At 40.8% G+C, this 263569-nt stretch overlaps 10 protein-coding genes and 1 long non-coding RNA gene across 23 annotated transcripts in view; 2 read left to right on the top strand and 9 right to left on the bottom strand.

Annotated features, from left to right (window-relative positions):
- Positions 1-20014: 20014 nt before the first annotated feature.
- LOC147060902 (uncharacterized) lies at positions 20015-23368 on the top strand. The gene is made up of 2 exons (XM_085938674.1): positions 20015-20784; positions 22265-23368. Exons 1-2 carry the CDS (start codon positions 20030-20032, stop codon positions 22500-22502), a joined length of 993 nt encoding a protein of 330 aa, XP_085794800.1. The 5' UTR covers positions 20015-20029; the 3' UTR covers positions 22503-23368.
- A 477-nt stretch (positions 23369-23845) lies between these two features.
- mapk9 (mitogen-activated protein kinase 9) lies at positions 23846-32404 on the bottom strand. 2 transcript variants are annotated; one of them, XM_085938650.1, is made up of 12 exons: positions 32229-32404; positions 29281-29427; positions 28358-28487; positions 28204-28262; positions 27886-28024; positions 27469-27634; positions 26139-26210; positions 25075-25257; positions 24749-24873; positions 24597-24660; positions 24382-24453; positions 23846-24306 (listed from the first exon to the last, which is right to left on the bottom strand). In XM_085938650.1, the coding sequence occupies exons 2-12, from the start codon at positions 29394-29396 to the stop codon at positions 24170-24172; spliced, it is 1263 nt and encodes a 420-aa protein (XP_085794776.1). In that variant the 5' UTR covers positions 29397-29427; positions 32229-32404; the 3' UTR covers positions 23846-24169. The 2 variants fall into 2 exon arrangements, with proteins under 2 accessions (XP_085794776.1, XP_085794786.1); XM_085938660.1 differs by having other exon boundaries at positions 32091-32233.
- Positions 32405-32679: 275 nt separating this feature from the next.
- On the bottom strand, positions 32680-47603 carry gfpt2 (glutamine-fructose-6-phosphate transaminase 2). Its single transcript, XM_085906638.1, is given in 20 exon segments — positions 32680-33780; positions 34045-34206; positions 34990-35157; positions 35284-35411; positions 35820-35934; positions 36032-36189; positions 36278-36398; positions 36477-36574; positions 36653-36748; positions 37227-37390; positions 37543-37654; positions 38535-38614; positions 41044-41105; positions 41836-41970; positions 42206-42264; positions 42581-42706; positions 42821-42928; positions 44604-44754; positions 46438-46489; positions 46491-47603. Coding segments are annotated over 20 exon segments (2184 nt in total). The 5' UTR covers positions 46535-47603; the 3' UTR covers positions 32680-33735.
- Positions 47604-55173: 7570 nt separating this feature from the next.
- Positions 55174-63247, bottom strand: LOC147060899 (putative monooxygenase p33MONOX). Of its 3 annotated transcripts, XM_085906202.1 has the most exons (10): positions 63015-63247; positions 62475-62512; positions 61840-61890; positions 61617-61750; positions 60954-61141; positions 60173-60281; positions 59219-59346; positions 57196-57359; positions 56890-57062; positions 55174-56147 (listed from the first exon to the last, which is right to left on the bottom strand). In XM_085906202.1, the coding sequence occupies exons 4-10, from the start codon at positions 61642-61644 to the stop codon at positions 55942-55944; spliced, it is 996 nt and encodes a 331-aa protein (XP_085762328.1). In that variant the 5' UTR covers positions 61645-61750; positions 61840-61890; positions 62475-62512; positions 63015-63247; the 3' UTR covers positions 55174-55941. The 3 variants fall into 3 exon arrangements, with proteins under 3 accessions (XP_085762328.1, XP_085762326.1, XP_085762325.1); XM_085906200.1 differs by lacking the exon at positions 62475-62512 and having other exon boundaries at positions 61831-61890; XM_085906199.1 differs by lacking the exon at positions 62475-62512.
- A 568-nt stretch (positions 63248-63815) lies between these two features.
- On the bottom strand, positions 63816-64857 carry LOC147060898 (uncharacterized). Of its 2 annotated transcripts, none has more exons than XR_015065524.1 (4): positions 64660-64857; positions 64414-64531; positions 64158-64233; positions 63816-64065 (listed from the first exon to the last, which is right to left on the bottom strand). It is a non-coding gene; the product is annotated as an uncharacterized LOC147060898 (long non-coding RNA). The 2 variants fall into 2 exon arrangements; XR_015065523.1 differs by having other exon boundaries at positions 63816-64068; positions 64660-64849.
- Positions 64858-67053: 2196 nt separating this feature from the next.
- Positions 67054-69781, bottom strand: LOC147060897 (uncharacterized). Its single transcript, XM_085905509.1, has 2 exons — positions 69644-69781; positions 67054-68632 (listed from the first exon to the last, which is right to left on the bottom strand). The coding sequence occupies exon 2, from the start codon at positions 68628-68630 to the stop codon at positions 67890-67892; it is 741 nt and encodes a 246-aa protein (XP_085761635.1). The 5' UTR covers positions 68631-68632; positions 69644-69781; the 3' UTR covers positions 67054-67889.
- Positions 69782-71605: 1824 nt separating this feature from the next.
- On the bottom strand, positions 71606-155392 carry LOC147060896 (A disintegrin and metalloproteinase with thrombospondin motifs 2-like). Of its 4 annotated transcripts, XM_085905895.1 has the most exons (23): positions 155294-155371; positions 155166-155206; positions 152602-153026; positions 118960-119131; positions 96328-96533; positions 90477-90560; positions 88612-88768; positions 87817-87922; positions 87568-87711; positions 86587-86719; positions 84543-84656; positions 84297-84442; positions 83929-84101; positions 82483-82616; positions 82283-82406; positions 81456-81536; positions 81207-81370; positions 80969-81125; positions 80743-80875; positions 79344-79551; positions 79043-79172; positions 78701-78781; positions 71606-75438 (listed from the first exon to the last, which is right to left on the bottom strand). In XM_085905895.1, the coding sequence occupies exons 2-23, from the start codon at positions 155197-155199 to the stop codon at positions 73226-73228; spliced, it is 5319 nt and encodes a 1772-aa protein (XP_085762021.1). In that variant the 5' UTR covers positions 155200-155206; positions 155294-155371; the 3' UTR covers positions 71606-73225. The 4 variants fall into 4 exon arrangements, with proteins under 4 accessions (XP_085762021.1, XP_085762022.1, XP_085762023.1 ...); XM_085905896.1 differs by lacking the exon at positions 155166-155206 and having other exon boundaries at positions 155294-155392; XM_085905897.1 differs by lacking the exons at positions 155166-155206; positions 155294-155371 and adding an exon at positions 154393-154513.
- A 43928-nt stretch (positions 155393-199320) lies between these two features.
- On the bottom strand, positions 199321-212784 carry LOC147060895 (CCR4-NOT transcription complex subunit 6). Of its 2 annotated transcripts, none has more exons than XM_085901045.1 (12): positions 212606-212784; positions 211465-211586; positions 208865-209051; positions 208554-208639; positions 208367-208471; positions 208163-208231; positions 207093-207250; positions 206839-206993; positions 205898-206052; positions 205582-205815; positions 205146-205348; positions 199321-203232 (listed from the first exon to the last, which is right to left on the bottom strand). In XM_085901045.1, exons 2-12 carry the CDS (start codon positions 211574-211576, stop codon positions 203017-203019), a joined length of 1680 nt encoding a protein of 559 aa, XP_085757171.1. In that variant the 5' UTR covers positions 211577-211586; positions 212606-212784; the 3' UTR covers positions 199321-203016. The 2 variants fall into 2 exon arrangements, with proteins under 2 accessions (XP_085757171.1, XP_085757179.1); XM_085901053.1 differs by lacking the exon at positions 212606-212784 and adding an exon at positions 211710-212278.
- Positions 212785-213249: 465 nt separating this feature from the next.
- On the bottom strand, positions 213250-218957 carry simc1 (SUMO interacting motifs containing 1). Of its 3 annotated transcripts, XM_085901033.1 has the most exons (11): positions 218595-218957; positions 217412-218058; positions 216973-217327; positions 216635-216885; positions 216459-216528; positions 215819-215979; positions 215080-215172; positions 214819-214950; positions 214561-214717; positions 214067-214229; positions 213250-213833 (listed from the first exon to the last, which is right to left on the bottom strand). In XM_085901033.1, exons 1-11 carry the CDS (start codon positions 218739-218741, stop codon positions 213622-213624), a joined length of 2388 nt encoding a protein of 795 aa, XP_085757159.1. In that variant the 5' UTR covers positions 218742-218957; the 3' UTR covers positions 213250-213621. The 3 variants fall into 3 exon arrangements, with proteins under 3 accessions (XP_085757159.1, XP_085757142.1, XP_085757151.1); XM_085901016.1 differs by having other exon boundaries at positions 216973-218058; positions 218595-218956; XM_085901025.1 differs by having other exon boundaries at positions 214145-214229; positions 216973-218058; positions 218595-218954.
- Positions 218958-226844: 7887 nt separating this feature from the next.
- adra2db (adrenergic, alpha-2D-, receptor b) lies at positions 226845-228829 on the top strand. Its single transcript, XM_085905460.1, has one exon. It carries the CDS (start codon positions 226845-226847, stop codon positions 228114-228116), a length of 1272 nt encoding a protein of 423 aa, XP_085761586.1. The 3' UTR covers positions 228117-228829.
- A 31725-nt stretch (positions 228830-260554) lies between these two features.
- The window catches only part of rgs14b (regulator of G protein signaling 14b), a 12418-nt gene continuing 9403 nt past the window's right edge, over positions 260555-263569 (bottom strand). For all 3 annotated transcript variants that reach the window (XM_085906114.1, XM_085906113.1, XM_085906115.1), the window contains exons 16-19: positions 261849-261908; positions 261678-261755; positions 261554-261607; positions 260555-261465 (exon numbers count right to left, since the gene is read on the bottom strand). The gene's annotated coding sequence lies outside the window, so the exon portion shown is untranslated. The remainder of the gene's footprint in view (positions 261466-261553; positions 261608-261677; positions 261756-261848; positions 261909-263569) is intronic.

Genomic DNA, 263569 nt, shown 5'->3' with positions numbered 1-263569 from the left:
GCAAAGCAGGACAGACTGACGTATTGGGTGGGAGCAAGGAGAGCAATGAAAATAGCAATCATAAAAAGCTCGTGGGCCTTAAAGAGAAAATTAAGTCAAAAATGTTTTTTACCATAATGTGCTCTCAATGTGTCTAAGCATGGTATTCTGATCTGTACTGCATTTGTGGCTATGAATTAAACAGTAGACAGTGATTGCATTCGCCAATGTCACATGACCAACCGCAGAAGACAAGCTTTACAAGCATTACCTGAGACCTTTGGCACTGTGATGTCATTTTTAGTCTACAGCAAGTGGGACAAGGCAAAGTGCCTGCCCCCCGTGAGATGGATAAAATTGTGTTCCTGCTTAATTCCTAATCCACAAATGCAGTATTAATAAAAATACAACAACAACAAAAAGCCAAGGTTAATGGGGGAATATGGAGCATATGAATGTAAAGAACATTTTTGACTTGACTTCTTCCCCTTTAAAGCACTTCTGGATGAGAGTGGAAGGACCTTTGCAATCCACTGAGTACTGCCACTTGCTTAGTGTAAATGATAGCAAAAGAATTACATATGCCATGTGGCTCAGTCTAGGCTACCACCCTGGGTCATTCACTTCTCGTTTCCCCAGGCGCCTCTGTGTCGCCGAATGTCTTGGCCCGCCGTCCTCCCTTTCAAAAGACGGAGGGATAAACAGCTAATGTGACAAAAAGAGCAGTCTTTTGTGGGGGAAGAGGAGGAAAGGGCAGGTTGGTTGACTCTGCCAGCCTGGCCTGCCCCCTCGGCCAAGCACTTAGGAGCGGCCAGACACAACAGAAAGCACAACAGAATGGTCCATGCTAAGTCATAAAGGGTTATGAAAGCATGGGTATGGAGTGACTGACTGGTACATTAAAAGAAAAAAAACCCATCACTTTGACGTATCAATTATAGAACCCATTGATAGTGTACAAAATTGCAATAACAGAACCTGTGCCAAAAAAAGTGGCAGAAATTGTCGTAGTTGACATGACAAAAATAATTGAAATGAAACATCATACCCACCGGAGACGCTGAGTATTTATTGTATTAACATGTGCTGATTGCCATAGACGTGTTTTCCAAGTCGAACTAGGCTTTCTCTGACCAACCAATGACAGGGCAGAAAAACCTGATATTAGTTAAAGAAACGGTGTCAATAAAATAAAGGAAGAGAATGAATGAAAATAAAATCTAACATACGATAACATGTATAGTAAAAGCAGTGCAGCCATGAGACATGCAATGAAATGAAGCAAACAATAAATTATGGAACAAAGTCATGCATCTTAATCAATTAATCAATCAGTAGCAGGAATTCCCCGTAAAATATGTTCATGATACTTTGACCGATTCCCTCCCTCCAATATTGTGGCAACATTTTGCGGAATGTCTACACATAGCAAAATTCATAAATAAGCACTCGGTAGTGTTTGATATGACAGGACTTGAAACCCCTGACTTCAAGCACTTTAAACTCCTTTATGATGAACTACGACAGAGGCGATGAACCGGTTCGTCCCCCATTCATCCAGCTGCTAGAGTTCATCAAAGCCGCTCTCTCCAGTGATAATGAATGGACTGAAACTGGACTACAATACTGGCCTTCATAAATTCCTTCAGTTCAGGAACAAAAATGGGAAGTCTCGTAACATGATGCACGTGCTGCACTATTCAAAAAGGAAAGAAAAGAAGCAACATTTGTCTTCATTTAAGGGTCAGTGTATTTTCAACACAATTATGACTCCAAAATGAAGCTATTTCAAGAAACTGCCATGAGTCGTCTTTGAGCTTTCTCACAAACAACCGGAGGGAAAGGGTATGTCTATTCAGGGACTCCCTCGTAGCACTCACTCTTGCTTGCTTCACATTATTGTCTCAAATATGCCTCCAAGCAGAGGTCCCCCTAATTCTCATTTGCCACAGAGTCCCCGGGGTGAACGGGTCTGTTAGGTACTTCATGGGCCCACAGCAGAACTCGTTCAATTTGCTGGAGTCCACTCACTCTCTTTGTGGTTCACGGATCAGCAGGATGCGGGAGATTACACAACCACATGGAGAAAAATATCCTCCAAAAGACACTAGACTTAGAAGCTATGCTTATTCTGAAGTTAAGTTCTATAAATATACACACTGTATAAAGAAAAAGTTATTTAATTTTGAGGAAAAGGACCAAGAAGGTCCACTTCTTGCGCTGAAAAAATGCACATCCTTTTTCATAACGGTAATCATCATGCATTTTATTTCAAGCACCTCTCAGGGAAATCAATGACACAGAACAGTAATAGAAATCTGAGTGTTTCATGTCTGTTTGACACCAAGCTGGATAGGAAGGCTAACTAGTTCGAAAAGCGGAATTCTCATGTAAATATTTAGGCAACTTATTGGACAATACAGCTTCTAACAGAACATACAGATATGCAACGATGCACAAGATTCACTCAAGGTAATTCAACTCTATGCAATTAAGAGAGTCTTCCGTTTTGAACCTGACTGAAGTAACGTATCATTCTTGGCCAGTAAACACACAATCCTTGCACTCAACTTTTTTCTCATAATTGTATTGGTAATGAATAGGGCCGGTTATCAAAAATCCCCTTTTCTCTTTGAACACTTGGTCCCAGGTAGGAATTTGGTTCCAAGGAATCAGTTGTTTGCTTTCCTGACAATTCAGTTCAAAACTTTTCCAACAGAAGCACTATAAAATCTGGCCATATTTCGCGCAAAAATATTATACCGGGGCCATTTGCAAAGTTTTAATTTTGTCAAATAGGGCAAATACAGACAGACATTTTTTTTCAATATAGATGTATCTATTAACAATAATAAAATATTTTTCATCATACATCATCCGCACTATTTTATTCCATCACCTAATAAGAAGCGGTATGAGACTCAATAATGGATAATAGTCGTATCTGCTTAATCATTTCCCTGGAATAAATTAACAATTATTATTAAAATCTATATAAATATTATGACACTGAATAAAACATCATCGCCATCACACCAGTATAGGGGGATGACATAATAGTAATCTAATTGGACGCTTCGATCTAGCACATGACGTCTTATCCAAAATATTGGCTCTGTTCACATTTATCAATAATATACGTAAGAGTCTGTCCCGGGGTTGCTATGACAATGACGGAGGCACTATTCTGCTGACAATAAACACAGTAATCAAATGTTTTATGGGTCATTCCTTAAGTGATTGTAAAAGAAAAGTGGGGTGACTGATCCTTCAATACTTTCTTGACACGACATCTCTGAATATGATGCTTTTTCATCAACCATTCAGGCTCCTGCAGGCAGCATGACTGACAACAGGCCTCTACTGGATCATGTCCCTCCCTTCATTCCCCGTTGCCACGGTGATAGATGGGTTTCCTTTGCCCAAAGACTCTGTCTCCATCCTTATAGCGATGATTGAGCGCGAGAGAGTGAGAGAAAGGTAGCAAGGTGGTATTTGCGATGACAAATGACAGAAGTGCCATGGAAACAGTGCACACCGAATGTGTTCGTTTATGTTTCTCAGTGTGACAGCCGCTCACCCAATCGGCTCAACACTACTTATTCGCTGCCTGAAGGCTGCAGAGGAATTTAAGAGAATGCTGGTGCCTTTGCAGCATGACTGACTCACTTCTGACAGAACATTTGAGCACCTATGTCTTGATACGAGATATTCACATGCTTGTTTGGCCACTGACTTCCCAGACCACGCGCAGATAAAATCCAACTCCTACGCAATGTTGCCGTCGTCGCCATTAGTATATGAGCATCCCACTTTTCTCAACTGATTTGAATAAACCAACAGTCATAAGATTCCAAATATTTTCCATATTTAATATTTACCATTCGAAACGTGTCCTGTTTTTTTTTTTTGAAACAGAATTTCACATCTGTCACTTAAAAGAACTCCATTCTTTCTTAATGAAATGTTCAACAAAGAAGTTCCCTATGATTACCTTTCCAAATTCTCCAACTTATTCAAATTGCCCTGGGACATGTATTTAACAATATTGCAATCCCCTAAATTCTACATTTTTCACAATAACAATTCCAAATTTGTCACACTGAAATTATTCCTATTGTCAACATTTTTCCAAAACTAAAATCCCCATATTAATAGATTTTATTTGTCATATTTAATACATGCATACTTCTAGTCATTCTTGTTCAAACCCCACAGACAGAATGTTAGGCTGCTTCGGGACATCTACAGCACTACGTACTCTCAAAATTCTCAAAAATAAAAAATGTTTTCTAAGTAATGTAGGGATATCACTTTAATTGAGAGATGCAACGATAAATTGACAACAAATCAATCATCAAGTTAATTTAAAATTCCACAACATTTTACTTTAGCTTCATATTTTCAGAATTTGCATACAAATTTACAGACTAAATCATGATTATAAATATATTCATGGTGAAATGGTAAATGGACTCTGAGAAGATGTATTTCACACAGAACAATTATTAGTGACAAGTATTAGTTATCTAACAGGTGAAATACATTTTTGGAGTCGAGAACAATGTTTCAATGAATTCCCCATGTGAAGCATTGAGGACGAAATCTGCTTTGTTTGATTCTGAATTGCATTTGGTCTTTTCTCTTGTCACTAAGCATCAGCACAGTGACTTACAGTTCATTGTTAACACTGACAGTGCCCTCTCAGCCCAACTAGGCCAGCGGCAAGCGAGGCAGATGACATCATCCATTGTGCATTTCCGCCAATCCAGTCAAGCTACCGTGCGCTAATGAAGAGCACCGGACATGATTAGCCGGAGCCCATGACATCATGATTCAGCCAGTCTCGCTACAGAAGCACTGACATCATCCTGGCTGAGTCACTTATTAAAATCGCTAATGTCTAATAATTTGTCTGCTCTTGGTTTATAATGACTGTGAGTGCAAGCGTGCTCCCAAAAGAGCGATCATCTATCACTCAGGAACAAATGTCACGTGTGATGAATCATAGCTGCAGCGGCAATAGGTTTGCTCCCGAGGAGCACATGTGCACACCTGGATTTCCCCCCCGGCTTTTTTTTTTTTTTAAACAGCTGATAAAGTCCAAAGCCTCAAAATAGAAGTACTCTGATTCTGTTCTGGCAGCTTGTATCAAATGGAGCTGGCTGCTTTTACTATGTCTTCTACATCATCACTTGGAGCTGCATTTGCATTGTTGTTGTCATCACTCATATTCATGATACCACTTGAGGTCTGACGTCATGTCTCACTTGAATGACTCACAAAATTGCTCATTTGTGTGAATGTGAATAGTTATTTGTTCATATGTGTTGCAAATGGCTGGCGACCGCCTTTACAGAAATTCCGACAAGGCAGATTCCGATGAACTTGTTACAATTCACTTCACAATTCACACTGATGGTTGCAATATTGCAGACAGCTTCAGTACGTGACTTAGTGTTGCCATGGTAATGGTAAAATGGTAAATGGACTACACTTATATAGAGCTTTATCTACCCAAATTTTTCATTCACCCATTGACACACACACATTCATACACCAATGGGAGGCTGCTGCCCGGTCCGTTGGGAGCAGGGTTCGGTGTCACACTTTGGCAAGGTCACCAAAATTAAGGGTTGAACCCATAACCTTCAAGGTGGGAGGCAACCACTCTAACATGCAGGACCATTATACGTGCGGATTAAATTCAGACTGTGATCAAAGCAGAAATTTCTCACTGTGTCCAACAAGATTGTGGCATAACAATGGGGGGGGGGGGCAGACAGTGGAGTCCCTTTAACGTGACAGGGATCTTTGAGGGAAATTTGCACTCTAAACTTTCTTCCTGCCCCCTTTTCCTTAATTTAACAAGAGGCGACTCTGCTCCTGTTCACACCGGCACTTCGCTTGCCCTTCTTGACAGTCTCTCAGTGGATACACTCACACCCGCACGCATACGAGCATGCATACACACACTCACACGAGGCAATCCGAGAATAATGGAGTGTGACATCACCTCATCGGACATAAGCCACAAAGTGCACACAGAATGTAATCAGAGGCAGCGGAGCCTATCGACTTCCTGGGGTTACCTCACTCTGTGGACTCCTTACACAAGGCCACCAACTCAGTAACCCCAGAGGGTAACCTGGCCAAGCGTGAAGCTGATGTTTAAAGCGATATTGAAAATAGGTCTTCCTCTTTGTTAAATTAGTTCTCATGTCGTACCTTGTTTCCTTCCACACTTCCTTCCTGTGTGCACCAGCAAGTGCATCCAGGTTGGTGATGGTCATAATGAAGCAAGAATTAGAGGGATTAATATTTTGGTCACTTTTAGTCATATTGGACAGAACACAGCAGTAGCACACACTGAACCCCAAAAAAATCTTGACCCTGAAGGAGAGGTAGGTCTCCATGATGGATAGATTATTGATAGATGGATGGGTGGATAAGTTATTGATACTGATGGATAGTAGGGGTTGAACGATTGAAGTTTTTTTTGTCGTCAGATTTCTGCAGCAATGGACATCTGCATGGACATTGAGTGGGTGCGTGATTCTTGAAGGACCATATATTATGCAACGAGAGTTACTGTGAGAATGCTGATACTGTATGACAAACAGACAGTGAGGGTTACTTTGCGTGTGTACGTACATGTTAACTGGGCCGACGCACCGAATGTTTACTTTTTAATAAGGCGACATGACAAAAGTCAACCTTAGGTTGCAATGTAACTTAAGCCTGAAGAGTCACATTACCTGCAATAGGCTGGGGAACAGCTCAGGGCATACCTCACTTCTCACCCAAAGTCAGCTGGGATAAGCTTTCAGGGTTAGGGTTACTGGTTAAGCGTTATAGTAGGGCTTAAAACTAAAGTCATCTTTTCAAACTAGGGTTAGGGTTTTTAAGTGTGGTTTTAAACTAAGGTTTGGGTTTAGTAGTATGGTTCAAAACTAGGGTTAAGGTTTTGATAGGACTGGGAGTTTTTTTTTAATTTATAGTCCTTTGACCACCCTACGGTGCCATTGGAGCTAGAGGAAGTCTCTAAGCGTAATTGTGAATAAATAAAACTCAACTCGTTTTATATGTACCTATGGCTAGATAGCAAAGCGTGGAGTATCTTTTGCTGAAATGGGCAGTTAGTGAAAGGGGCTAAAGATCATTGCCATCAGCCTATCAAAATATCCTCCTTGTCCTTTATTGTCTGTTTTGTGTCTTAAGGGCAATCCACTTCTTTTTGACAATCGCACCATGTTTTTGTGCTTCTAAAAAAAAGTTATAGAGTAAAGTTGACTGTATGTGGAGCCTCTTATTCTGATACAGGGTTCTCAGTTTGCTCCATTGCAAAATCTAATACGCAGATGTGTGGTGAAGTCGCCATCTGTTAACATTTTGCGACGGTCTAATTCAGTGGCTTGGTGTGCGGCGGCGGCGGGCCTTACAGCTGCTCCATCACATTGACTTCATTTAGTTGCTACTTGCCCCCCATGATACAGCAAATGTATTTTCAGGCACCAGCATCAAGGTGGCCTGTTGTTTGATAGCGTCTCCACAGCTCTTATGAAGGGTTTCCTAGCAACAGGGTTGTGTGAGAGCCTGTATGATGGGGGAGTTTTGATGGAAGGAAAGGTCTTACCTGGTTAATCGTTGGGAGATTGCCAGCTAGCATGGAGCCAAATATTAGCCTCCTTTAAAGCTACAGATCATCTAAGACTACTACTCCTGTGCATGTCTCTTTCATTTTACCGACTATATCTATCCATCTATGTGCCTATTTATTTCTGTAATGGATAGTGTAAGTTTCAAGCATACGGGAGAGGTGAAACTGTCTTTAAATAGGGTTTCTTTTAATTGTTGAATGACGCAGTGGGCAAGATAAGGTGCCAAATAGTGGATGAGTCAGATCTTGTAGGCCCAGCGTAGGAGGAACGGGGAAGATGTATATACAGAATTCCTTTGTAAGACAGCTAAAGGCTTGAATAGATGCAAAAGCCAGTTGATTACATAACAGCATAGATTTCCGAACCGTGTAGAAAACATACAAGTATGTAGATGACGCACATCGCCAGGATTTATTTTTCTTTGAAGATTCCGGCCCCACCATTAAAGCCGCACACCGATCGGTCAAAACGGCTTATCCAAAATACTACAGCAACCCACTCGTGCTGGCATGTCTTCGTTACAGGCGATCTGCAACACATTAGCTAGAGCACATTTGGAAAACTTCTTGAAGGCCACTATGCCCCTGCTAATGATTTAGTTCAGTTCAAAGAACTTTCGATTGGTTGACTTAAAACACAGTGAAAACAAACCGGGTCGTTACTAAACGGAATCTCAATCTGACTCAAAAGGAAGGTTTCACACAAGGCACCATCGAAACTAGGCCCGCCACTGCTGTAAAATGTTTGCTTGTTTGCATCTGTCATTCCCAGTCTCTTCCTCACTTTGTCTTTGGTGCATGACGATTGTGCCACAGGGAGAATGTATAGAGGCGAGGTGTCAGACTGCCTACAAATCGTGATTGTTCTTCACATCCACAGCCAACTCGGAGCCAAAGTGAGATACGCACAGTGATGGAGGCGGCTGCTCAAGTGCTCTGCTCTCTAAGGGGCTGGGATAAAACACACCCAGGGGATTATGAGAAGTGCGTGCTCTAAAATTGGCTCCCAAAGCAGCTAGCATTCTTTTGGTTGTCATGATGAGCCAGCAATTTTTAGGTCTTCTCACTTTTGGAGTGGGTATCCCTTTTGTTGCGTAATAATACAATGTCGCCATTGTGATCCATTTCTATTTTTCTGCGAGGGATTAAACCTAATGAAGGGAGGCTTTTAGTATTGCTAAAACACAAGCAAACAGATAGAGACCGACACAATAGCAGAAAATGAAAGCTATGTTTTATATAATTGTTGAGATATCACATTTTATTCTCCATTCCCATTTTGAATTGAATACACTGAATCAACCAAATCATTAGGTGCACTAATGAGCTCGAATAAAGGTAATACTGGAGATGTACCTAAGGATATATACGATCAGAGTGCTTACTTGAATTTAATAGATTGGCCCTAATTTAATCTAGTCACTACATGTTACTTTAATGAGTGGGAGCTCAGTCCCATTGCATCCGCCACGCATCGCACACAGCCAGATGGCTGCAATTTCTATGCCAACACTTTGAGCTGCATTTATACATAATAGCTTAGAGCAATGATGCACCAGCCTCATTTAAATGCTTTTGAATACATTCCGTACGTTAGATGCGCAAATAAGGCACATGATAGTGTAGCTATGTTTACTCTGTCATTTCATGGAAAAAAAAAGAAAGAACATGAGGAAACATTTGTTTTTAAACAGTCATATAGGCAACTTAAGCTGGTAGATGCTGTCATTGGCCTAAGGATGATTTCATTATTACCCCTCCTGCAGTTTTACTCAATTTCCAAGGTAACTACAAATTCCATGTGATTGTCCCAGCTTGTTTGTTAGAGTTTATTGCCTCACACTGTCACTTCTTTCTAGAATGTTTACAGCTTATGTCAATAATGTGGTCAGGTATACATACAAATGGTCTTCTCTGTAGTTCTGGCTGTGCAAATACAATGCCTCAGGGAAATAGCCTGTGAAAACAGCATGGATCACTCTTCTTCACAGCTCTTCAGCTGCAGCAAGTGTTTGCTTTTTTCTAATCTCTCCATTACTCTTGCTCTCTTAATTGCAGTTCTCGTTGATTATGGATCGTTCGATTTCTTATGTCTTCATTACAGATGCTTGGGAGGCAGCAGGTTGCACTGTGTCATGGGGAAATATTCATCTCCAGCATGTTCTGCTCTCTCCCCATGTGGTTCCGCATCAATGAGTTGCTAACTGGCCCCCGTAGCCTTGTTCTCCCGCTCACTCATCCAAAGCGTGTAATCTTTCTCGTTAACAAGCTTCTTGGATAGGTGTGATTTTTTCCTAGCCAAAGCTGTGAGAGAAATATGAGGACAGCAAACGTTTTTCCATCATATTTTCTATTTTTGGGACAATCAAACGAGTTAACGAGAAGAATGTGTATGAAATGCGGCTACGCAATCCTATTGTGCTGAAGTTTACGTCTTCCGAGCGAAATCAATATCTTTTTTGCCAGTGTCAATCAAAACGGAGCAATATTAGAATGCAGAATTTAGGATGCAGTTCATGCACTTGATAATGTACATGCACATATTAATGCTGCGTTTCCAGCACGTTGTTGACCATTTTGACAAGCCATTGGCATCAGACATTAATTGTTGCTGCTATTGATGCTCCGTTTTAAATGATATTAAATGTGTGACTCTTTATTGAGCATTTTGCTGCGTCATTGTACCACATGTGAAGCAAATCGTGAACTAAAAACAAACGCACGTAACAAACTGTGATTTCTGGGGTCCAGTTACACCCTTAGACAAAATTAATTTACTGCATGAGGTTTCGCTGGCTGCCTGAGGGCAAAGCAAACAACATGGCCTGCAATAAAAACAACTTGGACAGCGCTGTGTTAGTCGCACTAAAAATTGCAAATTACCGTAAATTATGGGAATGTGTGTAATGTGCCTGTTACTCATGAGTATTTTGCATCAAATGACTTGCACAGCCCATCTTTAGTTACTTTAGTTTAGCTTCTTGCACAGAGACAGGTGCACACTGCCCTATAGGGGAAAGTCTTCTGATTGTTAGCATATCAATGAGACATGGCTCGGCACAAACTCATTTGTCCACCATCGACGGCTTTCAAACTCAAGCTTGAATATCACTACATCTGACATTTTTATAGTCCTTGAATCACAGTCTAGCAACATTAGCATTATAATCGCTCAATGCACAGGAGGCTGCTCTTATCTGGAAACCTGTGTGATGGCTGATGGATTAGCCGACATGCCAAAACTGACGCGCGTGCGTAAACAGCATCTTTTTATCAAGCATGCCGTCACATGGCCTTTCACAAACATCCTAAATGTATATAAGTAAATGAATGGCTGCTGAGAAAAAATGGCCCTTGAAGAAATGGAAGCTATGACAAAAGTAGGTCTTAGTATAGTTCACACACTATCTTGTACTATTTCTTCTATCTGTAATACTAGCGTTTTTTTCTTTTTGTTTATCCTATGACCCATTTATTGTTACATCCCTTAATGTCTTTCCATCTATGTGAAAATCCTTTTAAGAGAGCAACAACCTTTTTCTCTCATCCTCCAGGCCTCGTGCTGGTGCAGTTAATGGATAGTTGAGAAATGACTCACAGCAATGTATGGATAAAGGAAGGAGGAAAAGGGGCCTGCGTGGGCTTCCCTTTAGTGTGTTAAAAAAAAAAAAAAAGTGGATGGCAGCAAAATCATAATAAAGCCCTCTAGAAAAGCTCTGGGCACGTTTTCATCTTCCTCACTTTGGGAAAAGCTCTTTTGAAATGGCTTTTTGGACACGAAAGCTACGGACGGTTGTTCAATAGAATGTTGAGCTGTTAGAAATGAAAGGTTTACTTTCAAGCCAAGTAAATGTGGACGGTGGAGACTTTTACAATGGTACGTGCAGTCAAAGCTTTTCTATAGCCATTCTTTCCCAATGGGAGCTTCTACCATCTCTCTCTCTCTTTCTTCCTATGCCCATCCTTTGTCCGCTCCTCTCCATGGCCACCTTGGAGCTGGCTTCTTGCCTCCATCCCTGTCTGGAGTTTGATTTAATGGTGAAACATTGACTACGCAGCTCATCTTTAACTGCTGTCTGAGGAGGGCTGGAAGTCTCTGTAATCTTTCTAATTGATTTCTCCAGCCGGAATAAGATCCGAGGGAATTGTATGGGTGTGCGAGACAGGGTGTTGCCTTTCGGTAATGAGGCTTCTTATAATACAGGGAAAGCAATTAAGAGGATTCCTTTCGCGAATGTGATGAAGTATCAGGCAGCTTTGAATAAGACGTGTGGAGAATGAATATTACATGCTCAGCTCCTGAAACATTCCATATCATATGCCTATGCATATACAGCATATTCTTAACTATTAGTTTACATCAGACCATCTACGATGGATTTTACAAAGATCCGATTGGCCGGATTGGATCGGCAGATATTCAGCATTTCATGCAAAATCAATGATTGCTCGTAATGTCATAATTTGCCTCTATGGATGTTCTGTGCTGCCATGGTTATTCGTCCAAGGTTTCTCAAACAGTCCCATCACTACGTGTATCAAATATTTATCAGCGTTTTAAGGAGATTTTTTTTAAAGGTGCAATTGTTATTATTTTCCCCAATTCATTTCAATGGGCTATACAAACTCTGACAATGTTCAGAGTCAGAACATGCACAGGAGGCTGCTGGCAAGTGGTCGGGGCTGGTCTGAATTGAAAAAATTAAACAGCTTGTGAATGATGTTTAATAAATTGTATCTTTACAGTGCCTTTAAATATGAAACAAGGATGTGATACAGAGTTTTCCCAAATAAAGGGTCCAGAAACATTGACCATATCATTACAGTTAGTGTATTTAGAATACTTATTTTTAAACAATTCAATTTTAAAATAAAAATCAAATAAGTGGTTTTAAAAAGCATTTGATTGCTAGGGGGGAAAATATGAACTGTGATGCGATAATGAAAAAATTAAATGTGTATGTGCTGCCTACATTAATTAGAATGAAACAGAACTGCAATTTCTGAATCCCATTTGTGAAATAGAGTGGTGACACAGTATATGAGGAAAGACTGTAAAAATGTGAGCACCCTCAAGCTATAGTTCCATTTTTACCGAGCCGTGTTATCCCGTTCTTCTGTCATTTCTTCTAATTTCCACGCTCATAGTGCAAATGGAAAGATTCTTAAACGATCCTTCTTTGTACGGAGAAGCAAATGCCTTTCATCTTGGATGGAAATAGAAAAAGATAAGTTCATTTGTTCTGCCTGACAAGTTTGCCTGATCAGAAGCAAATCTAGGTGTGGAAGACGGAGAAGCGAGGAGGTGGAGACGAGGCAGACAGTGACAAGTCGTGTGCGAGGGCGGAAGATAAAGACGCAGAGGGAAGACATGGAAAACATTATGTTCAATCATTTGATGGTACAGTATGTGGCTCTCCTGAAAGCTTGAATGAGCCCGTTTGCCGTCACTGGGAGGGAGAAGGATATTTAAAGATGAATGTGGGCTTCGGCGGCGACAAAGCGCACGCTCGCTGCCAATTACAGCTCCACTTGACGCTCTGCTTTTTCATTAACGCTGGATATTTCCCCGCAGAAGGGTTAATATTGCTAGGGGGAATACATGACAGGTGGTGTTTTTATGATATATAGATTTATGGGGAACCACAAAACACTCCTTATTGAGTTGACAGAGAGGGATGCAGAAAATTGCACTGTGAATCTTTTGATATTGTCATTTGTAGCGCAGGTTTCCGTAGTTCAAATCAAGACGATTTTGATGAAAAGCAAGAGTGTGTGTGTGTGTGTGTGTGTGTGTGTACCTGGAGGCGCGGAGGTGTGCAGTAGAAGAAGAAGGCAGGTGTGTTTGTGATCATCAGCTGTCCCACTGAGAGATATGCCGGTGTGAAATAGAGGCACAATATGCCTGCAGCTTTTCTTAGAATTACCTTCACCCAGCTTCATCTCTGCTTTCCAGGCTCTCTTTTGTAACAACAGCAACGTTGAAGCTGGAATGAGAAAACATCAGATTTCAATGCGCGTTCATCGAAGGCACGTTAAACAGCAACAGCGTATAAGACATTCGGGGAAAAGGATAAACAAATGTGCCTTTGTTACCATTAATTTCATTTAACCTTTAAAAGCTTTTCCAAACAAAATTGTGAAACACACTGAAGACAGAGTGAAGTGTCACTCCTGGAATTGTGTCAGCATTTTGATGACCATTTTCTCAGACGCAAGTAAACACATAAAGCTTCTGTTTAGTTTCATCGATAAAATGAACCTGTTTAGCCTGGGTCATTAATGGAAGTTATGGAGTGTCTTTATCACATTTTGCTCAGTGGAGTGGCTATTAGAAATCTAACAAACGACAAAGTTCACTTGCTATTTTTATGGGCTATAAAGGCAATCAATATACACTCGCACTTCCACTTACTGCTATAGTGTTTTTTTTTTTCTGTCTTTCATCTCTCCGAATGGCAAGGGTTTGACCAAGCACCCTGCCCAATCATTGCAGCATGAACTTAATCCTGTAGGATCTCCCTCTGCAATCTCTGCCACAATCCAATAAAAGGGACACTAACACGTTTCCCCGCCAAGGTGATTGCCATCTACCACTTGCTTGGATAAAGGTGCTGATTTTTTTTTTCATTCATTCTTTATTTACAATGTGTTTCTCTTCAAATGTCGGTCTACCGATATTGTGACTCTTGATGATTAATCCCATTCAGCATTTGCTGACAGACTTCAAATCCTATCAAATCTCCTCAGTGAATCATTGTCTTGTAGATAGGCATGTGGTGTTTGTCTGTGCCTAACGTTGCACTTCTGCTCTAAGGATGACTGGTTTTCACATTTCATACTCCAAGTGAAGTCAGACTGGATCATATTAGATACATAATCTTATCTATTCAAGACAGGACCAAACATTTGTGCAATTTTGCAGACAAATACAAGGACTTGTGACCTACATTGTTCTGCTTGCATACGTGCTGCCGGAGATTTGGAGCTTTGTGAAAATCTCACTTTGAGCCTCTCCAGTTTAATGTAAATGTTTTCACTTTTCACTCTTTTTTTCTTAATGAGCAGCAGACAAGTATGAAAGCTTGTGGCTATTTCTTTCTCCCGTTGAACACACCCAAGAGAGTGACGCTTTTCGGACCCACTACCGATAGCACGATGGTTGGATGCAGATACAGACTGCTATGATTTCGAGATCTTTGTACTCAATGATGATTTGCTTGCTTTGTGACCTTAAAAAAAATTAGAACAAAAAACACATTTTCTTCCTATTCTGCATATCTGAAAATTGTATGATTGGATCAATCGATATAATTTACAGCATATATTTGTATGAAAATCAGTTGGATGTCATAAAAAAAAAAAACTGTCAAATAACAAACTTAAGTACGTCAGTAATTGAACACCCCTTTTTTTTCCATGTAACACCACATTCACATGAAGCTGAGAAAAATAACACTTTGTTTGCACATGTATTTCCAGCAGAGATTCATCAGTGAAAGAGATACAAAACCACAACATCACATGACAAACACACGTAAACAAACATACAACATTGAACTAAAACACAACCGCTAAAAATGGGTTTGCTTTGAGGATGGTGAAACAATGCTGGTGTTTTTGAGGGCCAGCAATTTTGCCATGTGAGGACAAATCTGGACCCGGCACGCTTTAGCATTTCAGTCAACTCGAGTAAATCTGAAGGCCATCGACAGCTTACATTGACAGACAAGAATTCAGTATTCTGCCCGTTTACTGCGTAAGCAGTCCAAATAGTCTGTTCTCAAAGGAGAATAGGAGCTTGGCAGTACCAACACTTCTACTTCACACGTACGCACACACCATAATTTTCTCTCCATTTTCTGTTAAACTCCTGTCTATAAAAACTGAGCACCTATTTCATTGATGTGCTCCTTTATTTTAATAATCCACAGTTACCATGAGCTCATAAATACACACACCTCTATTCTGCAGGCTTATATAAATAAATATGAGCTACGGCTTTCCCGGTCTTATAAATAGAAAGCGACCAGAGGTAAAAAAGTCTTCTGTGCTGCATCGGGTCTTTGCCAACCTGCCACATTATACTGCGTGCGCTCAAGTGTCGTAACCTCTGCCTGCAAACACAAGCCAGGAATAATTTGCAACGCTCATTTCCATGAAGGAATGTTAAGGCCAAAACGGCTGACAGGTGATGTATTCGATCCAGTCGGCTGACCTTACGACCCCTGCGTGAGCTGTTCTCATCATGCGATTGTTTACTCTCCCAGACTCGCTCAGCCATCCCAGGACGGTCTCCTACGGCGACCCGGAGATGGCCAATGAGCCGAGTGTTCTGTGCAAACTGGACCTAGTTCAAATTTGTGCCCATCACACACGCGCATATACACACAAACACGCACACGTTCTGCAAGCCAGCACTGTGTCCAGATTGTCCTGGGTGAAAGGTTACATTGTTTTTGACAAAGGCCCCAGAAATACTTAATGGTCACAAACCCATCTTTGCTACAATCCATTATTTGATTTTTCTCACAATTTTTCTTTGTGATCTCTGCAGCCATGTTATTTTAGAGCTTTTCTCTGTATACTTTTTGCCTTATGTGGGCTCTTCTATGTGGGGGAGGCATCCTTACCTCCTACATTTCCTTTTATTTGCAGCCAGCCTTTTTCTGTGTTCACCCTCGCTATCACGACAAGATTCCAACAACCCTCAGCTGCACATCCTTCTTCCAAACAAACACAAATGCAAAGCAACATCAAATGCTCATCTTTTCAAAGAAACCCTTGGAGGAGGACTCCAAAGAAAGCCTGAATAAGTCATCAAATCAGAATTTCCTCCCAGTCTTTCAGAGTGCAATGTTTGTTTTCCTTAACCCTCTTCTTTCCTTTTTGGTACTTCTTAAGCAGAACCATTTTGAAACAACGTCCTTTCCTCTCTGGCAATTCAAATAATAATTATGGGGAAATATCATAACAACTTTTAGATTTGTATTGCACTGAATGTAATGTCAATGTCAACATTCAATTCAATTTGCTGCAAAGAAATATTAACCTTCTTCCCAAATTCGGCAATATCAAACAAAGATAACCCAAGTCATCATAAAACGCAGTTATTAAATGGTGATTTTGACATACACACTTTTAATATACAAAGCTTCCCGGCCTTGTGGGAAAAAGTACCCCTGCGTTAAATAATCAATTACCTGCAGCTAATGACATTTTTTGGAAAGCTGAGTTTATTTTCACAGATCACACACAAGCCTGATTGACTCCAGACTTGTTCAACAGAGACATCATTTCAATAGAACCAATAGAACCTGTCTGACAAAATGAAGTTGACCCAAAAAAATCTCAATAATCAGCAACAAAATGTCACATGCCCCACAAGAATTCCTGAAGAGGTGACAAAGAAAGTCTTTGACATCCATCAGTCTGCAAAGGGTTCCAAAGACATTCCTAAAGCTTTCAGTCTTCAGTGAACCACGGAGCGTGATATCATTGATGGAGCCATGAATGCTACTCTTTACCGGTATATCCTAAAAAAGAATGTCAAGCCTTCAGTTGGTGCCTTCGATCTGAAGCGCACTTGGTGTCTGCATAAGGACAAAAATACACGGGCACGTCAACTTCTGAATGCAATAAATGAAGTCTTTGCAGTGGCCTCGTCAGAGTCCGGATTTGAAGCTGACTGCAATGCAGCAGCGTGACCTAAAAAAGGCCCTTCATGGTGAAAAAAAACCTGCTGGGGTTGCCGAATCCAAGCAAAGGAAGAGTTGGCCAAAATGTTGCCACAGAGACGTGAACAACACACAGCCACTTATGATGCTAGATTTCAAATGTTGCTATTGAGGCACCCAGGTTTTTTTTTTTTTTTGGCCGCTAATTCTTTCCTTCCAAAAATTAGAGTACTTGCCAAACATCTCATTTCAAAGGGAAACTCAGAACAGAACATCTGGTGCTCTAGAGCGGCGGCTGGGTGCTACAAAATGGCGGTTACGTGCGTCCCTCATGCCTTACAGAGAAGCAGGTTGGTTGCAAGGGTTTTGCTTCATAGTGCTCCCACTCAAAGAAATTGTTCCCATGGTAACTTTGCCTGGTGATATAATAACTACCAAGAATTGTGAGGCTCTGATGTGTGGGTAAACACACACAACTAGTAATGTAAAAATGTATGTAAAAATAATCAGTTGCCTCTGGTGATAAGAAAATGATGTGAGCATGAATCCATGACAAAAGAAAGATGTGTCGGAAGTAAGCTTTTGAATGACGGAAACCTGATCTGATTTAGCCTGGCAGAACCATGTCCTACCCACACATGGATGGATCCCAGTGGTCTCCAGAGAGCGCTGCACCTCCTCCTGTGGTTGTGAGCATCTGTTGCCAGAAGACATCTTGTTCATGTTCTCCAATCATTCACGCTGACGTTGAAAATGGAATAAGACAGCCATAAATAGACGCTCGCTGTTGCAAATGGTGCACGGAAATGTACGGCAGATGCCATAACGGGTAAAGAAAAAAAAAATTCTTTCTTTGGCGTGATGAATCAATAAAAGTGAATTTTTATGACCAACAGCAAATTATATATTTATAAAATGGACCGTATTAAATGTTGTGCATATGCGTACCTATGCAATTGGATTGTAAATACATTATCGTCTATAGAGGATCAAGTGCTTTGAGAACTGCCGGCCAACATTACCAGTGGAGTGTGTGTCATAAAAGGCCTTTTTGGACGGCCATGGGGGTCTTGTTGCCATGGGGCCTGTCGTCACAGCTACTAACAATTAGGCAGGCATTCCGTAAGGTTAGAGGAGCTCGAGTGATGAGAGCTCTCTGAGATAACATCACCTCTGTATCATTGGAGCACCTGAGTGACCAGGTCAAAGGTGAGGAGAAATAAAGGCCGCGAGGCTGTTTGCCATTTTGGGGGGAGGCATGACATATTGGAAGAACAGTTAAATTAAATGCCATGTTGTTTTTGTTCTGTTGCACTTTGTATCTTCTATGAACAGCCCAGTACGATGTTGATGAGGGCGTGGACTTCTAAATGTCATTCGGTGACTCTTTGCTTTATATGGAAGTGTCACAGGTATGATTGGTTAGGGTTCAGGCTGCTCACAGTAGGGTATTTAGACTATCGTCATCCTCATTTTTTTTGAAAACGCACGGTGAATGTGCAGTTTCGACCCCATTCGGTGTACCATGCAAATTGAGCATCATTAAACAGGTGGGATCTGTACATAAATGGTCATTCCCTTTGGCACTTTTACGGGCTTAGTGTGAGGCTCCAAAACAGATAATAAATTGTATGTGTACTAAAACGTCAAACGATAAAAAATACATCAATCTATCCTTTATCTAAATCAAGGATAAATCTCATTTCCGATTTTCAAAGCATTTTGTTTTGAAGAGGGAACAGGTGCTCATTTTGAGGCTACGAAAGTCAGCAGTGCCACCGTGTGGATGGAGCACAGACTCAATGACGAATGATTGTCGTTTTATAATTACAGAGGCTCCTCGACCATCCACAGACATAGGATACCACATAACATGTATAAAACCTTCTCCTGCACTGCATCGTAGGAAGGCAGGCGCAGTTTCCGTGGCAATGCGTTCATTTGATTCATGATGAAAGATTCATTTGCAGTATTTGTTGCTTTTTTATTTCTTTAAATTTGGCAGGGTTCTTAGCAACACTCTTCTCTGTGATAACAAATTTATGGAGACATTTATTTTCACTTTAAAGAGAATAGAAATAAATATCAAATAAAGAAGGAGCAACACAAAAACACTTTGAACTGCACTGCAAATTAAATCTACAAGAACTGCACATTCTTAAAAGTCTCGGGCAAAACTGAGCATTTCTGCGTAACTATAAAACTCTTAGTGGATTGTGCAAGCATAACCAAGAATATGGGGTACATATTACAGCTTCACATACAGTGGCCACCACCGCTGTCTATTTCTGGGGTCCCAGTTGTGTCTTCAAGCACGGCTCTTCATTCCCTCAAAAGTAGCACTTGGGTAACAGCTGATGTCAGTCCCACTTCAAGACATGCCAAGGCACACTCGGACGTACGGTGCACCATTACACCCCTACACCAGTGCAACCTGCTGTCACTAAAGAGAACGAGGACTCTCACACCCTCGCCTCCTTTTTCTCAGCAAAATCAGATCGAAGGTTCTGGACCAGAACCCTTAATATAAGGCCCAAATCTCACTTAACAGCAGACAGAGGAAGGGAAAGGCTTTTTCTGTTTTTAGGAAGGGATCATGGAATTGCACTGTCGTCTTGTGGAGACCCCTACCACAGCCAGTTCCTGTTCCACGGACCTTCTGTACGACGACTGCCCACCTTTGACCTGGCGAGGGTGGGACGGGGGAAGAGAAATGGAAAATAGAGTTGCGTACCCTGCTGAAACCAGACCCCCTGGCCTCTGCAGCCCTCAGACTGTTCTGGCCCCTGTTGCGTCTGAGTTTCCCACATGGGTCAGTGAGGGAAGAGTGTCTGGCGATGGGCCAGAACACTCCTACTGCGGTCGCAGAGGAGCTTTGGGAGTACTGGAGCATGATCCGGGAATAAACTCAGCGAGAAAGACGGGGGACGAGCAGGCGGGACACTGGCGAGGCAAATTTCGACTCCACTACGACCCCAGCCCAACGCCAAGCGCAGCCCATCGGAGCGCTCTCTCGTTTTATGATAACGTTCCTGGTCCGGAAACCGTTGACCGCATTCGAGAGGTTTTGGAGATGGAATCAAGCTTCCAGGAGCACTTCCAGGAACAAGCATGGGCTCCTGAGATAAGAGAGGCCGAGGAGAACGATCCTTGGTCAGAAAGTGGTTCAGAGACCAAGAACCAAAAAATTGGGCATCAGCAGGAACCTGAGCGGGACTCTGTATCCTGTGGATTTGTACAAGGGGACCAGATGCTGCAGCTCCAACAGTCAGATTCACCTCAGCCACACCACCAGGCATCTTGGCTCCAAAGCGAGGTGCAACCGCAGGAGAAGACTGACTGGGCTCGCAAGGTGCCCCCTCCTCTACCACTCGCCGACCCCTCTGCCAGCGCTCTTCGCAGCCTCCTCACCAATATCCAGCATCACCTCATTAGACAACACGAAGTTTATGAGGCCCGCATTCTCAGGTACTTTTTAAATCATCTTATCATCAATCTAATTAATCCATAAAGGAGTACGTGTAAATAGTTTGTCTGGATCCAGCCAGCTGTGCTTTACAGGTCACACATATCACCCCACATCCTGTTTATTTCAAAACTCTTCTGTGAGTCAACCATTTCTCTTACAAACACTGGGAAAGAATTACATGACAACAGTAGCAGCCCACTGAACATATACAGTCAGTAATACTAACCTCAATTCCAATTCAGTTTGGATGCATGTAAAAGTAAAAAAAACCAGAATGGCCTATAAAGATTTGCAATTGCTTTTCAACCTACATTTAACGGAATACTTGCTAAAGACAATGATAAAGTCATGAACACCAGCTTTTTTGCAAATATTCTCATTTTCAACTTGATGCCTGTAACACGTTCCAAAATAATCTGTGGCGGGTGCAATAGAAGACTGGGAAAGAACTGGGTTCGGTATCTTGCTCAAGGACAGTTCAACACAGTCTCAATAGATCACCAAATTCATTTTGGTGAGGCAACAAAGCCATACTGAAGTAATGATGCTAATATTATTTTGAGCAAAAAAATAAATAAATTGCTGACCTCCGCATTAGACCGACTCATGTGGGTTGAGTGACGATTTAAGATCTTAAATCTGTCAATGCCCGTAGACCACTTCTGTACTTTTCAAATGATTTGCTAGGTTTATAGCCTGTGGTGGTTGATCTATGGAAAAAACACATGGCACAATCAGGGTGCAACGTTCTAAATTAAGAGGCCATGCTGCTGATCTCGTCCCAACACATACCTTTTGACTAATATAGATGGAGCAAGGTTCGCTCAAAGGTCAGGCAACGACAAGGGCTGAAAACAAAAACAAGCAGCGATGAGCGGACCCATACGTTAAATGGTTGACACTGTTCAATGACATGCATGACCGTTACAGGGTTTTGCAAGTTGTTGCCTCATTAATATGCATATCAATGAGGCAATGCTTACAACATTATTATGATCCATAATATTATCAGTTTTATTTTCAAATAGATTTTGTGTACGCATAACTATGTGGACATAAATTTTGATGACAATCCGATCTGGTTTTCCAACGTAGTGTTTTGCAGGGGAAGTTTGCATACCAGCTGGAAATGACTTTTTTTTTTTTTTCCCGTACCAGTGTGTTGCTTTATCCTTTTAAAAAACCAATTATGAAGGGCCTGTCTCAGCCAAAAATGCCAGAGCTAATTTTTTGTGCTAGTTCAGCCCAGGGTTTCTAGGATTTAAAAAAAAAAAGTTATAGGACTCCTGTGATTTCAATGTATTGATAATAATCACACTTTTTTTTGACAGAATATTTTTTAAGAAAATGTTAATGACCTCCACATTGCTTGACTTTATCAATTTCACTCAATGGAAATGAAGAAACCTTCACCACTGACCTGAGCATTTTCCTATTTTTGATGTCTTACCCAATTCCAATGCATATCTTCACTTTCAGCCTAGAGGAGAGAAACAAGGAGCTACAGGCGGAGGTGGTTCTGTTGAAAACCAACCTGTCACGGCAACGTCACTGGTACCAGGCTGTGCAAGAAAAAATCACACAATCGGAAAGAGAGCGGGCCGCCGCAGAGCTACGCAACTCAGCACTGCAGAAAGACATGGAGCAGTTCTTCGACACCTTTGGCGATCTTAACAACGAGGCGAAGAAGGCAGAAAACATCATCAGAAGCTTTTGAGAAAGTAAATGCTGGACTATGCAAGTTCACAGAGAAGACAATAAGATGTGGTATAATAGTTTATGTATCCCTAGACAGAACATTCCCTTTCCTCTTTTGGGAAAGGTTTCCATGACGTACAATGAGTTCTTCATGAATCATGAAAGAGGAATTTGAAAACACAGAAATGAAACCTAATCGCGTTTGTCAACAGCATGAGCTACATTAGCCGAATAAGTCACGTTCTCATGAGAATTTAGTCGAAAATCATAAGTGATGATGACACACCCTGCCGAAGCAGATATTTTCAGTGGTAACTTGGATTCGGGAGCAGCATTTTTTTTTTTTTTTTTTTAAACATTCATGAAAAAAATGTAACTTTTCAAAACCCCATAACAATCCCCCCTCAGTACTTCAAGTTAGTGTGAAATCCTACTAGATTCTCCTGAGAACGGGCTCCTGAATGAAGTGATTGCACAGAACAAGCAACTAAAACAATGTGCGCAGGTGTTTAGAATCCAACAACACATGACAAATACAAAACATTGTGGAAAACGTGAGCTGGCCGGTTCTCAGTTCAAACAAATGGATGGTTGCATTTTGAAACAGAAGAATATTGTACAGCATCACCTGTTCATCCTCAAGTGAGTCCATTTCTGAATAAAGCTTCAAAGTCCATATCCAAAGTTTGCCTCTTTGCGGTGTGCCAAGCTGTAGGATTGACTCCGTATTTCTTTCAAAACGATAATGTTATGTCACGGAATGGAAAGGAGTCGCGTGTGCGCTGGTTCATGACAATAAAATGTTTACAGATAAATGATCACATGGCCCTCAACAAGTGCAAGATTTTGCAAGAACACAAAAACAAACAAACAAACAAACAAACACGCATCTCTTCCCGAGTTTGCAGGATATAATGTCGCTGTTTGTACACACTGATCTTCTCAAGAAGAGTAGTAACGTCTTATGGTAAGTGAGTGTGATAATGTACATCTCCACAGGCACAAAGAGTTTCTGAAGAAAACACACCATTTGCAATGAATCCCGTCTACAACCACAACGTGTGCACGCACCTTTACATACAGTATATTACATGACGGAATAAAAAGAATGCAATGCCAGCTTTGCCATGCTGTCAAGGGTAAATAGTCAATACACAACTCCGGTCAAATGCATTTTGCGGTGTGTGCCCAAAGAAGATCGCGAGCCGGCTAAAGAATCGAGGGATCAACCTCTGGCTGAGTTGATCACCAACGTCTTAACATCAACTTGAAGCTTTTGTTATTTTCGACATGCACGACAACAGTTGTGGTCTACATTCGGTGCACTTGCACTGCATAGTGCAAGTTGATGACCTCTTTTAGTTTAGTTTTTTTTTTTCCCAACATAATATCTGCTACAAAAATAAAACTATGAAAATACAACTATATTGAACAAACCACAACGCGGGCCTCCGCACCACATGTGCTCCTGGTAAATCAATGCATGCAATCATCCACCAAGGTAGAAAGGTAACGAGTCGCATAGCACAACATTTTGATCTCGAAGCAGCAGCCGAAAACAGGTTTCGGAAATTAGGAGGATAAATAAGAGCAACAATTTGAAATGACAAAATAAATGTCAATTTGATGTGAACGAATCCTAAGATTGTGAGGACGGCGGGGTAAAGGGAGGAAGACCGATTGCATTCACTGACTCTCATCCAGTGGCCCGGTGAGCGTGTCGATGCTGCTACTGTCTGTGTCCGAGGCCACCGTGTGCTCCGTGGACATAGATGAGATGTCATTGGCCGAAGACGACTGCGAGGCCGAACTGGACACCACATCTGAGGAGTGACAGATTGACCGAATGACTCTTGTTTCGGCTCAACTTGAAACGAATAGTTCGCACGTGAATTTACCTGAGCAATCCTCTTTCATAACACCATTCTTGTTCCGTTCCTCCCAGTCTATCACTTCTTCGTAAATAAGCTCTGAAGGGGGGAAAGAAAACATTTGTCCACATCATTTAAAAATATGTCCATTGATTTGATTCCAATCACAATATCTGAGATTCCCCCGTTTGTACGTTTTGCATCAATTTCGAACGGGTCCACTAGAGAGCAGTGCATCCTACCTTTCCACTGCTCAATGCTGTGCTCTCTCTCTTCGAGCTGCTTGTCAGAAATTTGGGGAGGAGGCTAAAGAGACAAGGAGGCATGCACAAATCACAGAAAGGACACATGTAGTGAGGAAGAGGCCAAAAATGAAGAGGGATGCGGGACTCACCGCGTCGGCCTCAGCGGGGTCGTACCACATGTGAATGTAGGGATGATTGAGGGCTTCCTCCACGGAGATACGGCACTCGGGGTCGATGACCAGCATTTTGGACAGCAAGTCTCGAGCTTGACCCGCTGTCACGGCAACGGAAAAATACAATAGTTACTATGGAAAACATGACACCGAGCAAGCATGCCAATTAAGCCTGTTATTTTGTTGGTGAATACCAAATTGAATCAATATAGGAAAGATAACACAAAAAAGTTTCACTATCAATGAAAGCTTCCTAAAATGAAGTTAAAAGTTCCATTTTCTCTTGTGAGACTGTGCCTTACTCTTGAGTTTATCATGTTCTGAGTCCGAGGGAAAGGCCCAGTCGGGGAACAGCTCTGCAAAGCTGACACCTGGATACTGTGGCTTGTTTATCACGTAGTTTCTGACAGTCTCCATCAGACGGTTCATAAACTCCAGACTCGGTGTGCCCAGAACCTCAATTACTTTGTTCCACTGGTCGATGTCTGGCCAAAATGCTCATTAAGGAAAATGGGAAGGTACATACACCAAACAGCCAAGATAATGATGACCAATACCAGCTACTTTTTTTTCAAGATAACACTGACACTGTCAGAGAGGGACTTAATTCACAAAATGTGAACAACCGTGGTCCTAATAGTACTGCATCGTAATAAAACGTGTCTCGAATATTTTGGGAGCCTCAATTATTTAGGAGAAAGTAGTAGATATAAGGAACAACTCTCAGTGAGATGCGGGATAGTTACACGTTTTTAATTACAAAAACAAAATAATAAACATTAAGTTAATAATACCTCTCCTACAGTGTCAATTCAACCATTATTAGTTTATTAAAGGCAGCATAATTGATATGATTATATTGAGCAAGTCATAATTCTGTGTCTGGTTGGTGTCAACTGAATTTCACCCGGAGAGTCCAGAGGTGCTTGTCTGATGTGGAACCGTGTGCAATCGAATCACTGGTCGTCTTCAAAGAAAGTACCGCAACGAGATGACCATCGAGCATGCATCTTTTTCCAGTAACACGGTTCACCAGGAAATCTGGAACTCGGTATATTGGAAGGGAGAGCCAAATTGCCAGATCACAATTGCGATCGCTACCATGCTATCGTGAACATTTCAAGAAATCAAGTATTTACTGTCTTGATGAGCTCCGTGCAACTATTCCCGCCCATATACGGGTGTAGTAAATTATTTAGGTATGCATTCGTCATTTTGTAACAATTTCCATATATTTGTCTAGTCACTTGTGATTTTTTTTAAAATGTAAATATTCTTTATGGACAACTTGTATGTACAAATGACACAGCAATTTCTCCATAATGAAAGAAAAATAACCACACATTGACAATATTGTAGAGGATACGGTCAGTGCCTTGGAAGATGACGCTGCCTTTAACCATCTCCCCCATGATGCACCCCACAGACCAGATGTCCACTGTAAAGAAAGCTGATATGAATAACTATTCACATTTAACATGAAGCACATAAAGGATTCCCACTCTACATGCAGCGAGAGGGAAGAATTGGTTCTTGTTTAAAAGTTAACACGCTGACATGGAAGTGTTGCGTGTTTTTGTCTGCAAACATCGTCTGTTGCATACATCATCATGCTCATCCTCAGGCTGGATTGGGTTTGTCTTTCTGCCCTGTTCAACTACACACAGACAGGCTCCTCTGCTTATCACCTTCCACAGCTGCTGCCAGAGTGTGCCTCGCAGGGAAGAAAGTCGACCTTCCCAATTTTTTCCGTGTGATGACTTTTTGCTTGATGTGCGCCAAATAGCCGCCAACTCATTTCTGTCATGCTCCAACTAAAAGTCGCCATATCAGACCTCTACTTTCAATTTGGGTTTCATGTTGCCTGCATGATAATGGAATAGAGCTTCGTCATAGTGGTTCAAATAGTGTAGCACTGAAATACGGAATGAAGCGCAATCCCAAAACGTCTTTAACGTCTGTCTAATTAGGAAATCGGTCAAGATGGGTCAATGCATTTGCTACGGTTTGTCTCAAGACACCCTTGAGGAATACAGATTACACAGCATAATATAATAGTTTTATCAAAGCCAACTGCCATGTTGTGGTTCACTTTTTGAATAGTACATATTGCAGAGTTGTCACTACGTCACGGGATTTTGTAGTGATGTTTTTTCAACATGTAATGTTACCGCAGACTCACATGCCAATAAGTGCTAGCCAAGAGGACAGACAGAGAGCTTTAAAGACAAAGAATGTTCAAAGTTTGGAATCATTTCACACTTGCCATGTGTCTATTGAAGCTGCTCATGAAACCACACATGTTCACGTGGACATCGTTAGCTACGTTTATAAAGCCTACCACCGTTAGTAATAACAAATTGTAATCACGAAGACAGCTAGTACTAAAGTGGACGAAACAGCAAAAAAAAAAAAAAAAAAAATGTTGCTAACTCAAAATGCAGGCCGGCTAACATTTATCCACCAAATAGTAAGCGCTATCCTAGGCCAACACACTCATCCACTGGCTCAAATGTCACTTAACAGGTCAGGCCCCGTCATTAACAGTGAGACAAATTTAAAGTCCCAGATACTACAGTGTAGAACATGAGGATGACCAACCCAAGTGGACCAAAATATTACCTGCACCTCACATGTATATATTGTATTGCATTGCCCCCCCACCCCCTTTAAGAGCAACGGGATGTCCGACCTACCATTCTCCTTATATTTCATGCCCAGAATGACCTCCGGTGCCCTGTAGTATCTGGTCACCACATATGGGGTCATCATGAAGTTGGTGCACGCCGTCCGAGCCAGGCCAAAGTCCAAGATCTTCAGTGTGCAATCTGACTTCACCACAATGTTACTAGGCTTCAAGTCCTGGCAGCACATAAAGGGGCAACGCTTACATCTTACACGTAGATAAACACAGTAACCCATGACGATTATTTCCCTCATCATTCATGTCACAGTCACACACATTTTTCAAAATGACACCCTTAAACCAATGGAATTAAATTCATTCTTATGCCACTAAAACATGTAATTTATCATATATAAAACTCAAAATTTTGTAGATTATGCTGGAAATCTATACAAAACATCTGGAAGGACAATTCCACCAAACGTACCCTGTGAATGATACCAGCAGAGTGCAGATGTCTGATGCCACAGAGAATTTGATAAAGCAGGTAAGACATTCTCTCATGGTCCAGGTCCATGTGGATCACCTGGCACAGGCTGGCATCCATCAGCTCCATCACCAAATATCTATAATAAAAAAAAAAGTCATGAACATGGGATGCCCAATGTTCTACAAAAATGCAGAATTTGGGAATACGCTAAACTTCACACCGGTGATTCCTATCCACCCATAAAGTTTTCACTTAATATTTTTTTTTGGGGGGGGGCGGGGGAATCAAGAAAGGTTGGAAATGACTGCAACTCACAGATCTTGGAATTCCTCTAGGGACTTCTGAGGTGTGAACACATTGATCAAGCGGATAATCTAGAAAAAAATAGACACAAGTGACAATAGTGACAATAGTTTTCCAAGAGTTACAATTCCCAAAGGAGCAATGGATGATGTGGGGAAAGACTTACATTTTTGTGGTTGACACATTTTAGCAACACCAGCTCCCTGTATGCACGTTTGGCATGCGTCTGGTTCTGGAAGGGCCGACACAGCTTTTTCACCGCCACAGAGATGCCCAAGACTGTATCTAGGGCAGAGCTGCTTATAAACAAGACAGAAATTGTGTCACAGCCAACAAAGTTGTTTTGGGAATTGCAGCCAAGGTCTGCAACACTTTTATTGTCATCAAGCTTTGAAAATGACGACTATGTGCGACTACAATCATGAAATGTTGAAGTAGATAGTTGTTTTTTGGCAAAGCACAAAACAAGAAGATTACGAAGAATGCGAAGGGGGAGGGGGCGGGGGTAAACCAACTAGAGTGAGTACAACACAACGGTGACAGCCCATTGGCCACGCTAACGTGCACACTTGATTACACAATGACAATTATTCTCCTTCATGGTGCTTGCCACAGTTTTGCACGTTAAAAGAGCATCCCAATCTGATCGTTAGAATTACTGGCCTTCCGTTTTTTTTAGAAAAAGCAATACAAACTCTGACAGAAGTATACAAATGATATAATTATATAGACCTTCAATACATTAATCTGAAGATGTTTTGAGCACTCAATGATGATTACTAACGTTTACTAAAAATATAATCAATAACTGAGGCAGATTAAATTATTCCCATGATTAGATGAGCAGCAGTTTTTTGATTTTGCGTACTGACTGCAGAAATAATTCTAAATTAGCTTATAAATGTTCCAAAATAAACTCTCATTAAAGTGTTCAGCAAGCTGTGAAAATAAAGCAAAAAACTAAAGTCTGAATTAGCCACGCACTGTTAGAAGGTTTAATCACCTCATTTCACGGCTTCCTTTTACTACCTACCGGTGATGCACAGCGTCCGATTGCAAAGGCTTTCCTAGAAACTCAAAGCCACTCACCAAACGATGCCCTGGGCCCCGGAACCGATGGCTCGGAGCTGCTGGTAGCGATTGAGCACGGTAAAGGTGGAGTCTCCCACCTGAACGCTGTAGAACTGACTTTCGGCCTCACTCATCCTGAGGGACAGTCAAGGGAACCAGTAATGTCTGTGGAGAAACGACACATCCAGTAACGTCACGTAAATGAGGCAACGTATTGCTTGATATGAAGAGTTTGAATTTATAGGAAGAGAATTGTGATTAGGACCATTCGTGGGACTCTGGACTTGTAGAAAGTCTTTCCAGCAGTGTGGAAGAGACCAAATGATAACAATTACTTTATTTTGGCAAAGGTGACACCAGGCTGTAGATAACAGGGAGAAGTTCTTTGAGTGGAGAACAGAGGCATCTGACAGCTTGGGAGTCCCAAAGAATCCCAGACGAGCATCTCTACAGCCCGCTCTAACATATTAATGCTAAGTAAACAAACACATGTATGAGTGTGGGAAAGTGGTATGGATACAAACACTGAGCATTCTTTCATTTAACACTTAAACATTTCATATTATTCCAGTGTTCTCTGCTTTTCAGCCTCTCTTCACATTATTTTCCCCTTTGATTGTTGTTTTAAAAACGCATGCATTTGTTATTGCATGCATGCAAAAACAAAATGCCATCAGCTGTTGGAGGTTTAGTGCTGCTCTCCTTTGACACTATTACTCGGGGAAAGGGGAGAAAAATATCCTCATCTGTTTACTTCCTCTCCTGCCTCTGTGGATTTTTCTTGGCCAGCTGGCTCTCTTAACTAAACACGAGATGAGAGCTGCTGTTGGGCTTTTTCCAACATTTGGTGGTCCTAACTTTCATCGGTCCTCATTATTCCCAGAATTTGACTAGATTCAATGAAAAACTATATCCACTTAGAAAGAAAAAGAAAACACTTTTGTGGCTATGGGGTTCTTCCTCATTCAACGCAACAAAATAGCAGAACCACAATCAAATGATCGTTTCTTCCAAATGCTCAGACAACAATGTCACACAAGGATTGCTGTAAATTATCTGACAACATATAGTGAATTTAAGAACACACAAATAAAACAACTGTTGTTTTACATTGCTACTCGTAAAGTCCTTCCAGAATTATATTTTTCAATTTTTTTTTTTTACACTTTTTGGGTGGGGATTTTTTATTTACCGTTTATCAGCACAAAGTGGGTAATTTCTACAGTTTGTTATTAATATTTTCCCCAATGATTTTTCAATGATCCACAAAATTTGGTTATTCATGGACCAAGCTGGTCCCAATCTCCTGCAAACAGTGCAAGTCAACTGTATAGTAAATAAACAATTTGTTTAAATATACTAGATATATCAATCAGTCTTCTGATGATTTTTTTTTAAACTCGCTGATTTAGTGAAGCCTTTAGAAAATGCCTGGTGAATAGGTAAAGACGCATTGAGCAAAAACACCACAGTGATGAAGCAAACAATACCCCAAAGGCCTTTCTGCTGCAGTAGGACGTGTACAATCCTCCATCTGCTGTCACAATACAGATTTATTAATTTTTATTATCATAATCCAAATAACTGCTATTATCAAACAGGTTATGGTGTACTATCATGAAACAACCCACAAAAATGTCCAATAAATAATGAAATAAATAAACCGACGGAGGAATAAATAAATAAATAAATATATGGTAACATCGACAATCCTGTAACATAAAAACCCTGCATCAGAGGTTGTGCCTTTGCAGATATAATAACATCCACCTTAAGTTTCATTAATCATGGCATGCTATCATCATCAGTCGGATGAACGTTTGAGCTTGAACCCCTTGAACTCCTATCGAAGCTCCTCACACAGCACATTTTTGTTCATACCGTGAGTCACAAATGGCCATTATCCACAAAGCATAGTTTGTGTCTCAATTAGTGTCAATGGCATCTCTTTTTTTTTTTATCCTCTTTTGTTTCTACATTCAACATCAAGTAGGTGAAATGTGGACCAACAATATGAAGAAAAACAATACACAGTGACTGACCTTTTATATGCAAACAGTGAACACAATTTTTACTTATTTGCCTTTCAAAAAAACAACATCTAAAATAGATTGTACTGAAAATTCAGTGTTACATAAGCATATGATTTGGTTATGAGGGCAATGATATGATGCATAGTGACCTTCACAGCACCACGCTCAACTCTTCATGACTGCTGTCCACTCCCGAGTCCAAGCCTTGGGGGTCTAACAAGACCACAGGTCAAATTTGGGAGCGAAATGGGAGTCAGTGAGCTGAGTGGGTGATCGGATTAGCGTAGCCTGAAGACTCAACATCACACACTCATGCGAGGGGAAGACTGATGATGCTGCACCAGGGATGCTCTTTCAAATGATGCTTAGTGAAGATGACTTAACACAATGTTTGTATGTTTGTGCGTGTGTTACTGCTAATGTATAAATGCACCCAACATTCAGATGGGATGACAGGTTCAAACTTGCCTCCAAATTAATGTGGAAATGATCCACATCATTAGTTGACTACTGTTGTAAATCCAAGAGGGTGGGAGGAGAGTGTGGAAGGAGAGGGGGGGCTTTTTGGACTCTCATGTGACATGACTCGGTGTATATACCTGTCTGGTTATAATTCCTAAACGCCGCATGTCTGCTCCAAAATACACACACAGGCAGGCATACGCGGACTGTGAAGTCACGCGTGGATGACACACCGCCGCAGCACAGCTGGCCTTGAGGGTGGCTTAGCACGGCTGTAAATCGCCCCCCCTCCCAAAAAAGCGAGAAATGCCACACGCTCTGTGCAATAAGCACCTTTATCTGTGGAAATCAATGTTGCTGTCTGTCAGGCGTTGGGGAGCAATGCGGTAGTCGTGGACCGTGGAGCAGAAGCGAAAGCCGGCGGGTTCACTGCGCTTCACTGAGGGGGCGGAAGCGCCGGCGAACGCTTACCTTCTTCTCCCTCCCAGGACACTCCCGGGCATGGACAAAACAGCAAAAGCGCCCTCTCGATCCTTCCGACACGTCCAAGAGTCGAAGAAAAAGTTTGTGCGAAAAGACACTTAGGACTGTCACAATGGGGAGCTTGCAGGAGCTCCGAGCCGGATCCCAGTGGCGGCTCCGAGTGCGGAGGCGACGACGTCACAGCAGGCGGGTGAGAGCTGCGTATGACGGCATCACGCACGATGGCGTCATCTCCAAGGAACTTGATTGGTTGAAAGACTTTTGGATTTGATTACCTTCGATATAAATGCTATCAATCTCACTGGCCCCAATGTATTGTTTAGACTGCATACGGTCGAAGTACCGCACTGTAACAAAACTGAGCAGACAGACAATGGAAGGGTGAAAGGAGAGGAGCGAGATGGATACCTGGCTATACAACTTTAAATTTGAAGAATATTTATTTTGAGAAAATGAAGTGCACATTTTTTTGCAGAATACTTTATCCAGGTACTGATTGATAGAACACAATAAAAAAAATCTGTGACAAGTACAAATCAAACGTTTTTACATTTATAAAATATAAATCAGATAAATATAGAATATCTTAATTTGTTATGAACCCATTCAAACAGATCAATGGTTGAAAAATAAACACTTTGATAAAACTAATGGCATATTGATCCGTTTTTCTACTGGACAACATTCTACAATGATAATGATGCATTTAGTGGAATGAACTGAGTGTGTTGCAATTACAATTCAAACATGCTCCAATCATAACATATCATAAAAAAAAATCATTAAAAAATCATTTTCTGTTAAACACAAGCGACAAAATATTTCAAAACAAAAAACAAAACATGAAGCAGAATACGACACAAAAGTCAGATCAACTCAGAATGTGAAAAGATACTTTCCTTTTAGGTAGTCCCTGCAAAAAAAAAATAAACAGAAGGTACACTAACAACATTCATGTACAGTACAACACAGAAGATATGAATCAGACTTCCATACTTCTGGAGCTCTTTGGAATTAAGTTCTGTAACTATTCAATTTCATTGGATGTAGGCTAAGCAAGCAATGTTAAAAAAAAATCTAAGTCACAACTGCGTACATTCATAATGCACATTTAGTCCCCCATATTGCACTGCTGTAATTTCTTCTATAAGGCATTTAATGTCATTTTAAGCCTCTTGAAAGTGATCTTGGCTCATCTAGTGATAAGAAAAAGGCACAGTAGGTTGCGATCCAGGCAAAACCTTAACAGCACAGGACTGGTGCCCCCTCATCAGTGTATTGCTCAAACTTCACATTTGTTTGAATTAATAAAAATATTAAAGAAGGAAAATGTTCCTTGTCCTTTTCATTTGTCTCGTTCACTCTTCTCCCTCGCACGCACACTTTACATGCAGAAACACAAGACGCACAAAGCTTTCAAAACATTCAGAAATTTCAATTGCACATTTGCGCTATGAACGTCCTTTCTGCTCTCCTGGGCTTTTGTGACGTGAATTCATTCCACTGTCACAGACTTGGCTAGGTTTCTGGGGCAGTCAACCTGCAGACAAAAATAATCTTCGATCATTTAACATCCAGTTTGTCAACATGGAAACATTTTAGGAAATCAGTCAATATTGCAATTTCTCAAGCATAAATATAATCATCCTTTCACCCGATTCATTGTAGTTCAGCTTTGTCATGATATGTTGGATTTCAGCTATCTATTATGAGCATTTATCAGTATCCTCTTAAATCAAAATAACAAAATTCACTTATTAACTTTGTGGTTGCTTCGTATATGTTGGCCGCACGATTTACTTACATCGTATCCTCGCAGAACTGCCAGGTGGAAGGACAATAACTGCAGGGGGATGACACTGAGGATGCCCTGCAAACAGTCGACAGTACGCGGCAACTCGATGGTTCGATAAGCATTCGAAGTCACCTCTGTGTCGTCCTGGCTACACAGGATGATGGGCCTGCCCTGAATGCGGGGTAAGGAGAGCCACAGACATTATTAATGGCAGTACCTGCTGATTGTAGGAATTGGTGTCCCTCATGCAGTTTAATACTTTCACATGATCTGCCTTTTTTTTGTTCTTCTAAGATGAGATAATTGGCTTCACTTAAATCATTGCTGGTCCTACAAAATTCCACTCTGATTGATAGTGAGTGAATTTCCCACTCAAAAAGATTCATAATACAGTACGATGTTGTAAGCTACGGCACGGTTTGTAATTTACAAATCGCCTATCCGTAGTGCTACAAGATAGCCATAAGATGGCGCCAAACCCTGTTTAATTAGGAATTCATTTAAAATGTTACTTTGACTTGTTTTGTTTGAACCTCCCTTTAAAAAAAATATAAACCCAAAAATTACAGTTTTTTTCCCCCAGTGTGATGACATATCTTAATGAAGTTCCTCCTCTCATTTTAACATAGTTGCTTTGCACCTAGATGCCACAAGATGGCGCCAAAGTAATACTTTTGTGTTAAGGTTATTGATCACAGCACAAAATCTGTGAATTATGAGTGTTAAGCACTTTTTGCAGAGGAAGCAGCGTCTCTTCTTACCGCCACAGAGTACATTATTCATACCATTAATTAATGTTTCAAAGTATTATTATTAGCTGTGGTATAGAATTAACATAATTAAAGCATCGGTGGCAGTTTTGCACAGTTTGAGTCTAGCAGGGAATTATTTCCCATCCCGAACAGACAACAATACTGGATTGTGGCGAGTCCATTGATTGTTTCCGTGACCTACCGATCTGGCAGTGACTTGTTGGAGGGCGTTTTGACATTTGGTATAGCAGGCATCCTTCATGATGATCATGATGACTGGCATATGTTTGTCAATGAGAGCCAGAGGTCCGTGCTTCAACTCGCCGGCCATGATGCCCTCTGAGTGCATGTAGGTGATTTCTTTGATTTTCTGTAGCGTTCAGAATATTGCAAAATCAATAGTTTGTCAAGAATAAAGAAAGAGAGGGAAAACACAAGACACATTACAGTACACCAGGTACCATATTTCAAGCGATACTGGGTATAACCAACGTACCAGTGCCCCCTCCAAACACGTGGCATAATTAAAACCACGGCCCATGACAAGAAGAGACCTCTGCTGGTACAGCTCTTCGGCAATGATCTTTATTTTCTCATCCAGAGACAAGACCTTTTTTATGAAATCTAGAACACAAAAAATATAAATCTCATGATGACATTAATAAGTCTTTGACCACTATAGACATCAAATGCAATGAATGAGTTAAGTACTGTTCCTGTTTTTTGTTGATAAAAAAAATCAAGGCTTACACAGGAGGTGCGTTTTGACAGTAGTACAATCCTAAAGTGATCTGGGTAAAAAAAACAAAAAAACGTCCTATCGCTGAAATTGACTCATCCTGTTTTATCAACAATAGCTCGATACAAGGCTCCCGTTGTCTCTGGCAACATAGTGTAAACATAGCTGGGGTTTTTTTTTTGGTCCAATTCAACAACAAACAATGGCATCACCTCATATCATTAACAATTTAACCTCAGTAGATGTCTGCATTCTAATGACAAGTACTCCATCGTTGGATGTTGTGTTGTTACCAGGGAGCTGTCGGAGGCTGTTGATGATCTCCAGTCTTCTCTTCTGTAGGGAGAGCCTGTCCTCACTCATCATTAGGCCAAACATGGTGAGCGCCACAAATTGACTGGTGTACGCCTGAATCACACACAAAGGGTAGTTTTTTTTCTTATTTGTTTTTACCACAGCCGCAGTTTGATCTTAGAACGTTTGGTCAATGCTGTTGGAGTTGTACCTTGGTGCTAGCGACTCCAATCTCAGGCCCAGCATTAATGTGAACTCCACAGTCTGTTTCTCTGCAAATGGAGCTTCCCACGGTGTTAGTTATGCCCACTGTTAAGGCACCTCTCTCCTTACAGTAACGCAAAGCCATTAAGGTGTCTGCTGTCTCTCCTGATGGTTAGTGCAAAGAGTTAGGAGTCTTAAATTTGTCTTTAGGGACAACCAGTATGAAGGTTTGCATGATTGGTGGTGTTGTTACCTGACTGGCTCATGAAGAAGCTGACGTCGTCCCTGAAAACAGGTGTATTGCGATCAAGGAAGTCACTCGCCAGCTCCACCATAACAGGCAGCTCTGTTAGTTCCTCCAGGATTTGTCTGGTCTGTAAAAGTTTGAGGGGAAGGCAGATGAGCACCACTTTGACTTTCTCAAAAGTGTCGGACAATCAATCTAAACTTACGGCGACCGCAGCATGGAAACTAGTGCCACAGCCAATCATGATTAGCCGTCTGCAGCGTTTGATTTCTTTTATGTGGTCCTTCAATCCGCCGAGAATTACTAAGAAATAGTTAAGAGACAGTTGCATAATACACCTCACATATTATGGGTCCAATAAACAAGTGGCATTATGATTACCAGTGTTGGAGTCAAAACAAATGCGACCTCTCATTGTGTTGACCACTGACTCTGGCTGCTCGAAGATCTCTTTCTGCATGAAAGAATCAAAATTTCCTGCAACGGGAAGACCATTACATTAGCGTGTGTACATCATTTGTATATTTGCAAGTACTGTAAATGTGGCCATCGTAAATATACTGTAGGTGTATTTCTTGATGCTTGTTTTATTGTTGTGGGATACTGCGATTCAGTAGTTTTTTTTGTGGTTATGCAATCAATACAAATAATCAAATTTGATGTACCTAAATAGTCCTTTTAGGGAAATGAAGTAAATTTGTTATAGTTTACAGTTATAGTCTATTGCACGGGTAGGCAACTCCGGTCCTCGAGGGCCGGTGTCCTGCATGTTTTCTTTGTCTCCCTGTTGCAACACACATTCTATTCTATTCGCCAGAAAATATGTACAACTTGCATTGATGTCTTTAGTCAGCAGAGGGAGTGCAAGTATAGCAGAATTTTTGGGGGTTTTTTTTGGAGCGGGTTGGTATAATTTTGAATCTGTCCCTTTTTTTTTGCTTTCAAATCTTCTGACCTTTCATTATCTGTTGGAGCTCCATTTGTAGGGTTTGGATGGCGCGTACAGGATCTTCACCGGCCAGCCGGTTCATCCTGTGGATGGAAAGTTTCCCTCCTCTCACCACAGCAATGTCATCATCCTCCAGGTACAACACCTTGTTGGTGTGTTCAATAATGGCACTGGGAATCAAAAGGAAAATAATGGTGGTTAACAAAGAAAAATGGTAAGAAACAAAAGAGGTGATTGCATTTAGATTCCATTTTTACTGTGCATTTTATAAATATGGAGGTAAGACAAAAAGTGACATTGCCACACCTAGTGGACTTCTCACCTTGCGTCAGAAGCAAAGTAATACTCCACAGCCCTGCCATCCCCGACGGAGTTAATAGTGCCACCAGTGCGGTTATGGTTGTTCTTTTCCAGGACGTCTTCCTTTAGGAGAGCTGTGGGGTCAGAAACAGATGCCAAGGGATCACCTCGATGTCTTTAGTGGACATGACAAATTCTTCCTCTGAACTTTCTGCTGAAAATGCATTACGTTCCCGTTCATTTGATCAATCAAAATGACATAATCAATATTAATTCAGTCATTGGATTTGTCTGGAGGGGATCATTCACACACAAAAGATTTAGGTGTGTGACAATTCTGAGTACTGTCGTGTAGTTTGTCATCATAGCACAAACATTTTAAATAGAGGACAAGAGGCAATAAAAGTCATTCTTTATAACCATTAAATTGACACACCCAGGTTTGTTTTGTCCTCACCCACGACAACAACAGTAACTCATTGCACTTTGGACTGGTGTCACTCTTTCCTATGAAGAACCATAAATCGTTCACAGAGACAGTTTTGTCTGTGTTACACAAAGTGCGCAGATCCAATAGGCAATAGGGAAACATTTTGTTTACATGTGTTGTTAATCTATCAGACACCATTTCCAGCTAATCTATCAGACACCATTTCCAGCTCGTCTTTTGCTTGATGCATTTACTTTGCAGGAAGCTTCTGAAGAGTTTTCCCAGAGACGCTTCACTGGAATACTTGGCAGCTCACAAATGCTCAGAACAAAGGCTTTTCTAAAAAGGCTTTGCAATGCATTATTGTATGATAGCGCCCCAAATCTATTCCAATATGTGTACCAAAATGATGCTGATTATTGTGGGTTTTGTTTGCAGAAGAGTATCAGTAATAATAAGAAGTTAGTTTTTCACCTCTTAGCATTTATTTTTAAATAAGTGCAGGCGTCCTTGAGAAAAGCGTGGGCAACAGTGCGTCAGATTGTAACTGTGATGAGGCAGCCAAAGTGAGAAAGAGTACTTACCACCCTTGTACTGGACAGGAATATGTTCGGTTGACAGCTCGTGTTCACTTCGTACGCCAATGAGCAAGGGACTTCCTCTCCTGATCGGGAAATGGGAGAAATGATAAGTTCAAGTTTGATAAATTAACAACAATTTAAGATGATGCACAGAACACGCATGTTTTGGTTAGGGATGCTGATGATGATGCATTCTCGCATCCCCGTTCAATTTTCATTCGTCTTCTCAAGAAAGCTTACATAAAAGTCTCATGTTTTGATCACACCTCCTCTCTTTACTCCCCCAAATATTTCAAACATTCTTAAACACTATCACACTGATTTTATTGCCTTATACTTCTGTCGGGCCTCTGATTGGTTGTGGAGTTAACAAAGGTAGAGCAACATTTGCCAGGTTTGACTGACTTGACAGCAAACAAAAATTTCAAAACAAACCTCTTCATGCCAAGTCGGTTATTAAGACAAATATTTAAGGCCTCTTCTTAGCACGTACACTATTTGTATGACTGGATCTATCTTTGCTCTCCAGTTATGATTTCTCTGGGGCTCGGCTCCAATGACGCAAGGCCGCCGGTTGTTATACGGGGCGTGGGGCTTGAAGTGAAGCTTGCAAACAGAAACATGTGGTCGCTATCCAGTACAATATTTACCCTGAGGGAGGGAAAGACAGGGAAAAAGAGGGGAAGCAAATGGACGAGAGAAAAATAAAATGTGTTAGTCCAAAGAGAGACAGCGGAGAAACAATAGAGTAAGATAAAAGTCGAAACAAGAACAGCTGTCATGGAAGCTGAATTTTTTTTGATTGATAACAACAACTGCCCAGTACCAGGATCCAAACATTCTTTCTTCCTGCTAAATACTATATTTACGTAAACTAAGCTCTCTTTTTAGCAAAATACCGCTGAGCATTTGGAATTGGAATTTTCCTTATACGTGAAAAGTGAGAAATGCCAAATGAAGAAAGTAACTGGGGAATAAACGTCATAGCAATCCTTGGACGGCATACAAGCATAGGGATGACATGACATCATTGCTGCCTTGCTGAGACACACAACTGTTGTGTTTGGGATGTGAAAAGTAAAGGCGTACACTGCTCAAATTGGCTCAACATTTTAACCGCATTGAGAAAACGTGTTGCTGTTAAAACGGGGGAGGAGTAGTATTCACAGTAAAAACTACAAAGGGTGGTTTCGTCACAACTTGTGTGGATAATAATAATATTAATAATTTGGACTTAGATAATACCAAGGGATCCAATGATGCATGAATGCTGCTTCTTAGCCACAATGCTGGGGGAGAAGAAAAAAAAAAAAACCACTAAAAAATGAACGAGTTTGTAATTAAAAAAAAAATCATAATTGTTCTGTCATGAAAAAGAAATGTTGCACCTCCTTGTTATAAAAAAGAAACATCTGACAAGGAAAAACAACCAATTGTAGGCAGAAGGCGTTACTTGTGAGTTGTCAATCTTTTGTCGTACATGTATGTACACAGTCATTGTGGGCACAGCCCCGTGGCCTCACCAGAAATATAAGTTCAACCCAGTAACATTAGTGTTATAGTAACAAGCCATTATGGATGAGGCGCTCACTACCAAACGGCGCGAGCGGGATTGGCATTTGTTCACGAGACAAAATAATCAAGTTTTCTTTTTTTATTCAAAAGTTCCTCTTTAAATTTGGAAATGATGACTCTGTTGCAGCACAGCATATAAATAGTTAAATATGTGTAGATATTCTCCCTCAAGGCATAGCTGGCAGCATAAGAACGACATCAGAGCGATGTGGTTGGGTTAGTTACACAACTGCAGAAGAACAATCAATGAATTAGATTATAAGAAACTTTGTTGCAGACTCAGAGCCATATCAATGGTGGCTCGTGCTCATATAGTCATTTTTACGTGCCTTTGCGTCCTCTCTTTAAAGATTCCCCTTTGGTCATGCAGTCATTTGCCTCTCCCTTCTTAGGAAAAATATATAAAGTCATATAAAACTTAGGGAGTGATAAACCAGGAGTCATGCTGGCAACGTCTGAAACAGGAAACTGTCCGATAATGAGTCACAGAGACGCAGGCAGATGGCCAGCTACGTAGAAAGGAGCTCAGGCCTAGATGAGAGAAGAAGACTAAAGGAGAGAGTAAAGGAGGACTGTGTGAAGCTCAGGAAAAATGAAGAGGTTAAAGGCTCACATGAAATAGGTCAGGCCCATCAAAATTGTCTGTTACGTAGTCTTAAAGCAAATAACATGACACAAGAAGTCGGATGTGACTTTCCAAACTTTGACGCAATTAGAAACTGTACCCGAAATATACATTGCACAAAAAGCACCCATCTCTCATGATAGCCACAACAAAGCCCACAGAGTGCATCCAAAGGCAACGATGAATCATATCGACGATTGCTTCACAGCGATGGCTCATCTCAAACATGCGCATCCCGTGGACCCCATGCGGATGACCACACAGTCAAATGTCAGAGTGTGCCTTTGTGTGTGTGTTAGTGTGAAAACTAACCTGGCAACCACGGCCTCTCCAGAGAAATGGCGACTTTTAAAAACCAGAGCAAAGGCCCCTTCCTGAGACAAAAGAGGAGAAAAGCCAAGATTCAACATGGTCATCCATAATCAAGATGGACGTGTTTGGGCGGTGAGATCCAAAACTTTTCCCCCAAAAGTGTTGTGGTGAAAGGAGTGGGGTCTTCGTTGGAGGTAAAAGAGAACTGGGACTTCTATTGTGTAACATCTGCTGTCTTTCGAAAGACCTGAAGTTTGCGTGTATGTGTGGTTTTGACAGTGAGGGGCGGGTACGGTATGTTTTGTCTTGGTCATACGGCGGTCTGCGGATCTAACTGTCTGCTTCCCATTACTCCAACAAACACATTTGCGTAGAAGACAGACAACCCGCTAACACCCAAATTTCACACAGTGGAAAATTGATCTATCAAATCATCGAAAGCAAAAGATGACGTTAGCTGTGACGCTTTCAGTGTGGTTGCCACAGAAACCATTTTGTGATGGTCCACTGGGTTTTTTAAAACAGGCGGGATGGTGAAATGTATGGTAGGATGACTAACGTGTTGGACCAAACAAAAACACACTTCATGAAACCTAGCGACACTGTGACGTCACTTATAAGGGCCCCATTCAGGATTAGCTCTCATACACACTACTGAAACGCTTTCACTCATTTTTTTTTTTTCCACTCAAGTGAAACACTCCACACAAACTACTACCAGATAAGATGTTTACAAATATCCTCTCTGCCTTTGATGAGTGAGTGGACAGCAGTGAGGTAAATGCCACTCACCAGCTGGTGAATGACCCTCTCCACCAGTGTGGAGAAGCTGATGGTGTCATACTCCCGGTTGTCGTAGACGTATTTGATTAACTTTGGGATCACCTCCGTGTCTGTCTCAGACTCAAACGTATATCCCTTGGTGATCTGAGGGTGATAAGAGGCATGAGATACATTTTTGGTTGGTTGGTCATTTTAAATGATTCAGAGTTGTTGATGCTTGCTGTTCACATATTTTGAAGCTCACATATACACTGGCCGGTTTTTGCGAAACCTTTTTCCGCCAAATTGTCAAAAATCTTACTGAGTGGTGCTTCTGATCATAATGGACCATTGCGGAGACTCTACATCTTAAATATGCCACCATCCAATATTTACTTACCAGATAGGCCTTCAGCTCCTTGTAGTTGGTGATAATGCCATTGTGGATGACGACAAACTCTAAGAGGCGAGATTCAGATTTAAGATAGAGCATAGTGTCAATCCGACATATTTTAGCCTGAAATGCCATACATATTTTTACGACCAAACTACATAAATGCTTATGTAGGAGCATTTGGAAATGAATGCACAATTGGCCCAATTATTGACATCCAGTAATCTATGATTACTCCGGATGGATGAATGATTGCCAGTCTTTCAATACAAACACAGTGCACAATCTACTGAGATCTAAGTTAAGAGATACATGAAAAATGTTGTATTTGCAGACACCGCAGTGCTCAGGAAAGACGTTTTTTTTTTTTCAAGAACTTACCATTATCGTTGTCAGAGCGATGAGGGTGGCTGTTGAGCGCGCTCGGTTCTCCATGTGTGGCCCAGCGAGTGTGAGCGAGACCAAAGTGCGTACACAGTTCCTCTTCCAGGTCCAGGGAGTCCTTCTCTAGAGAACCCAATGGATAGTACAGTCTTTTTACTGACTTGGACACAACAACAAATCTTGACCCCAATAAACAACCGGAGGCATGATGCCTGGGGATTATTGACTTGAACTCACTGTGAAGCTCCTCCTCCAACGCCTTGACCTTGCCTCTCTTTTTGATCAAACAGATGCCTTTGCCATTTATGTCAGAGCTTTCCTTGGTTTTGCCATCCACAGCAATGCCTGTGAACAAACAGTAGACAACATTCATTTTTAATAGGCCGTACAGCCAACAAACACCCTGATTCAACTTTAATGATAGTAAGAGAGTAAACTTATCACATCTCCAGCAAAGTAAAATATGAGAGCAATTAAAAGGCCTGGTCTGCGATTGTACAAAGTTCATTATTTTATAATACATAAAATATATCATGGAAACTGACTGGTAGGCTGAGAAAAAAAAATCCATCAAGGAGTGTGTGGATGCTTGCTAAACAGCTGTAAGGCAACCATGGCTCCATCCTGCTCAAATAGGATGAGCAAACACAAAGCAGGTATTTGCAGTGGCGCGTAGTTCTCTTGTATTTGTGTACATTCATAAAGTATTGGTGGAAATCATTGACCAGATGACAAAAGGTTGGTGCTTTTAAATTCAAAATGTCAAGGTCATCATACGACAGGGTTTGTTCATGCTTACTAGCTGCGGGGCAAGAGTCAAGTGGAAATGGTCACTGAATATTTGTGGATAAGCGTAATTGAAAGACAGCAGCACTCCCAGGCCGAATAACCTTGATTATGAAGACCAGCCTTTGAAGATTAAAAGTAGTATCAACAAAAAATTCCATTTTAAAATTTTTCAAGTGCATGAGAAAGCGTGAAGAAACGAAGCGCGTTTGCGCAACATCAAGGAGACCATGTAATCGCCACAGAAAAATCCCAAATTATAACTTGGAAAAAATTCTGATACACGCTAAGCACTGTTCCACAGTGTGTCTGTCTCGTGAACCAGCATTTTCTGATGGCGGGACAGCCATGCTTCCAAAGTCCAGTTACAGTGGTGCTTTGAAACTCACAACACTCGTATCTCACATATGTGAGATATATGTCTTTTCCACTGAAATGAATGGGAAAAGTATTCATCTGTTTCAGCGTCTTCTGAACATACAAATTAAAAATAAAAATTTTCTAATCATAAAAATCACATTACAATATTCTTTATTACAGAAAAAAACACATTGGCAAATAAATGAAATGGAAATTAAAACAGTTTTTGTCAATTTCCTCCTATTCAATGGACATTGTGCTACTCCTTGTGTGTGGCCACCTGGGGGAAGTGTAAGACATAGACCCCTGTGAACAGACCCATAAGCTGCAATTGCATTAAGTCATTTTAAGTATTCCAATTTATTATCAGTCTACATGTGTTGCTCCACTGTTTGTGTTCAAATATGCAACACAGATCCTATTAGTCATCTAAAGAAATGCTACGTGGTTGTTTTACATACACTGCATAACCTGTATTTCTCTTTGTTTTGTTCCATTTGACAGCAAACATCAACTGGGAGTGGCAATGGCATTGCAATCTCCGTACAATAGCTTGTCATTGCGTTGCTACCCAAAGTATCTTTATGTACCCAACCCTTGACTTTTACAGCTTGGCAACATAACCAGCGCCTTTTTTGACTTTGGAAAATGGGTTACTTTAAAATGTAACAAAAAAGCCTTAGATATTGATTCAACGTTGAGTTTGACTGCTAGTTTATGTCTATTTCAGATGAAATGTTTATCCTCTGTGGTCTGACTCTGCCACATGATTTACTTCTAGTCCTGATGTACTCTTATAATTATCACTGAATACTAGAAAATATGTGCTCACAGCATGTATAGCGTTTGTGTGTGCGTGCGGCAGCCGTCTTACCTGCTGAATCGTAGCCTCTGTACTCAAGTCTCTGCAATCCCTTCACGAGTGTCTCAAATATCTCCTTCCTGGTGCGAGGCACTTGATGGTTCAGGTAAGCAAAAATACCTTTAGGGCAGAGAGAGAATAAACATTCAAAAGAACTGCTAAACTATTTTAGAGCAATACTGTATGTCAATAATCCCATTTCAAGATGGCATTTCTGAGGCTACGATAATTTCAGGGCACCCAAACGTGTCTGAAATTCTTATCTATAACTGGTTGGATACTTCCACCATCCCTTTCAAAAAACTGACCACTTCATATGTTTCATCACATAGATTTGAGTATTTAAGCAGTCCAAAAGGAAAACTTAATAAACTGTTGATAAGCGCTGTGATGATTCACTTGTTAGATAACCCCTAGAAGGACTTTTGGAAAACTTCATAAACTGTTAATAAGCGCTGTGATGATTCACTTGTTAGATGACGCCTCGAATGACTTGAGGGCAATTTTCTTAAATTTGTATTTACTTAGACAATAATACTTTGGTGATAAATATTATTTGACGTACAAGAGGGAGAACCAATTGAAATGGTTATTTAGCTAGTAAAATAAGCTTTAGAAAATAAATGTAGATTTCAAAAGACCTTTTTTTTTTTGGTCAATGCAGTATACAAATCCAGAGGGCCGTATGAATAGGTAAGCTTTGAGCAACCAAATGACTACGGCGTCAGCTACAATGCTCGCGCTTGCATCTGAATATGATTCACTTGTTTGGTGAATATCAACAGTCACCTTTCACATCTTATGAGATGAAATCAAAAGCTCAAACCAGCCCATTCCTGTGGTACCAAGATTTAGTGGATTCTTATGGTCAGTTTTGATCAACACCATCACATCAAAGCAGTTAATTATCTACGTCAGGTCATGTCTTTGAATGGTAGCAGGATTAAAACAATTTCCCATTTTTGCCATTCATGACATTTGTATAGAGACTGCATAAGTGGTCTTTTTTTCCCACATCTCATTATTTCTCTGTACAATAAAATTCCAGGTGTTCACAAGAAGAGGTGCCTACCAGTAAAGCCTACTGTTGCGGTATGGTGGAGGGACTGCACTACATTTTAATATTTAAAATTGGCTATGCTTTTCATAACAGGGGCTTGTTTGTGTATGTGCGTGCGTCCTGCGGGAATGTTACCTTTACGCCCATACCCGCGCGCGTGCGCGCGCAGACACATAGCTGCCTATATGGAAGGTGGACATAGCAAGCAGTGTTTCAGCAAGTCACCTCAACTTGTGCGGAAGACGCATGGGAAATAGTTGATTAACGATTGACTTTAAGTTGTTAAAGTCGTGCTCCACTTAAGATTGGCAATGCATAACGCTGCCTCGCTTTGCAAAATATTCCCAAATGACAGCTCATCTGCTGCGAGGCTGTCATGACTGAAGTAAGAAGCTCGGTGGTGGGTTGGGGGCGGGATACAAGACACGTAGCAGCTGAGCGGAGTCACAAAGCTAGTAGGGAAAAAAAATAAAAAATAAAACCGTCTCAACTTTAGCAGCACTTCTCCGATCTGAACGTCTTGAAGAGAAAGACGGGAATTACCTACACATAATAATAAATCAAGCCCGTGAAGTAAGCGATAGCTGCGCACGTCAACTTTTAAAAACTCCATGAACAAGTATAGAATGAAATTCAGTCAAAGAGGGTGGAAAAATGTAATACTCACCACACATGGCTGGAGTTTTAAAAGTTCGGCTTGCAAGTATAAAAATAATAATGGAGCGTTATTCTCAGTGGGAGTGAGGATGATGATGATGATGATGCTTCTCTCGGTTGAGTGTGCACGGAACGCTGGCAGTGAGCATTTAAACGGTGTTTCCTGGAGAAGCAGGGAACTGTTCCCACCCCCGTTGACGCCTCCCATGTCCTCTCGAATCCACATATGTCACATCACGGGACACACAGGCCTACTTGTATAGACAGACAGTACAGATATCAATTGGAACTATTGAACTCATCTCACTGCAACTACTACGTTCCATTCAATTGTATTAATTTATTCACGATTCCTTTTTGTTTTTGTAATATGGTGAAACGCTTTTCAAAAATTGAATGCACAGGATGAAACGATTGTCTACGTCGTGATCGGGATCAAAATACTTTTTGTTTGTCTCATTTATTATTTGATGCACAATCGTTTGTTTTTTTAGAAAACCAGCAGAAGGAAGGAACATTATTCTGAACATGGCTTTTGCCTACTTCTTGCTACTAGAGATCTGGCAGTGTTTCCTCTTAGAAAGCTGAGCCACATTTGGCATGAAGCAGTTGTGACCCTCAGTCGGGTTTGAAAATGCTCATCGATAAGTCTGGGCCTGTACTTGGACTTATTAAAGATTAAGGTAGAGAAGAACTTTTCACACAAGTACGTATGTGCTCCCAAAAAGACACATTCCAATTGTCACCGCATACAACCATATCAAAAATCGTGGGCCACACTAACAGTCACATGACAGCGAGGGCCACAAACGATCGTCCGGCAGGCCACAATTGGCCCATGGTCTGCGAGTTTGAGACCACTGAATTAGATAGACCTTCAAAATAGCTTCTAAATAGTCCTTGAGTGGTGTAATAGATGCATTTTCTTTGGGATATGCAGTTTTGTTGGGCCACACACGTTCACCAGAAACCTGTCAAACTATACAAGTGATACATGCTGAACCAGCAAGAACACAGCACTCACCATACATCACATCGGGTTCGGACTGGCGCCTCCAAAAACTCACTGGAATGAGTTAGTGCAAGTCTCTGTGTGATGTTTTAAATCCTTGATTTAGTGTTTTTAAAACGCTAACGTAAACTGTATGCCACGATTGTTTTGGATTTATTTTTTCTTAAATGAATTTGCAAACGTGAGAGTTGTTCAACATACTTCCCCAGCAAGGAGTCGCTCTGCTCTGATGAAGAATAAAATAACAAATATGTCAGCACTTTTGTTTTTTTAAGGTGCTTGCACCCAGTGGGAGTTAACAATCTTCCATCAACGTGACAGGAGATTTAATAAGTGGAACGAAAGTACTTCCTACATTTTTACACGATTCAAACCAAACAAAACAGATGAATTAAGAATGACTGAAAATAATTTGTTTAAGCAAGCTACTGAATTTTAACAAGAAATTTGATGTTTGTTTTCTTATCTGAAAGAGTCCATTTTGCCTCTCCTGTTTTATCGAGATTGCTGCCTTATCATCCCTGACTATTAACTGGACTCTGTTCCCATAGTTCATGTCTTATTGAATAATGATTTATAAGTCCAACATGTTAACAGTCGCACCGAAATGGGTCCAGAGATGAAACCGCATTATTAGGGCTTAACCAATTTGATAAGAGCAAGTCAACATCACTTTCGAATTAACAAACCACTGTGCAGACATAATGCTTGAATATGTTCCTTAACCACATTAAAAAAAAAAAAGCAGTTCCAGTAAAATACAAGATGGAGTTACGTTTGTGTGCCTTATCACACTGATAACTGCTACTCCTTCTGGATTTTCCCATTTTAATGGCTAACTGAGGGATCATTAACTATGGCAACATTTGTCACTGTAGCTGAATGATAGAATCGGAGTGACGTCTACATACTTGGATTTATGGTGCCAATACATTTCTCCATTTACAATTCCACTGCTGGTCTTCATATGAAAATTTGGAGGTTTGCGTGAGTGAGATCCGGGAAAGACGAGGCAGCCACTGCATTCCTCTGCAGGCTTAAAGGCTTAAAGACAGCACAGTATGATGGTGTTTGCAATGTGACTTTGTTATCCACTAAGAGCCTTTGTAAATGACAGGTACTCTCAGATAATCATCTCTGTATCACAAAGCTTTATTCGAAGAGGTGTCACATACAACTGGGGCTGTGTAATATTAAGCAGAACCGGCGAGCCCCCCCTCTACAATTGAGGAGCGTTCAAGTGCAAGTCCGGAATCAGAAAGACAATATCCTTGACAGATCAAAAGCCACAGAAAGAAGAAACAAAGCTGAAGTGCTGTGCATAAAATCAAACTTGCAACATTTTGTAGATAACATAAAGTTCCCTTCACAATGGAATTTAATCCCTCCTGTAGGTGCGTTTAAATGGACACATTTGGATTAAATGCCTTGTTGGAATAAAAATCATTCATGCACACACCCCATTGGGAATATTTTGACCCGATCAAGCCCAATCCCATCAAGAGTTTATCCTGAACGAGAGGTGAGGTTTATGTCCATTGATAATCCGATCGGCACGCGTGAATCGGGCAGCATTGACCTCAGATGAGGTAAAAGGTCATTGCAGGCAAAAACAAGAAATACATTCAAATTCTGATTCTATGGTTATCACATCAGTTTATAACACAGTGGAAAGGAGCTGGAATCTTACAGTGCTGCTCAAGAAGACGTGTGTAAGCCCAGCGACGAGAAAACCCGTCATCGAAAGTAATGACGTAATATCCCGTCGACGAATATTGTTGTCAACTTCTTTTTATTTTATGAATGGGTGGATGAGAGCCCATAGAGCATTGTAGTGGTTAACTGTGACTACTGGATAGCAGATTTGCTCTTGCTGGCTCATAAAGAGGTGATGTAAGCCCAGTCCAAACGGAAGAACGATGGAGAGAGATCTTAAATTTTAGATCACCAAAATTGATTCCCGAGCGCGGCGCCGCTGCTGCTCACTGCTCCCCTCTCCCCCAGGGGATGGATCAAAATCACATGGGGATGGGTTAAATGCAGAGGACAGAGCCCTTTGAGACTGCTTGTGATTTAGGGCTATATAAAAACTTGACTTGACTTGACTTGACTTGAGAGTATTTGTGGAGTTTTGATGGCAGAAGTCCGAGAGTGAGAGAACATGGCGAAACGGAAGCGATCGGCTTTCGAGCAACTTAGAATCGAGCAAACTATTACCCGTCGTAAGCAAAGTGCGGAAGAGCAAGATGATGGTGCGAATTTAGAGGAGGTTTGTGAGTATGCGACAAACACGAAAATCCACTTCAAAAGGCTCCGCCGGCTCGGGCATACACATTGCCAGTGGCAATTGTTTGTGTCACAGTTTGGATGAATTGACGTCATTTCTGACTCACAAATACATACCTTGTAAATAGCAAAACATCCATCCATCTTCTTCTGCTTATCCGGGGTCAGGTCACGGGGGCAGCAGCTTTAAGAGGGACTTCCAGACTTCCCTCTCCCCAGCCACTTCGTCCGCGGGGTCTCCTGCCGGTGGGACATGATTGGAACACCTCCCCAGGGAGGCGTCCAGGAGGCATCCTGGTGAGATGCCCGAGCCACCTCATCTGGCTCCTCTCAACGTGGAGGAGCAGCGGCTCTACTCCGAGTCTCTCACCCTATCTCTAAGGGAGAGCCCGGACATCCTACGCTTGGCATTAAAAGAGTTATGTCCCAGAAAGGCTTGGAAGAAAGGTGAAAACTTTGTGGGGACTCCAACAACGCAACACACTGTGCACTGTGTGAGTTTTGGGGAATGATTGTAGCATCTTGAAACACACACAAAAGCTTTCTGTGTATTTCCTGTCACATATTGGCAGCGCACTTAGAGGCATCAGCAGGATTTGGCTCCACTGAGTTGAACACATCCAGCTTCAGTGGCCAGATCTTGTAGGGGGATCTCCTCACTGTCCACATCTGTTTCATGTTAGGCACCAGGGGCCTGCACAGGAGGGCCTAAACACACGTCTTCACTTCCCTACAAGTAAGGAAGAACAAGGCCGGGCCACAGAGAGAGATATCATCCATGCCAGCCAAAAAAAGTAGATGTACAAAAAAACTTTGAAAAAACGACACAAGACGGAAATTCATTTGGGATGGCTGCCACAGATTGTGTGGTGCTCACGTGTCAAACCGCTTTTCAAAATGAAGTAATTTCTCTGTATATCAACTCACCATGTTTTTTTCGTACTTCTGTTCGAGGAGTCACTTTGAACCAACTGCTATGGTACCAAAATGACCAGTACGTGCCCTTAATTGGCTTGGAACTGGAATCGTGTAGTACTTCACGTTACAGTTTTTGTGATGTTATCCTGGGTTCCTTTGTGAGCTCCTGGATGAGTCATCACTGTGCTCTTGGGGTAATTGTGTGGTGGGCCACTCCTAGGAAGGCTCATTTATGTGCTTTCTCAATTTCTGAAGAATGGCTCTCACTAGTTTTAGCAATGACAAAGTTCACTACTTTGTTTCGCATCTGTTCTTGAATTCCTTTGGCTTGAGACATTTTGTTGCTTTTTGAAAAATACTGGCTGGTTTCATTTTGTCAGCTTCTAACACGATTTTTTGATTGAACGGGTCTGGACGTAATTAGGCTGGGTATGGTCAGTGAAAATGAACCATAAGAAAATAAATAAGCCATAGAACCTTAATAATTTCACAAGAGGCATAAATACTGTTTCACTGAGGGTCAGGTGGCTTTCAATTAAAAAAAATAAATAAATACTATTTTGAAACCTGCATTTTATGTTTACTTACTTCAGATTGATTCTATTTATGTTTAATCTGTGTCTGACCTGTACATTTGTTTGATGATCCTCAAGTGGGAAACTATAAAAAAAAATATTAATAAGATAAAATAAAGCATTCATTGTGATGACATAAACACGTTACAATTAACGTTGTTATTATTATTACGTTATTAACAATTATTAATCTGTGAGGAATCTGCAGTAGACTATTGACAACACCAACACTAAAACCCCATGAAGCAAGCAGGCAGGCATGAGTGAGTGGATGTTTAGTTTTAAAAGCTAGGGTTGTGCAGGGATGAGTTAAAGTCGCAAACATGCAAGGCAACACACATCTACCCTCCCAAAAAAAGAAACCACGAGTCAGTATGGCGAGTTCACCTCCGGGCCAGCTCACAATGAATCAGGCCCAGATGTGAATCTGTGGTCCGGAATGGTGCGGTACGCACGTCGAAACACAACCCAGTTGCAGACGTCAGAGGGGACCACCTCAAATTCCCTAAAGTTATGTCACTTTGTGTGAAAGTCTGGCGAGCGTGGAAATGTGTTATTGTTGTGCTTGGAGATTTACTTCCGATGTATGTCTATGAAAACAATTACTTTTCTAAGCAATTTACAGTAGAATACATACATTGGTGATGTCAGTATATGATCCTATATGCTCCTTACCTCTAAACATGTAAAAAAAAAAATACATTATGTGGACATCTATGAAAGAAACAAAAGATATGCCTTCAGAAATGTTTCACTCAGAGGATTTTCTGTGCAAAGAGCTTCTACCACTCCTATAAGCTTTGGATGAAAGTTCACTCATTCGTCTGACCTTTACACACATCAACTTCTTTTGGGCAAACCCTAGTGATACCGAGATAGCTACAGTTTTTATTGCCTGGATTAGTTTGTTTCCGCGTAATGTCTTCATAGTGGAACTGTATCATTTGGGTGTGAGAAATGAAAACTATTAGAACACTGTTTTATGATTGTGAAGGGAAGAACCACGCAATGAATTTGATTGTCGCTGACAGACGAAGGTCACCACGCTAGGGTGGTGGCTTGCCGTCACACATCTGTGAGTGAGCAGAGGGCGTTCCGAGATGACGTCATGTCGGGTCTGCAGAAAAAAACAAAAACATCTGTATTATGTCACGACTGCCAGCACACCCCACCCTCTGCTTTATTACCCTTTTTTTTTCCCTTCCAGGCTCCCCCACACCAACTCATCCTTCACTGTTAATGTGTTTGTATTGCTCTTAGCTTTTAGCTTTAACTTTTACACCAAATTACAAACCGCTTCCTGCAATCAAATCTTACCTGTGTCCTCATGTTCCCAAATATTGCTTTATCTGCAACTAATGACTTCCCTTCCTCCAGCATCTAATGGACAGGCTACCTTGTCTGCACTTGCCGGTCTCATTTGATGTTCTCCTTCACTCATGGAACACCAGCTGAAAACCAGACGTAGACATGTAGCCTGTAATTTAGTAAAGCTTGGCTGAATAAGGGAAAGTCAACGTTCAAAAGCTGCGCAGCATAGCTCGGATGCGAAACTGACTCAGTTGGCAGTAGTAGGTAGGGAAATACAGCGGAACCCTGGAAGTCAACCGTCTCAGAACTCAACATATTTGGTTTTCAACACAAAATGTCAGGAAATCTTTGTCCTGGTTCTCGGCCAAAGCTCGGGAAACTGACACGACTCATGCGGCTGTTGTAAACCAAATAGAGTTTGTTCCACCTACTGCTAGTCAGCGTTGGGCGACGTTGTTGTTTGGTGGGTTGTAGACCACTGGACTGGACTAGAGAAAAAACATGGGTCCCAAGAAAGACGCAGGAGGAAAGCAGAAGAGTAACAACGGTAGAGCTGAACAAGTAGGAAAGAGGCGTTGGTGTGATTGACTTGGTAAGATTGACCATATATTCATTTTTGAGGAATAGAGAGAGGATAAAAACTGCTAGTGTTGCTAAGGGGGTTATGAGACAGACAGGTCCCAGTGAAAAAAACAAAGAAAGGAAAACACTGACAAAAATACAGCCACCGGATCTTTCTTATGGAAGAGGATTCCCCTTCCAAATAATTACCCCACCCTCCACGTTTATAGAGTCAACGCCTCATCAGTGTCAAGGTACTTCGTAGGTCTAAATGGACTGTTTTAATAATGTCTTTCTATTCATATTGTATATTCGACTCTGCATTTTCACGCCGCAATTGTGGTATAAAAATAGGCAAACATTAGGGTAAAAACTTGCTGACTGAAAACGGATGATTGCGTTGATTTTAGTTATTTCTAATGGGAAAAATGTCTTCGGAATTCAACGACTTTTTCTGAACAGTTGTACTCTTTGGCATTTACCTGCAGCAAAAAAGGTAGCGACTCTCTGTTTTTGGGGAAGACAAAATGTTTCCACATCACACATGCATCCATATAAAGTCTGCTTTGGAAATACATTGTTATTCCCTAATATCCAACCGCTTGATTACCTTTTAAATCATTTTAGAGATTTTGTTCGGATCAATGTAGTTGGTTTATAGGAATATAAAATCGATGCATCCAGTAGGTAGACAGGCAGGCAGATAGGTATAAAATAGAGAAGGTATAAAAGACAAGGAACATATAAAAGAGAAAAAGGAAGGTATAAAAGAGAGAAGGGAAAATGGAAGTAAATGCCGAAGGGTGGTGGGGGCGATAGGTCGGTAGCAGGTCAGTGGGTGTGGGGGATTGGACACAACAGCAAAGGTACCATCATAAAAGTATCGCATCAGTCTCACTCATTCGCTATTCCTTACATGAGCACATGCACGCACACACAAAACGGCTGAAAGCTTTAACAAGGCTGTAAAGCCCTTCAGCTCATGGCTGATGCTTCGGGAAAGAACCGGACTATTGCTCCTTGCTGGTTCGCCTTTTCATGGCCTGGGAGGTGTTTACGTTCATGTGGCAAGACAATGGTGCATTTACTCCAAATATTATGGGGTGATGTGATACAAATCTAAAAGTGGTTTTAAATGAGGCTGTAGTATTAAAACATAACCCGATGGACTTTTGACCCTGCTGATGCTTCCTTGTTGAAATCTCAGCAACCACTGTTCTGTTTTGTCGAAGTAATTTCCGTTCTGCCGAGTCACACAGTTTTATTCTATTTACATTTTTGATACATAGGGCGGGCAACACATCTGCATCAAGTCCTGTGTAGATTTTCCGTGTTCTTCCTGGTTTTCTACCACATTCCAAAAAGTTAATGGCGTGTAAATTTCTCATACCTGTTGGATAGTTGTCTATAATGACCATGCAATGAACTTCTCCCTCCACCTCTCGCCAAACTCACCTGGAATAGAACAAGGGCTAGATAGAAAAGAATGGATAGATGGTTATGGAGCATTTCAATCTGTGGGGTCAAAGCCTCCAAAAACTTCAAATCTGTTTTCTGTTTCATACTGCTGAATTAGTTGCATTCATTTTGCAGCTTTTGCACAATTAGTTAATCCCCCAAATAATCTTTGTATTCATTGAATTTGTAAATTGCATTGTTCTTTGCTCCCTGTGCTGTTTTCTAGGCCCTTCTGATAGTGTATATGACGGATTGACAGAAATTAACTCACAGATCTATACTACCATGAAAAGCATTTTTTTTTTTGTATCACTACTAAATAAGACAAAAACAGTTTGCAATTTCTAGTTTGCTTTTCTTTAAAACGTAGAAATCTCAATGTAGAGTCCATTACTCTAAATTTTGAAACAAGAATATAAAATTTGAAAATAGAATATTTTAAAACATCCAGAAACCTTTAAATAAAACAAGCATATCTTGTCACAATGTATGAATAATTATATATTTTTTTCTTACTCAAAATGAATGTTGTTTTGTCTTGAATATTGCCTCCCGGATGATTTATGCTGTGTGAAACACAAAAATGTGAGCCCATGCTGCTATCTTCTGGCCACAGAGTGTAGTTAAACTGCGACAGCCTGACCAAATAGATATTTAACGGCTCTCTCAACCCTGTTTATCTTCTATTACTTGCGTTTAGTTTGAGAACAAGTTGACTTGAAGTACTTTTGTAGACCCACATCTTGTTTCAAATGAAGAGCACAAAAAAAATGCCCAGAATCTTTTTATTTACACGTGCAAGTGGGAGGTACGATCTTCCTTGTGCAATTACCTCATCACCAAATTCAAATTTAACTTTAGGAACCAGTATTTTTTTGACAAAAAAAATAAACAATTTAATGTAAAACAACCACTGCAATGCTTTGTATCCTAACATGAGTTATACGGTGAGCCAATACAAAAAAATCCACACACAACATATTTAGAATATGAACTATGGGAATAGTGTTAACATGAAAAATTGTAATCTTAATTATAAACGCTTGTTTAGCTCACCAGTTACACTTGAGACATCACAAAGCCAAATATTTAGAAGAAAAAAAAAATCACTGCTGCAGGCTTGGGCACAAAATATCAAAATAGAACAAAACTGAATTTAGTATGAAGCTGCACCATGGAAACAAGAACAGCTTGACAATTTCAATCCCATGTCAAGGCTGACAATGGAACCTAGATGATATTTTGATGCATGCCAATGCTACTAAAATAATTCATTGTACAGTAATTTATGGCTTGTGAGGGATATTGAACATTTTCCTCATGTATTTGATCCTAATGGAAGAAATGGACTAGAGTGCAAGGCTGCAGTCCACTGGAAGTAGTAACAGTTCAGTCATATCTAATACTATCAACTGATACTACATTGGGGGGGGGGGGGGGGGGGGGTCTGCCGAGGGTTGAAGGAAGGCAGGGAAGCACATGTCTGACAGATGTTAATTGTTGTGCGTCTGGTCAGAAGCTTGATGGTGTTAAGACATTCATGTCCCGGGGTTTGAGTTTGTGTGGCCGTGGGGGTGGCTGCTTGGGGTCCACGCCAGCAATTTCAATTTTGGGGGGCATGAAGCTGGTAGTATCCCCCACAGTGAGGCTGTCTTGGCCACCGGTGCCTGCTATGGTGGAGGACTTCTGCAGGCCAAAGTAGGACTGAAGTGAAAAGCCTGGAAGGAAGGCAAAGACCTGAGCCTCGATGCCACCAAGGTATATCCAGTTCCTTTAAAACTGTCATTCACATTTTTTTTTTTATCCCTAGTACCACACAAGAAAAAAAACTTGCTCTGTATTTATAGTATCAGCAATGTTACTCGGGTTTGTTTGCACTAATCTGCAGCATAGAATGTTGAGGATGGATGAAAACTGATTTCATTACATAAAAGCAAATGTACATGAAAATGAAAAAATGAAAAGTTTGTTTGCCGACCGCAAGCCTTCTATTTTATCCAGACAACGCCTGCGTATTTCCATGAAGCTGAAGAAACTACACGGCTCAGACATGAAATCGGTCGTCGGCGTACGAGGTGGATCCTGTATATTTAAAAAATAAAGCAGTTCTGCAATTTTTTTTTTTTTTTTTTAATTCATGAAAACATCACATATCTACAACCTACAGACCTTCTGTTGCAGCTAACTGCATAGGGTGGCATGAATTGGACATTTAAAAATCCAAAAACAAGCTTGAAATAAAAAAAACACGATATAAACACAAAACGTACTTACCCGTGATAGAAGAGCTAACGTCCCGGAAATAATGTGCCAAAAGCGTATCCATGTGAACGAAAAGTTGGCTATTGTTTACACGTTTGTTACCGCGTGAACTCAACTCTTCAGCGTGGAAATACCTGGTGCACGGTTTCTTCAATGTTAACAGTATTTGTATTGTGCACCCGTCCAAAAGTGCCTCACCTGTGTTGGGTTCGGAGCCTGGGTGAGTGGGGGACTTCTGTACCACTGAGCGAGTTCCAAAGAAGCTCCACGTGTCCTCTCCTCCTTGGTTTCCTCCCATGTCGGCTGTATGGTTAGGATTGTTGGAATCTAATGGTGAGAGAAAGGGTGCAGGGCTCCGCTGGAACCAGCTCCTACAATCCCGCCAAGACAACAGTGTGAGTTGGGAACACATGGTTGTGGCAAATCATTGAAGCAGGGTGCCAATTTTAGACACAAACAACGTGGTCCATTAACGGAACACAATGTGAAGCACGTGCAGCCTACCTGCGAGTGACAGCCGGTGATGCAAGGGGGCTGACGCACGGGGTGACCGAGGGAGTGACCGAGGGGGTGACGCAGGGGGTGACGCAGGGGGTCCCACTTGGAGTGGATTGTGCTGATGTTGTAAGCCTGTCGTCCTTCAAGTCCCCGATTGACATTCTCAGCTTCTGCAAGACAGAAAAAGCAACGAGAAAGCAAAAGCACTTAATGTGAAGACAATGTAAGCTTTAGTAAGCTAAGATTTTTGTTTTTTGGGTCGCAACATTGAATGAACATGTGACAAGCATCTACTACTACCACCGATATTTGCGACAGATTTGTCAGTAACACAAACCATTGAGCCCAACACAAAAAACGAATGAATACAAAAACAAAGGGCCCTCGAGTTTCCTTAAAGCTTTTGAAAAGTTGCTAACAACCAAAGGGCGCTAAAGGTCATTAGGACTAATCATGTGTTCTGTGGCCAAGGCAAAATGTTGACGAGCATGTAGGATGAAAATGAGCAGACATCACATTGGACCTGCCAACTAGGTTAATTCTAACTGGTTAATTTAGCATGGTGGGTAATAATTGTATACCACTATTTCTCCATTAAATTCAGGCACTTTATCACTGAAGTTGGTGGAGCTCATCGCTCACATTTCACATTCTTAACATTTAAGAGACGATGGGTTGGGAAGTGAGGTTTTGGTAGACTGGCGTTGTGAACCGGTTGGCACCAGTTAGACAACACAATATGCATATTTTTCACGACAACTGCACACGCTGTTTAACGAAAGTGAGAGTGTTTTCATTTTACCATAACAACAAAACTTTATTCGACATAAAATCTGCAAACGGGTGAACACAAAACGAGATCAATACTTAGGTTAGCCGCATTTATCGCATAGCAACATGCTATTGGTACACAGCAAGCTAGCTAATCGTGCTACATACATATAGAGTGAATATAGCAAAATTATCAAAACTGCCTGACTTACTTTACAACAACATATCTCAGATAGACTTGTGAATTGCCACAAAATTGACAAATTCGGACAAAAATGTGATTTAGACGCTGTGTAGTCTCCATGCTAACGTTAGTTAGCTCCGAAGACTACGGTGCGTGGGGCTTCCTTGCTGCGTCCGAAAAAAACCTCTCCTTGCTTGATTTAAAAACGCAGCCTGGCCTACCTTATTATAATGATGTTTCTTTGGCGTTCCCTGACGTTCGCCGTCTTTCTTTCGTCCATGATTCAAAGGAGGAACGATACAAACGTATGCAATAGGCCCTTAGTTGTTGCTGTTGACGTGAGCTCGTAAAGGGATCGTACCACTCATATCAGAGGTTGCTTAGCAACCATACGTTTGCATAATGTGTTTACCAGGACGCTTCGACCTGTTTTTCTTTTCTTTTTTTTAGTTTGTGGTAACTCCACCCTTCACAGTAAAAGACTCTGCACCTATATTCTCATTGTTGATTGATTGATTGATTGATTGATTGGTTGATTGATTGATTGATTGATTGATTGACAGAACTTTATTCATTATCATTGTTATAATTATTATCATGAAGATCATCATCATCATTATTGCCTCTAATAAGGTTAAATTAATTTTAACCTGTTGGGTTGTTGTCAGATGTTTTCCAAATGGTCTTTCATTGATAAGTAATATAATATGAAAGCCCCAATTCTAAAACGATTGTTGTCTGTTGTCTAGATGCCTATTATAAAACCTATTTGTGTCAAAATTGGTATCGTCAAATCTCTATATATATATATACATCTAGAGAGAGGAGAGATTGTATATAAAGACAGACAGGTAGATTGATACATAGAGTGGATAAAAAGATTAGATCGATATTTCCCCTTAAAAAGAAAACTTTTCAACTGCAGACTGTGTGGAATTTTGCTCTTAATGTACCTTAATAACTTCTAGAAACACAGTCTGCTACAGTGAATTCCTAACCCTATATCTGTTGGTGTGATTGTTGTCATTTTTTTACTTGTATAGTTCATCAGACTTAACAGCTGATCATACTCACGGGTTGTGTGCCGTCAGCCAGGCGGCGAAAGCAAGTCTCCTCAGCAGACAGGCCCTTGTGGGGGGTATAGCCAGTGTCAGTCAGTCCTGCCTGGTGCTCAAAACTTTGGAGGTTCTCTTGGGTCTGCTCTGTGAGAAGGGAAGCATAATGACAGCTTGCTGAACTGGCAGCATGTGCTCATTCATAAACTATTTGACAAGCAGGGGGCAAGTGCACTGACGTTGGCCGCGTTACGGCACATACTGTACATACTACACAACAATAATAGCATTGAGCAGAAGAACTTTTCAGTTCTGTGTTTACAAAAAATCACAAAGCTTATGTTGGGTCGAAAACTTCAGAGACATCTCATTTTTAACAACTGTTTTAGTTTGTGGCGATATAGAAGTGAACTGTATGTGCTGTATGTCAAGCTGCATGTTAAGATTTCATCTCAGTTGATGAACACCTTCATATGTGGGATTTAAAAAAAACTCAACACCATTAAAAATTATATTTACAGGCGGTCCTTGGTTTATGATGCATTTACATTCTTATGGTACCTTTATAACCCAAGTTCGTACTTAAATAGGAACACGCAGCAGTCTCGCTGATCTATGCTAATACAATAGTAGTTCCATAAAACAAACCCTAACCCTTCCAGTCCATAAATGTAAAACAATTAAAGATTTATCACCTTGAAATGTAATAATTATATGGAATATGTGTATGAAATGCACATCCAGGCCATAAATATAAAGTGATCAAATTGAAAAACAATAACCAGTAACTGAGTATGCATACAGCATTGTGCCACATGACAACGAATTTTCCACGTCGGAAACTGCTTGGAACCTCAAAATGTCAACTATGTAAATTGAGGACGCCCCCTGTACACACTTTTGACAAAATGGACTATGAATCAAAAAAACAATCGCAAGTTGAAGAGTAAGAAAAGAGCTGTCCGTCACTTACTTATGGTGAGAGAGCTCATGAAAGAGCTGGCTTTGGCTTTCACAACACGGAGTGGGACCTTGGCTGGCTCCAATCTCGCAGTTATCATCTTTCCACTCTTCTCACTTTCCTAAATGCGGTTACATAAGCAAATCAAATGTGCACCAGCATACACAAAACCTGTGAGTGAAGCTCACAGTGATTCCAAAGTACAGTGGTGCCTTGAGATACGAGCTGACTTTGTTCTGAGACCATGCCCGTTTCCTGAAATTCTTTCCATGGGAAATGAATACAAATGCCAAAAATCCAATGAAAAAAATTAAGAATGTTAGCAATGTGTTTTTGATAAGGTACTCTATATTATACTTTGTAAACAAATGAAAGAACTTAATAATGAAACAGTTTGGATTACAATTAATTCCTTGCAGTGTCTTTAGGTTTGCGTGACTTGGCCACAACGGCAGTATAGAATAGTCATAGAGACAAATGAAGAAGCGTTTCACAACTTCTATAAGTGTAAGAGTCTTTTTTTTTTTTAAATACATGACTGTGAGCATTATTATATTCTTTGTGTGTTGGTGCACTGTTTGAGTTCAAATATCAGTTGCTTAAAGAGTTATAACAATATTTGTTATTCTGCCACGCTTAAAAGCATGGAATAGTCCCTTTGCCCACGCACAAGTCAAGAGTGCATCCCAACAAAAGTCATTGATGACCCCTGGGTGGGCAGAGCCCGTGAAGTCGGGTCACTCGTATCTCAAGGCATTGCTGTAGTTACATTTATAGAAGAATTGTGAAGGACCTCTGCAGTCTTCCTAAACTTGTGGTTTGGAACGACGGGGTCTGTCCATAAGCTGTTGACAGCAAAGTCCGCAGGTGGGGAATGCATCGGGATATCCATTTGGTCGTCGTAGCACATATTGTGCCGGGTCAGTCCAATGGGATACGACAGCGCACCCAAGACGCCGGACGACGATCCAGATTCTAGAGCTGATGCACGGATGGAGTGAGTAAAATATTGCAATTTAATTTGTGCCAATATATCTAAACCTGCTCAACGAGGTCAAAAGCAACAAAGTTTCTAGTAATTCGTATCAGTCATGATCAACTTTATATGGAGATATGTACTCAATGCCTTAATTTGTTTCTAATTGTCCTTATTAGGGTCAAGTGTGAGGGCAACACCCTGGACTGTTTACGTCCAATCGCAGGGCACATATAGACAAACAACCATTGATAAATAATCACATTCACGTCTTATATTAAACTATCATAAATGTTTTTAGAATGTGGTAGCACTCAAAGAAAAGCCACACAAATACAGGGATAACATGCAAATGCCATACAGGAAGGCCGTAACCAAGATTCGAACCCTGAACCTGAAAACTGTGAGACATATTTGCTAATCACTAGCCTGCTACTCATTTCAGTAGATACAAATTGTCATGAATTTTCACACATATACCTGGCATGTCTCCCTGTCTTGACGCCATTCAGCCACCCGGTCAGGAGGGTTCACCGCCGATCTCTCTGCTAGGTACACTTTTCTTCAAGTCCAGATGTGTATCCACTCGTATAAAGTTTGTCTAGATTCCAATTCTGCCCAAGGACACAAATGTAAGTTCAGGTGAATACAAAAACAGCTTTCACTGGCTTTATAGGTCATTGAAGAAACACACCATACAGACCTTGCTTGTCTGACTGCAGACTGCATATAGTGTCCGGTTTCTGACCAGCCTCTAAATAGAGCAAGAGAGAAGAGAGGGGAGGTGGGGGGATGGGAGAGAGAGAGAGAGAGAATTTATGTCATGCTCATCGTTGATATTCTAGAGTCTAGTTCATGCTTAAGTCTGATACCAGATATGGCTCAAAAGGCAAGTCCTAACTCAAAACCGACTCACAGGGGAATTTTCTATACCTCTTGTCCCCACGGGGGTCGCAGGCGAGCTGGAGGTTATCCCAGCAGTCATTGGACAGTAGGTGGGGACACCCTGAACCAGTTGCCAGCCAATTGCAGGGCACACAGAGACGACACACTCACACTCACACCTCGGGGCAATTTGGGCTCAATCACCCTACCGCAGATTTTTGGGATGTGGGAGGAAACCGGAGTGCCCCATGAAAACCCACGCAGGCACGGGAAGAACACAGGGAGGGCCAGAGGTGGAATCGAACCCGCACCCTCCTAACTGTGAGGCGGACCATGCTAACCAGTGCGTGCTGCCCTAGAGCAAATTCACATTTTATTTGTGTGAACATTTTGTCATTTCAACATATTCAATCTACCATGTTCTCAATCGCTAAATAAGTAAGAAATACTTACATGTCGATGTAATAGTATTTCCAACAAATCAGTTTTTCCTACATAATAACAAATCAAAATTTACAAGACTATTATCAAGGGTTTCTGAAAGATATCCATACATAACAAAAATGTCAGAAAATATTTATTTATTTAAAGAAATTGTAACAAATACCGTAAATAATGCAACATTTCACCCCGATATACGATACTATGCAATACAGAAAATAGTTTTAATAATGTGTTATTTTCTGATCATGAGCGGACATAAAATAAGACATTTATTAATTGAGCTGAGGCATGTCATGTCGATGTCTACCCTAGTTAGAAAAGACCTGTGACGTTGTCAGCTGACAGATTGAGCAGGAAAACAAACCTTAATATTAAATGTGATATATTTAGCGCTAGAATTAAACAAAATTGATTCGGAATATTTTCTGTGAGCCTCGTCATTGCTGGACCGCTCGGCTTCGTTGTCTGCGTGCATGCAAAAACGTCCATGACTAATTTCCTTTCAACAGCGTATCGTGCACACTATAATGCAATTATGCAATCACTCACCCCAACCAGCCAGTAGTCCCTCACCGCTTGAAATATTATCTGGCTACCTTTATGTCACAACAGAATCAACAAAACTGCAGTATGTTTGCTCGTCCATGACTTTTGGACATGCCTCCAAATGTCCCTCTCCATGCCCGAGGTCACAGCGTTCACGGTGACGCAGGATCTCCGAGCGCAACACTCGGAAATGACAGTGGCAAAACTTTAGCCTAGCCTAGCTTTCCGCTCGCCAATAGATGAGCTGTCAGCTGTCAATTGGAAACAAACTGCTAAATTATACAATGCCAATCAAACATCGAATTGACAGGTTTTTAAGTAAAGAGTGCAGATAGTAACGTTTTGTTATTTTAAAGATGAACCTTCGGACCGAATTTTCATTTTTGTTCTGTTGCTACAATTTGACAAATGAAATAAACCCTACAATAGTAATGAAATATTCCAGAAATTCATATGACGTCATAACTTTTACTTTTTTTCGTACCAACCACCAGGTGGAACTGTTGCACGACGCAAGCGTTCTCTCAAAAGTTTAATTTTATAATTTTCATCCATCCATCCATCCATCCATCCATCCATCCATCCATCCATCCATCCATCCATCCATCCATCCATCCATCCATACATACATACATACATACATACATACATACATACATACATACATACATACATACATACATACATACATACATACTAAACAGACGTTTAGTATGTATGTATGTATGTATATGTACTATACTGTATAGTAGTTAAGTAAGATGGAATGAGTGAATAAATATGAATAGAGCTGAAATCTTTTTCTTTTTTATTAAAAAAAAAGTAATTACTTGTGCAAAAACATTCATCATTGTATCATAATATATACATACATACATAAGTATTATGTTTCTTTAAGTATGCATCATGAACGTGAAAAAATAGCATTGAAGCAAGTCAAAGTTTTGCCACTTTTGTTCCAGGTACGTAAGTGGTTATCTTCATTGACGCTTTTAAGACCTTGGTATGCTGCTGCTTGGGGTGGAACTGACCTCAGTTGCTCCTGACTTTACTTCTTCTAAACATGAAATACAAGTGACACATTTCAACAAATTGAATTTTGGTGAACCTTTGATGTTTGCTGAGATGATTCCCAGAGGTACTCACAGAGGTCAGGTTTGCAAGGATGCGGGTCACTGCTTTACTCTTCAAGCAGAAAGATGAGCCATTTCGTGTGCTGACACTATGAAAGTATACAGTACAGGTGAGAAACCAATATTTGAAGTCATGCACACTTAAATTTTACATGAGTTTGTATTACTATATGGCTGCACTCCATCTGGGATTATTTTCTCATTACTTTGAAATATTTTATACATAAAACAAAGTCCTTAAAAGATTCTAAACTTTGATAACATCTTACACTATCTCCACTTTGTTGCAGAAGGCGGATGCTGGGTGAATTGTGATGTCTTTTATTTCATTCTTTTGGACAGACAACTTCATGTTATCTCGACACAGACAACTCTGTGATTTAGTGACTAGAGGGATGACAAGAAAAAAAAACATTTTAGCCATTCATTCTAGTTACCTAAACACAACTTGACAAGACTTCTGATGCATTCTGCTTTCTGAATTATTAACAAGGAAAATAAGCATTGGAACTTACGTTGAGCTGCACACACGTAGATGGCGATAGCCAGGAGAAAAAGAACTTTGATAGTGCGGCACATGGCTGGTCCTCTGTTGGGTCAAGGATATGCTAGCTAGAGATGAGGAGGATCAAACACTGTCTGATTGGAAGTGCCACCGTGCACCTCCTTTTAAACTTACCCACATCCCTCAGACTTCCTGTAGACAATGGGGGGTGGCAGGGATGGGGGACTCGAATGGAAAGCAAAAGTTCCAAATCACAAGGGGAAAACCCCCTCAAATTCCACCCACATCTTTGTATGTGTGGGTGGGTGGGTGGGTGGGTGGATGGATGGATGCATCCTTCTATCGATCGATCGATCGATCGATCGATCTATCTATCTATCTATCTATCTGTCTGTCTGTCTGTCTGTCTGTCTGTCTGTCTGTCTGTCTGTCTGTCTGTCTGTCTGTCTGTCTGTCTGTCTGTCTGTCTGTCTGTCTGTCTGTCTGTCTGTCTGTCTGTCTATCTATCTATCTATCTATCTATCTATCTATCTATCTATCTATCTATCTATCTATCTATCTATCTATCTATCACCCACACAATTTGATGCATATCTCGTGGAATGATTCAGTTCATTTTGATGCATTTGCATCTTTTAAATGAAACAGTGCTTAACAGTATAATTAAATTTCTTACTTTGTGCAGATTGCTACGGAAATATATTGCTTGTCAAAGTGAGCTGTAAAACATTTTGCTCTGACCAACTAAGGACTAGGGCAGGAAAATGCTGATTCCATTGAGTTGCAGCACAGACATGAGGAGAACTACCTTATTTCAAATAAAACAATGGCTTGACATCGACAGTTTGACTTTCAGTTCCTTTCCCCCATTGGCTCTTCTGGAGAAAGGGGAAACTCCATTCAGGACTTCTTTAGTTTAGTGTCCCACTAAATCTCATTCACTTTCGTTGTCTACTCAGAGGATGAAAAAGTGTAATACCCTGATGTATGAAGAGGTATAGTACATTAAATATCGGTGATGTAAATTTTCTGAGTTATAGTCCATTTATGGGCCAATATTTGATTGTAACAGAATATAATCAGCAAACGAGCAAAATTGCTGTATAAAAATCTCAGCGGAAAAATGTTTCCTTTTTTTGATATATTTGGGAAAATATTTTTTTTTTCATTTAACGGAATCTAGTAAAAATAGTAAGAGGTACCTAGTAGATTGAGAAACAGCCTAAATGTTATCTTGCCTCACTTGTTTCTCATAAGGCCCTCAAACAAGAAATCATCAGCAACATTAAAGCAATTTGTGATATATATTTTTTTTCAAGGTTCAAGCTATTTAACAATGATTCATTATTAAGCCTACCGATGCACTTATGTCTTTTAAATCAAAACCAAATTTTCTGGCTAATTATTTCATGTACTATATAAATATGGCTTGTTACTCTGCTATCAGTTTTGCAACAAGGCCCTTTGTGGTTCTCACATACATGCAATCATGATGTCTGGAAAATGTTTTGCATCATTAAGTGAGGGAAAATGCGAAGAATAGCCTTGATATTTCCTCTTTCACACATGGTGGGGGTGTATAGGAAGAAAAGCACATGAACTAATAGCTTCCTTCTAACCTTGTGTGGTTGCACTTCCTATTTGACTTGAGAAGTGAGTTGCTAATTCACAGAAATGTTATGACTTTGGTATACATTGAAGATCCACTGTGACCTCTCATTATTCAACTAACAAAATAATCGGAATAACAAACAAAAAAAAGAAATACCATGCTTTGCTTTATACTATTTTTGTGTAAACTTCACATATTCTCGTTCCAGAAGTCATGCAAGCCATTACATTCATTTTGTTTCACAGATGAGCTTGTATGTTTTGACTGATTAGTAATTTCTTTGTCCCAATCAGTCAGTATTTTTTCTTCTCCCAGAGCGTTTGAGGCTCTTCTCTTGTCTTTTTCATAAAGGCTTTCATGTTGCTCATGGAAGCACGGGCCCCTAAGAGCTCAGTGTCGTAGTGAGATCAAAACGGAGAGAAATTTACACGCAGCATTAATACTGTTCAACTATGCTGTACTAGTTCAACTATGAACCACACTGAGGCGGAAGTCAACCAACAAACCAAATAATGAAAAAAAAACAGGTGGAAGAAGCATGACAAATTCTGCTGTCCAACTTTCGGATGTGCCGCTCTCTTTATTGCTGCACATTTGCATCTGTCAAACCCCAACACTTGCGGTAGGAAGACAATACAAATAGAATAAAAATTGTCCTTGAACATGGTTTGTCAAAAAGAAAAAAAATCAAGTCAGCTTGCCCAAGGCTCTTGGCCTTCAATATTTTAGTGAGAGCCCGACCCCTGGTGTCCAATAGAAATATAACACCGCAGAAAGCATTTGCGGTTGAAATATTTCCGTTTTAGCCCTCTCGGATAAAAACAACTCTTGTTGAGAAGTTTGCGGATCATTTTTAGATTGACTCTGCAATTTAAGCCCTAAAATCAAACATTTTCTTTTGTGCACATATTGCATGCTTGTCGGCTCAGTGTTGACAGTCTGTCGCTACCCCTCCACTGCGTCTGTTTCTTCACACGTGTTTACCAGTGCCGGAGACCACACGAGTTGCCATAGAAACGCCAGCTCTTGGCACTGACAAAGCCTGTCACTAGAGTTCATTTTTTCCCAAGGTTTACAAATGCATGAAAACAAAAAAATCGAAAACCAAAACACACTTCACTGAGAGTATATTTAAAACAATCTTTTATTATGAATGATCACGTCACAAGACAGTGCAAAGTATAAAAGGATTTTGCAGATTTTTTGCTCCCCCCGTGATCACCTGGACAACAGTTGTCTATTCAAAGACGAATAAACATGACAAAGTCATTTCAACACATAGATATGTACATTAAACACGTGTACATACGTATCTCCACGATCACATCCTGTTTCTACCAAGTCGCAGAGTTCTGTAGATTTTTTTCTGTCCATTTCCTTATCCTGACTTTTCAGCGAGTCAGGGTACACCCTGGACTGGTTGCCAGCCAATCACGGGGTACATATTTAGAGTCTTTAATTAACCCAGCCGCATGTTGTTGGAATGTCAAAGGTCGGTGCAGTGCTCAGAGACAACCCACGCAAGCTCGGCAATTTGTTGATTCAAATCTTCACAAATGTTTTGTGTAGCTTCTGCATTCTGGAAACTCAACGTAAAAGTCTCGACCGAATGCTTTTGACTGAAGCTACTATATCTCAGTGATGGCGGGCAGCATGCAGGCTCTTATTCGTCCCTCGTTCCAAGCTGACCTGCAGTCAGAGATCCACTGTGAGACCATCGAGTGCCTTTTGTTTGGGGTCACGCCCTCCCCGTCTGCTTTGCTGTCTGACACGATTCCCTCCTCGGCAATCGAGGCGGCTCGGTTGCGTTCGGTAAATACGCTCGGAACGGTGGTGGCGGTGTTGGCGTGTATCTCAGGGCAGCTGCTCTTGCATTGCCGTGGGAGACCAGAACTTGCGGCGTGAGTGATGCTGTGAGCTCGTGAGCGTGCTTGCTTCTCCCACTCACTCTCGCATGGCCTTCCATCCGGTGGGTATGCCCGGGATCTCGAGCGACAGGTCGAAAGCTTGCTGTGATGCCCGTAAAGATACTCGAGCGGGTCCGAGCTGCTTGATACTTCATCACGCTCGACCTGCTGCACACTTTTTTGTCTGTGGTTGAATGTCAAGGACTTAGTCTCGCTGAGGCGCGACGCCCGCATCTTCTGATGCTCTCCGTCCAAATGGCGAGCACTGGGTGGAGCACCTCCGGTGGGGAATGTGGGGTGCGCCAGGTGGCAGATGGAGAGGAGATAGTCGTCAGAAGAGACGTGTTCTGCGCCTCGCTGCGCGTTGGCCTCGTTCAAATCTCTCAGTGTCTCCTCGGTGCCCTCGCTGATCGTGGGCAGTTGCAATCCTCCTTTGGAGAGCAGTTTGGAACGCGGCCGCATAGCTGAGGGAGAGTGTCGGGAGGGGAAGGTGCAATGTTTATTGCCAAAACCAACACAGCGGTGCCAGGGCACAGAACATAAACATCAGCTGGGATCTGTTTGTTGTGAATTCACATGAGGTCTGACCTTTGGACCTTGCCCCTTCTGTATGCTGTGGTAACACAAATATTACAAATGTTTTTCTGTGTGATGCAGGGCTGTTTACAACCACAAAACTAGACATATAGTGTTGCTAAATTCATAATTCTCTAATGGGGATGATGTGATTTGTGATGCCACGAGGGAAATTGTACAATTTCACACAATTTAATAACTGCAAATAAAGTTTCTCTGTTCAACTAGTCAATGTTCTTCCAGTGGTATAATAAGCTTTGTTTTCAACCAACACAGATTTCCCACTGAGTAAATTGAGATCAGATGATCATTATTTTGGATTTCATTATTATTTGATTGTGGGCTGTGAGATTTTTCTATCCTAAATGATGTTCCTTGGCTCAATCAAGGTTGGAAAGCACTGATCTGTGTACACAGACTTTTTAAATTAGAACTTGTCTTCAATCTCAGCTAACATTGCTGAGTGGCGTAACTTAACGTAATACTTAATAGGCTGACGTGTTCTAAATCACAAACATCTATTTCATTTCAGTCAGATAAACAATTTCCCATGTCATATCAAATGTCTTGTAACCAAATAAAAATATGCCATATAATGGCCAAGAAGCGTAAATACAGGATATCGAGAATGTTTTGAGTCTATTTATTCACATCGAAACCCAACGTAACCCACATTATATTTTAGTCCCCACCTCTATCCCCAAAATAGAGCAAGCCAAACCAAGATGCCAGCCTCTTCCAGTTTCCTCCAAGGTGTAGCACAGTGCTAAATTTAGAACACACCTACAGTTAAACATAACCAAAAGTGCAGCTCTCTTTCCAAGCATACACTGTGCACCCAATTTATTTTCTCTTCATGCATTATGTAAGTAAATCCTTGCAGTTGTTATTGCACTCACCTGCTTGAAGGCGCTCTTGGCCGATCTTTCTTTTCCTACAGCGTCAAGCTCAAATGTCGGCACGGTGCCTTCTCTCTGCAGCCGAGTGTTTGTTTACCAGGTGAGATGCTTGGCTGATGGCGCTCCTCCTTGAGTGCTGCTGCTGCTGCTGCTGCTGCTGCTGTCTCTGACCAGTGGCAGAGGCAGAATGCAGATTTATCTTCAACACGCCCCCTCCCCCCGTTTTCCCCTCCCCAGACACGCTCTCCCTCTCCTCTCCCTTGCTTACTTTTGGTTTGCCCTCCTCCCCTGCCTCTAAAAATAGACCCTCCATTCATTTCCTCACCCCATCACTGGGTGACTGTCTTGATGGAAGGAGAAAAACACAAGGCAGACAAAGCCATCAATAAGAAATGTTGAAATTGAGTATGAGCATATGTAATATTTCAAATGAAAAGGTTATACTCCATTGTGTCATTAAATCTATGCATATCCATTTTTTATTTAAGGAGATGTGTTCTGCAGATAAGGTATATTTGTGTATTTTGTATTGTGTGCATTGATCATAGTGGCGATGTATCCAACTAATTGACCCTTAGAAATACTAGTTTTAATTAGAATTTTCATAAATTAAAAAAAAAAAATTTTAATCAAAAATTTGTTCAACTCCCATCAAAAATTAGTTCTACTAAAATAGTCACAATAGTCTGCTGTTGTCTTTTGCTTTGTCTTCATGTGGTCTCGTGACTGATTATTCAAAGTGTTTGTGCATCTCTCCAGGACACGGATGACCTCTGATGAGTCAGACAGTCAGGCACGTTTGTGACTATTTATGGTTTTCTGTGGACCAGTCGCTGCAAACTGGATTTTCCTTGAGACATTTGAGCGCACAAAGACAACACATGCATTCAGACATGACTTGCGGCAGGCACGAGGCCTTGCAGCCAGAATTGATTTGGAATATTTCTTTTTTAAATTAAGGAAAACAACATGTATTTGTGACAAGAAAGCCACAGATAGAAAAACGTCTTAACAAAACCTTTTTCACATTTTGAGCAACATTTAAGTGACATACAAATGTAAAAATATAAAGAAATGATGTATTCGCCCTTTAACGCGTGGCGGACACAATGTGACTATGCGAAAGGTGTACTAACGTATTAGTGACTCTTTTCACGTTAACAGTGAACACTCGTGAAATCAGAGACTAGTAAGAACTGTTACATTTTTTAAAAAGATGAATAGTAATAACAATTGCTCAAAACATCAATATTTTTTTAAAGTGGAGACAATTTGCAATTTTAGTATTGACAAACAATTTGTCTTTGCGGGCCAATTGTAATTACACTGCGGGCCACATTTGGCCCGCAAACCAGAGTGTGATACCCCTGACCTAACCAAAGAAAGACTTTGTTGTGGGAAAAAGCAGCCAAGACATTTGTATAGCCCATGGAAATGTCTGGGTCAGTTTACAGACAAGCCACGCTCTAATCCTAGGAATCCTATTCTTATATGACTTCAATGAAAGACTTAATAAGCGCAACAATATTCAGCTAGTTTCTGTTATTTATGTAGTCACCCAAAAGTTAGGGGTCGGCTCCAGTCCACCTGTGACCCCAGTCAGGATAAGCAGTACATACATGGATGGATGGATGAAAACGTAAATACATTGTATTAGGAGCGTGGCCCAATTTACTGGTGCTAATCAAATGATCAAACTGGAATAAGTAAAGTGATATCTTATATAAGTAAGGCCGTTACAATTAGGACGGATGTTCCATACTTTCCATAGTTCCAAATATGTTCCATATTTTGACCGCCCGAGTGACATAATTGACATCTGCTTGCAACATTTTTAGTGGCGGAAACAATCAAGAATGAAGAGACAGTTCCTACAGTGGCAAGGATTACTCAACACGGATGCATTGCAAAATACCACAGGCACTTAAACCTTTAATAAATATTAGACATTAAGTTCTTTTTGATATGTACAGATATTGTACAGAAAATTCTGCCGATGCTTCCAGTTAGACATATATGAAATTCTAAGAAGCCCTCAAAGCTTCTATGTAGACAAAGCTGACAAATAGCTGTTTAAAAATGAAAATGTTATATTATCTCTATTTTTCTGTACATCAATTAATGAATCAGAAACAACACTTTTAGCACCACTGACCACAATATATAACTGATGGACCAAAATGTAAATAATACAAATGTAAAAAAGCAACAAAAAAAAACAAAAAAAAAACATGCCACAATCTAATTTGACTCCTTATGACTGAAGGGGGGACATGTTTAATACTTGTACACAAATAATAGTCTCACTCATCAAGGGTCAAGTTCATTAACCAATGGCTGACGTCCTATTTCTCAAAATGTGTCCTAAGCAAGTTGTTCTGCACTAATTTACATCGCCACCCTCACATCAAGTTCCCCCACTCGCGTTCCAGAGCCACTTTCAAGTTAATTTCAGGGCCAACGGATAAGCAGAGTTGCAGTATTTGCCCAGATTAGCACAAGCTAATGATGTTGCCAGAATTAGCATCAGATGAATGGCACATACTTGTAAGCCTTTGGATTTGGCAACGTCATATGCCACGCTATTAAACTAATTGACAAGTAATTTGGCTTTTTGCCAGCTAGCCAAATTGCACTCATATGGGGTATGGTTAAAATGAGCCAGCACTGACTTTTGCAGGAGAGCTGCATTCTTGTTCTTTTTGGGAGGTAGTGATTCTCTCTTATGCAAATGAACTGTTGCTCACAAGAAAAATCTTTTACGGTGTTTTCCATACCATGCCCTCTTGAACCTTATTTTCAGCAATAGCTTCATCATACGTAAGTAGGAAAGCACCATGTGTCATACCAGTTGTTCTTAACTTCCTGTGAGATGAGAAACCTCTGTATATTCAACTGTGGAAAAGGAAACATGAACCCAGGTAGTTTTAAAATGACTGAACTGAAACGCGAGCTTATGTTTGAGCAGCATTTTCAAATTACCTCTATGTACACGCTACTCATAAAAACGTAGGGCAGCTATTTGATTTCCTGGTGCATTTTTGGGACGAATTAATTTGGATTAATTATACTGATTGTAGTTGATTAAACGGTCTACATGGACATGTGTATTCAAAAGTTTAGAGAAGGCCTAATTAAGTATATATTCATCCTGAGAATATCCCGTACCTTTTGTAGTCCTGTATATACATATACAGTCGTTTCAATGTAGTTGTACATGTTCTGAGAGTAGACACACACACAGTAGCTATTATTCGTCGCACTAGTATGATCAAATATACTGATTTGAATTCCAGGTGGAGGCTGATTGCCAGTATCAATAGTACCAATCGTTCTCATCAAAATATTGAACATGATTGTGGATGATACGGAGGCGTAAGAAGTAAGCTTTTATAAAGTGCTAGTTAAAATAGATGTGTATTCTGCTACAGTTTATATTTATTTCCAAAAAAACTGTTTGTCGATTGGCAATAGTCCTGTCTCAATTGCGATTGGACAGTTGGTGGTTTGAAGCCCAGATAAAGGCTCTCACGGCTGCTCAGTCTGTCAAGATGTTCGTCTCTATAAGAGAACTGACATGTTCTATCGCTCTGCACGGCCTCTCTTCTTCCTGAGGAGAAGGTTTCGCTTCTCTTCCAGAAGCTCCTGAATGCGTTTGTTTCTGGTCTTTTCCCGGAAGCTGAACTGACGCTTTGGGATCAGGTTGTTCTGAGAGATGTCGTTGTCCGCACCGCGATCATTGTATGTGACCTCGACAGAGTTGTTCTCGTGGTTCTCTTTCTGGCCTAGACGGGGCGGGAAAGTCGTGCTGGAAAGGGAGGTGGTGGGGTCTGGTGTTGCCGTGGCGGCAGGGGAATTCACAGGGATGTACTCGGAAAGATCCACCCTCGGCGAGGAAGCCGGTTGGCTCGCATCCTCTCTGTCGATGGTTGGTGTCATCACAGTCAAGCTGTCATCTAGCACCGTGGTGTCACCGTAAGGCAGCGTGACGACGTCAGCGCTCAGAACGACTCCGCCTCTGGCAATGACATCGCCGCTGCTGCTTATTGTGACATCTGTGTACGGCACGTTAACACTTGGTATCGTGACGTCTTCAAAGTTGCTTTGAGTTGTAGATTCCGAGTTGTCCTTTGGCAACAGCAGAACTTTATCTGTTGTTGATGTTGTGTTTTCTCTGATAGACGTAATGTGGACTCCTGCGTCAGGTTGAGGCAGGCTTGCCACTCTACTGTAGGTGCTCGTGGTAGAGACAAAAGAAACATTCTCTCTTGTTGACCCCTGGCTTATGAGTGGAGTGACCCATGTTGTGGGATATGAAGCTGTTGTTGCAGCTATTGTTGGCACAGTGATGTTTTGGTTAACTGTCTTCTTTTTCTGGATAGTTATTGTTTTGGTTTGATTTACAGATTTCAAATCAGAATGAGAAGAGTTTTGGGGGGTAATTATCTTATTTTTGGGATTCCACTTGTTTTTTTGCACCAAAGGTTTCTTAATTGGTTGAGACTTGTTTAGGGTTGTCTTTACACTCTTTTTGGGTGGGGTGTGAGCTGGCATTGTCTTTTGCGGTGTTGTGATAGCTGGTTTAATCATTTTGAGGGTTGAGTTTGTAGGTATTATCTTCTGGGGAGTCGTTTTGGCAGTGATTGTCTTTTTGGGAGTCGCTTTGGCTGCGGTAGTCTCTTTCGGGGTCTTTTTGTTAGTTGTTTTGATTGGTGTAGTCTTTTTGGCAGTTGTTTTGATTGCAGTTGTCTTTTTGGCAGGTGTCTTGACTGGCGTAGCCTTTTGGGGAGTTGTCTTGGCAGTGGTGGTCTTTTTGGACACCGGCTTGATTGGTTTTGTCTTTTTGGGAGTTGTTTTGATTGGTGTGGTCTTTTTGGCGGCTGGTTTAGCCTTTTGGGGAGTTGTCTTGGCAGTGGTAGTTTTTTGGGAAATTGGCTTGACTGGTGTGGTCTTTATGTGAGTTGTGTTTCCTGGGGCAGTTGTGTTGACAGTGGTTGCATTTGTTGGAGCAATGTCATCTTGTTTTTGGGGGGGTTTTGGAATATTTTTCGCTTTAGTGCTTATCTTTGCTTTAGGCTTAACCTTTGGTGTAGCTATCTTTTTGGCAATATTCTTTTCTGCAGTCTTCTTTTTTGGTAAATTCACTTTGGGGGCTTTTTTCTTTGGCCCCGGGTCTTTTTTAAACTTGGATACCAGTGGTCGTTTTGTACTGTCTGTTGCTCGATGGGTAGGTGGAATTGATTTTGTGGGTGAGTTTGTGGCAGTTATAAGACTTGGATTATTTGTAGTGCTCTGAGGGTTTGGAACTAGGCTCTTGTCTATTACTAAGGAAGGCTCAGGAAGGGGTTCCATCGTAGGTTCAGGAAAGTCTGTAACAACTGAAGTGGTTGCCTCAGATAAATGCAGAGGGACTACGGGAGTTGTGGAAGCTGCTTTCGGGTTGGTGGTGATCAGTTCTGTTGTACCAAGTGAGCTCAAGGTGGAATAATGGACCGGAGTCATGACTGTGGGAGGATGAGTCATGCTCCAGGAGTTGGTGGTGGGTTCTGGAGTGACAGTGACTTCAGTGGAGTGGGTGGTGGAGGTGAACAAAGACGTGAGGCTAGTGGGTGGATGAGCCGTGACGGGGGATTGGGTGGAGGTGATGGGGGTTAATGTGGAGTTAGTTTCGGACTCTGTGATTGTAATATTGCTGCACGTCTTGCAGCATAGGCGCTGAAAGTCTGGTAGAGTGCAGTGGCGGTTCAACGCCTTCAAACGGCAAAACACAGAGCGGTCTCCATAACAACGGCGACCTGTGAAAGGGAAAAAAAAAAAGTATATTTGATTGCTGCAAGTGTACAGTTTGCACCTACTGTATTATGGAATATCAAAGAAAGTTACGTTAAGCATTTAACGGCAAATGCGTTTTTGAGTGGGGTTCCACTCTGTGCAAAGAACTGGTGTCAAGCCGGGGCAGTAGCAGAGGATGGAGGGAGTAAGAAGAGCAATACCCAGAAAGGAAGAACACTGATTAGGTTAGTCCACAGAAATTGAAATGGAAAAGTCGCCAGTCTTGAGGTTTCAATATAAACCACTGACTACCTATCTGTTTGTTAGCCTCGAAAATATCTGATGCCTAATTTGGAACACTTAAAAAAAGCTTCCTCGTCTCTGCTCCGCTTTTTAACTTCTGTATTCCATGCCAGTAAAAATGTGAATACGCTATATTTTGTAGCTATGCGGCTGTTTGATATGTCCATATCAACATTCATGATGAGAGGTAGGGGACACTTTTTAAAACATTTTTATTGATACAACTTTGCTGTTTGAGAATGACAGGAACTTAAAAAAATGAGATGTACGCCCCCTTGCTCAATATATAGATATAATATTTTCTTAAGAAAAATAATTCAACTGTATCGAAAGTTACAAGTTCACAGTCACTTTGGTAAAACACTTCAATACTTGGAAATCAACCAATCTGGTTATTGACCGAGGGAAAAAAAAAAAGGTTGTACATAAATTAGATTTGCTGTCAAAACAAAATTTGTGATTTCCATGATGATGATGTAAAAACTGGAATGGCACGTTACGTGTCATATGAAACATTTACAAAACATTAATACAATTTCCCTGATAAATCAAAGTGCATATAGACGCAGTGCACATAGTCCATCTGAATGTTTCTTCAACGTTAACCAAACGTTAGCCAGCCCCACGCAACAGGCCAGTGATGCCACAAAACAGTTACCCATATTATAGAATATTATAGAAGATAACAGTCATGAACATTATTAAATACAGTCAACACCAATGTTATATACAGTATCGCACTGCTAGATCTGGCTTGGTCTCTTATAGTCCAACTCCAGGAGAAGGAAACCTTGGATAGCTGGCTACATAGTCACAACAGAAATATGTGATCACAATACAATGAAGTGTAAAGTCTGAAGTGTTTTGTGTCTTTAGTTTTCTTTTTTCTTTTTCTTCAAAGTGTAGTATATGTGTCAATACCCTAGGCCCTGTGTAAACCCTTCCCTGTAGTCAGAAAATGGGTCCAACATCTCCTTGGTGGGTTTGACGGTTGGCGGATGTGAGTTTAAGTTGGTTTGAAGCTGCCTCTATTCCAAGTGAAACTTTGAATGAGTAAAGCCATCCCTTTCACAGATAAATGCCATTACATTCAATCCAAGATAAGGCATTGTTCACGTGGTTAGTGTTCGTCCCAAAACCAAAAAAAAAAAAAAATGATACCACCGGATACTTGTAAAATCAAAGTTTATGAGGTATTTCTGTAGCTGATTGAAGTGTGGCGAAGCACAAATGCACTCACACGCACCCCCACGCTCAGACTCACTTTGCTCGTGAGTATTACTCGATATCTCCTCCTTTAATTGAGCAGACTTGCGAAAGAAACATGCTCCCTTTCACACACACAAGCACGCACACACACGCACACACACACATGCACACGCACACACACACACACACACACACACACACACACACACACACACACACACACACACACGCACACACACACACACACACACACACACACGCTTGACACAAAACAAGCAAAGGATGAAAATGTGGATGACAAAAAGTGAGTGGAGCCTTAAAGCAATCAAGTGAGCTGAAAATAAACTCTTGATTATGAGAGAAATGGAGAGGCAACTAACTGACCAAGTCCTGCATAATATAGGTCTTCCCCCCCCCCCCTCCCCAAACACCTTACTTTTATTAAAGATTCTTCTGTATTCATGTCAAATGAATCATAAGAATTGAAACAAAAATACACGTAACAGTCGGGATCTGAGCGATTAATAGCAGTCCAAAGGTTTGAGGCAAATAAGCTACAGCTTATTCATGGTAAAACATTATTCATATTATTGTTATTCATAGAGATTTAGATTAATAGGTATATATATTTATGTGACTACAAATATATTAATATACGTATTTGTTTAAAGTCTGCAAGCACAAATAAGCTGCATTTATTGAACTTTAGTATAACAGTCAGAGAGGATGGCTGATGAGGTGAAATGGGAAGCAACCACAAGTGGTAAGACTACCCTGTTTTGTTGTTGTTTGTTTTAATCAGACTTTGCTTTAAGGCTATTCATCTCACAGTTCCCTATCGCCCATATCGATACGTTGTCACTTCCTCTCCTTGTGCAGAGTTCCTGTTAATCTGACAATGGAACGTGGAATGAGACGCCATTCTCATCCCCAAATGGAACCAGGATGTGAGGTGAGCACTTTAGCAAAGATGTCCTCATTGTGACAAGATCACATTAACGATAAAGCTTTCATATATATATATATATATATATATATATATATATATATATATATATATATATATATATATATATATATATATATATATATATATATATATATATGAAATTATATATTTTTTCTTTTAAAAAAAGTTTTTTTTCCTATAGATATTTATATACCTTTTCTGTTTATGTTCACATCTGTTTGTTCTCACAATGACAGTGCGCCGCCATAAGAAGAAACAAGCACAACTGTAACCCCGTGGCGGTAACCCATGACAACACGCATATAGCTCGCGCAAAACATGGTTGCCAAATGCAGGTGGAGGCACCTGCACGCTCTCTTTGACACTCTTGGGAGGTGCCCAGAAAAAAGCTGGTCGCTTTGCCACATGGACCTCCCTCTCATATACATATGTATTTTTTTGTGATCTTTTGAGTTTTCAACTGGCCAGCGGTTACAACAACGATGCTCCACATAGCAAGAGAGACAGAGCAAGAGAGAACCAGCTTGCACACACAGGAGCCAGTCAGGGCCGTCTCAGACACGTTGAGAGAGAGGAAGAGAGACAACACCGGCCCCCTCTCCCCCAAAAAGAGAAGCAAAAGCTTTGCCGCTCGCTCTTGGATGCGGGCACAGGACGTAGGGGAGGGGCGCCTCAGGGGGCCAGCTGGGGGCGGCTCTGCTGAGACAGGAGGACAGAGATGGGTAGAGCCCAGCGGAAAACAGACATGCAGCTGCGGCTGCCGCCGTGGAGGCCTGGCTGGGAACTATAGAGGGAGGTTTTACGTGAGGAGCTCTTGTGGTTGTTGGGGCGGGACAGCCACTGGATCAGGATGTTGCCGTTCTTGTTGAGGTCTGATGAGCCCTCTGCGGTAGAAAGGGGAAGTTGGTGTCAAGGAAGGAAGAAATGGTGTCAGGTTTAGCAACCAAATTCAATTGAAAAAAAAATAGACATGGAGGAAGTTCAGACATTTTGGGAATAGCTCATTCACATCTCAGATAGAATGCTCTACACTTGGCCTGATAGCCGAGGCTGACGGATAGTCAGTCTGTTGTTGGCCGATAAAAATAAAGCATGCGGATTTCTCAAATGTTATCCAAGGGATGAAGCTTTTTCTTGCTACTCACTAGGACATGGATCCATGCGACACATTCTGAGGGTGTCGGGCTTACTGTCCAGACACAAGCCAATGGTGTTGTCCCTGGTGTCGCACACGGCCTGCCTCTGCTGATTCCCGTTGCCGCAGGTCACTGAGCACTGCAGGCACAAATAGACAACATCTATGAGCAAGATACTGAACCCCCATTTGCTTCTGACGCTGCATCGTGAGTCGCTGAGTGAGGAGACAATGTTAAAGCGCTACACAAATAAATGCTAATTTACCATTTGAACAGAATGACTCCAATCCTTAACATTTGCGTTCAGTACCTGAGACCATGGTCCGACTCTCCACTGAGTTGGGCAGGCGTGTCGGTTGCAAGACCTACGGGTCTCTGGACGGTCATCGTTGCAATATTTATTATGGATAGATCTGGTGGTGTTGTCCTCTGACGGTTGGACGCAGCTGACCAAGCGGACTTGCATCCCGGTCTTGCCACACGGCTTGCTGCAGTTCTGCCATTCCCCTGCCACCCAACTGAGAAAAGAAGCACGGGTTTGAAAGTCATTCAAATTGAAAATAATTGACCTAAACCACAAAGAAAAAAAGCAACCAAATGTAGAACATTATCATTTAAGAATGTCTGTAATACTGCTGCGGAAGAGGTTTTCTCAATTGTTGCTGCCTTCCCCGAACGTGCTTTAAACTGTATAATGACCGCCAGCTGGAGTTTACCGTAAAACTAAACACGCAACACATAGAATGCCACACATCGTATATTTAAGTATAAGACAAGCATCACTAGTGCTAATGATAAAGTCCACGTAAAATCCTACTGACATGCGGAGTCCCCAGACTTGTAAAAAGAAAAACTGAAAAAGAAAATAGGAAAAAAAGAAACATTATTATAATAATAAAAGGGAATTGTGAATTCGCGATTAGAATGTGTGCAAAATTGCCCTGCAGCAAAAGTGATTGTAGCACAATGAGAATGCATGCGGCTTGAATTTCACAATGAGATTTACAAGGTTAAGTATGACTTGGCAAAAAGAATCGAAAGTTTGAGAACTAAGTGTTCAACATGCAGGGAGGAAAGGGCCTGAGGTGAGAGGGCCCGAGGCAAGATGTTAATTTTGCAGTTGAGTTTTGGACGTTGAATAAATACTAAATTTTGAAATCAACAAACAATTGATTTTTATGAACTGTGATTTATAACACAAACAATGATTGTTATTTTTTTCACTCTAATACAAAAACGGATTGAAATACTTCCTGTTGTCAACCTTCTTTTGAATATACATGGCATCCTTACATGCATCTTTTGAATGGCAAACAAAGCAGTGTGCCACTGACTAGTGGCAGATAGTGAAATTGCACCCAAAATAAACAACGCGGAACAAATTAGTTTTAACTGTACTGAATATGAAATCCGCTTTAATCCTGCATTTTACGCTTTTGGCACAAAAAAAAGTATGCTGTGAGACGATACGTTGGTTAGTTTGGGGAAAACACATTTTTTTAAAATGTAAACAATTTAAACTGTACAACCCGCTGCATCGCTGCAATATTCTATTTTTCTTGAAAAAGAATATTTGCTGTACAACTATTCATTTGCACAGTTATGCATTATTGCATAGCACTGAATAAAGTATAGTGCAAATAATATTATGCCGGTATGCTGTGGTAAAGTTATGTGTAGTACATGACTGAGTAAAGTGGTACGCATACATTGGTGGAGGGCAGGGCTTCTGGTTGCAGTCTTGAGTGTCACGAGGTTTCATATTGGACCTGTTACAGAAGCTCTTGTGGACCATCTTACTGTCCACTTTCCTTCGACAGCCGTATCGCAGGTATCGTTTCCCTACACATGAAAAAAAACACGGTGAGCTTGAATACACTTGTGCATGTGGGGAAGGAGCGGTACTGTGCAGGTAAGAGAATTTTGCCTGTGTACCTCCACCGCATGGCTTGGAGCAGTTGGACCACCTCTTTGGGGCCCATTCATAGGCGCTGTCCTCCACCAGAATGTTGTTTTGAATGGAAAAATCACTGTCCATGTTCATCAAATACTTATAGGAAAAATTCACATCCTCATCACCGTGTGTTTTCACCTAGAGAGACAAAGATTTTTATTTTGACATTTAAGCATACGCCCCCCCCCCCCGCCCCACTGCTCAGTTGTTCGTACATACCAAGATCAGAATTCCATGTCTGAGGGGGCCTGTTGTCTGAAGTGTCTCCTTGTCTTTGTCGTTTTCATATTCCCACTCTATCCCCTTTTCAATGACAGATTTTGATTGAGGGTATTCATTTTCCCCATTTATAAAAAACAGTCCTGAAGCCACATTTTTCACAGCTGGCAAAAGAAAAAAAAGAAAAGGAGAGCAATTATACTTGTGAACATTGAAATGTATACTTGCACAAAAGGATCTCGTCAATACCAAAAGTGTGCAAGGTAGATTTCAGCTCTTGTATCAGCAAGTGTCGCGCCCCTCTCGGAATTTCAAGAACTTTGAGGAAACCTGAAATGATTTAGAGGCAGTTGATGACCACAATAAATGACATCATTCAGTCTCATTTGAAAAAAAAAAAAGACTGATATGATAAAGAAAAGTGAGACATTTCAATGGAAACGATTGCAGAAGAGGAGGTTTGCAGAAGGACGGAAAATATCCAGTAGTATATTTCCTGACACTTTTGGATAAATTGTCATTGGAATTTAAGCTGGGAAAAATTTGTAATACTCAAAATCAGGAGATTTTCACGGGAATTAACAAGGACTGATGATTTGATAGAGATGTCTCATAATAAATCATTAAAATAAACATTTGGTTTAGTCACATGCCGACATCCATGCAAATAAGTTCTCTTCTTACATTTCCTTCATTGCTCCATTTTTTTTAGAACACTTTACTCGAGCAGACGGCTCTCAACTTGAAAAATAAGTTAGGATTGTACTACACTTGCATTTGCTTTCATCACAACTCTGCTCAAGTGTATTCTCCTGACTGAGTTTAAGTTTCTAATTAAAAATGAACCTTTTATTTCTTTTTTCCATTTTAAAATTGGAACATTCCCAGAATTATGCGACTCCACAGAGAAGTCAACTGATAAAGCTCAAAACGTCTCTCCGACATCAGTGTCAGGGTCTCTATTAGTCCTCTAGAGGGAAACCTTTAGCTTAATATGAGTCCAGAGGAATGAGTCCAAAACATGTTTGAGTGAGACAGTTGCCCTGATGGCACTCGACCTGGCTCTGAGCCTCTACCTTGCTTCTTGACGGTGCGGGTGATTGTCTCCTTGAAGGTTTTGCACCTGGAGTTATCCCCGCCACAAACACCACACTTGTCATCCCTCTTGGAGGAGCCCACCACACCATCGCAGCCCACTTTCTGCTCAGGAGAACACCCATTAGATGAGCACAAGTTTAACATGAGCCGATGACATCTTTCTCCTAATATCACTAACCTCACACTCTCCATCCACACACACGCTGTGCGGGTCCTTGTATGAGCAACGCGTGCCGTCCTGGACTATACGCTGCATGAAGACCACATCCCCCGTTTCCTTGGACTGACAGTGCAGGTGGCAACGCTTGTTTGCTGTGGAAGGAAATATGCAAAAGGCATTCACTTAACAAGCAAATGAAATGAGCTTTATACGAGCCGGCGTTGTTACGTTTCATTGATGTCTGTGTGTGACTCATACTATACATCACTACCTCCGAGGAAAAACCTGGCAGTTCATCTTGTAAGGATTAGTATTCCTTCAATGTGTTTAATGCACATAATGGACGGACCTTTGGTGGTGTCAGAATTGAGTCATACCGTGCGACAAAGCACTCACGAAATAAAATACACCTGAAATTGTTTTTAAACATTAGTATCAACACTGCAAGCCGGATAAGCTTCTGAAAAAAATGCTCGTGTCAGTAGCTTTGCAGTGAGAAAGAATGTTTCTGACAAGTTTGACCGGGATGCAGGTATAAGTCATATAGGGGCCTTGGGTTCTCATCTTGCAATGATGGCAATGTAAGCCAAATATGAATGTCAAGAGCTGAACAATAAACAAAATGCGTCTTCCTTCATTATTTTGCAATTGCATTTTAAAATGCGATTCATTCTTTAAGGTCCTCTTACTGTGTATTTCTTTTTTTTTTTTTTAACAAACACGAGCAAAATCAAATCTGTATTGCATTAAAAAATATCAGATTTAATCAATGTTTCTGTCTTATAGATTACACTAAAATAAAGGCCAACAAACCATGAATACATTTTACATTGTATTGTTAAACAGTTTGGCTACCAGTTTTTTACAGTAAGTCATAAATAAGATTACAACAAGAAAGCAAACAAATGTGTACCTTTACCACTTCAACCTTTCATGTTTCAGTGAGCAAAAAAAGAATCGTGATTTGATATAGTGACAGCTCAGCAGCTCTTTGGGTGGATGCCAATAATAAGACCTGTAAGTAGGACCATGACTCCTCCTTTTGAACACCTTGAAAATAATTCCTTTTTTTTTTGCCATGCACGTATGTGAGAGTCTTGGTGAAATTGTGTTGTGTCCCTCAGCAGCAAGTGATAGTAGCGACATGGAAGCAGAAACAGGTGCAGGAGGAAGGGGTTGACCAAGGTCGAATGACATCAGGGAATGTGGTGGAGAGAGGGATCTGTTTTGAAAGAGCTTTCCAAAGACGCAGCGTGTTTTTATAGGAGGGTGTAGTCATACCTCAGAGCTTTACTCAATCATGGCCAGATGTGGATGACCATATCGGAACATAACATTTATATAACCATCTAACCACCACATTGAAAATTATGTGTTAAGTCCTCTTTTTTTGGATTTTGTTTGACAGTGCATCATTACTTGCCCACATGACTTCATCTGAGGGATGTGTGTTAGAATATTCACCATCTGGGTGTTCATAGGGGAGCCACTGCTGGTTGCTGGGTTGTTCCAAATGAGGGTCCCAAGCATGACATTGTTCCTCTCGCGTGTCACTGTAGATGTTCTCACACTCGTTGGTGTTGCACATCTGGAACTGGTATTCCGCCCCGATGCAGCCGAGGCCTCCGTTGGCTGGTCTGGTAGAAGATCACATGAAGAATGTTTTGAGTCACCGATCGGAGCTTCCATTGATTGCTGACCAAAGCTATTCCTCTGCACCTCTTCTCAGAAGGCGCTGTGGGCAGCTTTATACGTACAACAAGATATTCTCATCTTCATTTATGATGCCTAGAAAGGGAACATGGGTGTTATCAAAAGATTTAGCGCCATACCTTGGATTGTCGCAGACGCGTGTGCGAAACTGAACTCCGCCACCACATGTGTGAGAGCATTGTCCAAATTCACTCCAGGAACCCCAGTTCCCATCTTGCTTGATGATGTCCGGTGTCAACCAGACGCAGTGACCTTTAAAGCAATGCTGCAGGACCACAAATGCACTCAGACATGATTTTTCTTCATCCGAACACACGGAATGGGGTAGCAGGTTGACGGCAAATATGATTTCCAAAATGTTTTACCTTCCCATTTCCACACGTCGTGCCATCGATGGGCGGTCCTTTCTTGGTCTTGCAGAAGAAAGGATTTTCCGGGTGGCTGCACCAGAGCTGCTTGCATGGGTCGAAGGTGCGATACTGCAGAGGACAAAGAGATACTTCTATTTCCAATTGAATTGCTACATTTTGCGCTGACTAATTAGGCTGGCAACTGGAATGAGGCTGAACACGTAATATTCCATAATAAAAAGAGAAACGTGAAGAATAATCACCAACACCACCACGACAACGACGGTAACCCTGCACTGTCACTGCACTCCACTGAGAAACATACAGCCAATCATGCAAACTAAGCCAAATGATGCAGGAGAGACGGGACTCTCTGAATGAAACAGCCTGTGGTTCAAATCACAATGGAGGTCAGAGGGCAAAAGATTCAAGAGCCCCAAAAAGATGACGTCTCGGTGGCCTCGGAAACCAAGACCAGCCACTAAATTCTCCTCGCAGTCTGATCCAAACCAATAAGACAGACACCACAGATGTGTCTCCAGACCAGTGTCTGAGGGGCCATGCCCTCCTACCTCCTCTCCAGTAATGACAATACTCACCATGACCCAGTGGAACCCGCAGGTCAGAGGGTGAGTCACAGTTAATGGCTAGACAGGTAATCATCAGTGACGTCAGGCTGGAGGATCCTAAAAGCTGAAGTGAAACATGGAAAAACTGCCTCTGTTCTGGCTCAGTCCTCTTCCCATTTAATGGGAAAGTCATCTTTCAGACCTTTTCCACTCCTTTATAGAGTGCGCCAGTCGAAGGAGGTTCTTCCCGCTTGTACTGTGATGGATTCAAGTATTTGTTTTTTTTCTCATTGTTGTGCGGTTCACTTTATAAAGCTTCAAAAATGCAGGGTTTGTAGTTTTTGACAGGCGTTTTAGAATCCTGCAGGCCGAAGTCCCCCAAAAATGACAATGGGTGGAACAGAGACAAGGTACAATTGCAACAACGTAAAAGAACGGAGCAACATTGAAACAAAATAATTCAGAAGACATAGAAAATGAAATAAATAAAAACACAAAGAGCCAAATGTCCTCAGGAGGCTGGGATTACCTTACCTGCGTTCCTGAAAGGCCTGCCTTTTGTAGCTGAAGGGAATGGGTTTGACAAGAGAATAGAGGGGGTAATCTAGCAAAGTGTGCAAAAGCTCCTGAACAAACCCTTTGTCAATCAAGCAAGCGTCCCAGAAGAGCGAGCGGCGTGATGCTTGCAGGAGTCTGAAGCTCTTTTATCATGTTGGATTTATAACCAAAAAAAAGACTTTGAAATGGCTTCATGTAAAACCACTGTGCTAGAGAACTAAATATGTATTGGAATATGAATTACAGATTATAATTGGGATTTACAAAAGAAAAGAGAGGTTGGGAAGAGCTGTCAAAACCGATTTACCTGCTTTTAAGCAAGATATCAATCCCACCAGTGGCCGGGAGAGGAAAAAAGAGGACATCAGAAAAATGTGAATAAGTGTGTATCGCATATGCGCCCCTCCTTCCATGTCTATGTACAGTGAACCCCCGTTTATCACGGAAGAAACGTTCCAGACCCCTCCGTACTAGGTTAAAATCCGTCCGAGATATAAAGAGACTTACTTTTAAAACATCTACTTTTTAAAATAAATAACCTTAATAAAACATACCTTTTAAAACCTTGTAAACATTTTTGAACACACACAAAAAAAAAACATTGCATGCAAAAATACAGTATGCATTGTGTCTGGCGCCTTTAAGAGGTGTAGCTGGATGGGGTGCCATGTGATGTAAGTGAGTCTGAATGTAACCTTCTGCGTGTGAGCTGTGGTCAACAGCAGTGACGTTACTGTGTTGTATTGTTTTCATGCTACTGAAAAAGCACACCAACTTTGAATCGCAATATATCGGAGGAACACTGTACATGAGTAGTATCTACACTTAAAACTGCTCTCATAAAAGGAACATTGCAAACTGACAAACTGTTAAGTGTTCAGAAGCGTCTCGAGCCATGCTAGTTGACATAAGGGGGGGGTTGGGTCTCTTACCGCAGTACACATGGTGTAGCCCACACCAAAGTCAAACCGGCACTGTTCATTCATGGAGTAGTGTAAACCAGGAAGCTGCGGCAGTGATGGCCAGTTGTGGTCAAAGGGGTCGTCCCGGAGACAGTCATAAGAACTGGGAATGACAATCAGATGACGGATGAAAGTTTGGCCTGCAGCTGACTTTGAGTAAAAGCTTGTCTGTATGCTGGAATGCTAGGCGGTCAAACCACGAGGCTGCCGTGCGGTTCCATTTATAAGATATAAAAACATTATGTAAGTTCCTCTAAATTGAAACAAAATACTAAATTTGTCACATCACAAAAAAGTGTTGTTAAATCAAAATAAAATGAGGCTTGGAAAATCAAGTCATTTGAATGTTGCGGGTGTGTCCACTGAATGACGGAAAGAAAGCACCGCTCCACCGTGCGTCACACCACGCCCTGGAAAAATGGGAGCTACTTTGTCTCGTCTCTTTCATATATCTATGTCTTTGAGCCACAAAAATACATATCCGCTTAAAGCCGGATGACTATGGGTCATCCTGGGGCTTTCCACGCCGTGACAACGGCGCTCTCTAAATCATGAGTGCAAAGCTCCAGTCCAAATGCTGGCTGCCAGATTTGGAATTCCCAAAATTTTTTCCCCACCTTCTCCCAATTCTGTCTTTTGCATGCACTCACTGCCAACAACGAGGCGCTCTTAAGTGGCTACGCCAGCAGACTATCTAGCTAGCATGTTGCCACTGCACTTGTTAATCACTGAGGTGAATGAAGGCACCAAAGTTTTGAATTATAGTGGGGAAAGGAGAGACTCGTGCCACTAGGCACAGATTTAGCCACGTTTTGAAATAATCATGCAGCGCAAGTACTTATTCATCTATCTCAGTCTTTCCAGCAAATTACTTAAAACATGTAGAACACATTCAGAGCTAAACACACAATACAGATTTTCGTTTAGTCAAGTCTTGTGTGTAAGTCTCACTGGAGGTAGCGTCCCAGTTCTTGCATGCTACACCTGGACCACTGAAAACGGTGGAAGGCAGCTTGAACCAGTGGGGCCATGATGCTCCCCATGTGCACCTCATCTCCACAGCGGTTCCCTTGTCCATCATGCTCCATGCCCAGCCTGCGGCAAAACAGCAGAGTTGGGAGGCGAGAATAAGGTTGGATGAGAAATATGAGTGAGAAGACCAAGCATGTATAAAGCATAATATTATGACAAGGTACTCACACATGTCCGGTCTCATGCGCTACCACAAAGGCAGAAGAGAAACCATCCTCGTGGTTCAAAGTGCAGCTTCTTACTGGGTGGCACATGCCAGTCACTGGGGCATAACCTACAGCAGACGAACCCAAGTGAAACACTAAACCTTGGATCAAAAATTGCTTTGAACTACGCTGCACGGTTGGAGATGTCTCGATTTTTACGTGATGCTTACAATTGTCGTGTGGAACTGCAATACATCGTACTAAATGTTTTGTTGTTGTCCCACACAATTAGGTTGTTGGTCAGTGTATGGTATCCTTATAGAGCCATTCATTATTAGAATCATATTCTTGATTCTTTCAAATGATTCATATAATAAGGGTGACTGATTTTATTTGCAGATTTGTTGTGTGAGTTCTGAGAACAAAAATGCTGAGACAGTACGGTATGTTGCACATGACGTAACCTGTGTGATTATATGTTTAAAGCTAACCCCTGAAGAATCTCTCGCAATTTGCATCTTCACGTGTGTCCTTTGCTCCATTTAATTGTGGAGCTGTTTCTGTCCGTGCTCTACGTATTGATTTTGTGCTGCAGAAGGCTGAGCCCAAGGGCAGCCCAAGGGCTTCTGTGCCTTTAGATGCCTCTCCCTTGGGCCTTCCTGTTAGCTTGCACTCTGATGCACGCAAAACCACCGACCGCCAAACCCACAGTGCACTATGCCGCGTGAGGCAGCGGGAGGAAGAGGTCGGGATACTCTCTCTGGTTTGGATGTGTATTATGTTCATCAGATGACTCCTATGTGTCTTTGGTCATTACCCTGCATGCCCGTGGGGCCGAATTCCTGCCGTGTGAGGAAGATAGCGTGGTCGTGATACTGAGCATCCAAAGTGTCCTGTTTCTGCTGATCATAGGCCCAACGACACACGTTCTCCAGACTCTGGGAAGGGTTCCCCAGCTTGATTAGAGTAATGGACTGCAAGGAGACAGAAATAGAACGCAGATATAGAGACAGAAAATTGAATTCACACAAAAAAAAAAAGGCTACAGCTGACCCTGTAGGGGGCAGTGTCACTGTATTGCATTTATGATTATGGCATGTGCAAATTTCTCAGGTGACCCACAGTGCTAGAAAGTGGTTAGAACATCCAAGCATCACACAATCCAGATGACTTTGAAAATAAATAGGAATTGGAATGACAGAATAAATAAAGTGCATTTCTGACGGACATAAAGTTTAAATTTTATCAAATACATTCATTGTAAAAAAAGAAAGATGTTATTATGATTAAGTGTTCGATATTTATATGGATAGGGATCACACACCATCTGATGTTGATCCGCTACACTACGATGATGTGACAGTAATGATGTAATTAAGTGGATTAGTGTTAGTGTTTGAAACCTATTTTTCATTTGACTGACGAAAGAATATAGCCCACAATATAAAATTCCCGAGATGGTGATTAGTAAGTAATCCTGTGACACTCATGCTTGAGGGAATTTTTTTTTTTCTTCTTTTAACTTTCAAGATTTAATAGCATTCTGGGAGCATATTGCGCTTGTGTGAGGGTGTGTCCGCGTTCAGGGTCACACAGCCAATCTGCAGGCTGTCTGGGTGCAGCTCGGTTGCCACGGTAATTGGGGATGATGGACAGCCGGCGCTTTGGCTAAAGCTGCAATAGGGGATGATGGATGGAGGCGTGTGTGTGTGTGTGTCTGCGTCGCAGGACTCCAGTGGCACTGGCCACAAGGAGGTGGGAGAGCAAAAGATAAGGATACAGAGGGATAAGTATGTCACAGAGCAGCAATCCCAGCATTACAACGGGTGTTATCATCCTGTGGGGTAATCCACTTCTAGATTAGCACTCCTACATTATTCCCACTTCTTTGTTCCTCTGCTCTACAACTGCAGGCTGATAGAATTACTGGCAGATAGAAAAAGGACACTAGCCCTCTCTGTCCCATCTCGATGTTTGTGAATGAGAGATTCTCATCATTGATTGTTTATCTTTGCCTGGACTTCCCATGATTCTGTGCTGCAGTCTACTGGGAGGAAGGCTGATTGCATAACGGCCGGAGTTTCTGTGTGCTTTGGTGCTGAACTGTGAAGGCGTGCGACTTGAAAACACTCCCCCGAGATGCCCCATGCTTTTAGTTCGTCTTTTGCTCAGTCCACTGGAATAACAGGCTTCGGGGCAACGTTGCGTGTGTCTGTGTGCTTGCAAATGTGTTTGAAAGAATTGGCTGTGCTTACTATAGATATTCAAAGTGACCGTAGCAATATTCTTGGATCAAGCCGAGTCCATTTTTTTTTTTTTTTTTCTAAAGAAAGAGCCGCATTGTTTCCAGGAACCACGGAATTTGCCTTGTGCATTACCGGGGTTCTCAAAATTTGTGGGACCAGGGACACATTTACATGGGAGGCTTTTTTTTTTTTTTTTTTTTAAGGGACCCCTTATATATTCCTGAAGAGCAGAATCATTTCTTCACTACTTTCTGTATTACAATAAAGGAGAATTGTGGAGAGTAATTATGGGAGTCAATCCTGCTGAACACTGCAGGAACAATTAGTCCCCATTTGTATGCCCTTGCAAATTATCTTGCCGACTCCCAAGTTACGGCTCGCATAACCCTGGGGGCCCCAAGATCGCAGTTTGAGAAACACCTGTCTCAGGTCTTACCTTTGCATGGCCCAACATGATAATCCGCACCAGTACCACATTGATTTTTGCTCCCAGAGATTGGTCGTGGTAGATCTCATTCACCTGAGGACACACACAGGAAGGCAATAGTCCATTGAAAAATAAAAACATCCAAATGTAAAACAAATTACTTCACGATCATACGTCAAAAATTAAGTCCTCTCTCCAAATTGGTGTTTGATACGATGAAAATAATTCAATGCAAAACTCTATCCAGCCATCCAATCCACCCAATTCACCCAATCCACCCAATCCACCCAATCCCTCCCTCCCTCCCTCCCTCCCTCCCTCCCTCCCTCCCTCCCTCCCTCCCTCCCTCCCTCCCTCCCTCCCTCCCTCCCTCCCTCCATCCATCCAATCCATCCACCCGTCATCGCTCTATATACAGTATATACAATTAAAACCAAGAATTATCCCTATTCAATATTCAGCAGAGAAAGCTGGTTCTTTAATAGATGCACAGCTGATTCAGTTATAATGTGACATCATCAACATCCCATTTTCTTAACTTTTCACTTTTTATGCACCAGTGTCATTTAAATCACATGAATGGAACAAGAAGCAGTTAAAGAAAGACAGAAGACAACGCATACACAGGGCAGATTGGTGTGGGAGTTAAGGCCGGCTGGTCTTAGTGGCTGTGTGTGGTGCCTAATGAGGCAAAAGGATGTAAAAACAGACAGCCATAATGAGACTGCTGATGGACAACACACACACACGCACGCACACACACATGCACGCACACATGCACGCACGCACACTCAAGCTTGCATGCACACATACACACACAGAGGTAAAGGGAGAGGAACAATAATCAGTGGCACCAAGCATGGGAAGGCTAAGAGAAAGAATTGAGGAATGCTATGAATAAAGCCCCCATCAAGGGGGGGGGGGGTCACAGTGGTGAAACTGAGAGCAGAGAATTTTTTTAAAACGAAAGAGAAAACGATGCATTCTCAGAGAATAATGCTAATAGAGCATTTGCATAGATGAGTGAAAAGATTTCACGTAACTCGATGCTGGTGTGTGTGTGCGCTAAATAATCGGAAAAAAATCCAAAAGATGCAAACTGTTGGATGTGATTTACTGCTTGCATAAGCCTGGCTCCATTGTCAGTTTGAACGCACGTTAAAGCTTTTCTTGTCTGCAGTAATGTGCATATGGTAAATAATAAATATTTTGAATTCAAACTATACATAGACTTCTACACCAGCATCACACATTGAGAATCCCTAAAATAACACGAGCGGTTTTCGTGGAAACACCACTTTCCATGTGGAAGTGTATGTTTACCCAAGTGGAACCAAAATAAATGCAGACTGTAATTAGCCTACTAGACAAAATGGGTCTTTTTGACCCCTAACTGTCTGTAGGACAGATCAGCACAAATGTGTACATAAAATAACACTCAACAATTCAAAGGGTGGATACAAAAATAACAATACATATTAAAAGTAATATGTAATTTATATTAAAAGTAAAGCACAGTGCTCCTATAAATTGGAGCTTGATCAATGCCTCCCTGTCTAGTACCAACACAACTGGACATTTGAATTAGGTTTAGAAAATCATGGTTGTTCAAAAAAAAACACGCCAATGCAACTAAGTGATAAAAAGGTATTCGTCAAATTAAAAGTAGATACTAACTGGAAGGTGCTTAGGTGGTATAAAGAAGAACTGCGATGTTGCTACTTTTAATTTGCATTTAATTAGCTGCTGGCACTTCACACTTGCAGTAAGTAGTAGCTCACGCCCACATTTGGTCATTATACAGTGATTAAAAAAAAAGCAGGTGATATGTCTTGGCCTCGATGGAGACAAATACAGGCATTAAAGGAATACAAGCTTAAAATAAGTCTGTGCAACATATCTTTCTGAAGTAGCCAAATGAGAAGATGCAAAACGTAATCACTTGCAGTTTTTCAGTTGGAAACGGAATTTTCCCACAATGTCTTCAGCGGAGGAGTACACACAGAGCAAATTAGGGTGAAAGAGTCAAAAAAACTTTAGGTCGCTTCCTAATTGTCCATGGAGCGACAAAACAACATTTGCTGTTGTTAGCTTTGGCTATTTTTTGGAGCATGTCACTTAATCATAGTTTTTACAAACATCGAGATAAAATGACAGCTACAAACAATTCAGATGTGTTTTGAAGGATTTTGGTCATATGATTCCGCATTGGCTAAATGATGAACATTTGTTGCAGCAAAAACATGCACTAAAAACATCTCATCTGACACAGAAGTGAGTCATCACAAAAATTGTCATGAGCACTGTGTCATTTAGAAAGCAGCTTTGCACACATCGTCTTTTTCGGGGACACACTTGGGAAGACTTAAAACAGTGAGAATTGGAATAGCCTGTCTGTCACAAATATCTGTGACACTTGCAGTTGACGAGCAGACTATTATTACCTGTCCTACAGTACTTTCAATTCCTTTGCCCGGATCCTCTTACCGCTTGAAAATCTGAATGTTCACGCCTTTTGTGGCTTGTTCAACACACAAGCACGACAAATCCCAATGAGGCATCTGTTCGCTAAAGGTGCTTCCTGTATTGTGGAAGCATAAATGTCAACTTAATGTACAGAAATTTGCATAAGGTAAGAATTTTCCTTACACACACAGACACACACCCTTATTATCACTGACTATTCATATCCAAGGATAGTGTGATTAACACTTTGTCGCACTTCTCGAAAGGTCTCCTGTTAATGGACACTCACGAGACAGATGCAGCACCAATGGCTATTGAATCCATCACCTTGATGGTCATCTCCAGACCTTAGCTTGGCATTGGACTCGTTTTAATTTTCTCCAGATTGATTTACACATGCACAATAAAGGTGAAGAACTGGGTTTTTTTTTTCTATTCCATTCCATTCGGGTTATATATAATCACTTCCTCAATCAGTTAACAATTATCACCCTCTGCACCTTAATCTTCACACCAATGATATTCCACTAGAGTGATATGTATGTGATTTCATATAAAATGGTTACTGAGCCCCTAAAGTATCACTTATTTGAAGGTTTTGTAAAAAACAAACAAAAAATAAAAAATAAAGGATCGCAATATTGCCCATTTGAGTGGCACCACAATTCCACTTCAGTTGCGAATTTTATTTAGTTAGTGAAGTTTATAAAGTCAGCCGTAGGTTTCAAATGACCTCCCTCTATCATATTTCAAACAAAACAATTTGTGTTGTGCAGTGTGATTGGTTGTTGAAATAATCAGTGTGGAATTCTGACATGTATACATTTCGGCCAGAATGGGGCCACTACTGATAAGATACAAAATTAAATTAAATACTGTGAGCAGTCTGTTAAGAGCCGGGACACAAACCCACTTTATGTAATGTTTGGGTGATCCAAGCTTCGCCATGCTCACGCTGATGAAAACCTAAAGGCTTTACTGTTTAAGATCATCCCACTTGTCTCCCACCAGAATATAAACACAAACAGCTCCCTGAAGGAGTAGCTTATTGTAGGACCGTAGTAAACTTTGCTGTTATGATTGATCAAGTACGGTGGCTGGTGGATCTCTTCATCATAAGGCTCCTTCATGCACAAGTTAAATTGAGTTGGGTGAGTCAAACTTTGCCGTCTTGCTTCAGTCAAATCCAATGCCATGGGTTAAAATCTAGCATTGAATGGAAAAAAAAGTGGCAACTTTCAGCTGAGTAGGTAATCATGGCCATGAATGACAAAATCACACTTTTACAGCTATGTATCATTACTTCTACAGAATGGCGTATAAAGAAAAGAGGTAAACACAAGGCAAAGGAGTGGGAAGTAGAATTAGCAGTGCTCACATTTAACACACACACACACACACACACACACACACACACACACACACACACACACACACACACACACACACAGGCTGAACTGCAGTTGAACTTCTGAAATAGAATTCCGATTTTAGGATTCAGACGTCTGTGGGTGGGTCCTTTGATGTCCTGCAACACAGCAGTACGCCGAGTCCACCTCCGCACCCACACCCCTAACGCACAAACACACATGCTTGAACACTATTTGATCAAGTAGTTGCTCTTGACCTTTGTCAAATATCAGAGCAGCACATAATGTGCAGTGGTATCTTGATTTACGAATTGAATTTGTGCTGTGATTGTGCTCATAACTCAATTCAGAAGAAATGTGATTTAATGTTAAAAAGCATAATGTTGAAATCATGTTTTGCTAGTAACTTCACTCATTAAGTTGCTGCATACATTCATGTCCAAAATTTAAAGCTTAATTTATCAGGTCATAATTTTTGGTATTTGTATTTGTTTTTGTAAAGTTAAAAAAAAAACACACACATTTCCAAGTATTGCAAAACATGTTGCCTGTAATTTATCTTTGTCGTAAGCATGACGTGAAAAAAAAAAAAAGCTTACAGTATGTCATCATTACTAAAAGTGAAGACAATTTGTAATTTTGGTACTTCTTGGCAAGAAACTAGAAGCACATGATTTGTGTTAGTGGGCCATACACAATGATGTGGTGGGCCACGTATGGCCCCTGGGCCATGAGTTTGCAACATATAGTTTCGTTTCAGTAATTAACATCCAATTAAAAACCTCCTGGAAACTCTAGGTACAGTAAGTGCGTTTGAGATGTTAAACACAGCCCTAATTGGCCTCCTAAAAATTACACACCAACAAAATGGAAAGCCAAACAAAATTAGGGAAGCTTAATTAGCCACAGCAAATAAAATATTTGCTCCAACGATAACTTTACTTGCTGATGCAAGTCTGGAAGGAATGAAGAGGGAGGTGGAAGAGGGAGAAAAGACACACCCATTCTAAAGAAAGCAAAGCAAACTTTGAGGAGATGCGTTATAAAGACGCCACGTGTGGGAGTGTTACTTTTCTTTGTGTTTATCGCGCTGTCACTCATTTATTCCGGATGCGCTATATAAAACACTCTGTTTGCCTCGCCACCTCCCCCACCATGCAGACGTGGTGGGGGGGCTGCGTATTCCCCTCTCTTCCTCGATTGTCTCACACACCACTAACAGTGGAGGACAGAGAAGAGCGACTCGTCTTCTTCCTCAGCGCCGAGCCGAGACAAAGAACGAACGCGTGGCGGAGTTTGCACCTGTTTAGGAGTCGGAGATTGGCTTCTTGCACAGCACGCTGTCGTCCTGCAAGCCACAGCCCAACAGGAATGTGCACACTCACATACATACACAATTTTTGCCCCACAGATTTCATTTGCAAAGCTTAAAGTCTGCGGCGGGTTCAGGCTGACGCACACAAACATACACACACACATCTACACAGAGGGAAGAAATGACATGACGACAGAGAGGGGTGACAGGCCACAAAGCTTGATGAAATGTTGTCTCGCCCCTTCAGAGCACAGGGCTCACCTAGCTTTCCACACACACGCACACACACACACACACACACACACACACACACACACACACACACACACACACACACACACACACACACACACACACACACACATGCACGCGCATGCACACACACACAAATGAAATTTCATATTCAGATGGAGAAGAAAGGATTACCCGTGGCTGATTGCTAGATGAGAACATGTGGGATGGGAATTGAATCCTCATTCAGTCGTTGTCTGTATGCGTACGCGTGCGAGTGTGCGTGTGCGTTTGTCTGAGTGCGCGTGCTACCAACGTTCTTCGACCTTCCTGTGACTTCCTGTTCAACTTAAATAGAACACTTTTTCATTCATTGAGGAGATGGAAGAGAAGCAATGTCACCTTCAACAAATTAGGCACCCAGGATAGGATAAGTTCTTCTGGAGAGCTATCCAAAAATTGCGTAAGCAGCACTTACTATGTTCATGAGTGTCAGAAGATACTTTTGGACATGCTCCTTTCCGTGAAACTGGACCACAGAGTCATCAACGCCGAGCAGAACCTCGATGTTGTAGGCCCGGTCCATGCTCTGCCTGCGAGCGCGTCGTGCTCGGGTGTTGTTGATGCTTTGTTCCACGCCTCGATATAGAGACTCCAAATCCATTAGACCACCAAGATCGGAACCTGGAAACATGGGCAAAAGCTGGCATGAAATAACATACATACGTAAGAAGGGTTAAAAAACAAAAAAAGGCACCACTTGATGGGTTCATTGAAAATGAGAAAAAGATGGTTTTAGAACTGTTTGGCAGAAGCTCAGTTTTGATGCTGTTTAGTTGGGAAAGTTGAAAACAACTGGAGGAAATATAGAGCTGAGTGTCATCTGTGCAACATTGAAACCAGAAAACAAATTGGATTTGAATTTGATGATCAAGAGAAAGGAGCTGAGACAAGAGCCTTGAGGAACATTGGTTTTGTTTGGGGAATGCTGGGATCTTAAATCTTTGAGTTGTATAAAGTCAGACCTTTTTAGAGCAATATTAATTGAAACGGGAAAATCGGTGGCTGAAAAAGCAATGGAGGAAAATCTGCCCGAGACGATGGAATGGGAGAAAAATATACTGAAATTTAACGTTTGAATGTGACCGGTTTGTTCTGAACATCCTCATCCAAGCTATAGTTCTGGAAAAAATGGAGACCACTCAATTGACTCATATGATCATTCTATTCCAGTGTCTCTTTAATTCCAAAATAACCACACCTATTTCTGCTTAAAAGTTGCTGATGAGGTGAACACCTGAACCCAAACTTACTGAAGAAGAAAAATATTTAAAAAAAATGGGGAAACCTCTAACATGAAAGAATTTTGATGCCGCCGTGTAAATAATGATCATATTAATTGTAATGTTTTTTTCTGTAATTTTTTTCTGTTGCATGTGTGTTGTGTTTTCCCGTTTTCTCAAACAGCAGTTGGCGTCATTGAAGTGGCGGCAAGGTGCTAGAGATCTGCTCCTAATCAACCAAATATTTCCACTCCTGTCTGTAAAAATGCAGCAGATGGTCCTTGCTAAACACATGGATGGGTGACAGTTTGCTCACACAGGGCTGCCCGACCTGCACTTTTCTTGCCTTGCTACAAACTGCAAAACATGTTAACTTGTGTTAAGAGCTAAGTCTACAGAGGCACTGAACAGTAGTTGACCCTCACAACTAGACTATTTTCACATTTAGGACAACTCAAGCACAGTGATTTCAAGTATCTTATTCAGTCCTTTTTTTTAAACATCATACAGTACTGTGCAATAAAAGGAGAGGAGATAAATGGTGCTGTCTCTTGAAGCAAGGCCTGCTTTCACTCTCAAGCTGCTCTCCCTCTACAGCCTTTCATAAACGGAAGCCATGGATGGACAATCCCAGTGGTCTTAAAATCTCTGGTCTGCACAAAAAAAATAAATGACTGTGACCCACAGTGGAGGAAGACAAACACATGAAATCATTCTGGCAACAGGATTTCTATTTTGGTCATGAATTTATTTACTATTTGCAGAATCATATTTATGTGGAATTTGTGGAGTTGTTTGTTAGAGTGGTGTCATCAGAGGAGCTCTGGAATCTGCACTGTTTTGACATATCCAGTTAAGAGTGGTGAAGAAAAAGTGAGACCTGCCATCTTGTCTCCCAATCAGCAAGGGGCACGGCACTTTCCTATCTTTCTCTTATGCAACGTATCCAAGGCAACGGAGCTCATGAGGAAAACAACAACTGTGTGGCTAATATTGGCTCCTGAGTCGTAAGCAGATTGAATCTGGAAGTCTGAATATGATCCCATGTCTGCCTACACCCCAGTGAGTGACAGAAAACCCACACAGAAAGTACGAAAGACGGCGGGCGGGGGACGAAAAGACACAATTACACAAAGTAGCTGCCTTTAACGAGCTCTGTGTCAAAACTGCACCCACGACTTTTAAAAGGCAAATCTGGATATTTTTACCTTTTTACTTATGTAACGCAGAGACGACCGGGGGACGGGGGTTGCTTTCTCGCTTGCGTTAGTGTGCCTTTGCAAAACGGCATCGTCTGTGGATTAAACAATGCTGGGAGGTTGCGTAACTCACGACAACAGCTGCATGTTTAGTGAAGGGAAAAAGAGTGGCAGCTACATAGGGCAATGCGAGAGACCAAGCCGAGGGTTCCGCTTGTTCAAGGTTAAAAGGTGTTGTCCCGCTGCCAGACTAATGATTTAAACATTTCCATGCCAGCACACTCCCTTGTCCTTGCTTGGACTCTGTAAGCACACTCACTGTAGCTGTCAAAGAGCATGTTTTGCCCGGAAAATGAGGAGGAATAGGCTACATGAGAGATGGATGGAGGCAAAGAGAGAAGCAAGAGGCAAGAGCTTTGATGTGATGGATGAGAGCGAGCGATGAGAACAGACCACGAGGACCTTGGGTGCTTGTGAGGTTCGCTTGAAGCGCCTGGAGTGATGCGGGGTATCGCTCACTTGTAGAACACCTACTATCTGTCTGCTTGACTGAAGACGAGGCATCAGGGTGTGCTGCTGAGTATATCGCAGCGATATCACATTCGTATCAGATTTGAACCAACCCCGTTTCCACCTGGGAGTACCGCGCCGTTCGGCACAGTAAGACATTTCTATTGTCAAAACTTGTAAAGGTTATCTACATAATTCACAGCACTTTTTGAGTCCGAACTGTCAGGACGCCAACAAAGCTGTCTTCTTTGTGGAACATAGTAAGGGTTTGTCAATGGTTAATATAATCCATCTGATATCCATTATCTGTACCGCTTGTCCCCACGGGGGTCGCCTGGAGCCTATCCCAGCAGTCATCGTAGTAGTAGGCGGGGGACACCCTGAACCGGTTGCCAGCCGAACAACCATTCGCTCTCGCAGCTAGGGACAATTTGGAGATCTCAATCGGCCTACTAAGCATGTTTTTGGGATGTGGGAGGACACTGGAGTGCCGGGAGAAAACCCACACGGGCCCGGGGAGAACATGCAAACTCCACACAGGGAGGGCCGGAGGTGGAATCGAATCCGCACCCACCTAACTGAGAGGCGAGCAGCCTGTGCTTAATATAATATAATATAATATAATATAATATAATATAATATATATGATATATGATATATGACATATGATATATGATATATGATATATGATATGATATAATATAATATAATATATAATATAATATAATATAATATAATATAATATAATATAATATAATATAATATAATATAATATAGGGTGGCTCGATGGAGCAGTGGTTAGCACGCCTGACTCACAGTTAGGAGGGTGCGAGTTTGCATGTTCTCCCTGTGTCCGCGTGGGTTTTCCCTAGGTGTGAGTGCGGGTGCGGATGGTTGTTTGTCTCTGTGTGCCCTGCGATTGGCTGACAAACTGACTTTTAATGAAGAGTTTATACTCTTTTGGGCTACACGCACTCTCTGTACCATTTATGTCAGTTGCTCATTAAACCATGTAGGCTTACCAAATTTAATGTTTGAGCGCTATTTATTTGGTGTTTGTCACTGTGCTGACATTATTTTATAAGAGATTTTTTTGGGGTGTGACACAGACGCAGACACGCTGTCAGACAGCTCAGTTTCACTGTGGATGAGACCAGTTAAACTTCATATCAACTTGGCTTTACGGTCTTATTGCCTTAAGGCTCCTCGCTTTTCATCCAAGCAGGTTGAGGAAGGAGGGCTTGCCTTTAATCTTTCATATGGCTTCTCAAGATGGCGATGATTGTGTTTTACACAATGTTTCGATGGGATTTTCCTGTTTGCTGTAATTAATCAAGCGAAAAAACGCTCGAGACGCATCCATGCTTATTTTGTAATCTGTGATGGAATTCTCTTACTTACCTGGTGACTTAGCCACAGATGCGTGAACTCAACTTAGATTTGTAAGCTCTCATTATTTTAAGGAACGGCTCAGCAGGACACAGAGGCGGTGGTTTTTCGATAAAACACCCCCTCTCTCCCACCCGGCCGCCCTCCCTGTGCGCTTGCATTGGGCAGACAGTTACGTAAGATGAAGGCGCCAAAGGTTACCTCATCTACCAAACAGACAGAAAATCCTCACAGACAAACCAAGCGGCAGCGAGGATAGGTGGCCCCCTCACCCGCTGATTATGATGGCTGCTTCTCTCGATATTAAAAACACTCTTCTGCTCCCCTTCAGAGAGGACGGATAGGCAGATATAATTCATCATCTTAAATACCAGCGATCTTAGGGCATTAGAATCAACAAATACCTCATGAGCATGATTAAATTTAGAATTGGAGATAAACAGTCCTAAACTTGAAGTGGTTATTAATAAATGGGCAGAGTTCACTGTTTGATGTATGAATAATTATCACGGTCTTCTGGGAGCTGTTTAAATAAAACTGCTGAATGTTAACCAAAATGATAAACAGTGGGATGATGGGGGAGGTAGAGTTATCATTGTGTACCTAATCGTCAGTCTGGAAATGACCAAAAATGAAGATGAAGAAAGATCTATTTGAGGTCTTATTGTAGTCCATGCAAAGCTATTACATAAAGTGTATTTTTGGAAAGACATTTTTCTAAATTGTCTTCATACATTTTATACTCTCAATTAAGAAAGAAAATGAATGTGGAGGTCCTTCACTGCAGTGTTGAAAGGGGAGTCCTACGGTTTTGTTAAAGCCCCGATTATAAAATGACAGATGTGGCCTTGTAACATACAGCTGGATGTCTGATGTTTGTAAGAACCCAATTCGCATCGAAAGAATGCAACATGTTATCACGGACGGGGCCAAATACAAACAGGAGATGTTGTATACGTATCTATGGTCTGAAAAATTGGCTCCCAAAAAGAAGCCTGCGAGCTCACCCATCCAGCATTTACCGCAACCGTTATTCATCACTATTTTGCAACACTAACGTGTGCATTAAATCTAGGGTCAGGGTTTCAAACTAGGGTTAGGGTTTCAAACTCGGGTTTCAAACAAGGGTTTCAAACTAGGGTAAGGGTTTCAAACTCGGTTTAGGGTTTCAAACTAGGGTTTCAAACTAGGGTAAGGGTTTCAAACGAGGTTTAGGGTTTCAAACTAGGGTTTCAAACTAGGGTAAGGGTTTCAAACTAGGGTTAGGGTTTGAAACTGGGGTTAGAATTTCAAACTAGGGTTTCAAACTAGAGGTAGGGATTTAAACTAGGGTTAGGGTTTCAAACTAGGGTTTCAAACTAGGGTAAGGGTTTCAAACTAGGTTTAGGGTTTCAAACTAGGGTTTCAAACTAGGGTAAGGGTTTCAAACTAGGGTTAGGGTTTGAAACTGGGGTTAGAATTTCAAACTAGGGTTTCAAACTAGAGTTAGGGTTTTAAACTAGGGTTAGGGTTTCAAACTAGGGTTAGGGTTTCAAAGTAGGGTTTCAAACTAGGGTTAGGGTTTCAAACTAGGATTTCAAACTAGGGTTAGGGTTTAACTGACCCAGATTGTTCCGTTGGCCACGATGCAATGTGAGATTCTACAAAGGGAATTTGGCACAAAATGGAAACCCAAAACAATTGCGTCATTAGAACAAAAAGGCAGCAATGCGCCTGCTCAAAACATTTTCAAAAAAATGAATATCTGACTCTTTAAAACCTTTTGAGCAATGTACGATGTAGATGTCTTCTCGAATTACTATTTTGGGCAATTTTTAATTATTTTCCAGGAAATACGTACCCTCATTCCTTGTCAGCCTCCGCTGAGTGCTGTACTGAGTACTCACAAATAGTTCACTTTTTTCAAAGTTTCACTCATTAAATCTTCTGAGGAATGAGCGCAAACCTTTAACACCGGCATGACTTCCCAAAAGAGCCAGCCACAGGTGGACCACTTAAAAGTCCCTACAGGTGGACACCATCTGTTTGTAAGAGCGCACACACAGCAGGTCACCCACAGACAGCCTACATAAACACCAATGACCAAAAAATTTAGTGAGCACTTTCTATGCACTTTCTTCCACTTTGTTCATTTTGTTAGAATTCATTCCTACTTTTACTTCATTAAACTGCCTACTTTTTAGGGGAAATCTATCTAGAAAGGTGTTTTGGATGGCGCAGTAGCAGATAGGAACCCCACAATAAGATTTATCACTAAATAGCCCCCCATGTAGTCTATGATAAATGCATACACTGTGCCGACCCTGCAACCCAAAGAGGGCAGTAAATAAACAGCCACATTTCAAACAACGAATGTTCGGTTAAAGCGCCAGACATTCGGCCATTAGAATAAAAGTAAAAATATGTGCTTCTTCCCAGCACAAAATATGAGCGCAGACACACAGATGGAGCTCTCTTCACTCGCACGGTGCTCTGAGCCAGAAGAGAGAGAATTAATAAGGCACCACAGTGTATCAGTGTTACTAAATTGGCAGAGTTTCACAACAAAGTCTCTCAGAGCAGTTATCAATTAGAAACAATTAAAAAAGCCATTCATCATTCTTTCAAAAGCAGCAGCACGGGGAGGCTGATACAACATCATCAAAAACAATCACAGCTCCTTGCGCTCATTAACAGTGGCGTTGGTGTGTCCACGAGGAGATCACACCTCTACCTGACAGAATCCCTGCAGGGATATGACGGTTCTGGGAGGAAGGCCGGACAAGAAGAGTTTGAAGGACAGTCTGTGAAGAAACTTGGAGACATTGCGTACAAACAAGCCCTTCCTTGAGCTCTTGGCAAGTGCCTGTGTGGCATGTGTCTGCTGCAATATGAAGCCATGTGCTGCTCTATCTGTGCGCTCTGTTTATTGACACACAATTTATTCTGTCCCAAAAAGTCCCGGTGGATGCTTCGTTGGTAACCACGGGTCCTTACCAAATGTACTTAAATGCTATTTTTTTGTCTGTATAATGTTCCAGCAACACCAGGTAGTGAAACCTCTGTCACAACTCCAAGAGTATTTATAGGTTGTCAAATGCTTGCCAAAGCAACAGGTGGCACTGCAACCACTATATGGAAGGCCAGGTTAGCCAAACAGAAGACATTTATGAACAAGAGATATTTAGTTTTGAGCAATTAGAGGGACAGTTATGCAAAAAATGTGCAACTCATCCCTACTCAGTCCCTCACCTTAAATGCGCATCAACGGATACAGCTTCATCCATGCAAGTGTAACCGAAGAGGGAGGATGGGGGAGATATCAGCATGTCTTCACCCCCCCCCCCCCCCCCTCCATCTCCCTCTCCTAATGAAGCTCCAAGGTAATCAAATCACGGTCCACACAGACAGATGGCAAACAAGGGACACTGCGGGGCTTTCTGGGTGGATCGCCCACCACCCACTATTTTGAAATGCAAACAAAAATCTCCATCGCATTGCGTCCAAAAACACTTAACTAATCCCTAATGAATACATTATAGGGAAGCACAACGGTCGGTCGAGGTGTTGTACATGTAATAATAAAAAAAAGCCACCACCCCTCCACACACAGACTTTGTAGGGCTATTTTTAAAACAAGAAACCTCCCATCACTGACCTTATACAGAGAAAAAAAAACATTAAGGCTATTCCCACTTGTAGGAAGCAATAATCCACAAATTGCATTCACCATTAAGTAACCTACAAGGATTGTTGGCAGCTTTACAGATGACCACGTCCACAGGGCAAAATAGGCTGCTCCGTGTCCTCCAGGGAGATTTAATAAAGAGAGGTTATTAGAAAAGAATATTTTCCATGCTCTCCAAATCAAGGGGTTGGCCTCGCTCAGCGGAGCAATAATACCCACTAATCCATGAGGATGGGGATGGCAGAAGAAGAAAGGCAATTCAGTAGAATTCAGTTTTATCTATTTTGGTCCAATTCACAACAGGAGTCATGGCAGAAAGGAGGGAAAAAGTCTAGGCCAAGCATATTGGCCTTGGGGGGTATGTACATACAAGTGTAAATGATCAGAATGCTATCATCAGAAAATGACCTGCCAGGCAGTGGTCATGTCTCAGGGTTAGCATGCAAAAACATCCAAAACAACGATTTTGTGAGATGGGACTTACTGTTGCGGGAAGTGAACGTTTTTTTTAAGGCAATACCTCTTTTTCTGATCTGGACAACAAGGAAGTGGTCCAGTTCCAGGATAATGCGCAGCCATTGCTGTGAAGTTATTTATGTCCAACCATAGCAATTGATAAAAAGATACAAATGTGCTGCATTTTACATCCCAGAATACCATACACATGCACTAACCGACTATTATTCATAAGTGGTTTGGGAAAATAAACGGTCAAAGCCCTTATCATCTTGAAATGTGGGTGAAGTACTATTGTTGAATGAAGAGCGGCGTGAGACGGGGAGAGGGCAATTATGTAATACTATTATTAAAGTACTATTATAATACAAGTACTCTCAATCATACTACTACGAATAATAATTAGGGATGTCCGATACCACTTTGTTTTCAGACTGATATTGGTATTAACCCATTCCATCACTACTACTACTACTACAACAACAACAACTACAACTACCTCTACTACTACTACTACTACTACTAATAATAATGTGTACACATGTGTGTATATGGATATGTTTGACTACACTTTATACACACATCTGCTCTGCTTCATATATGTAGGTTCTAAATAGATGATAGTCAAGAAGCACATGATAGGAGGTTTTGCATCTCTTGATTTGAAAATACTAATAAGTCTCCTTTTCTGTCTGCCTATTGTAATGGACAAAGTCTCACTACAATGGGGGAAGAAATGGCATTATGGCTCCTGTCCCTATTTGGTATGCAGGCACACATACCAAAACACGCACGCACGTGCACACAGTCTGTCAGTGGCCTCAGTGACACTACTTAAATATTGATGACCTGATTCCCTCTCATTAATAATAGCTGCAGCACTGATGACTCTGTGAATACCGCTCTGTGACAATACAGTATGTATGTGCACGTATGTATGTGTGTCTACACATATGGAAGAGTGCTTGCTCACAATGTGTGGGCCAAGTATTTGCTTAGTCTGTCTGTCATTTGTGCATTACGCAGCAAAATCACTCCAAGAGGATTACTGACATTGCCTTATGGTGGTAAATCAAATCGGGTAAACTGTGACAATGTTCAAGGTTATTATATTATGATAAAACAATTGTCAGCGTGTACGACTGCCAGCATTTTAATGTGCAAGGGAGCAAAGTGGACGGGAATCGTAGGCGTGTGGATAATGCGAGTAGACACGCGTATATGGAAACAAACGATGGAAACGGTCTCGCCGGTGGAAACAGCAGCACTGTCAGGTGCCAGCTCAGTTAAGCCATACGTGAAGTGTAAGAGACAAAGCAGGCTTAAACGAGGTTAGTACTGGACAACACACACACTCGTTGTAAGGCCGGCAGTAAACAAGAGGAGACATTAGTGTCTTGTTATAATGGAGAACATGACATCTGCTAAGAATAGGAACAGCGAGCCAGGAAAGGGGAGAGACGAGGAGGTTGCAGTCGCAAAGGGAAGTGATGCGTTAGCTGTGTGTCCTGTGATGAGTCAGCAAATTACAAACACAAAGCCAGAAGATTTTCCCAAATTCTATGTTACTTAACCGAATGAGAACATATCTGCACATCTTGGAACCGGTACAGTACAGCACAAGTAGGCATGAGCCGGTTATTGGTTTAAAAGTATACTGGAATTTTATAAAGTCAATTTCGAAAGTTAAAAAAGAAAATCAGGAGTTTCTCGGAGAAAAGCAGAGAAGTAGCTACTCATTTGCTGAAGAACAAGTACTTTTACTGTTGTAGAACTTTTGGATTTTATTTAGAAAAACATGATTGAATGATTTCTTTTTGCTGACTTCCAATGGAGTAAAGCATCTTTTATTCACCCAAACATTTCTTAAAAATAATCTTAAAAACTTTAGTGCAGTAATTGCAATATCGTGCTACTGAAAAATGTTTACGCACGGATATCACACTATCAGCATGTGATAGCAGCCTTGTTGGAAGGCACGCACTGACATGAAGAGAGCGTGAGAGTGAAAGCTCGTCTTAACCATGGAGAAACCCTGAGCAGTTGGGGGAGTTTCAATGTCCCGATCTAGGGCTTCTTGGGAGCATTCAGGCAACAAACTCCAATTCCATTTTCCATTTTGGTCATAAATCATGCATCCGTTTGTCAAGCCTCCTATACATATGATTCCTACAAACTCACTTTGCTACGATGGCTACCGAGGACATGGAGTCACGTCAAGTTGTCTCATGCTACATAAAGTGGCAACTGAAACTGGATAATAAAATGTTGAAAAAGTCACAGTGCAAAAAAAACAAAAATACCAGGTGAAATTACAATTATCAGTCTAATCTGATAAATGAACATGTAGATATGTTTTTTTTCAGTTTATCAGTTGCTAATTTGGCATGTTTTGTTATTTCACAATAGCGTGTTGTAGAAATTGCTTTATAAGCGTAAAAACGAGTTGAAAACGCCTCACATTAAGACTCTGTGAACTATATATATATATAAACAGCAAAGTACGTAATGCAGTCTCATGCTGAGTCAAAGACAAGAAATATGTTTTAAGACAAATTTCAAAGCTAGACAGGTCTTGCGTAAAGTTTACCAGGAGGTATAAGAAAACAATCATGCATGTTCGCATCATTAAAGACTAATTGCCCCTTAGCTGTCAACGTGAATGATTGTCTCCGTGTGCCTTGTGACTGACTGGCCACAAATGGAAATTGTATTCTGTTTTTGCGTTATCTCAGCTGACATTAGCGATGATAAGCAGTGTAAAAATGGATGGTTGTCTTCAACAATCATCACGCAAGCAGATATCACAAAGCTTCCCTTACGAGTGATACTTTTAGTTTTACTGTACAGTGTTAAACTTTGATCACCACAATTTTTATTCCATTTTCATTACATTCTAGAGAAATAACCGTAAAATGCTGATAAAATGAAGACCAATATACAGCGCATAGGAAAGAGAATACTTTCCCCCACTCCACGGCCACCACTTACACATTTGTGGTCACTGTCGCCGTGGTGACTGTTCGCCTGACTACAGGTGATGGAAAATCACCTTATTATGCTGTGCTAATGTCTGCTTTGAATGTATGGGGAAACTCCAACCGCCAAGGTTTTAATTGGATTCTACTATAAATATTTCATTCTCTATGTACCTTTCCCTCCACTGACTGCGACCTATTTGTCTGGTCTTCTACACTGTGCGACTGGGAATGTAAACGGACCAAATTAATTTGACGTATTTTTGTAACGTGCATGCACTGTGGTCTATTGTTGCTGTTAGTCAGCATGTACAGTGAGCTCCCGCTGTATCAAGGTTCATCTTTCTCACGCTCCAATAATATCGTACATTTTTAAGCATGGGTTTGTTTTTAATTTGTTGTTACAGTATGTACTGTACTGACAAATCAAAATTCAGACTTGAGTAGAGTGCCACGTTGTGTTGCGTGTGTGTGACTGTGATGTACTAGAAGAGACATGATGTATTTGTAAAAGAAGAGACACAAAAGGTGCCCAACTGCACTTCAGTAATAATAAGAGAAGAGCAGGGAGAAGAAGATGCCCAGGGATAATGTGTTGCTCCTTTGTGTGTGTTAAAGTTCAAGTTTGAAGGTTCATGATAACTGTAACGTCAATGCTAATTTCTGTTAACCCATCTGAGGGATTTTGTTTTCTACTGTCGGACTTTGATCTTTATGGTTTGGTTTTAAACATTTTAGTGTTTAAAACATACAATACTATGATTGTTTTGTATTATTTAGTCAGTTTTACAATGAACTTCAATTGTGAGTGTCAAATAGTCTTTGAAGCAAGCATACATTGCCTCTCATCTCTTTGTTTCCTATGATACAATACCCATTTTTAACAGCACAAAAGTGAGAAAATGCACTATGGTCATTTAAAAAGTGTGTTTTAATCATTTCCAATGTGCTTAAAGCAAGTGGGCTGATGTTTCTTTTTCCGATGCTATCTCTATATCGTGTATTTTCACCTATCACAGTTGAGTCTGGACCGTATCGCCGTGATAAATGAGCCGAGGCAAATGAGCCCGCTAATAGATACACGTAAACCTGATCAGTACTTGCAAGCCACCATCATGATGCAAACAGACAGCAGAATTTTGACATTTTGTCTTGACAACGATATGTCAGCCGAATTCCTCTGTGTATACTTTTTAGGCTGACTAATGAATCCGTTCAGAGGCTTGTGTTTAGAAAGTGCGCCTGTTTGCAAATAACCAGGAAAAAAAAATGTGTTTAGAGTGTGAGGGAGTTATATAACAGCAGTGGAGACAATTTAGATGTCAAATCAAAAGTTTAAACTTTGTGGACAGAAAAGGAAAGTATTCGAAGTAGGATGTGGATAAAGCAATAACAACTGAATTAAAAGAAGGGATGTGGAATCATTACACAAGAGTCGCGCAATTGTCACTCAGGAATGCCTTTGCACAAACACACAGATGCACACCTGTCAGCCCCGAGGCTAGCTCCAGGACAGAACAGGTGATGGCAAGTAAAAGGAGGAAGAAGTGGGAGGATTTCAAGCGACATCCTGCTGTACCGCCACTAAGAAGACCTCATTAAGTGAACCACAGAAAGCATCACGGTGCCACGCTGTGTGATTCACACAATAAGAGACATGATGGCTGGCGCAAAGGCTTCTCACATCTAAATCAACTCTTCCAGAAACTTAAGTTTCTACCCTCGCATTTGAATATTGCTCGAAAACATGTGAACCTTTAACAGTGTCACTTCATAGGTATGGATGGTGACAAATGGGCCATTGCACCAAATCTGTGCCATTTGCTTCTTAAAATTCTCTCAAAATAAAATTAAATGGCTGGCAAAGTCTGATATTACACAGATTGAACTATTCAAAATGTGTATGGGTCCATCTGAAGCAATTCAAATTTTTGACGCCAATTTTTTATTGTATTGAAAGTCGTCCTGTGAGTATTATTATATAGTATATTTTTACATAGAATTATAAATGACATTAAATATAACCCTGTGGTATTATCTATCTTAATATTATATTGACAAACACAATGGTCCTATACAAAAATATAGTATATGTATTTTTTAAAATAAATAACAAGCCTATTCAAAAATTAGGCGACAAAATTCGAGAGATTTTGTGACTTGGATAACACTCAAAATATGTTCGGACAACTGCTACGATTAGAAGGCTGAGTAAAGAACAAAAACCTGGATCATGGCTAAAGTGTGACTTTTTCAAGACGGTTGGCATAAGGAGTAACACTAATAAATGATTATATTTCAGTGAGGATAAGGAATGGCAATTAAATTCATCTGTCAAAATAAGATCACTGTTAAAAAACTGTGAGTCATGTGATTGTTGTGTTGTGATGAAAAACTAAGATGATGTAAAAATAACATGACAAGGTTTGAGGTGACTACCCTTGATACTCTCATGGGCTGACTTGTCATTTCTCATCTTTCAAATGTGATCTTAGCTTTCCCTTGATTCAAATGAAGTCATGTCCTGGTGCTTTGAATTCTTATTAGTTGTCTCACCAATTTCAAACCTTCTGCCACGCATAAACTAAATTATAGAAACTTATTTTGTCTGACTGACGCACACAGAAATAAAGGCCATTCTTGACACGTGCACACACACATACAATGTGTCCCCGCAGTGTATCGTGATTAACAAGATGGTTCATCCGCGTCCTCAGGTGTGGGCCAATCAGACACGAGGACACAAATCTCTCCCCGCTGGTGATGCTGAAGGCCACCGGCCACTATTTATTGGCAATTTCAGCACTAACTACCCAGACAGCGAGGGAAACACGCTTGGCAAAGGCGAACACCAACATCGTGTCCACCTCTGTGTGTGACATTCTCATCAGCTACATATCTCTTTTTATGCTCCCTTTAACAAGAAATAAATACGAGCACGATGAAATCAGAAAATGCATTGGGACAAACTGTATCGTACTGATTGAAATTGTGTTCTTGTGTGTTAATATGGCAAAGTAAAGGAATGAAAGCCACAAAGTTGCTTGCAACCTTGCAAATGTCACACTAAATCCGATCTGAACAAATTAGTTTTTATTAAGTCTGAAATGATTATTAGATGCTACGGCACAAGAACAGCTGCCAGCGTGTCAACCAATGGGCTATAATTGGTAAAACGTAGCTGGAGTCATCATCATATAACAATATGAAATATTAGGTTGCCTTGACCTAGCAACAGTTTAATTTTCATTTCATTTCTCATTTTTGCAAATACCCGCCACAATCTTGGTGCAACCTTTGGGAGCTTTTAAATAGTTTGGCACAGGGCAAGGAATTGAGCGTAACGAGGGCGTCTGGGGGTGATTGTGTGAACTCAAGAGACGCTAACACGATAACACGAAGCCAGAACTTTGTCAGCTGGATTTTTTCTGACTTCTGAGGGAAGACAGGAAAACAGAAAGAAAGAGTTGAATCATAGAGGTAGCATATTATCCCAAGGAAGTGAACTTACTTTTGTACGGCATCAGCAAAATTTTGAACTTTCACTGTGCAGAGGCAATGTATCGCCCTGCCATCACTGCAGGGGTGGCACTTATGTTGGCAAAGGTGTTTTTTCACATCCTGCTGTTGTGTCAAAGTGCCATACAAACAAGGTGACGCGATAGTGACCTCAGCTGCAGAAAACTCTTTTTGGCATAAGAACAAAATGTTTTCGCTGCAAATAAGTAAATATTTCACAATTATTTAAAGTGTTCATGAGCTGTACAAAGTCACTTCTCGACTTCTCCCAGCAGAGAAATGAAAGTAAAACTTTTTTGATTATTTTGCTTTTGATGTGGCTATTAGAAGATTTTAGCATTGCTCTCACGTGAAAATATTTTTACACAAACTTGCATCATTTATGCGGAACGTAATTTACGATTTTTTTACACAAATGAATGCTCATATTTTTTAATCCAATACACTAATTTGATTTTACTTTGACAGAAACTCCAATGTGTAATTGCAATTAACTTTTTTTTTCTCTTTTACAAAGCCTGTGGGAAAAATATACTATTGGCTCAAGTAAACTGCCTGCCAGCAATACAATGTTACTGCATTTGCTGCGTACAACCACATACCCCAGTTAAAGGTCAGAATGGATGGTAAAGCATGACCCCCTAGCAGCTTTGACAGTCTGATAAACATCATGACAAGTGTAGTTGGGCTTCCTATTTCCTCCCAAACTCGCCATCCTCTTATCTGCTTTTTCCAAGCAAACAGATAACGCTTGCAAAAACCTCTTTTGAAAAATATCCTTACAATAACATCACAAAAAGTAAACACTGAAAGTAACACTTGATACTGTGTATGAACTGGTATTTTCCAATATTACTGACAAATCCACATTGATACATTACAACCAAAAGGCCACCAATTACATTGAATTTCTGGGGATGGAAATACTCTTTTCTGAAAAAGAAGCACCCGCAAACATGTACACAGAACCACTGCACTGCAGGCGGCTGGCTATAATGGCAATTAATGTACTGGGGCCTCTCGAGCAATGAAAGCCTCGTTCACATGAGTGGCTCCATTAACCTGTGAATCATCCGCATCTCAAATGCATGTAAACATTACAAGCTACACGATGCTTCAGCAAGTGCACCGCCATGTTACTCACACAGGTAATTTCTGTTAAGGCTTAATTTCACATATCGCTGTTTGGGTTATACAAGGAGTAAGAAAAAGATGGCCAAATATAAACAGAGAGTGGCTCCATAATTCAAAATTTCCTTTGAAATAGCATGGAGAAAGACACATCCTCGATTACTCCCACACTTCTCTGAGGAGTGCCACATTTAACAGTGTGCATGTGTGTGTGTCAGTGACAGTGGTGGGAGGAAGGAAGTCACGCGCCATCTCGACATCCATCCTGTCCCCTGGGTTGCCCGTTACATAACAGACGCTAACACAGAACACTGACCACCCTCGGGGAGGACCGCTGTACGTAACTGTCGTCACTTAGCACTACCTGCTGCTTCCCGCTAAACCTGCATACAGTACTTTGAAAAGCATTATGGCGTCTTGACATCATTACCGGCTTAAAAACCTTATCTAATCCTATCACTCAAGCGGGCAAACGAGCGATACGAATGTGACAGCGAATCGAAAAAAAAAAAAATCAAAAATAAAAGACGCCGATGAAAGAAAGGTCCCGTTTTTGCCTTTAATTACTCATGGATGTCCACTGAACACAGCCTTAAAAATGCTGGGTCAAAAACAACCCAATTTGGGTTAAAAAATGGACCATAAATCGGAGCCCACTCCCAGGGTGGTTTTCCCTAAAACAACACTTTTTTTTTTCCATCCATCCATCCATCCATCCATCCATCCATCCATCCATCCATCCATCCATCCATCCATCCATCCATCCATCTTCTGTACCGCTTTGTATTCAAAGGCTGTAGAAGTGTGAAAGTCCCACTCTTGTAAATATTTATGCATTGTGTCTGTATTTCCAATGTAAATTAAAAAAAAAAGTGTGTGCTACTTTCTTTGGTCTTTCAATCCAGACCATAAATAGACCGTGCTGCACTTAGTAGCATAACTTCTGCAACAGGCAGTGGATTTCTGAGAAGCACATGAGAGGCAGAAAGGTGCTAATCTTGTCAAAACACTATGATCGCTATGATTATAGAGGCACTCTCTCCATCACAGCTGTGATAATACGATACCCTTTTATCCCTTCAAGGGTTCCCGACTTATCGCCCACCCCCTCGTTGACAGACGCAAAGCCGCACAATAACAATCCGTGCACGGGGGTCGCGCAGTGAAACGCAGGACCGTTCCTTCCACCCTACTATTACGGCGCAACCAAGCTCAGTGTAAAGATGGCAACAATAGTTGTAGTACGTTGAATGGAAGGCCTGCTGGGGAGCCTCCTAGCAGGTGAGCAGCCAGAAGGGAACACACACGGGCAAATCCGCGCTGCTGGACGCAGGAGTGCCATCATTCAGTTGTTAAACAGGCGAGAAACAAAAAGCGCGCGTTCACACATACAAACAAGAGACAAACACATATTGCTATGTGTGATAATAAGCCAGTCGTGCACTCCGGGGATCACGCCGGCGGCCACAAAGAGGGAAGGAGGGAGGGAGGCAGGAGGAAGGGAGGACGCAGCTGGCAGCAGAAAATACTTCCCCTAACCATGTAGTAATTTCTTGTCGAGGGTACAAAGTATACCATGTGATTGTGCCCAAGGAGGAGGAGATGATTTTAGCACCTGAGCATGTAGATTTGGATGATTAATGGATTTATAGTCATTGATTATGCCCTCTCTCCCACACAAAAAAAACCCATACATATATCCCCAAGGTACAAATTAAAATTCATGGTAAGAGTGGTCATTCTGTTTTGGGAAACTATATCAAACTCGGGAAAATCGGCTCTTACGATTATTGTTATTGGATATTCTTCTGTTATTATGTTTTGCTGATAGCAAACACCCAAAACCATAAGCTCTGTTGAAATGATTTGCACTTACTATAATCAATGAAACATCTTAGTAGTCTGAGTAGTGCATTTCATTTTATGTACTTATCTCACACAGTGGCCCGTGTTGCAATATTTGCAACGATGAACATTATGTTGTGAAAAAAAAATTGGCTTTTCACAGATAAAAAAAAAAAAAAACGCACGAAAAGGACATAGAGCATTCAAAACAGCAGGCTAACAATCTACAGGAGAGACAGCTCCTGATTTCGATCACACATCTTCAATGGCCAACTAGCTTTGGGCCAAAGAGGAAGATCGGAAAAGACAGAATTTTTTCATTTTTTTTTTTTTTTCCAGACAAGCAGTATCACAACCAAACATGCAGACTAAAATAATCTTTTCATCTTAACTCTTTGCTCCTATTTGGACAATGTGGGGACATACTTCTTGCTCAATCAATCTCTCGATTCGTAGTTGGACAAAGCTTGTCAGTGCTTCCTGAATTCCTAATACGTACTTCCAACACTCATTGATCATTTCTATATGTGCCACTTTGTAGGAACATTTTTTGAAAGGCCCTTTTTGGCTTTGCTACAGTGCCCAAAATAATTTAGAGCCTTGACCTCAACCTCAACACATTTGGAAACAAATGCTCTGACTTTGTGTGAGTAGAAACAATGCCCATGGGCACATTTCAATTATATTCTTGAAGGGTTGAGTACAATTAGTCTTAGTTGCTTTTTCTTATACGGCAACTTAAATTAGTATGTCTTGAAGTAGACAAATTATGCATTTTCCATCATTTAAAACACTCCCCGGATGTCTTAATGACGTCTGTGACCAATGGTGAGCTCCGCTTGGTTAGACTGACAACAGTGGCTGGATCTTGCAAACTGCGTTTGGTTGGCTCCTCTTCTGGCAGCCACCTGTTTGCTTCTACTAACAAAAGCAGAGCCCAGAATGTGGAAAAACAAGTGCACACACATTTTTGTGGTTCATGGACTCGCAGGCAAAAACAAAAACCACTAGCTGTCCCGCCAAAAACCTTAGTGTGCCACCAGGTATGTACTGTTGATCTAAAGCTCATCTGTGAAGCCCAGAAAATGCAAAAAAACTCCCCCCCCCCCCCCCCTTAAAAACTAGACTGGACTTTATACTAACATTAGCATCAGAAGCTCAAAATGGCTGTTTAATTTTACACTTGATGTGTTGGCATCCACCCCAGACACACAGCTATTTGTAATACAAACATTAAAAAATACAAAGTAAATATAGTCCAAAAGTCTTAATCCACTTTGAAGTCCCTTAAAAAACAGGCACGTCCAATTCCACACCTTGAGGGCCAGTATCCTGCTTTTTTTTTTTTAGATATTTCCCTTCATTATTAAGATCTTCAGAAGCCTGACAATGAGCCTGAGTATTTGAATCAGGTGTGTTGGAGGTATAAAATATTTAAAAATCTTTCAAAAGTGCCATGCACTTATTTAAAAGCACCTTATCTATCCATCGTCTAAGAACCCCACAAAGAAACAGCAAAAAAAATGATGCTAGGCACAGGAGGTAGAATGCTATTAGGTAAAAAAAAAAAAGGTCAAGGTTGGATTCCCTGTGTCAAAATGACCTTGACCAAGAAGCTATACTGTTAATTGCTCCTGAACAAACGTGTGAGGCTGCTTTCATCATCCATCTGGTAATGTGTGTGTATGTGTGTGTGTGTGTGTGTGTGTGTGTGTGTGTGTGTGTGTGTGTGTGTGTGTGTGTGTGTGTGTTGCAAAGCGCTGTGTCATGCCTCTCAAATCATACAACCAAGCCTATCGAGAACCTGACACGGGGAGAGGAGATAGAAAGAGAATTTGCTTTTTCGAGGGGGCACCCATCATCTTCTGTGGAAGTCAGACACTTGACCTCACCGCCAACATCCTCTCAGCAGCATGTCAAGGCTGTACTACGTCACACAAGTACAGGCTGATACCGCGTGGTACATTCAGCCTGCAAATATCACACAAGTCAGGAGAAAACGAACACTAGGAGGGCACACCAGGCAGCAAAACTGTCAATGAAATCAAGAGCATTGATAATTATTATTAATATTGCGTGTGTTTTTCACTCATTTAAAAAAAAAAAAACTGAAGCCTCTCGTGAAGGTTCTAAGGTTCAGGTGAAGCATAGCATCAGAAGTGGCACCAGATGCGTCGTCACTTAATTTACCAAAACTAATATAGAGTCCTTAGAGTGATATTATTAACTGCAGTTATCTTACCCTTTTATTTGAGTCATGATTAATAAATCAAAAGTATTCATATGGAAAATAACTCATCTTAAAATCTTTTTTTTTCTCCATCTAGAACTATATTACTCCACTCTACGTCACAACATAATCTGATCTAATCTTAAAATCAAAAATCTTTTTTTTTCTCCAGCTTGAACTATACCACTCCACTCTACGTCACAACATAATTTGATGAAATTTGATAGAAACATTACAGTCAATTAGACGCATATTTTTAGATAGTCATTTAGTGTGACCAAACAGGAACATATTTAGATAAGGGGGGGGGGGGGGCATCGACATGGTGACCCAAGGCCAGCCTCCAAGGACCACATGACAAGCCTGTGGACCTATTCTAAGTATAGCTCACCAATAATTATTTGCTTCCTTGCAGAAGTGATCAAAAAAGTTGGTGACCCCCATTTAAGTGCAAAGAATCATAGGACGATGTACAAAAGCCACGTTGATAAAAGCCTGGCTGGCGGCAATTCTCATATTTTTTGGTGATTGTGATACATCATGGGGATTAAAAGAAAAGCTCTGGATGACCCCGACTAGAATTCAGCTACGGAATGCTTACAAATGCGTGTTGAAACCTGGCTGCAGTAGCAACAGACATACATATGCTAGAGTACAGGAAACAATCAGAGTGACGCATGATAGGTTTTGTCTGGGGCCACATTTGGGAAGTCGGGTTGTGCCCTGTGGACAAAATGAGAGCTCAAAAGAAAGTCAAACAAATTGAAGAATGGTGCAAAGCTTGCCTGGCCAAATATGGCAAAGCTTCATTTTTATTCTTTTTTTTCGCAGTGCAGCAATTAATTGACAAATGCCAACTGAATGATAACGCCTGCTCCTTCCTCCTAGGGACATTGATTCACACCTCCTCAGTTCATGGTGCAAGGAACTGATCAATCTCGTTTCCCTCTTCATCTCGCCTTGCTAAATATAACCCCCTTCTCTTTTATCTTTAGCCAGGAAATGAGTCTGGCATTCAATAACAGGCTGTGAATTAAACAGACTTTGGTGAAGGACATCTCCAGAAATGATTGATTGATTATTAATTCATTTGCTAACAACCCTGATTGATCCACTGGGAGGAATGAAAGACAATACGGGCGAATAAAAGCAGAGAGGCTTGACTTTTAAGATGAAGTGAGAAGATGAATGTAAATGGCCTGAGTAGCTAAAATGATTTCTATGTGAGCGGATGGAACCGTTAAACTTGCAACCGAGAAAAGACAAACGAGAGAGAGTCAAATGCCCGCTTGTCTGCAACATTTCAAGCCAGACATCTGCAGAACTCTTGCCCCACCACACCACACACACACACACACACACACACACACACACACACACACACACACACACACCCACGAACACGCAAGGGTCTGCTTTATCCCACACTATCGATCCACACCCCACCCTTCATGGATGCAAAGGCAACAGAAACAGTGGGATGTTGCGCACAAGTCGCAAGTGTGTGCATGCATGATCAAAGAAGATGTGTGTGTGTGTGGTTACACCCTCGCTGTGTGAGCATTCTGCATCTTCGTGTCGCCGTGCAAGGTGTGTTCAGGTGTCAGCAGCATCTGGGAGCAGATCAGTGTTACTCCACTGCAGTGTGTCCTCGCTGGGTGTTCCTATGGAAACTCTCTTCTTCTTCTGTGTATTATTAGACATTGGAGTGTCATATGCTCCGAGTAGGAAGAAGACACAGCCTTGGCAAAATCCTCATTAGAAATCTCATCTCGACTCCAGCACACACAGGGTGAGAGTTCTGATTGTTAGAGAGTAGTCTCAATGTTGCCCATTGTCGTTGGTATTCCTATTTTTATTATTTGCTTGAAGTGGTGTTTTCCTGGCAAAAGGTGTTTCTGAAATCATGAACAATTAAGACCTGACTGACATTTAAAAAAATATATCCATTTTAAATATATTCTTATATTCTTGCGACCGGAGAGCAAAAATGCGCCTCCCCTACACAATTAGGTACTTGCCATGTTCTGAATTTTTATTTTTTTTATTTTAATACTTGGTAAAGTTGTAAATTTTAGATTAAACTGGAAGTTTTGACATCTTGGGTTGACTTCCGCTTTAAGGTCGGGGTCATTTTATAATTGTGTCATATTTGGGTTTGTTCCAGGGAAACACAATTTGAAGGAAATATTGTACCCTATGTCTGAATAAAGTGATTCTAACCAATATTTATCATATCTCTTCACGCTTCATTATTTTTCTCTTTTGCCCGTTTAATGAAACTGCCCTGTTGTTTCGACTCATATAAAACTAAATACAGCAGCAGGTTAATTGTTGAGGAAGCCAAAGCAGTAAAATATAGAAAATAGAACCACGGAAGTTGTTAAAACTTGAGGAATAAGACGGTGCTAACATCTCCATGTCACACCTTTATCTCTGGATAATTTGTGTCGGAACAGCTGGATGCGTTTGTGCAGTGCATGTGAGATTTTTTTTTTCTATTCCTTCTGCAACTTGTTGGCTTTGTGCATAAGAATGCTTTGGTAATTTTGTCATGGTGCTAAAAGGGCTGTCATTTCTTATGCATAGTTTGAGGTAGGGGCGCAGGTGGTGATTAGAATCCTATTCTCACAACAAAACACTATGCATTTCAGGTTTGTGAGCAAGACTTAGAATCAGATCTGTTAAAAACAAGCCCATGGAAAAAGAGGAAAGGTTGTAACAAAATGAGATTTGAATCGGAAGATGAGTTTGGCTTTAAAAGATGAGTGCATCAAATCGAATCGTTTGATCTTAAAGTGTGCCATCTTGAAATTGTATTAGACCTCATTCATGTATGATTTTATCGCAGAGATTCACACGCCCAGTATACAGTACACGCACAGTGTGAGTGACAGACTGACCTCTGGAGGGAGAGTCTCCAACTGAGCTGTCGATGGGTGCCTTCTTTACGGCTGAAGAGCGATAGACGATGTGCGTTCTTCCTCCTCCTGACTCCTCCTCCTCAATCACTCCATCGCCCCTTTCCGCAGGCTCGATGAAGTACTCGTCTTGCTCCGTCTTGATCATACCAGCCTAAAAAAAAAAACAGATAAGATAGATTGATACATGATACCAGCATACAGAGCATAACTTTAAACGTATGGATACAAATAATGTAAATGTGACTTGAATTTTCCCCATTAAAATGCAAATACAGCTAATTCCCGATTTGACGCAGACTTTGGGGTCCAAAATTTGGGAATCCCGTTAACTCCAAAAGCACGTTGTATAGAAGGTCTAGGTTTTTTTTAGAAAGTGATGTTTTTAGGCAGCCGAATGGGTCCCTTGTTACATTAATTTAGGTCCGGCATGTTAGAAGTGACGTCATTTACTACCAGGTTAGGGTTAGTTTGGTGTTACCATCCCCTTCAAACTGCTTGTTGTGAGTTTTTTAATTTTATATTCGTGACTTTGACCGTTTCCAGCATCTTTCATTGAAGCAGTGGCACATCTGAACCGGGCTAATTTTTCTGCTATGTTGAAATGCCGAATCCAACGCAAAAGATGGACATTCACGCAGTGCATGTTTCTCCTTATGTGGATGCTGTATGATCAGGACTGCAATATCTTGTGTTGTGTAGCAGCTGCTTTTGGTGTCAGTGTGACCGACGCGACAAAAAGGTGAAATTAAGGCCTGTTGCAACACTGATTTGCTACACGGACACACAATGGGCTGTCTGGATTACTATTATGGAGCTTAGATAAGATCATTTTCAAATGACAGTGCTGCCTTCAGATACGAGTTTCATCCGTTTGCAAAACAGGTTAGTAGTGAAATCAATGGACATATTGTTAAGCCGTTCTACTAAAAGGCTAAGCCACTTACTGTAAATGGTTGTTTTAAATATACAAGATAATTATTGTTTTAATTACTGGAAAGTAAAGGTGATTCTTTTTTTTGAAGAATTGTTAAGTATGCTTAAGTGCTGCTTACTGTGAAGTGAGTTGAGTTGAGTTTACTGCCACCGTATAGCACTCAAAATCTTTAATTCAAAGGAAAATGAAGTCCAAAATATTAACAAGACCAGAGCTTGGACAAAAACCTGACATTCTCCCTGACCTCTCTGGCTGTGCATTTTTTTTTAAATTCATTATTTGTCTGTTTTCTTTGGCTCATATTCCCGATGATAAACAAATCAAACGATAAACCAGGTAGAAAATGGATCTAATGACCATGAAAACCAATTATTGTTTGTCAGCTTTACTACAGTGCTGAAAACATTTACTATACAGTAACTGAACTTATATGACAATTAACTGTGCGAAGAATTCTGCCTGCACAATTCTTTATTTCGTTAATAAATGGTTCACCACCTCATTTAAAAAGCTGACCATGCCTGCTGTTGTGAAGACCACAAAGAATATAATCGTCCCCAGTGACCGTTTCAATCATTGACACGTTTAAGACAGAAATAGTCTTTTACTTTGAGGAGGAAGCAGCAGCGCTGATCCCGAGTGGGACCCAGCAGAGGCCAGAGTGACACCTGATGTGTGAAATGGCCATATCAGGAGATGAGACTGTCTCTCTCCTATCCTGGACCAACACTTCCTGTCTTGTAATTCTGCACATCTGTCTTACCAACACACACACGCACATGCACACACACTGACTGGCTGATAGTTACAGGGAGACTGAGGGAGGATAAATACAATTTAAGAATCACAGTAGCAGAATGCTGAAAATTTGTTGGAGAATACACACTGTGAAATTGTACACGTAGTCTTAATGCGTATGCCTGGCTAAGACAATTGGTAATCACCAAGGCAACGTATTGCGAGAGATGAGAGTCATGAGGGAAAAGGTACAATGACAACGCTTTGGAGTGGAAATTTGTTAAGAAAGAGCCACAAATAAACAGAATGTACTGGATGTAGTCACGCCCCAAAAACATTTCAGTTGAACAATATTTACAATTTATAACTCCCTGTGTGAAATCCCACTAAATTCTTGCAAAGCCTCACTTATTTTCCAGTTTTTTTTCCCCCATTCTGTCTTTCTCTTTATAAGCCCGAGGCTCTGGTGGCAAAACCACATCAACTAGCCATTGACCTGTCATCTCACTTGCTCTCTTCCTTGCTCTCGTTTCATCCCCGCATCTCCCCAAAGCCGTGGTGCGGCATTCCGATCGGAGCTGACGGATCTTAGATGGTGCATGCGTTGCCACTCCAGAATACCAAGCAGCGCAGAGAGAAGCGCTGTGTCAAAGAAAAAAGATGACATGTGGGACAGAGACGTCGTTGGATCGATCTGAACCGGCACAGTGGTGCGTGGGTGTATGTGTGTGTGTGTGTGTGTGTGTGTGTGTGTGTGTGTGTGTGTGGGAGGGGGGGGGGGGGGGGGGGGTCACAGGGAGGGGATCATGTGAGTGGACATGTCCTTTGAAAAGCTGAAGTCAACACAGCTTCAAAGCGTGGGCACTCAAATCCACAATGAACATCTTCTCCTGGTGCTACTCCAGGGGATTACACGGCAGCTTGTCCGAATGTTATATCCAGGAGAGCTCAGCATGTACTGTATGTACCAACACCAGCTGGTTTCTAGAAAGAGCCACTTGAGTGTTGTGGCAACAAAATGCTGGAACATTAAGTAGAAGTGGATGTCAGAAGGTAGCTCAATAATACCTCAATTGTTAAACGAGCACATTATTTATGAGTGCGACTGCGAAGCTGCACCTTATAAAAGACTAATACTAAATCTGCATTATTGTTTCAATAATCGCAAAAGCTTAGTCAGAATTGTACCTTTGTGAGATTTGCATTTTATTTCTTCTGCCTTTAGAGGACTTTAATACCAGAAGAATTGCTCATTTGCTTTAGTGAGAAAGAAATCTTCAGTCTGTACGTAGTTGCGTTATCTTGAAGTGACTCACCTATGACGAGATATAGTTCAACGTTTTTTTTCAGTATGGCTAAAACAGTAGAGGTAGTCAGCCTTCCACAATAAATAAACACTTGAATGCCTTCGTCTGATTAGTTCATTTAACTTGCTCGCTTTGCCTATATCTTGAAAACGCATCTTCCCTTCAGAGAGAAAAGAAACGAGACTGGGCGTAACATGAATAGAAAATAATAAGGCTCCATTTTGGATGGGGACACTTAAATTGTTTTTTTTAATGCCATCAATACAATAAACTCAAAATCAGCTCCATTGTTTTTATTTTAACTGATGAGGGGTTGCTTGAATAACTTTCATTTTAAATGAATGATTTACCATGGTATTCAATGAACTTGATAAGACCTAACAACTTTGAAATTATGGGCATGATTTGTGGTTGAATTCTAGCAGTATTACTGCTGCATGTGGGATACAATCGGAAACAGAAATGAAACTTCTAAGTTCTTTTAGAACAGAAGACATTGCAGATGGTAAATATAGTCAAGAACCACAAATATAGTAGAAAATCCGCTTCACAAAAAAGAACCAGCAAGCCAAAGTGAAGGAAATCTGTGCCAAAGCCATTATTATGGTAACTTATCTTTTGAAGACCGACACACTGTTAATAAATTGCAGGAATTAGCGTCAATATCGCCCACATCAAGTCATACTGGAAGGTTGTGAAATCTATCCCAGTTCACAGTTCAATCACTTTATAAATACACAGAACAAGCTACATTATTATCTTTAGGATTAAAGGGGGGAAACCGTTTCTTGAAAGTGTAACCTGCGCCACATGCACACATCTGGCTCACAACTAATCAAAACAGACCCTCAAAGCTCACAACTCAAAATGTGTAGATTGTTGTGATAATTACCCTCATGGCCAATGAGATGGTGACATAAACCACAAACCTTTGCTTGGAGACCTGCTGTCTCCATGTCTGGACTCTACTTTAGCGAGCATCCAGCAACCAGGGGCGGAACCCGCATTCTTAATATGCTGTACAGTACGGTGACTTGAAATTATGAAAGAAGCAACATAAGCCATGTGGAAGTTGCCCGCGGGTTGCACAGTAAGCGGATGTTGTGGCGGTGATAAAAATTACACCCTGTTGAGGTCCTTCAGTCAGCCCAGTGTGGGTGTGTGTCTCCTACATGCGGTAGTTCTTCGTTTCATTCAGCCTTTCAGTCAAAGAAGAATCAATCCCTTATAGAAATAAGGCTGCTATGAAAATTTAGTGGCAATTCAATGAGGCGGCTTAAGGATAGACGTCACTAAAAATATCAGCTTGTTTCACACAATAACCTTTACATGGTGGATAGAATGGTAAAAGATGGTGCGTGAGTGTGTATTGGATTTGGCCCAGACGAATTGGTTAAGATGAAATTCCAAATTTCAAGGCTTGACATGGAAGACCTGAAGAAGGGGGCCTGAGTAGGGGCTACTTAAGTTAGTTCTTCAAAATTAACTATTGTTAAATTGGTAAAGGGGAATTTCTTGGTGGGCGGCTCGGTGGGGCACTGGGTAGCACGTCTGCTTCACAGTTAGGGGGGGTGTGGGTTCGATTCCACCTCCGGCCCTTTTAGCCATTTTTAGGGCGTCGTCGTCTCCATTCTTTAGGCCAGCAAGTTCTTTTGAACAGAATTCGGATTTTGGAACAAGGATAACTGATCACTCGACATTTCCACCAAACAGCATTTTAAACCTCTAGCCTCTTCCCCTTTTATACTATATTTTTGAGTTTTCAATCGACAGAACTTCAAGACTGAATAATTTTTGCTCTATTGAATGGTGAGTGGAAATTATTGTTAGTTGCTCGAACAATTGAAACTTGTAATTCTCTTTCTTGCTTATTCATTAAATTTCTACTTTAGAATAATTTAATTTCAATTAATAATTATTTTGATCTTTTATGCTTTACATCTCTTTTGTTTCTCTATCATAGTCATGCTTTAAAGCGTTCAGTTCTTTTTTAAATGAAGACAGTTTTAATCCTCGACACCAGGGAGTGTCAGAATCTGGTTCGAAACCGTTAACTTGAGCTCAGCTAGTGTGGGTGCACGCTAGTGAAAATAAACGAGTTCCTGCCATCTTAACAAAGACAGCTAAACTATTCCGAGTGGATAAAGCAACAATCTTAATAGGAAAGGAGAGCCGCTGAAACGGCCGCAATCGAGGAGATCCTGGGTCAAGAAAAAGTAGTTACTCAACCCTCGGGTTTCTTTGATTTCAGTGGAACTGGCGTCCGGAAATGACGGAATTAATCTAACAATAGTTACCTGAACAGCGGTTAGAGCGAAACGAATCCTCTTTCCGTACCGGCTTAAATCAATTCTCATCTCCCCTACATACTGCCGAGGGGCTAAAGTACAGAATTGTACCCTTTAAACAGAGAGCCGGTCACTTACATCAGATAAGTGCACGATTGACAACACTTTGTGTTGACGTAAAACAGAGATCTTTTGAAAAGGTGTCAATTGAGCCAGTCTATCTCAAATAGCGGGGCGGGCCCCTTCCGGGTATAGTATAAAAGTATATTAAAATGTACAAAGAGAGCCTTTTTTCACAATTTTTTTACTCACAGTCCGCCACACATACTGAAGCTCGCTGATAATGTAAGGTTATGTATGTCTGTGTGAATATGGGCTGGGGGTTGAAGCCAGATGCCGCTATGATTTAAGCCATAGAGGACTTAGTGGCACAACCCTGTCATCTTGCTCCACTCATTACATAGAGTGGTCGCCAAAATGCTCACACACAGAGTCAGGGAACGCTCACACGCTCACATGCAACCCATTCCCACTCACTCCTCCGTCTCCACTACCTCATTTGCAAATTGTTCATCTAATGACCTAAATTTTTGATCACAGTATGAGAGTGGAATATAGAGATAGAGAGGTAGCCGGAGGGAGGGTCATTTAAGGTCTGGACAGCATGGTCCCTCGGCCATTCACACTAACTATATGTGAAGCCCGAGAAGAGAGATAACGTGTCAATGATCGGAGGTAAGTGAGACTTGTGGTGAACACGGGGCAAGCGATTCACTTGAAGGCCTTGCTTATCTTCTAGAACATCTTGAATAGCCTTCCTCTGTTTGAAGAGCCCCCCACTTCAACATATGAAGGGTATTCTTCTAAATGTTGCATAGAGTTATATAAAGTCCGAGAAATAGCAGTCATAAGCCAGACCTGTTGAGCCCAAACCACACGATCTGTGGAAATTTTGGTTCAGGGAGCTTGTGTGTTGACACAGGCGGCTAACAACTGACAGCCTGGCAAATCAAGCGGTATAGTGGTTGACACACAAAACACACACACGCTCACACTTTCTGGCTTCCTTTCCAAGCCTCATTGTCACTCATCAGGACAGATGCTTTCGCCCTGTTTCTGTCTGAGCCACTTTGATTTCAGTAGTCAGCAGGGAAGCTTGAAAGAAAGCCGTGTGAATACGAGCACCGAGCGAAGGAAGTGGTTGCTTTGAAAGGGATCGATAAGCATCATCGCCTCTCAATCAGAGGAAAGAATAGAGGATGCCCGCGAGGCAGAACCCACTCATTTCAACCGATTGAGAGCTAAAGTAAAGTAGCAAATAAAGATAATTTACTCCGTCGTCAGATCCCTGTCAGCACTGATAAATCCTCTTCCATTGTAATTGCTCTTATCGCCTCACCCTCTCATGTATTCTCTCGGAACCATACAGGAAGGAGTGACAAGCAAGTAAAATGGTACAAGCAGTTAAGCGTAGTGCGTACATAACATTTGCACAAGTCACTGCACTGAAAATTTGGGCGCAAACATTTTTTGTTTTCTTTGCATTGTAGCGTCTCAGTTATGGTTGTTCCCAATAGCTCAATTGAAGCAGCTTGGCTTGTTGAAGACGTTTCACCTAACAGTTCTGAAGTGATCAAAACGTTTAGAATCAATGTTTGTGGTTTCTTAAAAAAAAACATCAACTTTGTGTAGCCTTAACTTTGGCAGTACTGTAGTTCTCGAAACCCAAAAACATAATCCTATGAGTGCTCAATTCCGTTGGGAACCAGTTAGGACAGATTTGAAAAATGAACACTATCCTGTTCCTGCACATGTATCCACCTTGTTTCTTGCGGGTTTGTACTCGGTGCAGGTGGAATTATAAGAAAAGGTCTGTACCTTGTGTAGAAGCTGGCAAGTTGTGAGGTGATAAATCATAAAGCTGATATACGCTTGCTTGATTGGAATTCACTCAGGCACCGAGGCAAACGGCATTCCAGTCAGGCACTGGCTTGTGGTTGCTTGATCATATTGGGTTAACTCTCGACAACAACAACAAAAACTCCAAACGGGACCTGGGACGGGACGGATGCATATGGTGCGCTTTAAGGACAGATGGACGGACAAATAAATGGATAGGTGGTTGGTTGGATGGATGGACAGATAGATACAAAGATAGATGCATGTAGTACCAGCCAAATATCTATGATGGGTGCACGCCCCACTCAGACATTGATTTGTGCGCGTACGTGTGGACATTATTTTATTGGGTGCACATTTGCTACGTGCGGTCTTAGGGCTTGATAAATGACCCTGATTAGTGGCGGCTGACCGCTCCATGATTGCAGCGGAACAGCTGCTCTGTGAGCAGTGTTGTCTAAAGCAGTCCGTGATTAATACAACAGCACACTAAATGAATTACAAAGCCGCCGCAGGCCTGAGATCTGCCACCATTGAACAATCACAAAACTGCAGCTGTATCTCCAAGATGTGAACACATTTTTGTTTGCCCTTCACTTCTTTGTCATTTCATCCACTTTCCTCCATTTTTTTTTTGAGTTTTGAAAGAGAAAAGTATGAACTAACATTTATGTGACCCGACACTAATTGGGTTGGAATGTACATAAAAGGTTAGTGTAGGATATCAAGTCACAGACACGATTTTATGACTCAACTCTAAAATATTACTGTATGCTTCGCACCTTGCATCCCCCATACGAGTCCCCGCCCTGATACTGTCACAATCACATGAAGACACACACGAGCGCAGACACCCAACCTCATCTCCATCAACAGTGTCTCTCAATATCGCCCCATCTATTATACCTGTAGCCTAGCAACAGAGCGGCGAGAAGACCCTCCCCTACCTGCTCACTATCCTGATATCTGGGTGGGAGAGCTAATGCTTTGTCTAAGGGCAGGAACAGGAACCAACTGAGAGTTGCCCCATGCTCGCCACTCTTTTGACCCAAAGGAATCGTTGCACATTAATCTAATGGGACCACGGCGAGAGCTCATACAACTTGTCTTTTGCAGAACCAGAGTGAGGGAAGCTACCTATGGAAACACCTCATTCAGACACAGGTGCATCTCACTGAATTAGAATGCTGTGGAAAACACAATTTATTTCATTAGTTCATTTCAAAAAGTCAAAGTCATTATAATGGATCATTACACACACAGAGTGCATTATTTGGAAATTGCATTTCTTATCATGTTGATCATCTATGATCCTGCTGAAATATTAGAAATCTTGGGTTGATTTTAGAGAAGCATTATCTGCATTATTGGGAATGTCCCTTAGCTTCTTCTGACAATTCTAATTGGGATTCAGTTCTGGTGAGCTTGCTGGCCAATCAAGCACAGTGATATCATGGGAATTCAATCAGAGTTGAGTAGTTTGCCACTCTTTCTCTAAGATATGTATCATTGATTCTCAAATATGGTACAGTAGTTACTTTCATCTTAAAATAGAACATTAGACATATTTTTGTCGTACATCTGTTTAGGAAGTGTGTTGTCATATGCCCCTCCCCTGTAGCGCTGACAAAAATGATTCATTATTTAGGTCACTCATCCCTGATTTAGAATCATCAATTAACCTAACCTGCATGGCTTTGCAATGTGAGAGGAAGCCGCAGTAGCTGGAGAAGTCCAGGAACAACAAGAAAACCTCAGAACTCGGAGTTGCATGCGCTAACTGCCCTGTGCTGCCCTGCATTTCATCATCCCACATTTTATTGATATATAAATGCAAACAAATTTGACTCAACCTTTTCACCTGGGTACTATAACTAATCAAAGGAACATTTTGGGCATTGGAGTCTTTTGCAATTGCAATTTGAGGGGAGCCACTGGGGGGCGACACTAAGACATTTTCAGGTCTGTAGGAAGTCACTGGGCAGCAAGGTCTGCCAGGTCTGTCTGGTGGGAAGAAGAGAAAGAGGAAGACGAGAGACGGGGGAAGAGGCAGAATGTGTGTGGGAGAGAAAAACACTAAACAGAAGGTGAGGCGAGACAAGTGAGTGGGGGGCCATGAGACTGAGATGTACTCGCAAGTATTATTTGTGTGTGTGTGTGTGTGTGTGTCTGTGCGTGTGCGTGTGTGTGTGTGTGTGTGTGTGTGTGTGTGTGTGTGTGTGTGTGTGTGTGTGTGTGTGTGTGTGTGTGTGTGTGTGTGCGTGCGTCCGTGGCTTCTTGCATAAGTGCAGGTGTCAGCAGGTGCATGGAAGAACTAACACGAAGTGCTGCATTTATACCTGCGTGTGTGTGTGTGTGTGTGTGTGTGTGTGTGTGTGTGTGTGTTTTGTGCCTTGGGACAATGCTGCTCCCTCATTACTCAACTGTTTCCTCCAGTCCAGCACTAATGAGGAGCCTCACCGTCACCGTGGTAATCAAGGTCAAGCCTAGGCCAAAATACACAAAATCTGGCCATCACTCTGACACACAACTTTCCACACGTTGCTGAACTACAGTGTGAAACTTCAAATCAATAATTGCATTGGGAACCAGAGAGGGCGACAGGGATGAGTGACAACGGGCAGGATTCCGCAAGATGTGGGTGTGCCGTGGTCACCTCCTCTCCCCACCTCGGGGAATCAGCATGCAGGTAGAGATGAGCAGGAGACAAAGGAGCATAAAGATGGGCGGATTACAAAGGAGGGAGTGTGTGATATACCGGCTGGGAGGAGGGAGCCAAAGAGAAGGGGAAGTAATTAAATTAAAAGAGCACAAGACTTAGCTCTTTAGTCTCATCCCTCGAGACAAGCCTGACACTGCTACAGCTAGCTAATGTCATAGCAACGGGGGGAAGGAAAGTCCAGTGGGTGCAGCACATAGAAGGTTTAGGCGCTGCGGTGATGGAGGAAGATGGAGGGTATCGGGGAAGTATAGGAATGAAACAGTGAGATCAACGCGGTGGAGTCAAGGACAGAAACGTCACGCTACGAGCAATAGGAACATAACCACGGTGGACAAAAGGAAGTGGAGGAAGAGGTCTGGAAAAAAATCCAGAGGACTAAAGGCCAGACCATTCTTTTTTGGGGTTTAACGTCTCTGGCCCTTTATGCTCTTCTTGTTTACTATTGTCTCAGTGGCTAATTACCCTCTTTGAATAATTCATAAGTGTATCAATAACTCAAATTTAATTAGTTCAGACACATCAGATGAGCTTGGACCTCACTTTGAAATAGACAAATCAATTGTTAAAACTAAGCCAAACATGCAACACGGGAAAAATCTCTGCAAATCTAATTTAACGAGGAGAGAGTTCTCAACATTACGAGCACCGTGTTAGCTAATAATTTCTGCAAAACTATAAAAGGAATAATATTTGAAGCACTGAGAAACAACATCAGCCCTGTCACAGCTGACTTTGGATGAAAGGCTGAAGGACACCCTGGAGTGGTTGGTTGATTGGTTGGTTCCAATTCCTATCGCTGTAATGGTTCTCAAACCTTTGTTTATATAATGTGTAGGCCCATTGAGTGCAGTGTAGTACATTAACATAAACGTCACTCTTCAAAGAATGTGCATCACACCTAGACTCCAGAAGCGTTCTCATCTCAAACATGAATATGTTGCGTGTCTTAGCAGAAGAAAAGGCCCGGACGTGAGCAAATCATTTCAAACTTCAATGGGCTTCTTCCATGTGAAAACATTAAAGGCCATGGTCCGTTAAAAGAAACGAGATCCATTGTGATCATTTCCAAGCAGGCTTGTGTATTCTTGTGTATGTTCTCAGGGTGTTGTCATTTCACCATGACTCACCATCGGGTTAAATGGACAACTGGGACTCGTGAATGGTTCAATCCTCTCACACACGCAGTGAACGACTCAAAGAAAATGCCACCTACCAAAGTTTGTGTAGGATCACTACTCTTGGTCTTATGGTACATTTCTTTACAAGTCTGTGTGTTAGCCCAAATGGAGCACAGGTCGATAAGATATGCCTCTGGATCGATTGGGCTCAGACTGCGCTTCAGGTGACGGCTCGGACCTCGCCGTTCTTCTGATTGATCCAATTTCAGTGCTACGTGTGTGTTGAAAGGGCAAGAACAAAACTATTGTTACAAGATATTTCAATTTGGGACTATTTAAATTCGCCTCAGATACATGGATTCTTTGTACCTTGATATATATATATGAATGTACTTTGAAATGTTTACTGTAAGGTCAAGGGACATGCCAATTTTCGTTCCTAATTTGATAAGTTTGAATTACATGACTTGCTTACCTTTTTTACTTGTGTTAATAGATACACAAAGGACAAAAGTGACAGCAACTTGAGTGCATAAAAATGTGACATGTATGGCGTCACGCAGTGAATACACAATACGTACACTTCATTCAACGAGTTCTCCTGCACTTACTTTCTAATATAGTACATCCATGACCTAGATCTTGCTCAGTTTTGATACTTTCAAATGTAAATTTAAGTTGCATCACTACATTAATGCATCCGAAACATTGTAAAAGAGACATAAGGCAAATACCAAGCCGTGTATTGTTATCATATAGTAAACAAACAAAATGAGTATTTGAAGGGGAGGGGAATCGTTTATTTACTGTAATTTATGCAAACTAATATGGGGACTAAAGTTATTTGGGTGAAGTGAAAGAAGGATAAGAGGAGAGAAGCAGAAGAAGCAGGTTAGCACTAATGGTCAATGACATGTTAGCACTGTGGCTAGGCTTAACGCGGGCGCCTAAACTGCTGAAATATTTACGCGGCGCGCAGAATGAGAGATTCATTCACTTCAAATAAGCTGGAAGAGAGGCTGCTGTTCCACTTTCCTACCTCTTCACTGCACTGAGGTACTGCACATGCAGTTCAAATGGACGGGGCCACATGAATTATGTGCACGTGCGACTTTTTGCTTTTACTTATTCATTTTGGGCCCAACGTGTCGGACTTTTGCGTCTGTTTATACACAAAGGATTGAAAGTGAGGAATGTACACAGATACATGTTTTTTGTTGTTGTTTAATCTAACCACCTTTTAAAAAAAAGTTTTAAAAACATTCTAGTTCCGTCCAGTGAAAACGTACAGAATGGCCACTTCACTGCAATATTGGCTTTTGTTCCTCCCTTAGTATCATACAACCGGCTCGGAGGACCTAAAGAGCGAACGAAAACATGTTTATTCTGTCATGCTTTTAACGTTACTCCCCGATGAGGAGAGCTGGGGAAAAGAGTGTTTTAATACGTTTGAATAAAATAAAAACATGTGGGCGGGGTATCTATTTTAAATAACAAGGGTTTTATTTTGCCTTTCTATATTGCGTTTTCCCTGTAATGAAAACATAAACGGGGTTCATTGTAGTGTTAACGTGCTATCTATTGTTACAAGCTTATGAAAATATTCACAGCTTGTAACTTCATTAGAAACCCTTAAAAAATAATAATTATGTATGTAGTCTCCCACGAAAATGATGTCCGTTTAACACATTAAACAATACACTGGGAGAGTGTGAAAGGATATATTTACATTTCTGGTCCTAAATCTGTCTTAATGGTTGTGTTATCCAGCAGGTGAACCCTAGTTTTTCTTGTTCCAAAGAACGATTGTTTATGGACCAGCAACCATAAAACATTTTTAGTGGTTTAATGTGTTTGTGGTGCAATCAGCTTGCATTTCCTCGGCAAGCCTGTTAAATTCCGAAGAAGATTGAAACCATTTTATTGTCAAATGCACACACCAGGTTGCATAAAAGTTGCATTTTCGATTTTAACCCATGACATTGATCATTGCTTTTCCTTCGTTCTAGAATTGTTGCTACAGTTGTTACTTTCATGTGATTAGGTCATTCGCATTTTTGTTGTTTGGGTTCCAATTGGTCTGTCAACGTATTTTGTGAACACATGCTTTTAAAGGTGATTTAAAAATAACAACATTTATTATTATGATTACTAACGCTACGTGCAGATAAATGAGGAGAGTGATCAATTATGTGTTATGTGTCTCGTTGAAGGATGTCCTCACACAGGCTCCATTCTTAAGCACTGGTCCAAGGCTGTCCCTTCATGCCCAAGATGTGCCTCCCATGTGCGTATACATGTCGGCGCCTGTGTGGGTTTGCCTGCATGAACCGCCGTCTCTCAAGCACTTGTCATCTTAAAAAGACGAGGGTCAAACAAACACACACCTGACCCGGGAAGGCTAACTTCACTTTCTGCTACCATGACAACTGAAAACAAACAGAAATGAAAACATGCTGTATTTTTCATAATGGCAGCTGAGTGTGTCTCTCGCTCTCTCCTTCTCTCAGACTTGGACAGATGACTCGAGCAAAAAGATGTGGGAGGAAGAACAGAATCTTTCACTTGTGTTCTTCTTTCCCTGTGAAATGTTCACTCTCTCTGCATCTCTAGAGACGGAGCGATTTGGTTTTTCCCCTCAGACCGTGAATGTTTGAACTTCTTCACCTCACCCGAGGAGCTTGAGATGGACGTGCCTGGAAGCAAAGTCCCTCCCAAGTGAGTCTGACAGTTCCAAATGAATATTTAACCAATGGACATGCGCTTACCTTGGCATGTCAACGATGCAACACGGCATTTCGCCAACAGTAAGTGACACAAGAGGAGCACAATCCACCAACTTTTCCAAGGACAGTGCATATACTTCTGACTATTTAGCAAAAGGTCATCCGTTGTTCTCCAATTGTCTTTCTTCACTCACTCCCTTCCAACTTCAACCCTCTTCTTCTCTTTTTAAATCACTTGATGTCTTTACCCATCCACTAATAGAGATGCGTAGCGTCTGCATACAGCCTGATCTCAAATCTTCCCTCTGCCTCACTGGGCGGATGCACTCTGTGTTCTCATGCAACTGCAATCTGACATAACCCTCAGAGACCTCAGTCACGTTACAATTTTGAACAACAAATGCTTGGTGGCTTGAATATGATTTCCAACTCATCTAAGATATATTGTATTATCAATTGTTTCATTCTGTGACAGACTCTTATGTATATATGTACATATGTATATATATAAAAACGGGTACAAAAATAAGTTGCGTCAAACAATGCAATTCTGTTCCTAAATTGTTAACAGAATTTTTGTTAAAATCCGCTTTACATTTGAAGGCAAATCTTAAAGTGCTACAATAATAATGTAAATATTGTACAGGGAAATGCTTGAAACAAAAAATGTCAACTTATCTTAAACTTAGCTTATTTGCGCATGGGATACTGTTAATTGCTTGCATGTGATCGCATTCATGAGCTACGATTTGAGCGCTGCCTTCATTCACCTCCGTTAAGATTAGATGCCGTAAATAAGGGCGTTACAAAAACAAGTGTGTTCTTTAGCAAATATAGCATTGCGGAGAGACGAGCTCCAGTTAAAAACAACAGCCCGAGATCTAGTAAATACTTCCATAGATGCGTCTCTACGACGGATGCTAAGTTAACGTGAATGCTTCATTCCAATTGAAGGGTTTCTCTACCACACCTGCCAATATGGCTGCCACTTTGATTTGCCTTTTCGCCTGCTCTAGTCTACTATGTATATGTTTAGCAATAACAAGAGAGAAGTGTAAAACGGAAATATGTGACCGTAAATTGCAGATAATTCTGGAACTAGCAGAGTTTGACAAGTAGTGCACAAAGTGACATTTTGAATGAACTGGGGTCGGTGGTTGCAGCTGTGTTAAATTGGGGTTCCACTGTATTTCGTACATAAACAGTCAATTTGTATAGTATATTTCACTCTAAAACGAGTCTATTTGGCGCCACTCTGAACACTGAGCAAAAAATCAAGACTTTGAAATGTAAAATATTCAGAGTAGATTTTACACTGAAACAATTTTGAAATGATATTTACATAAAAAACAACAACTTTTTTTCACTCTGAAAGTTTCACTTCCATAGTATTATTTTAAACCCCATCAGAAATCTTTGTCGCCCTACTTAAGCTCCTCCAACATTTTATTTGATATTCTAAAATATAAACAATGTTTGTTTGTTTGTTTGTTTGTTTGTTTGTTTTCTCATGTCATCCCTTAGTTAAAATCAGGTTTTTTTTTTTGTCTCTATTTGTTTGGATCCCACATCATGTGTGCCACATGTTCTGCCTTTGCTCTCTTTATCGTCCAACATTTTCATACCCTCCTGTTTCTGTTCACTGATTACTGTGGGATGCTTCTCCTGTGTCCTCATGCCAAGTTTGGGTTCTCCATCTGGGACTTGACTGAGAACAGAAATGACTTGTTGTACTTCAAATACAACTGAGAGGGGTCTGACCTGATTGGCAAAACAGTAGTGAGCGGTGGCTATTGAAACAGGAAAGTCAAGTATGTGTGTGTTTGGCGCAACTTGACAGCTCTCATTAGCCTGACAATACAAACGAGACACGGTTTGCACTTTTCACCCAATATGAAATTCTACAATCGTTGTAAAACATTTTGTCAACAACGACCCAAGTAACTGTTTCGGAAATGAGTCAAATTTGGCAAAGGTCAATTTTATTTGGAAAATTATTAGAAACGCCGCTCAGTAGACATTCTTATCCAGCTCATGTTTGAAATCTTATTTGATAGGGTAGAAAAGGAAGAGGGGGGAAAAATCCTTTAAAGCAATTAAAAATAATAATTTAAAAAAAGGCTTTGGATACTTTTAATAGTCATCACTGTTTACGTCATGACAACTTTGAAAATGCTTTAAAAATGTTTGATTGGAGGAGTGAGCTGCAAACAGCATGACAGCTGTCCTAGTCATACCTATGATGATCAAAATGGAATGCTGGATCATCTACCATGAAAAGAAAACAAGAGAATAAAGAGTTGAGAGAGATGCAAAGCTCAAATGTTCTCTTACAGTCAGCAGATTTCAGATTTTTGATGAAAAGAAGGAAAATGTTTGTGAAATACATTTCAGGAATGCTTTACAACGCTGATAGCATGTACCACCAGCCTGATTTATTTCCGACTGCTGCAGTTCATGTTCTTTACGTGATGTGTTCCGCATTTTTGTACCGCCTCTGTAGCAGACAAGGACATTCAGGTGGTCATTCTGTTTTTCAAGGTTACCATCAAACAACAACTAGTATGCTCTCAGCTGTGCCAGATTATTCTTGCACTCATGCAAGGGGAGGATAGCAAACAAACGAAACACCTGAACCAAACTTTTTTTTTTTTTTCTGGTGAGGACTGCAATGTAAAACACACACAATAGACGTCAACACGGAAGCTGATGCCTTCTATATGGCCAACTTGGCTTGGTTTTTATGGTTTCTTCAATCTTTGTCTAAATCAGTTTTTGTTGAAAATATATAGTATATAATAAACATTTTTCTGGAAAATCTTAAACTAGGACAAATTACCTGACTGCGCCAATCAAATGGCCTTAATATATATAAACCCTACTACATATCACAGAAATGAATTTGTTAGATAATAAAGTGTCTGTTCAGACTCAATGTAGTTGGGCGATGCCAACTATTTACTTACTTTACTTTAAGACATATACTGTACATGCACACACTGGCTACATCGATTGAACTACCACCATGATCTCTCTCATTAATGGGAATGATCAGAATCATTCCTGGAAATAACCGGGGAATGTGATGGAATCTACGTATTCTCACATTGCCTTACATTTATTTAATCCTTACCAGGCCAGGAGACACAAATGAGACAATGTGAGCCCCCTGGGGGTGATTCATGAGGATGCAGAAAGCAAAATTGGAAGAAGGATGGACATTGTGTGTTTCTGCTTGTAACTTATTTACTTCTCACAAAAACTTGCACTGCTTCTCATTTTCATGCCAATTTCAATTGCAAGCTATTCGTCCCTTGAGACCGAACACAGTCTTTTTGTGGTAACACAAACATAAAGTACAATTATGCATGTACCAAAACAGACAAAAACTCAAAAATAAAAATTGTGTGAACAGAAACAATTGGTAGGATGGATACAAGGAGCATGCAGATGGAATTTGGATTTTCCAAAACGTCAAATAACTAATGGGACTTTGCAGTGTTAGGAAGGAGAAACGTGCTTCGGAAGGCACCTTGGAAAAATGCTCAAAATGCTCTTCTCTTAACAACTTTTTTTTTTTTTTATTTGTTCTCTAGTCTGTGTCTGGCACATATGGCACGAGGCTGTTTGTCAGTAGTACAAATATGAGCAATTAGTCATTCTCAGTAGTAAACAGGCTTAAAACAGTTGGTAGCAGCTTTCACATTTCAAAAAGATGACAAATGCATTACGGTGGGAACACTCCACCAGGTTTGCAAACACACAAGAAATCAAAACACCGTCAGTTGGATATGTTAGCCTACATACGGAGACTAGGTCAAGTTTTAAAATGAAGACATCCTCCCATGGAAATGTTTGCAGGCCTGTACGCCAACGTGACAAGAGAACTTCCGCTTTGTGTAGTTATGTTGCTTTGTCTCGCCCCCTCAGCCACCTGCCTATTATGCAGTGATGTGAGCTGGCCTGTTGATAGTAAAATCTAAACCATTTGGATGCTTATAGAGCATTCCACTGCTGTACACAGACCTGCAACTCCGAGGAATCTCAGAGGCTCAATAGTCACACTAACAATGTGTTAACTCAAAACACTGTCCCGAATATCGTTTCCCATTGAAATTAATCAAAATATTTGGGATGTTTGTTTGTTTGTTTGTTTGTTTGTTTGTTTGTTTGTGAAACACTATGTTTGTAGAAGGTGCAAAACCATACTTTCTTGCAATGAAAGGCTTAGAAAAGGTTGGAAATTGTTGCCCTGACAAGTACAACAATGTATTTTCCTCAGTGCGTCAAAATATCCCATTAAAAGGACATTAAGAATATTTCCCGTTCTTTCCCACTGACCAGCACATTAATGATTTGCCGCATTCTTAAGGCATCTCGCTGGAAGAATGCTAAGTATGGCCGTCCTTGTACAGAAAAGTGGCAAGGATTAGCATAGTTTAGATGCCATTCCGCCATCATAGTCTCAAGTGGCCAACGCAGCTCCACACGGACTTCGCTGGGCAGCTTCAAAGAATATTTTAAAAACACACACACACACACGGACACGCGCACACACGCACACAAACGTGCGCACTCACTTATGGTTGCAAGTGAACACACTCTAGCTGTCAGTATAATGGTATAAAATATGAAAAGACAGTAGCAGATATCTGATGCCTCCAGTGCTAGGCAACCAGTAATTAAATGCCTTCATTAGGTCAAATATTTGATTAAGAGGAACATGAGGGGAACTCGAGTAATGACCACCTTTGCTAAAATTCAAAGGTGGAGAGGAAGAGGGGCTTTAATGGGAAAATGAGAAGATGTCAAGCTTGCTGGATTGAAAGGAGGCACACTGGTTACGAGACTGTTTAAAATAAGGGGGCGGGTCTACTGAATATATCTCACGCAGTTACTGATCACGGTCTCAACACATCATCACGCTGTCTGGATAGCGACCGTGTGTTCTTGAAAGAAGTCATAAAGGCTGGCCGCAGCATATTGCTAATGTGTTGCCGAAGGCTGGCTAGGGGAATCTCGCTTTTGTGGACACACTATGTGCATGTTCTACAGACGAGTGAACATCTCTGGCCTCCACATCAACCCACTTTGGGAAACTGCTCGTGCTTCTTCTAGCCTGAGTGATTGTGTCTGTGAGTCCTTGTGCTGAAAACTCACATAACAGAAGTCGTCTATTCACCTTAAAAACAGGAGGAAAATAAGCTTTTCGTTTTAGTATTAGTCGGAGTTATTTTGCCCCAAATCTTGGTAGGGACTCTCTACCAAGTCAGAAAATTCGACCTGTTACAGAAATGTGATTATGAAATGTAATGCACTGCGATAGGTAACATTGTGGAGAAAATAGCATGCCAAAGTATTTTTTTCATTTTTTTTAGAGATATTAATCATTTTTAAAATGTAAAAGTCAATGAAAATTGGAGTGATTCTATTTTTCTTTTATCAAGAGCAAAAAGTAGCATATCATCCATTTCTTGTCTCATTTCCAGGTAATTTTAGCAATCATTCAACAAACTCATTTTAACACAAAATGTGACCAGGGTCAGAATAATTTCAGGCATCACGGCTCCAGACTGCCTCTAAATGGTGGTATTTTACCCCCCCCCCACCCAAAAAAAATTAAAAGTCTACTTGCGCTTATGTGACCAAACAACTTGCAGATTGTTTTCCTTTTTTTGTAATTCATTTGTTTTTTGTTGCTGACAAACATCTGCACCATGCAGTGCATCAGTTAATATGGAATATGGAATGGAAATATGATAATATTTGCAATTTGTAATGAGTGCGGACCCTTAAATTTTCGAATTGCCCTGCCTAAATTTTTAGGTTAGGTCCCACTCTGTTCCTAGGGGAAAGAAAGGCAATTCCTCAAATTGACAATTTCAGGGGGGGCCTAGTTGTGAGGTCATGATAAACCATATTTTACAATGTGATTCGGTCACACACGCATACACGCACACACACGCTCACACTCGCACACACACCTCTATTAGGCCCAGTGCACTGCACTTCTATTAACCACCGCAAACACAATACATACTCTAAATGCATTATATTGTATACAATAACATTCTGTTAAACAATACTTGTGTCAAATGAAATTTGAAAATGTTAAATGTCAGGAAATCTTTTTCTCTATATTTCACAATGGTAATTATCCTATTGATAATCAAATCATTACATCCAAAGTGGCCTTGCTAAGGATGTAGATATGTATGCAACACTGGCCTTGATGCCGTGTTGATCCAAGAAAGCAATTGCTGTTGATGAAGCACAATTATTTGGCAATAAATCTCACAGAGGAGAGGCATCGCTCGTGTGGCCTCACAGGCCCACGGGGACAGCTAATGTAGTTCAGACAGCAAAACCTACAGAAACAAAGCTCCCTTTAAATGAGCTGGTGCCTTACTGTTAATTCATGAATTAAATAATTATTTATGCATGCTGGTAAGGTGAGGTACCTGCACCAAAATGTTCTGATTTCGCATTACACAGATTCTCTCCCTAATTGCCCCCCCCCCCACCCTACGGTATGTGTGCGTGCCTGTGAGTGTGTGTTTTTTGAATGCCAACGCCGTCATCAAAGGATACGTCAAACTGAAGGCTCAGGCGGAGGCTGCTATGGGGATCTCAGACACACGCACACACGCTAAGCTTTCATATCACGCCCTGGCAACGCCCACTGACTGCAGCATATCTCCGCCAGTATCACCAAGGTTACCAGCGGTAGCCAGGGATACCATCGGAGCCGCCTGTGAAAATTTAGAGAATGGGTGTGGCACGGCTAAGTCTTTATGCCACAACAAATTCACTGTACATCCAGGATTTTGTTTTGAGAGATACTTAAAGTTCAGCTTTCAACAAACTAAATATTTGGCTAATGAAATAACTTCGCTGATTGACACTCACAAGCTTTCTGTGCGTTCAATGTGAAGAAACGACATCACGTCTCTACATTTGACCTTATTAGCAGGGTGGGATTTACAATGCCGCAATGGTAGCGCTTTGCGTATCAAAGGTGAAAGTGTCGACTGGTTATTGACAATTGGGGTACTCTCATTACACTTCTTTGCATACCACTGGCACTAATCTAAGGTGTGTGCCCATGCATTTGTCTGCGAGTCAGTTAGCCGCTATGAGCGAATTGAATTCATTAGCTTTAATAAGGAACCCAAATTAAAGAGTGGTGTTTCCATGACAAAGTAGGGCCTCGGCCAGCGCCCATGCATCCACAACGCTTGTGCACAAATTGAGAAAAAATATTCGCGGGCATGCTCCACAAGCTTCAATCTCTCAGTCTGGAGAGGTGCATGTGTGTGTGCGTGCATGTGCTACCCCAGAGAAAAGATTGCTTCCCTCGTTGGGTTTCAAAAACACTCGGAATATTTGGATCATCCAGCTGAGTGATGAGAACAAAAACAAACAGATGTACAAGGGAATCTTTTTTTTCTTTTGCTCTGTAATCCGCCATTCATGCTGTGTGGGGCATTGAGGAAACACTCATTTTTTTCCTTCTTCTCTTAATTTAACATGAGTTAACCATGTCACTATTTTTTATTTTACTTTACAGGCCAAATTATGGCTCATGTTTTCAGTAGTTTAAAAAAACAGAAGTGCATCCAGGGGGTGAACTGACAATTGGGAGGACAGGCTGCTGCCTGAAGCGAGTGTAGCGAACAAAGAAATCAAGCAAACGGTACATAATTCCCCCCCCCAACTCCCACAGCCCCCCATCTGTCAAGTGCCTACTCCTATAGCAAGTCGTCAAGTCTTTCAAGGTAAAGCTCTTAAATATTCATTTTAAGTTTTACATTCTTTCTTATAGGGGGAAAAAAACGGTTCTACTGATCTGTTCGACATACGCACACGATCACAAAACAAATTAAGTTCATAAGTAAAGTTTTCACTGTATATGACTACTTTCATGAAATAAATTGTTGTGGGCAGTAAAACATGACAAAAAGAAAAGTGTCATTTCACCACTTCTTACACATTAAGTAGTTAGCAGTGTTTGTGGAGACCTAGCAAAATCACCTGCAAAGAAATGACATAAAATGACGAGAACACATTTCAATAGACTTATTGTACAGGTACGTGTGCAAATGTTTGATAACCTATAAAAAGACCCCAGAGTTTTAAAAAAAAAAAAGCCAGTTTTCAGCCCACTTGCAATGTGTGAGACATAACGGGGGAAACCTATGGCATAGGTCAGTATGACATACAACTGTAAGAAACGTCCTCATGTCTCATGTCCACATTCACCTGGAGAAAACAAGAAGAGAGAATTACAACTCTCCCTTACTGATTGGTTCAATTTTCTAACAGCGTGTATACAGTGTCAATCCACTGCAGTGTAACAGCCAAGAGTATGCAGTCATCCTCGGAGGCCCACGTCAGAAGAGGAGCCATTGCTCAGATATATGGATTGATATGCTTGAATATGGCAGGCAGGTAAAACAGAAAGATTTTAATCAAACACCAAAGAGTCACTGGAAAACCTGTCATCGGTTCTCTTCAAGTATGACAACGCAGGAATTTATTATGACATGACTTGTTTTTTTTTAATCTACCATGGAATGGAAAACACATGTTCCCACTCTGCAAATATAATCATTACATCGCTATCGGCGGCACTTAAACTGAGGGAGGGAAATACTGGAAAAGCACTTACTGTGCATACTGCCACTGACAGCTGACCCACGCATACGATATGTGGTCCGACAGGTCTAATCACACTAACCTATATCTTAAAATGCGGAGAGAGTATTGAGAATGTCATGAGAGCATATTCAAAAATACAGTTGGAACTGGAATTTCTCATACTGTAAAGGAGCTCCAATGCAAGTTTACTCAGACACATTTGAAGGTTTTTTTTGTTTTGTTTTTTTATCCAAGATAGATTAAAATGTCCACATCTGCATGAGCATCCGTGTTGTGTTGAGTCTTGTGTTGGTGATATCATCCTTACTATGTTAAAAATCACAACCGTATTATTTGGATAAATTACACAGAACTATATTAATACTTGCACTTTTGCAAATATAATAAGACTATGAGATTTTACCAACACGATTGACCTCTTAGTTCTACACCACTATAAATTACAAGGGTAATGACGAATGTATTGTTGCATGAATTACTACAAATATGAGTATCATTATCTGTGTAAAGGCAAAACCTTTGACACTACAGCCACTCATTAATTTGTGCATGTGCACCTAACTGTATTGCTTCAAAAACATTGCACTGGTCAACATTGCAAATTTTAATCAGAGAAGACTGTGTCCCTCAAAATATTTTGAAGCTGATTCAAAAACATCCCTCAACATTTTTTTGAAGCAGATTTTAAAAGAACTGCATTTTTTAAATTTTGCTGGCACATTTTTACGATGCGTTGTAATTTCTAGCTATGTTTCAGCAAAGAAACTCTCCCTGTTGCTGAACCTAATTTTGAATTCATACAAATTATTAAATTAATCAAAATATTATATATTAATGTTATTATCGTTATTTTTTTTATTATTATTATCATTATCATTATTATTATTAGTAGTAGTAGTTGTAATAGTAATAGTAGTAGTAGTAGTAGTAGTATGAAAACCAGATGGTCTCGAGAAAAAACAATGGCAGAGTTGGAATCAGCACAAAAAAAAATCATCTACATAGCTTTACTTGCAGCTCAGATCTAAAATAACTTTGTTAAAATGTGAGGACCAGTGTTATCATTTTTTAATCATGCTAAGGTGAAAGACATTGGGTTCTATTTTTGTGCCTGGCACAAGTCTGGGGCCTCTGTAGAGGTGAAATAGACAGGGTTGGTCATTTTGCAGACGAGGATATCTAAAAAAAGGACACCTTGCTCCATTAAGGGTGTGAACACAACTTTATTCAATGCCAGTTTAAATCGCCCATCGCAAAAGGACACATCTCTTTTTGGAAAAGGACTTAGCAATCCATGTGTGACCATAGAATTGTCGCTGCACTTGGCCAATGTGTCAACAAATAACATATGGGAGTACCTTAGCTGGTGCAGTTTATAGTCTGGAATTTACGGTGGTCTTATAACATGTCAACAACCGTGTGTTTAAATTTGCGGAGAATCTAACCGGATGTGACAATTAAATCAGATGGACGTGTTGCCTTTGCAACAGCATCAGCCGCTATAACTGACCGGCAAGAAAGTCCAAAGCCCCTCGGCACTATGCTGCCTACACTCTGCTACACATAGAGAAGAAATAGATTTATATTGCGTGTCCTCAGAGGAAACTTGGCAACAGAAAAATAAAAGAGGAGCTATCAAACCGGCAATCACTGGGGAATCCCTACACTTTCTAACAAATAAATATGGGCTAGTGCACCCATAACATCCTCAGAAATATTCTGGCTCCACACAGAGACACGCACACACACGTCCGCACCCAGCATGCAGGAGGACACTGTAATTCCCATCCATTCGAGCTGGACCAGAGATTTCATCTAGAGGGGAAACACCAGGCTCCTCTATTGCCACCAATTACTGGGGCTTGGAAGCAAAGTCAATGGCCACAGTTTAATACAATCACACCATCTCGGAGGAAATCAGACCCTTTTCGCCTCCGCTTTGAGCGCTCTGCTGCCAAGCGGGCTTCAGCAAAAGCCACTTAAAGTGCAAGAGAGCGAAAATGACTCAAGCTCTTTGTTGAAAGGGGATTTTGTGCAATTTTGTCCTGCGCATCATCTAATACTTTTATGGGGAAATGTCCGACACATCATTGTTAAGTTTGCTTGAATACGCTTAAAAGAAGCCTTCACGTATACGTTGCGCGTCTGTGCGCGTGTCGTTCATGCAGGCTATTTTCTCGGAGCTCACATGCATTGCCATTATACATCAGCCAGCGCGTGGCTGTGTCAAAAAGCCTGCCTTCCGCTCCGCCATAACTCATAGTTACCTCCTGTAACCAAATTATACCCCAGCCCCCATCTGAACCATTCCCTGGTCTCATAGACGCTGAGGAATGAGCTCCAGCGATGTGAGAAGAGACGGTCACATGTGGAACACACTCAGGTCTCATTTTTAGGATTGCTCATCATAGGTATCACACAAATAGAAGTTACTTTAGTTAAAATCACACAAGATGATGAAGTGCAAAAAGTTGAAATTTTCATTTTATGGAAACAGAAAGACATCATTTCTGGGAAAAGCACATTTGTATTACATCACACCATCTGCAAAATCCTTATTTATTCTTCTTACCAATGTCAATTTTGACCAAAAGTCTTTCTTGCCAATGATGACATCGTTCGCCTTGCAAACGTATTAAATGGCTAACTCTTCAACTGCGACAAGTCAAACTGAAAGCAACAACAACACTGATGAAAATGATCTTTTTTCCATGCAGCGTGTGTCTTTTTAAACAGAAAAAAAAAAACGTTTCATCCAATATCGTTACGAATGCACACTGGGCTCGCAGTTCATATCAGTAGATAGACAACAACAGCTTGCGTATCACTTGGGACTACGGCCGAAACACTGGGATGGAACGTGGAAAGTTCAAAAGAAATGAAAAGATGATTTTGAGGGTTCTAAACCTTCACCTCACGTCAACTTTTCCTGCTTGCAAAGCTCTCACCCCATCAACATCCTTCACTGATTGGATGAGTTATTCTAGAAGGTGATTGGATGAATCAAGGAAGAAAGGGGAAGAAGAGCATTGATTAAGGCAGCTCGTAAGGATTTTAGGATCCCGCACAAAAACGGACGAGTCCGTCGATTGTAGCAGAAGCTCAAAACCAGTGTCAATGACAGTCGCAAAATCGGCTCTTTGACATTGGCAAAGAATATTTGGCAGTTTTTTGTCATGTGCACATCCAACATAATCCCACAAATGCACATTCCTTACAAATGTGGCACCATTTAATTAAACAGGCTTTCCAATGGTATATTTACTGCCAAGAAGCCTTGTTACAACCAAGAAATAATCTACCAAAGACAAATGCCCTTACTTGTTGTGCTGTTTTTCAGAATACACAACATTTGGATGTTTTTTTTTGCCAGTTACATGGTTATGATTATGTTGGAATGTAGAATATATTGATATATTGACCAGTTGCTGAGGGGAACAATCAAACTTCTTCTGTTCCCACATCGTAAACAAAGTGCTAAGACCTCTGTACCGGTTGATCAGCTACAGAGAAAGCAATCAAAGTTGTTCTGTTTCCCCCAACGTCGTAAAACACCCCCTGCTCTGATTTGACCAGAGGCCGGGGGGGTCACCAAACCTGTCCACTCTCACCCCCACCCTGTTTTCTCTCACTAAATATGCCCTTGCAAGAGTCCGACTGCCTTCAAGCATTACTGTACCACACAGTGTGCAGATGGCTTTCTCCGCTTGCAGGCGTAACATAGCCAAACTGTCTCACGCGTGGTTCTTCCAAAGAAGTTAGAGTGAGCAACACTTTAACATTCACGTTTAATGAACAGAAATGCATGCAGATTTTCTGCCACCCATCCAGTGTGTAAAATACATGGGATGAGTAGAAAAAAAGAGAAGGAAGTAGATGTTGGATTCGTGCTGTCAAGCAGCATAAAACAAAACTAGAGACAGGGGGTTCTGTCAGATCACGTCAGACTCACACCCACCCAGTGTGTAGAGGAGAAAATGCAAAGCATGAACACGACAGTATTTATTGTCGCCCGACGGATTATAATGGAGAACGGCTGCTCTGTCCTGTTCCTCAATTAGTCTTTCCTCTCCAGTGTGCCTCATTTCAATTGTGTCTCATTCCTCATCCCTCACATCTTCCACTCTCATCTCACTGTGGTGCCACTCTGCCTGATTGGGCCACATCGGGGACTCATGTGGCGTATTCCTGCGTGGCTTGGAGCCTCTAGAATACGGCCAAGGTGCTGGGAGGAGCGGAGGGAGGTTGAGGCGGTGAGGCAACGAATTAAAAATGAACTGTGGAGCAACGCCACAATAAGTCTCTTCGACCAAGTTTATCTCGGTCTCAATGTCAAAATGTGTTGGAAAAAGGAAAGTACAGGATTAGTCGAGGAAAAAATGAGGGAGAGAGAGAGAGAAAGAGAGAGAGGTTTCATTTAAAATTGGAAATTTATTCAATTATTAATAATTGTTAATTATTAATTTTATTAAAATAAAATTACATTTATTTTACATATTATATTAAATATGGTGTATTTCAGGAGTGCTCACTTCAAAAATGGGGAGTAAAGTCGAGTAAACTACAACTCTCAAATGACTGTTGACCCTTATTCTTCAGAGGCTACACAGGACAAAATAACAAAATAAATACATTTAAAATACAAAAACAAAAGTTCATGTATGCAACTATTTGACAAAGACAAAAACATGAGATTTCTTTGCTGTAATTTTAGTTTTACAAATGTAAAATATAATTTGCTTCAGTTGCTTTGTAAAGCACTCCTTTTATTTTGTTGAGAAAGTTGTGTTTTTTACAACTGTAGTTTTAGTTATTAGTTTTTGTTCACAATAAAACCAAGTAGTGTGCGTCATTTTGCCTCTATTACTTCAATCCCAAATAATTGATGCAATTCATATTTATTAATTAATCTGTTTTGCTTTAATATACACTATAGGAAAGCCGTCGTTAAAACAGATTACATAATACTAACATGCGCTTGTATGCACTGGCAGATGATCAGTTTCACCATCATCAAAGCACAAGAGGTGCATTTCTTTGTTTCTGCTGCTTCACTCCAACCCCCACAGTCAGTTATTACGATGCATTATATAATATATTGCATATTCCGGTTCCTTGTGTACTGGCATAAAAAAAAAAAAACATATTACAGTAGAAGACAGAATTTGATTGTTTCGCTCTTGCAGGCAAAACAAAAGCAAGCAGGAAGGTGTGAGGTTCTGTGAGGAGGTGCAATTGTGAACCAAGCTCCTCTTCAAGCCCCGTGGCAAAACCAACACATAACTCATTACACTGGACTTGGCAGTGCTTTTTTTCTAAGTGCAATGGGTTCAAGCATGCACTTATGTAGTAAAAGTGACTGGCTGACATGAAATATCTATGATCTGTCCGAGATGCGCCGAAGCTGAGCATCACAGAGCCAGGAAGTGAGTGACCTCCTGCTCCAGTAACAACCATCCATTGTCCACTTTATGATAGCTTCTGTCTTTCTTGTACGGTTCGCATCACCCTCCTTCAGGATTAACAAACGTGTTCATTCAGTAATGTTTTGTGTCTGAGGACAAAAACAAAGTTCTGGGAAGATGATGGCCGTGAGGTAGAATAATGTCAAAAGGGAGTTGGACACCAATTGTGTGACTGGGAGAATGTTTGCAAGATTCTGCAGATGCAAGCCCTATTAGTAAGAGAAACGCTGATGTTGGCTAGCATCGATCAGCTCCTGCATGGCCCCGCAGCCTGAGGCCGGGTGATTGACTGACTGGCGGATGGATCGGTGTCTGTGGGAAAGACTACAATTCCATACCTGAGCCCTGTTCTAATCTTGTCGAAATCTGAAAGGAGGTCTTTTTCAGTGTCATACCTAAAATGACATCACACGTATTCCCCCCTATCATCACGGGGATTCCACTGTTTTATTTTCTCGAGTGAAACCTGTTATTTCCCCCACTCAAACAATCTAAGCCATCACTTTTTCAATGACAGAGCGCCGGAGGAAAGGGAGGCGAGGGGGCTGGTTAAGTGCACTGAGTGAGCGGCAGTAATCACAGCTCTGGTAAAAGCACTCCTTAGCTCTATTCAGCGCTCCTCAGAATGGGCCGGCTCTCTTCCCCCTCTCTTCCTCTGTTTCTGTCTGTCTGATAATAGCTCCAGATTGAATAATTGTGTGTTTGAGTGAGCTACACTGCAGGGTGGAACCTGCAATCAGATACCGAGAACACTAATCGCCCTCTCGCAGTTATTCCTCGGCAACCTCGCGCTCTCCAAACCGGGCTCTCCCTTCAGCACCGCGCAGCCCGCAAGTACTCACTCCCTCCACCCCCGGCCAGCCCCGTTCACGACCGACAGCCGGGAGGTCTAGGGTCAATAACGTGTGCGTGCAGTGCTGTAATTGATGTCATCATTTCAATTTGAGCTGATTACAATTGAGAGCTGCTTATCGTGCGACCCGGGGAGCAATAACACACCGCCGGGCCTGGTGAGCCGCCACGCTTGACCGACCTTAACTGCCGAGCCTGCCGGATGGATGGAGGGATGGATGGCTTGGCTCAGCGAAAGGATGTCTTGTCAATTGAATCCTAATGACTGAGAGTGTTCCCGGAGCATGGCTGGTGTAAGAGTCTGTGTCACTGTCATTTTGTGTATTCTTGTCATATTTTTATGATTGACCGTACCCTCTGTCAAAACACTCACACACGATTGAAGCCTCTGCTACCAGTGGCAGTGTGTATGTTCACTAAAAGGACAAGCACTTGTTTAAAAAAAGTGAATAGATTATGGTTTTGAATCTATATTGACAACCTTGAATCGATCGGGACTTCATCCTTAAATATTTTATGCATGCTTTCGATCGCGGGAACGGTTTTTGGGAAGATAAATCAACCATTCAACCGCTGAAAGCTACCAGAAAGATTTTTTTTTTGCCAGACGACCAGAGTAAAGCACACATCGGTCAATGAATCACCATATTATGACCCTTTGTGCCACTTATGATTTGCTTCAAGAACAATGTTGCAACTGAAAATAGACAGACTGCTCAAGAAAAGAACACCATCTCTTGCATATTCTGTCTTTTAAACTGAATCCGTGGGTGATAGGCCCAGAAAAAAAACCTGTCTGCTACATGCTTTTCCCTCTACTGTCATTTTGTGTTTTTATAGCATCATTAGGAGAGTGCTGCAACTGGCAGAGGAACGAGGAAGAGAAACTTGTCAATGATTCTTCAAAAAGTTGAGCGCTATTTTTTTTGTTTAATACCTGTCTTCATTTGTCTAGCAATATTGGGATCACTGTATGTTTGTGAGAAATGCAATCCAGAAAACATACAATACTGTCTTACAATACAAGTTGAATTGGCTGCGTGACAGCACTCCAAACTCAAAATACTCACATCTCAAATCATCTTTCCTGATTGAAATTCATTCCAGAAAACGAGCACTCCATGGACATTTTTATGTCTTTTAAGTTTTATCCCGTGGGTGGTAGGGAAGAGTCTGAAAATGGCTGGCATTATTAACTACGTTGTCTGTCTATATGTGTTGCTGCATTATTTGTGATTAACTATCTGTTAAAAAACTGCCACATAGATGCTATTTGTTAGCTTGTCTACAGTGTTTGACCATGTGTAATATTTTCTTTTCATTCATTTCATCTTCCGGACCGCTTATCCTCACGAGGCTTGCGGGCGTGCTGGAGCCTATCTCAGCATTCTTTGGACGGTGGGCGGGGTACACTCTGAATTGGTCGCCAGCCAATCGCAGGGCACTCAACTAATGACAATATGTTGTGCATGCCTTATTTAGCAGAGTGAAACTGTGGCAGAGGAATGTTACTTTGAGAGTGTGATCACATGTCAGTCTACCTGATATTTTCTTTAGCAGTGGCTATTGTGTTCTGAAGGTGTTCGTAAAAACATCCAGGTGTGCATCCCCCTGGAAATTGGGTCCCAAGCTCAGGAATGACAGGTACCCCACTTCATATGAGACATAAGGATCCCTTCTCACCTCGCTGAACTTCATTTGCAGCCTGCTTTCATGCACCTCAGCTCAACCTATATGACCCCCTGTTCCCACGCTAACGTGGCTACCCTATCATTTGCCACAACCCAATGATTATCTCAGAAGTTGTGGCAGCAGTAGCACACATATGTGGATGCATGGTAGTTGGTCAAATTATAGAGGGTCTTCCAGATTAATTTTCTACTTTTGTGGAAAGATCAGGTCTATACAATCTCTCTATGTCCAACAATCTCTGAGTGTGGTTAAGATGGAGCATAAAATCCAGTTATTGCTAGGTGTGGCTCAAAATATTTACTCTCCTTCGAGACGGGCTTATTCCTTTTGTTGTTGTTGTCAAGTTTTTATCATCATTCATTCAGATTCCTAACTTCTTATCTGGTCGCCAACCATTCGCAGGGCCTACATAGCCAAACAACCATTCACACCTACAGACAATTCGGAGTGGGCTACCATGCATGTCTTTTGGGAGGGAATGTGGGAGGAAACCGGAGTATTCGGAGGACACCCACGCAGGCACGGGGAGAACATGTAAACTCCACACAGGAAGGCCGAACCTCTGAACTGAGGTGGACTTGCTAACCAGTGATCCACTGTGCTGCCCTCCATTATTATTATTCAGTAGTAGTAGTCAGTAATTTACATAGATTGTGCCAGAATCTGCATGAAAAAAAGCCGCCATGGTTTGTTTGAGCACAAAAAAAGTGGAAGTCTTTTGTCATCATATAATGCAAGCAGTACGACAAACCACAAATTATGTTCCATATATCATATTGTATATTTAAACCCAGCCACAGCATAGACATTGCAGCACACAATTTAAATACTAAATCCCACCCCTAAAACCGCACAAAGATATACTCTTCCCTTGTGGCCACAAAGGATTTTCTATATCCTCTAGCAATTGCAACCCATGGCTCTGCATTTGTACACAAACCACAGTTTAATTTTAATGCTGCACATCAAAGACTAAAGTACATGTGCTCACCCCACACAGCCCATTTCCAATACTGCACAGTGTTTTGTCTCCTCACAACCAACCCAGCTGATCACAGCCGCATGTTGAATGAATCCAATTCCCTTCCAGGGTCACTCGGCCGTCCAAAGATTCTCCCTTGCGCCCTTCTCGGCTCTGCATCTGAAACTTTTGGACCCGAACCAACAGGCAGGGAGACTCAGGGTCACTGAATAAGGGGACACAGTTGGTCGGGCGGCGGCTATGAGGCTCCACTGGGTTTAAAAAAAAAAAGATCTGTTTGACACAGCTTGGCTGTACTTCTTTGCATGCCTGCAGAGGATGGAAGAACTAATGGGTGATGACATAAATTGCTCAGGGACAGGGAGAGACAAATTAAACACAAGTGGACAGCACTCTGGATTATTACGATAGTTGGGGTTATACTGTAGACAGTGCAGCTGCAGCTATGTTTAAAACGTCCTTAAAAATGAGAGCAACAAAATTTGTCGTTAATTTAACATTGTGGTTTGTAGCGATAGGTATGTCCGTTTCAAATCTTATTTGCAGCTACTTATTATGAAGTGTAACCACATTTTGTTTCATTACGGTCTTAAGTGGTGTCAAAGCTTTTAAGATGCCCGAGCTGTCAATATGCGATGAACGCATGGGTGATGACAGGCCAACAATTGTGGAACTATGCTTTAAACGTGTCTCTTGCCAAAGCGGGGCAGTCAGCCGCTTGACAAGCTCATCCGTTATCCCAATCGGATCGCACTTTGACAGTAGCGTTTCCTCCAAATTGCCGAAAGGCCCCCGCGATGGCAGGCCGGAGCAAGCAGCGGCAATGAGCTGCCGCTGGCTGGTGTCATGCTGAATGGGCATGTCAGGTCTGTGTTGTCCTGGCTCCCTGCCTGCTCCGTCAGATGCTTGCTCGCTCACTCCCCAGCGTCCTCAGTCCTAAACGGATCCAGTTGCCTCTGCTCAGCTCTAGTGGTGGGCTGGTCTGGCTGACTAATAAGCAGTCTCCCGCTGAGGGGATCTTCTCCTCATGATCTCATATTGACTCAACAAATTACATGGCACCTACTGTATAATACTCAATGGACAAAACTACGATGGTAAGAATAGACATTGTTAAAATAACACCATTCTGACAATGCCAAACAAAACTCAGCACCCATCTATGAGATTATCGCTTTTTTTTTTTAATCAGTGTTATTTTGGGACACATCAGTTACAAACCAGATGTATCGCAAATATATGGACAGAATAGCATGTGGAAATTTCTCTACATTATAAAGTGCATTATAAATTCATTGTGTTATCAGTATTATTATATAAATCTGTGCAAAATACAAACTCTTGATATTTAATTTTTCATGATGCAGTTCTCAAATGATATACTTACTATAAAAGCTCCACTATTCAAGAGCAAACAAGAAAATAACCACATATTGCAAATTATTTTTGTCAGTGGTCTTTCTTGGATGGCACAAAACTGCTGAAAAGCAAACCAACGTTGAGCATTGAGAACTTGTTTCATGCATTTTTTTCCACACAAAAATCAACTCACACAAGATTTTTATATTATTGATGTGCTATATTTGTCCTGCATATCAGTCGACAATTATTAGGCCTAGTCATGTTATAGTATAAGGCAGTATAAGGCCAAAACTAAGCTATGTCTGCCATTTAGTGGTGATGTGTATACACGTATACAGTGGAGCCTTGCTCTTCACGAGGGATAGGGACTCGCAAATAAAGAAAATTTGTGTATAATTGAGGCCCATTGAAAATGCATTGCAGAAAAAGAGCAATATATATAATTATAATTATATATATAAGATTATATTAAGATCAGTTTAATATTATATATATATATATATATATATATATATATATATATATATATATATATATATATATATATATATATATATATAATTAATATATATATTAAACTGATCTTAATATGATTCATTTAGACCCTAATAGCCAACTTTCAATTCATTGGCAAACCTCCAAAAGCCTGCCAGGAAGCAGCCAGGAAAAAAAATCCATCCAAGTGACCTGTAAATATTATGAAGGAAGCTTAATTGTCTACTGCTGTGATTGGTTGTTTTACTTTCAGGGAGATCAAGTGTGCAGAGCAGCAGAAAGACACCTTGGGAACAGTGACAGGATGTAGAATATAGTATATTTGGATTTTTCCATCCCATAAATACACCATTAAAATAGCAAGAGGGCAAGTCACTCACCAAGCCGTCGCAGTTGCTGATGGCCACGGTGGCTCCTGGCGTGTCTGTGATGTCACCCACATACAAGCAGTTGTCTTGCAGCGTCTCAAAGCGCCGCGTGCTATCGTTGTCGTCGCGCCACTCCATCTTTGCTCCGGGGGCCACCAGCCTGGCGTTGTGGCGCAGGCGCAGGTGGAACTCCCGGCCGAAGACGGTGACGTTGTAGTAGAGCCTTTCCCGGCGGGCCGCCGGCGCTCGGTCTTCGCCTGCTCCTCTCGGTCCTTCCCACTCTTCATTGCCTCTTCCTACCTCCCTCTTCTGGCGCCTACGGGGCTGCCCTCCTGCTATACGGCCTGCCGAGACAGCGTGCGACAGGAAGTGGCCCTCCGCATCCACACTCATCGGCCTCACCAGTCCATACTCCCCCAGGACATGCTGCAGGGAGTCTGAGAGAAGGACACGGGGGCAAAGAGGTGAGCGCGTGATTGAGGGAGTCACAATGCACATGGAAAGACCAGATTGATAACGACAGATGAGAAGACCCAAAAAAAAGAAAAAGGTGCATAAACAGGAGAGCAGGTTGACATGGAAAAAGAAAGTCATGGGAGGGAAAATAAGGGATTAAAGAAATGTCAAGCATGCTGAGGAATGCTTTCTTCCATCCAAGATGTGTCAAATGGTGAGCAATAATTAATAAAGGGAATGCAAGGTGCGGGCCTTATACACACACACACACACAGGCGCGCGCACGCACGGACGCACGCACACGCGCTCACACACACGCACACACACACGCACACACACCCATATAAACCCGGAGGCAAACTCGTGCAGGGAGGCAGGCTACATGTTTGGAAAAGGCAGCCTCAGCAGAGCGCACTGCGCTCCTGACACCTTCTGTGCCCTTCCACCATCAACAGGGATGCCAGTGTGAGACTAAGGTGCTAACTGCAGTTCTCTCGCACAGCTTTCTCGCTGTCAGGCATCTTAAGATGAAAAAATATATTTTCTAAAAGCCCCACAGATAGGAAAAAGAAAAAAAACAAAGAAAAATCCACAATTCCATTCTTGGGTGGTATTCTCGTCAACACATCATGAATATTCATTGCTGCATCGTAACCATGAGAGAGAGAAGCACTAATAACGTGTACATTTTTTTTTTTGCATTGAGCAATGTTTTCTTTTACCACGTGACTGTGACATGCAAGTTTTTGGGGGATGCCCCACAAACATAAACGCTTGCCCACATACACACGAAGCACACGCAAGCACCAGCAGCAGCATTTCAAGTGATCCTCATGTGCCCTTGCTTTGACTGTCAATTTTCAACATGTAGAGTCTTTCAAAAAGTTTCCAGAAAGGCAATAAACTAACCACGCACAACAATATTTTCACCACCCCGTGTTGGAGAATGATTTGATAATAGTGTAATCAATATGCTGACATCCGACTCCAGAGTCCTGTGACAAATCGATAGATGCGATGCACATCATCTAAGAGTTGTGTTTTCCCCCTTCTGCTAAATCCGCAAGTGTAACGATGCTTTAGATGGCCCGAGAAAAAAAAATAAAAAAATCAACACGCCGCCCGGGGACCTTTTGCAAGTCTCCGCAATTAAGCGCCGCAAGCAGGACACGCAGAAGTTGTTTGCAAAAAAATTGCATGGCTCAAAGCAAACATGCACGCCCGCCTTGGAGCTTCTGTGCTCCACCGGGGGAGTTTCCATGTGTAGAGAGAGATGAGCCGATGGGACAGACAACAATGTAAACACCGGCCACGTTTCCCCCCCACCGCGCCGCTGTACGTACGTACCAACGCTACTGGCGATGTAAAGGCCGCTGGTGTGCAGCAGAAAGGCCGATAGAACGATTAGGACAGTAAATCCAGGCGAGAGACCCATGGCAGCTCCGAACTGCGCAGGTGAGAGAGTGGGACTCCGGGCTCCAGTGTGGTGAAGTTCCCCCGCCTGGCGCGACCAGCCACGCCACGACAGCAACAGCACAGCAGCCCGCAACAAGACTGCCAAGTGCACCGGGAGAGACGGAGCTCTCCTCCCGTCTCGCTCTCCCTCCCTCTCTCTCTTTCTCTCCTACTCTCAGTTCGTCTCTCTCTCTCTCTCTCCCACTATCAACTCCTCTTTATCTTGGCAAGTCCCCCACCCCACTCCATGGAGTGCAACTCACACAACCAGGCAAAATACACACTTACAGGTGTGTTGGCCTTCGACCGGCCCGTAGAGAGAAAACATCTGGGGATCATCAAAAACCACTTTCCCTAGTACTGTGCACGAATGAGTCGTAATTTGCTCACTGTTCGATTGGGCATTGCAAATTCATAATCAATTGGTAATTTACGGACTCGAATTAGATGGTGTGACGTCACCGGAACGTCCGTGCTCGTCCTCTGACAGTTCGATACAGCTTGTGAGGAAATGTGCAGTTGAGGTGCTTCAAACTAAGAAACACCGCTTCCTACAAATGTAGCGAGGAGGTGACGTCCAGTTTGATGTTTGGATTCTTTCTGAACTCAATGCATTGACTGTGCAGTGTATCAATGGCTTTTTTTGTAGCTCCTTTTCTGCTCACCTGTCATGCATTTAGGACAGCCATCAAAATTCATTTGATCACTTGAATGAGGGAGGACACAAGTACCGGTTAGCTTTGCGTTAACAATCAAATGGCAAATGGATTTAAAATTGCAGCAAAACAATTACCAAGTCAGAAGGTTGGGAGACCACCCAGAGATCTAGTGTATGGCGAGGGTTTGTGGAAATGAAACTTCCCCGTCTGCATCGACTTTAAATGCCCTGTCAAAGGTTGGGTTTGGCTGCAACAGCGCCCCCCGTGATGCTCACCAGCAGTAGCGAAAGAAGCAAGTTTTTCTGCGGCTTCTTTAAACTTTATATTGCATCCCTGTAATTGTGGCCCATGTCATTTTCATAATAATTTCTTTTTTTTTTAATTGCATGCTAAGATGTTTCATGCATAAATAGATGTGGTCAAAATATGGTTTGAGCCATTATTTTTTTAGAAAGTGACAAAATATTTCTCTTTTTATAGTCACATCAGTAGAAGGTTTTATGACAGTGAAATGTTCTCTTTTTTGTACATTTTTAAAAGCTCCTGAAGGAAAACACCTAAGGTTGACGTTTTCATTAACTAAGTATTTGCGCATATTCTAGTTTTCATTAGCATTCATTTGAATATTATTTTCATAACTCCACATTACGAAAAGATATAACCTGCTATTCCCTTTTCAATTTTACCCCCGCTTGACCTGAAAGCATATCCACCTCACAGCTGTTGGCGTTTGAATCTTTGCATACCTGAATGGAGTATGCATGTCCTCCCTCTGCATATGTGAGTTTTCTTTGGGTCCCTTGAAACATTCCAAAAACAAGCATTTTAGGTTAATTGAAGGTTTGCATGGCGACCAGTGCAGGGTGTGTGCTGCCTCTTGTTCCAAATTAGCTCGGAGATAAGCTGCCCTTTGGCTCACCGGCAGCCCTAACAAGAACAATAGCAACAGAAAATAGATTGATGTGTGTGTGTATGTATATTAAATACTGCTTCACAGTTATTTGAATAGAAATCTTGACAAAAAGTCAAGACAGCATAGGCGTGATGTTATAGAATAGATTCAGCTCTCAATGTCATTTTCAGACTGTCTCAATTTGCATTCCACAAACTGCATTATTTATAGCCTTGGGTTTGTATTTTTACTTTTGTGCTGTGATTTTCAAAGACTTTCCGGACACAAGTGAAGAGCCGCCGAGAACCAGCAGTAGTCACAATTTAGCTTTCAAAACGTTAATTTGCCAGCCTCTTTCCTGAGTTGTCATCTTATTGTGGTGGAGGGCTATGTGTGTCCCACTCCCCAATATCCAAGGAGCTAAGATGTCTCGGGCTTTTGGCATGGTCACACATGGCAAACAGACACTAGGTGAAGGACGAGACAAAGCACACTGATGATTAGAATGATCGGAAGATGTTTTCGTGGATGCCTGAGGTGGAAGCCATCCCCAAAGCCACTGGTGGACACCAGCCATTTGAGGATATCATCAAACAGAAGAAAGAATCCTTCCTATAAGGCCTTTTTTGGCCCAATGGACTGTGGAGATATTTGATGGCCACCGATAGGCTTAGCATAATGTAGCTTTGGATGACTTCAAGGGAAACTCTGGCCTCTCAATAGTGGGAAACTGTTCACTGTGTACAGTAGGGATGGGATGCTACTGCTATGTGAGCCCGTGGGAAGAATACATCGAGGACCACTTGAAATCCACCAACATGTCTTCCTATGAGGAGTCGAGAGCAGGGGTCTCAAACACGCGGCCCATGGGAAAATAGTTTATGGCCTTTGCTGTAATATGAAAGTTTAATGTTAGTGTGGCCCACGATTTTGATGAGTGTGTATGTGTGTGTGTGTGTGTGTGTGTGTGTGTGTGTGCGTGTGCGCGCATGTACGCACTCATTAGATCGCGGGATGTCATTTTTTACCAAGCATCAGGATCACAACAGAGGCTCTTGACGCCCAAATAATAACATGAAACATTGTCAGATGGCTAGATAATGCCACACAAATACAAACAAACATCTCTGGAAGAATGACCCGCCCTCTTTGTCCCCGCCATCTCGACTCTGTCGAAAATATCACAATGTTCCCAGTCCATGTACCCTGCATGCCTATGTGGCCCTCATACACCCACAGCCACACCATCGCCTCTCCTGCCTCCATCCCCATCGCCCACCACCTCCTCCCTCCTACTGATCCCGGCTGCTAAGCTGTTGCCATGGAGATACCAAGCCCTGCACCTTGAAAAGTGCACTTTGAAGGAGCTAGGGAGAGAGACAATAATATCCCATTTCCCCCAGACCAACAGACACGCACATGGACTCGTGTATTTGTGGAGGTTATTATTATAGCCGTGTTTGGCAGGGTGGATGTGTGAACAGGCACATAGTTGTGTATTTTTCTGGGAAGGGGGGGAGTCTTGCGATGTCCACTGTCGGCACATGTACAAACAGATTGTGAGTGAATAAAACGAGCGAGATGGTCAGACAAGAAAAGCGGATAAAATCTCATTCCTTCTTCGTTGTAATGTACTGTTGATGATGAAATGCTACTTGTCTCAATAGGTGGCTGCTTGAAGTTTTGACAGCTGGATGTCCTTGAGAGGAAGTGTTTGTATCAATCTGTGTATCATTGATTTATTTTTCCATTTTCAAGTGGCAATCCAAAACCAACCAAGACATGTTTTCATGGTTCCTTGAGTATCTTTGCTCAGTCACTGAAAGAATGAAAATAACATTGTCGTTGAAGTGAACTGCCTCAAGTCCACTCTTTTTGTGATGTGGACAAACAATGAGCAGTGAAAGCAATTGTCTCTTATCCTCCTCCTTGAGAGTCACAAGTTTTGTTCTTTGAAACCAGGTCTCACCAAAAGTACTGAGTAGCCCCAAGGACCCCACCAATAGAGGGAAAGCATGAAATAGAACACCTGTGATGAGACAATGTTAGACTGCTTGCTGTGGACAGGAACCTTTTGATCCATAGGTATAAATCAGAAAATTTAATTTAGCTGATTGTATGCCTGATTTTTTTGCCGAGCTGCTAAGTGTTGGCGGTTCCCCTGCATTTTATATACCTATTGGATCAACAATTCTATGTCGCATGTGTTAAGGGCTTCACCAAGTGAACATATGCCGTATTGTGTCCTGCAGGGCGGCCGTGGCCTGTCTCCAGTGACTCCTACCGTCCTAGCAAGGTCAGGCAGCGGGCCACCATGTGTCTGCATGCATTAGCATGCCTTATGAGAGCATAGACAGGTGTTTCCAGTGTCTTCCTGAGGTTACATGACAAAGCATCAAAGCCTGATGACAGCGCATCAGGCAAGAGCCATGTGTGTTTTGATTTAATGCACAACATATGTCCATTCGTTCAAAATTCAACAACAGAACACATCGCTTAAAATAAACATAAAAACGTACTGCTCTGCACCCTTATCAAGTATTGACCACCACAAACAATAGCTGAAAGGATCGGGGTAAAGAACCCCATCGCCTTCTCCTTCCTGTGGTATTGATTTATGATGAATAAGCAATACTTGCTTCAAACTGAGACTGAGAATGTGCGCAAGGCATTTAGCTCTATATGAACGTACAGCAAGTCTATTTAGCCCGAGAGGTGGCCAACGAAATTGAGGTATACAGCCATCCGCCCCACACATGGTCACCATTTTTATTCTTTCCAATATTATACCTTCGCAGTAAGATTTACCGCATGGTTTTGTCAATACTTTTAATCGAGTGAAGAACTATGAAATCCCGTGGAGCTTGACCTGTAGGTGAGTAGTACCTTCACTTTTTGCCTGGCGATGCCAATATGCCACCATGCACTCAAGGACCACCCTTGAGTGTTTACTTAGCTGCTCAAAGGTGCACACATACAGAGTCGCTCACACACTCTTTCTTGTGTTGCATTGACTGTTCATGCACACATATATGTTATCTAAGAACTCAGTGGGTGCCTGTGGCCTACTTCCCCCACTGCTCGCCTATGATCCGTCTGGCCCATGCGCCGGTTCAGATAATTGACGGGCGGGTAGTTGGAGCATGTAGGTGTATGCTTTTGCACTTATGTCATTCAAATGCACAAGTGTCTCATTTAGTGTTTAACACCAACACTCATCTTCTTTCTGCATGAAATTCATATTTCTTTATCTTGCTGAGAAATATATTGTCAATAAATGGTGTTTATTTTTCTAATGTTAATCTTTGCCAGTGCGAGTGACTTGGCCATAGACGAGACGCACATTGCTGCAGGCCAAATGGCCAACCTGAATGGCCGGTGCCTCATTTCAGAGGGGAAGAGCGGTACTAGTCGAGGGATTCCGTGACTTCAGAAGCACAATGGACGCTGAATTTAACCTGACCACAGGAAGCTCAAGGTCCTGAAAGGGTAGTCTAAGCACTATAATCATCTGTGGGAAAGAATGTGTTTTTGTGTCCAAGAAAGCAAGTAAAAGGGGAAATTTAGACTAAAAACAGGCTGTTTTGAATAGTTCCATGTCATTGGGTCAGAGTGTGTGCAACAATAGCATAGTGGCTAACTGAGATTTATTCAAGAATCAGGTAAGGACCTCTTCTGTCCTGGGCAGCTTCTCTGTGGACCTGTATTGTGGCTAGGCTTTTCCCAGTTTAGTAAGAAGTTCATTTTCATTCGTAGTTGCCTAAATTTTCATTTCGGGGGGCAATCACTGTGATCACAAATAAAACCATAAAAAAGATAACAAATTAGGCGTTTAATTACATGGTAGAACTCTTCGCTACATTGCTATTTGTTTGACCTAGCCATCCTGCTACATCGGGGATTTACCATATTTTTAGGACTACAATTAAGTCATACTATTTTCTATAGTTTGGCCGGTCCTGAAACTTAGACTTAGTTGCACATATATATAGTAAAATTAGAGCCTGAACTGGCACCCAAAATCCCCGTTCCCTAACCATGTTGACTGTCTTTTGCAGTCTTCAACTTTTGCCATATTACCTACCACCAGTGGCCAAAGATATTTGAAAGAAAGAAAGAAAGAAAGAAAGAAAGAAAGAAAGAAAGAAAGAAAGAAAGAAAGAAAGAAAGAAAGAAAGAAAGAAAGAAAGAAAGAAAAAGAAGTAACAGTCAGTAGTCATGGCAACTAAAGTGTGACCGATCTCTAGTTTTGCATGTGGCTTCTACAATGGAAAGGATTTCCTATATTGACAGGACTAAAAAGGATTCTACCTTTGGCCACAATGTAAGTTTTGAATCCAATCAGGACTCGTTCACTGCCATCAACATGAATCTGAAATAGACTCTGACACCCCAGCATCACTCTGAGGGTGTGTATGTTTGGAGGCAGAGCATACTCCCCAACTATTTAAATGAGCTTTCTGATGGACTGGGCTCCAGCACTTTTTGGGGGCACTTGTAATAATCGAACGGCGCATTTGAACAAGGCCCTGGGTTTTCCAAACGGTTGGAGAGAAGCAGTGCGCGCTTGGAACTTTTTTCTAAATGCACCCATGATGAGGGAACGGGGATTTTGCATTTGAGTCAGAGTGCTATTGCTCTTGTTTTTTTTGTAAACAAACAAACAAAAAATCCTTCCAAATATGTGACTTCATGATGCAGTTTTAAACTGGTGCAATTTATACTCCAGAGGGATTTGTAGTCGACAAATATGGGAAATGTGTGTCTTTTAAAAAACTGTTTTTTTATGTGGTCACAACATGTGGGTGGGAAGTTTCATGACACAAATTGTAATAATAAATCGCATATGTTTTTAATTTATTCCCAAATGTGTCACATTAAAGACAAATTGAAGTCCAACTATATTGTTGAAGCATTTTAATCATAAGTGAACAGTTGCTTTATTTCAATGTCTGCTGGCTTTAGAGCGTTTGTAGCCAAACTACGATATTACTACTAATACGATGAATCAGATGAGTACTCGTGGACATGCAACATTCCATGCATAGCTAATTATTGCCAGTTCATTGAAAAGTGCTCACTGACTTGTAACTCTTACAGGGGACACACAGTTGACAGGAACTCTTACGAAGAAATCTTCCTTTCAATTCAACAATAGGGTTCCATGAGAATTCATGGCATGTCCTTAAAGTACAATCAATGGATCATCCATGCATCCATTTTCCTCAGGAATTGTTCTCTTATAAGTGTTTATTAAATATCAAGGATTATTCTGTAATTATTTGGAAATTATATTTACATCTGATCACACAAACCACAAGGGTAAACAAATGACCTTTCATCATCTGTCACATCACCATGGATACATTTATAATTCGGGTCTCATCTAAGAGTTGCAATCTATCTCCCATTATTTGTCAAGAAAGCAAAAGATAGAATATTAATTCTACTGTGAAAGTTCCTCTTTTGATTGTTTGGAGAAGTGAATGTTTTTTGATAAATTAACACGTTTAGAAGTCACGTCTCACAAACTCTTAATGAAAATGAAGAAGGGAATATCTTGAATCGCAGCTTTTAAGAGCAGGATATTTGTTCCAGGAATAAGCTCATTTCAAAGAAAGACAAAGTTTAGCTGTGCACATGCGACGAATAGAAGAATGAGGACTCAGTTGGGTTACACACAGACTGCACACACACACACACACACACACACACACACACACACACACACGCACACACACACGCTGCACATACATCATCTGTTCTGCAAAGGCTGAAGAGGCACGAGGGCCTTGTAATGGAATGGACTCCTTTCTTCTCCTCTCGTTCATGGTGTGGGCTCAGGGTTGTGGTTAGTTGATGTCCTCCCTCATGAACCATTCAATTCTAAAAAGACTGGCGTGACATTGGTGTTAGTCACACACAGAAAAGGCTTTTACACAGCAGAAATACATCAGCCCAGCCATTATCCCTGGTAGAGTGGACACTATTAATTTGTCTGCCTGTTAATCAGATATACGGTTCATAACAACATGCAAACATGGGCCAGTGTTGATGATTTCATGGATGCAGAGCATATGAAGATGTCGCCTAATGAGGAGCAGTGGATGTCAGATGACTGCAATATCTGTCATGGAAGTTAATTTATTGGATCTTTTAAATCAACAAATTAAGTCATGTCACCGGAGTCGCAGATTATTTCTGTTTGCCCATCTAACTAACTAACCCGACAATTATAAATGACAGATTCTTGCTGTAGGTTGTCATATAATTTCTCCCGCTTCGGCTGAACTTGAAAATATGCAAAGATACTGTTGTGCAATATACCTTGAGAATTATTATTTTTTGCTTCAATACAATGGACATGCTGCTCTGTCAGACAAGTGTACACATCAGTTACAGCATAAACTTGAAATCTGTTAAATTTAGGACTGTCTTTCTTTTCAGCAGCTTCTCTGTTGGAATGGATTAACAGCAGAACTGATCACACTGTACTGGCTTTATACAGTCAACTCAAGTGTTCGCAAAGATTACCCTGAAGCTCCCATGCGAGCAGGGGTCAATTTCATAAGCAAACAACATATCAAAGTTAGCTTAAGCGCAACAATCGCTGTCCACATGTAGCCATTCCGACAAATATGAGACCTGCTTCAAGATTGGGTCTCTTTTTGGAAGCCCTTAGAATCTCAAGCCATAGTGAATTAACTCTGTTGTCATTTTGTAGGATGCAAGTCACGGAATTTTAAATTGTCAGTTGTTTGATATCATTAACTATGATTGATTGTGATTGCTATAATTACAACATGACACACTTATAGAATTATTCCAAAAAAGACAGCATCACTAACCAGCCCTTGTAGGCCATACTGTATGAGTGATAAGGAGGAATCCAAAATAAAATAGGATATGTCTAGTTTGAAAAAGGACTCAATACTAACAAACAAATAAAATATGAAAAAAAAACATTAACATACGTACAAATTCAATACATACACACACTATAGCTATATTTGTCTTAAACCCTCACAATCGGATTAATTTGGCTAAATGTAAAAATGTGTCACTCAATTATTTCTATAATAAATAAAAATCACTCCACTAATCCTAATTAAGACCATGGCATGTGTTGATGGCACATCAAAACAGTGGAACACTCACACGGAAGCATATTTTGAATACTACAATGCATTAAAGACCGAAAATAGGCAAAGCTCTGCAACTAAGAAAGATTTAACAAAAAAAATACACAGACATTCTGATCCTCCTATTTTCCCAACGCTAATCCCTGTCAAATTTGTAGTCAACAGGAGTTGATTAAAAGCGAAAAACCTCAGACATCAAAAGTTAATCTAAGTCGATCAACCCAAAATACTTTTCACTATTATTGTATAAATTGTGAATTTGCTTTTGAATTATATAACTGCATCAGATTAGGTCTCTATCTTGTTCGGTACGGTGATCCCTCGCGATTCGTTTGTCAAGGCTTCAGTACATCGTGGATTTTTTTCCAAATTAAAAAGAAGAATTCAAAATCTTCAGAGATTCAAAATAAACCTTCTAAATTGAGGAATTATGGCACGAACGTTGCCCACACAGAAGCAGAAGGCAGAGAGTCTCCACACAATTGCAGTACGTCGCTTGTACCTTTTCATAAAAAAGTAATAAGTATAAAAATAAATAATAATAAGAGTTGTGAAAACATATTTACAGTATTGTACCTTGTTATAATTTTATTAATAATAAAAGAGTTCTGAGAACATATTTACAGTATGTACCTTGTTATAAAATGATGTTATAATAATAAGAGTTCTAAAATTATATTTACAGTATACATACTGTAAATATAATTTTAGAATGTATGTATGTATGTATGTATAATTTAGCTACATATGTAGATGACACACACGTATCATATTTATATTTATATTATTTATACATTATTTTCTGTATGTCGTTTATATTACGAATTAATATAGTATTTTCATGTTTGAAACTATTATTTGATGTTCTAATGATAACATATGCACTTATATGGTTTGATATACACTTATTGATACACAAAAAAATGTATGTATGTTAAAAAATGAGAGGGTGACACTACTTGGCAGATTTTCACATATCGCGGGTGGTCTTGGAACCAATTATCCGCGATAAACGAGGGATTACTGTATTACCTACAGAGTTGCAATAAGTTGCATTTGTGGTTCACTGCTCGCAATCACATTTTGGCTTCAGGAGGATACATAGATTCAGTGCAGTACTTTTATAACGAGCAAGCACATTGAGCACAGGCAAGAAGCACTGATGCTCCACGCATCTTTGTGATGTAATACTCGGTTTAGGTTTTCTCTTATCTGATGAAATGATCAAAGTCCTTTCATTTTGTTCGAGATGGTTTTAAAAAAGGACAGACTAAAAAACGACGGTCACTTGTGTTCATGACGTTTGTATACAGATTGCAGAAGAAGTGACTTCTCTTTGTTTCAAGCGGACCGGATGAGGTCCCTTTGTCCTGGACAATAAAGTTTTGCATTACGCCGATCAATCTGGTGACCGTCGGTGGTTATGTTGGCAGCTAAATGGAGATGTTAAGATGCTTGGCTTGTGCCTACCTACATCTGTGTGTGTGTGTGTGTTTGTGTGTGTGTGCGTATGCATGTGTGTGTGCATGTGTGTGTGTGTGTGTGTGTGTGTGTGTGTGTGTAAACTCCACAGCACAGAAACATTTTATGGACCCCGACACAATTTAATTTAGTTTAATCTCAGCCTTCCAACTGAGACCGTAACATATAATTAAACTTTATAGAACTTCCCTGCAGCCCGTGTGTCGAAGGATACTGTCTGACACATGCACAACGCCAACACACCAAAACTGAGCGTGCAAAATAATTGGTGTCGATGCATAATGAAATCATTATGTAACTTTTGATTTAAAATTCATCACCTAAAAATAAATATTGATAAATCCTGTGAACACAGCAATGCATAATTGAAAGAACAGCACCGATAACCACGTTAACCATAATACATCTTTTCTATTATAGGAGGCTGGATGGATTTCATTGATTTGATTCAGTGCTGTGTTATTTCCCCGTATGGGTAACTGCTGCGCTTGCAATAGTCACTTTTATTAGGGATGATATGACAAAATTGGTTCTGAAGAGATTTGATCCGTAATCGCCGTGTTCTGCTCAAAGCTGGGGAGCATGATGTAATGCTTTATTGGGTTAGCGAGGACATAAGGCGGGTCACCTGTTGATCTGATGGAGCTTGCTCTGCAAAGTGGAGTCCTTTCGTGGAATTGAAGCGGGCAGGACATTAATGCCTCAGTCACGCTGGGCTCAGGATTTCAAGGCATCGTTTGGGAAACTGTTGCGTAACCAAGGGATGGTTGCACACGCTCCAACATAAAGGAGCTGGCAAACATGAGAGGTGATATGTGTAGCCGTGTTCTTGCATCACATGCAAACTTGTACCGACTAATGGAGCGCAGGGCTCGTCTACATCCACCTCCGACGTGGAACAAAGGCCCGCTCCTCTGAGACCCCCCACATCTCCTTCTTCTTGCCTTCTTTGACCCAGTTTACCTGATTGATTCTTTCCCTGCAGGTCGCTTGTATAACACTGAACAAGCCTTATGTGAGTGTACAAGTACACACAAAGGTCAGGATTAACTTGACCATTAAAACGTAGTCATATGCAGATGTTTCTTTTACTTTCTCCTCAATTTTTTCCTTGTGACCTGAATGTCACACATACGCTTTGAAAGCACTCAATTAAGCAATGTTACGAATCAAGTGCTTTCAACTGTTTTTATAGGCAAGTCCAAGTAAATTTTGGGCCATCAACAGTCAGACAGCAGTCTCTGATGCAGCACAAGTGATTTCTGGGCATACTAGAAGAATAAACTACAGGCTGCGAGTTGCCGGATCAGGAGGGAGGATTCCCAGTTAACCAGCAAAGACCATCGAAACAAGCTCGCTCGCTCGTTCCCCATGTCGGCCCACATGGACATGGGTTAGCACACACATGCTCACAGTCATGAGTTGTGCACAGACCCATATAAAAGTCCATGTGACCAAAGGTAATTCAAGCATGTTTTTGCTTTGATGAATATCCATAGTTTGCCAACCTTTCACCTTATCGTGTTTGCACGCTATTCCGACATATCTTTTCAACAGATAAAATCTTTGATGGTTTGAACGAGTGCAAGCAGAATGGATGTGGGTTGCAGAACTCGCTGACTTTCAACACCTTCGGCACGGAGCAGGGCAGAGTACATTTATCACTCGCGCCATTTTATAGCTGCTTGCTCTGGCCTTTGTTTTCCAGTCTACTGACAACATAAACGCTGGCCATTTATAAAGACGGATTAGGAGATATGGCCGCCATACAAAGTCTTACCGTTCCCCAAAGGGTAATACAACAACCAACACAACAAGCATGTTTCTCCCGCAGGAGGAAGAGTGTTGGATCGTGATGAAAGAGCCCACACCTGATGAATGGCTGGGATATACTCATCAGTTACAGAAGCCCATCAAATATTCTACCAACTAAGTCATTAAGGCTTGACTAACCTCATCAGATACATTTTTTCTTTACGTTTGCTTTTGCTTTTTCTTCTCATTTTCATACTCGAGGCTCCTCTCCTGGAAGTGGAAGGCCCAACGTCTGCCTCTATACTGGCTGGTTAATTTCAGCGAGACAAGAAATAGAGTGTGGGAAGTATGCAATGTGGAAGGAAGCCAGAGCCGTGGAGAAAACCCACGCAAGCACAGAGAGAAAATGCAAACTCCACAAAGGAAAGGCGTAGCCAAGATGAAGCATCTGTGCTCACCACTATTTCATCGTGGCACCACAGTTAATACAATAAAAAATAAAAACAGTCCTAAAATGTCATAAGGACAAGGAAGACATTTTAAAATAATTACTTAATGCAGTCATAATGTATTTTTTGTCTGTGAATAAATAAATGAATAACTACATACAGAGATAGATAGATAGATAGATAGATAGATAGATAGATAGATAGATAGATAGATAGATAGATAGATAGATAGATAGATAGATAGACAGACAGACAGACAGACAGACAGACAGACAGACAGACAGACAGACAGACAGGCCGAATGAGCAACAAAAACTCAAGGTGGCAAATAACTGCCATTGCCTTTATCATTTTGCAGTTCTCTAATTTTCCATATGAGGGCGTGGAATAAAAGCATGACAACTAGCAGAGAACAAGATGCTGCATCGCTGACATTCTAAAAGATCAAGGAGCTCTCAAAGGTCGCCGTTGCCATATTGCCTTTCTCTGTGGTATTGACACTTGGTATTTCTGTGATCTTTTGCTCTAATTAAAAGAAGAAGCAAACAGTTGCCAAGACTGCAACTGAGGTGTTTTTATGCTGTGGCATTCATGTTGTCTTGTTAGATGACACTTTATATTTAACAGGGTGTTTGTGTGTCTTTGTTTTGCAACACTAAAGCCAATGCACATTTTTCAAGTTGTTTCAAGCAAATCTCTGTTATTGACATTTTATCATCATAGGTCTTATCAGGCAAAACACGTTTGTTATTTGTTAAAGACCAGACTCGGCCTCACGTTCTGTATTGTCTGTGTTCCATACAGGCTTTTAGAACGTAATGAAAAGTCACTCCGTTTGCTTGAGAGCTAACTGGGGACCAAACCTGTTGCAGTGTAGTACGTCCTTCTGAGCTTTTCTGTTTGTCTATTCATTTTCCTTGTTTGCTTTGTTAATGTATATGAGATGACAGCATCTAATCACAGCCAATTTAAATGTAGCCACTAATATTTGATATTGTATAGCCCAAAAGCCCATTGTTGACAGAATATTGACAGTTTTAATGCATATTTTTTGAGTATTTTTGTTCAAAGAAACACAACTTTGACTCCACTCCCTTTGGTTTGTCAAAGAAACTGTCATGTGACTCTGTTTCTTCAAGCCAATGAAACCACGAGCCGGGTTTGAACTCCATTTCACCGATCAAATGGTTCCAAGCATTCACAAGATTGCATCCAAAGTCACACGAAGCAATATTATTTAAAGTGATTAATTTGGGTAAAGCATAGCAGAACTCACAATCAAAAGTGCCACAATACCTTACAGACAAAAAAAGCAGCTGCCATCAATGTCTCTCTAAAAACGTCCACATACTTTGTCCATTGCTCACTTGCATGAGAAAGCCCGTAAAAAGTGGGTCCAGACAAAAAATATGGTGTGTGTGAAGCTGTTACAATTCCAGTTGTTGATCCTTTAACTAAAGGATACAACATGCATGTTATTGTGACATCTGGAAGCTATTTTAGAATGTGAAGAAAGGCATGACAGGTCTTTAAGACAATTTGCAAGTGTGCCTAACCCTGAAATGTACTGTAATTGTAAACAGTCGATGCCAAAAGGACAAATTTCAGGTTTGTGTACACTGAATTAAAGAATAAAGATGAGTTTAAAAATGGGCTGAAGTGATAAATCAATGTGTCACATTGCGCACGAGCGCGATCAAATCGAATGAAAACAGCTTAGCAGCATATGAATCTCCGTTTCAAACCTCCTGTCTCACTTAGAGGCCACATGTTGTTATGTTTTCCTTCTGTCGGGAGCACGTCTCCTCAAGCAAACAGGCGGGGATAATGCAGTGCAGATAAACAACATATATGTTGTTAACTTGTATTGTACGTGTTGATGGACTAACCTAAATCAGTAAAAGGCTCAATTTGTGCAATTCTCTCTCTATGATGGTTTATTTTTATTTTCCCTGCATGAAGACCACTTTTCACATCCTACCCACATGCATGCAATTTACATGATCACACTTAGGGTGGTGTCATGTCTCTTTACTTTAGCAGAAAATGGGGCGAGAGGAAAAAAAACAAAAAAAACACCACATACCTCTTGACGTAAAGTGTGAGCGATTTTGGAACTGTGACTTTTTTAATTCTGGTAATAAGATCATCCATGGCTACACATGACCCAGACACAATGTTTTAATAGGAAAACACTGTATGCCATTAAGTGAGGTGTGCACATACAAATCATACACAGGGCCAAATGGTAAGATATGGATCATCCAAAACTAAATGTGTATTTTCATGCATCGTGAGAATCTGTGGTCCAGTTAGTTGCCTGTGGTTACCCCTGCGGTTGTTTCATTGTTTCGATCCACTACAGTACATGCACCTTAGTGTCAAATATAACTCCCCCTGTATAGAATCGGCGGTATCCATTTGTATAATGAAGACAAACTAGGCCCGGATGTTTTTTTAACTGGTGCTCATTCCAACATGCAATACGACCCAGCTGTAAAAACATCAACTCAATCCTGATTCTCATTCATCATTTTCCAACTGCAGCCAAGAAACAGAAAACAGCAACAGATCTACACACATATTTGAAATTCATATTGTTGAATGTGTGCTCTGACAGCAAACTAGCAGTCAATTAGACCAAGCTTAATTTTGACTGATATTCTGATTCTGATTATAAGTCCATCAAAATAGCTTGAAGTGCAATGGACATTTTGTTCTCACCATTTGTTTTGTTCATGATTTCTTGGAAATATAAAACAGATTTCTATTTGATCTGATAGTATTGTCTTCGTTATTTTGATCATCAACGCCAGCCGCAAAATACATAAATGTGCTGCATACTGAGACAATGATCACTGTTATCACAACATTGTATTCAATGAATAAAATCTCTTTTGCGTCTTTTTTTATTCGTGAGATTTGCATTGCTGGTCTCGGCTAAATTGACATATAGCCAGCTGCGCTATTGGGTGAAAATAAAACAAATACCCGTAACTGTGATGAATCGGTAGCTCAATTTCCACCAAGTACTAGCATCTACTGTCAACAGATCAAAAAGAGCTGGGGCGCTGTCCCAAGCATTGGACTCCACGACAAAGGTGTTGGCACCAAATCCTGGGATCTGGGTCTAGAAGATTCCTTCTTGCACAAACTATGTTAAAAATGTACTCCTAAATGTTTTTCTGAATCCTATTCTCGCTCAAACGTGGCACATGGTTAACAAATGTGAACTGTGAAGAAGGAGGGAATGTTTTGGGGCAGTCCATGAATTTTCAGAGAATCAAATTTCTCAAAACAAAATGTGCCTTGTATTAAATACAGATAGCTCTATTAGACTACATCATGGAAAATTCCTGCTCTTGGAAAAACAGTAATTTCACAGATAAGTAAGTTGTAAAAATATTCAGAAAAACATGCATGATGTCATTTAAAACTGATTGCATTTTCACATACCACGTAGACTCTCACGTGACCTAAGATGACCTATAGCTTCATCTGAGACTGCAATTAATAATATTGGTATTTTTAAATCACAAAATGAGTTCAGGACTCATGCTGTAAACTCAGGATGATTTTTTTTTAATAGTACTAGTAACCCAAAATAGAATAGTAGGGTAGTATTTTGGGAGTTATTATTTTCTCTGGACAAAGGAAATCTGCATTCACCGGCTGTGCTAAACTAAAGTATTTATACACAAACAGAAGCGTGCACACATACCGTAGAGTGGGGATTTAAATGAATGCCTCAATCCAATTTGAACATGCAGCTTATGTTGGATCAAAACACTGAATAGCTGTAAAATGCCACTCCCATCATGTTCTATATTGATCGTTGAACAAATGAATTTAATGCCTTGGGATATAAAGTGCATGTGTTTCATATGCTACTTCTAGAACCACCCTCACATCACAAGTAGTAAAGCCCCTGCTTGTCAGCTTGCCTTTAATGTATTCAACCACACACCTCTCGTATTTACCAAGCACACGGTGTCTGGCTGGGCTCTCCTTAAAGGGACAAACATATCAAAATGGCCCCAGAGATGACCAGCAAGACTTGTTAAAAGGGCCCTTTGCTATGATTGTGCTGTTTGGGTGCACGAACTTTGCATATTTGTTTTGGGCTCGTCTAGATAAGAGACAAGTACATAGAGCGCACAGAGCAAATGAAAATCGGGAAAATTCCTCTAAATCAGGTTTAGGCAACTCCGGTCCTAGAAAGCCGCTGTCTCGCGTGATTTTAAAGTTTCCCTCATTCACACGCCTGATCAGGATCATTATTAAGTATCGCCAATCTGTTGGATATTTTGTTGATGATTCAGATAAAAAAACAAAACATGTTTATTTTAATTTCTTTTAATAAAAAATATTTCATGTTTAATTCATTCCGTATTTCAAATTGACAGTGTAGCACTGTCTATAACATATCAAATAGGCTAATATTTTGATAATTGTATTCCAAAATAAAAGCAAATGTTTTATTTGAATTAAAAACAAAGCTGATCATGCTGTCTGCTTTAACGGAAGGCGAGAGAAATCCAAGAATATTTACTCTTGACAAGCTCAAAGGCTGAGGATTTCGACAATTTAGAATTTTAAAACATATCTCAATGATTAAGGATTTATCAAAAATAATAATAGATTCATTTGATAATTTATTATTTGTCAATTAATTGATTAAATGTTACACGACTACTATAATTAATTTGATCATCCGTTATTTGTCAATTAATCGATGAAATGTTGCACTACTACTTTAAAGTGACCCAAAAATGTATTCTAACCATCGCCATGTGTCACTTGAGCATATTTTGCTTTTGTGTCACTAATTGCAACACATGAATGTCAAATAATCATTTCATCAAACATGATTCATGTCAAAAAGTACCATTTCCACTTTTGAAAAACTAAAACAGTTACAACTTGAAATATGAAATTGCTTTATCTGAACTTTATATGAACAAAAATCCACAGGTAGTGTAGTTTGTGCATGCTGCTGCTGCTTTTCACACAGATGGCGCAGGTTTGATCACTGGTCAGTGTGGCAGCCAAGCCATTGCCTGGTCCCAAGCCTGGATCAAAATAAGCGGCTTGTGTCAGCAAAAACATCCAATGTCAAAAAATCGTGTGAGTCACTTCCTGTGATGAAGCCTGACAGGGCAATCTCCAAAGTCAGCTCTTCTATATTATTTAATAGGTTGTCTATTTATGAAGTTCTGCTCATTGATTTGGATTAGTTTACGAGCAGACGCACTTACTTTCCAGTCTTCCTGTTGTGTCTTTCCTTTTGTATTTCTCATCAACTGTTTTCTCTATTATGTTCTCATTCCACTTCCCACATAATGTTTTCATTCGAAACCTATATTGAGTCATTTTTATGTATGCTCACTCAATGGCTCCTTGGATCCTTTCAATTATTCAATTGCATCTGTTAATTAGATGGCAGAGTGAAGCACATGTCGTTCCGCTTGCCAATCAGGAGGTAGCTCAGGCGTGAACGAGGGATCAGTGCCGTGTGGTTCCAGTTCTCCTTGCCATGTGATTGGTTACCTCCCCTCACAGATGAGCAGGTAGGATCTCAGAGGGGAGACAGGAGAGAAGGGGGAGGGAGGAAAAGATGGTTAGATAAGTGCCTGCCCTAAAGTTATGCAACGCTCATCGATTGAGAAGATACAACGGAAGCCACTTACCCTGCCCCTGAAGTTTGTGTTCTCTCGGCTTGCTGGCCCCGCCAAGGGAACCCCTCCTCCTCTCCAGGCAACGTTAATGATTCAGAGAGCAAATGAAGTCGATTTGGGCAGTGTATTCTACAACAGATAGCTCGCGTAATCACTCAATCATCTCAATCAAATGTCTTTTCAGTTTGGCATATGTCGCGTAATGGGCCCATTTTCAAAGCATAAAATGGGAGAAGCACAGGCTGGAAAGAGAAACATTAAGATTGGCTTCTTTTCATGAAGTCTGACTCCCAAATACTGAAGTGACACTCACGGAATGCTTTTTCGTTCGAGAAGCTCACTTGGGGCAGTGGCTGGATTTGCCACACTGGAAAATTGGGAAGATCCACAGGGAGACTGAGCAGAAACTTGACATAGTCTGGGGGAAAATTCGACTAACATTGCACAGGAAGAATGTCATGATTATGCATACTTAGGTCATCAGTGAGGAAAATAATGAAAAAGTGCCTCAGTGTGGGAAACTTCTGGGAAACTAACTGCTGTCGTTGGAACTGAGTACAAGCACAATATTTACGTATTTTGACTTTTTATCAAACGGCGCATTAAATATCGCTTCTACAATGTTGAGGAGCCTATCCTCCAACTGAACTCACTGAGATGAATCCAATTTCCCTATAAAGTTTAAAGAAAAAAAATATCGTAATCTTTGCAATCTTTTTACAGCTGCACAGGATGAATCCATCATGTAACTTGACAGCAATCCAGTTGTAAGGGTTTCTTTATGCCAAATTCCAGAAGGTACCAAACTTTGGTTACTTCCTGGGATCACTAAAACTGTGTTCACACTCTTCAGACCAAAGTTGGAAAAAAATGCCCCAGGATTCAAATGATTCTAATCAAACTTGACCAAACAATCAAATCAATTGCGCCAGTGTTTGTTTGAACGGAACCGCTTGCATCCTCTCTAAAATAGGGCAAGCGTGGAATCGGCTGGGCCCTGAGAGTCATCACTACATGTGGGTGGGTTACCGTGTACTGACCAAGTCCCCACTATTCAGCAACCATTGGGTTTAGGCTTGCAGTCACTTCTGTGATAGAATATAAAAATAGAATGAAAGAAAAAAAGGAATGTGTGACTTCTGACAGAAAAGGATTTGAGGTTGGTGACTCTCTTTTCTTTTTAGTGCATTGCTGAATTTCATGCTCTGGCGCAGTAGTAGGCCATGCATGTTTCAGGTGGGATTAAATGAAGTCATTTCTGTTCCTCAAAACAATTTTGCAGATTCACAGAGTTACTCTACCTAGTCTCCCTCCCCGCCTGCCCGTCGAATATACACTACCGTTCAAAAGTTTGGCGACACCCAGACAATTTAGTGCTTTTCATGAAAACTAACATAACTGCACAGGGGTTTTCTAATCATCCATTAGACTTTTAACACAGTGGACCATTGGAGAGATGGTTGCTGGAAATACACCTATGTAGACGTTGCATTAAAAACCAGACGTTTGCTGCTAGAATAACCCCATTAACGAGTGTATTCCTCATTAGTTTTATGTTATTCTCAATGAAAAATGAGGACATTTCTAAGTGACCCCAACCTTTTGAACGGTAGTGTACATGCGATCTGGCCGTTCAAATTGTGGCCGCATTGCAAAAAAAAAAAGCGATTTAGGACCACATATAAAATTGACGCGTGTTGGATTTAAAAAAAAGTGGAATAGAGCCAATTAGACTGTCATAGAAAAAGGAGGTACATTTGCCTGTGGTGTGAATGGATGAGAAAAGACTTGAGAATAGATGAATTATGCGTTGGAAGTTTTGAAATCATCAGAAAAGGCCTTAATGTCTAACCACTGCTATAAACAAATCCCAGGGTGGAAGCATGAGCGAGATCACAGGGCGTGCAAGTAAAACTCAAAAGAGTCCCCATAAAGTATTTCATTATTCGTCTGTGTTACAAAATCATAACACGCAATTGGAAAGCAAATATGCCAACTTGCACGCCATGGCCCCAAGCCCTGATGTGAGGTTTTCGGGGTTATTGGAATGTCATCCCACTGTTCTTGGAGAGGATCAAATGTCCAATTGCACTTGACCTCGCTCGCCTGTTTCTCCTCTTAGGCTGCACCGAAGATGAGAAGGGTCGCCACGATAAAACCTGCACTGCCAAATGGTTAGGGGGCCTCAGGCGTCCTGCAGGCAAAGCCAAACCAATCTGCATTTGTAATACTCTGCACAGATTTCTCGAGTTTTGTTTGCCACCTGTGAATAAATAAGATTGAAAACATTTTGTCACAGACAGGATTATTTACAACAGCTTCACAGCACTATGTTTGAGGATTGGGAAAGCAGAGAGAAATGAGTTTGCAGCATAGCTGGGAAGTCTCTCACCTTTGTGTTTTGTGTGAATTTGTCTCATTTTTTTTAGCTCCATCTCCAAGCACCTCCATTCACACGTTGACCCTGTTTTCAAACTATTGCTGAGGAACAAAACCTATAATAGATGGTGTCAAGAGCAATCAACAGACTTTACGATCTGGGGATTATGGTACAATATATTCTGCAGTACAGCTATGAAGGAACTTCCAGTCTCTGCTTTTCTTATCACAGCATTTCTTTTCAATTTGACACTTTGGACAAGAGCGTATTCTGCGCACAATCAGTTTTGCTTAGCTCAAGGGTTTAGGTTTAGTCTAAAATTGTTTGCATCAATTTTCTGAAATACAAACAAGTACAAACATAATCACAATCTAGTTTGCAAAGCATTTGTCTTAAAGTGGTTGAATTGTGTTTTAATGAGCCGTTAGTTTAAAAAAAAAAAAGTGCTACCTACTTTCAATTACAAATTCATGGCTGATTGACTCAAATGAGTGCAGGCGCATTTCACTTTGGCATTTATTATATCGTATTTCTACTGAAATGTATATGTCTCTTATCTTAGACACACATCTGCACATTATGGATTTGTGTATATGGCGACGAAAAATACTTTAAACAATTGCTGTTCAGGAAGTGGAACTTCTGCCTCAATCAAAAATATCAAATGAAACTTTTGAGGTAGAATGTAACCATTAATTTGAAGAAAGACTTTGGAGTAAATGGCTGGGGCCAGTGATTCTCAAAGTGTAGTACAGGTACGACAAATGGTATGGAGGCACCCTCTAGCTGTGTTTGAAGCAATTGCCTTAAAGGGACAGCGTGTAGAAATTTTGGATTGTTTAAAAAAAAAATGCAATTAATTTAGTGATATGCAAAAAAATATTTTCTGTCACATCTAAATACATTTTTAAATAAATATATATCATCATAGGTCTAGTTATCACAAATTAAATCTCATCTCCCTTTATAAGAGATTGACATGTTTTACCGCCATCTTTCTGCTACGGATAATCAACGGAGACAAACTTTGTGACTTTAGTACCACAACAAGTATTGAATACCATTTTGCAGCCGGGTTTCCACTTTGTATCCCAACCGCCCACAAAACAAGAAGAGATTACAGTCTGCGCAGAGAGCAATAAATAAATGAGTAATAAACAAGTCTTAAAATAAACCACCTGACCGTAAATATGTGGAACTCTCTGAGATACCGTAGTGTGCGCCACAAGAGCACAAGTGCATTTTATACACTGTATCATTTTGAGCATGTTCAAAATGTCTCTGTGACAAAAACAACTGTTTGCGAATGCTGAAACTGTTGGCATTTGCGACCTTGAATGAATCCTGATGAACAACCATCATTCGCTACGGCCGCAAACCCTCGCAAAACTTTGCCGCTCAGTGGAATACAGGGGATAGTTTAGAATGTACAATATATAGCTTTATAAAGTGATGAAAGTCATTATTTGTCAGTCAAAACGATTGTTTTTTTATTGTAAATAATTCAATTGTAATGAATAGATATCTGTATAAATATACATATAAATAATCAAAAATACTACCATGATTTATATGCAGTGAGAGCAAACGACTTGGAGACTCTTCGCAAGAGCAAGTCGGCTAAAGCCTTCCTTGTAATGTAAACTCCAATTCTTTTTCCGTTATTTTTGTAGTTGGGGTATGCTTGTTTTGGCAATAGTGGACTTTGCAGCCAGGACAGAAACGTGTGTCGCATTTTTGTTGCCTTTGCCTGACTTTGTATGGTCCTGATCAAACTTTGCCTCTTTACAATGTTTTCCCGCAGAATTAAAAAAAGTATTGACTTCAAGATTTAAAGATCTATTTTGTGCATGTTTTTTTAGGAAAGAGGTTTTTTCAGTAAAGCACATGTTCAAAAGAAGTTCTCACTTTTCTTTGACCTTTTTAATACTTTCCCCTCTCTGCTCTCCATAGATGCAGTATTTACTTTGGACAGTAAAAGTTGCATTAGCTTGATGATTTAAAGGCAAGTTTTAGGGGTTCCTATCCTACACTAGGCCTGCCTTATCATTGCTTTCCAACAGGTTCATAAGGAATCTTTAACAGCATTCCAACTGGTGCATAGTGTGCCAACAGTAAGTAGTTGAATGTATTTTTCTCTCAGAGATCATATAGTTGCCATGCATATAAAGATCTGAATCAATGGAAAGTGCAATGCCAGCACATACATTTTGCTTTTTCCACATTTTAGTCATGTGGTTTACTACTGCTGAATTAAAGACAGTCACAGTGGGCCCAATCCACTTAATTAATAACAGACTCTGTTATTATCAAAGCCACGCTTTAGCAGGGAGGAGCGAGCAAATACTTCCTGTCACTCATAAAAAACAGAAGAAAAAAAAAAAAGAAACAGAGCGCGTGGCGAGAAAGATGTTTGACGTCAGCAATAAAACTGAGTAAAATACAGGACAGAAGAGCAATAATAGCAAGTCAGCCAATGCTTTCTGCCAACACTCTGGATTCCAGACACTATTAAATCTAAAAAGGAGGTGCATGCATGTTTTCCTTTGTGATAGATGATGCAGATTAGGTGATATACTGTGTGTGTATATATATATATATATAACAATTTGTAATTGCATCATCAGGTGTCAACCTCCATGTATGTTCTGTTGCACAATTAATGACTGTTAATCACTGATGATCACATAAACACGGTACATTGGCACAAATTTGCCCACTTCAAAATGCGCAACCAAGTCAATTGTTGTTGGTTTAAGTGTCTTCTATGATTTGAAGAATATTATGTTGATAGGTGTGTGCGGTGGAGTATTTTGTGTTGGAGAGTCGTAGTAGTTGTGTTACATGACATTTAGTTGGTACTTTGAACAAGATTTGGAAGTAAAGAAAAAAATTGAGATAGCAACTGCTGCTCTGGAGATTTGTTCAGTTGTACTTACAATAAAGACTACTTGGAGCATGCAATCATAAAATAGACACGTTTCAAAGGTAAGCACAAATGAGAACTCAGCATTTTGGACCCACGTTGCGCATTAGGAATGTGTGTGTGTGCTTTGTCTGGGATTTTTGAAGCCTTTTGACTATTCTTTGGATAAACTCTTAAGTCATGTCTTGTAGATGTGTGGCGGCATTATCAGGACTCGGGTCTAATAACAACTATGATACTGTTCTCACACAGGCTTCTGAAGTTGCCTCCACTCCATCAAGTCAGTGTGTGGTTGCCCGGCAACCAAGGGTCGGGTGTTCCGGAGCGGCACTGTTTGTTCCTGACGAATGATCTGCCGGAGACAGGGAAGGTGGGCGGAGGTGAGGATGAGAGAGGGAAAGACACAAATTGGTAAATGGAAGGTAATTGGTAAAACGCAGCCTCGAGGGGACCTGGATCAATGCCCCAACAAACAAGCCGTGTCTGTGTCTCTCAGATGCCATCTTTCTCTCAGTTGGATCGTTCCTCTTCTTCTTCTGATCTCGCTGACCTGCCTTCTCTCACAGTCTCATAGAGACAGTCCATTTGACCGTTTATCATGCACTTTGCCGGTTAATCAGCACAATTTCCAAATATCCTTAGTTCTTTCTAAATCATTCAGAATCCTAACTCACTGTATTGTCAGGCTACTGTCTTTCATCCACAGATGAACCTCCAAAGTATAACGCCCCAAAACGTTCTCCACAATTTGCCGCTGGAAGGAAAATTGTCTTTGAAAAGTCCAACAAAACTTGACTTGTGAGATGTCACCAGACTTTATACAGCTAAAGGGGTGTCCGACTCATTTCTGACGTGGGCAGTGGCGGTTCTACCTAGGACGGACACCCCCTTACCACCACCACCAGCAACTTATTTGCTGGTTAACTCCACAACGAGATGCAAATACTCCAACAAACACCAAGGATTTAGTTTTGGTGGGAGGGGGCGTGACAGTGTTCTGTTCCCACTGGTGTGTGCGTACCTTGACCACCTGGGGTCCATATAATACAGCCAATTTGATATACTGTACGGTCACAACTCTTTTAAGTGCAAGAATAATGGCCATTCTTCAGAGATGAATACATTGTGTGATCTTCCTACATGTGTTGCTGCACCGTTTGTGTTCAAATATTTGTTGCTTACAAGGTCGTTGCTGGTCAGTAGCCAGAGGCTTTTTCATTGTGATCGCATAAAGCTCACGGAGGGTGAAATTGTGTTATTATCTTAAATACACAATGTGACATTTTATTATTGTTAGTTTGACAATAAAATTCAACTGAAAGTAAAGAATTGTTCAGTGTCTGCCAAACTGCTGCTTTTTATGGAGTGGGATCGCTGCCATATCTCAATTTTTGGGCTGCAAGTCAAAGGAAAAAAAAAAAAAAACAGCCTGACAATGGATTGTATCTTGAAACAATATTTTCATCTGATGTGAAATTGTACAGTACAGCGTACAATATCGGTATTACACTTGAAAATGTCAATTTTTCAAACTGACAATTCTAATATCTTGTTACTGTGGGGGAGTAAATGCGAAAGCTGTTGTGTGAAAGTGTTCATTTTGCTCCCATTACCCAGAGGATAAGCCCCTGACCATAACCGCTATGCAAATAGGTCAAGGCGTGTTTGAACCATGCAAATGTGTTACAAATTCGAGGCCACAGCACACATGCATCGACCTTCGCGCCATTTTTTTTCCTTGTTGCGCCTTTTTCCTTCAGCCTTTTCCCCCTTTCTTAACCTTCTGTAATTATATCCATCCTCATCCATCTTTCTCCTCCCTCGCATTGCAGCGCTGGTGTTCTCGCTGCCACTAATGACACTGTGCGATCTCCGCCGAGTGCAGAGCCAGTGAGCTCGGGTCACACATGTTATATATCATCTCCTGAACGCTTCCATATGGAAGCGTGCCACTCTGCCAAGACTTGGCACATGGAAAAATCAAACAGAAGAGAAATGGGGAGCACAGACAACAGAAAGGGAACATCTCATTAATTTGACATCACGGAGCAATATGTTGGAGCAGGGAACACATACCAGGATTTGTTTTTCCTTTTGGACTGTTGACCTAGGCAGACAGAAGCCGTCATAAACAGGAAAGCCCAACGTGATGAAGTATCAGACTGCTGTTAGCGTTGTGTTCCTCTCATTCTAGTTGGCTCTTCATTACTCGCTTGTAGACTTTCTGTGCAATTTGTGCTGCCAACTTAAACACAATTCTGTGACAACTATTTCAATCTTTTTAGACCAGTCTTCGTGTCGGAGTTGTCATTCAATAGGAATTTTGACCAAATGTTATGAATTGTAACGAGCAGACAACGAGTGTGCTTTTGGAGTCTTTGAAGTTTTCTTTTCTTAATTATGACTGAGGCAAATTACTTTTGAATGATTGTCAAAAAAAAAGGTTGTGAAGCTCCGCCAAAAGAAATAGCAGAATGTCCACCTTTTTCTGAGATGTGTGTTTGCAAGACTGTTTTTATTGTTTTTGTATTAGTATTTCTTTCCTTTTGGTTTCAAGAACTGCATGTAAGTTGCTGATTTTTTTTTGCTATAGTAAATTCTTAGAAGCTGAACAACCCATTCCAAGAGAGTGGTTGACCCTAAACTTTCAATATGCAAAATAAATCAAGAGATATCAACCTCTGTATAATAAAATTAAAATAAAGTAAAATGACTCACTGTTTGAAAATACCTGGCACAAGTAAGGAAGATAAAGGAGGAAGATATTTATAGATGCCTACAGTCGTATAAAGAAAAATGTGTTTTGTAAACATAAGGTGATACGTGTGTTACAGAGAGACAGAGCCACGTGAAATTTTCCACATCACTCGATCACTTCACATTGCGCAATTTCTGAGCACAATTTCGAGCAGATTTTGAGTCATTGCAAGTATTGCTACAATTATCATGTAGCACTTGCAGATCCAGTTGATCTTGTGTCTGTGCTCCTGCTTAACTCCCTGTGCGCACGACGCAAAAACCTGCTAATTTGGTGAAATGAAGTAAACTCAATTCTAGACCAAAAAAAGCAGATCTAATTTCCGACGCAGGCGGTCGAGCACGATTTTAGTGTACTCGATTAAGCCGCAGACAGACAAATCGGCACTCCACGAGTGTGAGTAGCCAATATAACACTGGCATGGAACAATCAGAATCATCAATTGAACAGATTTTAATCTTCACAAATATGTATATATATATATATATAAAAAGCACCCCATCACTATCTTTTGTGTGTGTATGTGTGTGTACGTGTGTGTGTGCGTGTGTGTATTTGACATGCGCCCGCAATGAAAATAAGGCCCCAAATGTGACTCCACGATCTGCGTGCCAAATAGATTTCCCATTTCTTGGCGTCACCATTCAAATACAGGCATGCAATGTGTGCTTCTGGAAAATTCACAAGTTTGAATAAGTTAAAAAAGAAAGGAAACAAAAACAATACTTGACCAATGTTCTGTGTACCATGCATGCGTAATGTGTCATTTCCTTCCAAAGTGGAAAATATTCTTCTCCCACGATGCGCTGAAAGTGTCATTTTAGACAGACACACAGAGACATTACCACTTACGACCCTGATTGAAAGACTTACAAATGATGGAAGGAGACAAACAAATTGCTCGCCGTGTAGATGTGAGCGACGAGGTGAGAACGCAGCTGCTGTGACACTAATCAGGCCATCATCCACACGACATCCACCTTGTTAGCACAAGTCCGATGAAGGAGGAAAGATGAGATGGAACACTTACATTAGCAAGGTCTGACTCAAGGTTCTACTCATGCAGCACTCTGACTGCACAAATACAACGGAACCTAAGAGTCAAACACAATTAGAGCTGTCATTATCAAATATTTTTTGTCAATTATTCTTCCGATTATTACATTGATTAAACAGATTGGATAAAATTTTGCACCAAAGTGCATTAGAAAAGATTTTCCCTTATTACTGGTCATGAACCAATTATTGATGTTTATTTGGTATTGTTTAGTGAGGAAAAAGCAATTGACCAAAACCTCTCAACACCTCTATGTTGGTCAATTTTTAAAGATACAAGCCTTTTTTTTTGCTTTCATGCAATGCAAAATGACAAGCAAGTGTTACTTATACCTTTAAAGAACAGATATCTGAATTCCCAAAAATACATCAACAGAAATAGACAGAAAATATAACAATACGCATAGGCTTATATTCCTTTTCCTTTGTGAGAAATTACAAATATGACACCAGTATACTAAGTCAATCAAAGTAGTAGTTCAGTCTTCATTTGTGTCTTAAAGGCTGTTTTATAAAACCCACTTGGCTGAAGATTTGCAGAAATAATCTCATATGATTTAATTTGCAATTATTTTTCCAAGGTTCTTTTCCACTGTATTTTTCAAAAACCCAAGCAAGAAATCAATTAGAATGAACATCAGCTTTAAGATAGAATAAATATTTAATAATAATAAATATATATATTTTTTTTATCTACTTCAATCGCAATTGTTAAATTAATAAACCAAATTCATAATGACAACTAGTGTGCATCAAACATTAATTTCCATTTGAATTCAAAAGCTTAGTTTGACTGTTGAGACGTATTTTTCCATCGCATTTACGTTGAACGCATTTGAATTATGAGCACATATATGTCTGGTGCATGATATGGAGAATGCCTGCGCAGTGTAATGCAACAGCAGATCTCATCCTTTCTACAGGGCTGACATATGGTATGCAGTGCTATAGGGGGGGGGGGGGGGGGGCTGAGCAGCCGGTTCAGCATGTACTGTACATGCATGGAGTGGGGTAGATTTAAGTGCTAACTTGCACGCAAACTGTGCTCACCCATGTGGAGAGTTCCTGGTTGAACCAGCCAAATTTAGACAACCCATACCCAACTGTAAATTTTCATACAAAAAGACCGTAAACAAAAATATATTATTTAATTTGTTACCCTTTCCACATACTTTTAACACAACCAAACTCACAGAAACACATAAAAACTAACAAAAGCACACAGTATTTATTCCCTGATGCCTGCTTTAACTATTCAAATAAGATGCAGAATGTGCTTGCTTCAAGTTGGTTTTTCGTCACTCCAAAATTTACAGTAAACCGACGTAAAACAAAATTCAACATTTGATATTTATACACCGAATAGGTTCGTGCCAAAATTAATCGGTTTCATGAAGAGGTTGGTGGACATCGGCCACATTGGGTGAGCAGTTCAAACAGCTCCAAAGTAGAGCCTTCACATCAAGAGGAGTCATTTGAGGTGGTTACAGCATCTGCTGCCTTTTGGGTGCCTCCCATTAGAGGTGTTCCGGTCATGCCAACTGGTAGCCCATGAACAGAGCATGATGAAGGGATTATATAAAACTCATCTAAACCTGGAAACATTTTGTATATATGTGTGTGTGCGTGTTTGGGGGGGTATGAACTTTTTGTTGTTGTTCTTTTGATTTAATAATGATTGACCGCATTATTAAATCAGAAAATATAAAAAAAAAATACAAGATCAACTGTGTAAATTAATCAGTAATGTTTGAAAAAAACATTCAACAAATTAATAAATGTAAATATATTAAATATTAAGAGATATCATTATGAATAATGAGCAGGATGAGTCATCCGCTGAATAAGTATGAAACTGTATTTAAATTTATAGACTCTAAAATTGACTTTTGAGTTGCTTTCTATCAAACAGAATGAAGTCAAAACACATTATGATTCGACTATAGTTGCCATTTTAATGTGAAATTAATTTGACGTGCAATTAATGAAATCAAATTTCAATCAAAATTGATTCCCTTATTATTATTACAAATTGACAACATTTCAAACAAACTCTTTCAATCACTGCCAGCATTTATGTCATGTTTGAATTCCGATGGGTCATAACGTTTTATGTCGAGATCCACAGGTATCTTGTAGAGACGACAACGCTGATAATAAAGCTAAATAACCGACCAGCTCTGGTTTGCAAACATACTATCTGTCCTTGAGATCTCTGTTACTTCCCCACTGGTATCCATAGAAACGTGTGTGCGTGTGCATGCGCGCGCCTGTGTGTGTGTGTGTGTGTGTGTGTGTGTGTGTGTGTGTGTGTGTGTGTGTGTGTGTGTGTGTGTGTGTGTGTGTGTGTGTGTGTGTGTGTGCGCGCGTGCGTGCGACCGTGAGGATGAGCAATGTGTAAGGAATAAAGGTGCATTCACCTTACAGAATTAAGGTTTTTGTATTTCAAGGTTGTGAATGGTTGAACTCGTAATAAAATGCGGCAATATTCAGTAGTTAAATGCATTTCATGGTCAACCTCTCTGAGGAGAACTTTACCCAAGTAAGTATTTAACTCCAATGTCAAGCACACAGGAAGCCTTGATCAGCCTCTGCAATACCAATGATGCATTTACATGCGACAGAAGTGAGGTTACTGTGAATTTTTAATGGAATCTCTGTTTGAAATTTTATACCGGCCCAAATTGATTCATGATTTTTTAATCGGGCCCACTGATGCTTCCAGACTACCTGACTAGACAACGCCAACAGCTGGCTGACAGAAATCACAAGGTCATGACTCATGACCAGTTTATTTAGTTTGATTTTTATAACATGCACTTGGAGATAATGAATGCATTGCTTGTAGTAGGAGGGATAGCGAGTGAAGCTCTTGGAAGTCTTTCCTAGTTCGTGCAAAGTTGTCGCGCTAACTTCAACAAGAACTCAAAGTAAAACAATAACGGTGATATCACCCACAGTGAGCTCTTGTTTTAAGAATTACTAGACGGGGGATGATTCACTGTCTTCCATATGAGGTGTGCAGATGTGGTAGATATGATGCACTGCCAGATGGAAATACTATGACTAGTACACAAAGATTTTCTCTACAAAACATGAATGTTTGGTACAGCAAGTAACACAATTAAGCATTTTTAATACGGCGTGTCGGAAAATTACATTGCAGAGATATTCTCAATGGACAAATCATTTTTATGTCAGCCCACATGGGTTCAAACCATTAAAGTGTGTGAAACATAAATGTAAATTACAGGAGGTAAATGTTATTCAGTCACTGCATGCGACATTAAGTTCATGTGCTCAATGTAATGCTCACTTTGAATTTACACACAGTCAATTTAAGAGTTTTTAGTCATAGTCAACTGCATTTATAGGAGCTAACACAAACCTTACTCAAATCATGAACTGAACACCATCCTTTACTTACACTTTGAATATCCAACCCTTATATAAACTCAAACTCTCTAATGCCACCCTTACCTCATCAATCCTTTCCCAAATCTAAATCCTACAAAGCCTGGCCTTGAATCCTAATGATTATCCTCAAACCAAACACAAGATCTAACCAACCTGACCCAAATTCGATTCTTCCAGGAAAACAATGTACCCCAAAAGTCCAAAAATCTAAACCCAAGAAAAATGAATGCCATTTTCCCCCTAGCCATCCTAACTAAAACAGGTGTCATCAACCCCCTGACAGTCAAACTGACAGACTGATTGAGGTTCTGGGCAGATTTCATGCTTTTGAAAATTGGCTTGTTTAAAAGTTGTCCATGACAAGTCACTGCAAGATGACTTCAGGAAGCCAGACTTTGTCCGTGCTATAAATCACTAGCCAGGAAAGTCAGCATGCAGACATTGCCACATGAAAGAGATTCAGGTGTCCATCCTCTCTCCTCTCCTGCACTCTTAATTTATATTACAGGCGTAAAGCCGTCTCTCCTCAGCTAAAGGTCTTCTCAAAGGCCCCACGGGCCACGGCTCGCCCTGCACGTAATTATTTATGAACAAAGTAAGCAAGCTTTGGAGTGTCGACGTGTAATATTACGGGACAAAATATAGATTCAATATTTTAGGGAGCGTCTCCATCGTCTCTGTGTTGATTCATATGTGGAGACAAAAATTTACTTGCATTTAGTTAAGCCTGAGGGGCAAGGGTCACCTAATGCCACACTTTTAACATCCTTCAAATGGTTGTGTAGGACTGACTGAAAGCTCCACTGTGACATTTGCCAACTTTTAGAAAAGTCTTCTCATCTTGCATAACTTAAAAATCACTTTTCATGGAGAAAGTCATGACAAAGAATTCAAACAAAATTTTGAAAAGTGGAAGATTTGTACTTGTTGTAGAAATAACAATGGACATTCAAGGTGGAGTTTGCAGAATAAAATTAAAATATTTTTGGGGGGAAATACTTTTTTTTTTTATTATTTACCAACTAATTGTGGCTTAAATAACACAAACGAATCAAAGACTGTAGAAAAAGAAGGCGTATTTCTTGGTGGGTTATTTAACTCCGCTTATTGGAATTGGAACATATCTGCTTGATGATAAAGGACATCGTGTTGATGTTTGGTCTGATTTCCATCATGCCATGGGCTGTTACGCTGCATTGCAGGAGAAGACACCTCACAAATATCTTGGGGAAGGCAAAGAAAGAAGAGCTATCTATCATCTGCCGCCTCAACAGGTCACTTAGCAACGTATCAACACGTACCTGTCAACATTTCTGCACCATTCTGCTTCACAGAGGTGTGTACAGCATGAAAAGAAAAATCTTCCTTTTCTGTGAGGTACGGTTAGACTCCAGAGTCATCGGCCCAGAGCATGAAGTCAAGGCTGAATGGAGAGTAAAGGGACTGCTGTGGTTGTGTAACAGAGCGGAGCTGTCTATTGACATTCGCTATCATTGATGCACGGAAATGTGTCGTTTTGAAAGACGACTCAGCTTTTCTTCCACTGCAATTTGAAAATGGTATATTTTAGCTGCTGAAGTCAATTTCATTAGAGAGTGCGAGCAGCTAAAACAACAACTGAGCAGTCGAGGTCCACTTTTGCCGTCACTTCCCAAAGAAGCCATTAAGTGTCCGTCTGGGTGTCTGCTGCCTTCAAAGAAGCCCCAAAATGTGCAAACCTTTCAACAGTCATTAAAGACACACAGTTGACTGTAGTAAGCCTAACATTGTCATAAAAGGTAAAGCAAAATGTTCAGGACACTGATGCATTTCTACAAACATGGTTCCAATATCGTTGATTTAATCAATGAAAACGTGCTTATCTTTGTTGCCTTTGTCTTTTATTTTTGGTTTTAGGCCATGTCTAATTAACCGATTCACAATTAAAATGGATTCTTGACGTAAATAGCCATCAATGGCAGTGAATACCGTATTTTCCGGACTATAAGGCTCACCTAAAAACCCAACATTTTCTCAAAAGCCGACAGTGCGCCTTATATATGGACCACATTCCTAAATTTAAACTGGCCCGAAGCATTGCGTCATGAATTCAATCATAAGTGGCGCGCTGAAGACTGAATCATGAATCAAAAAGACTATGGATCATTATTTTGTGATTATTAAGTAATTTGTTGCATCTGAAGTTGAAATAAAAAAAGATAAGATGGAGAATGATTTGATTTGGATTAAAAATCTGACAGAATGCATTAATGGTGCACCTTATATAAGGACAATATTTTAAAATGAGCCATTCATCGAAGGTGCGCCTTATAGTCCGGAAAATACGGTAAGTTAAATTAATGTTGCTTTGTTTCCATCTTGAGGCACCTTGGGGACAAGGAAATATGTTGGGGGGGCTTCAATTAGTAAGTCCATATAGGCTTGTCTAATTGAAAAAGTGCATTGCCATCATTTTGTGGCAGCTACATGCAATTGGACTCGGCCCAGAGCATTCCCCCAACAATTTACTGTATATCACTTCATCTAAGCACAATCATCTGCCGGTGGAACATGAAAGTTTATCTTGGCAAAATTTTGCAAAACAAGTAACATACTTCAGCTAAACTTAAAAAGGATCTATAAGAACTGCAGTTCCTAAAAAAATGGCTCAATAAACGACAAAATAATAGTTTCAGGAAGTCCAATGTTTTCATCCGAAATCTATTTGGCAAGGTGACATAGTTAAAACTCGGGAGGCACGCTGGGAGTTTGGAGAACTTGCCAAAAAACTTGGAGAAACGAAGCAACATTTTATAGGCTGTTTCTTGGAACTAGCTCCAACACTTGCAGACTTGCTAGTTTGGGCCTGGCTGAGCTGCTCAAAGCAAAATACAAATAGTATTTCTTGAAATAATTTACGTATTTTTCTACATTAAAACAAACTAGAGCTGAGCTGAAAAATTTATCTACTTGTATTTTTTCTCAATATTGCAACACTAATCAAAAATGCAATTATTCCTTTCAAGGTTCCTCTTCCCTTTTTAACAAACACAAATCTGTATTACAATAATAAAATCAACCCGCCACGAATTGAAATACCGTATGCCCATCAGGCATTAGTGAATGACTAAATGATAGATGAGGAAATTGCTTGGATCAACGACAAGAGGTTAGCAGCCGCAAAAATCCTGAATGCAATCGAGCCAGTATCATCTGACAGCCTTTGGATGGACCGAAGTTGCTCAGTGGTTCAACACAGCTGTTTCTACTGTCCCATTGTTCTTTGTAAGACCATTTCAACTGTGAATTTTGACGTGGCAATCTCATCAATACTGGCGGAGCCTCCACAGCGTGGTCTCATGACAACAGAGCCCGCCCGCCATCATGTGATTTGTGCCACAGGACACAGAGACGCTTTTCCCAGAATCCTCAGGGGCTTACGCTCCAGCTGCATCATTATCTATTCTCACCTCTCAGCTCTTTTCCCATCTCACACAATAGCTTTCCCTCTCAGCAAGTTATTTGTTGATTTCCCCCCTCGACCAAGTTGGTTTCACATATATAGATGCGGAATGCACAGCACAACAATATGCAACTCATATGTACCGTATCTAAGGCTAGGCTCACCGTGCAGGCAGATGCGACCTAGATCGGATTTTTTGGGCCCTTAAGATTTCATTAAATCGACTTGAAACATATGAAGTGGACATTTATAGCAATACTAATTCTGCCACACAGACAGTTCATTTATAACGCGCAGCAATGACGCGACATCATTAGTAGACGTCTCCAGAGAGCAAAAATCCTTTCTTCATTTCCCCCAAATATTTATAAGTCCTCTCGTGTCGCTTCTCTGTAGATATGAGATGATTGAAAGGAGCAAAGTTAGGGATGAAGGGTTATAGTTAAATGTTTTTAACCCCCAAGTACTCACTCTCCTTGGTAACTAAAGACCGGGAGAACTGTCGGACAGAACCAGACCGAGACATGTGGACTAAGTTTATTCATATACTTGGAATAATAACAAAATAATTAAACCGATAGTCGTAATATTCATAAATTTTGCAATGAACCGTACCTTGTATTAATTATCGAATAGCAAAAGTTAATTCAACAGGGCTCTTCAGAGCGCCATCTACTGGATTTTGCTGGGTCCGACTTGTCTCGGCTGCACAGAGGTGAGGCAGGCACGCACCCGCTTAGTTGACTTGAGGACTGCTGCAGGACATAATGAGGCGAGTGGGATGCGAATAAAGCGCCACAGACTGCATAATGAAATGGAAGAAATATAAGCGGCGACCAGCAGCTGTCATTTGCGCCACTCTCAGATAGTTGTGCTCAATCGAGATGGATATTCCGAAACACTTCTCGGCTCTTTGTGCCCCTGTTCGGACCCGGCTTTAAAATTCTTTCCGGGTGATCTGAGGGCACACGGCTTCACACCTGGCATGAGAATGAATCTCGGCCTCTGACTGATGATCAGCTCTCATTAGTCTGCTCTGGATGCAAACATACAAGATCAGAATGTTTATGTATATTCTTGCAAATGCTACACTATAAACAAGGACTGTCTCCGTAGCGCTAATCAGGGTCAAAGAAAGCTGGACCCGATCCCAGATAACTTAAGGCAAATTGCATACTTGCCTAGACTGGTTGCTAGTCAATCACACGTATACGTATCGAGACAGACAACCTTTCGGGCTCACATTCACAGCACCATTAAGTGGAAATTGAACCCATGCTCAAGTAAAGCCAATGAACCATCACACCATGCATGAGTGACTTAAACATTTGTCAAAGATGCAATCAAATATAAAAGTGTCAAACCAATTTTTGCACATTTACATGTCGTTTTTCATCCAAAAACGCATATCCTGGTTCTTGCTCACCCCAAACCTGAACATGCTAAATGGTTCAAAAAATGAAATGTATGGATCGAGCAATTCTAAAATTGTGAACACTTGCACATGCTGTCAAACTATTTGCATTCACATTGCAATACTATTTCTACAATCTGGGTCAGTAAGTCGCCGTTACTTAGGAAGAATGTGGAAATGAACGATTACTCGGCTGCCTCATTATTTCAAATTGGCCAGATATTCTGCAGCACCTCACTTCAGTTCCCATTTTTGCACCATATCCAAATGTGTATATAAACACGGGGCCCTGGAAAAGAGGGAGTCAAACACGCTAAGTTGTGTGCAGCTGACAAGAGACTGTTTTTCTCCCGTCAAACTCCAATGACCCGTCCAGCACACTTTCAAGCAGTGCGCAAAAACGTGTCAGCCGCCGTTCCAAACTATGCACACAACATCCGCGCTGCACATGTGTTTATCCTGATGTGACCTTTCAGGCTTAACTCAATGAGTTCTCCATATTTCTTTGTGTTGGAGCAACCCCCAGACATTTTTGTTGTTTACAGGGCAACACAACAAAGACATCCGTCTTTTTCGGTAATCTGTCAATTCAGCGTAGACACCTGTCACTGTTTTCACTCTCCTCTTGCAGCTGCAAGCCCATAACGGAGAAGAAATGCGAGAATGTGAAGAATTTTGGGGGCAAACTGTGACGGACATACTTAGCACAGTAAAGGTTCAAACTTGTTTTTTTTTGTTTTTGTTTTTTTTACTGCTACAAGACACAATGTATTTGCCGTCAATCATTCTTTTAAGACAACTAGACCGGGAATATCTTGGTTTCTTTTCAGTGATTGACTTCTATTTGTCGTTTCACACCATGTCGCCACCTGTGAAGATTGAAATAAGTAGCAAACCAACTTTGGCAAAGTAAGAACAAAGTGCAAATATCAGTTTTATGTGAAAGTAAAAAGTTGACAGAAAGGTAAACACTCCGGTAAAGTACACATCGGTAAACAATCTACTCTCCAAGCAAGAATTTGTGCTTTTTCTACTTCCCCTGTTTTTGCTGCATTAAAAACATCCTGCTGACAGGACATCGACATGTTGGAGTGCAGACAAGAAGCTCGTAATGAATGTTGCATCACCAATGGTTAGTTAGTATTGTGCAGTAGGTCCGCGCCCCCCAGAACCCGCACCCCACCCCCACTGTCTGAACAAACCTCAGTGAACTTTTGAACCAGAAGCCTGGATTAACAAGGACCTGCGAGCAACCGCGCCAGGGAAACTATAATTAAGTTTGATTAAAGAACATTCCTGAGGTCTGTCTCCGAATGTTAAATAGGCTACAGAGGAGACCTCGGCCTTTAGCAGGTGCACTATTTAGTGGCGGTGAATGAAATATGAAAAATGCCACGAGGCGATGCCCCAAAGGGATAACTGCATCCATGTATATTTGCAGGCACTGAGAATATATGTACATTCTACAGTGACTGGCAAAGAAAGCAGGTCAAAGCTAGCCAATGATTGCATCAATCATCCTGATGGTGGACACAGGATGTCTCGCCGAACTAGGCAGCACTCCACCCTAAAAATACAAGAGACTAAACAAGAGTTAAGAGACAACCACAGCCAGCCGGCTCGCACGTTCATTTTGATTTTTTTTTTTTGCTCCTTCCCACAAGCTGACAGCACAGGCATCAACTCCAAGTGTGACAGCGGCAACAGCACAACTCTGCAATCACAGCTTCTCCAAGTCAACAACCACAAGAGTCTGCTTATTGAGGTCATTTTTCTGCAGTGTACACTGCAGAGGTAATTGCTCCAATTATTATTATCAATTCCTGCTATTCACCGCCACTATGTGGACACTAATGCTCAAATCTAAAGGACATTTATTGAAGTCTTCATGAACTAAGATTTGCATTTTGACATGAATTCAAATAAATTGTTGATTTGACCAAAACATGACCTCTGTCATGAGTGTAAAACCTTTGTATTCTACAGCAGGAGGGGTTAAAATCAATTTTCTTTTTCAATGTAAACACACAAAGATGGAAATGTAATTCTATCCAATTATTCAGGGACATACACTTTCAACAGTATTAAAACGGCAATTCTTTGTATTTATTGGATCCTGAAAACATTTGTAGCCACACTTACAAGTGACAGTACAACATTTAATAATAATAAATTTTATTTATAACGCATTTTATATTCGGAGGAATCTCAAAGTGCTACATGGCAAGTAAAAAACAAGAATAAAAAGCATACTATAAGCAAAGTATAAAACTGGACGACAGCCAGGATATAAAAACAGGAATTACAGAAATGCCAAAGTAAAGAGGTGAGTTTTAAGTCCGGTTTTGAAAGAGTCAGTAGATTGGGGTGCTCGTAGGTGGTCGGGGAGGGAGTTCCACAGTGTGGGGGCTGCATGGCAGAAGGCCCAGTCGCCCATGGTGCGCAGCTTGGTGTTCCGGACGTGGAGAAGGTGAGAATTGGATGAGCGGAGGCTTCTGGTGGCAGATTTGGGGGCAAGGAGTTCTTCGAGGTATGGGGGGATGCACAGGTGAGTGAGGAGGGCGATCTTATAATCTATTCGAAATTTGATGGGGAGCCAGTGCAGAGAACGGAGGATGGGTGTGATGTGGTCGCTTTTCCGCACCCTCATCAGGATCCTAGCAGCGCTGTTTTGGATGTACTGGAGCCTCTTGCTAGGGATCCCGATGAGGAGTGCGTTACAGTAGTCTAGCCTGGAGGAGACAAAGGCGTGGACAATTTACACATTCATTTCCTGAGATCTCTTCTTCTGAAAGACAGAGTCCACTACTTCACCATTGAAATTTTGTAGTTAGCAGTTGGCATCCAATTGGAGGGCAGTTTGAGGTCAATTTCATTCGACAGGAGAGGGTGGTATTGACCAAAATGGCAGCCCGCTGAGGTGGCCTCACAGACAGACCAATTTGATGGCTCTCTTCTTAACTGCTCCTGTGACACCCAAGCAAGGCAGCACTTGCTTGTGCTGCATCTGTCGCAAGTATTGAGAGTACCAAAATGCCACAGCAAGTTCACATTTGCAAACCCCAGAGAAATGACTACAGACTGCCGCCATTCGCTCAGCTAGCAGCATTATCTTGGGTGTTTATCTCCAGCTGGTGAAGGTGTTTGTTTTCTTGCGGAGTGATGACGTGTGCTGTTGTTGATGGCTGATGCAAGACTCTCAGCAACCGCCCTCAATACTTGATCATGTCGCCAGCGATGGCGGTCGTCAGCCAGAGCTTTTGGACAGCTGTAGAGGAGATGTTTTAATAAGCTTCTTCAAGAGCAGAGCAGGGAGGAAGGTGTCTCATTCTTTTCCCAGATGTGGAGATCATAAGAGAAGTTAGTGTCTCTCTGATCACTGTGCTTTTTCTGACTGTGGTTACTTGAATGTAGGGGAAACCTGCTGTGCCCACCAATACAGGCTCAGGCGTGACTCCACCACTTCCAATTTCTTCCTATCCAACTTTGACACTATCTCCTCATTCTTGAGCATTCCTGGAATCTGCAACTTACCATGAACTCTTCTTTGAGCCCACTGAATCGTATCTTCAAGGGTTTATCTAGTTCCATACAGTGCTATGCTACTGAGGCTGAGTGGAAAGCCAAGACACTCCCATTCCTTTTCCCTTCTAGGAATTTCACTGCTGTTATTGAGACTGCGTAGACCAGCAGGGGCCACAAAACTCAACATTGTCAGGAATGAGTTGAGCCGAGCGACTAAATGCAGCTTGAACCAGGATTTTTGAAAGGAAAAGGGAGTTGGAAGGGAGGCAGGTGGGGAACTGACGACATAGACGGGAGAGAGACATACAGACAGACCGACCGACAGACAGACAGAAGTTACTTGGACAAGGTTAAAATTCTGACCGTGAGCCTCCAGACAGACCGGGGGGGGGAACCTAGACGACAGGAACAGGACCACTGGGCACAGCCAGGGACGGGACAGAACAGGAGTCACCGTCAGGGAGAAACACACGGACAGGGTTTAAATACGTGAGACAACAAGAGGGGACAGGTGACAGACATAACGGTAATGAAGGGGTGTGGCTGAGCGAAGTTGCCGGCCGAGCGTCTCTGGCACGGCCCGTGATAAACAAGGAATGCAGATAGTGACAGGCTTTAAATCTGAAAGGTGGATTCAACCTGTGAACTTTAGGAAGCAAAGTAGAAAGCACTTCAGAATGGTGGCAGCCATTTAATCCAGTGGTGAAGATCAAAACGGATCACAACTTGTATGAAAGGCACTAAAGTACACATTCAAGTCAGATTCATAAGCTGGAAAGCATCCGCCAACTTAGTTTCGGCTTATATGTGTTTCAAATGCCTTTTTGTTTTTGCGTACATCTTTTTTTGAATATTTGGGTCAAACAGCCAAATGCTCTTTCACTCTGAGAACAATTAGCCTAGCTCAAGACGGAGGCAGACAGCAAAAGAGACAAGCTGTCACACAGAGATGACAAGTTGTGATCCTGCTGAGGTCGTACATGATGATGACCCTCGCTATGCGTTTATTGGCCACGAATGGAGACATGCTGCCAGGGAGGAAAAGAGACACAATTCTTACTTGGAATTTCATGGAATGGTTGTGAACAAACTGTCATCTTGTTCCATTGAAGCTCAACTAAATCAGTTTGGTTTTATATGCTAACTTTGATCTCCACGTTGTATGTACGAAACTGCTCTCCAAATAATGCGTGTAACAATTTTCCATGACTAAGTGCAGCTTTAGCTCAGTCCAAAGCAACATGTCGGCCAGTTAGTCTGACTACTCACACCTACACTCTAAATAAACGCAGGAAACATGGAACATTGCTTTGTTTTGAGAAAACAAGCTTTTTTTTTTTTTTAAATCTCACTCCTTTACACAAAACACGTGCCGCAAATTCGAATAAGATTCGGGTTTGGGATGATTTTTGGTCAATCTTGAAAGGGTAGAAGGTCAAATTCAGCATCTCCCAAACTGTGTTCCACAAGTCATTTTTCCTCGTTGTCAAGCGTTATTTTTACCAGAAAGACTTCAGGCATGACTCCTCATTAGCAACTCGTATAGCTGTGATCACATTGCCTCTGTGATTTGTCAGCATACAGTAGCTGTGTGGTGTGTTCAATACACAGCGCAAATAGGGCACATCAAAGCGGGAAACATCCCTACATTTAAAGTCTGTCTTCCATTTGGAGACCTTTCGTTGTTTTTCAACTTTTGCGGCACGTGGCATCCCAAAATATGTTTGAGGAGACTCAGCACAAATCATCACAATAAAAGTGAGTAATAGGAAACAGCTTTTGAATGGCTCACGATGAAGGAACTTTGGAGGAGGGCGGGGTGGGGGGGTGAAATACAGCCTTGTCATTGCAAGTGGCCCTGTCCACGTGTCTAACCTTTCAAGATCCCGATATACATGAGGTGACTTTTTATTATGATAACAGCTGACCACTCTGCTCTCACATGCAAGCAAAAAAAAAACCATGCACATGCTTATATCACATTCTCGCCAGCTTTAAATGTCCGCCCGACTAGCAGCTGTTTACAGCACAACCACGGAGTGAAAGGTCTTTAAAAAGTGTTGTCAAAAGGATACCTGTTTACATCAAGCAGGAAAACAGCGGATGGCTATTTCAAATGTGGGGTACATTGTTGAACGTGGAGCTCTGTCGAGTTTTCATTTTGAATGTTAGTTTTAGTTAAAGCGGGGTACAAATGACTGTGGTGGTTCTGTGACTGGCAGTATGGCATCCAAAATGCTGGAAAATGTTGAAGAAGAAACACAGCAGCTTCTCCGGTAACATTGCAGTTGAAAGGCTTCTCGACATTTTTTATTATGGTGAATGACTTGGAAGAAACGCTATCTAATTATATCATTTACAAATCTTAAAGGTGATATTTCTCTACGTCAAAAGTGCATTTATTGAGGTGGGTCAGCTCATGCGATAAAAGTGCGACATTCAAAGCTTTAAATTTATTTCATAGAAAACGACCCAAATGCAAATTCAAATAAAATGTACCTTAAATTTTATATCTATTAAATATAGTCATCTTAGTCAAATTCTAAAGTTAATGTAATTAATGTAATGTATAGTTAATGTAAAAAATGAAAACTACATTTTATTTCAAAGATGATCCCTGTCATGATTCCAAAGGAAACATATTAGGAGGGAGTTGAGAACATTTTCCTTTTGACAAAGAAACACAATAACAAAGAAAATATATGTGGTGGTTTTTTAAACTCTGCTCTTATTCTGATTGTGGCAGCCGCAGCTTGATTTCAAATGGCTCTCCGATCAATAGACAGAAATGAATGCATTCTGGTGCATAAATCATTGGCTTTTTGCAAAGAAGGCACCATAGAGCCAAACAAAATTCAGAACGCATCTCACTGGCGACCCTTTGCTTCCGCCCAGTCACCTCTGAGAACCAAGGGTCACCAGGATTTGCGACAAGAGGTTTGACTTTCAAGGCAAAATCTCACAACATAGTTACCAGCTACTACAGAATAATGAAATGGAACAAATTCAAAAATTTGCCCTGATTGTGCGGCCCAGCTTTTGTTAGACAGTCCTCAGTACTCCTTAAGTGTCCTTTTCTCCTCATGGCCAAGACTTGCGTATTTTGTTTCTCATCTGTCACAGTTTAGTGACATTCTGACTTGTTGACTTCCTCTCAACAGGAATCAACAGGAACATTTCATGGTCTGCTCTTTCTCTTCTGGCTTTATGTCTAGTCTGGCTGCCACACACACATACACAGAGCAAGATTTCAAATGTCTGGATCCTCATAACTTGGATTTGCTAGCAAGAAAGCCCAAGAAGCGTGTTAGCGGGAGTTGGCTGAGCATCACTCAGTCAAATGGCTCCATGCATGCACAGAGACACAAGTGGGAATTTTGGAGGGAGGTTTTTTTTTCTCTCTTTTAAATGCTTTAGTGGGGAATTGAGGAGGATGAAAACAAGCAAAGATAGATTGAAAGAGTGCAAGAAGACTTCACAGGCCTTCCGATGGTGCTGCCACGTCAACACAAGAGACATCGTCTGCCAACTTTGAGGAGTCGAGGAAAAACTATGTGTGTCTCACAACAAATCCTCTGGAAAGCTCCCACACATGCACACACACACACACACACACACACACACACACACACACACACACACACACACACACACACACACACACACACAAAGATGGGCGTGATCATAGTTCTCACAATTTCAAATATATCCTTGAAAAACTGTGATGATCATGATTTTGTGGCTCCTAGCTGCAAGTAGGACTGGACAGTTCAGCCAACACAAATGAAAGATGACAGTGAACGCAACACCGGCCCAGTAATGAAAAGTGACGTGAGACACAAATGCAACTTTATTCTTCCAGTCAGATACTTGGAAAACATTTTCTCAGGCAACTTACGTAAATCTCATTTCGGTAGCAATATCATTAAATGCCAAGTTAAGCTACACTGCCGGGTTCAAAGTTAGGTGATGAATGGACCACCAAAGACATTGGGGGATGTCAAGAAGTACAAATATATTAAAGGATGGGAAAGGACCGATATTAGTATCGGCAGAATACCATCCTGGTCACTGATGCCTCTTGTGGTCGTTTTACTCAGAAACTAAACAGCAACTTTTTTTCTCAGTGAAATGTATCCATATTAATCCTCTTAATATGATACAATTTCAATAAGTATATGTGTAAGGTTTAGAATACTTAGAGTGCAAACCAATACATATCTTTGCTATTACGGTATTTCATGCATTAATTTATTTGAGACAATTATCTGCTTTCACGAACTGAGAAAAAACTGAATGTTATTATTAAGTGTATTAACAAGGTCAACTCACATGTTGCCTACTTTTTTGTATTTGTATGTGCTTGTATTTTGTAATATGAATGCTTGTATTTTATCATATCCATTTTTGATCCATTTTATGTTTTCTTATTTTGAATTTGATTTCAGATCAACCGATATTGATTAATACACACCTTTTTTTTTTTACATTGTGATATTTTTTCCTGGAAAACTGAAATGGCGAAAAACAGTTTAATGCTAGATATCTACTATTGAGTGCTATATAATTCTCAGTCTCTTGGCAGAGATCTTTTACGGAAGAGGATTAGGGCCAGTGAAGAAAAAAAACAAAAAAAAACGAGGGGTGACAGGATTCTGACTTTTTTTCCTCTGAATTCTGACTTTATTCTCAGAATGCTGACTTTATAGTCGGAATTCTGACTTTAAAGTCAGAATTCTGAGAATAAAGTCAGAATTCTAAAGTCAGAATTCCGACTATAAGGTCAGAATTCTGAGAAAAAAAGTCAGAATCCTGTCACCCCTCGTTTTTTTTTCTTCACTGGCCCTAATCCTCTTCCGCAGATCTTAAAGCTTGATTAAGCGCTTTTAAATATTTTACTCAAAGTTGAATCAAAGCCAAGACAACAAAACAAAACACAGCTCTTTGTATGCTGTCAACATGTCTTATTCTTCTCCTCACGTGGTTGGGGAAATTCAAAACTTGTTTGATCTCTACCACCTTGATCAAACTATGTATATATTAAATATGTAGTGTTATTAAAGAGATCAATTCCATCTGCTGCTTTTCCAACACAGCTTCTTGCTCACAGACTAGAGTTAACTCCCCAACATTGGAATCTTATGGATGAAGCTGACATGTGAATCTTTGGCGCCACCTAGTGCCTAGAACTGAATTTACAGGGTCTTTTCAGAGATATACAAAGGGCCCTCAGTTTACACCGTTGTTGCTGAAACGCTCTAACCTTTACTGATGAAATGGTTAAGTCATAATCACAATAAATATTTACATAATCATGTATTTTATTTCCAGTCAAAAATTATCAAGCAAACAAAAATTAAGTGAAGCCTGTCTTTGATGAATCACGAAGGAAAATACAACAACCCAACTTTGTAAGTTTATGTATGTACTGCCATTTTGGAATTACTGTAATATTTAAGTCAACCATGTATTTTGGCACATAATTGCAAAAAAAAAAAAATATATATATATATAACACCGTTGAGTTAGATACAATTTGCCAAATCTATGTTTAAATGAATTTTTAACATTATTCAATGTTTTCACTGAAGCATTGGTTTAACACAAGCCCCAGGTGGGTTTTTATCTTTGAATGGAATGAAATTTGCACGTCCATTATTTGGAGGAAAACTTTATAAAAGTATTGAATTTAAACTAGAACAAGTACATAAGGTTCAGTGGTGTATAAACATGCACAGCAAGAACATTTGGCAAAGAATGAAATAGGAAGATGAGGCTAGATGAAAAGAGTTATAGAATTGATTTCCAATTATCATTGCAAAGAATAAAAGGTGACACAGCTTGAAACAGATAATATAGAATTTATTTTGAACAAGTAGGAAAATACATAGGTAGGTGAAAAGGAAACAAGCAGAACCTGTAGTCAATGAAAAAAAAAGTACAAAACTAGTCCAAAGAGATTTGAGAGGACGGATAAGTGTACAACAGAAACATTGTTTACCATTCAGTTCCTTTTTCAAACAATATGCGTTGATTTGAAAAGAGCTGCCTTGATTTCTTGTCTGGGTTAATGGACATTCTACAACATTGTGCAAGTGTTTTGTTATCAGTTATTAATTTATTCTTTTTTTTTTTTTTTTGCTGGTATTTAATGAATGGTAAACAATAGTTGGTCCAGTGCATAAACACAGTGACAGATCAATAAAATGTACTCAGCTGACTACAGATAGACAATCCTGATCATTGAACAACTAGCACGAAGTCAGCGGGGAAAGGAGATGAGCAAATATACAGGTGAAATCAATGCATCGGCTAACAACAGTGGGCGCAGTGTTAAAGGATGAAAAAAGCTACATTAGTCTCCACATAAAAATGTCTAAAACAAAACGTGTCTGGATGTTGAGTATTATTGCCATTTTTCTGAAAGGGGATGCAATTAATTTAATGTGAAAGCAATCAAGTCAGTCCAAGGAAAAAGTTTCCTTGCAGCTCTCCAATTCACATGACTCGGATGATTTGTTACTACGAGCAGCTTTGGTGTGCACCGCAACAACAAAAAGATGCAGCTTAGGAGAAAATAGATCACTTTACACCTAAAGGAGCACAAACAAAATCACAAAGCACAACACCATCACACGAGTTTTGCTCTGCGACTGGGCCCTCGGAGACGGCAGTCTGCCTTCACGAGGGAAGCGTGCGAAATCAAGCACATTACACACAAAAGAAGAGAGAGAATGAGAGAAAAGGAGAGACGGGGGGGGGAGAAAGAGAGAGAAATGATCACAGGAGCAGTCTGGCGACCAGCGGCACATCATAAGCTCAGCAGCCACTAGGAGAGGTCAGCTCTGCTGCCCTCACCTTCAGGCACTAGCACTCTCCAGCTAGTGCCAGGCAAAATATGCGGAATAAAGCTGAAAGTAACAAAACCAAGCACAAAAAAAAAAAAATGATGAGGCGGGGGTTGAGTTCATAACACCAAAAGATGTCGCCTTTGCTGATCCCAAAAATACTCCCATCCTTCATTTTCGAACATTCAACTCCTGTACACATCAATGACAGAGAATTTGGTTTGTGGCGGGTTAAGAGTGTAGAATGGGAAAATACTAAAACGTAGCAAACAATACGTTGTAGAATTCAGTATTTATACATCAACACAATTCAGTATCATTTTAGAAAGGAAACATGAGATACATCTTTTATTCACACTTTACAAAAAGAAGCTAGCTTTTCCATCTACTACAATACTAATGCCATTCAGGAAAAGGAAGGAAAAAAGTGGACACTGTTGTCTTTTTTCAGTTAAAAACATATTGGAGGCAAACAAACAGAACGGGAAAGACATCTGGGGACTAACTTCATACTTCCCATTTACTTCCGTCGCTTTAAAACAAAGTGATGAGATGTCTGCAAAGTGGAGGGGGCGGAGTCTAATAAGTGCTTGTCTTCCTGTGGCATCTAAAGCCATACTGTCGCTGAAATTTTGGGGTGAGTTTGGGGGGGGCAAGTGGGGGTGTTCCACAGATGGGACAGTAGCTTCAGCTACATGCGTGTGTGCGTGTGTATCTGGACGTGACAATGATGTGGTGGTTGCTCACTAGGGATTTAAAATGACTGAACAACTAACTAAAGATTGGGGGGAGGCTGGAGGGCTGGGTGGAAACCAAAATAAAATGTGGAGGTGATCTGGCTGCAAAAGCAAAGTAGCAGAGGTGTGCTAATGTACAATGACGATAAATCATAAAAGTCACATCTGATCCTTATGGACAAAGTAGGGGTGGGGCGTTTACACACATACCTGATTATTGAGGCGGTGGGGGTTTCAAAAAAACCAAAAAGGAATACACAACATCTTTAACATCGTCACGGCTCGTAAAAAAGGAGAACCAACTTTTAACAAAACACAAAAGGACATAAAATCTTCACAAATGTCTCAACAGTATTTAAAAATAAAAGCAGAAAAGGTTGTTCAGGCGTCTGTCGGATGTTTAGTAGTGCAAGACAACGACTGCTACGATGAGGTACGATGTTTGCTTGAACATGGGGGTGTTATTCTAATCGGGTGTCAGTCACACAGCATATGCGTGTGGGTGTATGTCAATGAGCTGGTGAGGATGATCGATGGCAAATGCCTTGCGCACTAATCACCACAATCAAACCAAATCAACATGGGAAGTAATGGCAGGGGCTTCAAAACAACAACAACAACAACAACAGATCCGCTACGTAATGGGTCATCTCAAAAGGGAGTGCAAAGTTGTGACAAAGCACCGTGAACAACCTCTTCTTCTTCTGCTTATGTTGTTTGTACAAGAGCTGGTCATCAGTTTCACCGCGACATGAACGGGATAAAAATTTAGTCATAGTTTACATACAATCTTTTCTCAAATGGGATCATAATTTACTCTTGGTACAAAAAAACGCCAGAAAACGAGTCTTCTGTGATTCATATACAATCATGTAAAGACCGAGTCTATGCTTTTGATTCTGTACAAACTTGTGAAAAAAAACAACAACTAAAGAACAGAAAACACTTATATAGTGAGTGTGTGTGTTTGTTTGGGTTGAATGACGCAGGAACGACACTACTGGCCATTGAGACAGTGCTACAAATGTGTGTGTGCGTGCGTGTGTGTGTTGCGCTGGACAGTGAGAGGAATGCTGGTCGTACCACCCCTTGACCGGCACTCTCACTTGCAACTAAAGACCCCAATCCCCAAATGGTCGCTACCCAAAATTAAGTGCGGGCTGAGAGTGCCGTATAGCATTAAGACGACAACACCCAAAACAGTCTGAGATTAGGTTGGTAGCTCTTTCTCAAAGCGTCCCTTCTGGCTGTGTGAAGTCATGCAGCACCAATAGAGTGGGTGGGGTGCAGAACTGCGTGCGGGAGCTATTGCACCACGGTCGGGGGCCGGGGGTCGGGGGTGCAGCACCACAGAAGCACTCGACGGGGCTCTGAGCACCACAGAACGACAACGGGAAAAGTTCCCGTCTCAACCCCTGACTACCAGCCCTCTTGCCGCGCGATGGAGTTGTAAAGAGTGGCGCATCTGCTGTCTTTGCTGGTTTCAGGTTTATACAGGACAGGCAGACACACGGGTGTACACATGCCCGCGCGCACACACACACCATCAGCTCGGAAGCTTCTCCGCGAAACATGGCCCTCTCTCTCGCGTCGAAAAACGCGAGATGAGCTAGCATCCGGTATAGCGTAAGACGGTAATGTGTATGTAGGGATTTAAGGGAGTCCAAAAGAAAAAAATGTGATACACAAATTGGACTTGAGCAGTTAAAAAAAAAAAAAAGAGACAGAGAGAGAGAGAGAAAATAAAAGAAAAATATAGAATATCTTTAACATCATACGAAATCCCTGTTGGCCAGACCTCATTGTACGAATATTTTACAGGTTGTGTTTTTTTCTTTTATGCCTTCCTCCTCCGGGGGGGCGGCAGAGGGGAGAGCTGGTCGTGGGAGGGGGTCACGGGCAGAGAGGGAGAGACCCCCCCCCCTTGCCCGACCCCGAGGGAGTGGCGGGGACTCACTACCTGCGTGCAGGCAGATGGAGACCATTGACCTGGGGGGGCACGTTGGGCAGGAGAAGCTCCAACTGGGAGAAGAGACTGAAGTGGTCAGAGGGGATGTGAGGGTGCGGGCATCCGCTGACATTGTTGTCTACCAGCCAGTGAGGATCCAGAGGGCCCAGGATGCCCAGGACGTTCAGGTGAGGCTTGGAGTAGAAAATGTAGTCGATGACACCCTGAAAGGAGACAAAGTCAAGAATGTGATTTCAAATCGGAGTACCGTCTAAGCACTCATCAGATTTTTGCAGTCGCCTACAATACGATTCAAGTCGAGTTAAAAATCAATCGCCAAAGTCCTTGATATTATTCCTGTACAGTACAGCAGGCCCCCGACCTTTTTCATGTCGTGGACCGGTTTCAAAGAAATCATTAAAAGTAAAAATAACACTAATGGAACAGTTGGTTTAACTGCGGGGGTTGATCTGTCAAGCCGAGAAAGTGAGGAACAAGGATGAAGCAGGGTTTGACTATCTGCGTTGCAACAATCCAAGTTCACTAAAACTGGCTGATCAGACCCGTACAAATGTTATAAATATGCTGAAAGCATCACATGCTTGCTTTTTCAATATTTCCTTTCAAATTGTCAAAAGCACCCGAACTGTGTCAGAAGGGGCTGGCGTGCAGCCGAAAGCAAGACGTGTCAGGGCCACTGTGGAATGGATCGGCTTCAGAAGCTTGCCTGACCGCACCCGAGGAGTGCATTGTTACTTGTTTCTTTTCCATTTGCTCCTTCAGTTTAACTGGAACCTTTGTCTCCATGTAGTAAAGAGAATTACTAAATCAATCTTAAATTGTGCTTTAACACTATATGCATGTACTTGTAGATTGTCATTATAATGCAACTGTACCAGCAACAGTATGGTTGCAAATTTTGCATTATGTTTTTCAAGTCTCAAAATCATTATTAAAAGAAAAAAAAAAAAAGCTGCTGCCGCTGAAAGTCGAACCGAAACTGAGGCGCAAAACCCGAGGTAAAGACTGTACCGTGGGTTATTTGTATTGTTGCACCCCTGGGTCACATGCTGCATTGCACCGCCAAAGGGGTCTCAGTCCACTATTTGAGAAGCACTGGTGTAGAGTCATGAAATCACTCGGGAAACCGCTTGCTTCCAGAAATTGCAGGTCGCGATTTTGTTGTTGTGAAACGTAATCGCACACAGCAGACATATTGGCGTCATGTAAATACTTTGGGATCGGCCACATCTTGTGATTGAATCAGATTGCATCCGATACTCACAAAAAAAAAAAAGCTGCATCCAGAGCCGATTGTGATACAGAATACCAGATCGGGGCATCCCTAATTGGCCTTGTTGACAAGACTCCCATCACGCATGAAACACGAGATGCATTCTAAGACTGCTTACACAGTAGGAATTTTCAAACGCAAAACACCAATGCGGCCAACCTCCTGCAAATAATCAGTTCAGCGTTAACATCACAAACTCACACACCTCTTCCTGCCTGCACAACAATTTTTCTTGTCGTCTTGCCTTGTTGATAAACACATGCATATCATGATGACCAACAGCCATGACTTGCCATCAATATGTGTAGAAGAGGAAAATTAACCAAATGCAAGAAAGGACATTTCTGTGGGAAACTGAGACAGTGACACCTTTGTAGCGAGTAAAAGACATTTTCACAGTAACATCCCTATTGTAGCTGGCGTGTACCGTTTTAAAATACCCCTCCAAATTGTGTGTCTTTGCATTGCAGATCAAACAAACAAAAAAATCTCTTAGCAGCTGATTGCTAGCTGCAAGCGACTGCTGACAACTTCCTGTGATGCGCAGTCACGTGTCACTCGAGGTTAAAGGTGATCAGCGGGCATAGACCGATACCAAGTTCGACAAGTTTCCATGGTTTTACTCAAGATTTCATTAACGTGAATACTGTTTTTTTGCCAGTAATGGGCTATTTTCTTTTTTGAGGAGACGTCTAAGCAGTGACGAGCTGCCACAATCAGCGTGATAAGAGTCATTTATGTATTGTTATTTTTTTGCATTTATTTCTATGCCGCTGTGTCAAAAGATTGTTTTACCTGAAACCATAAATGATACTTAGACTATCTATAAGTCAAAATTCTTACCTTGAAGTCAAATGTGTAGTTGGTGTAAGGCATCAGGCCGTTCTCGTAAGCGCTTTTCAGCTTGAAGCCGTGGGTGATCCTGCCGTTGGACGTGCTGCTCTTGCCGTTGCAGTTGAATTTGGTCAGGCTGTCGCTGTAGCGAAGCTCCTTGAAGTCCTTGTGGGTGCAGTCCACTCCACCCGTACTTAAGTACTCAACCACGCCTGCATTGGGAGACAGAAAGCCTCTTAAGAACTGAGCAAAAATCAGAAAATGTGAACAACCTTGTAAAGACAGATGTTGGTATGCTAAGGTTATTTGTGTAAATTGTGATGTGGAACTCCTCAAATTTACTCGTGTTTGAAAAGTGATCATGACATCGTCTTGTCCTCGTTTCAATATCAATTTGTCAAGCAACCTATTACGAGCACACGTACTAAACCGAAGTGCCACATACCAGAATCGGGCAAAGAGTTGAGGTCAGCGCAGAGCACCAGCGGAATGCCATTGGTTTCACCAGAGACCGAGGACAACTTGAGGCTGCGCGTCGCCTTGTCCACAATGTTCTTCACTTCCGACAGGAACATCATGGTCTGAACCAGCTTGACGTCAGAGTACTCGGGGTCCCAGTGCATGTGGGCGTTGGCCACCAGCAGCAGCTGCTTCTCCATGCCATGCAGCAACTTGCCGGCTGAAAAAAACGGCGTGCCGCAAGTAAGATAAGAGTACAGAAGTAGTACTGAAGTATATGGAGGAAGGTAGCGGGTACTCACAGGAGACTTCCATCATCTCTTTGCGCACTTCAAGCAATACGGCGACCCCGATGTTGTCCTTGGTCATCACGCGATTCAACATGGCCTCTGAGCCCTCTGAGTTAGCCATTGCCAGTTGATTAAATTCTACTGTGTGCTTCTGCACTGCACTGAACCTGGACATGAACAAATGCAGGGGGAACATGGCGGGGATTAATCAGTAGGGTGTGTCAAGTAAGGTTGCCCCCGCAACAAACGATTAGTTTGCTAACAGACTAGTCACCTATCAACTAATTGCATCATATGTGAATTTTCTTTTCTACGAAATGCAACCAATTATTTTGGGAGAACATTTGTGTGTGTGTGTGTGCGCGTGTGTGTTGTAGTAGTAGTAGTTCAGCAATATTGTTTACCTCCATTGCACACATTCTGTAACTTGCAAATTGGAAAACAATTATCAAGATTTTGACTCATTTTCTGACATGATACAAACCAGGAACTGAATCATAATTGTGTAGTTTTCTGCACTGTCAATTTAAAATGTCCCGTCTTTTTCTTTTTTAATGGAAATTAACACTTATTAAACTATTAGTCAGACGTAGCCTAGTTCAGTATGAATGGCTGGGTGTGAGACAGTGGCTTCTTGTTGGTGTCCTCATTTTTGATCTGTGCCTTTGACTTGTTTCTGTGAGTGGAGGGCTATATAAACTTGACTTGACTATTCCATTGAACCAACGGCTCAAAGTGCATCGTCGACTGTGGCTCTCCTTGCCCACGTGAAAGGGCTTTACAGTATCTTAGTTGCTCCATTTTCTACTACACCCAAGCAGCAACTTCAAATATTGTCACATGACAAAATTCACAATAACTCCATGTTTAGGTGAATTGTTTAGACAGAAAAATAACCATATTAAGTAAGGCATGCAGAATTTTGAACTCTTAGAAAACCATTGACAACGTACTTTTCTGTTTTGTAGAAAATTGCACATCCGTCCACATGTTTTCGGTCCGACTCGGACATGGTCCGAGCTCGCGACTTCGGACTGAAGAACCCGTCGTAACCCTGCTCCTTCAGTTCTGGCAAGAAAAAATTGTAGTACTGCTCTGTCTCCACTTCCTATGTTTCACAAGGAGACAGAAGATGGCACATACACCGGAAAACATTTAAACAACAGAGCAAAAAGATTTAAAGGTAGGAGTATAAAGGACGTCTCACCTGCAAACTGATGATGTCTGCATTGCAGCCCATAATCTCTTGCATGATGGATTTCTTCCTGTACTCCCAGTTTAGAGCCCAAGAGGGGCAGTAGCCGTACAGCTGCCTCGTGGCGTACTTATCGCACAACACATTGTAGCACATGACCGAGAACAGTGCTGCAAGAGGGAAAGCACGGTGAGGAGATGAGCACTCCTAAAATCTCTGATGCTAAACTAATCTGTCTCGCTAATCTTTACGGCGCCTCCGCTGCCTACAATCCACTTGATTGGCTATCTCGTCCGGTATGATAAGTGCAGGGAACCTCGGCTGACCCGCTTTTGTTTATGTTATTTTTGCCGTCGTCTGCCAGACAGACTCCACAATGACCCACAGAGGGTCTCGCTGGTCGCGTCATCTCGTCCGCAAAGTTGAAAGTGCGGTGAAAAGTCGCTAGAACTCAGTTTTTTATTGTAATCCAATGTCGATTAAATCCACACGATTATAGAATACAGTAACAAAGGTAAGTAAAAGTGCAGTTAAAAAGATAAGGCATCATCACTCTCCTGTGTACGGGCACTCTGCCAGCACCTGAAGCAGGCCAACCGAGGTGGTTCCACGGCTAGCGGGCATGGGGAGCGCCGAGGGAGCCTCGGTTACAGCTCTCATTTAAGTGAATGGGACCATGCGCTTGTGAACATTTTTCACCCCATGTTTAAATATTAATTGTAAATATTGTTTAAGGTCGAGGAGACTTCAACTCTTTGGACAATGTATTTGACGCGGCTTTCAGTATTGGCCTGAATATCGATCTATTTTGCATTGCCCAATTGATGGGACATGACGTCATTTTCCGCCAATATTGACCGATAAATTATCAGTCTGCTAAATACTGTGCGTTCCTAGTTGTAATTATTAACAACAAACAGCACTGGTACTACCAGAAGGGGAGGGAAGGCTTGACCTTCATTCTGCACCAAAGAAGCCAGCCCTCTGTCCATAATGTAAATACATTGCAGTTTTGTTGGCTAATAGTTAACCATGGAAAATTTGCACAGTGTACTAATACAGCATGAGGATTGCCAAGTTACCTGATGGCCGGGCTCTGTCTGGTTCCTGGAGAGAGATCCACGATCGGGCCGGGGGCTGCTCTGTTGGTACTGGAAGAGGGGAAAAAATGTGTTTGCGATATCAGGTGAAATGTATGTACAATGTACCCAAGTATTAGCAAATTGGCAATTCTGACAGAAATGCCAAATATATGGAGGGATGGGGTTTCAAGAAAGGCCACTCACTGCGCTTGATAGCCCCTGCCAGATTGTCTAACAAGTAATTGAGCAGTCTTCGCGTGCCATCAGGTTCCTGGTAGAGGCTCATAATTTCTTGTGCAAGTGGGTTTCCTAGAGTGCAAAAGAAAAACACAAAGCGAAAATGACATTTCAAGGAAAGGATGGCTACGCTTGATATTAATTAGCTCCTCACCTTTTAACCCCAGAGTTTGTAACTGAAACAGTTTTCCCAATTCAAAAGGCAGAACCCGCAACTGGTTGTTATTTAAAAGCAGTTCCCTGTGGGAGAAAAACATTTATGTCTAATCAACAGGAAGGAACATTTTCTCCTTCGCAGCAAGTATCTAATTTACATGAAGAGTCAAATGAGACTGGATTTCAACAAGAAAAAAATCTAATTGCTACAAGGGAAATGAATAGTCTGAGATGTCTTCATGCAGAAAGGTTCAAGGCAATCTATCTCAATGAACGGAAAGGATAATAGAAAAATGGGAGATTGCTCACCTGAGAGACACCATGTTGCCGAGCTCTGCCGGCAGACTCCTGATCTTGTTGGATGAAAGATCCAGGTACACCAAATTGTGAAGTTTGGCAATGTCTGCCGGGATGCGTGACAATGAGTTGTCACTGAGGTGCAGGGCAGTGAGGTGGGTGAGGGACCACAGGGCTGTGCTGAGACTCCTCACTCGACCTGAAAAACATATGGGAAGGGGCTTGAGATCCCATTTGGTTTTTGCAAAACAGCAGTCAACCACTCTGACACTTTGCCTACTCAAGTCTATGGAGTATAATAGTAACCGAGTGTGCGTGTGTGTGGTAGGATTTAAAAAATAATAATAATTTGCACTTCAAACATCTTTCACATAAATAAATCCACACTACAGTTTATAGTGTGATTCGCTCTCGTAATGTTTAATTTGCGCTATTTAAGTCAATGATTTTAGGGCAAATGTGAAACATCACAGCAATTTTGAGGAGCCCACCTTCGAAGTCCGGCTTGTTTAAGCTACTTGTAGCTTTTTATAGCGGAAACTTGTCAGGTGATCAAAGGGGTTCGCTGAGCACCAGCCAAAGTTAAAGGATCGACTACAGCTGCACAATGCCAGAGTTTCAAGCATGGTCAAGTACATCAATGTGTTGTGTTTAATAATATTTGTAGATGTGATGAGAGAAATAGTAAAAACAGGTGTTGCTTTTTTTGTTCTTGTTTTAGGAGGAAAGGAAAACACTCCCCATCCCCCCACACAAACACCTCAATTTCTATTAAACGCTTCATCCGATTTTCAAAATCCATGCTGTGTTGTACACAGGTTGAAGGTTTGCATGGACAGATTTTCATTTTTGGGGGAAATCCTGTCATATTGCTCATAATAGCACAGAGTTAATACAGAGCCACAGTAAGGTAATAGCATTTGTTTACTTTTATTTTTTTAGCTGTGTATCCTGAAACGTCATGACAACAGCAACCAATGAGAAACTAGCAGTAGTTTATCGATTCAGATACTGTAAGTCACCCTGACTAACATCTTTGACAAAGAAAACAGACCACCTCCTGTTACTGCTACTTTGCACAAACTGTCAAACCTCTCAACTGCAGGCTGAACACTGCTTCAAGTGCGTCACACAACACTTGTTTTTATCAGTCAAATTGCAGCCGCACCACTCACACGCTGAAGAAGGAGTTAAGCATCAATGCGATGCACATACAGTACTGTGCAAAGGCCACCGCTAGGTTTGTCTCCACAAGCTTTTTAACAGTCGTTAATACGACTTGCAAGACATGAACTAACTAAGACACAGTAGGTTTACACACATTAATACACAAAACCTTGCAGAGGAATAAAGTGTGAAGGAAAAAACAATTGCGTTTTAATGACCAACTCCAAATGTCTGATTACTGCTTGGCAACGATCTGGATAAGAGTGCATTTTTTACGATGCGAGTCAACAATTGGAATTGTCGAACATTATATTCACGTTGGCAGCTCCTGTTTGTTCCCCATCTTCCATTAACAAAAGTGTTTTGCTGACTAACAAGTCGATGGAAAAATAAAACAAAATACAAAGCTCTACAGCATGAATTTTGTTCACATGTATTCACAGCTCCATCCTCTGCATCTTTTGTGGCAATCTAGTTTTTATGACCATAAAGTATGTGTGGTCTTTAACATTACAAAAACAAATGTGACTTGACGTGATGCAGTGTTCATTGAAATAAATCCAGTCCTGCATGGAGGGGCTCATCTCTTTTCTGTATTTCTGACTTCCTAGGTCCGTGTATGGAGGCAAAAAGAGCAGCAAATGTTTGCAGAAATTAGTCGTTCATTGGTGCCATTTTACGGAGACGGCAACTAAAGATGACGTACTATTATTGACTCATGTCACAAATGAATCATCTTTGTGGTTCATTTATCATTGCAACATATGCCCACTTGATGCTTTATATTTGGGATTGAAGTCAATAATGATTAACTCTCTTACTCTTCAAAATATTTACAGATGCAAACAAGATTGCGAGTGGTCCATCCCAAGTGCGTTTCCACCCACCCACCACCCGTGGCGACTTGTAAATATGTATTAAGTGTTGATACTCTGTGTTGCTGAACAACAAAAACATAACCCTGCAGAATCATCCAACTATTTTTATTTTCATTTTGTGGCTAAATCCCAATAAATAAAAGAAAATAGCCACAAACTTGTGGTTGATTAGGTGTAACAGTGTCATTAAGTCATTTTGGTGTCAAATAACTGTCTCAAATAAGACCGATACTCTGTTAAATCTGCTCAAGGAGTGACAGAAACAAAGGACTAAACTAATTACAAAGTACATTTGCAAATTGCAAGACCTAGTGCAGTATTTTTAAATTGAAGTATTTAAGGTGCAGTCTTATTTCTTTTGGAGTTTTGGCATTGGTTTCTTCATTTCTGATTTCCCCACACACCCCCAAAAAACTATTTCGGTATAGCCTTAAATGTCATATTTAAATAACCCAAAAGTAATACGGACTGGAAAACTCAACAAAGAACACCAAGTTGGGTGGGTCCAAGTTGCCACAATTATATTGAAAAAGAAAACCGGTCAAGGAAGTTTGATTAAATACGCACCACTAATTTCCAGCTCAGCCCAGTATGACTTCTTCCCATTGGCTGCCTCTTCGCTGGACATTATCGTGTACATCCGCCTGGGATCCGGCGGGTCATATTTTTCCTTGGGCATTCCTGTAACACTAGAGAGAAGGGAGGGGGGATCAATGCCGTTAGGAGTGGCTGTAAAAAAAATTATATAGTTCTGTCATTAATTGGAAAACTCAATCACAACCAAAGCTGTTTACATGGGAAAAATGGCTTACTGAAATTACACACATCACAACCAATTTGAGCTCTTCAGTTGGGGAGCTGCTGCATTAAATTGAATAGTGAGAAAAGATATTTGAAGATGTGTGCAAATATTAAATGGAGGCTCTACAATCACATGTGCCTGAAAAATAACAACGTAATGAAAATGTCATCTAACAAGTCGTCTAACTATATTGGATGAGTATCCTAAGAAATGACACCAATATTTGCAAGAATGCCACAGTTTAAAATGTAGTGTTTATAAACGTTTAAGTACTAATTTGATAGTTTTTCTTTCCTTCTCATTGACGATCGCCGATTAGCCTAGCTTAACCCAAATAGGTTTTGTTGGCCACCAAACTCTACATAACACACGCCACATAGCTAACGTTAACACGGACACATTTCCTCGGAAATAAAAAGAGAAAAGAAGTCACTAAGTGGGTCAGATCCCGCTAATATTGCGTTTCGCATTATCCCAACGAGCGTATCAAAGACGCGCAGTAAAATTTATGAGAAGGTACATCACAATTGTTTACATAACAGCCTTGCACAGCCTAGCGAACAACACTAGGCCAAGAAGCATCGCAAGCAGCTAGCTAGCCACTGCTAACTAGCCTATGTTACTGAAGGCACTAAAATTGTGTAATTCCTATTCAAGTCTAATGGCTTAATAAACATCACAATACCGCGTCTGCGATTCCTTTCGAGCTATTTTAGCATTAGCGCTCGTTAGCTAGCTAGCTACAAGCTAACAGATCCAATTATTCGAAGCTGAGCGACTTGACATTCTAAGTCTCGCTAGGGAAAAAAATAAACACCGATGCGTTTTCTGTATCCGACTCGACCTAAATGCGCAACGAGATAAGTGAATGTGGAGTGCGCTGGATGGGAAGAAGAGCATTTATACCTGCAAGAGCATACCAAATGGCGAGGACGAGTGCGTGCGCTCTTTTGTTTTCTAGCCACTTCTCAGCCGTTTCCGCTGCTGCTGTATTATGGCGACGGTGGGGATTTTTTTTCCCCGTGCTGATAACGGCGAGTGCTCCGATTGGTCCGCGACTAACGGGCTCCTACAGCTGTTGAATCAAAATAAAACTCTCACCACGACAAAGGTTCTTCTTATATTAAGTAATGATCGGTGACATTCGTCCGCTGCTGAACTACTGCGTCAATAAGAGCAATTCAGACGAGTTGTGCAACATGTAAAGTGAAAATAAAGTGACATACGTAACATTATTATAAACAATGAACATAGCGTTTATAAAGAAACTCATTAGTAATAAGAAATAGTATATTACATCTTGGAAGTAACTCTATAGCTCCATCTCTAACTCTTTAGGACAAGTGGTATAGAAAATGGATGGAAGAGTAATGTCCGAGTTTACCTATGTAGGGCAGGACCTTTTTTTTTTATAAGTCCAAGTGCTAATGGAGTAAAAAAAATCATCTTGGGTTCATCATAAAAGGCTTGTTACTACAAAGCTGTTTGTTTCTTAATAAAAGGTCTAGTCTGTGTTAATTAGCAATATGGCTTCCAACTGACAGACGACCCGTCAAGGATGTATCCTGCCTCTCAGTCAAAGGTCAGCTGGACCAGACAAGCAACAAGCTCAACTGCAAACTTAACGTGGACAATTGCTACCCATAATCATAAAGATGAAACGCTTATTTTAACATTTACAAAAAAGTAAGTCAATTGATTATTCTTTGTAATTCACATACCCCAGTTAACAATGTCTGCCAAAAATGTTCAATGTACACAGTGCTCAATTAAAAAAATAAAATGATCAATATAAATACAGAACGAATCTTTCCACGTTATATACATGCGTATAAGCAATCATTTGTTTGTAGTTCTAAAAAGATCTATTTTACATAGCATGCAATAACAATATTAAACAAACTCAACTGTTTTCCCCTCATTTAAACTTCACAGACATCAAGAAGGAAATCCTGTAAATAAGTGAGGGACTCTTCCACGTGTAGAGGCAAGGCTTGGCCGACGTCTGCCTGAGATCTGGACAGAAAGGCCTCCACGGATTTACAAATGTCTGCTTTTGTTAGCATATCATCCTTCTTGTGGACCAAGGAGCCCGGCTGTCCTTTTTGCTTGCTGGCTGGGTTGTGCAGAAATCCTAGAGATGAAGAATACAGTGTGGAGGTGAGTGCGTAAATACACAGGTCATGAAAAAGTTATTTGAACATCCTCGAGCCAGCAGAGATATCTTGCACAGTGGTCGATCATTTAAATGACAATACGTAATTGCAAAAAATGGACAGGCAGAGTGTTTAAAAACTTAACAGTTGAATCCTGAAATTGTGATCATACCTATATCAAAATTAGCAATCAAATTGAATCCAGATATACCATAGCTATAGTTAAGATGGGAAGGGGGGGGGGGGGGTTCCCTAAACACGATGATCCTGGTTTTTCCGAACACGTCACCTTTCATTGTCGTGTTGTAGCTGACGAACAACATCCAGAGGTGTTTAACCAACTCCTCCCATTTCTTCCAACGTACGCCATCATCCTGGGGAATCCAAATCACACATCACATAGTTGGTTTCCTAATTCCATTTTTTGGACAGACATTTAGACATTGGATAGATTTTCTCTTTCTGTGCGACGGGCCTTTTAAGTTGAAGTGTATTTTGATAAGTTTAAATGTGTTTAAAGATGGCCGTGTTTTTCCTGAAAAATAGAATATCCCATGCGACACACAAGGTTCACGGCATACATATATAATTTGTGTGGCTTTATAAATCCTACAAGGACAGCATATGCATACTAAACATTTTTATCCACACATTTAATTAACAATGACTAATTAGATCATCGTTCAAGGCGAGTGCACTAGTCACCGTCGGGTCTGCAGCCAGTGTGCAGTTCTCCAAAAAGTGCAGCATGCGTCCGAGCGACATGGGCACAGGTATTTTCAGTGGGCACGCATCGTCCAAAAGTTGTTCCAGCAGCTTCCACCTCAGCAGGTTACTCTGCAGGCTCTCCAGCAGCAGAAACCTGGGAGTCATTTGGCCGCAGTCAGATCCTCAGGAGAGGGAGGACGAGTGTGTAGCAGGAAGGAGAACAGTAACGTTTGTTCACTCTTCTCTGACGCTCACCTGTGTGCTCGTCGGGGCTTGATGCTGATGAGCGTGAGAAAGAGCTCCTGGGACAACTTGTGTGAGCTTATTGCAGGAGAGCGATCCGCCTCTAAAGCCAGACACAACATTCTCTGGAGAATGGACACGATTCTGAAAGGTTGAAAAGGTGAGTCTCTTATGTGAAAAGGACTAAAAGAAGTAACATAAAACCTTTCCCGAAAGTTGTATGTCCTTTATACATGTTTTTTGTCTTTTCTACAAAGGTGCTTACAAATTTACCTGATATGTTCATCTTCTTCTCTAGCAGCTTTACTAGTCTTCTCATTTTCAGTCGATTTGATAATGGAAGAAAACAGCCACTTAATGACATCCCTAGAAGAGACCAAGAAGATTATTTATCATAATTGACAAGAGGCGGGCGCAATCAAGAATAATGTTACGTGATCTTATTTCAGTAGAAATTACTCCACCAAAGATCGACTTAAGAGTATTTACTAACTGTTGGGTAAATTAGTAAATTTGTTTGTGAAATGTATTGTAATCTAATTATATTTACCTTGGCTGGTGCTTTCGCCTATATTTTTCAGCAATGCCTACATCTGTTTACTCAAAATTTGTTTTAGTTCTGCCAACTTACATCTTTATCTTGAGTGCATTATGGAATGCTTTGCTCTTTGCTGTTACTGCAAAATTTGTATTCACATGTTGTGGTTGACCTGGTGGTTATATCGTACACATTACGATCGGCAAACGCAACCTGAAAAAACCTCTTGTGAATTTTTTTAGGCGGACGCCAATGGCGCCACATGACACAGCACCTGTTGTTTTTGTGATTGCAACAGTGCTTATCATAACATGGATCTCAGGTGAGCGGGAGTCTATCAGTGAGGTAGTAATTATTTTGCTTCATCATTATCAACATTTTATTTTTCCTCAAGAAAAATAGAGGTTGAGTCACAAAACATTAGCATTCTTCCTCTGCCTGAAACAGGTCGGAGGTCTTAGCTGCCAAACTCACTGTACTTGTTGGAAGTGCTGATTGCACGACAACGTAGCTCTTGCGATGGACTGATGGAGTTCAGACGTGGACTTTTTGTGAGAGAAGTCATCCTCTAAAGTCTGCACAATATATTCTAGGAGCATGCGCACCACCGTGGGGTGATGCTTTTTTTTCCCTTCCTGATGAAGAGAGACCAGCATAAGAACATCAGTAAAGTCATACATAGCTTGTGAAATCCTTAAACGTCAAAGAGATTTTACACCAACCGTTAGTCCTGACCTCATTTCAGCCACCAGTAAACAATCAACTCGTTTTGTTTAGATTTTCGAAACAATAACATTTTTGCAAATACATTATTTTTCAAAATGGTTTAGTGCTAAAACTCCCACGCCAAAGGTTCCAAATGCGACTTGACCCTTTATTGTGTTTTGAGGCTTTGTAAACAGTCCACTGAAGTGCATTTTTTCTAAATCAAATAATTCAACTATGAGGTGATTGTCAAGGGATAATTCACATGAATGACATTACATTTACAAGAATGAAGGACAGATTATGGATATTTTGAGAGCCCATTTGCAATTTTTTTTTTCAAGAGGAAGTACTAATTTACCAATACCAATTTCCGTGAATGTTGATGCAAGGCTAAATTCTTCTGTACCTGAGTGGACATGACTGCAGTCAACATCTCCCAGCTCCACGGAACTGTGTTTTTATCAACCAGGTGGTGTCTGCAATCAAAATGTGATGAATAAGAAAGCATGAATAAGATGGCAACTTCATAATATGCGGTGATTTCCTTCCATCTTTCACTCTCGGAGTTGTTGGCTCACTCACCTTTGTGCCCTCATCAGCAGATTCCAGGCCTGCACACAGAGTTGAGGCGGACACAGCGGGTTCAGCAGGATGCCACTTAGCAGGTGGGACATGACATCTTGGGGAAGACGGCAACCGGGATGTAGGAGGTCAGACAAAAGCTGCAACGTCCCTTCGTGGCACTTCTCGTCCATGGTAGCGTAAACTAAGCTGAGGCTTTGGTCCAGGCAGTCAACCGTCGATTTGTCACAGTTCATATTTTCCTCACGCATCTAGAAAGAAAGCGTGTGATAAGCCGATGTTTAATAGGTGCGAGTAGATGAATTACATTTTCAAAACGTGTGAATAATGATTCCAACCAGGGTATTTGCTAATCCATCCATTATTTTCTGGCACGCACGTGGGCAAACAAAATGTCTTTCGTCCTGACTGGCGCCCCTGTACTCAACATCAGCGTTCCCTTCGCCATCACTGTCTCTTTGCCACATCAAATACGTTGGACTGTCGCCCTCGGATTCATCGCGACTTGCCCAGAAGGCATCCAAATCTTCACTTTTGGAAATGGACACAGGAGAGTCAACGGGATTGCTCAAGGACAGGTGATCAGACCTGTTTGATTCCACGTCAGTCATATCTTCCACCTCCAACCTTGAAATGATGGGCCCGTCCTGTGCGCGGTCACATGTGATCCGCGTTGGGTCTTCTTGGCTGTCGCTTGTGTGAGATGAGGCAGGGGTGAATGAAGAGGGTATGTTCTCCGACAATGCAGTGTCGTGTGGTTGTCCGGGACACACTAACCTCTGGGTGGCATCTTCTGTGAAACGAAGAGAAGCGTCCTGTTTTGAATGTGGGCCTTCCGTATCTCCTGTCCCTACGAAAGGACGTTTTTTGGGTATTTGGTGATTCGGGATAGGTTTGAAATGAACAGATGGCACTTCCACAATTGGCTTCAACTTAACACAGTCCGGCCTAGGTGATTTGCGTGCATGTAAATCAAAATTTAAAGTGTCATATTCCAAAGTTATTTTTGGTATTTTGTACTCTTCTTGTTGGCCTTCCCGGAATTCAACTTGATCAGCATTCTCATGACTGTCTTTGAGACGGCCTTTCTTTGCTTCATCCCCACAGGTTAAAGAGCCTTCCAAGTCTTCAGTTTTTGATATGGACCATGGAGAGTCAACAGGAATGTTTTGGGAGAGCTGCTCCAACCTGTTTGACTCTGCATCAGTCATGTCTTCTATCCCACTCCTCGAAATGGTAATCCCATCTCGTGCATGGTTGCATGTGAACGCTGGGTCTTCTTGGCTGTCATGTTTCCATGTTCTATTTAGTACGCTCTCCTCTTGTTTGGCCTTCTTTGTCAAAGTCTCACTGAAGTCTGTTTGTTTTTCATGCCACTTCACTTCTGGATCAGTCTTTGTTGATTCCCTCTCTCCTGTCGGAATCTGGATATAGGAAAAAAACGTAATTGTAATTGATGTACATGGAGACAGGAAAAATACGGTCAGATAGAAATTGTGCATGTGGAGCCCAAAAAAACGTGTACAAATTAGTGTCCTATCTTTTGTAATATTGACTCAATAAATAAATAACTTCTTCTTTCCTCCATGACTGCATATTGTAATGCCTCTGTGAAATAAAATCTGCATGTCAACTACAACACGTGAATGCAAATTGCATTTCATCTGATGTGACCCAATCAGACTTGTTTGAGCAGATAAGAGTAGATGAATGGATGAATGAATATACATTTTATGTATTGTTGACAGAAAGACAGTTTACTGCCACCTGCTGGCATAAATCTAGTAAGTGCACAAGGTGTTTCTAAAAGCCAAAGTAAAAAAATAAATAAATACAACGTTTTAATTCTGTGGAGCATCGTCTGATGGCCACTCCGGCCCTAGCGCCAACTGGCACATTCCCAAGCGTTAACTGGCATCTTTCTGTTGATCAATTTGCGTCAATACAAGGTAGTACTTACAAGTGGGTTGATGATGGCGTCTTGGACGCCAACGAGTACCACCGAGGTGGATTCTGGCTCGGAATCAGAGACGCTGTAAGAGCCGACAAATTCCAAACCGGATTCATCACTGTCAGAGTCAGAACTGATGGTGATGACATAATTCATCCCTCTTCTTCCTTAGCCGATCGACATTTACTTAGCGTAAAACTAAGTCCAGCGACTCTTAAAGTTAAATAGTCATTTAAAAAGTTTATTTTACACGACAGCTACTGAGTAGTAAACTCGATCAGATATTTGTATCATACGTCATTACGGCTTCCAGCTTCTTCGCTTGTCTTTGTCTTCTTCTGCGTATGGTTACCGGACATGAATCGGCATTAAGTGTGCACACTGACATCTACAGTAACGGAGTGGAACACAGGGATAGGCAACACGGACGGATGAGCCAGGTCAATCGCAGATGAAGGAAAAAAAACTTGATTCTGGATGAGATGTGGTAAATGGAAAATATAGGAGGAAAATAGCCAAATTAATGCAACAGATATTACAGGACTCCTGAAAATATAAATGTTTTGGTGGGACGGACTTAAATATGAAGTGATTTGTGGGGGCCCCAGGCAATAGTCTACGACCGCTGCATCATAGTTACATTACTATCTATTTTCTTTACAGTCTGTGGAGAAGTGGTACCTCAGAAATCATTTTAATTGACATCTGTAGGAAAATGGGATAATAATCACATCATCTCATGAGTGGGTTACTGATTATTAAAATAAAATAAAAATAACAATACTCATCATCATCAAAAGGTAGTTTGTAAAAGAGAGTTGGACTACAGTGTGCTGTTTGATCGTGTGCCTGGCAAGTGAAGTAAACGTGAATTATATTGTGGATATTGTGAAATTGTATTGTGCAAAAGTTAAAAACGGGGAGTCAGCAAAGTTTATTAATCTCATGTATGGGATTTCAACATTTGCATTGAAATACAGTAGTTTCATACTACTGAGGATCAGAGTAAATTCGTGATTAACAATTCTTTGTTTGTTTGCATAATTTAATTGGAAAATTCAAAATGTATATAGACTAAATGTTTTTTAATTTTAGTTTTGTTATTTGTATTATTATTTTAACAACGCCTTGCGTGTTCATTTCAGTTCTTCACAGTTACAAAGTGCCCAAAAGAGCGCCACTTGGGGGCGCTCAGGTTTTGCAGATATCTCGTGAATAAATGTGAATATTCTGAGGTGCCAAAATGATCAAGTCTGTAAATGCCCGTCCTCTCGAACATGCAAATAATCAAAGGTATACATGATCCTATATGTTGCTTTGATACTGCTGATATCAATACATTAGTCTGCAAACACTAAATTAATAAATATATTTATTAATGTATACATTCTTCATGCAAAGTTACCATTGAACAAGAAACAGAGTTCAAAAAGAACTATATATATATATATATATATATATATATATATATATATATTTATTTATTTATTTATTTATTTATTTATTTTTTTATTTTTTTTATTTTTTTTTTATGGCACAGTGAAGCCAACTCTCACTGGTGTTTTACAGCCAAGACGAGCAAACTAAAAATATTTGTACAAGAGGCTACTGTGCAATTTCATCTGCGTTATTAATGTTTTATGAGATCCATTTTCACAAGGGCCTGTCGCTGTCAAAAACAGTTCGAAGAAAGTTAATTGTTTATCCCCCTTAAAGGGATTATTGTCGGCCCCCCCCCCAAAAAAAACTGTTGTTAGTCAAATAATTGGATGAATAGAGCAACTGACCTCAGATGAATCACGTCCAGATGTAAGATTGACACTTTGCAGCACTGTGACACTGTTGTAGTTGCTCCCCACACTCTGATATCTTTCCTTTCCATTAGATGTCTTTGATGTCCTACGTCTTTGATGCAAAGAGGCCACAGCATATTTATCAATATGGTCAAGTGGGTGTCCCTGCACATTCCAGTGAAGATTTGCTTTGAAAATCATCCTCCAAGATCCAAGCGTCAGGGCTATACCATTTAAACGTCAGCATACCTAATGAGCAGCAAACCATGAGAGTTAAGATTTGAAACGGAAGTACAGTTCGGCAACACACGAGAAGGCAATGGCATCGGGAAACTACAAAAAGGAATTTTTGTTTTTGCTTGTTTGTGTATTGAAAATACAATACCATCTACACATAATTCACATACATATGCCACCAGGAATGCAGTCAGGCACAATGGTAGAGAACCGAAAGCCTGTTTATGATCAATTTCAATGATATCTCATTTGTAAGGAAAGTACATTTGCGGGATGTGACAAATCTTGACACACGGAGGCAGAAAACAACCCAAGCATCTGAAATATTATTATAAATAATATATTATGAAATAATTTTCATCAACGAGAGTGCCCGCTCTATCCTCCACATGCTCCTTCAACATGCATATTGTTCTAATATTGATGAGCAACATATGTCCATGGAAGAATATGCACATGTGGTTGCATTTTTAAAATCACCATTTAAAAATGATATTTTATGTTTCTTTGGGTTATATCTGCATGACAGGGCCAATATTTTCATGCTTTTAAACATTGAAGTTGGGCAATGCTGCAAAATAAGTACGAATCTGAGAAGTCTTGGCACTGGAGCAAAAATAGCAACACCACTAGGGGCGTTTCAATTTCATGTCTGAATTAAGTCAGACATCGAAAGGAGATTGTTAACGCTCTCTACCACTGCCAGTCAGAGGTCACGTCTGCTCCCTTGTTGCTTGAGAATGAGCTATATTTCGATCAGGCACCAATGTACAAATCCCTTCGGAGAGAAAATCAACAATGTTGTGTTGTAGTGCTTGTGAATTTGTAGTTAATATAAAGCAATGACCCTGAGAGAGCATGTAAAGAGAATTTATTTGGAACAACTCTTTAGTGACACCAAAAAAGTAGTGGAGGGAGCCAACGTTCTGGATACACAGTGACTGTCGTACGTGAAGAAAGAGAAAGGCTAAGAAATGTTACCCATGGGATCAACCCTTTGTATCTTCTAAAAATAATGCAAAGGTCCAGAGGGAAAACTCACAAACATAATTTCTTACTGTAGATCGTTTTATAAAGCCCACTGCATCAAGAAAAAGAATAACAAGATTGTCCAACAGACTGATTTGACATTGTTGGAGATGGGATAGCTACTATGTTTGAATCGGCCAAAGAGCACCGAGCATATAAGCAAATAGTCCAGATAGAACAATTATTTTAAATTGGCAGCACTTCAAATGCCTGCAACAAACCAAATTTTCCACTCACTACACCCATTTTTATTGATAGATATGAACAAACTAATGCAAGAGGCCCAATCGCTGCGGTCTACATTCCTGCACCCAGTATATTTCTATTGTGTTATTTTTGGGGATTAAAATAGTTTGAGAGGCCAAATCCCAGGACAAAAGAACTTCAATTAATGTTCTGGGTCATTTTCAGCAACAATGGTCCGGGTGGGGTCAATCCCCTCTTAACAGGTTATTTGTGGTCGCTGCAACTTACTACAGTCAGACCAGTTCTTTTCAGATCTTACTTATTTTTGAAAATGTCAACAATTTCCACCTCATTTAAGATACACATATCATATAAGTGCAACTCTTTTTTTTTTTTACGGATTCATCTTGGTACATGTAATATCCACAAATAAATATGTGGTTGTTGGGGATTGGACTTCCCTTTTCCGTCTTTTTTGTGTTCTGTTTACATCCATGTCACAGTCTCAAGCTTTTAACCTACGCCTGCCTGCTTCAGTTACCGAATAGTTGCGTCACCCACTCTTTTGGTTTGTGACGGTGAAGTTATCACCAGCATCTGACTGACAAAGCTTGCCAGTTCTAGAGCTTCTAAAGGATTGGGCGTGGATCACGACCCGATGACTCACTCCGCTGGTTGGGGCCGAGTAGGCTTGGCATGTGTCATCAACGGCATTCTCGCACTACACTACTGTCAAATCAATGCAAAGTTAATGAACCGTTTCTTAGTGTTTGTCAGGGTACACCAACTGTGGGCGAAAAAAACCTACAGGGTCCTGCTGAATTGGATTTTGAAGGCACTGAACACCTTTCCCGACATACATTCATGCCACTTCTAGCCAAGCTCGTGTAGACATTGCTGTTCGGTTGATAGTAGATCAGCAGAGCAGTCAGTTAAAGGAAGAAAACAACCACAAAAGTCTTTAAGAATATCCAAATTACAACAAAGAAGAAAATAACAATCTAAATATTCTTCTTAATAAACAGCACACTATAGCAATAATGTAATTAAATAGAACATAAATAATGAAACAGTTTGGCCACCGAGGGAGCAGTACACCGTAAAAAAAAGGGAAAAAATAAGCAGAACTTTGCAAAATTCTTGTTCGTAACTCAGCAAGCTGCAAGTCGCTATAAAGCCTATAAAAATGTACGTATGCTTATACGTTTATCTGTCTACATGTGTTGCCGTATCGTTTGTGGTCAAATATCTGTTTTTTAAAGCATTTTGAGACCACCACATAGAAAGATGCTTTTTATAAGCCCATGTGTTAGCATTAAGCTATCAGACTTCAAAGCAAAGTGATATGATTGTTACGTAATACGCAATGTAGAATTTGCTTGGTTTTAGGTCTGGATTGAGTCAACTTAAATGGAGGTGCCATTAATCAACTTGAAGCCCTTTTTTTTTATCTACTACCCCCCAGCCCAATTTAGCCCCCCCCCCCCCCCTCCCCAGTTTGCACGCCACAGGACATCAGGTAATTAAGCATCACCCCACTAAAAATTTGAAATAAAAGCCTCTTCTGAAAGTGACACCCCCTGTAAATCATTACCTGGTACTTCCTGCAGTTGAATAAATAAATGCCACCGACCAATATGTGAGGAGTGCGATAATTAGGTACGGAAGATAAATCTACTCGGCTGTTTATAATTTAAAGAGAAAACTTTATTTAGTGCTGACAAGTGTGACCTTCAATGCTTCATTAATCTGGTTACACTCTCACCTTCCTCTGTGTTTTAGTTCAAAGCTATATGGAAAAGTAGAGGGGAAATCTTGTTTGTTTGGAACACAACAAAAGGTCAGCAGTCATGTATTTATCCCTAACCTGTCAGGCCGAAAGACAGCGGAGGCAACACGAGACGAATGGCTCCAAGATGTGGAAAGATGACTGGGGGGGGGCAAAAACTTGAATCATTGTGAGGCAGTGACACACTCGCACAGACTCATAAGTCCTCTCCCACTCGCTATCTGCTCCAACACATCGACCATAGCCGAGGTCGCAGTCACGAATCATGTAAATAAAACAGGGTCACGGTTGAATTTCAGTCGGATGAAACCCCAGAAGGAATGATTACTTTTACAAAGCACCTGCAGCCTCAGATGAGTTTTTTACACTGCACCTAAGGCCATTTATTTCTGGAACATTACATAACTACACTGGGTTCTGAGCACATTCAGTTGAAACACCCTCCTTCGAGAAAAAAGAAACCCACACAGGTAAGAGGATTGAGGCGGCTGTGTGAACGCAGCCCTCGATTCCTTCGAGATGTCTGTTCTCAAAAGAATTCGAATCCCTTTGTCGAATTTCAAATCATTGGCGGATTTCATGAGGGTGCAGTGAACTTTTGTGTTTATTAGGGTATTAATAATCAATGTTTAAGAGCATCAATTGGAATGAACTACCTGCTTGTAGAAAGGTTGTTGAATGAACATGAACACTATATTCATTGAAGACTAATGAATGCATTGAGATGTGTGTGTGTGTATATGCGTGTATAGGTATGTGTGTGTTTTCACCAGAGTGGATTGCAGATAAATGGAGGTGTTTTTCACAATCTCGCAAACGAGACAAGAATTGCACATCAATTTGGCCTTTTCAGTTCCAAGTATTATTTGCCTTATAGTTAATTGATATAGTCAACTAAATTTAAGATAATTAAAATATTCAATATAGTGATTTCTTTCCGAGGCTCTACTACCGATTTTAAGCTATTGTTATACAGTAAAGTATGAATTTAATTCAATCCAACCTATTTGTTGATAGCACTAAATCAAAACTAATGTTTTCTTAAAACACTTTACATGGAAATAAAGCAGTTTGAAGCAAGCATGCCTCTTATTTGGTGAACTGTGCAAAGTTCTTAATCATGATAGTCTCTCGTTTTACGAAAGCAACGACGGGCACTGAGAAATACAAAATATGTGCAACCACTTGCAGCTTCAAAGATATTACTGTGTTACATCATCAATCATGCACATGGAACTTTCAAAGTTATGAATGAGCTTGTTTTGCAGACTTTTTTTGTGCTGGTTTTGAGCAAATCTGCACATTATTTTCCAAGTGAAAAAACTTTGCACAAGATAACTCCCTTTGTTTCTTTTGACCACATTTGGTCACTGCCTACAAGCAAGCGTTTGAAATATTGAATTGCGCGTGACAGAGAGTAAAAAGTGCATTCAAGTTCAACAGCAGATGGTAATATATCAACGTCATGTCTTTGGTTTAATTATACTTGGGTAACAAATTGTTGCGTTCTCTGCTTTGTGTCAAGGAATATATTCATAAATGTGTTTAATACCCATTTAATGTTAAAATAATTTTTCAAACAGTTAAATAGAGGGCATATACGTAATTACATAGTCCATCATGGGTTGTATAACAAGGCTTGCTCATTTGTAATAATTCCGATTGTATCTTTTTTACCCTGTGGGTGGGAGAGTCATGCAATGTGCAAGCACGCGCGTGTTGGGACTTTGCTGAGGTCGCTCCGTTACCATGCAGCAGGTATGTCCTCCAGCAGATGTCTTCACAGCCCTGATACATGGTGACAGTCACCCTGAAGACACTCGCCACAGTCTCGTGGTCATCCCAAGCTGTGTGACAAAAAAAATTTGTGAAATACTTCAACAATTAAAGTCAAAAACACCATTTGAAGCACTAAGAACTCAATTGCTAACCTTTACATCACCTATACTGTAGCCATACTGATTAATTTTTAAGAAATGCAGAATTAAATGTCATGGATTGCCATTGATATTTGCCATGGTAGTCTGTTTCGGATGTGCTTTGAGTGTGCATGCATGTCTTTTTGTATCACTGCTGCACACTAACTATCCCCTGGCCATATGTCAACACCATTGCATGTTTCATAACCAGCGCTCCCTCAGCTAACTGGGTGTATAGCTGGGGAGGCACAATTTGCATTAATGTACACATATGAGATGTCAGTGCAACTTTCAGTAATACGGGCCGTCCTCGTTGACAATGAAAAGCCATTGAATGCCACAAAAGTAAACCTTTTTGAAAGAGTGGACACGTCCGCCTCACAGTTCGGAGGGTGCAGGTGCGATTCCAACCTCTAACCCTCCCTGTGTGGAGTTTGCATGTTCTCCCCATGCCTGTGTGGGTTTTCTACGTACATTGTGGCATTTATCATTTCAGTTGACCTTTTAATAACATTTTTTACTTGGTGGTGTGCCACGAGGGCTTTCTGATGTCAAATAGAAAAAATGGGACGATGTCGGTTATTTAGTGACTGATTTTTTTTCATGGTCTGATTAGGATGTCTCAGAGGGGACGCCTTTTAGCAGCAAGCGCATTTAGTAAAAATACTCATTAAAAACAGGGATGATTTCTGTCTGTATCTTGCTTAGCAGTCCAGGGCTGCTCTTTCTACTCCACTACACTTTGCAAATCAGTGGATAAAAGTCAGGGTGAAAAAATGAAAGCGTATGAAATCAAACAGAACAAGCCCAAGGGCATCCTTGTAGGGAAAATGCTTCCTGTTTGGAATAAATCTCAAACCAGTTGTCCAAACAGCCTCTCTCTATATCTTTCTCTCCCCAAAATCGCTTTCTGCCTCTCTCCCTCTCCTCTTTTGAAGTGTCGAAAACGGGCTGGTCCTCGGAGTGATGTCACCTCCCTCCTGTATGGGCATGCAACCACTAGCAGCGTGCGTCGAGACGCTTGGCACCTCAACGCGGAGGCAGCATTACGCACGGATCTTTAAGTACGTGTGACAAGCTTTGTCTCGGATTTACGATGCATTCGGAACTACTTCGTTGCATCGGGACTTTTGGAGGGAGTTGTAGTGGTGGCTTAGCGTTACACTCCTGCAGTAGTGATTTTTTCGTCGATTACTCTGGATTTCGAGCGCATTACGCGCGCTTCGACTCCACGTCTCGGCCGTTTGGGACGAGAAGCGGAAAGCTCACGCACAAACATGACGCACCGGGGCAAATTTGAGCCGCGATGGATTCAAGTGAGCTGAACGTGCTCGAAAATGTCTCCAAGGATGTTAACAGCACGGACGAGCCGCTCGAGTGGCCCCACACGGTGCCGGCCGCCGCGCTCATCATCTTGGTAGTCGCCGTGATCATCTCCGTGACGATCGTGGGGAATGTGTTGGTGATCGTGGCGGTGTTGACGAGCAGGGCTCTCCGCGCTCCTCAAAACCTCTTCCTGGTCTCTTTGGCCTCGGCGGACATCCTGGTGGCCACCCTGGTCATCCCCTTCTCGCTGGTAAACGAGGTGATGGGCTACTGGTACTTTGGAAGCACTTGGTGCGCATTTTACCTGGCGCTGGACGTGCTATTCTGCACCTCGTCCATCGTGCACCTGTGCGCCATTAGTTTGGATCGCTACTGGTCCGTCACCAAGGCGGTGAGCTACAACTTGAAGAGGACCCCGAAGCGCATTAAATCCATGATTGCGATGGTGTGGTTGATCTCGGCGGTCATCTCCTTTCCTCCTCTCCTCATGACCAAGCATGACGAGCGGGAGTGTCTCATCAACGACGAGACGTGGTACATTCTCTCCTCCTGTGTGGTGTCCTTTTTTGCGCCCGGTCTCATCATGATTTTGGTCTACTGCAAGATCTACAAGGTGGCCAAGCAACGCTCCTCCACAGTGTTCGTGGCCAAAAACGGACTAGAGAGGCAGCCTTCACAATCAGAAACCTGCTTCGTCCGAAACGACCGCTTCGAGATGGAGAGTCCCAGCAGCCAAAGTTCAGGCAGCCATCCGCCGAGACAAGGCGAGCTCGACGACATCGACCTGGAGGAGAGCTGCTCTCCGTCTGATACCAAACTCCGCAGTCACCATTTCAGCAGAAGAGGGAAAGTGGAGGTTTCGGACAGCTGCTCGTCACAGAACTGCCGTATTTCCTGGGCTTCATCCCGCGCGTCACAGCTCTATTCGGAGCAAAAACACGTAGCGGTCGGGCGCCAACACGCTGCCGCTGTAAACAAGACCAAAGTGGCCCAGATGCGGGAGAAGCGCTTCACATTCGTTTTGGCCGTGGTCATGGGGGTGTTTGTACTCTGCTGGTTCCCCTTCTTTTTCACCTACAGCCTGCACGCTATCTGCAGGGACAGCTGCTATATCCCTGACACACTTTTCAACCTTTTCTTTTGGATTGGCTATTGCAACAGTTCTGTCAACCCCATCATTTACACCATTTTCAACAGGGATTTTAGGAAAGCCTTCAAAAAAATCATTTGGCCGTCTCCTAAGCGCACATAAACACAGGAAGGCTTTTGGGGTGGCAAAGCTGCTTTTCCCAGGTCTCTTTTGCAAGAGCGAGGAAGGAATGTAGGCAGATTAAAAGGACTCAGCCTGGAGCTGATTATTTCACCTCTGCACAATTCTGAAGTGACTTCTGGAAAAAATGAGTGTTGTAAAAAAAAAAATCACAATTTTCATGAAGATGTAAAACGTTGAGCAATACCAGGAGAAAAAAAAAAAAGAATAACTATCTGGAATGTGCGTGGTCCATTCATCAGTATAAAAAATGTAGCTCAGAGATGCTTCTCAAAGTCAAAGTCAAAGTCTGCTTTATTGTCAATTTCTTCACGTTAAGACACACAAAGAGATTGAAATTACGTTTCTCTTGGTGACTATCTGCAAACATTTAACAAAAATCAGAAGATTCAAGTTTTTGCAGCAACAACAAAAACAAAAAAAAGGAAGGGAAGAGTTCAGTGAGTGTAGGTGCTTTGAGAGGAAGCATGTGAATTAAACCCAGAAAAGGCACACCATCCTTGGGGCCCTTAAATGATGTGACACAAATCATAAAATCAAACAAACAAAACTGATGATACATTTTTATATATATATATTATTATTATTATTATTATTATTATTATTATTATTAATGCCTTCATTTATTTTGACAAACATTTTTCTGAATTAAAGATTGAATTTGAAACATGACATGCAAGATTCCACTTGCAAACTGCACGGTGATATTATTTTAGAAACTACAAAAGCCGTGTCCATATTCATGGAATTGGAAAGATAATAATGCTGACTTATATGTGTGTTATGGCTTGTACAGTAGTGCCTTGAAATACAAGTTCAATGTGTGACATGACCATACTCATAATTCAAAACATCTGTATCTAAAATCATCTTTTCTCACTGACATGAACACAAATGATTTCAAGTAATTTATTAAGCCTCCCCCCAATTTACAACAAGTATTTGGAATGTGTGTTTTTGTTAAAGCCTTCTATTGTGTTGTACTTTATAAAAGCATAGCTTAGCAACATAAATAAATAGAATGTAAAAGTATTTACAGTTTGTGTATTTAATGCTTCAATTCAACTCATTGTGATGCTCCTTTTTGTGTGCCTGTCTTGATCCGGGGGGGCTTGTATACTCCTGCCAAACAGGTCTGTCTGTATTCACACACTAACTATTCTCATGAGCTACTAAGCTGCTATGATATTGGGCTATTTTTCATAAAGAATAATATTATATGCATGTGAGAATTATATTTTAAATATTTGTTCCTTAAAGGCTTCTGAAACTGTGACAATAAATGCTCATCATTAGCATTTTAATGGCTAGCATTAAGATAGCGAGGCCTTTCTTAAGGCTGTTGTTTAATTGTTTAAAATGCACAACGTGCAATTCGCTGTTTTATGTTTAGTTGACAGTAAACTTCAATTGGGAGTGGCAAGAAACAGCTTGAAGTGTCTTATTTTACTACAAAAAGTGCTGCTTATTGTGAAATGAGTTCTGTAGTTTGCTGTCTCCAGTGCTGGCATCTCAAGTGTGCCCTTGCATTTAAAAAAAAATTCTGCCAAATGATGGCTCATACCTCAAAATTTTGAAAGGTGGTTCATATCTTGAAAGTCGAGTTACTAATTTCTCAAGGAACCAAGGTAGCTGTGCAAAACTGCAGTGCACCATACCGAGGTGTCTTTCTAATATCTATGTATTTTGGACTATGCTAGACTAGCAAAAGGCAGGATTTTTGATACCGTTTTGGCATTGAATTTCTTTTTTTGTGCAGGTGTGCCTAAAGTTGTGGCCTTTTGAGTATGTTTGACAAAATGTTCTGGTCTCTGAGAGCTCATTGCATCACTTCATTCTACAACAATGACTGAGGCAAACACTACTGGATAAGTCTGCACATGTCATGTGAATACACGCATATTATTTGTGCAAACATTCAAACCACGTGACATCCCTTTTCTCAAACACAAACAGGCTGATGTAAGATCAAATCTGGGTTATGCTGTCTAGCCATTGTGGCATTCACTGGACGCTTAAAAAAAATGTGCTATTTTATTGGCTATTCCTCATCATCAGCGTAGAAGTATTCAGCGGATACCCATTTTGTACACTGCTTGTTCTCATTAGAGTCACTGGTGTGCTGAATCCTATCGCAGGTCATTTCGGATGAGAGGCACACCTTGGATTGGTCATCTGCCCGCAGGGAACGTTTACACAAATAACTATTGGCATGTACACCACACTAATGGATATTTCAGAGTACCGTATACTTGGGATGTTCAAACCTCGAGGGTCGCATACAGAAAAATAGAAGGAAGGAAGGGCCAAATTCAATTTTGTTTTTTGATTAATCGAAACATGTTCAAACCAATCAATCACACAATCAAGCAACTGCACATTGCTTTTATAATGTTATTTTGAAAAAAATTGTGACTTCAAGGCTTTCGGTTTAAAGCTTAATGCAAATAATTTAGGATCTTTTTATTTTTTCAAGTTTTTGTCTCCTACGGCTGTGAATCTCACTAGAATGCAATAGAAGGAAGGAAGGGCCCAATTCAATTTTGTTTTTTAATTAATCTAAAGATGTTCAAACCAATCAATCACACAATCAAGCAACTGCACATTGTTTTTATAATGTTATTTTGAAAAATTGTGACTTCAAGGCTTTCGATTAAAAGCTTAATGCAAATAATTTCGGACATTTTTATCTTTTCAAGTTTTTGTGTAGCCTACGGCTGTGAATCTCACTCCGCTCCTGTGAAGCCCATCTCCACATTCAGAACAAAACCAAAAGCAATCTGTACTGAACTGACCATACTTGAGGAGAATTAACGCGATATGTTCTCAAATCGGACGGACCTTGACACAAAGCACAAGGTGGAGGAAGCCATATTGGTTTTTTTGAAACTTCTTATCTTTATTCTTCACAGATATTCAAAAATTATTTGATCTATAAATTCACGTGTCTATACATCTATAAAAGCTTCATCAATAGCAGTAGTGATTGTCACGTCACCCCACGTTTTGACAGCCACACTTAACACAGTCCACAGCCCTCCAGTATTTTGTAAAAAAAAATTTTTTCAGGCCATGTCAAACGTTATTTTAAGTAGATCCCATGGGCCGTTAAAAATGGTGGGTAGAGCGCAAATGGCCCCGGGCTGTAGTTTGACACCACTGCCGTATACTTAAAAGAAATCCTCAGTTTCCATTTCTACAGTGGAAACATACGGGTAACCCCAAATTTGGATCTAGGTGTGATTGAGTCCATCACTGCACAACATTCCTGACCACACAATGCCATAATTACTGTCAATATTTATAATAAAAACAAATGTAGACAGACTATCAATATAAAACAATAAATTTAAGAACAGTCAGTATGGTGGGAATTGAGCGTGCCTTCTTGTGTCGCATGACAAAGTATTCCTTCACTGCGCCACAATTCCGTGCATGCTGTTCAGAACCACAAAATGTCATAATTACAGTAAATATTTGGATGAAAAACACTTCTAGAGAATCAATATAAAACAATAAAATGAAGAACAGCAAGTAAGTCAGCAAGTGAGAGTGCTTTCTTATGCCACATGCCAGGTACTCTTGAGCAATAAGACCAGATACATGGCTACATTTATGACATTTTCACTTTCTGAACGTCAAAATGTCATACATTTCATCACGTATTTACATCACCTTGAATTGAATTAACCCAACATGTATGATTTTGTAATATGGGAGGAAGCCCGAGAGAAAGGTCAGACATTTCTACCCAGACGCTGTGACTCTCAGACAGAGACGAGTCGAAACATCAGGCCACAGCCCAGGTAATTTATCAGTTCAAATAAGAAAAGTATTGACTTGCGGGCCAGAGGGCGAGCAGTCACAGACACTTACCCACCCATGTGGGAAGGAATGACATCCTTCCACTTAGACTAGCTGTGTCCAAAGTCTAGCCTGCGGGTCAAATGCGGCCCTTGTTTAAATTCAAATTGGCCCGCTCATGATCGGTTGCGAGCGTGTCTCCTCCATCCCTTCCCGGTTCACGCGCACATAAGTGTCCGTTTGCGAGATAATCAGTGACACAGACACGTCCTCATTCAAATGTCCACGCACCAAGGACTAAGGCGACGCTAAAATCAGAGACGTTGCAAGTGACGCTACACAGGGAAAGGCAAAAAAACAAAAACAACTACGGACTACTGGTGAGAGCTGTCTGCTTCGTACTACACCAGTGCTTCTTAACCTTGTCGGGGGTAACGAAAACCACTAGTTTCATATGAGCATTCACCGAACCCCTCTTTAGTGAAATATAGATTTTTTTTTTTCAGATTTAAGACATTAATGTTTTTTTACTGGTGCACAAAATGAGCCGTGCATGAACATCACCTTGTTCAAAGAACAAAACCAACACAATGCATGAACTCACAACAAATGACACACCTGCAAATCAGTGTGACTTTGCGAGACTAGTTCAGATATGCGTCATCACAAATTTACACGATAAATCAGGTATCTGAAATCAGGATCTCCACAGTGGAGGCTCTGCCGAACCCCTGAAACCGACTCACCGAGCCCCTAGGGTTCGATCGAACCCAGGTCAAGAAACGCAAACAACAAAGAGACGAAGGATTATTATTTTGTGATTATGAAGTAATTTGTTGCGTATGAAGTTGAAAATAAAAAAGACAAAATGGAGAATGATTTAATTTGGATGAAAGAATCTGACATGATGCAATCTGGCCTGTTTACTGCAGTCACAAACACCAATATCACCTTTCTTATTAATATAACAATAATAATAATAAAGCAAACTTGATACATCTAATAAAAAATGATTTCAATTTTCAGGAAATTGTTCATTTTTATTTAGTTTATTATTATTTTAATCTTTGACTTTTTTGATAGTGCAATTGACAACAGATCTTCATTTGCAATATCAACCTATCTGCAGACAGGAAAAAATATAGTTACATATTTAGTACAAGTTCATTTACAATGGTAATGGTTCGAGGAATGTCGGCCCCCATACATTTTCATCTACCAAATCTGGCCCGCTTTGCAAAAAGTTTGGACACCCCTGACTTAGACCAATGCCGGCCTAAACAGATTCGGGCTCTGTGAAATATTGCACAGGACGAGTAGTATAGCAAAGTGATTGATGGAGGATGTTCATCACCTTCAAGGTTTCAAATGAAGCGCTGAAGAGGACTCACTTGACACTTGACATCAATAATATTATACTAGCTAAAACATTTAGTACACCTGCCTAACCAAGGTTATTATAGTTAATGAGAACTAACAAATTGAAAACATATTTTTGATGATGAAATAAAATAAAAACAAAAATTCCTTTCAATACACAAACATTGACTGAAACTTCATCTCATATTTATAAAACTAGCAAAAAATAATTATAATTATGCTGAAAACGGCCTTTGTTTTCATCTTTGTCAATTACTATTATTGTATTACACTTTCAAGTTTTAAATGCATTTATTTCAGTATTGCTGTTCGTCAGGCCAGCAGAAGGAAGGTCAAATAGTCGTTTGACAAATGTAGTTTATTTAACAACTCAATACCAGTAAGATTTGTTTTTTATCCTGCACTCGACAAATACTCCTTATATGTTAAAAATAAACCCTAACGAAAGCTAATCGTAAAATATTGTTCAAGTCTGACAGTCAATGAGCTTTATTATGTTTTGAATGGCTGAACTCTCATATAGCTTTTACATTGTGCAAGATTCTAAGAAATAGCAGGAACCATAATCATAAAAATCTTAAAAAAACAACTACGGCTGCCAGAGCTGGTTTTCCATTTAGTTGCAAATGAGTGTGATTCAATACGAATATCTATCACTGAGTCAAGCACTGGCCCCAGCCATTATCATGCCTCAGTCGTCTGAATCATGAGTAAACAAACAACGCATGAGATATCATACCCGTGTGATTCACGCCTGGACAGAGCTTAACCGAGCAAGGAAAACACATGGATAATGTTATTGCACTTATTATACGGCAGAAGGCAAGTGTCATCCTGAAGGAGGTGAAGAGGCGTTGTCTGGGAAAAGTGTGGAAAGGAATAGCTGACCGGCCAGATATGAAGTTGAATGTGCGTGTGTGTGTATGTACACGACATACTACTATTTATAACTTCTTAAGAATGTCTCCTACTGCTACTGGCATCACGCCAAAGATAATCATTGCATATGAGGGCCGTTTTGTCAGATTGAAGAAAAAAAATCTCTCGTAAGTCTGTGTAGGCGTTGTGAAGCCGAGTTGTATCGTCTCAAGATGTGCACCTTAGTTTTATTCTCAAACACTTTATAAGTACAAGTGAGGATAAGGAGAAAGCATTGCTCTTCTGAGTCACATTTGTCAATGCAAGTTGTACTTCAAAAAGCGAGGCAATTCAAAGAAGAAAATGTTCCCCTACTGTGCCACAGTGGGGGAATCAACATTAAAAAGACAAACCGGTGATTATTGTACGAGTGAAAATAACAATCCTTCTCAAATTTCTTTCACAAATAAATGCTTGGTAGTTACATTGATCGACAAATTAATGTAACTGCACATGTAAAATGGATTTAATTTCTCTAGAGAGTGAGGTCATCCCCTTCAAAGGATGCCAGTTTTCCCTCAAGTAAAAACGTTTACGCAAATACTGACATGTAATTTTGATTCTGATGACCACAGAGACATGTAAGTCCCTCAATGGAACTTTCTTTCAAACTCAATTATCTTTCCCATCAACATGTTGTTACAGAATGAAGCAACAACAATAAAGTGCAATGTTTTTTTAATTAGTGCTCGTGTTTTTCGCACTTTCAATCTGGTATTAAGAGTCACGTCATTTGTTAACTTGCGTCATCTGCCTTGCAGAGGAGTAGTGGGGCCACTAGGAAATGCAAAATAAAGCGAATAAAATCAGGTGGAAAATAGAAATGTCTTGAAAATCATCATGAGGAAAAGGTTATCGCGGTTCAAGAAGTAACTTAGAGCAAAGCAAGTTTCCCATGCAAACGTAAACACAAGAGTCTGACACGAGCAGTGTGACTCTTGAATTTATTCTTCAATTGAAATACGTAGGAGGATTCTCTATACAGTTGAAGAGATTTTGTTACTAGTTTTCAATTGCCCTCCATGGCGTGTGAAGTCATGCAATAGCCTACATAAGGTAATATTAACATTTCATGCTCATAACCTGAACGGCTGTGGCCATTGCTAGTTTATTCGTAATGCTGCTGCTATCTTAATATTGTTACCATTGTCGTTAATCGACGAGAGGCATGATTTGAGAGACTCGAGGAAGGGGGCGAGGGTTGGTCAAGTGAACCTACATTCTAATCTTGCTAGCGGTTTTAAAACTGCCAAATCCCCCTTCAGCTGCAGCTTAATCTTATTTTATTGTTGTTTCAGTTTGGCCTTAATACGTCTTTGTACCATTGCAATATTTGATCATTAGATTTATCCTAGACCAGGGGTCTTCAAAACTGATCCTCGAGGTCCGGTGTCCTCGTCGATGTTTTATATCTTGCTGCTACAACACACCCGATTGAAATGATCATTAAGGTCTGCGGAAGCTGGGTAACCATTCGGATGATTTGACTCTAGTGTCTTCCATCATAAAACCTGCAGGACACCGGATCTCGAGAACCAGAATTAAAGACCCTCGTCCTAGATTCTCCATAAATATGCCCTGTGATCTTTTGATGAGTAATATAGGGAGTAGTCTGCTTCTCAAAAAGTCAGCTGGGTCAGGCTCCTGATTCCTGTCACTTCAAAACAGGATTAACCATAACCTCACGATACTTTACTATTGTGGTTTGTCTACATGAAAAACAAGCCTTTCTTTTGAAGGTCTCATCATCTATTTATTCCAGTCTACGAAAAAAAAAACAAGATCGCTAGAGGAAGAAAGAAAGCTTAGGTGACCTTTCACCTTGTGGAATCTTCTCAAGGCTAATGAGACCAACAGACCATACAGACGGAATCAAAACACTTCCTGGTGTGGGATGTTGAGAGGAAATCTTAATTTGGATCTTACAAACAAATCTGCTTGAGGTCAGAAATGACCACTGCGATTGTTTGGATCCAAGAGTAGGGTCAAAGTTTATCAACAGTCTCGCCAGGTGAAGGCAATTGTTGAAAAGGTTTCAAGGTGAGAGCAGCACAAAGAAACTGCCCTCTGAAAGCCAGCTGCTGTTACAGTTGTTTTCTTTTACCACACATGGAGTTACGCGTGACTGGGTAATTGCTTTTTCAATTTTTGCTTTTTCCTAACAGGACAGGCGGTGAAGCCACACACGTCAATTCCAGGAAGCTGTGTTTCAGGAGTAGAAGAGCCATTGTGTCATTAGTCTAAATGGGCCTCTGCTATGTCCAAACAAGCCCAGTAGAGCACAAACAACCTTTGCACGAGTTTAAGCCGCCACAGGAAATCAGGCGACTGCAGGGTTGGAATAAAGGGGACACATTTTGGAGCCTGTGTGCACACATTCGGAAAAAGCACCCAAAAGTTCAACTTTGTTTTTGTGAGACCATAACACATTTTCCCATGTGTGTTTGGGGGATTTCATATATGTCGTTTTTTTCCTTTGTAACACGAGAGCCCCATCTTGTCATTGCATCCCATCGTAAAGAAGGCGGGAAACCTCGGTATGTAGACTAAACAGCCAGTACATGTCAGAAATTCCTGAAATTTCTTCAGTGATGCTTCATGAGCAATTTTTGTGTCTTTTCATTTATTCTGGATGAACGTCCAGTCCTTGATAACCATTGTGCCATATTTGAATCTACAAGATTCCTTCCCACAATCCTCCTGATGCTTTGAAATATGACTCCATAAATATGAGGGAAAAGCTTCTTCAAACAGCTACATTTTAATTATTACTAAGAATTATTATTTGGGGGTATTGAATACGGGATGTATGCTGACTCCCGTTTAGCATAAGTTTGAATTCTTATAAGGGGGTGTGGGCACCTGTGCAACCAAGTCTCAATTGTTCATTTTAATCCCCTGATTCCCTATCATTATTCAAGCATTTTTCTTAAATTGAATTGTACAAAATATGTTGCATTAATGGTTGATACAGCTTTGGAATTATTTTTCTTTGACTATAGTTTCACAAAAACTAGTATTTGAACAGGAGTGTGTCGAATTTTTATGTCCATTGTATTTCTGCGGGTATTAGTATGATAGCCTGCAAAATAATTGGCCTGAATTCGTTTGTTTCCTCGGCATTTGAAAATGTTCTCATAGTATTCAAAAATCTACTCACGTTATGATTTAGCTCTTTAGCAATGAGAAAGTATGCAGAAAAGTGAAACCGCCTACATTATAGAGACCATATAAATCACTAGCTCATCCTCAATCTCAAGGTGTATCTCGAAAATTGATGGATGCAAATTTAAATTTGGTTGGAAATTTGCATCAATATTTCTTTGCATGTCAGGAACTCTCAATTTGGCAGAGCGCTTATGTAAGCGTAACACAAAGTTTAACGGGCTGTGAGCAAACTATTAGAAGCGGCCAATCATTCGTCCATCCATCCATTTGAAACATTTCCTGTTCATTGCCATAGGTGAACTGGAGCCTATTCAACGTGACATTGAGCTACAAGCACAGTGGCAAGTACAACCACACTAATAAAATGTTTTTAATGAACTGTCAATCCACATTAAGAATTACTGTTGCTATCAAATAATATTTCTTGGTACAGTTCCTGTTTTAAGATTAGATTTTGTAGGTGTAACATACCTTAGGACGGTCTACTGTAAGATATGTCATTTTTTATCAGAATGCAAAATGAGAACATGTATTCAGATCCACGCAGGGATCAGTAGCCATTCTTCAATTTCTAGCATCCCATTTTAAAAAAGTATGCCGCCGTAATAAAGTCTATCTCTAACATATTATCATCAGCTCTCAAGCTATCTTAAGCCAACAAGATACAAGATTTGCACTCCTTACACAGGTCATGAAAAATAGGATCAAATGTAAATGATGGAAAAGGTGTGGAGCATCTCTTATACTAAGACTGCGATATTTTGAGTGGCGTGGAGCCTTTCGGGTCGAAGGCAATATGTTCCGAGATAACTGTTGACCTCCAAAGAAAGTCACATAGCCTATTCCGTTAGAGAAGCAAATAAAAATAAAAAACTCTTAACATTCTTACTTTATTATTTATTATACATGCAACCAATTTCTTGGCCACTTCAACTCATCTGTTTTTTTAAGACCATGTTGGATCAAAATCTTGACTTCATCCAATTTATGTTACTTTGGACCAAGCAGAGTATAGGACATATTGCAGCAAGCCTACACAGAATAAGTGGCATAGAAAATGGGTGTACTCGCCATTAATTCTGAAGCTATGTTGAATGTGCAGAATGGGATTATCACAGTCCTTCCATTTTTCATCTTATATAATTTATGTCCACTTATTGTTGCTTTATCCATATTGTACTGAGCTGCAAGAAAAAACGTGTGCCCCACTTTCCTACATGGCAATGAATCTTCCCTCCTTCCTGTGGCTAAAAGGCAAGAAGACAGAAAGATTCTCGATTCTCGAAAGTTACCGATGTTGTCAAAGTATCCTGAATCTAAGCGTATGACATTATGTAATTCTGCCCTCTAAAGTAAGGCACAAATATTTCACAATCTGAGAAAAAGAAGCTATATTAGAGCTCATTTACAACTTTTTTGATCTACTCATCTTATTGTAAGACATGAGTTGGTATTTATTTTTATTTCATGTTTTTATTGCTATTATTTTAGTTTCTATATTTTACTTTACCATGCTATCTATTAAATTTCTGGTTGTTCTTTCAGGTTATATTTGAAGTTGGGTTTTCAAGCATTCAGTGATTTTTTTTTATAGTCGTAGCAAAATGTACATTTCCACATGATCTAGCATGAAATATAATACCTGAGGTCCCAGTTTAGCCAGAAAATCCCCAAAAGACTTGAGTAAATATGCAACAACAAAAAAGACAAAATAAAGACTATATAGAGATAAGGAGGTGCTTGTTCACCGTTTCAATGTGTGCAGAGATACAACGCGGCCAAGGTGTGTGCCAGCTGCAGAATAAAAATGCAAGAGGCTTGAATTTCTAATGTTTGCAAGATCATTTTGTACGTGGCCAAAAGAATGTTCAAGAATAAAGTAATCAATAGGCAGGGATGAATGGACACGAGGCAATAATGGTAGTGTTTTGTCAATTGAAAGAACAGAAGCTTGGAAATCAATGAATCATCGTTTTTGTTCATCATGATTACAATATCAATAAAAAGATAATCATGATGATTATTTTTGCAATACCTGCAGGATCCCAGGCAAGACTAAAACATCGAGAGGTTTATATGGCCTTGCACCACTGCCGTCTGTATCTTTGCCTCCATCTCGATGCTTAAATATCGCCGAGCTCTGTCAAATCATTGGGCTGGTATTTGGCCACATGCGTATCCCTCCCAGCTGAGTTATTTTTCAGATGCAGAGATCAGTGGAAAATGCTGTGAATCATTTCTATGACTTGTGTAAAAGTATCGTCTCAAGACTCACATGACCATTAACTGATCCTAAAGGACTATTTTTCATGTCTTGCTGTCCAAATATTCCAACTGAAACTATTTTCTCAGTGATTTTTTTTTTTTAAGGCCCAAACCATAGCATATAAATGATGCATAAAATCACGTATTTTACAGTACGTGTACTCAACATGTAGTGTCAATAATATAATTCAAACTGACACAAACAATGGGTTTATTAGTGCACAGATTCTATGATTAATCATCTTGCCCTTTGCAATCATTTGGGGTAAAAACACATCTCGGGGAGTGAAAAATTACCCGGGGTTGTGGTAAAATTCCATGATAAGTAACAATGAGGTATCAAAAAAGTTGCATTTCAATTTCCATTGGTATGATGTGTGCAAGAAATAATGAGATAATGCATTGCCATTGACTGACTAAAAAAATGCACTGTGAGCAGTGGAGGCGGGATGGAGCTGATCTAAAATAAACCTCATTGGGAACGATTTATGTTTGAATAAATAAATCTAAAAGGCTGGTGCTCGAATCCAAATGAACCAATGAATGGCTCAGATTCTCCAAATACTATCCAAGGCATGATTAAAACCATTTTTTAGACAGTTTATCACCTATCTCAGTCCTAACCTGCATGGGTGATGGAGCTTGAGTCTCCCAGACTCAACCCAATCCAATAAAAAAAACGATCCCTTATATAAGCATGATTTCATCATTGTATCCAAATTCCATCCAAGCAAATCATGTAAATTCAATCTGTTTTCATAAGGTCACCTTGAGTAGGTGCAACATGAACTTAACATTTTCATTCACTTACTTTCTCTTGCATTCAGTTAACATATTGTACTTCTTTCCTCTAGTCCAGGAGCCTATCCCAGCCGTCATCGGGCAGTAGGCGGGGGACACCCTGAACCGGTTGCCAGCCAATCGCAGGGCACACAGAGACAAACAACCATTTGTACTCGCACTCACACCTAGGGACAATTTGGAGTGCTCAATCAGCCTACCAAGCATGTTTTTGGGATGTGGGAGGAAACCGGAAATCCACGCAGGCCCGGGGAGAACATGCAAACTCCACACAGGGAGGGCTGGAGGTGGAATCGAACCCGCACCCTCCTAACTGTGAGGTGGACGTGCTACCCAGTGCGTAAAACATGAAACCATGAAAAGTTGACTCATCTAACACAGGAGCATCCAATTTTTCTGAACGTTAAAATTCTCTCCAGTACTCTATGAGACCATTTCAGGGCAGCTCCTACAATTATGGAGAACTATGCACGCACAATTGTCTCATCTTTTGATGTAACTCACAATATACTGTAGTTGTTGTACGGGCTGTTAAAATTATGGGTTGATAGCGCGCAATGTGTTTAAGCAAGCCAGTGGGCTGACAAAACGCTTTCAAATCTTTGCGGGGTGGGGAATGACAGGTGATCATGTTGATCGAAATTAACAGCACTCACAAGTTTGGAGTAGAATGTAGTTTTTGCTAGCTCGTGCAATGTGTGGAGGTGAAGTAGAACATGCAGTGTAATGACTCTTGGGACTCTCTTTGTGGGTCGATGCTTCAGAAGAGAAGTAGTTCTCCACTAATGAAGATAACAGCATACTGGAGCTTTGGGAGTTGTTCATGTGCAGAATTAAATATGACTTACATGTAACACACGCACACACACACATGAATAGTTGTAGGTTGATTGTGAGTAGGCAAGGGTTTAATCTATATTCATATCAGAAAGATTTGAGGCAATACCATTCTTGTTCACTGCAAACTGCAACCACGATAATAAAGAAAATGATATAGAAATGATCAATAATAAATATAATAGATCAAAAGAATAACAATATTAATTATAACAATAATAATAAAAGCATTGTCATCTTTATATTTGGACTGAGAAGGCTCTTGATTTAGATTGTGTGGATGTACCTAATATCATGACTTGTGATCGTTTCAGATCTTACCAAATCAAAAATATCTCAAATCTTAGATAATCTCTCTTATTTTCAACAAGATATGGTGATATGAGCAATATTCACATCGCTGCACACTTTGAACATGGCTCTGTCTCTATAAGGTGGCGCGTTGTGTAAAGGTGAAGGAAAGCATGTCGACAAGCCATCATGCAGGAGGTACAGACGTGAGTGATGATAACTTGTCGTGAAGTGGACGGAGGTGCGATGCCACACTGGTGGCTGAGCGAGTAGGCTGCAAATCCACTGAGACTGGAAAGTGAGTTTACACAATGGTGGATAGGGGGTCTTGAGGCACAGGGGGAGGGGGCAAATGGAAAACCGCAGTCGGCTTGGGAGAGCGGAGGGACGGGAATATGACACAAACAGGGACAGGTAAACAATGGTGAGTAAGAGGGGAGAAGATTGAACTGGACATGGGGGAGGGAGTCAAGTGGTCAATGAAAAGATGCCTTTCATACAAGATTAACTTTCATGATTTGATTTAATGAGGTTGACAATTTGTCTGTGACATAGAGCATGAGTGACAGTTTTGAACCACCAAAATGAAATCCCTTTCGCCACACCAGCGACATGTGTACTTTGCAGACTTTCCTGGTGCCTGGAGGATGGATTACACCCACATGTGGCTGTACTTCTGCAATGGCTCACATTTTTTTAGGTTAAGTCACCGATGCATTAAGCATTTCTGACTTTTCTCTGTTTCGCTCGAAGGCCTACAAACCTTGCCGTCGGTGCATGTAATATGTGTTTAGTGATACTTTGCATTTCGACTTACTGCAATTACGGTTTAATGATCGTCACCAAGGTAATTTCACCCATTTCACGCCTGTAGCTGCAGTGATTAACAATTCAGCTGCCAGATGTGCCAATCTGCACATTGGCAGATGATTTACGCACCATTAATTTTAGAAGAAAACATCCCAAATCTATCACGGACGAAGGACGGAAGCTTCTGAAGCGGCTCTGTTTTAATGCTGCATGCAAGGTTTGAGTTTAAAAAAAAGAAATTAAACAGGTTTTGCCACTTCACATCAGTTGACATTGTGATTGTCCATCTGCTGTGCATGCCTTGTTCACCTGGGGATGATAAGAATACGGATACTGCACATGGAGACGTCTCAGCTCCTCGACAAGCCGCAGTTCAATAATAAATTATTAGTTATTCTTAGCAGATGAAGACTACGTGCCCGTGTGTATTGTTATATTGTCCGTCTACATGTGCAGCTCCAAAATTTGAGTTCAAACAACTATTGTGAGTTGTAACCCCGTGACGTCAACGCTGTTTGGAATTGTTTGAAAGTGTTTGTTAGCTTTCTAATGCAAAGCTGTGTAGTAGTTTGATTTTTAGTTTGGTATTAAAATTCAACTGGAAGTGGCAATAAACCTTGAACAAAAAAAAAAAAACGTTTGCAATATTATTTCATATATCAAAATACAATTTTATAATTCATATGCCAAATGTGGAAGTGGTATGTGAGATGTGACTCACTAAGTCAATTCTTGATTACACAATAAAATACACGGCTGTCTTTTTAGTTAACAAAACTGTTCAGTGTTTTAACACTAGCTTTGAAACGACTAAAGTGGACCGTTGCCTTGAGTTAAAGATACCAACTTTGAATAATATTAGGTTAATAAATTTGCATGTGTAAATATGCAGTCTACACTACTTTTTCTTAAGTAATTTTTTTCATGGCATTCGTTTTGGGAAATACCAGTAAGTAGGACACATACACTTAGCAATTACATGAAACAACAAAACCACTTTCCACAAAACTTTGCTCGGGGGGGCGGAGGGTTGTCCTTGTCACCAAGAAGATAATAATTAAGACTTTTGATGCTTTGCTGGCATTTAGCATGCCCACTGTTAAATTTAGCTTCAGACTTTCTGTTTGCAAGTGCGTGTTCTATTCTGCCATGGCTAAAATGTAAACTATTGTAATTAGACTTGTAAATGTAGCTCTGGAAAATGAGAAGAACAAAATACTTGCTGCTCTTTTAATCATGCTCCATGATGTGTGGCTGACAGATTGCAAGCTGGACGCAGCAGACACGGATAAAAATATGGCATCTAAACATGGTGACTGTGCTGACAAAGTTTTTTTTTTTTCTAATTGAACTCTGAGGCTGTGGCTTAGTGTGGATCCTCTCTGACCATCTGTAGCACTCTGCTTTTTTTTTTTTTTTTTTACAGTGAGCTGACTCTCTTCTACATTGCATCTAGTTCTTTACTGACAAATTCATGTCATATTGGCTTATTACTGCAATGGGAGCATGTACACTACCTATGAATTATGCAATACTCAAGTGGTTTTGAGAATAATGCCTAACAATGACATCTGCGTAGAAATTCCTTATGTTTTTTCCCCATGGCCCAAATTCAATTTAAAAATCTTACCGCTGAGATGAGGCTACAGTTTAAGGTGCTTCACATTGATTGTATTTGTATACACAAATACACACACATACACACGCACAGGTACACACACACACACATACATATATATTTATGCCAACATCACCACAATGCTATGTCAGTCTGGAACCACTTGACATGAACTGAAACCACACCCAATCACACAATATTTTACAGACTACCGCCCATTCACTGATCCAAAATATTGCTAGTCTTAATAAGTTTCAGCCCAAGTAAAAAAAGACGAAGCAAAGTGTCAGCACCCTCTAGGCTTCTCGCAGCAGCTGCCGTCAGCAGTGACAGCAGTTGTGAGAAAGCCGGCGACAGATGAGAGCGCTCAACTGGGAGAGGGGAACTTTTTTGGAGAAAAATGACCTGAGATTAATAATGATCGAGATGATGATGGCACTGCATTAGACAGTCAATGGTGAAATGAACAGAATTACTCATTTGTTTTCCCCTAGAGGTGGCTGTGAATGTTTGATTGTTCGTCACTATGAGGAATGAAACTGAGACATTCATTTGCATTTTTGGTCAGTTTTTGTCTTCCAACATAAAAAGTTTTCTTTTCAGAATTTATACTGACATTTATGCTGTATTCTTTGAGGGATATTGAACTGCCATTCAAACATCAATAATCCTCCGCCAACCTAAAATTGTGATATGATGATGCACATTATCTTTTCTCAACTAATACTCATATTCATTGTCGCAAGTGTCAAGTGAGATATTGGAGAGGTTTTCTGTCATTCCTCAACTCTCCTGTGTGTATTTGCATTTGTTTTTCCACAAACTATGAATGCAAAAACACTTCTATCCAAATGTGTTTGCTCTTTGCAGTGCAGCCTCGTGTTTTTGGTTTTTGGCTGAAAATGAGGCAGACCTCTTCATCCTGACATTGATCTATTCTATCTATTCCTGTGGAGCATCATCTACTGCTGCTGCAAAGAGCAGCTCAGAGATGTTCCAACATTGTCATAACAGAGCTATCCTCGCCTCCGCTTATCCGTCTGCACCTTGTCATTTTAGCCATGTCCACCCGACGCACTGTGAACTTTCTTGACATTGCTTCGCCACACCTCATCTAACACGCTTCCCTTAATCAGCTAAAGCGTGTGACAGAATTTCCCGAGAAAGGAATGAACTCTTGACTATTGACTCAACTGACAGTGGCAACAATGCCAATCGAATGGAAAGTTTCTTCTTTCTGTGGTCTCTGCTTGCCAAAATGATATTTCTAATAGGGGTCTTCATAACATGAGACAGTGAGCATCCCTTCACAAAACAAAAAAAGGATCTTGCAGTTCTTGCGAAATTTCAAGTCAGACCATTTTTTAAATTGCCTCTTTTCACCGAGCCAACAAAATTGCAGGATTGGAGCTCTAACAGAGGACCTGTGATATAGTCTATTCGTGCACATAATGACACAGGGACACGGCATCTTGCAATCACATGAGTTCATTCGTGGTGGGAATCTAAAATACTTGTGCGAACCTTTCCTTTCTCAGTGTTCAATGTACATGTCGCCTGCATGCTATTGCATGCTCACCAGCAAAGATAACATACCACTTTTATATACCTCACACAAGTCACATGAAGATGTTCTTTTCCTCATCACATACAATAAAAAGGCACTAATTTAAAATGTTATAAATAACCAATGCATCAGACTCATTTTCTTATTCAATATTAGACAATGATAGACAAAAGTTCAACATGATAAGAATTTACTGTCTCCCTTGAAAGTTAATAAAGGTTTTTATTGCACCAAAATAAAAAAAATCTCTCGAGTATTATTTTTATTAGGTTTTAGCACCAAGCATTTTGATTCTTATCTCACCTAATATTTGCAGCAGAGGACTTTTCAATAAAACTTCATGCATAATTGTAGTTAAATTATGAATTTTAGAAGCAGTTAGAATATTTTCTAATGTTCATTTTGTAAATGAAAAAAATGCTGTTGATGATGTTACGCCAATCTGAAAAGTTAAGCACTGTATTTTGCAGAAAATTTGACTTTTTTGTCTGACAACACGCAAATGGCAAATTCTGTCAAAAGACAACCAGAAAATATGGCACAAGTTCTGAATTCTCTGATGCGACTTTTGGAAAAAGTCTCACTCAACTCCCATGGTGCAACACATCTTGGGTTCTCTGTTTTGGACTTTTTGTTTAGAAGGTGTGAATTAGCAGCTTAATTATACATTCCAAATGAATGAGGCTATCATTCCAACAATATAGCCAGTTTTTAGAAGCAGAACTAACTTAACTATCACTTTCATGTTTTGTGTTAGGCCTTGCGTCATATTTCACACTCAAAGTGACCATTTGACCCAACAGACGCACAAGACTAAAAATATGCACACTAATACTGCACTATGAGCAAACAATGACAAGGAAGAAGCATGAATAACAATTTCACACCACTTTTGTGTCATGATCACTGCTTCCTGGGAAACAAGAATCAAGAACAAAACAAATCTCACAACACGCCTGAGCTGACTGTCAACATCTTTGTGTGCCTTTTGCTCATATTAGTCTGCCATTGAGGCAAATGGCAGACTTGCCGTGTGTACCTTCCAACTTGACTATGTGTAGCTGACAAGACAGGGTTATCAAATTGAGAAAGATTTAAAGAACCCCAAGATGAACATTGTTTATCTCCCTTTTAGATACAGGATTGTGTAGGTGGGGCAGCGCCTTGTATTTCACCATTGCGATTAGCAACAGGGCAAATGTTCCAAAGGTTTAGCAATATTGAGGCCACTTCTATGTAGCAGCTCTCAAAAGGTGACTATGAGACAAGAGAAAAACATTTTAGTTTTTTCCCCCTCAGGTACTGGATATAGAAGATATAACATTTTGTTTGAGCCCACTGATTTTTTGATAAGAGCAAACGCATGTCTGACAGGTGCGTATTCAAACATGAAATAAGGCTTCACTCAGTTTCAGATGTGGATTTTTGCCTGTGCATACTACATTTAGACTACTTAAAGGTGGTACTGATATGAAGGACAGAGAGCAAAAATAACTGTGAAACTGAGAAGATGGGAAAAACTCAGAACAGTTGCAAAAATGACATCAGCCATAGCCAGCACAACCATTTGCAAAATCTTGAGGCTGTAAGAAACCACTAGTGTATTATGTCGACTAAACCAAGGAACATGATTGCATTTGATGACACAAACAGTGTGAGAGACTTAAAGAAAATCCCCCAAACCACAGTTGCAGAGGGCAGGATTTAAGATATTACGTTTAAAAGATGCAAAGCACTTATTAGAAGAATAAGATAGTGTGTTTGGATTTTCTGCAATTGCCTAAGGACCAGTTCAGGATGTACCACCCAAAGAGGCTGGTGTCTGGTAAGTCGCTGAATTCAGGCTCCCCAGGTTGGGTTCGACGAATGTCCTCTACATTCAAAGCCTGGAGCTCAAGTGATAATGGCTATCGCAAAATTTCCAAAGTCCCTTGAGGAAGTAAGCAAGTTCAAGTCCAATGGGAAAAAAGAAGCCGGAATTCGAGCAAGGCTGACCACAAAGAATCGAAGAAATCTGAGATCACTCACTTCCTCCGATTGGTCCATCTTTGATGGGCTTAGCACCATTTGTGTCATGGAAACGTTAACCATGTTGACCTTGATTCTGATTCTTCCATTGACGGCATAGTAGATCACAGTAGATGCACACATTTTAAATTAAATAAATGTATTGTGCAATTTTGCTGAGTGACTCAAAAATCTACTTTGTGTTGCAGAGGCACCATCTGCTGTGCTAAGGTCACCCTGCAAAAGGTGGTTTGACATTATCCCACAGCCATCACTTTGATTCTTGGTGTCATCGCAGGTGGCTAAAAAACCGAGAAGTAGAGAGCACCCACAATCCCTTGCTCATCTCCAAACCTGAGAAGAACTATGATATGGATCAGTGGGAAAGCAACCAAATAGCGTTTGAAATGAACTCGGCTTTTTGTCAGCCCGCTTCCACGGCTCCGATCCAGCCCTCTGTAGGCTTGCCTCTATCAAATGAATCTTTTATGCTGGTGATGCATGCAAATCCTCCTCTTTATACTTTGCCTTTCCTCTTAAGGCGCATCCCAGCAGCGCAATACATTGCACTGTTTGCATCTTGGCATGAATACGTAACATCGTCATCGCCTCTCAAGAGGAAACGGCATTCCCGTCTTCAAAATCACCACATCTAATTCTCCTTTGCCTTATCTTAAAGTTATTTTTTTTTACTCGTCACAATAATATCTCCTGATGGAGGGTCACAACAAAGAACCATTTCATCAAGTCCATCCTCAGTGACAATTTTGTCCATATTCATAGGCGTTCATAGGAATTTATGGCCAAACAAGCTGCCGGAGGACTAAAGCAATTAAGTGCCTGGCAGTGCCATTGCTTGTTGGAATCCAAAGCAGGTAGGGCCCCCTCATGCATTACAAATTGCACACAATCAGGCCAAGGTGCAACGGGAATCTGCCAATTAGAATAAAGTCACTGTGCTCCATCTCTAACCTAGCGTGATAGGTGGCGCGAGCGCTTGGCAGCAAAGACAAGAGCATACAATATTCCCAAAGGTATGAGCACGATACCCGTGATTCGCTGCGACAAGGACACGCGTACGCAAAAACCAGATTGTCTGTTGCAGAGTTGCGTACAAGCGGAAAGGATTCTCATAGGCAGGATTGTCATAGCAACCCATCAGCCCCTGAACTTTTTTGTCAGCATTCTTTGATTGTTAGCATGAAGCGGGCACCGCATTATCCCAGTGGCATATGATGCTAATCCAGCACATGCACACACTGAAAAATCAATTAGTGCCAGCAGTATTCAATAGCTTGTATTGTGCTCTGGGTATTCCCATATGGAAATTTTATGTTGGAAAGGAATAGGAAACAGCCTGGTAATATTCGTTGACAGGGGGTGGGATGAGGGGGGGTCTCCAAAACATGATGTATTTTTAAATATTTGGCTCCCAGGGGGGATTTCTAAATGTGAAAACATGGAATATAAAATGCACATATGAAATGGCTCGATAAAAAAAAAAAAGGTCCTCCTGTTACATCCGGAGCACACTTTTCTTTTTTTTTTTTTTCATACCTAATTTAACTTCATTTCCTGTCAAAGCGGCACTGCAAAAAAAAAAATAAACGTCAACAACCTAAAAAAAGCAACTTGCTTTGACTGCAAATCGCCTTAATCTCACCATCCATCTGTGTGTTTGCATGATGTGATTCGTCTGAAGTCTGTCATCCTCCTTGAAGTGATGTAAGTTTTTTTTTTTTTTTTATTGACATGCGTTGTTTCATAAAGACCAAATTAAGTTCCGAAGGCAGTTTCTTTATCCACTTGAAGGCAGTAGAAACAAGAAAAGTCCATATATATTGATAAGTATCTTCCTGTCGAATATGAAAACGGACACCAGTTTGCACGGCATGGTATGGGACAGTGTGGTATATTGCCTCTTTTGTTCTTAACAGAGTTAACAACTTTCTGTTGCACAATTGAAGAGCTCTGAGTCTCCCTCCAAAGTAGGAGATGTTTGGCAATCTGCGTCCAGACTGCAAACGGATCGCTCCTGAATGAATTCACTGCTGGTTAATTTAACTATCCTTGTACGGAACTGAAATTGGAATTTGGCATAATTCAGAATGGTCAGCTCAAATACCCTTTTTTTTTTTTTTTTTTTGAAATAGGCAGATAACATACGAGAATTGAGAATTGATAGGTGGCCATACAGACACAACAATACACCCATATACAAAAAAAAACATGAAAAAGATAACCTAATATTAGACCTTAATTTAGTCATTAAATCATAAACGGACTGATATTACCTGACCCGTGCCAGAGTTTTCTCATACAGTAATCTCATAAGCATACAGTAGTTGTTATATTTTCTTAGATTCGTCATCTGCAAGCCGGCAAAACAAATATGCTTAGCAATTTAGTTCAGCTCATGAAATGTGACACTTGTTTTCAGTGTGCGTGTGAGACCTGCAAGAAAACGTGCGTGCTGTGTACCGTAATTTACTGGATCATTTGGGCTGTGTTTTGTGAGTGTGTAATTGTGTGTGATTAAAGAGGCTGGTCCTGAAAATGATCAAAACCAGACAAACTCATCCATGACCCTTGGTCACGACAGAAACCCATGAAGAAGAAAAAGAGGATGACAAAGTAGGAAGATTAAGTGGAACGACAGGAAAAGTAAAACTAGGTATCCAACGGGTTTTGGAAAGCGGCATTTCTTATTTTCTGGCAGATCTACTGTGAAAATGTTTCTGTCAATATTCACGTTTCTGACGTGGGCCTATATCACAAAGTTATGCAAGAGCAAATTCTCAAAGGATGTGGATGTCGAAACGGCAGGCTGACTGCAGTAAAAACATGGTTCAATACTTTCTGATACCATGAAGGTAATGTTACGCATGATAAATGTTGACCGTTTCCTGATTTAAAAGCTCGTACAAAGTGATTTACTGGACTTTTTAACCGCCACATTGGAAAGCTTACACACTTAAACTCAGCTATTGTGCAAGAATGCAAGGATGAAGATATTTTATATCATAGTGCACTCAATTTGTAACGTTTCCTGTTTCACACGCTCTTTTAAAAATGTTTGTTGTGAAGAGATAAAGATAGTGAACAAAAATGTAAACAATGTCTGTGTATTTGCTCCCATTTTTCACGAGTTGAGCACAAAGATCTATAACTTGTTCTATATGGACCATTTTGCTGGTTTGATGGTGATTTTTTTTTTTTTTCTCTTTTCCTGTATGTGCTTCTCCCCGGCACAACGTTTGCTGCGTGCCAGGCTGACCAAGCAGCACATGGCTTTTGACAAAGCTCTAAGAAAATAAACAGATGTGTTGAGACCGTGGCACACTCTCGCTAGACTTGCCAAAGAAGTCGTCCGACAGGGAGTACTGTTACTTCTTTCTTCCTTCATAACATACTCACACAGAATTATTTAAGCGCCCCGTAATTACATAATGGTAACAAATGAGTCCAATTAAGTGTTATTAAGATGATTAATATAATTGAGATTTTGTATCCTAGGTAGTTCCTGTATGGATACGAAAGACCTGTAACTGCCAAAACAACCATTTCTAATCAATCACTCGTGCAGCTGTGAAAAACAACTTTTTGTCTCTTTGACTTGTGTCCACTTATTTATATTCACTACAGGGCTGTGAACGATCCTCCATTGTACATCCAGATGATAGGCCATCACACGTTTAACTAGCCATAACTATGTATGCACCTTTCTGAATTTAAATTCACAACACATTTTAGCACTTAAGAAGGGTGACCCTGGGTTACGCAGCGTGCTTTTGGACTTGTAATCACCTTTCTGTCCTCTTTTATTCTTTAATGAGGTTAATTCGGAGCTGACACACCTCCTCTAATGGTCATTCATTCCATATAGACACTTTACTGTATGTAGCCTTTTGATTTGAATTCTCTTGTATGCTCCCATTGAGGCATGGGCTTTTGTTGCTATGAACAGGCATGTTTGCCATCTTTGGATGCTGTGTCGGGAAGCCTCTGATCAAAATGCATCGACATGATTCCATTAGCTCTTGTCTTGTGCTAGTTACAAGAGCTGTCATGCAAACACATATGGTCAAACGTGCACTACATAAAAAAAATATTGTCAACTGAGCAGGCCTCGGCTTTTTGGTGTAAATTCAAAGTAACAATGACAATGCTGAAAATGACAACAGGTTTTATCAACATTTGTGACGTGTGTAGGCACGTGGTCTAACTTTGTGCGTCGGTGGGTTGGAACCAATGATGAGCCCAAACCGGGGCCTCTCCAAGTAGGGAGGGCTGCGCTGCTGTGGGAGTGGTCAATCTGACTTCACTCATGGACAATCAATGCCGTTCCTTTCATTCCATTTAAATGCAGCGTACTAACCGTGCGGTAGAGTCTCTACATGTCAGAAGCACATATGTGCCGTTAATTGTGACTCTGAGAGCTGTGCGCTCTCCCTGTTGCTGCGCCACCTAGTAGAAAACTGGAGCTCCGAATTTGCTTGCCTGTGCTCCAACCCTCACTGTAACCTCGATCCTAACAATTAACCTCTAACCCTGTAAATTTAGACCGACTTTCTGCCACCTTATTTTCACGCCGCTATCTCCAAGGACAGCTTGGCATTATGTTACAGTATAAAAATTTCACAGCACACCACCAAACAAAAATATCATAATAACATATGAACTGATGTCGTGATGAGCTTGCCTCGATTCATTAGCAAACTGTCTCAATGTAATATCCTAACTTGTTTTAGCCAAAACAACAGTTATTGTGTTATATACATGGCAGCAGGTGATTACGCAAGCTAATTGTATCGTAACTTTGAACATTTCATTGTTCCACCTGCCACCATATGGCATAGCTAAACAAAGTTACATCAATTGTAGCATTTAAATAATGATTTGGGGATAAAGTTGGTGAAATGTACACAGCTGCAGTGCTATTTGCACAAGTGTGCTATGGAGTTGGAGTTGTTCTCGGGGGTACGATGGCTTCCTGTCACTTTCCAAGAACATGTATGTTAGACTGATTAAAGACCCTAAACATAAATCTGAACATTTGTTTTCCTACAAGCATATATATGTGATCTGCAAAGATATTACCTCTCTGTGATATTTCTCGTATCGTCTGTCACTTTTGCTTTAGTATCCTATGAGATCCCAAAATGATTTTAGTTGCAAAAGTGTGCTGACTGGCCCCGCGATAACCTCGAGCAGCTTGTGCGCGTCCTCTCCAGACCGTCGCCTGACAGTAGTTGCCAGGTGAGCAACCAGGCCGCCGCCACTCTCCAGTGGCAACCTAACTGGAACCGACAGGCAGCTGAAACAATGGTTGATTGTCTCCCCGGCTCAGGCTTTGCAATAATCCACTGTTGACTCAGGTCAGCCATCACTGTGATTAACTAGTCTGAATGATTATGTGCTAATCTGCTTTTTCATACTTTAAATGGGGAAATGTAATGAGATTTTTTGGTTTGAGGATATAAGTACATTATGAAAGATTAATAATTGATTGTTATTACCGAGGCAAACATAAGTAATAAGTACTGTGCCATCTGTTAGCGGCTGTACTGATTCACATCATTCATCCATTTGCTATACCGCTTGGCACCAATCTCAATTGAGTCTTGGTGAGTCAAATGGTGCACAGTTTACTGGTCGCCAGCCAATTGCCATCCACATGTAGACAAACAACCATTCACACTCACAAATGAGCAATCTCGAGTTTTCAGTGAAATCAACATGTCACGTATTTTCGAATATACGGCAAGACACAGGACCTGGAGAGAATCCCATTGAAGGTAGAACACGCTAATTAACTCCTCATTCAAACACTGAACCTGAGAACTGTGAGACAGATGTTTTAAGCACCAGTCACCAATTGTTTGACTTGATTCTCATTTCAATATTTTAATAAATCAATCAGTCAAGCTTCATTTATACACCACTTGCTGTACCAAAACAGACTGAAGTGGATTTCTGTGCTCCAGAAGTTGTACTAAGGTCTAAAACTGGATCAGCGCCAGTGGACTTTTTCTTTCTGTGAGGAGCATTGACACACGCTAATGAGACTGAGTTGAAATGCTGATCACAAGCGGCATTATTCTAATAATCGACTGTGAATTTTTGATTGTTTTTGTGTTTGTTTGATGCGCCACATGCGCATGGCGTTGCTTGGCAACCCGGTCAACTCTCAATTTACAATGTTTCCCAAGTATTTAGTTAGGAACGCAGGATTCTGATTGAATTGCTTGTATTGGATTTATTAAAAAGTGATTAAAAAGACACATGCGCCTTCAAAGTAGATTGTAGATGAGCTACACATACGTCAATGATGAAAATCAGTAGAACGTGCAGATCCACTACGCACATTAACTTCTCATTTATAGCCCTACTTTTGTTCCCAGCACAAGCACGCTAACTGTGCACATGGGTAGAGTTTGCTTTCTTTTCGTATTTCCCCAATCCTTGCAGTATCTCTCATTTGAAATATCTCATGGAAATTATGAAGGAATTGGTGCACGTAAGAAACTGACTTAAATATAAATGGGAGGATATGCCCAAATGTGTCCGAGTCACTTCCGTATAGCTTCAAACAAGCAGTAACTATGGTAGCACGGCTGGGTCGAGAAGGCTTAAGCAAATTAGCTTTCATCTCTTATTTCTTTGTCTCTCTAGTCTTTGCAACCTCCCACTCTTGGCTACATTTCTTCACCGGTGCTTTTGTGCTCCAATTCCACACAAGCATGATGAGACTCATCATCTGTTTGCTCTCTGCCAATGCTGTTCTTGACCTGTTCTTTTAATTCAGAAATGCCCGACCTAACACTGTAAGGCGAGAGAGAGCATGAAAATGTTTTTCAGCCACAGACATAAACCCCCCTACTTCTCATTGCATATTAAAAACTCTAAATGGATTTTTTATGTGGGGGGTTATGCATTAGTCAACGAGACCTGTGCCCTGTCATATTTTACAGCGCGCCATGAGTTCTAATGGACAGGAGAGGTGAGTGTCAGCAGTGAGCGAATGGTGGCAGAGGTTTATGGCTGATTAGCTTGCGTGACGTCATTTCAACACAGATGTGCTGCAACCTGCAGAGTCTGCTTTAATACTGAAAGGAAACTACACTTTTTTAAAAATGTGAAAGAGCTCAGATGAAATTAATTTCATGACAATCATAAATCTAACTATCATTGTCTCCAAATTGATTTTTTTTTTTTTTAAACACAAAAAATTATTGTTGTTTTTCAGGAAAAAATCCCGACATACTATTCATGCACAATTACACCACAGTAGCAGCAATAATTTTCAAAGTTGAAGGCACATTACATTAGCTTTGACAAATCACATTATGTATACTAAATTAATCCTTTTGGACATGCCCCTCCCAGAAAGTGCAAAATGAGCCGCTCCGCAATTTACCACATTTGTCAAGGCCCTTATTCATAAAAAGCAATTAATTTATGTTTACATTTATGAATGTCATGTTAATAAATGCTTTATCATCACAGTTTTTATTTATTTCCTGTATGAAAAATTAATGGTGCGGCCCAGCATTGCAGAACAGTGCGATGACGTCACGCTATGGGCACTCCAATTGGATGAACTATATGACATTACAACTATTACATAAGAGTCCATTGTAATTGTTTATCTTTTCCATTTGATTTGTCCTCGAATCTTTGTCTCCATATAGTAAAGACAATCACGACTATGTAAATGAACTTTGAATTGTGCTTTAACGCTATATAGTTAAAGATCCTCATGACAAGTTAACCTTACCAACTACAGTTGTTTTCAAACTAGGTTTAGAGGAATACGGAGTTAGGGTTTAGGTTAAGTTATTGGTTAAGTGTCGTAGTACGGTTTTCTAACTAAAGTAAGCTTTTTAACCTCGGGTCAACCTGTCAAGTAATAATCTGATTTTATTTCCAATGAAATAGCAATGGGCTGACTCAGTTGAGTGATTTGGTCCAAATCCATATTGTAATGGATGAAGTAAGAAATGAGAATTGTTGATTTGATCCCTGATCTGCTGACCTTCGTATACTTTTTCAAAACCTTTGACATGACTGGCAAAATAGTTGTCGGTCTGTCTTGTAAGCTAATTTCCCGATTTAAATATTGGGCAAACAAGAGTCTGGGAATTCCCCTTGAGTGATATATTGATTAATATTTTTTGTTATGGGTGCAACAAGAGATTAAGCCATGTCATTTGGCATTGTAGTGTCCATTCCAAATACGTCTTTGGATGTATGCTTGATCATTTTGTTCAGAAGCCCAGCAAGAGGAAAAGCTGGGCTCTGATGATGATGCTGGGATCAAAAATGGATAGATGGATTGAAAGCCACCAGGTGGCTGCACACTCTGTGTAATTAATGCAACAGGCTCAATAAAAGCAGTTTCATAACCAAAACAGTTTCCAACAGTTTCCATCGATTGCATTTACTATTCTTGCAGAGGTGAAACCCAAAGGATGCCCCCCCCCCCCCACACACACACACCCTCCGTGACAGAGCTCCATAATGCTTGGGAAACATCCGCTTGAAGCACAAGAAAATGTGGCTCAATGAAAAGAAGCAACATTTTCCCTAAATCCTGTCATGGTCTGGAGCTTAAATGATTAAATACACATTAGGCGCGTATGACTCACTGGTTTGTCAAACATAGATAGGCTCCCTGAGTCATAGTGAACACACTGAGGGATAAGTGAGGGCTACACTTACGTAGCACCCTGCTAAGAGTAGACAGAGAGAGCACACAAAGAAGAAAATGAAAAGGAGCGGGATCTTGGCGAGGTCAATGAGGAGTCTTGATTTTTGGCCCTCAGGAGGTTCGATTACTGGATGACCTGTTGACACTAGAAGTAGTGGGAACGCCTGACTCCTGATTTTTAAACTTTCTCAGATGAAGGATGCTTTGAACAACAATAATAAAACACAGGCTACCCATTTAGAGCCGGCCCAAAGCATAAGCAGACAAAGGATGCTGAGAAAGGGAGTTTCCCAAGGGTAAAACAGAGCAACAACAGGAAGAAACTAGTTGAATATTTGGATGATGATAGTATATTTTGATTTATTTTACAATAAAAAAAAATTCAATTTTTTTTTTACCTAATTATTCAACTTTAAATGTGTGGGGGGATTTTTAGACCATTTTATGTCATATTGTGACATGTTGTGACTAGTGACATTCAGGCTGGGGGAAAAACGTTGGTCAAGTCAATCACATCAATAAGTTGACAAAAGTTTAGCCTCATGGCATTGCCGACACCATTGCACGCCATTCATACAGACATATCCAGCCATCTGATTACAAAGAGTCGACTTACCGTATTTTTAAATATATCAAAACGATTCCATTTGTTTTTAAACATTGTTTTTTTTTACTTTACAAAATGTTTTTTGAAACCACAAATAATAAATCAGAGAACAAGATCATCTTCAATTCTACTGTAATACTCCTTGCATTAATTAATTGGAAAACCTGTTCATGTGATTTGGAGTGGCTATTTTTGGTAGCAACGGAATTCAAATGGGCTTAGTAATTATGTCCCTGTGTGCGAACAAAGGGTTCTATGGACTAAATACTAATTACAGTGATAGCATGTTATTTTTCTGACTGCTAAGTCTATTCAAGAAAGGCATTTATTTACTGATATAAATGATGCACGCAGCAACAATTTGGGGCATTTGAGGGATGGCTGTTACTTGAGGAAATAAAGTAACTTCTTACACTTACTGTATATGAAACTTTAGCAACAATTCAACTTTTCGGTTCTTTGACAGGATTTTTTTAGGTTGTCATATACCTGACATTTTTCATCTTCTTCAGAGCTTTATCAGGTGATATTCAAAAAAGGTGTGACTCACCTGTCAATTGACGGGTTTCGTTGTCTCTGCTGTCCATTCACCTCTTCCAGAATGCTGATAAAGTCATGTGACTCTCTGAAGAAAGTAAAAGACTTCATCCGAAACATGTCAGGTCTATGGTCTGCTACAATTCAAAATTAATAGGAGTCAAAATAAAAACAAAATTTAAAAAATATCATTTAGAAATAAACTAAAAGAAAAATACATTGATGCATTTACTTATGTGTATATTCGTATATATTTTCACATTCATTTTATACTTTTATTTTGTATTATATATTGGGTTTTTTTGTTTTTATTTACGTGTGGCGAGAGAGAGAGAGAGAGAGAGAGAGAGAGAGAGAGAGAGAGAGAGAGAGAGAGAGAGAGAGAGAGAGAGAGAGAGAGAGAGAGAGAGAGAGAGAGAGAGAGAGAGAGAGAGAGAGAGAGAGAGAGAGAGAGAGAGAGAGGGCTCCCAGCCATGTTGAAATGAAGAAATATAGTACTTATATAAATGGAATGTTGGCAAGCATTTGAGGATTGACCTGAATACAGTTCACTCCGAAAAACATTCTGTCAGCCATTGGTATTGGCCGCCATTAGTATGGGCCGCAATCGCGAGTACCAAGTCCTTGAAAAGAAAGCTCATGTTCGCCCTAGATATAAGGTATATGAGGGGGTCTTTGGGGAAATATCTCCCTGGATTTGAGAACTTTTAAGAACCCCTGATTGAAAGGCCATGATACTCACTGTGGGATGGAGGGCAGGAGTTTGCTGGAGAAAAAAAAATCTGAATGACTCCAAAGAGCACAGGGCGTACGTATATGTAGATGTAAATGAATGTTGATCAGTCTCCTGGAGCAGGAAAAAGATGTGCACTGTGAATTAGACAAGGACAAAAGCAGCCCACGTTGGTTCCTGCTCTTAAATCACATACACCGCCAGCAGGCACCACCGAGCCTCTCCACCAATAAACAACCCAGTCAGATTCAATAAGGAAACATCAGCGGCCTTTTAATGTTCCCTCTTGTAAGCTGTTTCCTGCAGCTGCGGCAAGCCAGTCACTTCTTCTCTCCACCCTCTATCGAGCAGCAACTCAATTCAAAGACTGTCGGTTGAAATACAAGAGTTGTTTTTACCCCTTTTCATGTCTGCCACTTTACTGTTTTTTGGAGACTCCATCCAAGAAGGGGGCGCTAACGTGTCTGTGAAAAGCAAAGAGGATGCAAGTGATTTGAATCATTACAGCAGCCGGAATTACTGTAATTACATTCAGCGGCATCATTATCGCCCTATGCGGCATCCTGGCGGAGGCTGTATACAGACGCCGACAGCATCCACTGAGCCTGTACCACACGTCACTTTGGTGGGCGATGTCATCCAAGCTACCTGCACGGTGCTCATCTACGGCCCTGTCCGCCTCTCTTTCGGTCACTCGTTGTGGAAATTCATTTTCCTGCAGGTACCCAAAGAGACATTACTCGCCGAGGTCGCCTCAAGTGTGCGACTTGTGATTTAAAGAACCAAAAAGTGGTAAAAGAACTTTATTACTAGTACAAGCAACTCACTTAGCAAGCAGAATGAGTTTGTTCACCTTTTGTAGGGTGTAGATGGAGTGTCAAACTCATTTTCGTCACCTCGTGATAGTTAGGGTTTCTCTCATTAGATATCGATCCTGAGGAAAATGAAAGCTAATCCACATTTGTATAGTCCCAAACTGCACAAGCAGTTGTTAGTAAAATGTTTGCCAAAATGTTTGGGTGGGTGGATGGATGGATGGATGGATGGATGGATGGATGGATGGATGGATGGATGGATGGATGGATGGATGGATGGATGGATGGATGGATGGATGGATGGATGGATGGATGGATGGATGGATGGATGTTTGAGCTATGTTGATACAAACACCAAGGGAAACATTCTTGTCACTACTTTGGGGACTACTAGTCAGGCTAGGAGATGTATATTTTTGTTCAAAAACCTAAAAGAAATATAGAATTTCATGTCGAGGCCCCTTTAACAGAGCAGCCTGTAGTTATGGAGTTAAACTTAAGTCAATGTGCCACTGTGGTCCGTGTACCTTTTGGGCATTTGTTTTTCCTTTTGACGTTGGCAAACGCCAAATGTAAAACAATCACATTTCCATTTTATATTCTTAAAGAAATAACAGAAAACCAGGTGGGTGATGATGATAATGAGGAATGTTGTAGTTGAGGTTCAATTATAAAATAACGGCTCTGCTGCTATCTAGTGGCTCATTTTGGTCATCTTATTTTATAGTTATTTTAATTGTTGGCTGGCTACAGCCTGAACTGGACGCCTGCCGATCACATGCAGGAACATATAGCTCACCATTCGCACTTTCATTCACATGTTTAAGCCATTTTGAAAGTGTGAGGAAGCCAGAGTACATGTAGAAAAACATGAGGAACACATGCAAACTCCACACAGGAAGGCCGAAGCAATATCTATATATATATATATATATATATATATATATATACATACATACGTATTTATCATTCTGTTTTAATAGATTTTAAAAAAAGAAATGTTTTAACTCCAAACGTCAACAAGATAGTAGTGATGTTCCAATTTGTCCAGCACCAGTATTGTCACATCAGCAGTGCTACCAAACAAAAGTTAATATGCGGACCTCAGAGAAATACAACTCAATAACTCCCACCTCCTTTTCGACAAACTGTTTTCTGAGCATTGATGAGAGCTGGGGCTCTGAGAGGTATAAAAGCTCTGCACACAGCAAAACAGAAGCTGAAGATACTGCTGTGTCTATGAATTTACACTTGAACAACTTACGACCTGAAGTCTTCATTTTTGTCCTTACAGATGAATTTTGTAGCTTCATTGTGTACAGTGATGCCTGTGGAGTTTGGACAATAAAAGACTGCTCTCTTGGTGTACATTTAACTTCTCTTATGAGACTATCTACTCAACCAATGAAACTCCAAAACAAATATTCCCAACATTGTCCACATGTATGTTGGTTCATTTTAAGTCAAGTTGGGAAAAATGATTTGGTTGCCCTAAAAACAAAGATGTATAACAATAACATCATTACAATGTTATATGGGTAGAGGATTTTATTAATGTTCGACAAAACCATCACCTACTACAAGGAGAGTCATTATAAGAGCTCAGTTGGAGAAAAAAAAAGTGTGTGGGGGGGACTGGTTTGGTTTGAATAGCACATAATGGTTTTAACATTATGTTGTAGGTATGCATTGCATGTATGAGTGGTTCACCAAACTAAGCGGATGAACTTTTACACAATTGGTGCAGCAGAGAATAGAGAACCAACACTAACCTACAATTTGATACATTAGCAGTAACAATGTTCCATAATTACACCTTCTGCTGGTAGCAGGCCAGGAGATACAAACTAAATATAGTAATCGATGATTTTGTTCATTGGCGACAGCATGCACTCAAAAAGATATTAATCTTTCATGGCAGATACTCAGCTTTCCACAGTATAAATAAATACAATGTTTCAGAATCTCTTATACGCTTGTTGTTTAAAATGTTTCATAATCTCTCATACGCTTGTTGTTTAGGACAAATTTAATGAATACACCCAATGACATCACTTGCTCTTGTTAATGCACATTTTGCAATGTTTACAATTAGAACCCGACCGATAAACTAGACATTCATAAATCAAAATCAGGAGAGGTTTAAAAAAAAAAAAAAAAAAAAAAAAAAAAAAAATGTCTTTAGCCCCAAAAAAAAAATAAAAAAATCTATTAGTCAGGCAGAACTGGATAAAAACATGTTCTCTTCACATGCAATGTCTTAATTTAAATCTGTGTTTTGTGACTGCTTACGGTATGTAGGTCATGTCACACATTTTGAATTTATCGCTGGCTTTTTATTACAATTTTGTTCCATATATTTGTATGGTATATGTTTGATGACAAGATTACTTGGCTATTAGTTCATCCCTTTAATTCCTCAGTGGAGGCCGAGGGCGTCTCAGAAGCCTCAAGGCACTCCTTCAAGAGAGAAGACAGACAATATATAAAAGACATGTTGCATTAGAGAGCACTCAAATAAAAAAAATAAAAATAAAAAAGAGTTCACCTTCACTCTGTCCAGCTCTGGTCTTCCTGGGAGTGATTTCTGTGAAGAAATGCCCTGCCAAGAAAACATGATGGTTACATTATTGTCATCATCTGAACTTGAGAGACTCGTGCACGGTTCTCACTCTCTTGGACTGCTGTGTCTCCTCTATGGATTTGGAGCGATTCTTCATGGATTTCTGAGGAGAGGTGCTGGTGGAGCCCTTGAGATAAAAGCAAAACATTACAAAAGAAAACTCTTGCCTTCTCAAGTAGTCCTCGTTCATAATTATTGTATTAGTTTTTCTCTTTTTTACCTCGTTTGTTTTCCGCTCCATGGCTGACTTCACTGAGGATGACTTGAATCGTAAAGTTGCCTATGAACAGAATTCACAATTCCATTTTGTAAAACCCAAGGAGTCGAGACTGATTATAGAAATCCAAGTCAAGTTTCAACCCTCGAGTACCAAGTAAGCTCATCTAGAGGAAACATTGATCTCAAAGTGAACGAATCAATGGCTGCCGCTTGATCGTCACTTCACTCGTCCACTGCGACTGCGGATGTCACAGTAGTGTCGCATTCATGGTAGGGGGGAATCAATTGGATGCTTCCAGGTCAATGTGTTTGTACAGGCCATTGAATGACCCAGTGGGACGCTCCCCGCAGCTCTTCTATTTTACATTAGACCTCTTATTGGCACACCAAGCTGGTTCACTTGACACACTCAAGGCTGTGCACTAAGAATGAAATGTATGAAGTGAGGAGACACTTTAGAGGAGGATCTCAGCTGGATGGCTGAGTATATCGCTCACCATCTCACGGAGGTCCCGTGACCCAAGTTGAAAAGATAGTTTCGCTTATCTTACAGATTCACTACCTATGTGTGGATTCCTAAATGGGAATGAATAATTCTGCAGGAATGACTAGCCCAAAAGGATGGAGGCTTGTACTATTTGCATGCACAAACATGTCCGTTGTCGCATACAATGGCGTGCACGAGTCTTAAAAGCTAATGCTCCTGCTCTTTCTGCAAGGGTGGGCAAACACAAAATGTTGCCTCACAGTCTTCTGCATACGTTTCTCCCATCCATCATCACTTTTAGCCACACAATACAGCAAGAGGAGGTGGAATACAGGATGGATAATATATAACAGAGCACGAGTAGTGAAATGCCGAATCAGGACTTGAGAGGCAAGACTGTTCCGCAGCTGACAGCTGGCCGGCTTGGCAGCAATAAGCAGCAGGCTTGAAGCTTCCAGTCGTGGTCAGACAGGTAGCTGAGGTTACTTGTGGGGATAATGGTGGAGAAGAAATGTGGTCAATTTTACAGTGGATATAAAAAGTTTAGACATCCCTGTTCGGATGCGTGGATTGGGAATATTGGGAGAAAAATAAGGCAGATATAAATCATTTGGAAACTTGTACCACTGTGGCCTACTGTATATCCATGCAACTTAATTGAGGAAAAAAAATGGCATAATAGGGTTGCTTAAGTCTGCACCTCTTAAAACTGGGGATGTTCAGAATCAACCAATCACAGAAATTCATAGTCAATGCACACTTGCCACCAGTAAAGGTGCCTCGGATTAAACCAAAATATAGTAGTTCAAATGATCTTTTTTTATTCATCTGTTTATCAGAAGCCTGATAGTTATGAACCAACTTCTTGATGTCCTTTTTCTTTTAAAATCACAAAAAGGGAATTTGAATAAGGACATGTATCCTATTTCTAGGTGTATATGAGTAAAAAAAAAAAAGTAATTAAATGTCTGATAGAAAAATAATTGGTATTTTACAGGTTGGCACCCATCTAATAGTTGTGAGCACAGTATTGAATCAAAAGGGTGGAGCCAGGAACAGTGATTTATCTATTGATTAGTGGACCAGAAAAATGCCTTCCATGTCACAAATGGAATGCTTTCAGAATTAATTAGCAGTAATTTGATGATCGCTATATTGTGGAGGTATACATGCATGCAGAAATTGAGAGATTGAGAGACCACCAAGGTGATCATGTGGACAGAACCTACAGCTAG

This window comes from Syngnathus leptorhynchus, chromosome 2 (assembly GCF_054491065.1).
Source record: "Syngnathus leptorhynchus isolate UIUO chromosome 2, UIUO_Slep, whole genome shotgun sequence".
Lineage (NCBI taxonomy): Eukaryota > Metazoa > Chordata > Actinopteri > Syngnathiformes > Syngnathidae > Syngnathus > Syngnathus leptorhynchus.
The sequence above is the reverse complement of the archived record's forward strand: the minus strand, read 5'-3'. Positions and strand labels throughout refer to the sequence as shown.

What these genes read in the sequence shown, in the direction of transcription:
- LOC147060902 (XM_085938674.1), top strand. Translation starts at nt 20,030, where the DNA reads ATGGAAAATAGAGTTGCGTACCCTGCTGAAACCAGACCCCCTGGCCTC. An exon ending in TATGAGGCCCGCATTCTCAG is followed by an intron (nt 20,785 to 22,264) that starts GTACTTTTTAAA and finishes CTTCACTTTCAG; the next exon opens with CCTAGAGGAGAGAAACAAGG.
- mapk9 (XM_085938650.1), bottom strand. Translation starts at nt 29,396, where the DNA reads ATGAGTGAGGCCGAAAGTCAGTTCTACAGCGTTCAGGTGGGAGACTCC. An exon ending in AGAACATGATAAACTCAAGA is followed by an intron (nt 24,874 to 25,074) that starts GTAAGGCACAGT and finishes TTGCCGTGACAG; the next exon opens with CGGGTCAAGCTCGAGACTTG. An exon ending in TATGAAAGAGGATTGCTCAG is followed by an intron (nt 24,307 to 24,381) that starts GTAAATTCACGT and finishes GTCACTCCTCAG; the next exon opens with ATGTGGTGTCCAGTTCGGCC.
- LOC147060899 (XM_085906202.1), bottom strand. Translation starts at nt 61,644, where the DNA reads ATGGCGTCAAGACAGGGAGACATGCCAG. An exon ending in AGTTTAGGAAGACTGCAGAG is followed by an intron (nt 60,282 to 60,953) that starts GTCCTTCACAAT and finishes AACCGCATTTAG; the next exon opens with GAAAGTGAGAAGAGTGGAAA. An exon ending in TCACCGGCTGTCACTCGCAG is followed by an intron (nt 57,063 to 57,195) that starts GTAGGCTGCACG and finishes GCGGGATTGTAG; the next exon opens with GAGCTGGTTCCAGCGGAGCC.
- LOC147060897 (XM_085905509.1), bottom strand. Translation starts at nt 68,630, where the DNA reads ATGCGGCCGCGTTCCAAACTGCTCTCCAAAGGAGGATTGCAACTGCCC.
- LOC147060896 (XM_085905897.1), bottom strand. Translation starts at nt 154,480, where the DNA reads ATGGGTCTCTCGCCTGGATTTACTGTCCTAATCGTTCTATCGGCCTTT. An exon ending in TCAGCAACTGCGACGGCTTG is followed by an intron (nt 119,132 to 152,601) that starts GTGAGTGACTTG and finishes TTTTTTTTTTAG; the next exon opens with GCTGGTATGATCAAGACGGA. An exon ending in CGCGTCTGCGACAATCCAAG is followed by an intron (nt 84,102 to 84,296) that starts GTATGGCGCTAA and finishes ATCTTCTACCAG; the next exon opens with ACCAGCCAACGGAGGCCTCG.
- LOC147060895 (XM_085901045.1), bottom strand. Translation starts at nt 211,576, where the DNA reads ATGCCCAAGGAAAAATATGACCCGCCGGATCCCAGGCGGATGTACACG. An exon ending in ACAAACTCTGGGGTTAAAAG is followed by an intron (nt 208,472 to 208,553) that starts GTGAGGAGCTAA and finishes TTTGCACTCTAG; the next exon opens with GAAACCCACTTGCACAAGAA. An exon ending in CAGACATCATCAGTTTGCAG is followed by an intron (nt 206,994 to 207,092) that starts GTGAGACGTCCT and finishes TGTGAAACATAG; the next exon opens with GAAGTGGAGACAGAGCAGTA.
- simc1 (XM_085901016.1), bottom strand. Translation starts at nt 218,741, where the DNA reads ATGAATTATGTCATCACCATCAGTTCTGACTCTGACAGTGATGAATCC. An exon ending in ACGCCATCATCAACCCACTT is followed by an intron (nt 218,059 to 218,594) that starts GTAAGTACTACC and finishes TCCTATATCCAG; the next exon opens with ATTCCGACAGGAGAGAGGGA. An exon ending in CAGCACTTCCAACAAGTACA is followed by an intron (nt 215,173 to 215,818) that starts GTGAGTTTGGCA and finishes GGTCTCTTCTAG; the next exon opens with GGATGTCATTAAGTGGCTGT.
- adra2db (XM_085905460.1), top strand. Translation starts at nt 226,845, where the DNA reads ATGGATTCAAGTGAGCTGAACGTGCTCGAAAATGTCTCCAAGGATGTT.